This window comes from Zootoca vivipara, chromosome 6 (assembly GCF_963506605.1).
Source record: "Zootoca vivipara chromosome 6, rZooViv1.1, whole genome shotgun sequence".
In the NCBI taxonomy this organism is placed as follows: domain Eukaryota; kingdom Metazoa; phylum Chordata; class Lepidosauria; order Squamata; family Lacertidae; genus Zootoca; species Zootoca vivipara.
This window is the reverse complement of record NC_083281.1, coordinates 86,700,721-86,947,534: the sequence shown is the minus strand read 5'-3', so window position 1 is coordinate 86,947,534 and position 246,814 is coordinate 86,700,721. Positions and strand designations below refer to the sequence as shown.

Below are 246,814 nucleotides of genomic sequence, written 5' to 3'. Positions count from 1 at the left end.
GGTCTGATTTATATAAACTGCAGCCAGCCCCCGGCAACACCCACCTAGTGCATGACTGGCTGCATTGTGATGTGGACTCAAGCTCAGAGGAGACAGAAAGCATCTGCTGAAGTCCCTGCAGGCACCATTGGATACAACCCTGTGTTTTCAGCAGGGGCTGTTAAGTGCTGAAGGGACAAGTTGAGCTTTTCTATTGCCCCACATGGCATAGTTTAAAAGCAGATTGAATAGTTCTAAAGCAGATTGAATATTCAGATTGCAGCATACACAAAACTTTTTTTAAAAAAACACTATTTCTCTCTCCCCTCACCATCCCAACATTTTCAATAGTTTCTGATGCCAAGGGCGTTGCACCAGGAGGCTTCGGTGAGGACCAGCTCAAGCTTCAACTGACTGCTGTCGTCGTGCAGAAGCATGTTTGTCATGCTGGCCACATGACCTGGAAGGTGTACGCCGGCTTCCTCGGCCAATAATGCAAGATGATCGCCCCAACCCCAGAGTCGGTCATGACTGTACCTAATGGTCAGGGGTCCCTTTACCCTTTATGGGGCACTCAAACTTCTACTGGACTAAGAGATGTTGGGAGTCTGTGGGGTACACAAAGGAAGCGTTGCAGAGTGAGACAGTGGAAGAACACGTTTAACAAAGCCCAAGCAAAGGCTTGAGATGTCTGCAGGCAAGTCATGTCTCGTTGGGGCCAAGCGGACCTTCTTCGCCCATAGCTGTACTTGGACAGAGCTGCAGCAAATGATGCAGCCGTCCTTCATCCCTGGCTGATGGAGCAGGACAGAGCAGGCTTTACTTCAGCCCAGCAGTCCCAAAGCAAGTGCTGACTGAAGCCCCCTTTTCTATTGGCAGGGATGGAGATAAACAAGCACAATTGCACAATCTTCTTATTATCTATTTCATGTATGAATCGCTTCCTATGAAGACTCTTGTATACGTTACACAGTACAATAAAAACAACGTCTTGAAATACAGGTCAGTTTCTGAGGTGCTTGTAAGGTGTTCCTTGTTTTGAAGCTCTTCAGGCGCCATGCTTCCTCAGCAAAGGTGTAAACCTCAGGGGGGTCTGTGGGGCTCAGATTCCTTGGGGTGGGTGGACTTATCTGGGTTCCATGGACTGCAGACACTGCCAGGCAAATGGACAGGCTCACTTGAAGGGCATGGTTGCAACAGCGTTTTACTAAGGGTCCCATGTTTGTTTGTGTGTGAGAGCATTTTGAAAATTTATAGCTTACCTCAAAGGGGCTATTGCCCCCACAAAGTGCCGACATCCTGAAACACCACCCACTTTTTTGGAGCGACAGACTGCAAGGCTGCGAGGATTTTTGAACTAGTCTGACACTAATATAAATACCATCTTGAACATATTTTACAGGGACAATAATCATCTTGTAATAGTTGCCGGGGGGGGCGGGGGGGCTGCGTCACCATGAAAAACAACAACCAGGAGTCTGTGGGACTTTAAATGACTGTTTTTATTAGGGTGGAAACTTCTGTAGGCCAAAGGCTACTTCCTGACATATCCTGAGGTTTGTAAAGACGACACTAAGGAAGAGGAGCTGACCGTCATACCGCTCTGTAGCTCTGGGAGGGAAAAGAGTTTGCCAATAACTGTCAGCACCCTTAACAAAGGCCTGTACATAGGATTATTTGAGGGAACTCCATGACAATGAAGTATTGAATGTATAGTGCAGATGAGACTTCTGCTGTGTAATTCCTGGGTTACCTCTTGGGCTGGGTGATACATCTATATCTCCAAAATCGAAGTCCATTTTGTGATACTAGTTTCATTATTTTTGACCTGGCATTATAGCATGAATCATTGTGTGTGTGCATGTACCATGCAAAAATCACAATGTGGGAAAAACCATGAAGCCAGCCAATTCTTCTACACAGTTCCATCCTTATTTCAAACCTTGTGATATATCAGTATATCGCGATGTTGTCGTGCCTGCAGAAGGTCCCAGGTTCAATCCCTGGCTGCTCTGCCGAGGGTTGGGCAAAATCCCTGCCCAAACTCCTGGCCAGCCAGTTAGTGTAGACCGGGGTCGGCAACCTAAGGCCCGTGGGCCGGAAGCGGCACAATCGCCTTCTCAATCCGGCCCACGGAGGATCCAGGAATCAGCATGTTTTTACATGAGTAGAATGTGTCCTTTTATTTAAAATGCATCTCTGGGTTATTTGTGGGGCCTGCCTGGTGTTTTTACATGAGTAGAATGTGTGCTTTCATTTAAAATGCCTCTCTGGGTTATTTGTGGGCCATAGGAATTCGTTCATTCCCCACAAAAAAAATATAGTCCGGACGGCTGAAAAAGGTTGCTGACCCTTTGTCTAACATCACACACATTTTTGACTTCATCACCTCATTGTGCTTTCTACAAACTCTTAACCTTTACGCATTTGCTGTTATATCTGTTACATATCCAGAAAATTTTCTACATTTATAGTTTCCCTTAATATTCAAGATTCAATCTAGACCTGTCAGGAGATTTGCATTTTCATAATATTGTTTTAGATATTATTGAAATGTTATCCATTCTTTACACACTTTCTGGTTTGAGTTTCCTCTTTTTCTCCCATTCATTTTCGCCATTTCCAAGTAGCCTGTTCTATCCTCTTCACCTGCCAGCAACCATATTTGCAAGTAAGCAATACAGTTCTCCCAGATACTGATCCCTAACCCCATGATTCTAGTTACTTTATAGTGTAATGCTATCCATGACTCCTCAGAAATAATTTCCATTAAGTTCAATCGGTAAGCATTGGAGACTTTGTCAAGAGCCTTTTCAGAGTCACTTCTTAGGCTTTGAAGGCTGCAAACATATGCATAATCGGCCAGGAATAAGCTGCACTGCACTCAGCGGGGTTTTACTTGGGGAACAAAAATAGGAACGTGCTGTCAACTCACTAGTCCGCACGTAAAGCGTCTTGTTCTTAGCGCATGCGCACAACGCCATCGAGAGCGAAACTCGCTGACTCACGTTTTTGCGCATGCGTCCTTCCCAGGCGTCAGGAAAACAAAGAATGGGAATGACCGCGCCTCCAGTCACTACCGCTATTCGTTCGGTCAACTTGGAAACCATGCCTTCTTAGATTTGCTCCTCGGAAATAGGAGGAGGGATTTGAAGCAGCTCTATCTAGGGGCTCGGCAATCTCTTTAAACAACCCCCAAATACTTTGCCTCGGCTGTCAGATAGCAGAGAACTTCCGCTTTACAATGCGAGTGGGACCTTCTACCCACTCAGCTTCGAAAAGAACGGAAGTTTTTTCGAAACATGCCGCAACGCCTATCTCTAAGGCGAAGCAGCGTCTTTAAGCGGGGATTGGTCGCCGCCGCCACCGACACGTCGTCACTTCCGTCCTGGCCCGGAAGCGGTCTCCTGGCCTCTTCTTTCCTCGCCTCAGCAACTCAAACGCTTCTGGAACCTGAGCTGAGGAGAGTCGTCGTCAAGATGGCGGCGTCGGGGGGAGGCGGTAGCGCCGGTTCTTCCCCGACGGCAACGGCGGAACGGGAGCCCGGCTGGGAGGTGGCGGTGCGGCCACTCCTCTCCGCCTCCTACTCGGCCTTCGAGATGCGGGAGTTGCCGCAGCTGTTGGCCTCCGTCATTGAGAGGTAGGCGGGGCGTAGGGCGTGGGCGGGGCTTCGGGCGATGGTGGGCGTGGTCAGGCCAACACCTGTTCCCGCCCCTTTGGCGCTGAGCGGGATTCATGGCACGTGGAGAGTGACTTGCGTGTACAGTTTATAGGCAATTATTGTTGCTATAAAATGGGATTGAAATTTACACGTATGGCAGCTGACATTTCCATTTCGAGTTGTGTCTCCTACCCATTGATATTGGTGGACCCAGGTTGGTCACGTGCATTGAGCTCAGTGGGTCAACTCTGAGCAGGCCTAACACTGACTGACATCCCCCCTTTTTTTGGGGGGGGAGACATTTATTCTATTGTTATTTTTTTGTATACCGTCCTTCATTAAGAGACAACAGGACGGTTTTTGAAACATAATACCCAAAATGCATGAAGTAGTAATAATAGTAAAATAGGGGGAAAAGAAAAAGGCAAATGCTGGCAAAGAATAAATGCTGATTTACTAACATATATTATACCTGCATTTTTCATTATTTGGTGAGGGGAGAGTCAGTATGGTGTAGTTGTTAGTGAGTACCTGACTAGGGAGCTGGGAGAGGCAAATTCAGATTATTATTATAGCTCATTACCTGCTTTTCCCATGGGGGGGGGGTTTTAAAACAATTTAATATTAAAACACATGAAGCTTTCAGTGGTTAGCTTCGGCCAGCACCTGTGTTCACTACCTCACAGGATTGTTGTGTGGCTAAAATGGAGACGGGAGACTGAAGAAAGAAACATAGGATCCACAACTGAGTTCCTCACAGGACATTTGGCATATAATTATAAGATATAAGTAAAAATATAATCTATTATTTTGTGGTGCTTGGGGGCTAATTAAATTACAGGAAGCCGGTTCGCATCAGCCCCAGCAGAGGTGGTCAAGCAATGTGTGAGTCCAGCAAAAGCTTTGAGAGCTACCTCTCTAGTAAACAATTGTTTTACCGGTAATACTTTGCTTTATTGTAGGTATTTTAATGGAGGCCTTTAGTTCTGTAATTCCCATGGCGGTTTTACAAGAAAGCTTGTTACCAGAAAGGTGGCTGTGTTTGGGTTTTGTAGCACCAATTCAGGATTGCCCTTCGTGCCTCATAGGCATGGGCGTAGCTGAGGGGGCAGAGAGGGGCCGCTACCCCCTTAAATCAATAAAAATCAATACAAAAACATAGATAACTGAGGCTCAGCCCCCCCCCAACAAAGGGCCTGCCCCCCCAAACTAAAATCCTGGCTACGCCCATGTTCAAAGGGGTTGTGGTACCTGAAAGTTTTATGCCATAATAATCATCCTTAAAGTGTCTAAGGGGTCTTTTTGTTGTTACTTCTGATTGCTTCCAACTCAGTTTTATTCCTGTTAGATGCAATGAAGTTACTGGACCTAAGTTAGTCATGTCCATTAATTTCAGTGCATTCATCCTGATTAGAATGAATTAGAATGAAACTTAGATACAACCCTAAGTTTAATATTAAATATACTGTACATTAAAAATTGCCTGCCTCCAAAGCACTTGTCAGATTAAAAATGCAGAAACACAACAATAGTAAAATGGTATGGTATGTACAATTTATGTTATTAAAGTTTCAAGAGAGGAACATGAAACTGCTTGGTCAATTTCAGAAGAACAACAAGACGTTAACATTTTAAAATTCAATGCTTTAGGGTTGTTGTTTTTTTCTCCCTAAAATTCAAGAGAGAATGGGGACCACTTGAACCTCTGTCCAGGGGGAAGAGGGGAAATTCAATAATCTGGGTGCTGCTGTTGGATTAGTCTTGTTGTAGTTAAATTTACTGTTTGTTTTTACTTTTGTTGCATGGTACATAAAATAGGATACGTTAACAAAAACAGCAGGACCATAACACAACAGTGCATATCAGTTGGTCAAATAAGTGTAAGGAGCCACATCCAGAGGGTCACACCCTTTGGGGGTGAAGTCAAACTGCTGGAGAATCACAATACCCACTGTGGCTGCAGAGGCTGATAACTCATAACTGCTGCCTCCCATCGTTATTTCTGCTCTGTTAGCAGCACCAAAATGACCTCTCCGGTGCACAAACCTAGGCAATGTATGGAGGTCCTGGGCTGCCCAGATGACAAGATCCCCTCTCTTGGCTTCACTGATGTGGTCCAAAGGAAAACAGAGCAGTACATTTGGCTCTAGCTTAGCCGCAGGAGCCTTGCTATTATTGAGAGGGTGCTTTTCATTCATGAACAGTTAATCAATAGCTGCAGAACATATGGGGACAGTAATAATCTTAATAGGAAGTTCTTTCACTTTTAATGAGCAGTACATCATAGCTCAATTGGTAGAGCATGAGACTCTTAATCTCAGGGTTATGGGTTCTAGCCCCATATTGGGTGAAAGATTCCTGCACTGCAGGGGGTTGTACTAGAACAGGCATCCCCAAACTGCGGCCCTCCAGATGTTTTGGCCTACAACTCCCATGATCCCTAGCTAACAGGACCAGTGGTCGGGGAAGATGGGAATTGTAGTCCAAAACATCTGGAGGGCCGAAGTTTGGGGATGCCTGTACCAGAACATCTTCGTGGTTCCTTCCAGCTCTTCAGTTCTGTGGTTCAGTGATAATACTGATCCTTCCTGGGATCTAGTGAGATTTAGGGTAGCTGCCACTGTTTTTTTTCTGGTAGAGCTGCCATGCAGAAATTCAACCGATACAGCCTTCCATCCAGCTGGGAGGTTTAGGGAGGTTTTAAAATGTCACAGTTGTTGATGTACCTCTGTTCAGATTCGCACAATAGTTCTGAAATAATATTACATTTATGTGAGTGCTACAAATCCCTGTAAAACTATCACTGACCACAGTCTTTCCCTTTTATGTATTTCCTACCATGCTTGTTCTTACAAAGCAGCTTTCAGTTGCGCTGCTTTTGTGTCAGCATGGGTGTCATTTGGTGGTGGTTTTATTTTGCCACTAAAATTGGTTTCTTCCACAATTGCTCCTGACTGCATTAATAGCCTCTTTAAGTCAGAGTGGGGAACCTCGGGTCTTAGGACCAAATGCAGCAGCAAACCGCAAGTCCTCTCTCTGGTCTTCAGGACTCCCCCCAGGCCTCTCTTTCTCCTTTCCTGATGATTTTGCCTGGTTGGAATGTGCCCTTGAATTGTGATAATAATGCCTTGTCCTTGTCTGGCTGGAGAGAAGTGTCTCTCTTGGTGTAGAAACCTCTGGCATTTGCATGGCTGGAATGTAGCCTACTGCACAAAATTAAGAGCTGCACCCATTGCTTTGCATCTTTTGGGCTTTAGTCCTGACCACCACTGGCATGTAGTCCCTAGAAGGTTCCTGAAAATGAACTTCTACCACTGTTTAAGTAAAGGATTTTCTAGATCAGCTAACAATGATAAAAACAGAGGTGCTTAAATACAATGGATGTAGCATAAACCACATTAGAACAGTAGCAGGAACAAGCTGAGCACCCCCTACCCTGGCAGAAAACAAACTATTCTGAAATGCCCTTCATCTTTCCTTGCATCAGGTTGTTTTTGTGCCTCTGTTGTGCAACTGTCTGCTTTGAACCCTCTGTTTTGCAAAATTGCACAAACTTCATCCAGCTCTGTGTGTGCATTAGTGTGTGTTCATGCTTTCAAAGTTCTGGGGAACTGCTGTGGGGCATTAACAAAGCAAACAGCGCGAAGCTCATTGAAGCAGCAGAGAGGGAAAAAACATGTAAGTGCAAAAGGGTGCTTTGACTCTGTTGGCTGTTTCTCTTTGAGGCTCAACTCCTGAGTTGTTTTGTTGTCCCATTGCCTGGATTCTTCAGCACTTCCCAAACCGATTTGAAAAGCCGATGGAGTCAGTCTGATGGAGTATTCGGAAACTTCCTGTTACGGTTGTAAGAGCTTTGTTGGCCAGTTTTTGTAAGTGTGTGTCAGGTCCATATTATATGTTGGGACCCTCCTACTCAGTAATGGGTATCTGCTTTGGTTGGCCTGATGGGTGAACTCCATCCATTCTGCTCAGTCACGTCACTCTGTGGTTTTTGTTACCATTGGCCATGGTATGTTCCTGAACATGCTCTGTGAGATGGGTATTGGGGGCACTGTGTTACAGTGGTACGGGCCCTGCCTGTGGGTCTGTGTAGAAAGTAGCAATAATATTAATAATAATTCAAACCTGGGTCTCCCATGTCCTAGACCAGCATTCTAACCACTACACCACACCGGCATTGGAAAAGTTCTCTTAGCCCCCCTAGCAGTTATGCTATGGGAAGTACATAGTAATCTATCGCCAAAGCTGTCATCTACATCGGGCATCCCCAAACTTCGGCCCTCCAGATGTTTTGGACTACAGTTCCCATCATCCCTGACCACTGGTCCTGTTAGCTAGGGATCATGGGAGTTGTAGGCCAAAACATCTGGAGGGCCGCAGTTTGGGGATGCCTGATCTACATGAAGCTGTTGGGAGCTTTATACATAGGGCTGCCTCTGAAGACGGTTCAGAAACTTCAGCTAGTGCAGAACTGCTCACCGGGACAAGATGGTTTGCACATATTATACCGATCCTAGTCCAGTTGGACTGGCTACCAGTTAGTTCCAGGCCCAATTCAAAGTTCTGGTTTGCCAGCTCGGGAAAGAGGGGTCGAGGAAGTCAGTATTGGTAATAACTATGATTATTAAATTAGAATGTTTATTTTTTCTTTTTTCTTTTCTTTTTTCTATTTTTCACTTCTTTTCCTCTATGGATTGTTCTTTTTTTGGGGTGTGTGTGTTTTTTTCCTTATTTTTTATTTTTTTATTATTTTTTGTCGTCTTTTTTATTGGCAATGTAAAAAAATTTTTTCTTCTGTATTGTATATGGAAAAACTGTTCAATAAATATTTTTTTTTAAAAAAAACAAAGTTCTGGTTTGCCTATGGTGCCTTAAATGGCTCAGGACTTCAGTATCTCAGGGATCGCCTCTCTCCATATGAACCTACCTGGATCCTGACCACAATTCAGACGCCTCCATTCTGCCAAGGGGAGAGAAGGGAAAATCTGGTGGAGTGGCAGCTGGGACCATATAACACCAGTCCTGAAAGACCTATTGTACATTGGTTCCCAGTACATTTCCAAGCACAATTTAAAGCAGGGGTCAGCAAACTTTTTCAGCAGGGGGCCAGTCCATTGTCCCTCAGACCTTGTGGGGGGCCGGACTATATTTTTTTAAAAAATGAACGAATTCCTATGCCCCACAAATAACCCAGAGATGCATTTTAAATAAAAGGGCACATTCTACTCATGTAAAAACATGCTGATTCCGGACCGTCCGCGGGCTGGGTTGAGAAGGCGATTGGGCCGCATCTGGCCCCTGGGCCTTAGTTTGGAGACCCCTGATTTAAAGTGTTGGTGCTGACCTTTTGAAGCCCTAAACGGCCTCGGCCCAGTATACCTGAAGGAGCGTCTCCACCCCCATTGTTCAGCCCAGACACTGAGATCCGGCTCTGAGGGCCTTCTGGCGGTTCCCTCACTGCGAGAAGCTAAGTTACAGGGGAGCAGGCAGAGGGTCTTCTCCGTAGTGTCGCCCGCCCCGTGGAATGCCCTCCCATCAGATGTTAAAGAGATAAACAACTATCTGAAGTTTAGAAGACATCTAGAGAAAGCAGTTTTTAATGACTGATGTTTTAATCTATTTTTAATCTTTGTTGGAAGCTGCCCAGAGTGGCTGGGGAAACCCAGCCAGATGAGCGGGGTATTCATCATCATCATCATCATCTTCTTCTTCTGAGGCCCTTTCCTCCTGGAAAGGTGAGCAGTGTTTCCCAAACTTGGGTCTCCAGCTGTTTTTGGACCACAATTCCCTTCATCCCTAGCTAACAGGATGAGTGGTCAGAGATTATAGGAATTGTCATCCAAAAACAGCTGGAGATCCAAGCTTGGAGAACACTTGTCTGGAGGGTGGCCACACGAGAGCAGCCTTTTCTGTGGTGGGTCCCTGTTTGTGGGATGCTCTCCCCAGGGAGGCTCGCCTGGCTAGATGGATCAGTGGTTCTGGCTCAGTCTAAGGCAGCTTCCTCTGCTACTAAGTCAGACCATTGGTCTCTTTAACTCAGTATTGCCTACATTGACTAGCAGTGGATCTCCAGGGTTTCAGGCCAAGGGTCTTTTCCTAGCCCTTCCTGAAGACACCAGGGATTAAACCTGGGACTTTATGCAGGCAAGGCACGTGCTCCAACACTGAGCTGTGGTCTCTTTCAAAAAATGTTTTCTTTCCAAGGTTTAAGTCCTCACAGGGTGAGTCCAGGGACGTAGAAAGATGCCTTATACAGAGACAGGCTTAGCTCAGTACTCTCTACGCTGACTAGCAGTGACTCCTGGGTTTCAGATGGAAGCCTCTCCCAGCCTTACCTGGAGTAGCTACAGTCCTTCCCCAGAAGCAGCTTTCTGTGGGGAGAGGTAATAGCTTGGTGGTAAATTGAAAGCTTTACAATATCTGCAGGAAGTCCAGTGTCCAATCTCCAGCTTTAAAATTCTTTTAATTGCATTGTTTTAACCCAGAGATTTCTAAACTGTGTGTCGTGACAGGTTAGTGTGTCGGCTGCAGTGTGTAGGTATGTCATGTGAATGCTCCCCATGCTCCTCCCTGGGCTGGAAAGGGATCACAGTAGTTTAATCTCCAGTTTGCTAGTAAAACTGAATTACTGTGTCACGAAGTGATGCAAAACTGAATTATTGTGTCCCAAAAATGATGCATGTCTAAATTTGTGCGTCACCAACATGAAAAAGTTTGGAAAGTTCTGTTTTAACTTTTTGATGGGCTTTTTTTGCAGGGAAGGTTGGGATAGAAATGTAATACTGTAAATAGTTCCAAAAAAGGATCAAGGCTAGCAGGGCTGGGGTGTGTGCATGTGGGAAACTCTTCTCTCCCTGAGACTGGAGAGCTGATGCCAGCCAGAGCTGGAAGCACTGAGTTAGACGCTCACCTACCCTGTTTCTCATATTTTAAGACATACCCATAAAATAAGCCATAGCAGGATTTTTAAGCATTCAAGGAATATAAGCCATACCCCGAAAATAAGACATAGTGATAGGCGCAGCAGCAATGCCGGCCGCGGCAGGAGGAGGAGAAAAAAAAAAAGACATCCCTTGAAAATAAGCCATAGTGTGTTTTTTTGAGGAAAAAATATAAGACGTGTCTTATAATATGAGAAACACAGTACTTTTGAGAATGTGCCATTGTTGTATTTACACTGTTGGCTTTTTTATGTGTAAATAAAACCAGTCGTTACTCTTGTTGCAACAATTACATTACCAAAACAACAACAACCCTCAAATGTTTCGGAAAGCACATTCTTGCTGATATTTTAAAGAATATTGGGTTGGATCCAGGATAAGTAGATTTGCTAGTACAGTGGTACCTCTACTTACGAATAACTCTACTTACGAATGTTTCTACTTACGAATGGAGCTCCGTCCGCCATCTTGGATGCGGTTTAGATAGGATTTTTTCTACTTACGAATTTTTAGATAGGGTTGCTTCTACAGTACTTACGAATTTTTTCTCCCAATGCATTCCTATGGGATTTGACTTACAATTTTTTTCGACTTACGAATGTGCGTTCGGAACGCATTAAATTCGTAAGTAGAGGTACCACTGTACTGTAGTTCCACTGTTGAGGGCAGTAATGTTTCTTCTTTGGCAATCCCTCATAGCAGAGTAAGATTGTCTTCCATGAACACGGTCTTAACATTGAGTCTGTAAGTGACTGTGGAGGCCAATTCTGGATCCACAAGTCTTTCCACAGTGGGGACATAGGTTTCCGGGCGGGAGTTGATCATGGCGGGGGTTTGCCAAGTGTGCCTTCCTCTTAGCACACTTCTCTCTTTCATCCTGAGTTCAAGTGTCTTCATAGACCATGACACTTTGGGTAAAGGCTGTCCTCCAGTTGGAGCGCTTGCAGGCCAGTGTTTCCTAGTTGTCAGTGTTTATCCTACATTTTTAAAGAATTGCTTTGAGAGAATCTTTAAACCCTCTTGTTGATCACCAGCATTACGTTTTCCATTTTTAAGTTTGGAATAGAGCAGTTGCTTTGGAAGATGATAATCAGGCATCCGAACAGCATGACCAGTCCAACGAAGATGATGTTGAAAAAGAATTGCTTTGACACTGGTGATCATTGCTTCTTCCAGTACACTGGCATTAGTTCCCCTGTCTTCCCAAGTGATGTGTAACATTTTTTGGAGACACCGAAAAATTTCTGAATACAGTGGTACCTCGACTTACGAATGACTCAACTTACGAAGGTTTTGAGTTACAGCGTGAATTGGATTTTTTCGACTTATGAATGTTTAGATAGGATTTTTTCGACTGACGGTTTTTTTCGCCAATGCATTCCTATGGGATTCGACTTACGATTTTTTCGACTTACGAATGTGCGTTCGGAACGCATTAAATTCGTAAGTCGAGGGACCACTGTACCAGACACAGCTGGTTACTGAATACCAGTTGCTGGAAACCACAGAAGGGGAGGCAGTGCTCTTGTGCTCGGGTCCTGTTTGCAAGTTTCCCTTTGGGGCATCTGTTTGGCCATAGTGAGAACAGGCTGCTTGACTAGATGGAACACTGCCCTGACCCAGCAGGCTCTTCATACGTCCTTATGGATACAACCTGTAATCTTTAACATACTGTATGCATATGGTCAAAGTGCAGGGCAGTCCCTGAGAGCATAGAAATAACTGGTTCATAATCCGCTCTCCGTCTTCTTTCTCTCTTTGCAGTGAGTCTGAAATCTTGCACCATGACAAGCAGTACGAACCTTTCTACTCGTCCTTTGTCGCCCTTGCGACGCACTATATCACCACAGTGTGTGGACTGGGTGAGTGTCCAGAGTGTGAGTTTTGACGTTCTGCTTGAGCCATCATGCCTTCTCCCCTTGTTCTTACCAACAGATGTCTCTTTCCCTCAATGGCTTGTAATTTATAAGGCAAACGGGGCTAGTCAGGGAAGGGGAGGTTTGCAAACCAGAAATGAACTTCCAAGGAGGGGAGACAGATCAGCAAATGGTAAATCGGTTTCTTTGAATGATCTGACATCTTTGGCTTTTTAGTACCTAGAAATCAGCTGCAATCTGTGGCAGCTGCCTGCAAAGTCCTGATTGAATTTTCCCTGCTGCGACTTGAAAACCCAGATGAGGCTTGTGCCGTTTCACAGGTGAGAGGAGAAGCCTTTCTCATAGTGTATGAGAATGTGTGTATGCATGGGTATAGTTTAATAGTAGAGCCTATGCTATGCATCCAGAAGTTCCCAAGGCTTGACTTAAACCAGGGATGCAAAGCTTTTTTGCTCCCTTGCCTACCCTGAATGTTGCTGGACTCCCAACTCCCGTCTTCCTCAACCATCAGCCCTAGCCAGTGTTGTAAATAGTCAGGGATGAGAGTTGCAGTCCCAAAGCACCTGGAGGGCATCAGGGTGGCGAATGCTAGTCTAGAGGAACACCTTGTCCACCGACCCCTTTGCATGTTGCATCTCTGCAGCCCAGAAGGAAGGCTCAACAATACATGAACTGGGATTTTATTTAACTGGAGTTGCCAGGCATTGAACAGTTGGGGAAGGCTGGGGTAGAGAATATATGGGATTAGATGGTCCTGTTTCCTTACTGTGTAGAAAGTATTGCATATTGCAGCATGCTGCAGAGTGTGTGCAGATTAGACCACACAGATGGAATCACTGAAAAGACACAAAGAGAGCTTTGCAAGGTTATTAACAACTGCCCAAATATACATCTTGCAGCCATCCATAGCTGCCAAGTTATCCCTTTTTTTAAGGGATTTTCCTTTATGCTGAATAGGCTTCCTCGCAAGAAAAGGGAAAACTTGGCAGCTATGCAGCCATCCCTTCTACAGTGGATAGTTTCTGTAACCATCACTCATCTACCCACAGGGGGCAGAGTAGGGTACATACAGCACATTATGTACCATTCACAATTGCTGACACATGCAATATGTTAAAGAAAAAGAAACACTGTAATCACCTTATTCGGCTAATTATAATGACTTATCAGCACCTGCTACACAGCTGCAAAAACTAGGTCAGGATATGCACCCTGGCTTTTAAAGTGGTACACATCCTGTGGGACAATAATGAACCCTAATATTTAAGCAAGATATTCAACAGAGAGCTTCAAATGTACAACATAGCCTTGCAAACTGCAGCATGATGACAGTCTTACATTTTTGGCATACAGAAAGATAGCCTTGATGGTGTGGTACCACTAGGCCCATTTCCACTTACCTGTTAAGTTAAACTTTTGTTAAGCCGGATGAATGTCTATGTCATGGTTGCCTACTTTGTATTGCTTTTAAAATGCATTTGCTGTTGTTTTCTGTGCTGTTTTTATTGTATTGTGTACGTCACCTTGAGATATATGTGCGAGATAATTAATAAATAATAGTAATAACTGGGACACCATAAAAATTCTGCTGCCCGTGTTTACTGAAATACCACCAAAGCATGTCCTCTCATCTGCCTTGACCTTTGAAGTTGTCTCTGTCTCTTTCTCTTTAGAAACACCTGATCCTGCTGATCAAGGGCCTGTGTACTGGCTGCAGCCGCCTTGACAGAACCGAAATCATCACATTCACAGCGATGATGAAGTCAGCCAAACTACCCCAAACAGTGAAGACCCTCTCTGATGGTGAGAACTGCAGTATGGTGTAGCGGTTAGAGTGTTGAACTGGGACCTGTGAGGCTAGGGTTCAAATCCCCACTCATCCACGTTACGCTACATTAAGCTCACTTGGCCATTTCTCATCCTCGCCTACCTTGCTAGGTTGTTGTGAGGATGAATTGGTTAGGGACAGGGAGAAGTCTTAATGCTGTCTTGAGCTCCTTGGAGGACAGGTGGGATATCAAATGAAATAAATAGGTAAGCTTTGCTGTGGGCTCTCTGGTGCTGAACGTGACCAGACGGATCACATTCAGCCTTTCTGTTCCTGAAGCAAGGGCTGAATTAATGTGTTTTCCTCTTTCCCTTCTGCAGTGGAGGATCAGAAAGAGCTGGCATCTCCAGTCAGCCCCGAACTGCGACAGAAGGAAGTGCAAATGAACTTCCTCAACCAGCTGACGTCTGTCTTTAATCCCAGAGTGGCAACCTCTCCAATCCTGCCACAGACTCAGGTGTGTATGGAAGCCTGGAGGCTCCCTCTGTCCAGTGACAACAGTTCAAGTGAAAGGAGCTGGGGATGGGCTGCAGCTTAGTGGAAGGGCACCTGCTTTGCTTGCAGAAAGTGCTAGGTTCACTCCCTAGTAGCATCCCTTGGTAGGGCTGGAAAAGACTGCCGGAGGGCTGCTGCCAGTCATTGGAGACAGCCCTGAGCCAGTGGTCTGATTTAGTGCAAGATAGCTTCCTGTGTCTTAAGGCAGTGATTCCCAAACTTGCTCAAGGTTCTTGGCAGACCGTTCTGCCTGTTGTGGCAACTGTAATGTGCAGCGCTAGGTTTTGTCTGATTTTTTTTATTGTGTTTTTATTGCTTCTTTTATTTCCTGCATCACTTTCCATTGCACAGAATTCAAATTGTAATACAGTACAAACGCACTATGTAAATGTGGAACGGCACCCTTTTTTCTCCTCAGGGGGAAGGTGAAAGTGACGACCAGACGTCCACCGACCAAGCCTCTGCAGCCAAGACGAAGAGCATATTCATTGCTCAGAACGTGGCCAGCTTGCAAGAACTTGGTAGGGAGAGGATTTAATGCTCATGACTCAAGCGAGCGATCTTAAAAGAAAGGAAGGGGGGAAGTAGGAAGTTGGGTTTCCCTAGCTCTATAACATTTCCATCGGCTGAGGCTGACTATTGTTGAACACCAGTTGCTGGGGGGTGGGCAGGGAAAGGGTTATTGCCTTCACACCCTGCTAGTATTCCTCCTGGAGCCGTCTGATTGGCCACTGTGGGAAGAAACAGGAGGCAGGGCGAGATGGATGAAGGGATGGCGGGATGGCTCAGTTGATATAGACCATGAGACTCTTAATCTCAGGGTCATGGGTTTGAGCCCCACTTTGAGTGAAAGATTCCTGTATTGTAGGAGGTGGAACTAGATCAGTGTTTCTCAACCAGTGTGCCTCCAGATGTTTTGGGACTACAACTCCCATCATTCCTGACCACTGGTCTTGCTAGCTAGGGATGATGGGAGTTGTAGTCCCAAAACATCTGGAGGCACACTGGTTGAGAAACACTGAACTAGATGACCCCCGTGGTCCCTTCCAACTCTACAGTTCTATGAAAAGGAATTGGTCTGATCCAGCAGGGCTCTTTTTGTGTGTGTCACACTCCTTGCCTTTCTTCTTAACAGGTGGCTCCGAGAAGCTGCTGCGGGTCTGCCTGAACCTCCCTTACTTCCTGCGCTACATAAACCGCTTCCAGGACGCTGTGTCCGCTAATTCCTTTTTCATCATGCCAGCCACTGTAGCTGATGCCACTGCAGTCCGTAACGGGTAAAGAGAGCTCCCTTTTTTATGTTCTCTTCTTCCCACACCTTCCAATCACCCAGTTTGGATTGGACGTTGCCAGATGGTCCTGGCTTACATCTGTTCAATGCTGGGTTTCAGCACCAGGGGGCCACTGATTGCCCTGCCTTGGCGAGTCCCAAGCTACCCTTCCAATACTGTCAACCTTCTTTCTGCAGGTTCCATTCGCTGGTGATTGACGTGACCATGGCCTTGGATACTCTCTCCCTCCCTGTTCTGGAGCCTCTTACTCCCACAAGGCTGCAGGACGTCACTGTTCTGGCTCTTAGCTGCCTCTATGCAGGTGAGCACTTGCCTGACAGTAACATAATGAAACTGAACTTGGCACATATTGCCATTCTGATCTCAGAGTGAAAGGATGGACCTCTTCTCTTCTCCTTATGCCCCTCCTGTTCTGATTAAGTTCCCCCTTTGTTGAATTTTAGATTGCAAGCTTCTCTGGGCATGGGCCTACCCTCTTCTGCTTTGTCAAGTGATGTGCACGTCAAATGGCGTTGCATCAACCGAATAGTAACAATGGGTTGTACCTAGTTAGTTCTACTCAGAGTAGACCCATTGAATTTACCAAACATGATTAACTTGGGTTGATTAGTTTCATAGGGTATAACAGTCCATTTAAATTAGTGGATGTGACTAACTTAATTCCACTGCATCTATGCCAGCCTCATACCCTCCAGGTGTTTTGGACCACAAGTCGCAGCAGGGGCTGATGGGAGTTGTAGTCCAAAGCCTCTGGAGGGCAGCAGGCTGCTGAAGGCTGGTTTGTGCTGAGTCTAGTTTAGTTGAATACAGCCCAGTTACGGTGCCTACCTGGTTTGTGCTTTGGAAACTTGTTTCTCAGTAGGAACTCTATAGAGAAGCACTGACAGTTAAAAAGAGGTTTCCTCAATTTGCGATTGGGGACACTTCTTCTTGCCCCCACCCTGCCCAGACTTATTATGGGATGTAGCTTACAGCGCCAGGCGAGGCTCTGCCTGACACCGAGATCCTCTCTTTCTCTCTCCACCCAGGTGTGAGTGTTGCGACCTGCATGGCCATCCTGCATGTAGGCAGCACCCAGCAGGTCCGAACTGGCTCCACAAGTTCAAAAGAAGAAGACTATGAAAACGATGCAGCCACCATCGTGCAGAAATGTGTAAGTGGGATGGCTGGATGCTTAGGGGAATCCCTCTTTGTGTGTGTCCAGAAGGGAAGATACAGTGTTGAAATTGCAACTCAAAGGGGTTTTGTTTTTTGTTTTGGTATACATGCATGTATAAATGGCAGCTTTTCATTAAGTCCTGAAATCTCTTGTTTCCGTCTGTGTCTGCAGCTTGAAATCTATGATATGATTGGGCAGGCCATCAGCAGCTCACGCCGTGCAGGTGGGGAGGTAAGGGTAATAACCTCCAAGCAGAACTCCTTTCTCTTGGCAACTTTGCCCCATATGGATGGGCTGGAATGAAACGTTATTTGTTTTTGTTTTTGCAAGGTTTATATGTAAGCACTTGATTGTAATAAGGCCTCAAAGCAGTTTACCAAAAGTAGTAGTTTGTTGTTGTTTATTACACTTATTAGTTGCTTTTTGAAAAAATAACTCAAAGCAGCTTATAATAAGTAACACCTACATCAAAAGCAGTGAAAAACACAACAGAGGGGGGAATCTTAAAACACATTCAAATTTTTAAAAAGCAGGATTGAAACATCCCGCTCTACCCACTGAAAGAAAAGAATGAAACAAAATAAGTATTAATTAAAAAGTAGTTAGAAACTATTACTTAAAACTATAAAAAATAATTAAAATGAACAATAAGCTGAAAACCAGAATAAAACAACATTCTGCACGTCTGAGTAGGCTTTGCCTAAAAAGGGGGGGTTTTAGTAGGTGCTGGAAGCAGTACAGTGAAAGCACCTGCCTGGTGTCAACAGGCAGGGAGTTCCGAAGTGTAGGTGTTGCTACACTAAAATATTGATTTCTTACAAACATGGAAACAAACATGGAATGAATATTATGTGGCAGCTGTAATAGTGCTTGTTTTGCAGATCAAAGTGGTTGTGGGGTTAAACATAGGTTTGTATGTGTTCTCACTCTTTTTTTCCTCTTTCCTGGGATGCCAGCACTACCAGAACTTCCAGCTGCTTGGCGCCTGGTGTCTGCTGAACAGCCTGTTTCTCATCTTGAACCTCAGCCCCACAGCCCTGGCTGATAAGGGGAAGGAGAAAGATCCCCTGGCAGCCCTCCGGGTACGGGACATCATTGCTCGTTCCAAAGAGGGAGTGGGATCCCCCAAGCTGGGGCCTGGGAAAGGGTAAGTTTGGTATCAATCAAGAGAGTAACGTCAGGGTCTCCCCCCCCTTCCTGTATCTTAGATGGAAAAGCTCTTGGGTTCTTAAAATGCTTCCTTTTTCTCTTCTCCATAGGCACCAGGGTTTTGGCGTCCTGTCTGTTGTCCTTGCCAACCATGCCATTAAGCTGCTCACTTCCCTCTTCCAAGACCTGCAAGTTGAAGCTCTTCACAAGGTGAGTGAGAGAGAGAGACAACTCGGATCAGGGTTCTGTTGGGTTCTGTTTTCCGAACATGACAAAATAACACAGCTTTGACCCTCCGTCCTCCAGGGCTGGGAGACCGATGGCCCCCCAGCTGTGCTGAACATCATGGCCCAGAGCACTTCGATTCAGCGAATCCAACGGTTGATTGACTCTGTGCCCCTCACCAACTTGCTCCTGACTTTGCTGTCGACCTCGTACAGAAAGGTATTTACGGGCCCCTTAGGCTTCCTTCAACCTGGAGGTCTAGAAACTCGCTAGATTTTTTACACCATTTGTAAAAGTCATCTTTGAAGCCTAAGCTTTTAAGCTTTGCGGAAAGCAGCTGATCTGGTCTGGTCTTTCTTCTTCCTCCCACCCCACCCCGGTGACCCAAACTTTCAGGCTTGTGTTCTTCAGCGACAACGAAAGGGTTCCATGAGCAGCGACGTGAGCGCTTCCACAGACTCCAACACTTACTACGAGGATGATTTCAGCAGCACCGAAGACAGCAGCCAGGGTGCGTGCAAAACAGGGGAGGCCTGGGGATTTGTATTTCATGGTGGCAGCAGTAGACGCAGTAGAGGACCCTTAATTGCATGTTACGCGCTCGTCTCTTAAACAATCTCTGTGTTTACTTCGGATTTTTTCCCTAGATGACGACAGCGAGCCCATCCTTGGGCAGTGGTTCGAGGAGACCATTTCTCCCAGCAAAGAGAAAGTGGCCCCTCCTCCGCCACCCCCGCCCCCGCCCCTGGAGAGCTCCCCTCGAGTGAAGAGCCCCAACAAGCAGGCCGCTGGAGAAAACGGGAACATCTTGGCCAGTCGCAAAGATCCAGAACTGGTGTGTGGTGGGAACTTTCTAGGGTTGTGTCCAGCTGGTTTTGCTCAGAGTAGACCCATTGAAATCAGTGGCACATAGCTGAACCATGAGACTTGTCCCCACAAGAGGCAGTGATGGCCACCACATTCACGGAGGACCCAAAGATTGTACTGTTTCTTTATTTTGAAGACTACACACAAATACTCACACCGGTTACTGCAATTTGCAGTATAAAAGGTGCCCTTTACACAATGGCTTTCAATAAGGAGTACATGGGGCAGGGAGGTGTGTATGGGGTGGTCTGGGGGACAGTCCTGACGACCATATTCAATACCTGTTGGCCTTTGGAAGCAAAAAAACCTTGGGCCTTCTGTTTTTGAACACAAAAAGTGAATTTTTGGGATGTGACTGGGATCTGTGAGAAAGCACAGCTGATTACCATATTGGCCTGAATATAAGCCTCACTTTCCCTCCAAATTCTGACTGTGAAAAGTTAAAGTGCGGCTTATATTCGTGACCATTTGAATAGTCAAACAGCGCCAGGAGCGCGGCAAAGCGGCGCCCACCCTGTGCGTAGTCCCTCATCCTCTCCTCCAAGGCCGGGAAGGGAGAGAGCAAGGAAGGGGAAAGGCCGCTGGCAACACAGCACGCCCCCCCCCCCCAAGTATGCAGCCAGGAGCCATGAGGAATGGAGCGGCTTCTCCCCAATTTTAAAGGTGTGGCTTATATTCTGGCCAATACGGTATTATCCTTCTGGTTCCGTTCCAGTTTCTGTTTGGCTCATGCATCGTTCTCTCCTGTCTCCTCTTCACCTTTGACTTCTAGTTCTTAAACTTGGCCTCCAATATCCTGAACTTTGTGACTTCCTCCATGCTGGACTCCAGAAATAATTTCATACGCAACTACCTGAGCGTCTCGCTGACAGAGCAGCACATGGCCACGCTGGCCTGCATCATCAAGGAAGTGGACAAGGACGGGATCAAAGGTTGGGGAGCAAGTACTTTCTCTCTCTACCCCCTGCCATTCTAGCCTAGTGTCTTTGCTTGAGACCCTGGAGGGGAAATTGAGTTAGATCAGGGATGGGGAACCTTAGGCCTTCACAATCCTGCTTTGCATCCTCCTTGAATGGTTTTTTCCTGGCTGGAATGTCTACTTGAGCTCTGATGATGTTTCTGGCTTGCCTAGATGGAAGGTAAGAGAGGTGTGTGTGTAGAAAACTAGCAAAGTAAAATTTACCTTTGTTGCCCCACCCATTTTTGCCTCTGGCCCCGCCCACCACTGGCATGTGGCCCCCAGAAAGCTACCCACAGGGGAATGTGGCCCTTGGGTTGAATAAAAGGTTTCCCCATCCCTGAATTCGATGGATCACTGGTTTTGACATGGTCCAGCCAGCTTCATATTTTCATAGGGAATGTCTCTAGCTGTCTCTGAACCTGGCAGATGTGAGTTGATTGTTGTAAGGACACAATTGTACACAAGCAGGAGACTTGCAGCTGCCCCTAGAAGCGGCAGCCCTGCGTCTCTACTGCTGGAGAAAGAGGGACACGGGGGGGGGGCATCTTTGGTGGCGTCTTTCGTCACTTAAAAGTTCTGGCTGAAGATCAAAGATGGACAAGTACAATCGTTAGGAAAGTGCATCCTTCTGACACCACCTCAACCAAGAGGTTCCGTTTAGCTACGCCGGGTTTCTGTTTATTTTGTGTGAAGTGGTGGAATCCTGAGATAACCAGCTGACTCTGACCTTTGTTATAGGTACCACAGAGGAGGAGGAATTTGCTGCTGCACTGTATCACTTCAATCACTCCTTGGTGACCTCGGACCTCCAGTCCCCCACTTTGCAAGTGAGTCTTGCATTGCTTGTGAGGCTAGTAATAAGAAGAATCTAGGGGGGCCCACACCTCTTAGGAAAGCCAGGGCCCAGAAGTTTAGATATTAGCATGGGGGAATGGTGGGGTGGTGTTAATGTCTGAAAATTTAATGGCCAAGTTGAATCTACAACAGAGTTATGGAGCCATCTGTGGCCTTCCAGGAATCATTGGACTTCAGCTCCCTCAGCAGCCAGTATGGTCCAGTGGTCAAGGACAATGATAGGAGTTGTGTCTTGGCTGGAAAAAAGTTGTTGAGAGTCAAAAGGGAAGAGCATAGCTCAGGGGTCCCCAGACTACGGTCTGGGGGCCGGATGCGGCCCAATTGGCCTGCCAATCTGGCCCGCGACGGCCCCCGCCGCCCGCTGCCGCCCGCTCTTACGGCGCGCAGCGTGGCAGCGCTCTTCCGGGTCAGGAAAAAAGCGCCGAAAATCCGTTGTGCGCATGCGTATGGGCCTCTCCCGACCCGGAAGAGGTCATTTCTGGTGCACTTCCGGGACTTTTTCCACCCTGGAAGCGCGCCAGCGCGCACTCCCCCGCCCGCCGGCCCGCACAGGCGCGCGCTCCCCCGTCCTCCGGCCCACTGCGCGATCGGCGCGGTGGGAACCGGCCCAAACGCCGGTAAGTCTGGGGACCCCTGGCATAGCTCATCTGCTTTGCATGCAGAAGGTTACAGGTTCAATCCACAGCATCTTCCGTATTTGTAAGAACTGAATCTTTTAGTGTGGCAGCACCTACGTTTTGGAACTCCCTGCTTCTTGATACCAGGCAGCTGCCTTCACCATACTCTTTTTGGCCCCTGCTAGAAACATTCTTGTTTAGAAAGCTGATGTGAGTTTTTAAATCTGTTTTTAGGTTATTGTCATTTTAACTTTCTATAGTGTTAAATTATTGTTAGTTTTTCTTACTGATACCGTAGCTTGGTTGTGTTACCTTTTTTGTAAACTGCTTTGAGGGTGGTTGTTGTTGTTGTTTGTTTGTTTTTAACAATTGAGGAGTGTATAAATTTTATGAAGTAAAGAAAAACAACAACCCTGGAGAGCCACTGTTAATCAGTATAGTCAATGGTCTGGCTCAAAATAAGGGAGCTTCATATCCTATTTCTCCGAAAATAAGACGTAGCCATAAAATAAGCCGTAGCAGTATTTTTAAGCATTCAAGGAATATAAGCCATACCCCGAAAATAAGACACAGTAATAGGCGCAGCAGCAATGCCAGCCATGGCAGGAGAAGGAGGGGAAAAAAAGACATCCCCTGAAAATAAGCCATAGTGTGTGTTTTTTGAGGAAAAATAAATATAAGACGGTGTCTTATTTTCGGAGAAACATGGGTACATCCCCCAAATGGCACCTCCATGCTGACAAGGGAGTCGCCTTTTAGCAGCAGTTGTTTATTGAAGGACTTCATACAGGCGCTTATTTTTCCCCTCTTGCCAGAGCACTCTCCTGCAGCAGCTGGGTGTGGCCCCTTTCTCCGAAGGGCCCTGGCCCCTTTACATCCACCCCCAGAGCTTGTCTGTCCTCTCTCGGCTCCTCCTCATCTGGCAGCACAAAGCGAGCACCCAAGGAGACCCTGACGTGCCCGAATGCCTGAAGGTTTGGGAGAGGTGAGCAAAGGGGGTAAAGGAGAGCTGTAGTCACGGCCTTGCTGAATAAGAAACAACGGGTCTCATCAACTAGTATCGTCACTGGGATAATCCTCAACTTCCTCCCATGCCATCATGTCCCTTATATATGTTAAGATTGGAGTCCTACTTCTTAAAACGCATTGGTAGACCTTAAAGCCCCTGCTTGGTAGTTCCACCGCCCTCAGATGTTTGGGGGTGGCAGTCCAGGGGAGGGCAGCCCCAAAGCGATGGAATCTTCCCAAGTCAGCACCTTCCTTGTGTAGCTTTTGTCATATGCCAGAGTTGTACCTGGTGCTGTTGAGCTCCTTGCTTTGCTGTGACCTGTTCCCTGCTTCTTCCCTTCCCCTCTTTGGCAGGTTTGTGGGCACCCTGAAGCAGAATGCCATGCAAGGGACGCTCCCTGGCGACACTGAGGACCTGAACGTCGAGCACCTCCAGCTGCTCCTACTGATCTTCCACAGCTTCTCCGAGAAAGGCCGCCGGTCGGTCTTGACCCTCTGCATCCAGACCATCCTGGAGCTGATGGCCAACCTGGATTCGCAGCTGAGCTGCGTCCCTCTCCTCCTGGCCCGCCTCCTCTTGGTCTTCGACTACTTGCTTCACCAATATTCAAAGGTTCCGGTGTACCTGTTTGAACAGGTGAGCACTGTGGGTGGGTGCCGCTCCAGTCCTCAGGCCAGGGATTCCTTAACTCTGATTCCTGCATTGCAGCACATGGGTTGGGCTAGATGACTGTTGGGCATCCCTTCCAGCTCTATAGTTCTGTGGTTCTGTGATGAGCAACCAACTAAACTGACGTCATTCTTTGCTGCCCTCACATCTGTCCTCCTTCTGCTTGCCTTTTTAGGTGCAATACAACCTGCTCACCCCACCCATTGTTTGGGCTGGCGGGTCCCAGGATGGCAGTCGGCGAACCTCTTCTCCCCTCTACCACGGGTTCAAGGAAGTGGAAGAGAACTGGGCCAAGCACTGCTCATCAGGTGGGTCTCTTGAGTAAGCTGGTGGAGGTATGGTTTCCTTTGACGGTTAGTGGCATTAAAACAGTTCCAAGCTTATTTTAGGACTTTTCTGAATGACACAAATCTTTTTTTTTTTTTGCTTTAATTCACCATGCTGGGGTGGTGGAGCTGATGAGTGTATCTTCTCTCTTCAGCTGGAAAGCCTCCACAAGATTGGCTTTAAATACAATCAGTTTACAATCTTAAGAAAACAACCCACATGGGGAAAGGGGGCAGGGAGGGAGTGGGGAGGGAAGAAAGAAACTAGGGCTGCCATTTTTTAAGCAGTTGTTCTGATAATGATCAGCTAGCACAGTTCAGGAGGTGCCTGATGGAGCTGAGCTTTGACAAAGCTGACAGAGTGAGCCCTGCTTCCCATCTCCTGTTGACGCAATCTGAGGCTTGTCCTTTTTTGGAGCTTGGAGATGTATTTGATGCTTGAGTTTCCATGCTGACTCTTCCCCCAATGCATGGCCAACCTGCGGTACAGGTGTCCCCTGCACTTACGCATGATTGACCTGCATGTAACCCCATATATGCACAGTGCCTGGAAATAAATAAATTTATTGCAACCAGAAAATGATGGGAAGAGAGCTGGAGAGTCTTCATGGCTCGCAAGGCCATGGAGCTCAAAGAGAACGCCTGTAAGGGTGGAGGAAGCCTGGAAGAGACCAGAGGCACCGCAGCCGGGCTTTGTTTAGGCCGCTCATTCTCCCCGCCTAACAGCTGATGAGCATGGTAGCACAGCAGCAGCTGCTTTTCAGCGCATCCTCCAGCCTCCAACTGGCCCCGGAGCTTCAATTCCAGTTTTGGATATTTTGGGATACAGTATTTTTGGTCTAGATGGGAGAGAGAGCGGCAGAGATGGTGTTTAATGGGTATTTAGATGATGTTCTCCACTATATGTAATTTCACATTAAATGCATGGTATCCAGGAGCGTAACCTCTGTGTAAGTGGGGAGTTGCTTGTGTTTCCATTCCGGTTATGGAGGGAAGTTGCTTTCCCCCTTTTACAGTCTTACATGGACTTCCTGGCCTATTTGTGGCTGCTGCAGAGCTGGTTCAGAGTACCTGCTTCACAAAGCACTGCCAGGAATTTGCTGGGTAACCTTAGCTCTCTTCTCCCTCGTCTGCAGTGACGGGAATTGCATGGGCCAACCTTGCAGGGTGGCTGAGTCACTTATGTCTTTGGCAGTGGTGTTTCTGTATTCTTTATTCCCTTTGGGGTGACATTTGAAAGCCTAGCTGTCCTGGTTTCAAGGATCACTTACGTCTGTGTTTCTGTGTTCCCTTGGAGGCAACTTAAAATAACCTGGTCCTTTGAATTCCCTTGGCGGCAACTTAAAATAACCTGGTCCCTTGAATTCTCTCTCTCCCAGATGCAGCCCCCCAACCCAGGTTCTACTGCATTCTCTCACCGGAAGCACCAGAGGACGATCTGAACCGCCTTGATAACACGGTACCTATAAGCATCTCCCACCCCCCCTGTAGGACTTGGATTTTCCTACACTGGGCAAGGCTTCCTTGGTGGTGTCCAGCAGTGTTTGGCTTGGTACCAGCTGCGGGCCCCAGTTGATCATTGCACGTGCAACATACAAGACCTAAAGCTGTGTTCCCCAAATTTAGAATAACTACTTTTTCCCTTTTGAGGGTGTGGTCTTAACCCATGTGCCCCAGTGCCCTCTTCCCTGTAAAAAAGCATTATTCAGAACAGTGGTTTGCACAGTCTGCTAGGGAAGATAATAACACAATAAAATTCAAAACATTTACAGTTAATTAACAGTTAATTGCACATTTATTCAAAATCCAGTTAATTTAATTACCGTGATTCAGCAAATAACTCGATCCTTCAATACCAGCTTTTCAAAGTCTTTTTACACCTCCTGTGCCTCACTGCCTCCCCCTTGCCTCTCAGCTCTCCCCATTTCCTCCTTTGGGAACCGCAGGCCTAAAGGAAGGCGTTTTTCCTGTGGGGGCGAAATTGTACTTTTAGCAGATCCTCTGAACCAGAGTGGCGAGTAGAGCAAAGCCACAGGGAAACAGTTTGGACTCCTCTGCTTCTCTTTCAGGTGTGCGAGGTCTTGTTTGCGAAGGCCACAAAATACGATGACCTGTACTCGGCCCTCACCTCGCTGCTGGCTGCTGGCTCCCAGTTTGATACCCTCCGAAGAAAGGAGAACAAAAACGTCACCGCACTGGTAAGGGCGCCCCTGGCTCCTGAGCCAGACTTCGATGTGGCTGTTCTTCTGCTGCCCTCTCCAAATAAACTTGAATTTGTTTCACTAGATGAATCTGGCAGGGAGGAGCTCAGCTGCCGATCTGTCCTCTGAGTCTATTGGCCGTGGTGGTTCACTTTTTGCACTGTACAGCTTGTGGGTGGGGCAGGCGGCAGCAATGTGGCTCAGCTGTGGGACCGAGTGTGGCAGCGGAATAAGAAAAGATGGTCTCGAGTAGACAGTGGAGGCCTGTTTGAGACTCTGGTCATTGAACTGGCATGATGATGTGAGCCATCCTGACAGAAGGTTCTGGGTTCCCTCATTTGCCCAAGACATGAGATTTGTGTGAGAGCAAAGGGTCATATACTATGGCTGCACTTTTGTGTTCTGCTTGCAGAAGGTTTCTGGTTCAATCCCTGGCATTTCCAGAAGGTAGGGCTGGGAGAGACCCCTGCCTGTGAAACTTTGTAGAACTTCTGGCAGTCAGTATAGGCAAGGATGTGCTTGGCTGGACCAATGGGCTGACTCAATAGAAGGATGCTTCCGGTGTCCCTCTGCAGGGCTTGCTATATCGATTAGGCTTCCTTGGCTTCCCTTTCAGTTTTAGTCCCTGTGGGTTGGACAACTGTAACAGAACTGCAGCTAGCTAATTCTGTCTTGCTTCCTCTTTTGCTCAGGAGGCCTGTGCGCTTCAATACTACTTCTTGATCCTCTGGCGGATCCTGGGGATCTTACCACCCTCCAAGAACTACATGAACCAGCTGGCAATGAACAGCCCTGAGATGAGCGAGTGTGACATCCTGCATACCCTGCGCTGGTCTTCCCGTCTGCGTATCCCCACCTATGTCAGCTGGATCAAGGTAGCTGCTCCGCTTGGCTTGAGAACTTCAGGTTTTATAGGTCATCTAGATGGAATCGTCCCCATTTCCCCTGCTTTTCCACATCCAGTGATCCACTCTGTAGCATTGCTTAATGGTTGTGTTCGCCACGTATTGCATATTCCTTTCATTGTAAGTCTTTGAGACTCTTTCGGTTTATTGGAGTTGACACATATAAATAAATACAGCTAAACCATGGTTTAGTGTTACACCAAGGCAGACTTGTACTTCCCTCCTGCAAGTGAGCCACAAGAAGTCCTACTTTAGGATTATGTACAGCTTAGTAGTTATCTCCAAAGTCAAAACTGTCTTTAATTATAACTGTGGTTTGCTGAAACAAGGCAGCTAAATAAACCATGGTTAGAAATAGGCTCCCAGCCTATAGCCTCCCAGAGTGGCTGGGGCAACCCATTCAGATGGGTGGGGTACAAATAAATTGTTGTTGTTTTAGCAAACTATAGTTAAGATTAGTCACAGCTTGTTGGATTTGGGTTGTTTCCTCAAGCTGCTGTTAAACAACAGCTAGTCAGTTACAAAACAAGAATATCCTCCCTCCCGCAGCAACAGGATGAACACCTAAAATAGCCACTGCCCCCATACATGGAACAGCAAAAACTATATTTCCCTGGTGCTGAAAAGTTGACAATGTTGGTACCAGCCAATCTGACATGTGGGAGAGTGTTCCAGAGATAGAACAATAATAACACAATAATGCTTAAGCATTGTGGTCAAACCCAGCCACTCTCTGTTCTCAAGTGCTGCTGAGACCCCAGAAGCTACCTGTTTGATTCACTATGGAATGCACTTTTCATGAAATTACCTTTCAGCATAAGAGATGCTGCAGGCCTGTTGCAGTTCTCTTACCCACAGTGTATTGTATCTTTTTGTTTTCTCCTCCTTTCGCTTAGGATCACCTTGTTAAGCAGGGCATGAAATCTGAACACGCCACTTCTCTCGTTGAGCTGACCTCAGTCAAGTGCAGCTGTGTGAAGTACGACGTGGAAATAGCAGAGGAGTACTTTGCCAGACAGGTGTGTGTTGAGGTGCATAGAACTAGTGGCGGCAGCTGGATTTTTGTTACCTGCTCTGATGCAGTGCAGAGGGTAGTGAGAGGACCTAGATGCACAAGAACGTATTGGACCTGCTGGATCAGTGCAATGGCCCATGTATCCCAGCCTCCTGTTCTCATAGTGGCCAACCAGGTGTCTGTGGCAAACTTGCAAGCAGGACCCAAGCACAAGAGCACTTTTGCCCTCTGGTTTTCCAGCAGCATCCAGCTGTGGAGGCAGAACATAGCCACCATACTAGGAGCCACTGATATCCATATCCTCTCTCATTAATTCCTATGGGAGGGAGTTCTATTGTTTTAACTATGCACTGGGCTAACAAGTCCTTTTGTCTATCCTGAATCTTCCATGGGAGGGTAACAATAATAATAGAACGACCTGGCAATATCCAGATGTTTCAGACATCTTTTCGAATCAAACTTGCCCAGCACAGCTGTTGTGCACTTGGTTAGCAAAGGCCAAGTTAGAATGTGGGGTGGAGGACCCAGATTCCCGATCCTATCTTGCCTCTGAAACTCATTTGGGTGATTTCAGGCAAGTCTCTCTTAACCTAACGTACTATTGCAGGGTTCTATTTTGAGAATATAGCAAGTCGGCTCCATGCAAGCCACCCCAAGCCTGCTAGGAGGGAAGGTTTGGGATCCAAAAGTTCTCAGTAAAAATAACCGCTGCCATTCTTTCCAAAGATCTCCTCGTTCTGTGGGATCGACTGCACCACCATCCTTAGGCTGCACGAGATCCCCAACTTGCAGTCAATCTATACCCTGGACGCCGCCATTTCCAAGGTCCAGGTCTCCCTCGACGAGCACTTCTCCAAGCTGGCCGCTGAGACTGACCCCCACAAGTCGTCTGAGATCACAAAGAACTTGCTCCCGGCTACCTTGCAGCTGATCGACACCTATGCCACCTTCACCAGGTAAGTGGGCTGCGTCATCTTCCTGGAAGGGTTGTCTTGGAACAGGATTTCCCCAACTTGGGTCTCCAGCTGGTTTTGGGCTACAATTCCCATCATCCCTGATCACTGGTCCTGCTAGCTAGGGATGATGGGAGTTGTAGTTCAAGAACAGCTAGAGACCCAAGTTGGGGAAACCCTGCCTTAGAACATAAGAAGAGCCCTGCCTAATCGGCCCAAGGGCCCATCTACTCCAGCAGCCTCTTTTCACAACAGCTAACCAGATGCCCATTAAGGGAAGGCCTTAAGGGGGTCCTGAATGCAGCAACCATTCTTCACACCTGTGATTCCTAGCAGCTGGTAATCAGTAGTGTTACTGCCTCCAACAGTGGAGATGGAGCATAGCCTTAGCCTTAATTTAATTTCATTTTTCATTTCACTTTTAATTTGTTTACCGCCTTTCTATATTGATACACGCAAGGCAGTTTACAAGCCGTAGACAAAAGCACAATTCGCAACAAAAGTACGTACCCTATAGCACTCTGATCCAGTGCAAATAAGTCATAATAAAAATATGACTTTGAAATAAGCAAATTATATCAAATAAAGTCATGTTCAGTAATCAATTTAGAATAAGATATTGCGCTATAAAATTAACTCTTGGAATATCAGCAAATAATAGCTAAACAGAAATTCACTCTCAGCTATTACAGGAAATAATTACTAGACGATAATCAACAGCAAAGTCATAATATATAAAAGACAATGTTAAAAGATCGAACTCCTCCATGAATTTATCCGATCCTGTCTTAAAGCCATCCAAGTTGGAGGTCATCACTTCCTCCTGTGGGAGGGAGTTCCACAGTTTGACTATGCCTGCCCTGAATCGTCCAGCTTTCAGCTTCTTCAGGTGGCCTGGAGTTCTAGTATTTTGAGAGAGGGAGATATCTTTTCTCAGAGACCCCCAAAAGTCTGAATCGGGAACTCCCAACCTCCCCTCCCCTGTCCCTGGTGCAGGTCTTACTTACTGCAGAGCCTCTTGGAGGAAGGCGCTTCTGAGAACAAGCCCACAGAGGAGAAGCTACAGGGCTACGCAGCCGTCCTGGCTATCGGCTCCAGCCGATGCAAATCCAACACTTTAGGTAAGCTGTTTTTTGCCCTCCTTTCCTGGTGTGGCTTCACCGCTGTGATTGCATTCTCAGATGATGTTACAGCTCCTCCGTATGTAGAGCAAATGCATTCAAAATGTCCTGGATTCCATCTCCAGCATCTCCACTTGGTTGGGGGAGGGGGCGAGCGGGCAGCTGAGCTTGGAGCCTCTCCAGCTCCATGAAGTTCCTGGGTGGAGTTTGAGTTCGTGCCCTGAAAGCGTGTCTCTGTTTGCCGGTCTTCTGTGGAGCAGGGCCAGCCCTTGTCCAGAACTTGCCTTCAGCGGTGCAGTCTTTGTGCGAATCATGGAACAACATCCACACCAATGAATTCCCAAACATTGGCTCATGGGTAAGTCCAATTTAATAAATATTATTGTTGTTTATTTTCTGGCTGCAGTGGCAAAGGGCTAAGTATCTTTCCCCCCATTTTGCTATGTTTATATACTGCCCTTTCCTCCAAGGAGCTCCAAGTGGTGTATACAGGTCTCCCCTTCCCCATTTCATCCTCACAACAACCCTTTGAGGTAGATTGCTGAGAGATGGTAACTGGTCCAAGGTCACCCAGTGAGCTTCATGGCGGAGAGGTGATTTGAACCCTGGTCTCTCAGGTCCCAGTCTGACAATAACAACTTGGTTGTTGGGAAAAGGAAGCAGCTCACACTGGCTGCTTCACCTTCTCATATTTTCCTCTCCTTCCTCCGTGTTGCCATTCAGTGGACCTTTACTGTGGTGAGCTCTCCTCTCTGCCCACTAGATGGCAGGCTCATCCACTGGTTTACTCTCCTCTTCTGTTTAACACATCTCTCAAGCTAGCTATGAGGTATCTCTCTAGGAGGTGAAGGGGGGAAAAGGTACTTAAAACTTACCGTAACTTGACCTTAAAGCAAAAGCTTGCCTTATGGTGTGATAAGAACCATAAGATGAGCCTGCTAGATCAGGCTAGTGACCCATTTAGTGAAGCATCCTGTTCTCACAGTGGCATACCAGATGCCTCAGTGGGGGAATCCCCCCTCCAAGCAGAATCCACACACAAGACCACCCTCCCTCCTGCAGTTTCCAGCGACTGGTATTCAGAGGCATCACTTTCTCTAATCATGGAGGCAGAGTGTAGCCATTACGGTGGAAGCCTTTTGTGTCTCCATACAGCTGCAGCTGATGGTCATAAAAGAAGCAGCTTTCTCATCTGCATTTTCACCCACCCAAATATGGATTATTAAACACTCTCTTGGGCTGTTTAGTTTGGGGCTGTAGACAACTAAGTCCTACTCAGAGTAGATCTATTGAAATGAATGGACATGCCTGACTTTGGACTATTCATTTCAGTGGATCTCCTCTGTGTAGCCCAATGCTGGGTACAACCCCTTAAATTTTATACACCCTGGGAATCAAATTTTCTGTGGTATTGTATTTATTTGTTGATTTTTTTTAAAAAAAACCCAATGTTTTCTTGCATATTTTACTCTTAATTTTGCACTGTAAATGGCCCTGGAATAAATATTAAATGAAGGGGGTAGTATAGGAAATGTATTTAAAAAACAAAAGCAAATGAGTTGGAGCTAACTCAGTTTTACTCAGAGTAGACACTCTGAAATGAACAGACCCGAGAGAGGCATGTTATTTAATTTAGTGGGCCTACTGTGAGGAGAACTAGCATTGCATGCTCTTTTGCTTGCTTCTAGCGCAACGCTTTTGCCAACGACACGATCCCAGCGGAGAGCTACATCAGTGCGGTGCAAGCCGCCCACCTCGGCACCCTTTGCAGCCAGAGCCTTCCCCTTGCGGCCTCCTTGAAGCGGACCCTCCTCTCCTTGGTCAGGCTCACTGGTGACCTCATTGTGTAAGCTGGAATGTGTTTGGTTCACAGACAGCCCCTCTTTCAACTAGACCAATGGGCATCACTTTGGGGCGGGCCATCTGCTGAGTACTGAGTGGCAGCAGCTTCCCAGATGGGACATTTCCTAGCCCTACCTGGAGATGCCATTGCAGATCCTCTTCCACTGAGCTAGGGCTCTTCCCTTAGACAAAAGAACACAGAACACTGCCTTGTACCAAGTAAGACCGTTGGTCCATCTAGTCAGTATTGTTTGCACAGACTGGGAGCTCCCCAAGGTTTGCACAGCTCCCCAAGGTTTTAGACAGGTGGTTTTAGACAGGCCCTAGCTAGAGATCCTTCTGGGGATTGAACTGGGGACCTTCTGCATGCAAAGCAGGTGCTCCCCTACTGAGCTACAGGCCCCTTCCTCTTCAGCCTTTTGAGGGCCCTCTTTTTCCCCCTCCACCTCCAGTTGGTCAGATGAACTGAACCCGCCTCAGGTCATCCGCACGCTGCTTCCCCTTCTCCTGGAGACCAGCACGGAGAGCGTAGCGGAGATCAGCAGCAACTCCCTCGAGAGGATCCTGGGCCCAGCAGAATCAGACGAGTTCCTGTCACGTGTCTATGAGAAATTGATCATGGGCTGTTACAACATCCTGGCGAATCACTCTGACCCCAACAGGTATGGATTCTTTCACAGCCCTAAATTCCTTGAACAATAGGGAGAGTCTGCTGGATGAGGCCAATGCCCCTTCTAGTCCAGCATCCTGTTCTCACAGTGCTCAACCAGATGGCCCAGTGGGAAGCCGAAAAGCAGGATTTGAGCACAAGAGCACACTCCCTCCTGAGGTTTCTAGCAAATGTTACAGTGGTACCTTGGTTTAAGTACACAGTTGGTTCCGGAAGTCTGTACTTAACCTGAAGCGTACTTAACCTGAAGCGAACTTTCCTATTGAAAGTAATGGAAATTTGGATTGTTTAATTGATATTTGCATAATTTTAAAATGGATTAGATATTTAAATTGGAAAAATTAATAAAAATGTTTATTAAAAAAAAAGTAATGGAAAGTGGATTAATCCATTCCAGACGGGTCCGCAGAGTACTTAAACTGAAAGTACTCAAACCAAAGTGTACTTAAACCGAGGTATGACTGTACTCAGAAGCATTGCTGCCTTTGACTGTGGAAGCAGAGCATAGCCACCAGGCTAGTAGCCATCAAAAGCTATCTCCTTGGTTTTGTACTTCATGAATTTGATTTGTCCTCTTTTAAAGCCTTCTAGGTTGATGGCTGTTGCTTAAATATATGCCCGGTTCTTTCCCTGGAGGCAATGCAATGTCCTCTCCATTGCTTGCATCCTTTTCCAAAGTGCTTTTATACTGTTTCAGCAGAGCAAATCCCTTTTACATATACATCCAAATTTAACACCTGAACTGCAAAACTGGTCTTAGCTGGGTCTCTTCTGCAGGCTACTTATTTTTTTGCTGATTCACTAAAAAGGTGCCCCTCTTCCCTCAGAGGGAATGTAGCTCATGAGATAAGGCGGCCTCGAAAGGCCTTGAGCATTTCTAAGCAACTAGCATAGAATTGTAGAGTTGGGAAGGGACCCCAGACCCCATGGGTCATCCAGTCCAACCCCCTGAAATAAAACCTGCTGCAGCTTTAATCTAACATGGCTATCACACCCTCCCGTGGGAGCAACTTTTATAGTTTAACTACGCTGTGTGAAGAAGGACTTCTGGGTTTACCGCAGGCATTTGTTTGACCAATGTGAGAAAAGGATGCTGGAATAGATAGGTCGTTGGCCTAATTACTTTTTAAAGCTGAACTGCCATGGCTGCAGTGGGTTCCTCCCATTAGCACAAGTGGATAACCAATGCTGCCCTCCTCACTTTTAAAAATGTGACCCATGCTTGGTAAGACTTAACCTGCCTCTGGGTAAAGTTCCCATCTCTGGAAAAATAATTTCCCCTTCCCTTAGTGGCCTTGATGAATCCATTTTGGAAGAATGTCTGCAGCATCTGGAAAAGCAACTGGAAAGCAGCCAGGCCCGGAAAGCGATGGAAGAGTTTTTTTCTGAGAGGTGAGCTGCCCCATCTCATTGGCCATCCACCTCCCTGTTACCTCCGCATTTCTGTCATGCCCTTCTGCTCAGGTGCTGCCGAGCTCCTGTCTCCTGTGCAGCTTGGCTGGGTGACCAGGGATGATGGGAGTTGTAGTTCAACAGGGGTTACCACCCCTGGCTATGTCACCCTTTGCCAACCAGGTGCCCTTCAGATATTTTGAATGACAACTCCCTGTATGCACTGGGGCTGATGGGAGTTGTGCTCCCAAAACATCTGGAGGTTTGTGGAGGCTGGGAGATGCGCTAAGAGCCTAAGCAAAGGTCCATCTAGTTTTGAAAGGGGTCCAGACAGATGCCTCTTAAGAAAAGCGTAAGTGGAGGAACGGAGGCCAGAGCCCTTTCCCATGTTTACTTACTTTTTTTACTTACTTTTTTAAAATAAAAAATAGTTACTGCTTTTCATAAGAGAAAACCAGAGTGGTTTACAAAAACCACATGTAAAACCATGCAATTAAAAAAACCATATAAAATCCTAAAATCAGAAATAAGCTATTATGGAGATATGCATTCTTAATCACCTGCATAGGCCTGACAGAATAGAAGAGTTTTCAGCAGGCATGAAATGAAAGGCTCCTGCACTGAAGGCTCTGTATCGTCATTGTCAAATGAGCCCCTCCAACTCTGGGAATGACCCAAGGATGCTCCCTGCAGGTGGTCTCGGAGAATGAGCTGGGCAGTCCCCGAGGCACTCTGGACCACAGTTGGTCAGGGCTTTGTAAATTAATGCAACGACCTAAATCCCATATATCTGCTATTCTAAGTTATGCTGTCTCCAAACATGGCGGTTCCATTTTGCCATCAGTGTGGCTTAATGGCATGTTGCTTGTGGAGGACAGACTGCAAATTCCAACATTTTCTTAGGCTCGTGACACTTAACTAAGTTGTGTGGCTACCAGCCATCTTGTCTAATGCCTTCTATCCAATGTTCCTTTTGAACCAGTGGAGAACTGGTGCAGATCATGATGGCGACAGCCAACGAAAGCCTTTCGGCGAAGTTCTGCAACAGGGTCCTGAAGTTCTTCACCAAGCTCTTCCAACTGAGTGAGTGGTCCTGCTCAGTCCTGCTTTGTGGCTATAGTTTTGACTTGTACAGGAATAATAAACTGTTCACTGCCTTTAATGCTTGCTACATTGTGCAGAACGTAGTGAGGTGCTTGTTTTAACACGGTTGTTGGTGCATGGACCCGGTTCCATCTGAAACCTTCCCCTTCCCTCAGCTACTACTGAGGCTGTTGGACAGATGGACGGGAGGGATGGAGGGAAGCTACCACCAGCCCCAGTTGCTTCAGATCACGTGAAAAACCCTTATCTCCATTCCTCCTCGGAGGATAGCACGGCCTTCTCTTTCCCCCTCCCCGTTTTTGGCTACCCAAATTCAAGGAACAAGGCAGCTGCTTCCGAATTTCTACAGCTCTCTTTTATACACACCCTGTTGCCTAGCAAAAATCTCTTGAAACTGGCTCAGGGATGGGGGGAACCTTCCCGATGGTGTTGCTGGACTCCAGCTCCCATCAACCCCAACTGGCATGGCCAGCATTCCAGAGGGCCACCGTTCCCCCCTCGCTGTATGACAAATAAGTTCTGCCATTAAAAAACCCTGACTTCCCTTGTAGCTAAGCAGGACATGACACCTGCAAAATAAGCCTGCAGACATCTGCTAAGATTTGCTCTGCAAACTCATCAGATTACTCCCTTTCCTTTGTTGCAAAATGCAGGTGATCTTAGCCTGCAGTATTTGGATAGAGCAGTGCTTCTCAAACTCAGGTCACCAGTTGTTGTTGCACTACATCTCCCATCATCACTGAACACTGGTCCTGCTAGCCAGGGATGATAGGAGTTGTAGTCCAGCGACAGCTGGCGGCTCCAGTGGGATAGATGGTTGACTCCCCCCCTCCCCACCGGTAAAATAAATGCTTGTGAGCCCTTGGGGAAACTGCCTTAGGAGCAGAGGAAGCTGCCTGATACAGTGAGTCAGACTGTTGGACCACTTGTCTCACTATTGTCTGCAGTGGCTGGCAGCAGCTGTCCAGGCCTTCAGGCAGGGAGCCTTTCCTCAGCCGATTGTACCTGGGAGCTTCTCCATACAAAGCTGTAACCTCTCTTGGCTTTCCGTGGAGGTTGCCGGTTGCTCAGTTCCACCTTCTTTCTCTCCGTCTCTTTTAGCTGAGAAGAGCCCCAACCCCAGCCTCCTGCGCCTGTGTGGCTCCTTGGCCCAGCTGGCATGCGTGGAGCCTGTGCGCCTCCAGGCCTGGCTGACCCGGATGACCACCTCACCCCCGAAAGAGTCTGACCAGCTGGAGGTGGTGCAGGAGAACAGGCAGCTGCTCCAGCTGCTGACAACCTACATTGTCCGAGAGAACAGGTAGGTGGATCGGCCCCATCCAGGTGGGGAGCTTCTAGTTTTTCGCCGCATGGGAAGCTGCTTTATTTGGAATCAGACCATTGGTCTATCTAGCTCAGTACTCTCTGCACCAGTGGTTCCCAAAGTGGGCAATACTGCCCCCTGGGGATTGGGGTGGAATTACCTAGGAGGGCTCTAAGAGGCAGAGGAGTTGGTGATGCAAGACCCCTGCTAAGTGACTTTAAATCAGACATATTTGGCATTACAAAAGTAAACCAATAAAGCATGGACACAATAAGCTTCTGTATGTCCTTATAAGACTACTACTTCCTCTTCTAAGAAAAACTTAGCATTTCTATAGCATGGATGTGAGGGACAGGGGATATCGCGAAGTCCCTCCCCTCCTGAGTTCAAGCCCATCCCCGAGCACAGGGGAAAGCAGAGAGAGTTCCGATTCCAGTGGGGAAGCAGGAAGTCGTGTCCGAGGCTCAGGCAAGGTAGAGGAGCCAGGGTCCCAGGTGGGACAGGAAGGGGCGAATAAGGAGGGGAGACCCATCCCCCCAACTCCGGAATTACGCAGAAAGAGGAGGGGAAAGAGGATGGGTCTGCCAAAGCTTTTGTGTTGGAGAAAGACGCGCCAAAAGCCATTCGGAGGTTCTGAAACCGAATGACCACATCGTTCCTTGTAAATAGCAATGACTTCAGCACTGTAAATACGCAGCACCAATAAAAGAATAAAATGCAGAGCTGCGTAGCGTCGTCACTCTGAAGTAGCTTGATCCGGCCTCTGTGACAGCAACCTCCGAATCTTTTTTTTGGGCTACTTTGGAGTTGGCGGGATGAGTGTGTCAGAGGCGGAGAAATGGCGGCAGATCGCAGAGAAAGCCCAGCAAGACCTGCAGCAGCTGGCGCAGCAGGCGCAGGGGGAATTAAAGGCAGCTAAATAAGAAACCAAGAAGGTCCAGGACGACAGGCTACAACTTGCGGAACAGGTGAGAGCACTTCAGGAAAGAGAGCAGCAATTAAGGGCGGCGGCGGTAGACCTCCAAAACAAGCTAGATGCAGAGAAAAACAAGGCGGGAACGGTTATGCCCTCCCCCACTGATGCAGCACCACAGCAGGGAAACGGGAAAGCCTGGCTGCAGGAGACAAGGGGCAGCAGCCAGGCACAGTCAGCAGACAACAGCCCCAGCCCGCCCACCCGCACAGAGAGGAGCAGAGCCAGCCCACCCCTCCCAGAGCAGGAGTGGTTCTAGAAGTGACGCTAACGCTCCCAAATGGCTATCCCCTGACGGTCCTCGCCCTAATTGACAGTGGGGCGTCAGCGAACTTCTTCTCGAGGAACTTTGCAGAACAGCACCAGATCCAGCTTCTGCAGCTGGATTTTCCTCTGCACGTGGCAACCATTGACGGCAGAGAGTTGCTGGGAGGGGCCATCACTCATCAACCCCCCCCCCCATGAGAATGACGGTGGGAAGGCACTCAGAGACACTGGCATTCAACGTCACCACCATCTCAGACCCCCCCATCGTCTTGGGCATGAGCTGGCTGGCGCGCCACGACCCCTCCATCAGTTGGCACCAGAGATGCATCACGTTTGGGTCGGACTTTTGTCTGGAACATTGCATGGAGCACCAACCAGGGGAGGGGCCTCCAATAGCCACGGTGGCCACCATGCACGTCAAAGGGGGTGAGGCGATACCCAAGCCGTACTGGGACCTGCAGGAGGTCTTCAGCGAAGCGGAGTCCGACCACCTACCCCCACACAGGCCTTTTGACTGCCAGATCAACCTGGTGCCAGGGGCAACTATACCCCCAGCCAAGCTGTACGCCATGTCAGACCAGGAACTGGAGGATCTGCGCGCTTTCATCGACAAGAACCTCAAGCGGGGGTTCATCAGAGAAAGCAAGGCAGCAGGGGGCAGCCCGGTCTTCTGGGTTGACAAGAAAGACACGCAACAGCGCCGTCTGGTGGTGGATTTTAGGCGGCTGAATTCAGTGACAGAGCCAGTGGCTTTCCCCATGCCCAGAGTGGATGATCTCCTGACAGCGGCACGCAGGGGCAAGATCTTCACCAAGCTCGACCTGAGGGGGGCGTACAACTTGATCAGGATCAGGGAAGGCGATGAATGGAAAACCACGATGTTCACGCCTCTGGGCTCTTTTGAATATCTGGTGATGCCCTTCGGGTTGCAAGGGGGCTCAGCATGCTTCCAGGCCTTCATGCACCACGTCCTGGGGTCCCTCCTCTTCAAGAACTGCTTGGTCTTCCTAGATGACATCCTTATTTACTCCAATGACCCAGTGCAGCATGTGAAAGACGTCAGGGAGGTGTTGCAGCGCCTGAAGGAGAACCACCTGTATGTGAAGCTGGAGAAGTGCAAGTTTCACACCAAAGAGGTGGACTTCCTGGGCTACAAGCTGTCAGACAAGGGGTTAGCGATGGACAAGGACAAGGTGCAGGCCATCCTGGACTGGCACAGCCCCAGGACGCGCAAAGATGCCCAACGACTACTAGGCTTCGCCAACTTCTACAGGAAGTTCATCAAGAACTTCTCGCGTTACGGCTCCCATCACTGACTGCCTGAGAGGCAAGCAGAAGTTCAGGTGGACACCAGAGGCGCAAGCAGCGTTCGAAAGCCTCAAGAGGGTGTTCGCCTCAGACCAGAACCTGTTCCACGTGGTTCAGGACGCGCCCCTTCGCGTGGAGACAGATGCTTCTGATAGAGCTCTGGGCGCCATTTTGTTGCAACTGGACGCCAACAGGGAGTGGAGACCTTGTGCCTTCTTCTCCAGGAAGCTGACCCAGCCAGAGCGCAACTACACGGTGTTTGATAGGGAACTTCTTGCGATCCACGCTGCGTTCCAGCATTGGAGACACTTCCTGGTGGGCGCCAAGCACCCCATCCAGGTGTGCACAGACCACAAGAACCTGGAGTTCTGGAGAACGGCCAGGGTGCTCAACCAGCGACAGATACGGTGGGCAGAGTTCTTCTCGAACTTCAACTTCTCCATCCACTACATCCCGGGGGAGCAGAATGTCAGGGCGGATGCCCTCTCCCGCAAACCGGAGTACATGGAGGAGGAGGCGCCACCGGCACCCAGGCACATTTTCCCCCCGTCAGCATGGTCCTGCGGAGCAGCAGTGGTGAATGAGGCAGAACTCACAGCACTGACAGCAGCGTATGAATTTGCCACCCGCATCTTCAGAGAACTGAGAGGGGGGAGGGAGCAGGCGAAAGACTTTGCAGAACGCAGTGGGCTGCTTTTCTACAAGGGTGCACTGTACCTGCCCACCACCCAGCTTAGACGTAAGGTCCTCAAGCAGATGCACGACAACCCAACGGCGGGTCATTTTGGGAGGGACAAGACCGCTCACCTGGTCATGAGACACTTCTGGTGGCCAGGGGTGCGGGAAGATGTTCGAGACTATGTACGGGGCTGTGACACCTGCCAGCGGGCAAAAGTGGTCAGAGCACCGCCAGCAGGATTGCTGGAGCCCTTAGCCACACCACACAGGCCGTGGGAAGTGGTGTCCATGGACTTCATCACAGACCTGCCTTCTTCCAGAGGCAAGACCGCAGTGTTGGTGGTGGTGGACCTTATGTCCAAAATGTGCCATTTTATACCGTGTGCCAGGGCGGTCTCCGCAGAAGAAACAGCCAAACTGTTTCTTGACCACGTCTTCAGACTGCATGGATTGCCTTTAAGAGTTATTTCGGATCGTGGCCGCCAATTTGTTTCCAGGTTCTGGCGGCGACTCATGAACCTCCTGCAGGTGGAGGTCAGCTTGTCGACGGCTAGACACCCGCAGACTAATGGACAGGCGGAGAGGGTCAACGCCATCCTGCAGCAGTACCTCAGATGCTACGTCAGCCAGAGGCAAACAGACTGGGTGGATCGCCTGCCACTGGCAGAATTTGCCTACAATAATGTAGTGCACGTCTCCACAGGGGTGTCGCCCTTTAAGGCCAATTATGGGCGCGACCTCAGATCTTTCCCAGAGAGGGAGGGGGAGGAGGAGGAGGAGGGCCCGCAGGCTGAGGATTGGGCAGAGGAACTGGAGACGGTGCACCAGCAGCTCAGAGAACACTTGGAGAGAGCCAAGGAAGCGTACAAGAAGGGGGCAGATCGCCACAGGCGACAAGGGGAGGTCATTAGGGTGGGGGACAAAGTTTGGTTGTCCTCGGAGGGCCTTCCCATCAGAGGGAGGTGCAAAAAGCTGGCGCCCAGAAGGTTGGGCCCCTTCACGGTCACGCAACAGGTCAACCCGGTGGCCTTCAGACTGGCACTGCCAGAGGACATGAGGGTGCACCCAGTGTTTCATAGATCGCTGCTGTCGCCGTACAGGGAAAGCAGCAGGCTCCGAGGCAGCGAACAAACCCCCGAGGGAGGGGGGGAGAGGGAAGGCAGGGAGCAACTCAATGAGGCCACGGCCATCCTGGATTCAAGGAGGGGGGTGGGGGGCCTGGAGTACCTCATGGCATGGGAGGAAGCTCCACCGTCCCAGAATGAATGGGTCCCAGCCACTCAGATACAGGAGGAATTCCTGGTAGAAGAATTTCACGCCCTCTTTCCCCACAGACCCAAGCCCTGGCACATGGAAAGGGAGGGGGAGGGGGAGGAAGCACGGGAGAGCAGTTCACCATGGCGCTGGGAAGCGGAGTTTGAGGAACCAGAGGATGAGGTATGGGCGTCACCGAGATCCACCCAGTCAGAGGAAGGAGCAGATTGGCAGAACATTTTTACCCCCACCAGCTCTGACGCCACGGACTTTTTGGGATTCCCGTCCTCCCAGGCGGAAGGGGGGGGCTCGCAGGACTGGGGGGAGGTGTTCACACCAACGGGCTCGGAAAGCACTGAGTTCTTAGGCTTCCAGTCGTCACCGACACCTGGGGGGGACCTGGGGAGGGGTGAAGGAGAGCTTGGGAGGGGGGTGGATGTGAGGGACAGGGGATATCGCGAAGTCCCTCCCCTCCTGAGTTCAAGCCCATCCCCGAGCACAGGGGAAAGCAGAGAGAGTTCCGATTCCAGTGGGGAAGCAGGAAGTCGTGTCCGAGGCTCAGGCAAGGTAGAGGAGCCAGGGTCCCAGGTGGGACAGGAAGGGGCGAATAAGGGGGGGAGACCCATCCCCCCAACTCCGGAATTACGCAGAAAGAGGAGGGGAAAGAGGATGGGTCTGCCAAAGCTTTTGTGTTGGAGAAAGACGCGCCAAAAGCCATTCGGAGGTTCTGAAACCGAATGACCACATCGTTCCTTGTAAATAGCAATGACTTCAGCACTGTAAATACGCAGCACCAATAAAAGAATAAAATGCAGAGCTGCGTAGCGTCGTCACTCTGAAGTAGCCTGATCCGGCCTCTGTGACAATACCCATATAAAGCACTTCTTTAGCAGACCCATATAAGGCACTTCCTTAGAGCTGTGGTTGGTATCTAATGCAAAACAAAAAATCCCTTACATATCAAGCACCCTGCTGGCCATCAAATAGAACATATCCTGACCTGTATAAACATCCTATCTGGTCTTATGGCCTTGATGGCAGAACATTCCGTCTAACAGATGCCATACTGAAAACACAGCTAAAATACATTGCTAACTTCAGCAACAAGTAAAAGACACAGAGAATATGGCTTTCTAACAAGGCACCATGGCAGAAATAAGGAACATTACAAAAGGCTCAGAATCTTTCCCCTGGGTACGCTTGCCACACCGGTACCGTCCTCATTCAAAGCAGCTGCTCTGCCATTGAGCGGCTGCCCTCCCCCGTAGCCTCCCACACCCCTGTTTCGATTCAAGTGGTTAAAAGTATTAGCCGTCAGGATGCTTCCCTGCAGTAAGTAAACAAGGAATGACTTGATCTCGGTGTGATGGGGCGCTACTGTCTTGCCTTTCCAGCCAAGTCGGGGAAGGCGCCTGCACTGTCCTCCTGAGCACCCTGATCCCGATGGCCACGGAGATGCTGGCAAATGGTGACGGAACTGGCTTTCCTGAGCTGATGGTAGTCATGGCCACCCTGGCCAGCGCCGGTCAAGGGGCGGGGCACCTCCAGCTTCACAGCGCCGCCGTCGATTGGCTGAGCAGATGGTAAGAAGGGTGGTGGGAAGTGTCTTGTGTGTCGGCCTCTCCCTCTCCTGAACAGAAATGGCTTAAGGTGGTTGGATGCTTTGTATTGAGATGCAGTGTCCATAGCCTGGAAGGGTGAACTGTGCTGCTTTCTTTTATTTATTTTTCTTTTATTTAATTTTCAAGACTTAATTATCATTATGAATAACAATCTGTTAGGAAATACATATGAAAAAGATTGGGGGGGGGCAGCGGTAACAAAACAGCAACCCCTGTTTGCAGCCATTGCATCATAAAATAAAGGATGTTCTCAAGAGACACTATACATTGAACTAGCTGTTAAAACAAAAACTGACCTGACACAGAAAGAGTACAGAGCTAAGATTATGAATTCCAAATGATGCCATATTTCATTGGGACTTGTCATCCCCGTGATTGGGTTGGAGATCCAATATTCTAGGCCAATTTTCTGCCATCTTCCCTGCCAACCACTTTTTATCTCACGCTGTTCTAGCAAGAAATACTTGTCTCAGAAGAACGTCGTTGAGAAAATGAATGCCAACGTCATGCATGGAAAGGTAACGCCTATCTTTGCTTAAGGGGTATGTGCAGTTGATTCCCTTGTGGTCTTGCAGATCAGGCAGCACCAAGGGGGGAGCTAGGGAAGAAGGGATGGAGGACAGGGCAATATGGAGCCTCCTTTCTGAACACAAGGGTGATCCTTCCCTGCATAGAGAATCTTGTGCTTGGTCTGTCATGGTGACACTTGCCCAACATTTGAGGGAAGCCTTACGGTCTCTGGCAGTCTACTCTGGGAGTCTACCCTGGTGGATGCAGTCCAGAGAAACCCAGCTTTGCTTTGTGGGGTTTAGTAGAATTGGCTTGGGAGGTATATCTGAATATTTGCCATGGCAGGGAGCTGCCTTATACAGTGGTACCTCGGTTTACAAACACAATTGGTTCCGGAAGTCTGTACTTAACCTGAAGCGAACTTTCCCATTGAAAGTAATGGAAAGTGGATTAATCCGTTCCAGACGGGTCCGCGGAGTACTCAAACTGAAGCGTACTTAACCCTAGGTATGAGTGTAATTGCTTCTGGAAGTCTGTACTTAACCTGAAGCGTATTTAACCTGAAGCGAACTTTCCCATTGAAAGTAATGGAAAGTGGATTAATCCATTCCAGACAGGTCTGCGGAGTACTTAAACTGAAAATACTCAAACAGAGGCGTACTTAAACCGAGGTATGACTGTACTGAGTTAGACCATTGGTTCACCTAGTTCAGTATGGTCCGCACTGACCGGCAGCAGCTCTCCAGGGTTTCAGGCAGGGGACATTTCCAGCACTACGTGGAGATGCCTTTGTGGATTGAACCCGGGACCTTCTGTTTGCAAAGAGGTGCTCCACCACTGAGCTACGGGCCACCCTCAGTGGGGTGGTGGAGAGAAGACTTTTTCTTGGAACAAGGGGGATGTTCCAGCCAGGCAAAAGCACTTGGGGAGGGTGTGTTCAGTGAAGGGTCCCAGGGGGCAGAACAGAGTCTCTCAGCAGAGTCAGTGCTGCAGCTTGACTGTCACGTTGCAGCAGGTTTTAGTAGAAAAGGCCTCTTTCTGTGGAACTGAATGCCGCCTCCTCCTCTTACCTCTTGCAGCATGTGACTATCCTGGAATGCACCTGCCATATCGTCTCCTACCTGGCTGATGTCACCAATGCCCTGAGCCAGACTGGCGGGCAGGGCCCCAGCCACCTCTCGGTCGATGGGGAGGAGCGGGCCATCGAGGTGGACTCGGACTGGGTGGAGGAGCTGGCCGTGGAGGAGGAGGACTCCCAAGCTGAAGACTCGGTAGGTGGCCCAGGACTCAGTTGGAAAACCGGTCTAGCAAAGTGGCGAGACCACTGTGTTCTATGAAAAGGTTTATGAAGACGAAACACTAAATTGTAAAAGACCCCTTACATTTAAGGCCTGCTTTTTTGCCTTTGCATGAGGCTAACTCAGATTGGTTGAATTTAAATTTAGAAGGGCTCTTAATCTTCCCAAAGCAACAGATGTGATGGTAAAACTGTGCCCATACTGTACAATTTTCAAGTACCACATGCATGAGGATTTCCGTGAATGAAAACAGTTTCGTATTTTATTTTATTTTTTACAAAAACCTCCTTGCAGTGCAGAAAAGTAGAGCATTTGGGAGAAGGTGGCTCTGGTTTAGCCTTCTCCCCGAGTTTCTACTATTCTACATGCAGAGATTTTTTTAAAAAATAAAGGAGCATTCAGCCAAGTGAATTGCCCACAGGTCTGATACCTCTTCAGCTGGTTGTGAATACAAAGCCATTGTGTAGACACGGGTCTGAAGAGAGACTGTGTAGCTTTCCAGCTAAAAGGCCCTTTTCCCTCCTCTCTGGTAGGACGAGGACTCGCTCTGCAACAAACTTTGTACGTTTACCATCACTCAGAAAGAATTCATGAACCAACACTGGTGAGTCACCCTTGATTTTGAAATTTGAGTTGGGGGGCTTCTCTGTGGTCCCCCGTTGGCGTGTGGTGTTTGGCAGCCTGATAGCCCTGTCCTGGTGACCTAGGGTAGGGGGAAGTGCCCATTGCTGTGCTGGTCATCCAGCAGCCAGTCATCATGCAAACACAACCAACTGCTTTCAAGAAATAAAAACCCTCTCTCTGCAGGTACCACTGCCACACCTGCAAGATGGTCGACGGCGTCGGGGTCTGCACCGTTTGTGCAAAGGTTTGCCACAAGGACCACGAGATCTCGTACGCCAAGTACGGCTCTTTCTTTTGCGACTGTGGGGCAAAGGAGGACGGCAGCTGCCTGGTACGCTTCTCTGGTGATCGGGGGTGTTGCGATCTGTGGGGTGTTGGTGGCAGCCCAGGCGGCACACCACAGGGGTGAAGCCCCGTGCCTTGGGTGAGCCTGACCACATGGAAATCCTGCTCCTGATTTCCCAGGCCTTGGTGAAGAGGACGCCCAGCAGTGGCATGAGCTCCACCCTGAAGGAGTCTGCCTTCCAGAGCGAGACCCGCGTCGCTGAGAGCGTCGTCCGGCACTCCAGCACCTCCCCCACGGACAAATCCAAAGCCTCCATCAACGATGGGCGGGGAGGGTCTGATGAGGAGAAGCCCAAGAAGAGCAGCCTGTGCCGGAACGTGGAGGGCTGCCGGGAACAGCTGCAGTCCCAGGTATGGCCCTGCTGGGCTGAAGGCCTCTCTCTTCAAGGGAGGAGCCTGGTGGCACCATGGGGAAATTGGGGGACACCTGCCCCTTGAGATCAGGAACATAGGAAACTCCCTTAGGCCAAGTTAGGGCAATTGGTCCAACCAGCTCAGTATTGTCTGCACTGACTGGCAGCAGCTCTCCAGGCTGGCTTTCAGGCAGGGAGTGTTTCCCCAGCCCTTCCTGGAGATGTTTCCTGGATTGAACCGGGGGCCTTCTGCATGCAAAGCAGGCGCTCTGCCACTGAGCTTACCCTAAATAAAGTAAGATTCTAGTCCTCATGGTTCAGAATGAAGTTCTGAGTTAAACCGAAAGCTGCCTGATACTGAGCCTTAGCCCATCTAGCTCACTGGCAGTGGCTCTCCAGGGTTTCAGCCAGGAGTCTTTCCTGGTTAGGGTTGGGGATTTAACCTGGGACCTTCTGCATGCAATGCAGATACTCTTACTATTGAACCATATCCCTTCCCTATTGTTTACTTGATTTGCTGCCAGAGTCCTTGAGAAGCAAGGAGGCCACTAAGGTTGTTTCCCTTTCTCCCCCCCCCCCAACCAATCTTGGTGCAGGCCAACTTCTCTTTTGCTCCTCTGGTGCTGGACATGCTGAACTTCCTCATGGAAGCCATCCAAGTCAACTTCCAGCAGGCCTCAGCCATGGGCAGCAGCAGCCGAGCCCAGCAGGCCCTCAGCGAGCTCCACACTTTGGACAAGACGGTGGAAATGACAGATCAGTTGATGGTAAGAAGCTTGTGGCTTCCTTTGAAGCACACAGGGCAGTGGCTCCTCAATAGTCTTCCCATCTCCAGAGGGACCCCAGGAGGCCATTCCCTGTGGCCAGCTCACCTCCTTTCACTCTCAATTGGCTCCAATCAGCACAGAGGGTGAGAAGACTACTTCTCAGTGGCCAAAAAGCTCCCTTTCCATGTTGATTGGGTAGCTGTAGGACCCTGGAGGCAGGGGCCCTTCTGCAGAAATAGTAGCAGGTCTTTGACCCTGCCCCCCGACAGCCCCAGACCACTACACGTCTGAACATAGGAGGCGGCGTGCACTCTTTACTTTCATGCTTTACATAAGAGATGATCACAAAAGCATTCTCTCCTCTTGAGGTTTCCAGCAACTGGTATTTGAAAGCATTGCTGCCTCCTGCTGTGGAAGCAGAGCATAGACATCATGGCTAGTTGCCATCAGTACCCCTCTTCTCCATGAATTTGTCCAGTCCTCTTTTGGAGCCGCCCAGGTTGGTGGCCATCTCTGCTTCCTGTAGCAGTGAGTTCCACGGTTTTAACTCTGTGCCGCGTGAATAAGTCCTATTTTTTATCTGTTCTCATCTCCCAGGGTTCAGCTTCATGGGCTGTTCACAAATTCTAGTGTTCTGAGAGAGGGAGAAAAAACTTTTTGCTATCCACTGTATGCCTCGCTACTTAAGGGCCCCTTCCGAAAGGCTTTGGCAGGGCTCCAGATGCACTTCTGCCATAGCCGGGAGGAAGCAGAGTTCATTGTTATGACTTCTGCCCAGTATTAAGCGCAAACAGAGACTCTTCCTTCCTCTGGCGTGGCGCTGCTCACTGGCTTGGCCTCTTCTGTGCTCTCCCCACTTCCCCAGGTGCCAACTCTCGGCTCCCAAGAAGGTGCCTTTGAGAACGTCCGCATGAACTACAGCGGGGACCAGGGCCAGACCATCCGGCAGCTGATCAGCGCCCATGTACTGCGGCGAGTGGCCATGTGCGTGCTTTCCTCGCCTCATGGGCGCCGCCAGCACCTGGCTGTCAGCCATGAGAAGGGCAAGGTGAGTTTAGATGGAGCAGGGAAGCGTCTATATTGGGGGCGACCATTTGCAGTCTGTGTGTGCATTTTAAAAATCAATACATTTTATTTCGTCTTCCACATATGCATATTACACTACAAATGACGCTCGTCCTACCCAGAGTAGACCTGCTGAAAGGAGTAAAACAAAATTAATCCTGTCCATCGACTGCAGTGGGTCTGCTGTGAGGAGGACTAGTCTTTGGATACAGCCCCATAAGCTTCTTCCATTAAACAGAGAGCCAGCATATGGTGTGGTGTTTCAGAGTGTTGGTCTAGGACCTGGGAGATCAGGGTTCAAATCCCCAGTAAGCTGAGGCTTGCTGGGTGACCTTGGGCCAGTAATGGTCTCTGAGCCTAAACTACCTTGCATGGTTGTTGGAATTGAATGAGGAGGTGGAGAACCAGATACACCACTTTGAGCTCCTGGAGAAAAGGTGAGATATAAATGCAATAAATAAATATTAAGTTCAAAATACGTTAGAGTGTTAATAATCTTACGTTGGATTATATATATGCATAATAAGATAGCTTGTTGGTGCCAGATATCATTACTTAGCAGTTCATTCTTCTACAGAAATAAAGAACTATCTGGTCTGTAAATGCACGAAGTCAGTTCCTTGTCTTGAAATTCTCAGTTGTCTCTTTGTGTATTGAGTTACCAGGCTCCCATTTATCAGTAGCGTCTCACAAAAACATACTTTTTTCCTTCAACACAACTGTTTAGTTTAGCTATATTTTAACTGTTCCCATTGTTGCCTTACAAAGCTCTGTGCATTTACATAGTCTTGTAGTGGGGTCTGGGAAACTTTCATGAGCGTAATGGTACCGCAGAGATGAAGCTGGCAATTCTGGGCTATTCAGTTCCCGTTCAAGTGCTGAAGCGCCACACACACTCTCTGCAACTTCTCATGTTTGTGTTTTGTTCTTAAATGCAGATCACGGTCTTGCAACTCTCAGCGTTGCTGAAGCAAGCCGATTCCAGCAAACGGAAGCTGACCCTGACTCGCCTGGCATCTGCCCCGGTTCCCTTCACTGTGTTGAGCCTGACAGGGAACCCTTGCAAGGAGGACTACCTGGCTGTGTGTGGGCTGAAGGTAAAAAGCATGGCAGCAGCCTCTGGGGCCACAGCACTGCTGGCTCTCCTGGCATTGGGTTCATTCCTTGCAGTGGGATAAAATATTTCTCTCTCCAGAAAAAAATAAAATACAAAAAGCTACCTTGACATAATAAAAGAGTGTAAACATAGGACAGCTTGGAAGAGATGCCTCATGTAGTGGTGGTTAGAACCTGGGGGGATTTGAACCTGTGGGAGACCTGGGTTCAAATCCCCATTTGGCCATGAAGCTCACTGGGTGACCTTAGGCAGTCCCTGCCTCTCAGCCGAACCTACCTTATGGGAATTAAATGAGGAGAAGAAACACCATGTGCACCACCTTGAGCTCGTTAGAGAAAAAGTGGGATATAAACTCAATCCATCAATCATTTTCCAGTTTATGTATATTAATAATTTATGCATTCTCTCCAACATTTAATTGGTTTATTCCTCTCTCTCTCTCTCTCCAGGACTGCCACGTGCTCACCTTCAGCAGCTCTGGATCTGTCTCTGACCACCTGGTCCTTCACCCTCAGCTGGCCACAGGCAACTTCATCATCAAAGCTGTGTGGCTGCCAGGCTCGCAGACAGAGCTCGCCATCGTCACCGCGGATTTTGTGAAGGTGCAGTGAAGTTGGGAAACAGGTTGGGGGCAAAGGGTCTGATCTAGAGAGGGTTGCTGTTGTGCTGCTCCTCAGCTGGGTATCCTGGACCCAAGCTGCAAAGGGCCTTGTAAATTAATGCATTTTTTAAAAAAAAACCTGGCCCCATAACTGCTGACTTTGGAGCAATGGAGTTCTGTCCTGGTGGTCTGTCCCCATCGACAGTCTAGTCACAGTATTTTGACCCAGCTGGAGTCTGTTCTCGTAGTGGCCAACCAGATGCCCCAAGGGAAACCCGGAAGTTAGACCTGAGCATTGCAGCGCTCTCCCCATTTGAGATTCCCAGCAATTGGCTTTTAGTCTATCAGCATGCATCTAGCTTCCGACTGTAACCCCTTTTGTTGGCCCCAAACTACTAACTGTCCCTTCTGTTCCAACAGATTTATGACCTCTCGGTGGATGCCTTGAGCCCGACTTTCTACTTCCTGCTGCCCAGCTCCAAGATCAGGGATATTACTTTCCTGTTTAATGAAGAGGGCAAGAACATTGTGGTCATCATGTCATCTGCCGGCTACATCTACACCCAGCTCATGGAGGAAGCCAGCAGCGCCCAGCATGGGCCTTTCTATGTCACCAATGTCCTAGAAATCTCACATGATGACCTGAAGGTAACACGGCAGTGTGTTTTATCTTTTTGCTACCTGTATCAGTGAAGGTTTCACAATACATGACAGCTTTAAACTTGACCCCCTCTCTGTTTGGCTCTTCACCTTCTGGGACATCACTGCTCACCCCTAACTACGAAGAAGTTAAAAAGCACAGGTCCCAGTACCAGTCCTTGCGGGGCACCACTTTCTACATCTCCCCATTTGGAGAACTGTCCACTTATTCCTACTTTTTGCTTCCTGCTACTTAACCAGTTCCTGATCCACAATAGGACCTCTCCTCTTATCCCTTGACTGCTAAGCTTACTCAGGAGTCTTTGGCGAGGTACTTTGTTGAAAGATTTTTGAAAGTCCAAGTACATCATCTCTCTACAGCTTGTTAATACTCTCAAAGAACTCTTAACAGGTTTGTGAGTCAGGGCTTGCCCTTGTAGAAGCTGTGCTGGCTCTGCTTCAGCAAGGCTTGTTCTTCTACATACTTGGCTATTTTATCCTTAATACTTTCCACCAGTTTTTTCCAAGACAGATGTTAAGCTAACAGGACTGCAATTCCCAGCATTCACCCCCCCACACCCCAATCCTGTTTCAGTCTCTTCCCCTTATGGAACATGTCTCCTGGCATCCAGCAAAATGTGGCCAAGTGTTTAAGAGGGTATGTTCAATATAGGAGGGGTGAGCAAGCGCAAATGGAAGTTGAGCAGGAAGATCAACAGGATATTGTGCATTCCTGAGAGGATACTTTCCAGCATTGTCACCAACCCAGAGTAGACCCATTTAAATTACTTGACCCAGTCGCTGAAAACTGCAGGAGGGAAAAGTGCTTTTGTGGTCGGGTCCTGCTTATGGGTTGGGGCATCTGGTTGGCCGCTGTGAGAACAGGATGCTGGGCTAGATGGGCCACTGGCCTGATCCAGCAGACTCCTCCTAAGTTCTCATGCCTCTTCATTTCAGTGGATCTCCTCTTGAGTGGGACTCGCATTCATAGAATCAGAGAATTGTAGAGTTGGAGGGAACCCTGAGGATCATCTAGTCCGACTCCCTGCAATGCAGGAATATAAAGCTGGTTGGATTGGATGCAACCCTGAGACCTTTCATGGGCGCTGCTGGCACTTGCGGGGACTCCCTTGGCAACCCGTGGTCTTGCCACTGCATCACCCTTGACATCCTGTTCCCCCACAAGCAGTTTGGCCTCAGGAGGGCTTGGCATCACCTGAACTTCCTCAAATGCCACATCGAAGCAGCATTTGGGCCAGGGAAAGCATTTCCCAGTTTGCCTTCTTGGTAGCCTTCACAGTCTGGAGTCATGCTGTCAGAGGGTCGTTGTGGCTACTCTAGAGTAGCTCCGCTTGAGTCCAGTTTGTCTTTAAAGACTTTTATTGTGCAAAGTATTTACAGTGCAGAGACAGCTTAAAACATGACCTCTCATTCCGAATCAGAATCCGGCAATGGCGTACGTCTGTTCCCACGCCAGCAAAGTAGTTGGGGCACTCCAAAACGCCTCCCCCTTGACCTGCGTCACGGTGCTCTCCTTAACTCTTGCGCTGGAAGGAGCGATGCCCTCTCAGCCTCCTCCCTGTCAAAGCGGTGGAAGAGCTCTACAACATCCTGGAGCCCTTGCCTAAATCTCTCCTCCCCTGAGCTTTCCCATCTTTCCGCACGCTGGCTTCTCTCTCCCTCCGAGTCTTTCCCCTCCCCCTTGGTTGCTTCAGACCCACTGCTGCTCCCTGTGCTTGGCGAGGTGGACGTTAGGATGATGGGGGCTGGCTCCTTGTAGGGAGTCACCCTTGCATGCATCCAGAGGTTTTCAGGTCCCGACATGCCTCTTTTCTCCCTGTTCCCTGCAGGACAGCAACGGTCAGGTGGCCGGAGGCGGTGTTTCTGTCTACTATTCCCATGTCCTGCAGATGCTGTTCTTCAGCTACTGCCAAGGCAAGTCCTTTGCGGCCACCGTCAGCCGGGCCACGCTGGAAGTGATGCGCCTCTTCCCCATCAACGTCAAAAGGTGAGGTCAGCTCCCCCACCTCCTGCTCCCGTGGCGTTTTGTGAGGTGGCTGTTAGGAACACCTTTCTATACAGTAGGCTGTGGAGCATAGGGGCATAGGAAATTGCTTTCTACTGAGCCAGACCACTGCTCCACCTAGCTCAGTACAGTCTGCACTGACTGGCAGCTGCTCTCTTTTAGTTTCCGGCGGGGAACATTCCCAGAGATACCGAGGAGTGAGTCCATGGGGTTTTGAACTTGAGACTTCAGACATTCTTCCACCGAGTTACAACTCTTCTTTTAGAAAACAGGAACGCAGGAAAATGCCCTCTGCATAGTCTACACTGATTGACAGCAGCTCTCCAGAGTTTCAGACATGGGACATTCCCAGCCATACCAGGAGATGCTGCCAGATATTGAACCTGGGAACTTCTGCTTGCAAGGCAGATGCTCTACCACTGAGCTATGACCCTCATACCGTAGCTGCCTTATACTGAGGCAGACCAATTAGTCCATCAACTTCAGTATTGTCTACACTGACTGGCAGCGGCTTTCCCTAGTTTCAGGCAGGGAACATCCCCAGATATACTGAGGAGTGAGCCACCAGTCCACGGTCACGGTTGCCTCTGCTTGTGATGCTAGACTGACTTTACCTACCCTTGCAGCTCCAACGGGGGCAGCAAGACCTCCCCAGCGCTCTGCCAGTGGTCAGAGGTAATGAACCACCCTGGCCTGGTGTGTTGTGTGCAGCAGACGACCGGCGTTCCTCTGGTGGTGATGGTGAAGCCAGACACTTTCCTGATCCAGGAAATTAAAACCTTACCAGCTAAAGCAAAGGTCAGTTTGTTTGCTTTTTTGTCTTCAGACTCCTCCTCCCTTTGGGCAGGGAAAGCAAAAGGGGAGGGGGTTCTCTCAAGTCAGGGAGGAAGAAAAGAACAAGAGCACCCAGTAAACCGAGTAGAATTACAATGAATGGGAAATTGCACAGCCTGATAACGTAAAAATTTAATATCAAATCGGCTTGCAGAGTCCTTGCAGAGTAGCACCGTGGTCCAAATGCTGTGTGTTAGCATAGGATTTAATTTGCCAAAGAATAACTTATCAGCTTGCTGGTGATTCTGTGAATCATGATTTTTCTAGATTGGCTCTGTCACATTGTATTTGACATTGTTTTTGTAATATTTATACATTCAGTTGGTTTATATTTCTCAATTTCTTGCAATGGGTGGTGGACAGAGAAGCCTAGCTGTCTTCTTACCTCCTCACCCCCCATGTCTGTCTGTCTGTTTATTTTAAACTTACTGAGTTCCAGATTTCATTAAGTAGTTTAAATGCATATGAAGAGCTGCAGAATGGTGCCACTTTGACTGATCATTTCCCCAGCCCCTTTTCCAAAGGCATTTCAGAGTGTTCAGTGGCCCTAGTGAATATGCAGTCAATGTGCTGTCCCCCAGAAGTTGCTGAGCTATGAATCCCTTTCATCCCTGACCACTGGCCATGATGCCTGGAGCTGATGTGGGTCGGAGTCCCAATGAAATCTGGAAAGTCACACAGATTAACCATCCCAGGGATTCCGCATCCCTGAACTAGACCGTCAATTACCTTTACTGTCCCTAGCTACCTCTGTCACAGTTCTGACCATCACTTGCCTTTACTGCCCCTAGTTACCTTCTATTGCTGCCTTGCTTTTCTGCATGTTGCTATACTGGTTTATGCTCACTATTGGAAATGTAAGGAGCTGCCTACCTTTTGTGTATCTTTGGCCTTCCAGATCCAAGACATGGTGGCCATCCGGCACACGGCCTGCAACGAGCAGCAGCGGACCACCATGATCCTCCTGTGCGAGGACGGCAGCCTGCGGATCTACATGGCCAACGTGGAGAACACGTCCTACTGGCTCCAACCCTCCCTCCAACCCAGTAGCGTCATCAGCATCATGAAGCCCGTCCGCAAGCGCAAAGCGGCGGCCATCAGTAAGTCGCTGCAAGGTCAGATTGGCTAGGGACTGTGAAGTGGTGCATACGTTCTCTGCATTGTGTTGTTTGGCTTACTTATCCGAGTAATCTGATTTTTATTAATCATTACTACTACTTCTGTTATAATCACTATGATTATAATCACTATGATTATGGGGTTGTTGTTTTTGTTTTCACTGCCATTGATACCCATGGATTTCATAAGTCTAATATTCTTCAGGAAAAGGTATTATTCAGATGGACCGTTTTGAATCCGAGATTCTTTGCAGTATTGTGTTCTAGGTGGTAATAGCGCATTGCAGTATTTTATATGAAAGTGTGGTTTGAGAATACTCAAAGAAATAAAAGCAAATGAAATAGAGCCCCCCTGGCTTTAAAAGGGCCTGCAATCTAAAATTAAATTTAGCATAGAAGATGAAGAGGAGGGAGAGATTAGTGATGTATTTTGGGAAAATGCTGTTACATGTGTAGTTGGATTTGACTGGAGTTTGAGATGAGGCCGAAGGTTTTAAGCCAAAGGGGTTGCAATAAAGGGTGTAGAATCATAGAAATGCACAGTTGGAAGGTTCCCTGAGGTCATTTATTTACTTGATTTATGTCCTACTTTTCCTACAATGAACTTGAGGTGGCGTACATAATTTTGCCCCTCTCCAATTTGTCCTCACAACAGCCTTGTAAGGTAGGTTCAGCTAAGAGGCAGTGACTCGCCCAAGGCCATCCAGTGGCCTTCAGGTAGCTGAGTTTGAAGCCTGGTCTCCTGTTCCGACACTGCACAACATGGACTTTCGCTGGTGCTGTGAGGAAGGTATCTCAGGCAGGAGAAGAGAGGAGAGAGCATCATGTAGATTCAAGAGACTTGTTGCAGGCATTGTTGCTTTACTCCCAACACAATCAGCTATAGCTGGTGGTTAAGTATGATGGGAGTTGGGAAGTCCATCGACATCTGGAGGGCCACAGGTGTTCCTCATCTCTCCCTTGGTGCAGTGTCCTGGTCCACTGGCCCAAAGGTGGGCTTGTGGGAATGGTTTGGTGCAGGTATACCAAAGAAGGATGTCAAGAACGCCAGAGGGATCAGTTCTAGTGCTTTATTGTAATAAAGAGTAAACTTACAGTAAGTCAGCCTGCCAGGCCTTGCTGTTACAGGCATGGGATAAACACCGCAGCAGTGAGAGGTTGCCATGACTTGTCTGCACCCAAGCAAACATTCATACAGCCTTTATGCACAAAGCAGCATATGTCAGTTTGCCCAGAACCTCCCATCACACCTGGCTGGTGAGATCATAGATGGCGTAGAAGCTTCTTCCCTCTCTGGGCCTAGAGCCCAGCATCCCAACGCCTACAAATAAACACAGCCTCAAAGCAAGTCAATTAGCAAGGGAAAAAATAAAAATATGTGAGCTCAACTACCAGTTATTTTCGGGGTTATCTTGACTACCAGGATGGTGTTTGCAACCCTTCCGGAACATTTCTCTTTTGTTCTAAATATGCATCCTGCTTGCTTGCTTGATTTTATTAGGTGGGCAGCAAAAATGTTTCTTCTGATGGTTTTTAATATCTGTTCTTCCTCTCTGTATACTAACGCGAGGGTTCGGTTCCAGGGGTCCATGCCCAAAATGGTGCAAAATTCGGGAACCACCTAAACTGGACTCTTGGTAGGTTGCAGGAGCGCCCTTCCCATGATCTTCCCAAAGCCCGGGTTTGTGGGTGAGATGAAAATAAATGGAGAGCGGGGAATGACTGGTTTTCCTTGCTCTTCATTTCCTCTCCCTGCTCCCCGCCCCCATGTTGTGTTTTGATCACACGTGTAAAGTGAGTGAAAGTTGCGGGCCCAGTATATAATATGCCGCCTTTTGTCAATAAACCATAAGATGGTTTAAATACAGTATGGAGCATAACAAACTACACACAAACACACACATAACGTAATACCCATACACCACAAAACTTTGAAGCGGTTATATAAATACTACATATAACAAGCGATAAACAGTAATACAAAATAAACACAATGGATACATACTAAGCAGCAGTGTCAGATTATACACAGTGTCAGTCTAGTGATTAATTCCACAACTCAAACCCCTGTAAACTTGCAGAATCTCACAACAGGCGCCCGAAAGTTTGAACTCTGCTCTTCTTGATTTTATATGATTTAGTGTTTTAAGTTTGATTCTGTGATGCAGTTTTGTGGAGCGGGTGGATTGCTTATTGTGAGTTTAGAAATTATAAATGAAGAGTTCTCCCTAACTATTGGTGTTTTTTATATCCCCCCCCCTTCTTCCTCCAGCAACCCGCACCTCCACCCAGGTGAACTTCCCCATAGACTTCTTTGAGCACAACCAGCAGCTGACGGATGTGGAGTTTGGTGGAAATGACCTCCTGCAGGTCTACAACGCCCAGCAGATCAAGCATCGGCTCAACTCCACCGGCATGTATGTGGCCAACACCAAGGTGAGCATCCTTGCAAGGACCGGCCTTCTGAAAGGAGGAGGAGCTTCTGGGCAGACAGGGAGGATCACTAGTCCGAGATGGGTTCTTGGAGTGGTGCTGGTGGGCATTTCTGGCCCATTTATTTACTTATTTCATATAATTTATACACCCCTTGTTCGTAAAAATAAATAAATCTCAAAATGGTTTAGCAATGAGAAATAGAAAGCACAATAATTTAAGGCATTCAAAAAGTTAAAATACCAAAAGCAGGTAAAAACTTCCACCGACTTTCCAAATAAAAATGTTTTCGGGAGATGCCGGAAAGAGTACAGCAAATGTGCCTGCCAGGTGTCAATAGGCAGCGGTTTCCAAATTGTAGGTGCTACCACACTCAAAAATTGAGCTCTTACAAATTTGGGGCAGTTGTTATGTGACACATGTAGCAGTGCCAGTGCCACCGATTGAAGCGTTCAAGTGAGTACGTGTGGAGTCATGCAACCTCGTAGGTAAACTGGTCCCAAGTTGTTAAGGGCTTGGCCCGGCAGCAAATCGGCAACCAGTGCAGACCTCTGAGCACAAGATGTTCTATGCTGACAAGGTTTCACTCCTGTCGCTGGTCATGCTGCAGCATTCTGCACTGACTGCAACTTCTGGATCAAGCATGAGGGAAGCCCCACGTAGAGTACATTGCAGTAATCTAGGCCTTTTGCACTCTCTATTCCCCCTCCGCCTTCATGCACGGTGCCTTCGCTTCTCCTGCAGCCTGGCGGCTTCACCATCGAAGTGACCAACAACAACAGCACCATGGTGATGACCGGCATGAGGGTCCAGATTGGGACTCAGGCCATCGAGCGAGCCCCCTCCTACCTGGAGATCTTTGGCCGCACCATGCAGCTGAACCTGAGCCGGCCACGGTGGTTTGACTTCCCTTTCACCCGAGAAGAGGCCCTGCAGGCAGACAAGAAGCTGACCATCTTCGGTAAGATTCCCGAGGCTCCCCCCCACCCTCGTTTTAAAGGCAAATAACTGTTGACTTTTGGTAATCGTCTTGTTTCCAGTTTCTCCGGCGGACACCACCAAGTGAGAGATCGCTGTGCTTCTGCTTTGCAGCACACCCTAATCCAGAAGAGGGGAGTTTAGGCAATACATCCCAAACAGCATCCTGATAACACAATAAAGTTCCTGTTGCCGATTTTCATTCCATTAGTTACACCTGTTGTTATAGCTTTTTTTGGCTAAAGCAGCAGGTGTTGGGGAATGAATTCCAAAGACCTATAAGGGCAGGTCAGCTTTTTATAAGCAACGAATTAATCAGGCAGAGCAAAAAAACATTCCAGGAACAGAGGAAGAACAAGGCCATAAACTCATTCATCAATGTGAGCAAATCCCTTGGCTACCCCCCCCCGAATCCCTTCTTAACATTTTCTTTTGCCTCTGCATCTTAATTACCAGCACCTCCCTGTTTGTGCGGGGGTTGTGTTCCAGGTCATGGCACCTGTAAGCCGCCCCCTGCCCATTATACCCCCATTTCTGCCCTCTTCTGGGTCCAAAACAAACCATGTGTCAGCAGTTGCATGTCAATTGGACGTTGGCAAAATGGTCGCTGCCGCCCCCCCCCCCCAATATATAGCGATAGTTTATCTGCTGCACTGTCCCAAACAGACTTTCATATAGAAAGTGATATACAGTTTTACGTTAAACTAAAGGTTTTACAGTGTGAGGGGAGTCGCCTGTTTTCATTTTTAGCCCTGTCCACAAGAAAGCCATACCATACAGTTGCCAAAGAGTCTTTATGCTACAAGCCTTGTGCCAATTTTATTTTATTTGTCAATCTGCTCTGCCCCCCCCTCACCCCGTGTGCTATTTGCCATACTTTTGTTTATTGCATTTATACCTCACCTTTCCACACACACCCAAGGAGCTCAAGGTGGCATGCATTTTCTCCCTCCCTCCTCATTTAATCACCAGCACAACCATGTGAGGTTGGCTAGGCTGAGAGGCAGTGATTTGCCCAAGATCACCCCAGCAAGCCTCATGGCCGAGGGCATGGGCGGGGGTGGGATTTGAGCCCTGATCTCTCAGCTCCTAGTCTGACACGCTAACTGCCACGCCCTGCTGGCTCTCCCTGCCTTGCTTGAAAGGTACGGAAGAAAGCCATGGCTCTTCTCCTCTCTTGTCTTGCAGTCGGGGCGTCTGTGGATCCCGCTGGCGTCACAATGCTGGACGCCATCAAAATCTATGGCAAGACGAAGGAGCAGTTTGGGTGGCCGGATGAGCCCCCGGAGGATTTCCCATCAGCCTCAGTCAGCAACGTCTGCCCCCCCAACCTGAATCAGAGCAATGGAACTGGAGACACAGAATCGGCTACTCCAGCAGCTGCTAGCGGTACTGTTCTCGAGAGGTAAATCTTCAGAACCGTGTGTTCCTTTTTAGACTTGCCACCCATCCTGCAGGTACCGTTTCTAGCTCCAGGGACGTAGGAGCAGTTTTGTGGTCTAGAACCCCTTTGGATTCTATAATACAGGGGGGCGGGTTCTTGCCTTGAGCAGGCTGGATCCTCATTTGCCCACCCTGCAGGCAAATGGGTGTGATTACTCACATAATCAATCCTCTGGTGTCCTAATGATGCCAGGAGATTGATCCCACCCACTGAATTGGGGGGAGAACCCTTTGCTCATCAGGTGATGGGCGTACGTGTGCTTAAATCTTTCTTTCTGTAAGGCTGAACTGCATGTAGGAGTTCCTTGCAAGGTTGTGGCATGAGTGGACCAACTGAGCAGGATTTAGCCCCACCCCCCAAACACCACTCAACAGCTGATGGGGATTAGATCCTGCTTTCTGCAGGGATCAACTGTGCATGACACTTCCCTGCAGGGAACCATGCAGAGTTGAAACCTGCCCTTCACTCTGCCTGTCAGTTGGTGACATCCGGTGACTGACAGGTGGGTGTGGTTTTTCGTTTTTAAAAAGAGGTCCTACAGGCCACATTTGAACTCCTGGCGGGCCCAGATTGGGACACAGGCTGGAGGCCAACCCCCCTGCTGTAATGGCCATATTGTGTGTTTGCACATGCATTGAATGAGTGGTAGCAGGGAACTTTACAAGAGCCTCCCCCAGTGTTAGTTCATCCCTTCCAGTGCAGCATGTAAAGATCCTCTCCTGCTCCTCTGCCCTGGCAACGGAGAGGTTGTGGTGCCCAACATTCACCCGTGCAAGTTCTGCACGTCACCGCAGAAACTTCTCTCCATCTCCTCCTCCCTTTCCTCATTTTTCAGTCAGTCTCTTTCCAGGGAGACCAGACTCTGCCATGCAGCTTTGAGAGGGAGAGGATGGGGATGAAAAGAAAGAACAAGGAATTAAATCTGTTTGTCCCTAGAGGGCAGCAGTGCTCTAGGACAGGGGTTTGGCAACATGATGGCCTCAAGGCATTGTTGGACTTCAGCTCCCATCATCCTCCCTGCCTGCTGGCCTGTGCTAGCTGGCTGGGACTGATGGGAGTTGCAGTCCACAGACCACTAGACAGCACTACTTGCTTTTGAGACTCAACTCCTTTGTTCTCTCTCTCTGTCTCTCTGTCTCTCTCTCTCTGTGTGTGTGTGTGTGATTGGGAAGGTGGAGATGGGAGGAGCAGCCAATGGCAGGCATGGCAGGAGAGGACAGAGTTGGGGTGGCCATCTAGAGCAGGCACCCCCAAACTTCGGCCCTCCAGATGTTTTGGACTACAATTCCCATCACCCCTGACTACTGTTAGCTATGGATCATGGGAGTTGTAGGCCAAAACATCTGGAGGGCCACAGTTTGGGGATGCCTGCTCTAGAGCCAATATATATTGGGTGGAGAAAATTAATCTGTGAGGACAAACCAGCCTCAGTGTGTGCACGTGTGCGTGTTTTTTATTTTTGCTAGAACCTGTGTGGCCTGCTAGTGTTGTGTGCTGAAAACAAGCATGGTGGTGTGTGTGTGTGGGGGGGGGGACAACGGGGTTGGCTTTTGCCGCCCAACTCAAGGGCCTCTTGAGTCCTCTTTAAGTCCATGATTGGACAGAGAAGAATGGAGACAGGAACCAGTAGAAGGAAAGCACGGAGCTGGACCTCAGTGTGATGGAGTCAGTGGGGGACAGGGGAAAGTAGGTGCGGAGCAAATGTAGGATGGATCCACACAATCAGTGACGGACACTGACACCTATTGATTAACTCCCATTCAGTGATTGCTGCCCCAATCACTGGCACACAATCACTGGCACATGGCTACTACAGGGTTGTTTATATGTTCCGCAGTTGTTGTATCTTAAATTAAAAATGTGAAATCCTTGCGCTGAGGAAAGCTCAGTTTTGTGAACCGCCAAAATAACTTAAATTCAGTCAGTCTGCCAATATTTCCTCTGTTCTTGTGCAACTTTTGTTCTGCAAGCAATCTTTAGCCACTAAAAAAAATCTTGTTTAGCATCCAACCCCCCCCGCCCCGAACACAAACATTGCCTCTCAGATTTTAGCAGCCGTTACCTGCTGATGTTCAAATGCCTTTCCACACATATGAGAACTAAAGAAAGGAAAACAACAATATGAAATCTTGAGATTCCGAGGAAGCTGAGTTCTGTGATCCATTTTGCTTATTGTAGGCCTTTCTGTACACCTGCAGAATTGCGGCTTACGCGTGTCCCATAACTGATAAGCCCCATTGGAAATACGAGCAGTGTGTGAGGTGCTGTAGAATTTACCCTCTCCTCCTAAAGCACGGAGCATCACCTTTGGCTGGGGGTAGGGGATGCAGAGAGGAGGCTTGGGGGTACCTCTCAGGCTGGCCATTTCCTGCTCATTCTCTTGTCAGGCCTCCTCTTAATTCCTTTCACCTAGTAAAGTAACTGTTGCTTGAAATTGTTTCTGATCTTAGCCCACTTCTCTCTCTCTCCTCAAACTCTTTCATTTAATTTGCCTGTTTCTCTTCCCTCCCCCTTTACTTTTTGATATGGTTTGCTTAGGACGTGTTTCTTCAATATTTTTCTGTGAGCTTCATATCTTTTTTTATTTATACGTGTATATACATATATATATATATATATATTCCTTTTCCTTTGCTTCCCCCAAAGTTCTGAAACTGAGTCCTTAACCACCCTGGACCGGTTAGTATACTATCTTTTGTTTTCTCTCTTTCTTTCTCTCTCTCTCTGCACGAATGATTTTTTTGCTTTATTTCTTGTGTGTATAAGACAATAACAGCACATTGCTTTGATTTCTGTTGGTTGGTGTTTTCTTTTTTGAAAGCGTGTGTGCATAAAGTATAGATAATCTTGAAAAGTGACCTTCAGGCTGCTTTTTTTACATTAGAACCTCTTGCATGGCAGATCAGCCAGCCAAGAAACCCAAGCGAAATTGAACTGAGCTGCTTGTCTTTTCTCCTGCTCGGCTTCCCCCTTCAATCTCTCTCCCCCTGCTCCTTTTGACTTCTGATTGGGAGAGATCTGCTAATCCTTGTCGGCAGCTAAATGCATTTAATTATTTTTAAAAATACTATATGTTGCTCCCCCCGCCCTGCCCGGGAATAAAGCCTGTCTGAACCAGCCTTGCAACAGAGGCCTGAGGCACACATAACACTAAGCTATGGTTTGCTGAACAAAACTATGGTTTGTTCAGTTTAAGCTATGGTTTGTTCTGCCTACAGTTAAGCTAAACTATGGTTCATTAATCCATGGCTTGGTGTTATGTGTGAACCCAGCCCAGCAGTTTAATTTTGGCTTAACTATGGTTAAAGGTCACACATTAACCGGGGATTTACAAACCTTAGTGAATGTTAACCGTAGCTTTGCATTACAAGCAAGCCCCAGACCTCCTACGTAACTGTTGGTAAGGAGTTGTAACTTCCACAAAGCTACAGAGCCATGAATGAAGAGCAGGGGGCGGGGGATCAAAGTGCTCTCAAGGTTTGGCTGCTCTTGCTGGTGCTTTTTAACTCTTCTGCGACGTTGCAAACTGATGTTCAAGAGATCTGCCTGATGCCTCAGCTTTAGCTTGTCAACCATGGTTATTCCTAGCCATGGTTTAGCATTATGGGCAGGACAAGCCCATAAAAGCTACATAAAAAAAAATCAGTATTACATCTCCCCTCCAATAAAACCTGTTCAAACATTCCATAACATAACCTACTCCCAGCCTCCAATCTCAGCAAATGGGACATAACTTACTCGGTCTGCACTAGCAAGAAATCAGTCTTTTGTGTGACCTATTCTCTTGCACTCCCTGCCTGTTGATATTAGGCAGGCACCTTTGTCTCACTGTTTATGATCCCCAAGGAGCTTGGCGTATTTGTGTGTGACCCAGGAGAGCGCCTTCCTCTGTGGGAACCGCTCTCCACCGAGCTGCACCTGGTGCCTTCCCTGTACAGCTTTCAGCGAATCCAGAGGACGCATCCATTTGCCCTTGAGACGTGTGTGTTTTGGGGTTTTTTAATTTCTAATTTTTAAGTGGGTGTGTATCCGCCCTGAGACTTTCAGATGAAGGGCAGGTCATAAATCTTAACAGCAGCAGCAATAATAGCACTCAGAGATACAATTGGGGATTGAACCTGGGACCTTCTGCATGCAAAGCAGGTGCACTGCCACTGAGCTCCATCTCTGGCCACTTCAGCTAGCAGCTCACTTGCCTGAACTTCTGGTCTGTCTCATCTTCCCTCCACCCTCCACCCCGATTGCTTATCTCATGCTGTTTCTGCATGGACCAAAGGAGCATACATTTTTGTGGGCAGGGCAGCCGTTCGGTTTGCAAGCTCCGGAGCAATGCAGCAACATGAAATAGAGCCACTAATGTAATCACTGTTTATAAGGGTTTTCCCCATTGTGAAATCAGTGTGCGTAGCACAGCGAAGAAGAATATGGGCCTCTGCTTCCAAGGAGCTCACAGTCTGCAAGCAGACACAATGGAGATGTGAGAAGAAGGGGAGGATAATACTGGCAAGGGGAAGGAGAGGCAGTTATATCAGTTACAAGTACTTGGGCTGCACCAAGGAAGCCGCTTCCCTTGTGGACTAGCATCTTGTCAAATCCTGAAGAGTTTGCTGTAGCGGTATTGGGGCGTTGGTTGGATTAAGGGTTAAACTCAGTGTCAGTCCTGCTCAGAATAGACCCACTAAAATTACAGTGGGTCTGCTGTGCATAGGACTTTGTTGGATTGGAATCCAGTCTCTCTCTCGCATTAGGTTATCCCTGCTCAGTCATGAAACTCACTGGGTGACCGTGGGCTAGTCGCTGCCTCTCAGCCTAACCTACTTCACAGTGTTGCTGTGGGGATTAAATGAGGGGTGGGGGAAACTGTGTATGCCATCTTGAGCTCCTTGGAGGAAATAAAATGGTAAAGGTACCCCTCACCGTTAGGTCCAGTCGCGGACGACTCGGGGGTTGCGGCACTCATCTCGCTCCATAGGCCGCGGGAGCCGGTGTTTGTCCACAGGCAACCTCTGGGTCATGTGGCCAGCATGACTAAGCTGCTTCTGGCGAACCAGAGCAGCGCACGGAAACGCCGTTTACCTCCCCGCTGCACTTATCTACTTGCACTTTGACGTGCTTTCGAACTGCTAGGTGGGCAGGATCTGGGACCGAGCAACGGGAGCTCACCCCGTCCCGGGGATTCGAACCGCCGACCTTCCAATCGGCAAGCCCTAGACTCAGTGGTTTAGACCACAGCACCACCCACGTCCCTTGGAGGAAATAGGTGGCATATAAATGTGATAAATAAGTGTGCCCATTCTTCTGACAGACTGTAGGGAAGACTTTGTGTATTACAATTCTAGGACCTACGGCTTAAAGATGATTGTTATTTTCTTAAATGAAGTTTTAACCCCTTCTTGTTGCCAAAAAAGGGAAAAAAAGATGTGTGATGGTTGCTGGAATCTCAGAAGCCACTTCTGCCTTGGGTTTGTCAGAGCTGCATGAGCTTTCAGGAAGCTTGATTTAATTTTTATTGGGAAGTGTTTCCAGTCCTTCTTACCTTCTCGATAAATTCTGAACCATTTTCTTCCCCACAACTAAAAGCACACAGTGGTGCTAGCTTTTCCTTGTTGGGAAGTCGCTCCTGGATCCCCTCATTATTTTAGTTGCCCACTTCTGCACCCTTTCCCCCAGTTCTATGACATCCCCCTTTTTTTCTCTTTTGAGATGGGGCAGCCAGAACCGCCCCCCCATAACTGCATTCTTGATTTGTGTTGCCAGCCTGACCGCGGGAAGCTGCCTTATGCAGAGTCAGACCCTTAGTCCATCTAGCTCAGTATTGCCTGGCATTGACTGGCAGCAATGGCTCTCCTGGAACTTAAGCAGGTTTTTCTCCCAGCTGTTCCTCACTGTCTGCCGTTCAGGTTTGCTGAAAAAAGATGTTATAATATTCTGCATTTTTTGACAGGGGAGAGTGACCTCTTTGGGTACAGCAAACACCCCCTAAAGCCCCTCTGAGCAGCCTCTTTATATGGCTTTCCCTAACCCCCCCTTCCCCGCAAAAGTACATGTCACGCCACCCCTTGATCTGCAGCGCACGTATGTGCGCTTCTCAGAGCAGAAGAGGGGGGAGGCATGCTGATGAATCAGTCCTGTCAATGCCATCCAAGTTATCCCTGCTGCAGGCTGTGTAAGGAGAAACGTTCTTATCCTCTTTGGGGCGAGAAAAGCCTCTCTTTCTCCCCCCCCCTCCCTATGGATTTGCAGAAGCGGCCCTAAGTTTTTTCTCTGAGCGGGAGCCAGGTTTAACTCTCTGGTCTACAGCACAATGAATGAGATATGCACGATGCCTGTGGCAGTATTTTTTATTTTTATTTTTACATTTATCTTGCTGCGATTCCTTTCTCTCTTTTGGTGGCGGCGGCAAGGGACTTGGCATCTCTTAGCGCTCCCTCTCTCCCTCCCTCTTTTCTTTCTGAGCCACCCAGAGCTGCTGCTTGCCATGAAGCAAAGAAATAAATAAATCTTAAGGAGTCTTGCCTTTTTTTCCCCTGAAACCAGCTTTCTCCTTCGTTCTTTACCCCCTCCAGGCTAGTAGTCAGTTCTTTAGAAGCTCTGGAAAGCTGCTTTGCTGTCGGACCAGTCAACGAGAAGGCAAGTAACTTTTCTTGAGGTTTTGGGAACGTTGTGGGTTTAGCTTTGGGGCGGGGAGGGCGGGAGGCAGATGCACAGCAAAGGGGATCAGCCACCCTCTAAGCCCTGATCTCCCCTCCACCCACCCACCCCAAAAGTGTTCTTATTTGCTGATTTTACTTTGATGCCGCTGGAAGCGGAGATCTGTCAGGAAAGCTGCCTAGCCAAAAAAAGAGAGAGAGGGAGAAAATGGTTTTTTTGGAGCTGGGTTTGAAAGCCAGTGTTCACTTCTCTGATCATTGTCAGCAGGGAGACATTTGTTCCTGCTCCAGAGGGTTTTTTTTGTGGGGGGCAGTGGGCTTGTAGGAGACCTGGACTTGCTGGGTCAGACTTTACTGCTGCACTCCAAATGTCTGGTCTCCATCAGTAGCTCATTTGGGACACTTTATAGCACAAGGGTGGAGGGCCTTTTTGTCCCTGGGAACCAGCTCTTTATCTAATATCCTGTAGGCTAACTTTGACAGCCGTTTGACCCCCTGCCAACTCTGAAGCTCCATGACAGGCGGGCCAGACCACCCACCTATCGACTCGCTTGACAGCATTATGCCCATTGGAGGAAGATAGTGACCAATCAGGATTGGACTCCCCACCCATCAGCTGGTGTGTTTTGTGCAAAGATCCCATGGAGAACCAGTGTACATACCTGAACTAAGCAGGATTGAACACCCGCCCTCAGCAGATGGGCCAGGGGCATGGGCGTTGTTGGGGGGTAGCTTCCCCCCAAAAAACCCCTCAAAAAGTATTAAAAATACTCAATTCTACAGGGGTTGGTTATGCACACTGGTTCCCCATGGAGAACATGCGCAGCTGAACCAAGCAGGATTTAACTCTCCCTCATTCCCGACCGCTGGGGTGACATCACCCCATTGACAAGTGGATATAGCTTAAGGAGAACCGGAGCCCCCATGGGCCAGACACCCACCCTGCTTTATTTGGTAGTTGACAAACACATTCAGGCCTTCCAGGGTCCCGAAATAAGCTTCCAAAGGGCCTTGTTGTTGCTGTTTTGTCTACAGCCAACTTTATGGAACTGTTTACTCTTGTTTCCTGCCTTCCTGCCCGATGATGCTTTTGGGGGAGAGGGGGAATAGGAAACTCCCGACATCAAAGGCACCGCTAGCCCAGTTTCTGTGTCCCGTTTACAGGAGAAGAGCAAGGCTGCCGCTCAAGAGTTGGCTACCATGCTTCTGTCGACGCCAGCCCCCTCCAGCGTCCAGCAGCAGACCAAGAGCCTCCTGGCCAGCCTCCACACCAGCCGCTCGGCCTATCACAACCACAAGGTAAAGCTACAGAGCCATCTTTGTTCCCCCACCGCACAAACCTTTGGGGTTCCCTGAGTTTCCCATCCCCGGCAGATTTATTTTTGGCTTTCTTGTGTCTCAGATAAACCCTTGCGCCTCCGTGTAGATGTTGGAGAGGGGTCTGGGGTGGCTTTCAGGAGCTGTTCCCTTGCCCTACATGGGCCATTGACTGGACCCTTGAGGCCTCCCTGTCTGCAGCTGTGGAGAAGGGAGGGTCTGTATGTTCCAAAACAGAGGTAGCCGCTTCCGTGCTGCTCTCATGATGCTGCTGAACATACATCATCCAAACTAGTGACATCTTGGGGTGGGGGGGGTACCACAATTGGCTCTCCCTGCCCTGGAACAACTCCCTGCAGATTCACACAAGTAGTGGTGGCAGGTGTGGAAGAAAATCAAGCCTTCACTTTGTGATTAGGGCAACAGAGTTCAAGACAAGGCAACTGTGTTGGAGAAGAGACCCTCACCAGCATTACTCCTGTCTGAACTGATCAACATGGCGTTCTGCTCCCATATGCAATGCTTAAATGCTTTTGCAACGTTAACACGACCTGGTAAATAAGAAAGCACAATAAACTAGCTTTGCAGGGAAAACAACAACAGGAACACAGCACCACTCAAAACCCTCAAACATTCCTCGCTTCCTTCACTTTTTCTCTCCCACCCTCATGCTGGCTCTCTTTTACACTGAGGGAGATGTGGCCTTAAGAGAGAAGCAGGCTTGGGCTTATTAGAGGCCCAGGTCCTTGAGACCCCAGACCTATCCATTTTGCTTCCGCTAGCAAACTCACTGAGGTGCCCTCAAGCAGTTTGTGAGGAACTCCCAGGAATTCCCCCAGAAAACTTCTGCTGATAATACAGCACTGATAATAACCAGAATGAAGGGGACAGGGTGCTCCAGAGTGGATCCTGTTGCTGTGGGGAGGAAGAACTGTGGCCGGGAGGGGTGAGTCTTGTCACTGGCCTTCCCTGTGGAGCGACTCTGACACGTGAACTGTCTCGAGTTAACCTCCCCCCGCAGTTCAAGTGCACTGCTCAGAATGAGGTGGATGTTTGGTCTCAGTCCGGGATTTGCTCCTGAGCCTTCCTGTCCTCTTTCTTTTAAAAAAAATTGATTAACAAACAAAAGTGCAAACATAACAGGAAGAAAATAAGGAATCGGAGATTTAAACTGTAAAGCATCATAGGCTGGAAGGCTGTGCAAAGTTACAGCTCATCTCCAAAGGAATAATAAAGTATTAACTCATACAAAGATTCCTTTTGCAAATAATAAAGGTTTATAAAAATAGAAGTATTCTCCACCCGTGTGTTCCTTTATAGAGCCTTTATTCTCAATAATATAGTCTTAAGTGAGCCATACAATTGCATATACTCGTGACACTGAATAACCATGTGCCTCAAATAGTCATTTGAATGCTGCCTTTTAGATATTTTAAGTTTATGAGATACCTTTCCAAGAAGGGTAATTTTCCACATATATACAACATGTAGTCATCTTCATTTTGATCAATCCAGTAATTATATCACAAGAGATACATACAGTTTCAACTACTGTATGTGCTTTCTACACAAACCTAGTCTGATCTTTTGCTACCCTGTACAGATCTAGCCTCAAAACTCCATTGTTTCCTTTATATTAAACATCTTGCTTTACTTAACCATTGTTAGTTTATAAAAAATCTCTTTTCTATTTTGATATCATTTCCCATCATATGTATTATTTACAGAAATCATTCAAAGGCAACTACCGTGTTTAAGTTATAGCTACTTTTCCAATAGTTTTTGAAATTATCCCCTTCTAGAATGAACTCCTGTCTGGGTTTATCTCTGATTCTTTCTGAAAGGGAGGCTAATTCTGCATATTCTGTCAATTTGGGTAACCATTTGACTCTGGTAGGGAGCTTATCATTTTTCCAATATGTCCCAATAAGTACAGTGGTGCCTCGCTAGACAAATTTAATTTGTTCCACAGGTCTTTTCTTATAACGAAAAAATCGTCTAGCGAATTCCATAGGAATGCATTGAATTTTTTTTGAATTTTCTTTTGCGCATAGGAACGCATTAATTGAATTTCAATGCATTTCTATGGGAAACCGCAATTCGCTAGACGAATTTTTCATAAAACGAATTCGTCTAGCGAGGCAACCTCCGCTTGAAAAATCCTTTCGTTAAGCGGAAATTTCGTTAAGCAGGGCATTCGTTAAGCAAGGCACCACTGTACTCTTATTGGGCAAACTTCTCTCTTTGTAGGATCAGGCTCTACTGAGCAAAGCCATCCAGTATCTGACGGCTTCAAGCAAAGAGGGGAAGGACCTCGACCCAGAAGTGTTCCAGAGGCTGGTCATCACTGCCCGCTCCATCGCCATCATGAGGCCCAATAACTTGGTCCACTTCACAGAGTCAAAGCTGCCTCAGCTGGAAGCAGGTACACCAAGCTCCCCTCTGCTCCCCTTCGTTTTGCCATTTTTGTTCATGCGTTGGCTTCTTGTTCATGTTTCTGACCTTGTGGTAGTAATGAATTGTATTTGTTTGGCTGTAAACCATTACAAAGCAAAATTGCATTCAAAACAGAACCACAGATTTGGCTCCTAATTTTGTGGCAGACACTGCATAAAGAGAAACATGCAAGGTTGCCTAGCTTTCCTGATCCAACAGCGAAAAGCATGCTAGCTCATGCGGTGCAACAAAACATTTCCTGTGGCTAAACTTGGGACAGATATTTTTCACAAGGATCTTGTGTAAAGGGCTCTGGGTAACATAGTGAACGATGCTGTTTTACAAAGAGTACAGAAATGCTGTTCCAAGTGTAATTCTTACAGCAGCAATCCAGAAAGGCAGAGGGTATAACAACTTAAGTCTTAATTCATAGTGAATTGGTGAAGACTGTTATTCCAGCAGGCCTTTGAGAACTGACTGTTTTTAAGTTTCAAATAGTGCTATGCTGTTTTTACTGTCTGTAGTTTAGTAGGTTTGTTTCTTACATTGTTTTAATTCCATTATAGTTTAATTACTTTTAAACTATTATCTGTTCTATATTTTAGCTTTCTGCATTTTATCTTGTGTTTGTTTTAGTTTTTGTACTGTGCTGTGCTGTGAGTCCTGGCTCTGGGAAAAAGACTCTCAGTGGTGATGCTGCTGCTGCTGCTGCTGCTGCTGATAATGATAATAAAAGCAATTTTTGTCAGAGCCAAAGTAGTTAATTCCAGATGGTTAGCTTTCTGATAGTCTTAATAGGGGGATGCAACATATTTCTGTCCTGCTTCATGGGATGCTTTGGCTGGTCTGTTTTTGACATAGCTAAAACCAAACAAACCTGCAGCTAACTAGCTCTCTCTCTTCCTTTTTCTTTTAAAACAACATTCAGAAGGGGTTGAAGAAGCTCAGGAGACCCAGAAGAATGCCGAAGGAGAAGGGTGCACTTTTATTACTCAGTTGGTCAACCATTTCTGGAAACTGCATGCCTCAAAGCCCAAGAACGCCTTCTTGGCCCCTGCTTGTTTGCCAGGTACTCGCTTTCTATCTTTAAAACTTGCTTGAGTCGCTTGTTCCTGAGCTCACCTGCAGGGCGAGCAAACAAGGAACTCGGATAGAAATGCAGGAAGCTGCCTTACACCAAATCAACCAATTTCGCCTGCCCAGGGGGCGTGGGGTGCCAAGAGGGGTGGCCAAAGAAGAAAAGTCAGGGGAAGGGAAACTGTTGTCCCAAGCGCTGCAGCCCTTTTTGGGGAGGACTTTCTGGGGAGGGATGGGAAATGTCCAGAGGCAAAAGGTAGGTGTAGCAATGAATGTGAATGTTATCTTTGCTCAATAGACTGCCTTCTAGCTGGGCAAAGGCAGAGGTTTCTGCGCATGCACGCACGCACACGCGCACGCCCTCCATCCATGCATGCAAGCAAGCAAGCAAGCAAGCAAAGAGGCATTATTACAGTTAAGCCAGCAAAAGCACTTGCGGAGGATGTGGAATGGGGCCAGTGAGTAGGTGTGGCCTTGGGAAGAAGCCCAAGGGCCAGATGGAGAAGCCTGGAGGGCCATAGTTTCCTCACTCTTGCTTCAGGTCCAGCATACAAATGCCCTGCGCTGTTGAAGGAGGCCTTGAGTGCTCCATCCCTCTTCTGCTAGCTCCCAACAGACTAGTGGAATAAAACTGCAGGCTAGTAACTCCCTTTGTGGGCTTTATTAACCAGGTGGAATTGGTTTGTGCCATCAGAGCAGCGACTGCAGCACCTTTCCCCTCTTGTTCCCGTGGGCAAAAAAAGTAAAAGATGCAGAACACTTCAACACATCGAAATTCTTCTTCTTTAAACCCCCCTCCTTTCTCTCCCTGCCTTAGGCTTGACCCATGTGGAAGCCACCGTCAACGCTCTTGTGGACATAATCCATGGTTATTGCACCTGCGAGCTGGACTGCATCAACACAGCCTCCAAAATCTACATGCAGATGTTGCTGTGCCCGGTACAACTCTGAGCCGCTTTGGTTTGGGGGCAGGGTGGCGGGAGGAAGGGAGAGATGCCTGCGTGCAGCCAAATCTGTTCACTCTGGCTCTTCTGAGGCTCCATCGCTCTGCAGAGAGACTGGAGACCCCTGGACTTGAAAGGCTCCTTCTGCCCTTTCATACGCTGCCTCCTGTTCATCAGCTGCATGAGGCTGCTGGGAGCCATCGTCTGGGGATTTGGGGCATGGCTTCATCTGATGATGCATAGCGGTCTCTCCCCCGCTCATCTGAATCAGGAGAACCTCCACCAGAGAAGAACGCAGAAAATGGCCTTGTGCAGAGTCAGGCCCTTCGTCCATGTAGCCTAGTGTTGTCTGTACTGACTGGCAGTGGTTTCAGGCAGGGTGTCCCTCCCTTACCTGGATGAATGTGGGAGCTTTTCTCCCTTCCCTTAAAAATGAAGCAAGATTGTAGCCCTTGTAGTTGCGAATGAAGAGTAGAATTAAACAGGTACAAATGAAGCTGCCTTATACTGAGTCAGACCATTGGCCCATCTAGCTTAGTATTGCCCGCACTGACCGGCAGCAGCTCTCCTGGCTTCCAGGCAGGAGTCTCTCCCAGCCCTACCTGAAGATGCTGGTGATTGAACCTGGGACCTTTTGCATGCAAGGCAGGTGCTCTGCCGCTGAGCGACCGCTCTTTCTATCTATAGAGAGGGGGCATATCCACATCACGCCTTTGTAGATGTAGCTCACAGGCTAGAACGTACCAAGCTGCTCTTAATGTTGTATTTTAAATGCTGGCGACTTACAGTGAAGGGTGGATAAGGAATCAAATTATTATTATTATTAATGATGGCGGTGGTGCTTTTCGGGGGACACCAAGCAGCAGGTTTCATCTCCAGTCAAAAGAATTTTGGAAGCAGGTCTGGGGAGGATCCTAGCCAGAGATCCTCGGTGCCATCCCGTTTCAAGGGCTGCATGGAGCAATGGCAGGTGAATGACACACACACAGGCCAACTTTTGCTTTGCTTGCTATCCAGGATCCGGCCGTGAGCTTCTCCTGCAAGCAAGCTTTGATCCGTGTGCTGAGGCCCAGGAACAAGCGGAGGCACGTGACACTGCCCTCGTCTCCTCGGAGCAACACCCCGATGGGTAACTAGTACTTGGTTCTTGGCTAACACAGCTGTGCTGGAGGAGTTCCCCTCTTGTGGGGCCTGTGCCATATAAAACCCTAGTTTAAAATCCCCCTGCAAGCTGACCTGCAGTCAGAATGTCAGAAGTTTGGCGAGATCCCAAGAGAGCAACTGTGCTCCTACAGAGGAGCATGTGGCTGGGATTGGAGTTTCCTAATTTGTAGCTCCTTTCCTACGCCTGAAATTCCATAGCACAGGCGGGGAACCTTTTATGCCCAAGGGCTGCAATCCGTTCCAGGCAACCTTCTGAGGGCCACGTGGCAGTGGTGGGCAGGGCCAGATGAAAAGTGGGTAGAGCAAAAATGTAAACCATACATTTGTACAGTAGACTAGTTTCTAAACACACACAGTCCCCTCTCAACCCTCCATCCAGACAAGCAAGGGGGATATTATCAGAGTTCAATGGCGCACCTTGTTGTCTTTGGTCCCACGGAAACCAGTTTTACAAATTAGTTGACTGTTGAATCCCATTGCCTCTCAATAGTACTTGGTCACAAATCGCTTTAACTGGATTGGGGCCAATGGGTTTAAAAGGCGGCAGATAGAGGTCATATGCAGAGGGCCACATTCTGCTCTCGCGGCCTGAGGCTGACATGCATAAGACTGTACTGCCCAGTGGGGGTCGCAGCTAAGCAAGAGTGTCAGCTCACTTGGTGGGGGACCCCATTGCACATCCGAGGCCACCAATCCCAGCTGCAGCACAATGCAGCAAAGCATTGTGGGATTTCTATGTGCCTGTGCCAATGTGCATTATATACGCGGCCGACAACACCACTTCTGCCCCAGGAGATAAAGACGATTATGATGATGACGACGCGGAGGATAAGATGCAGAGCTCTGGGATCCCGAATGGCGAAGACATCCGGCAGGAGAGCCAGGAGCAAAGCGAGGTGGACCACGGGGACTTTGAGATGGTGGTGAGTCTCGCCGGCTTCATTTCCAAAAGGGACTTGGTGGGTAGGCAATGTGATGCTGGACTTCAACTCCCATCATGTGCTGGTCGGGGTGGATGGGAGTCGTAATCTCATCAAGATCTAGAGAGCACTGCCTGGCCAACCCCCTAGACCAGACTGATCGTAGGAGGAGGCAGTGGTCCATCAGGTAAGCGCCAAAGTCGACCCTCCTTTAGGCTCAGCATCAAAGCTGTGTAGGCAGGGGATCAATAACCTGTGGCCCTCCGGGGGTTGTTGGAGTCCCAGCATCAGCCAGTATGATTCAAGGTCAGGGATTAAGGGGGATGGGAGTCTAGCAGCCCCTGGAGGGCCACAGATGGCTTTCGTCTCCTACCTTCTCCCTCTCTACTTTAGCATTTCAACAGGCTGCTTGAGTGCATTTCATCAGATATTTTGTTGATCTGGTTTTCTTAAAAAGATTGTTATTCATTGTTTAGCAAAGGGGGGGTGGGGAGGGACACACACCAAACAGCCAGTAGACTGTACAAAAAGCACTGGCCTTTTAAAGAAAACTATGGGTCCTGGCTGTACCTTGTAAGGTGTGTGTGTGTGTGTACTTGCCCAACAACTGGGTTCTGGGGGCATTTTGGGTGGGCCTGGCTGCCCTGGCATCTACCTGTCTATCTAGCAAAGTGCAGAGGCAGCATACCAGATGCTGTAGACAAATATCTGAAGGACAGCTCTCATGTAGAAGCTGGAGCAGACTTACTCCCCGTTGGCTCCAGAAGGCAGGATTAAACATAGGACATGCTCAGAATGGGTTGCATCCTGGATGGAAATTAAAGTTTGCTGTGGCCATAAATTCCAGTGAGTCTGATTTGAATAGGCCTAGCATTGGGTACTCTTTTGTGCATCTCATGTGCATCTTTAACAGCAATTAACTGGATGGTTATTTTGCAGCACTGCTTTGTACTGTGTGTTGGGCAGAGGGTGCTGTGGTGTCAACCCCACTTCTCTTTCTCACCTAGTCCGAGTCGATGGTGTTGGAGACAGCTGAGAACGTGAACAATGGCAACCCCTCTCCTCTGGAAGCCCTCTTGGCTGGGGCTGAGGGTTTCCCCCCCATGCTGGACATCCCCCCAGATGCCGACGATGAGACGATGGTGGAGCTTGCCATTGCCCTGAGTCTGCAACAAGACCAGCAAGGTGAGAAGCACCAGCGAGGAGGCGGCATGGAGGGAGGGGGTCAGGTTGCCCCCAGTTCAATAAGGCCATGCTCTGCCTCCACTGTCAGAGGCAGTAATGCTGAACACCAGTTGCTCATGTCCTGCTTGCTGGTTTTCCTTTGTGGCATCTGGATGGCCACTGTGAGAGCAGGATGCCGGACTAGGTGGGCCACTGGCCTGATTCTGTAAGCTTTTATGTAAGTGGCTTAGGATTTTCCCCGTCTGGTTTTGTAATTTTAATAATGAAATTTGTTTTATACTTAGTTGTGGGTTGCTGTGAGCCCCTTTTTTTAAAAAAAATCAGTGGGAAGAATTATAAATTTAATTAACCTAGTCACTTCCAAATTTGCTGCTTGGTTATTTGGAGGCGACATTTGGGGAGAGCAGCATTCTTCCTCGAGGCCAAAGCATTTTCACTTGCTGTGTGAATGAAGGCACATCCCTGGGCGTTTGCTTTTCTGGGGATGAGGATCTCCACCTTTTCTTTCTTCCCTTACACAGGGAGCAGCAGCAGTGCACTTGGCCTGCAGAGCCTGGGGCTGTCCGGCCAAGCCCCCAGCTCTTCCTCTCTCGACGCCGGGACCCTTTCGGACACAACAGCATCAGGTAACTGTTCACAGCGTAAAACCCCAAATGATACCTCCTGTTTCAGAGCGCAGGCAATACCGCTTGGAATTCCGTAGGTGCCTTCTAGCAGCTGGGGTGGCGTAGACATGCAGCAGCCTTATATCAAGTCAGACCATCTTCCCATCTAGCCTGGAATTGCCTACTGTTGCAGGCAGTGACTCTCTGGGGTCTTTGGCAGAGAAGGGTCTTTCCTGGTACCTGATAACTGGGGATTGACCTTCTGCCTGCACAGCAGATGCCTTTGCCACAGAGTTACAGCCCCGGCGCATGTATCTTATACGCTTGTATAAAAAATAATAAATATCTTAACAATCCGCTACGGTAATTGATCAATCAAGACCACTTTTTGAAAGCCGTTTTAAAAAATCCAGTTGATTATGCTGCAGCCATAATGTTTGAAATCCACTAAGAACTTTTAAAATCCTTATCGCAAGCTTTTGTGTTGGAGTTGCTCAAAGACGGTGTTTTTACTTGTAACAGCCCTCCTTACTCTCTTAGCTCCAGCTTCTGATGACGAAGGCAGCACAGCAGCGACAGACGGGTCCACCCTGCGGACCTCCCCAGCTGACCACGGTGGCAGCGTGGGCTCCGAGAGCGGCGGCAGCGCAGTAGATTCGGTGGCCGGAGAGCACAGTGGTAATGCCCACGATTAACTTGGCTTGGGCCCTGCTCCTCCCTCCACCTGGCAGCATATGATGGAATAAAGATAGGAACCCAGGAAGCTGTCTTAACACTGAGTCAGAGCCTTGTCCCATCTAGCTTTTAGTTTTGTCGGCAATGACTGGCAGCATCCCTCCAGGGTTTGGGGCAGGGCGCCTCTCTCAGCCCTATCTGGAGATGCCAGTAGGGATTGAACCCGCATGCAAGGCAGATTCTCTTCCACTGAGCTAGGGCCCTTCCCTGATGGAATCCCTATGTTATATGGAGTGCTTTCCTGGCCCATTTTGGATGTGTTTAATTCATTTTAGAATTTTAATACTTTAAACTAGAGATTTTTTTAAAAAAATTAAAAATATGAATGTTGTCACCTGCTCTGGGTCTTTGTGAAGAACCATAAATAAATAAGCAACAGCTCTGCTGGATTGATCCGTCCAGTCCAGCGTCTTGTAACCAAAATCCCACTGGGGCAGCCTATCATACCCTCTTAAAGAAGTTGCACTGGCTGCCAGCTTTGAAGTTTAGCTATTAACCTGTAACAACCTGGTTCCCTCTTCAGATGTTTTGCATTACAACTCCCATCGGCCCCAGCAGGGGACCAGTTTGGCCAGAGTCTCACCTGTAAAGCTGTTAAGCAGCTTGGGGGCAGGCTCCCTCGAGGAGCCCCCTTTCTTCCTGTTGCCCAGCAAAGGAAGCCCTACAGGCCAGGATGCAGTCTCTGGAAGTTCCGTCAGTGGTCACTAGAGGGAGGGCCTTTTCTGGCAGTGGTGCCTATACTGTGAAGCTGCCTCCTCTCTCAGCCTCCTATGAACATGAACAACATTGAGGCATCTCTTAAAAAAACACATCAGTTATTCCCTGGTGGTGGATCTTGGTGGCCTCCCCTCCCCCTCCCCCCGATTTTAACTCTGCCCTAGTGTTTTCAGTTGCCTTTTCTTCCTGCGTGCAAAAGCTTTGGTACATATCTGGTAATATTATTGTGCAAGAAACAATGGGCTCTGCACAACATTAGCCCCAAGCAGAGCAGATCCTTTGAAGTGAACAGACACAAGTAACAGGCTTCCAGTAGACTTTCTCTATGTCATTGGGTGCAACCCCTTTTGACTGAATTGGAACATGGGGCACCACCTTGTACAAAGTCAGAGCTTGAGTCCCAGGGTACCTGTCAGGGAGTCCTTTCGAGTCCTCCCTGGAGGTGGTGCCAGGGACTGAACCTGGGCCCTTCTGCATGCAGAATAGGCACTCCACCGCTGAGCTGCGCCACTCTCCCCAACAAATGTGTCTGTCCCGGTGTTCGGAGTCCCGGGAGTGCTTATCACCTCTCCCCCTTGCCCTGCTCCTCTCTTTCCAGTGTCCGGCCGCAGCAGCGCCTACGGAGACACGACCGCCGAGGGCCACCCTGCTGGGCCAGGGAGCGTCAGTTCCAGCACGGGCGCCATCAGCACCACCACCGGGCAGCAGGAGGGCGAAGGGTCGGAAGGGGAAGGGGAAGGAGAGGCGGAAGGAGACGTCCACGCCAGCAACAGGCAAGGCCTCCCTCCTTTCGGGCTTAAGGGGGAGTCTTGGGTCCCTGAGGCTAGAATGGGACACCCTGCCCTCACCCTGCTGCACGTGTTGAGGCATCGCTTCTCCCCACCCCCACCCTCCCAGCAGCACATCCTGTTAAATAGATCCCTGCCAGATGTACCCACCGTTAACCTAGAAATTGTTGTGAGATGCAAATGAGGTGCCTTCAGAGTCAGTCCAGCTGCAGCAAGTGACGTGAGCCAAAGGAAGTCTTGTATGTGTGCATGTATGTGTAGCAGGGAACCAGGTCATCAGCTGGGCAGACTGGGAAACGGTCTCTCCTTCTCCCTAATGATGGAAACTGGCTCAGCAGCCCTTTAGAGATTGGTGGTGCCCACCCGTTGTCCATAAACTTTGACTGTGCTGCCTGTAGAGCTGATAGTCAGGTTGGGAAAGCCCTGTCCCAAAGCACAAGAGTGACGTCCTTCCTCCCAGCTGCAGCAGCACCTGACATGCAAGAAAGCCATGCACCCCTCCCATTTTTATGTGAGTAATGGGATACTTGTGGTCCCAGTGAGCGTCCAGGATAAACGTTGCAAGACTTGGGAGCCTCCAATCAGGGAGGCTCCCAAGGATTTGTGGGAAGTGGTGGTGGCAGCTCAGGATGCTGCCCTTTTGTTTTTATGGCCTCCTCACCACTGAGTTTCTGGGGAAAGTTGTTGATGTGTGCAGTGTACCAATTCCTCCTCATGGTTTGTTTCTCACTAGTTTGCTGCTTTTTTGGGGTGTGTGTGTTATGTTTGGCTCGTCGGCATGTGAAGACTGCACTTGAACCGCATTGCTCTTATTTGGAGCAGGCTGATTTAAATCAGGGTTTCCCACACTTGGATCTCCAGCTGGTTTTGAACTACAGTTCCCATCATCCCTGACCACTGGTCCTGCTAGCTAGGGATGATGGGAGTTGTAGTCGTAGAACAGCTGGAGCCCCACGTTTGGGAAACCCTGATTTAAATGAATGAATGTGACTTGAGTCCTTTCATTTCATTGGGTCCACCCTTGAGTCAAAACGGAGTTGGTTACAACCCTGTGTGATATTGCTTGGCCACACCTGCTGCTCTCAAATGCCTTCTCTTCTCCCCCTCTGATGTTCAGGCTGCACATGGTCCGTCTGATGCTGCTGGAGAGGCTGCTGCAGACCCTTCCCCAGCTGAGGAACGTGGGTGGAGTCCGTGCCATCCCTTACATGCAGGTAATGTACAAAGTAGTCTCTCTCGCTGTTTGGATTAGAGTCATTGCTTAGGAATCTTTGCCATATTCCCTGGTTGGGGAACATCAGGCCCGGGGGGGGGGGAATTGGGCCCTCCAAGACTCTCTGTCTGCTCTTGGGGTCTCTCTAGGTGACACAGAGGCCCTGCCTTGAACCCTCCTGGGATGTGCTTGCCTGGCTAGAAATGCGTCTTTGGACTTCAGTCATGCCTCTTGTATGCCTGGATGGGAGGATAGAGAGGGGGTGAGAGCATGCAGAAGCCTAGCCTATTATAGCCATTGCTCATAGCTGCCAAGTTATCCCTTATTTTAAGGGATTTTCCCTTATGCTGAATAGGCTTCCTCGCAAGAAAAGGGAAAACTTGGCAGCTATGGCCATTGCTGTGTCCACTCTTGCCTCTGGCCCTGCCCAGCATGTGCCCCTTAGAAGCTTTCCCAGAACAGAGTGCCTCTGGCCTAGATCCTGGACTGTCCCATCATTTGCCCCCCTTTATAAAATATGACAATGCTTCCTTAGGGATATTGTAGTTTTCTCTGGTTACAACTGGCTGCCGGAGTTGCTTTAGTGTGTTGTTTGAAATGGAAAGTACAAATGAATTACATCGTATCAGCCATTTTGAAACCATGGTCTGTTCCAACCCCATTTGTAAACGCTGGTTTGTCGCTCACGACACAGCTAGTGTTAGATGCCACACTGCACTATGGCTAGCTCCAGGAAGGGGGAGAAAGGATTTGCAGAGGATGGTGTGGGGGACAAACCACAGCTGCGAGTTGGCAGCACTGCTGTCTGTCTGAGGTTCTCAGCAGCTGTCCAGTGTTGATACCCAGCTTATGTGCTCCCAAGGAATGTTAATAGCAGAAGAACCTCTGTCCCGGATGCCTTTGAGGTACCCCTTCTTTGCGCCTTATGAGCTTCTGTGTGCCCAGGTAATCCTGATGCTTACAACAGACCTGGACGGCGATGACGAGAAGGACAAGGGTGCCCTGGATAACCTCCTCGCCCAGCTCATCGCAGAACTGTGCATGGATAAAAAGGTACAGGGAGCTGAGTTGCCATCCTCCCCCTCCTGATCTCCTTTTGGCCAGGAGGGAAGGCATATTGGGTTACTACTACTTCTTCTGGTTGAGGCAGGAAAACAGATGCTTTAGGAATTAGGCTATTGCCCCCCATGAGCCTCTCTTTGCTGCCTTTCTTTGAACACAGCTGCAATTGCCTTGGGCTGCTTGTGTTTTTGTGTGTGTGGGGTTTTTTTTTTGCTGTACTATTGTCTTACCCGTAGTGAGTTTTAGTACTGGTATTTGTTTTTCTTCACAGCTGATGGGAGTGGGAGGTGTGAAGGCTTGTATAAAGTGGGACTGGGCTTCCCTCCCAGCAGCTGAGCAGGGAATGTAGCAGCACCACTCTCATCATCAGGCGGTCCCAAGCAGAGTATTATGGAAATGTGGGGGGTTGGGGGTTGGGGGGGTTGCCAAGCAACCTCCCACCCAGCCACCTCCACCCTTCCCTTGAAGCTTTTTTAAACACAGACAGCACAAAGCAGGCTTGACAACCTAAGTCGCCCATGCCTGGCTTCTTTGGGTGGTGCTGGAGGCCAGCAGGTGGCCTTCCTTAGGCTGGGTTTGCCCCATGGGGCAGGGTGCCTAACTACTGGGAGATCTTCTGCTTTCCAGCCATAAAGCTGGGATTTGTTTGAAGACTCCCCCCCCTACTTCCTCAAAAAAAAAAAAAAACCCCAACAACCCATTGATGTAAGACGGTCACCTCTTTCTGAGCCGCACAGTATCTCCTCCACCAGTGAAACCATTTCAGGCCACTGACTACATGGGCCACCACCAGCGCAGGGCAGCATCAAGTGGGTCTCCTTCCAGTGGAGTGTGCGTGTTGTGGACACAAGGCAGGATGTGAACCCCTGATAATTTATGTGAACTGCCCTGACATTTTATGTGAACCACCTTGAGACCTAGAAATTAATAATAATAATAATAAATAATAATAAATAATAAATAATAATAAATTCATGAGACAATCAGCCTTTGGGCCAAGTTGGCCACCCCCAAATTAATGGCTGTTTACTTGGAATCTCCGGTAGTGCCCTGAGATATACACTATGGAGGGATGTCACCTAGCAAGCTGCCTTATACTGAGTCAGAATGTTGGCTCATGCAGCTCAGTATTGTCTACACTCCGGCGGCAGCCCTCCAGGGTTTCAGGCAGGAGGCATTCCCAGCCCTACCTGGAGATGCTGCTGGGGATTGAACCTGGGACATTCTGCCTGCACAGCAGATGCTCTTTGCCCCAAATCGTGGGGCAATTTGAGGCTTTCTGTGTAATCTGTTTTATTTCACCCTGCAGTTCTTGAGATTTGGGCTGGATGGGGTGGGCTTGAGGTCTACTGCTGTGCAGCTTCAGGGGCAACCATTTCCTCTCACCTTCTCCCTTCCCCACCCTTTCCAGGACGTCTCCAAGAAAAACGAGCGGACTGCCCTGAACGAAGTCCACCTGGTGATCATGCGGCTCCTGAGCGTCTTCATGTCGCGAACAAAGTCAGGGTCCAAATCTTCCATTTGCGAGGTACCAAAATCCCTTTCGCAGTTCTGGTCTTGCAAAATACTTTGTTACGTGAGGTTGGTAGAGGGAGAATGTCTGCGTGTGGCTGATAGAACGGCTGGACCACCTCCGCAGAGCAGCTCCCAAGCTCCCTTTTGCCCTTGAAACCCCAGTTGGCAAAGAAGTGGTTAAAAGTGGGGACGGGGGACAGGGATTTGCAGATGTGATTATAGGGGAGCAGAGATGTTGCAGCACCAACGTTTCAAAGTCGCTAAGAGGATTCCATCCCTGTTTTGTTGTTAAAAGGTGCAGTAATAAGGCTTTTTTTCTTTTTTTTCTGAAAAAGGAGGGGGAAAGCTGGGGGGCTTGGTGGGGGGAGAGGCAGCAAGCATGCAGGCAGAGGGAAGAAGATTAATAACAAAAGCATAGAGGTTAAAAACGGAGACCGAAGTGCGTCGGATTTTAATGAGCTTATGAGCTGTGGGGTTTGTTTGGATTTAACCAGAGTTTCTGTAATGGTTTTATTTACACTTGCGTTTTCGCCAGTCCTTGTTTCGCCTGTGGTTCATCTGACCCAACAAAAAGAGGTGGGCTTTATATATCTATTTAGTGCAGAAGTTTGCCGTTTAAGGACATGGGTGCAAGAGATTTCCCTTCTACATACGGGAGGCTAAAGCTCTCCTCGTTGAGGCCTTTACCTTCCTCCCACAACTGGCCAGATTCCAGAGAAATGGATCGGAATTCCAACTTCTTTAAAAAAAGAAATTGTGTGTGCGTGTGTCTGAGAAGTATCTCGCTCCTCCTCCTAATCCTCAGCTCATTGCCCTCTGGCATGTGTGTCGAGGGGAGATTAGACTTAAGAACTGATTGCCTGTTTTTTTTGTATCCTCTCCCCCCCCCCCCGGTCCCTTTTGCTAAGCACTTGTTCAAAAGCCCCTCTCCATAAACACATCATCAATTGATGCTTTCTTTAAGAAATTATATCAATAAATCACACCATCAAAATTTGAAATCTAGCTGTCAAGTCCTCAGCGGCTATGAAAGGAAGCCCCAGGTGGCTCCTGACCTGCTTCTGTTCGAGCGATCCTAAACCCCATCCTAAGCCTGCTGAAATGAGTATTCTCAAGCAGACGTATCTCTGTACTGGCAACCATCTGGTCTCTAACAATTTTCTGGATCCTCCAACATTTACTTTGTCCTAGTTTCCATTGTTTCTACCCTACAACTTTCTGCCCAATTCCTCTTCACTTTCCCCTGCTCTGAACTATGGCCCTTGTGGGGAAAGGGTAGTCAGCCAAGACCAGGGAATGGGGTAGCCAATGTGGTGCCCTTCCTAAACATTGCTAGGTTCCCGTCATCATTGGCCGTGCTGGCTGCTGGGGCTTCTGGGAGTTGTAGTCCAGCAACTTCTGGAGGGGGAACCCCACTAGGGCGGCGATGCATTCCTCAGGATCACCCTAGAATCATAGAATCATAGAGTTGGAAGAGACCACAAGGGCCATCCAGTCCAACCCCCTGCCAAGCAGGAAACGCCATCAAAGCATTCCTGACAGATGGCTGTCAAGCCTCCGCTTAAAGACCTCTAAAGAAGGAGACTCCACCACACTCCTTGGCAACAAGTTCCACTGTCAAACAGCTCTTACTGTCAGGAAGTTCTTCCCTCAATTGGGAAGAAACAGTGATCTGCCAGGAATGATACCCCTGTTGCGAAGCTATCTGTGATCAGATCCCTCTTTTGGAAAGGGCTGTAGCTCAGTGGTGGAGCATCTGATGCCTTGCATGCAGAAGGTCCCACGTTCAAGCCTCAGCATCCCAAGGTAGGGCTAGCCGAGAACCCTGGAGAGCCACTGCCAGTCAGTGAAGGCAGTACTGAGGTGTGCCTTCCGTATAAAGGCAGCTTCCTAAGTTCCCAAGATAGTTAGGAAGCTGCTTTGTATGGAGTCAGGCCCTTGATCCATGCAGCCCAGCATGGTCTGCACTGACTGGCAGAGGCTCTCCAGAATTTCAGGCAGAGAGGACATTCCTGGCCCTGCCTGGAGATGCTGGCAATTGAAGCTGGGATCTCAGTAGGCTTCTACCACTGAGCTGCGGCCAGCTGTCAGAGATCAGACTCCTAAAGTGGGCTTACTCAACCCCAAATTTGTCACTCGGGTCTGCAAACATCTACGAGGAAATAAGATGAGAGGACTCAATTCTCTCTCTCTCTCTCTCTCTCTCCTCTCAGTCCTCTTCCCTGATCTCCAGTGCCACCGCAGCCGCCCTGCTGAGCTCTGGCGCAGTGGACTACTGCCTGCATGTCTTGAAATCCCTCCTGGAATACTGGAAGAACCAACAGAATGACGAGGAGCCTGTGGCCACCAGCCAGCTGCTGAAACCTCACACCACCTCCTCCCCACCAGACATGAGCCCCTTTTTCCTGCGCCAGTATGTCAAGGTGAGTTGCAGATCAAACTGGCGGGTGCCAGCACCAGCAGCCACTGCAGATTGGACACATCTGCCCAAACCTGTCCCATTTCCATAGGGGAGCAGATTAAAGTCTTAACCGTGTTCCCGGGCAGATTTCCCCCCAAGGATAATTCTGGGGAATTCCACCCCCCCACCTAAAAAGACACCAGGCAGAAAAATGGAAATCAAATAATTTACATCTTCAACCTGACACCCTTTTCTTTTCTTTTTTCTAACTGTTGCAACACTGTCAGTTGTACGGAAGTGGAAAGATGTACAATGACTGAATAGGTATTTACAGTGTAAAATATACAAAAGCTGTTTGCTAGGTGCCGCAGGCCCAAACCTGTTGAGCTCCCTCCCAACTGAGATTTCACACACAGATTTGTTGAACACCTGACTAAGACCTTAGTCAGCGACCTTCTTCAGAGTCCTAAGGAAGAGTGGGGAGCATATCGCCCACAGTCCCCAGGCTTGTCACAACATTCCCGCCCCCTTCTCTCTCTCTCTCTCTCTCACACACACACACACTGAATGGGTGTGGCATGGTCTTAAGGTGAGCTCTGAAGGAAGGGGGAGGCTTATTTCCAATAACTGACTGGCGAGGACCCCTCCTGGCTCCTGACAGCCCTTGTGAACGACGTGGATTTGCCGGCTTAGTTCCTCGGCCACTGCAGCCGCCATGGTGCCTCCTTTTATACTCAGCGCCTGGTGGTGGAGCTTTAGTTTTTATTTCCTGCCCTGGCAAAGTATAATGGAATAAGCCGCATTAAACGTTAGGGTGCTCTTTGCTGGAAGAATAGAAGCTGTTGGGATTCTGAAGGCCTGTGGTGATGGTTGGTGCAGTTTTAAGCTCTTGCCTTTTCTTTCCATTCTCTCCAAGGGGACCTGCTGTTTTCACATTACTCTTGTCAGTCAAGAGGTGTTCTTTTCTTTTTTTTAAAAAAAAAAAAGCTAGAGAAAGAGGCTGTGCTAAGGATTGGGGATGATATAATGTACAACAGCTCTCTTGATTACCCAGCAATGCCACGTTGAACACAGTTTAGAACTCTGATCCGCGGAGATGGGCAGCAGATGTAAAACGAAGGGGAGGTTTCCTCCAGCTAACAGCTTTAGTTCTGCCTCGAGATCTCTCTCTCCATTACTCATAATTGGACGAAAATATCATAAGGAAGGGACAGTTGTATACTCTCCCCCCCCCCCAACTTAGGTACTTGATGTCTTGCAACTAGATTTGCTTTTGCTTCTTCTCAAGAGGTTCCAACCAGCTGGTGAAGGATGTAAAACAAGTGTTTGTTTGAAAGCAAGGCAGTGATGGGAGGCAAAGTATCTATGCTTTGCCTCCATTATCGGAGACAGTAATGCTTCTGAGTAACAGTTGTTGGAAACTACTGCAGGGGAGAGCGCTCTTGAGCTCGGGTCCTGCTTGTGATGACCACCAACTGCATGGCTTTAAAAGAGGATTATACAAGTTCATGAAGGAGGGCAAAGGCTACCTGCAGCTACTACCTACAGTGGCTACATTTTACCTCCGCTGTCAGAGGCATCATGCCAGTTGCTAAGAATCACAGGAGAGGAGAGAGCTCTTGTGCTCAGGTCCTGCTTGCAGGCTTCCCAAGCCCACAGGCATCTGGCTGGCTACTGCAAGTAGAGGATGCTGGGCTAGATGAGCCATTGGCCTCTTGGGCTTGCCAATCAGAAGGTCAGCGGTTTGAATCCCCGTGACGGAGTGAGCTCCTGTTGCTCTGTCCCAGCTCCTACCAACCTAGCAGTTCAAAATCATGCCAGTGCAAGTGGATAAATAGGTACCACTGCGGCGAGAAGGTAAACGGCATTTCCGTGCGCTCTGGTTTCCATCATGGTGTCCTGTTGCACCAGAAGCGGTTTAGTCATGCTGGCCACATGACCCGGAAAGCTCTCTGTGGACAAACACCGGCTCCCTCAGCCTGACAAGCGAGATGAGTGCTGCAACCCCATAGTCGCCTTTGACTGGACTTAAACATCCAGGGGTCCTTTGCCTTTTTTACCTTTACCAGCAGGGCTCTTCCTTGGCTTTTGATTTTGATTAAAGTTTCCAGGCCTTTTCAGTTGGTTGTGGCTTTTGGACGTGCATCACAAATGGACCAAAATTCAACCAAGTGGGGGAGTGGCAGACGAAGATTATGGATTATGCGGAACTGGCAAAACTGACCTGCAGAATCCGAAACCAGGGCGAATTAAAATTCCAAAGAGACTGGAGTAAATTCATTGACTATATTAATAATAACTGCAGAAGCTTGAAGACACCGGCAGGATTGATATAAATCCTACGATGTGGACTTGATTTAATAAGATGAAACTGTGAGATATAGACTGGAAAAGGGAAAACCATATGGTGGGAGGGAGGGAAGTCATAAGCTTGGCAGAGTGGAGGGGAACGAGATTGATTGATATATGTTGGAATTTATTGTTTTTTGTTTAAAGTGAAAATTTAATAAAAATTATGTTGTTTTTTTTAAAAAAAATCAACCAGGTGGGCGTTGTCAAAACTAACAGCGCTTCTGTGATTCACAGTTAGAAGCAGAAATGGGTTCAAAAGCAGCGTGCATTATAAAGCCAGAAATCAATATGTGCTTACATATTCAAGAGGTCACCTTTCAGTGCCGGCCCCAGCACCTACCTGCCATCCCTGGGCAGCCGCAGATGCCCCCTGCAGATGGTCTGGCTTGGTACAAGGCAACTTCCCGTGTCGGGTGGAGGAGACAGTAGAACACTAAACAGCATGTGGCCGCTTCATAAATTAACTTCTGTTCCGAACGTTTCTCCCTTTCAGGGCCATGCCGCTGACGTCTTTGAAGCTTACACCCAACTCTTGACGGAGATGGTGCTACGGTTGCCGTACCAAATCAAGAAGATTGCCGACACCAACTCTCGCATCCCGCCACCGGTCTTTGACCATTCCTGGTTCTACTTCCTCTCGGAGGTAGGTTGGCAGGAGATTGCAGGCCTGAGGTTGAATCCTTGCCGGAGGAAGAAGCCTTGAATCTTCACCACCTGAGAACCACCTCCCAACTACCCTTAAGATGCTGTCTCTTACTCTGCCGTGTCCTCCTCATGTTGAGAGAGGTCATGTTTGAGCCGGTGATCTGGAATGCAGACAGGTGCAAAAAGGGTTTCAAAAACCAAGTGCGTTTCCCCTAGAAGATGCTGAGCTACAACTCAGATCAGCCCTCTCTGATCATGATGGCTCTGAGTGGAGCTGATGGGAGTTGGAGTCCAGCAAGTGTTGTGCACCAGGTTGGAGAAAGCCTGGTCTGTGTTTGTATGCTAAAAGCAGGGCTTGACTTCACTAAACACGATCCTCCTGTGAAGAAGTAAGTGCAGGTGCAGGTGCGGTGGGGTAGATTGGTGAGAGCAGGTTGTGTAAGAGAGCCTGTGTTGTGATGGTTAAGAATGTCTGACTAGAACCTGAGAGACCAGGATTCAAATCTCAAATCTGATGCAGGCCTGGGGTTGAATCCTTGCCGGAGGAAGCATCAAACTCCCTTTAGGCCATTCTAACCTACCTCAGCCGATGATGATAAATGGAGAGAAGGAAACCATGGACACCACCTGATTTCATATATATTAATTTCATGAAATGTATACATTGCCTGATTGTAAAAACTTCAAAAGTGGTTTTAAAAAAGTTCCTTGGAATAAAGATACAGTGGTGCCTCGCTTAACGAATGCCCTGTAAGATGAAATTTTCGCTTAAAGAAAGGATTTTTCTAGCGGAGGTTGCCTCGCTAGACAAATTCATTTTACAAAAAATTCGTCTAGCAAATCGCGGTTTCCCATAGGAATGCATTGAAATTCAATTAATGCGTTCCTATGGGCAAAAAAAAAAAATCAAAAAAATTCAATGCATTCCTATGGGATTCGCTAGACGAATTTTTCGTTATAAGAATAGACCCGTGGAACGAATTAAATTCGTCTAGCGAGGCACCACTGTAGTAGTTTCCTCTTCTTCTTCTTCTTCTTCTTCTTCTTCTTCTTCTTCTTCTTCTTCTTCTTCTTCTTCTTTAGATTTATATACCATCCTTCATCAAAAGATCTCAGGGCAGTTCACAGGATAAAAACACAAGACAAAAATACAAATAAATACCGTGTTTCTCATATTATAAGTCATGTCTTATAATCTTTTTTTCTCAAGAAAATAAGCCTATGGCTTATTTTCGGGGGTGTCTTATTTTTTTTTAAAAAAAATTACAGTATGGTACCTCCCCTGTCCGGCGCCCGGAACTGGCTGCTGCTGCGCTGCTGGGCGCGTTGTCGGCGCTTCAGCAGGGCACGCTGCTGGGTCCTGCCGGGTCGGGGCTTCACGCGGCGCGCACTGAGGCTCTTGCTGCGTCCCGCCACCGGGTTGGGGCTTGGAGCAGCGCCAAGTGCCAACCCAGCGGCGGGACCTGCAGCGCGCGCGCGACAGGAAGAGGAGGGACCAGCGAGTGGCAGCCGCGGCGGCCAATGAAGGCTCGGCCGGGTGTTTTTTGTCGTTGTTGCTGTGTCCCGCTGCGTCCCTCTTCTTCCTGTCGCGGCTCGGCGCCCGGAACTGGCTGCTGCTGCGCGCGTTGTCGGCGCTTCAGCAGGGCACGCTGCTGGGTCCTGCCGGGTCGGGGCTCCACGCAGCGCGCGCTGAGGCTCTTGCCGGGTCTCGCCGCCGGGTCGGGGCTCGGAGCAGCGCGCGCTGCGGCTCTTGCTGTGTCCTGCCGCCGGGTCGGGGCTTGGAGCAGCACGCACTGCGGCTCTTGCCAGTCCCGCCGCCGGTTCAGTGCTTGGCGCGGTGCATGCTGCTGGACATTTTGGAGGGGCAGCAGCAGCCGGTTGCGGGCACTGACAGGCATCTTCCTCTTCCATGGCGCCATCCAGACCTGCTCCCACCACTACGGCTTATTTTTGGGGTATGTCTTATATTTCTTCAAGTCAGGAAAATCCTGCCATGGCTTATTTTGTAGGGATGACTTAAAATATGAGAAACACGGTAGTTTGTTGTTATTTATCAGATGTAGTAGTAGTAGTAGTAATAATAATAATAATAATAATCTGGCCAAATGGGAGTGAAGATTCTTTAGGTGGTGCCTGTTTGCTTCCATTGGAAAGGAAGTTTCTAGACCTCAGTGCTGCCCAGAAAAACACTTGGATGAGAGGGTGATGGATTCTGCAGGCGCTAGACTTCTCTGCTGTGTTATCAGCAGGCAGCACAGTGCTGTTACTGTTATTACAGAAGGGCCCTGAGAACCTCACTCTTCTCTTTGTGCCTGTGCAATTGCAGCACTTTCAACCATATAGGTTTTCTTACGGAAACTCTGCACACACCCCTTTTTTCTCTCTCTCCCCCCCCCAGTACCTGATGATCCAGCAGACGCCCTTTGTGAGACGCCAGGTCCGCAAGCTCCTGCTCTTCATCTGCGGCTCCAAGGAGAAGTACCGCCAGCTGCGTGACCTGCACACACTAGATTCCCACGTCCGGGGGATCAAGAAGCTGCTAGAGGAGCAAGGGATCTTCTTGAGGGCCAGCGTGGTCACGGCCAGCTCGGGATCTGCTCTGCAGTACGACACACTGATCAATTTGGTAAGGAAGCCTGTGTGTGTCCTTTTGAGCATGGATCAGTGCAAAGGCCCAATAGAGCGGAGGTGCAAAGCCAGAGCAGTGAATCATACAGAGACACAGCAGAACCCCCCCCCTCCCCGGGTTATGGTGTGCGGCTGTCATAAATGAGCTTCCTTCTGTGCTGTTTTAGATGGAGCATTTGAAAGCCTGTGCGGAAATCGCCACCCAGCGGACAGTGAACTGGCAGAAGTTCTGCATCAAGGATGACTGTGAGTTGCTTTCCTGTAAGAGTGTGGGGTGGCAGAAGGCGATTTGGGTGGAATTGTGGTGTGGGGATGGTAGTGCTGGAAAAGACCTACCAATCTAATCCACTGGATTCCTCCCCTTTTTAATAGTGAGATTTGATTGAAGAGGAAAGAAGGCGGATTATTTTTTTTAATCTTTCAGAAAATTTATACAGTGCTTGGTTGTAAAAAACAACAACAACACCCAAAGCAGTTTACAAAACAGATAAAACAATAAGATTATCAGTAAGAACTAAGAATAAATTAAGACTTTTGAAAATAACAACAGAATAGAATAAAAACAGATTAAAAATCACGTCACTAAATATCTGGATAGACTTTGTTTTTAGTTTTAGACATATCAGGGAGAATCACAGAGGGTCTTGCAGGAGGTAATGATCTCTGCTGCCTGCTTGCCATCCAACAGACAGATCTACTGTCTGAAGAATATGCCACCCCTATCCCAAGTTTTAGTTCTCTTTGCCAATGAGGTCTAGAAATTTGTTCTGCGGCGAAAGTGAATGGGTTGGTACTCAAAGCTCCCGTGATCCCATTTGGCTAGATTCTGCAGCCTGTTTTCTTTTTAAAAGGGTGCTCTGATAGGGAAAGCCGAGAGGACTTGTTTGTTGAGACAATCCATTTTTCTTCCTCCTCTAGCCGTCCTCTACTTCCTCCTGCAAGTCAGCTTCCTGGTCGACGAGGGCGTGTCCCCCGTCCTGCTGCAGCTCCTTTCCTGCGCCCTGTGTGGCAGCAAAGTCCTCTCTGCGGCATCTTCTTCCGGATCATCCGGTGCGTCAACCTCAACGCCTGCAGGCTCTGGGACCTCTGGGCAGCCAGCCGGGCAGAGCAAATCCTCCACTAAGAAGAGCAAGAAGGAAGAGAAAGAGAAAGACCGAGAGGGTGAGAGGAGTTGTGTGGTGGGGGCAGGTCTTTAGGCCTGCTGCCAACTTTATAAAAAAATTAATATGCTGTCATTCATTAAAAAATTTCAGAGCAGGGTTTTTTTTTACAACAGTTCAATCAGTTCACAACAATTATGCACAAAACTGTACAACAAAAACTACACAAAACCCCTAAAACCAGCTATCTGTTACGGAAAGATTGATTCTTAGTTGCCTACCTGCCTGCCTGCGTTTTTCCATTTGTATCCCATTTTTCCTCCAAGGAGCTCAGGTGTGGTCTACATGGTTCTGTTCCTGTGCATTTCATTTATTTATTATTTTTATTTATTGAATTTATATACTGCCCTATACCCGGTGGTCTCAGGGCAGTTCACAGAACAAAATCAGATTATAAAACCACAAAAAATAATCAAAATAAAAACAACAACCAAATAACCCACTCACCCCAACCGCATTTTAAAAGGGCATAGGATGTTGTAGGATTTTAACCTCACAACAACACTGTTAGGCATGGCTTAGCCTGAAAGACTGTGAGTCTCCCGAGGTCGCTAACTACTGCACCATGCTGGCTCTTTAAATTATCATCAGGGGGTTAAATGTTGGTACAGCAGAAGGTGACAATGACCAAAGGCTCAATTTCTCATTGCTGTCTAATGATCCTTGCCAACTCTGGGAACAACCAGTGGCGTTCCTACAGATTGGTGTGTGTGTGTGTGGACTAATTCTTCTAGAACTGCCAGTCAAGAAACTGGTAGAATTCACAGGGTCAGGACAAAAATCTGATCTGCCCAGTCCTCTGTCTCCGCTAACGGTGGCTTTTGCACACAAGGCAGGATGTTGCTAGCTATCCTCTGTCTCTGGTATCGTGTAACTGGAGGAGTCCTGCCTTTTGAAGAGGGAGCTTCCATTCGGTATAGATGCATGTTTGTTAGCCGGTAGCCTCGTCTGTTCATTCAACTAGAATATGCGGGCAGCAGAGGAACTGGATGGGTCACCTGCTGCCAAGAGCTGTACACACAATCATAGGAACATAGGAAGCTGTCTTCTACTGACCTGAACTGTTGGCCCATCTAGTCTTAGTATTGTCTACACTGACTGGCAGCAGCCCTCCAGGATTTCAAATAGGGTTTTCTCCCAGCCCTGCCTGCAGATGACTTTGGGGATTGAACCTGGGATCTTCTGCATGCAAAGCGGGTGCTCTGCCACTGAGCTGTGGCCCTTCTCTTAAGCCACAGGAATGCATGAAGCTACCTTATACCAAGTAAGACCACTGGTCCATTTAGCTCTATATTGTCTACACGGACTGGCAGCAGCACCTCAAGGTTTCAGACGGGACATTTCTATCCCTACCTGGATGCAAAGCAGCAGGTGCTCTACATTCTCTCCCCCACCCCAAACTGTACCTTACGATACACCTGCCTAAGCAATCACTACCTCTTCTTTTTTATTCCTATGCCCCATCTTCCAGGAGAGGGTTCATCGGGCAGCCAGGAAGACCAGCTGTGCACAGCCCTGGTGAACCAGCTGAATAAGTTTGCTGACAAGGAAACCCTGATTCAGTTCCTGCGTTGCTTCCTGCTGGAGTCCAACTCATCCTCTGTCCGCTGGCAGGCCCACTGCCTGACACTCCACATCTACAGGTGAGTCGTGAAACTGGCAGCTTACATAAAATAAAATAAAATACACAGTAATAAAAGCAAACTAGTTAAAAACCGCAGTATCCTGCTTGTGGGTTTTCCTTTGTGGCACCTGGCTGGCCACTTTGAGAACAGAATGCAGTTGAAATGCACTTTGCCCTGACGGCAGCCCAGTGACCAGCCTCATTTCTGAACCCTAAGTTTCCAAAGGCCTCCCTGAACAGGAAGGAATGATATCAAGGAGGGAGCCTGTCTGACTTCTGTTGGGAGGGATTCCCACAATATGGGAGCAGCCGCAGAAAAGATTCTCTCTCGTGTCTCCACCAGCCATGGCTCTGATGCTGGCGAGACTGAGAGAAGGTGCTCACCCAAGGATCTTGGCACCCGGGTGGGGTTGTTCTAGACTTCAAGACAGGTGGCGGCCTTTACCTATTTGTTTGCTTATGTTTTAAAATAGTGGACCAGGTAGAGAAATGGCCGAAGGGCTTCTAAGAAGGGCACAAGAGGGAGGGATTGGTCTGCATATACAACCTGGAGGAGAGATGTGTCCAGAGGGTGGGGGATAAGATCTTCAGCCGTATGCGCAGTGGGGAGCGGGCCTCTTGGATAACCCCCTCCTCCTCGCCCCCTTTGCCTTTAGAAACTCAAACAAGTCCCAGCAGGAGCTGCTGCTAGATCTCATGTGGTCGATCTGGCCAGAGCTGCCGGCTTACGGACGGAAGGCTGCCCAGTTTGTGGACCTCCTGGGCTACTTTTCCCTGAAGACGCAGCAGACAGAAAAGAAGGTAGGGGTGTCTCATTGGGACGGCCAAAATGACTTTCTCTCACCGTCCTCCTCTATTCCTCAAAGATGTGAAAGAGCAGCCACTGCATCCGGGGTGTGTGTGTGTATGTGTGGGGAGTGCTTCTCAGTGTGCAAAGGAAGGACTCCTGAAGAAAGGAAAGCCCAGTTCTGGCCTCCATCTTGACCAGGCAGGCTGTAGGGCAGGGCCCTCCCTCAGGCCTGGGGCCTAATGCAGCCTTCCAGGACCCTCGTATTTGGCCCTCGGGACTCTGCCTAGGCCACATTCTGGATGGAGCCTGCTCTCCCTGGGTGCTATTGCCCGGCTGGAATGTGCCTTTGGACTGTAATGATGGTGCTTCTTGCTTACAAGGATGGAGGGAGAGGGGTGTGTAAATCATTATCCTTCTCGGGAGAATAAATATTACAGTGGCAAAGAGTGAGAGTGGATAATTGGGAGCTCTCTATAACCGACTCTGGTTTTGGTCTTCGTATTCACTCCTGAATCCCCTTTGTGAGCTATTTGTTAAACCTTTCTTTCAGTTAAAGGAATATTCCCAGAAAGCTGTTGAGATCCTACGGATGCAGAACCACATCCTGACCAACCATCCCAACTCAAATATTTATAAGTGAGTGTCTCTGGTGTAATATATACGTGTACAGGGCTGTGGTGCAAGCCATTTGAGGAGTGGAGGGCAGCTGGAACTGGGGAGGGGGGGGTGCTTTTTCCCCCCACTGAGCCATTTTCATTTCCTGCAAAAGATTGGTCTTGTTCTCCACCCACCTGCTTGTTTTCCTCTCATGTCACACTGCTTAAGACCCACCTCACACAAGAGCCCTTTGTGCAGCTCGGGGCTTTCAAAAACGACTATCAAGGGATAAGACTATCAGTGACCGTCAGCCAGCTCAATGGATCTGCCAGGAACAAGAGCAGTGTACCTTTGTATACCAGATGCTTGGAACAAACAGGAAGTGGGGGTGGGACAGTTGCTTTCACATACTACTCGAGGGCTTCCTGAAGGCACCTGATTGGCCACTGCTCAAACAGTGCTGCTTGGCTTGACAGGTCATTTCCCAGTCCAGCAGGGCTCCTCCTTTGCCTGGGCAGATTTCTCATATGTCCTTTTCCCTCCCCTCCCAGCACACTGTCTGGTCTGGTGGAATTTGACGGCTACTATTTGGAGAGCGACCCCTGTCTTGTTTGCAACAACCCAGAAGTTCCATTCTGCGTAAGTAGCTGCTCCTCAGCATCAGTCCTGCCTTGAGGGTATTGGTGCGTCGATACTGCACAGCTTTGCTCAGTCTCCTTCTACGCACTTCCCTTTATGTTCTTTATTTATTTATCACATACAGAAAGATAAATGGAAGTAACTGCTTTGCAAAACTTGAGTGCAGCTTACAGAGACAAAACTGACTGATAGCACAAAGCACATAATAAATGAAAATAAAAGGGATGAGCATGTTCCTTCTTATATTTTGAATCTGCACCAGGGTTCTTGTTTAATTTATAAAGCCTGAACAACTTTAGGTCCAGGGTACCTCAGGGTTCACCTCATCCCTCATATCCCAGCTCAGTCACTGACGTCATCTGCAGGAGTGACCCGGGCCGTTTCTTGAGTTGGTGAGGCTCATTTGACAGCGACAAGAAACCAAGCCTTTGGTGTCATTGACTGAGTCCTGTGCAACACTCTGCCAATAGAGATTCAGCAGGCGCCTTCTGTCTCACCTCTTAAACGCCTGCTGAAAAATGTTCTATTCCATTTGTCCTATGCAGGGAATCCACAAGGGTTTAATTGGTGTCTGTTTTTCAACCAGTATAGTTTCTGAAAAAAGGTATTCCGTACCGTTTCCAACACTTCAAATCAGAGTCCCAGATTTCAGTGCCATAGTAGAGCTTTTGACAAATCACATTGTTGCCAAAAACCTTTAGGGACGGTTCCATGGGCGTACTCAGGAAGGGGCGGGGGGGCAGCTGCCCCACCCCCAGATGCAAAAAATAAATAAATGCTGTGCCTCGCTCCAACTTTCCCCACCAAGCCTCTTCGCAGACGCCAGCACGGAGGGAGGGAGTGGGTCTCTAACCACCCCGCCCGCCCTCCATCTCCGCTCCGGAAAGCGCGAAGAAAGGAGGACCCCGCTCCGCTCCCACGGCCCACCTTCTTCGCCAAGTGCCATTCGCGGCCATGGCTGGGAAGGAAATGGCACACAAAGGGAAGGCAAGCCGGAGCACCCCCCCCTCCAGCCAGCGCCGTCTTTGCGGCCGTCGCGCCTGCCCCGCCCCAATGAGAGAGATCCAAGGAGGAGCTGAGAGTAAGGCGGCGGCGGAGGCTCCCCTAAGGCCTCCCCCCCCCCGAAGGATCGCGGAGCACTTCAGGCGGCGGTGGGAGTGCTAATCCCCATTCCCGTCCCCCTCCTCCCTTCAAGACGCCTTTACCATGGCTTGCCCTCCCCTAGTTTTGATCCTGGGTACGCCCCCTGGACGGTCCGATCAGCTGCCCTCCCTTACTGCAACAGAACTTCATCAATGCCCCTGTGGTTTTATGTGCTTTGACTTTCGCTGCCTCTATATGACACTTCCAAGACAAGGTCTCAATAAAGCGTTCACCCAGGTATTTAACTGAGGGAGTTTGTTCCATAGCTTCCTGGTGTCGCTTTTTAACTTCCTTGTGGTTTTGTTGTGTTTTGTCTTACGTTTTTATTGCTGTAAACCGCTTTGATGTGTTTTTATGTGACAGAGCGGTATACAGATACTTTTGGAGATGAATAAGTAAAATAAATAAGATAATACATTCCTGTTAACCTGTAACTGGCTGGAGCGGAGGGTGCTTTCTCCAATTTGTTTATAGGTAAGTGATGCTTCTCTCCTCCTCCTCCTCCTCCACAGTACATCAAACTTTCTTCCATCAAAGTGGACACTCGGTATACCACCACCCAGCAGGTGGTGAAGCTCATTGGCAGCCACACCATCAGCAAAGTGACTGTGAAGATTGGGGACCTGAAGCGCACCAAGATGGTCCGGACTATCAACCTCTATTACAACAACCGGACAGTGCAGGCCATCGTGGAGCTCAAAAACAAGTAATTTCATTTTTATTTTATTTAAAGAACTTGTGCCCCACTCCCTTCTGGATTCCCCTTCCCCCTTAAAGTTCCCAGAATGGCTTGCAGACTGATTTTAAAAGAAAAGATAAAAGACGCCCCTCTGCCCTCAGGCATGCCATCTAAGAAACATGACACAAAAGAGGGCGGGGAGGGAGCAAGGGGGAAACAAGTGAACCCCCAAAGGCGCCGACCGTTAATCAACAGGTTATTTGATTGACCAGCTAGGTCAGAAAGCTGAGTCGTGATTGGCCAGATGCAGGCAGCAAGTAAGTTTCATGTATTTCATATATCACAAAGAGAAGTGGATGCAGATTCTTCTTGACTTTCCATGTGGATTAGCGGGCATCTCAAGAATCCTCCTTGTTCCTTGCCCCCACTCCCCACTCCTTGCGAAAAAAGCACCCTTGCCAATAAGAAAAAGGACTATGTTAAAATTCCAGGGTGGTGGTGTATATATATTTATGTATAAATAGAACCAAGTGTTACATTTTGTTCCGTCCCATGAGGCATGAACAGCTCTTTAATCCTAAACAGCCTTGCTGTGGATGGGGATAATGGCTTAGTCTCCGGCTCTGGCTCCCTATCGTGTTGACACAGGCGGAGAAGAAGCGAATCCAAAGAGCCCAGTGCCTCAGTTCATCCTCTTTTAAAAGAGATTTTCAGCGGAGGCCGCCATGCTTAGCTTTGGCGTGGGATGGAGGATGCGGAACCTATTTAGCTTCCTTTGAATCAGTGGCTCCCAAAGTGGGTGGTAGTGCTCCCTGTGGGGCAGGTAGTGACATCACCTGGGGTGGGGTGAGGGGCGCTGGATGTGCAGAGGACCACGGGGCTTTGAAAAGCTGGTATCCATGGATAAAGTTAATACATTTTGTTGAATTAACAAAGCTAAATAGTTTGGATTTTTGAATAAATGTACAATTAACTGTTTTGGATTTACTTGTGCTCTTACTTTCCTTTTTTGGCTCATGCAAACCGCTCTTATGACCAACTATTTTTTTTATATTGAAGGGCAGGGGGAACTGAGGGCGAGATTACGGAAACCAAGAGGGGCGGTGAACGAATGAAAAGTTTGGGAAGCGCTGCTTTAAATGGTTTTCCTCTTCTCCCCTGCTCTTGCCTCTCTCTCTCTTGTTCACTTGCTTTATTCCCCTGCCCCCCCACTTTTGTAGGCCAGCCCGCTGGCATAAGGCCAAGAAGGTCCAGCTCACCCCGGGCCAGACGGAGGTGAAGATCGACCTGCCACTGCCCATTGTGGCTTCCAACCTGATGATTGAGTTTGCAGACTTCTACGAGAACTACCAGGCATCTACAGAGACCCTCCAGTGCCCCCGGTGCAGTGCCTCCGTCCCGGCCAACCCCGGGGTGTGCGGGAACTGCGGGGAGAACGTCTATCAGTGCCACAAGTGCAGGTGTGTAAAATTCCTCAGGGATTCAGATGTGATTCAGGGCTCAAAAGCAGGTCTTCTTCTGTGTGTGAAACTCACTTTCACTCAGATACTGAGCTACGGTTTTCTCTCCCCACCCCAAAACTGCACCAGCATCCCTCCTGCCTGAAATTTATTATCTTCCCTTGTGGGCCCCTCCTCACCTGGTGAGGAGGTGAGCCTATCGTGGACCAGCGGTTGAGTTTCTGTCGTGTCAAAAGTCCTGCCAACTCACCTTTTCTGCCCTTTCTTCCCAGGTCCATCAATTATGATGAGAAGGACCCCTTCCTCTGCAACGCCTGCGGGTTCTGCAAATATGCTCGCTTTGACTTCATGCTGTATGCAAAGCCCTGCTGCGCAGTGGATCCAATTGAGAATGAGGAGGACAGGAAAAAGGTCAGGTGCTCAAATGCTCACACACATGCATGCCCTCTGAGCTACCCTAGTCAGAAATTATAACATAAATCCCATGTCTTGATTTGAAGGCGGTAACCAACATCAACAGCCTCCTGGACAAGGCGGACCGAGTGTACCACCAGCTCATGGGTCACAGGCCGCAGCTGGAAAACCTCCTCTGCAAAGTGAACGAGGCAGCGCCCGAAAAGCCACAGGTATTCATCTTCTCTCTCTCTCTCTCCCACTCTCCTTCCAGTGCTTTTATTTGCCATTGCTCCAAAAACTGAAACCCTGCCCCTGTGGGGAAATCTCTAAATGCGTGCAGGCACGGAAGGGTTGTGATTGTGCAAGCATTGCCTGGCCAGTTCAGTCGTGGGGGGTGTTGCTTTCTCCCACCATTCCTTTGCCATTTCCTTCCTCCGTCGCGACCAGTTTTGAAATCCCTCCCTCTTGTGGCATTTTCAGGATGACGCCGGCGGGAGCGGAGGAATCAGCTCCACCTCGGCCAGTGTGAACAGGTACATCCTGCAGCTGGCCCAGGAGTATTGCGGAGACTGCAAAAACTCTTTCGACGAGCTCTCCAAGATCATCCAGGTAAATAACCTCTGTGCTGCTGGGAGTGCCAGCATATGAGTCAGGTAAATCTGTGCCTGGGAAACCACCATTGAAAACAGAGGCGCCACGCCCCCAAGAGAGGCTCTCCTCTCCTGTGAGGTGCTGTTACCTGGTCTGTCTTCCGGTTTGGCACAGCCCAAGATGGCAGGGACCATTTTAGTGCCAAGTTTGGGACGACCTTCCTTGAAGGATAGCTCACGCCCCACCTGTGCTCACTCAGCCACACTACGATCTGCAGAATCGGCACTTTCATCACTTTCATACAGCATTCATTCTACACTTGCAAGGAAGCAATTCTTTGGTGTGGCAGCGCCTGCACTGTTGGAACTCCCTGCCCATTGATAACCACACAATGCTGCTTTGCTATACTGCTTTTGGCATCTGCTTATATAAGCCAGCCTACCCAGACATGTATACTGGATACATGTATTTTAGAGTGTCGTTTTATTTTATATCGTGCATTTTTTAACTGTTTAGTTTTGCTTCTGAATTGCTTTTAGGCTAACTTGCTTTTTTTGGTAATTTTTTGTATGCTTTTATGCGAACCATTTAGATTATTAAGCAGTATATAAATACTGTTGAATCAAGTAAGAAATGAACTAGAGGTTAGACACATATTCGTGCTTTTAACACTAATTTTTTTCCTGTAGGAGTGGAGTTTCCAAAGGGAATGTTTTTTGAGCATAGAAGGGAATGCTGCTTCTCAATCTGCCCCTTTTCTGCTCAAAGTTGACCCTTTTTGAAGGTTTTTCACCTATATAAAAGGTGGCCTTTTTAGAGTTGCTTTTTAAAACAAACAAGCAAAACCACATTTCTTATCTAGCTTGGCATCCAGTGTTCTTTCTGTGAAGTACCTGATGTGGCTCAGTGTGGCCACTAGGGGGCCTGTTGTGGCGGCAGCATAGTCTTCTGTAAGCATAATTTTGGGGCAGACTTAGCTCGGGGAAAAGCCTGAACTTCAAGCAACCCATGAGGTCATCTTGCCCCGTATTCTCCCACTCAGCCACTTTGATATGCAGAACTGGCACTGTTAACAGGCACCGCACCATACCTGTTCGCAGTGGTAAGAAACCAATATTTCCATGTGGCAGCACCTGCACATGGTACTCTCTTCAGTGCCTGCTAAAAACATCTTTGTTGAGGGAAACGCCTATCCAGATACCTAAAGCATGTGCTTTCCTCTGGTTTTTAGCTTAATCGTTGATTCTAATTATCTTTCCATAAGTCCTTTTTACTGATGATTTCATTGTTTTATTCTTTTTTTGTAAACCATTTAGAGGTGTAGAAATTTTATGAAATAAAAGGGAAAAAGGAAAAGATCGGTATCTATCTAGCCAGTCTACTGCCCTGCTTGCAGATCCTGATCAGCAGCAAAGGCAGCAAGGCCGGGTCCCCCTGTCCTCCCTCTTACCCTCCCCTCCTTTGTCCACCCACAGAAAGTCTTCGCCTCCAGAAAGGAGCTCCTGGAGTATGACCTCCAGCAGAGAGAAGCAGCCAGCAAGTCCTCCTGCTCTGCCGTGCAGCCCACTTTCACCGCCAGCCAGTACCGGGCGCTCTCCGTCTTGGGCTGCGGCCACACCTCCTCCACCAAGTGCTACGGCTGTGCCTCGGCGGTCACCGAGCACTGCATCACACTGCTCCGCGCCCTGGCCACCAACGCCGCCATCCGCCACATCCTCGTCTCCCAGGGGCTCATCCGGGAGCTCTTCGACTACAACCTGCGCCGCGGCGCAGCCACCATGCGGGAAGAAGTCCGGCAGCTCATGTGCCTCCTCACCAGGTGCGGAGGAGCTTGGGTGGCCTTTCTGAATGTCCTGAAGGGGGAAAAAAGCTTTGGGCTTTTAAAACGTATTGATTTTTTAGAAAATGCAACTGGGTCTCCCACTTCAACCTATGTGAACTTTTTCAAAAAATGCTTTTTGATCAAATAATAATAATAGTAATGATTTATTATTTATACCCCACCCGTCTGGTTTGGTTTCTCCAGCCACTCTGGCCGGCTCCCAACAGAATATTAAAAACACGATAAAACACCAAACATAAAAAACTTCCCTAAGCAGGTTTGCTTTCTAAAAGTCAGATAGTTAAAGAGGTGCCCCAATTTATCAGGCAGGATTCATGGGTTGTCGCAAACTAAGTCCTGCTCAAGAGTAGGCCCACTGAAATGAATGGAGCAGTTAGTAATGTTCCTTAATTTTGGCAGGTCTGTTGTTAGTAGAACTAAAATATATATGCCTTTCTTCATAATGTTGCCGTGTGTGTGTGTGTGTTGCTCCAGTCGCTTGGTAATTTTTCTTACGGATGAGACCCCACGCACTTATTTTAGTGAACTAGCATTGGATGCCACAGGATATACACACGGTCACACATGTAACGTTGACACAGACGCTTGTAAAAATAAGTGGGGGTTTTAGCGAACACAGCCAGCTACTTAGGTGTGTCCTTTCCTCTGGAAACAAGAGGAAACCAACAACAATTCCTATTGACCCTCGACCCTTTGCAAGGTCCCTCTGCAGCCTAGCTGAGTACCAAAGCCTTCCCAGCTGCCTGACCTGAACAAGGAATTCGAGACTCGAGTTCCGCCTTGGAAGTGCAGGCTAAGCAGACCAGTTACAACTTTTGCATGACCCAGACAGTACAGGGAGCGTCTTGATGACGTGTTGAGGAAATCGGCTCAGTGTGGAGCTTTCTAACTCTCTCTTTTCTTTTTATTCTGTGTCCATCTGGAAAACAAGGGACAATCCAGAAGCCACCCAGCAGATGAACGACCTCATCATCAGCAAGGTGTCTGCGGCTCTGAAGGGTCACTGGGCAAACCCTGACCTGGTGAGGAGGGGGTTGGTGCTTTGGGTATTTGTCCTGCCTTCTGTCCCTCCCTGGCTGCATCCAAATTGGTTATCATAGAATTGTAGATTTCGAAGGGACTCTCAGGGGTCCCCTGCTCTGCAATGCAGGGATCGCAGCTGAAGAAGAGATGGCCCTCCAACCTCTGTTTGAAAACCTCCAATGAACTTGATTGCAACACTTCTTTTCTTACCTTGCCACTCCTTGCTAAGAAGGGTTGTATCCAATGTCAGTCCTCTCCAGAGCTGGCCCGTTGAAATTCATGGACAGGACTAACTTGGACCCATGTATTTCAATGGGTGTAACAACCCTAGTAGTTTAGGCTTGCACATGTGCACAGCCCAGCCCTCTTATTATCCTCAGAACAACCTTGCGGGGTAGGCAAGGCTGACAAGAGCTCCAGGGCCAAGCAGGGATTGAAAGACAGCCGCATCTTCCTGCCCAATAGTAGCTCAGCGCTGTTGTATACCTCGCCTGCTCTCACATTAAGATTTGTTCCTGTAGTCCTCAGTTGCAACTTGAGATCTCTTAGCTGTGATTCCTACATTGCAGGGGGTTGGACTAGATGATCCTTTGCGTCCCTTCCAACTCCACAGTTCTGTGGTTCCTCTTTGCGCCAGTCCTTGTTTTTAAGTTCTGCCAAATTTCTTTTGTGGGGGAGAGAGAACCAAAGTGGGACGGGGCAGCAGTATTCTGGTCTGGCCCACCTCTCAGCCTCGCCTTACTCTTTCTCCCCCATCTGCAGGCCAGCAGCCTTCAGTATGAGATGCTGCTGCTGACAGACTCCATCTCCAAGGAAGACAGCTGCTGGGAGCTGAGGCTGCGCTGTGGTGAGTCTCTGCATTTGGCAAGCAAGATGTGGAGTGTGCGCCGTAAATGGTGTTCTAAGAAAAACTGCTCCCTTTCCCTTGTGGGGTATTCCCTTAAGTGGGTTCCCTATCGGTAGGAGAAAACAACAGAGGCCAACCAGAGAATATTGAGAAGCAAAGCAGCTAGTAAGCCTGATCTTTATTCAAGGAACTGTTGCAACAAGGTCCCCACTCACCACCCACGCAGGAGGGAAGAGAACCCTAAACAATGGTGTGCAAGCCCTTATATAGATTTTTGAAATTGCCCACCCTGTAGCCCAAGACACCCCCCCCCAAAAAAAAACATCATACGTACATCACAGAAGGAGGCAGTCTACAGCAGAAATCCTGTCTGCCAGGATACCCAATGATGGTCACTGGTTGCATTACCTGGGCATCCTGGCCATTTTTTGTGTGATGGTTAATACTTTAGTTCCTGACTCCAGGTCACAAGCTCACTCTATCCATACACAAATACCCCCTTAAGACAGGATTTGCAAGCAAAAAAGACAATGGGAAGGCTTTCCCCATTTGCCTCCCAGAGGAATATATGAGGTCATTGGGAGAGTCAAAATGGCTTCAGGATTGCTCTTCCATACTCTTTCAGACACATGGTTCATATATTTAGATATGTGTTTATGAATATTTATTCTGTATTTGAGACCTTAAAATTCTTATAGCAGTGGCGAGGGTGGTCAACTCCATGTTTGGAAAGAGGGTTGACTGGTTAAGAAAAGAGGTGTCTTGCATTTCCTGGCCACCCTAACTAACAGAACAGTCCTCACTGCTGTGGAGTCATGAGGACATAGGAACCCATTGGATCAGGCCAGGGTCCTATCTAGTCCGGCATCCTCTTCTCACAGTGGCCAATCGGGTGCCTCTACTGGGAAACCCAAAAGCAGGAGCTGAGGGCAACAGCAACATTCCCTTCCTGTGGTTTTCAGTAACTGGGATTCAGAAGCGTTACTGCCTCCGACTAGCCATCATGGCTAGTAGCCCTTAATAGAGCCATGAATTTGTCCAGTCCTCTTTTAAAGCCATCCAAGCTGGTGGCCATTGATGCCTCTTGTTCCACGATTTAACTACACACCACGTGAAGAAATCTGGCTGCTTGGAGTTCTTGACTTGGACAGAAGAACCATTTGTTTTCTTTGCATGGGATTACATTCGTTAGAGCAAACCCATTGAAATCCATGGACGCAAGTTAGCCATGTCCATTAAGGGGTCTACTCTGAATAGGATTAATACCGGATACAGCTCATTGTTTATATCCTGTACCTTCAAACCTAGTGTTGTTTCCACGACAGCCTACTAAGAATTAGAAGTACAAATCAGGGCGATGATTAAGACCAACACATACAAACCTGTGTAGTAAACTATAAACAACAAACCATAAAACAGCAACAGGCAAGTTCAAAGCTGCTCCGGCTTAATACAGTGGTACCTTGGTTTAAGAACTTAATCCGTTCCAGAAGTCCGTTCTTAAACCAAAGCGTTTTTAAATCAAGGCATGCTTTCCCATAGCATCGGGGGACTCAATTTGCAAATGGAACACACTCAACAGGAAGCGAAACGTGTTCTGCTTCCAAGGCGAAGTTCACAAACCAAAACACCTACTTCTGGGTTTTCAGCATTCTTAATCCAAGTTGTTCATAAACTAAGCTGTTCTTAAACCTAGGTACCACTGTATTATTGACATTCGCTGTTCCTGAAAGCTTCGGGGAAGAGCAGGGCTTTTGCCTGGGCCTGAATGACAGCAGCAAGGTCTCTAGGCTTTGGGAGGACATTTCACCAGAGGCAAGGAGCCACCACAGGAAAGTCTCTGTTTCTCCAGTGGCCACCTACCACACTTCAGACAGCAAGTGGCACCTGGAGGAAGGCTGCAGATCATGATGGGCATCTGACGAGCAGTTTGATATAGGAGGAGGTGATCCAGTGGCATATCTGAGCCCTGGACCTGACCATCTTCGTCTCCAGGCTGCTCAACTGCCTCCAAGAATGACAAGCAGAAGCAGCCTGGATACATGGGAAGGCTTTTGCTTTAACAGTTTACCCCATAGCAAGGTGTCTGTATCCTTCCTTGCTGTTTGGTGCTGCTTTCTGTGATGCCTTTGCTTCTCCCCCTCCCACTTTGCTCCCTCTCCAGCTCTCAGTCTCTTCCTGATGGCCGTGAACATCAAGACGCCGGTGGTGGTGGAGAACATCACTCTCATGTGTCTGCGCATCCTGCAGAAGCTGATCAAGCCCCCGGCTCCAACCAGCAAGAAGAACAAGGTAGCCTTCCCCCTGCAGCCCTTTTTTGGACTCTTGAGCCGTCTGGTTCATCACTGGAATCCTGTTTCCACTTGAGCAAATCCTCCTAGGCAGAATGTGCTTGGGGAGACTCTCGGGGAAAACTTTTGTACATACTTTCTGATTTTGGATGTATGGGAGCGTGTGGGGCGGCAGAATGGGGGAGCCAGAAGTCTCCAATGTGTGTTTTGAGCACGGCATTTATGAACCGTTGTGTTTGTTATTTAACTTGATTTTGGGGTGTGTGTGTGCATGTTTTCTATATGATTTGCTCCATTTTATTCTGTGAGCCAACTTGATTATTGGGTGCGGGGGCATGCATAACATCAAAATATAAAATCTGGCCAAACTTCACTTTGGTTCTGCACTGCATGTAGGTATAAAGCAGTTGCTTAAACCCACTAGCAATTTAATTATCCTGTGCTTCAAGCACCTATCAGTAGGAAACGGCCTTACACAGAGGCAGGCCATTAAGATATAAGATATCTTTATTGTCATTGTCCCCTTGCGGGAACAACGAAATTACTCGGTTGCTACATCCACTCAGATAAAGCATTCCGCATAATCCAAAATTACAAAACCTAATTAAAAACAGTAAATACAAATAACAAGTAAAATAAGAGGACTTCAAAGTCCAGGCTTTCCATTTAAGGCCAAAATCGCTCTAGAGAAGAAACTGTTCCTGAGATGGCTCGTTCTTGCCTGCATAGTTCTATATCTCCATCCCGATGGCAGGAGCTGAAAGAAATGGTGACCAGGGTGTGTTGGATCTCTTGATATGTCTAGTGCTTTTCTATGGCACCTGGTGGTATAGATTTGTTCTAAGGTGGAGAGTGAGCAGCCAATAATGCTCTCTGCTGTTTTAATAATTCTACACAGCCCTGCTCTGTCCTCAGAAGTACAGCTTCCGTACCACACACATAAACCGTACGTGAGCATGCTCTGTATGGCACAGTGATAGATAGTAAAATCTACCATGGCTGGCAGTGTCTCTCTAGGGTTTCAGGCAGGGTCTGTTCTAGCCCCACCTGGAGATGCCAGGGGAGAAACCCGGGACCTTCTGCATGCGAAACACTGAGCTTTTGTGATTAAAGCATCCGTATTAAGGTACTGATGCAAAGTCCTACTTTACATGAGGTTAACCCCACTCTAGATGCAGGCTGGTCTCTGAATATCTGGCCTGTAGGTGACTGGTTCTGCTTCAGGCTGTCACAGCCTTTCCTTGTTCTTATTTAGGACACCCCTGTGGACTCCTTGACCACCGTCAAGCCCTACAGCAATGAAATCCACGCTCAGGCCCAACTCTGGCTCAAGAGGGACCCCAAAGCTTCGTACGAGGCTTGGAAGAAATGTCTCCCTGCCAGAGGTACGTACTGCGCCCTGAGGAAGTGTGTGTGTGTGTGTGTGTGTGTGTGTGTGTGTGTGTGTGTGTGTGAGAGAGAGAGAGAGAGAGAGAGAGAGAGAGAGAGAGAGAGAGAGAGAGATCAGACTCCACTGCCCTTTGCACTCAAGGGATCATAGCATTGGAAAGGAGGTCCGAGGTCATCTAGGTGCACACCTCCTCCCCACTGATGCAGAAAACTCACTACTTTTAGGCCCCTCACCTTGGTTGCCGCCCTTTTATGGAAACATTTGTTCTGCTCCTTAGGTGTTGAAAATATTTGGCCCTCCAGATGTTGCCGAACTACAACTCCCATCAGCCCCAGTAAGCATGGCCCATGGCCAGGGAAGATGGGAGTTGCAGTTCAGCAACAACTGTAGGGCCATAAAGTTCCCCACACCTGCTGCACCTGTTGCTGCTTAATCTAGACTAATATCCTTCACAACGGAACTTCAGTTTGAGATCGGTTCCTGCACCCTCGTGCTGCATTTATGAACCTGAGAGGCCATCCCTGTGGAAAGTACCCAGCCCTCGGGAACGTGAAGTTCTTGCCCTGTCCCTGAGCAACAGGGTACCTGGTTAGGGGACAGCTCCGCTAACCTCCTCTCGAATCCTCGCCCTCACCTTAGGCCTCGACGCCAATGGAAAGTCACCTAGCAGGACGGAGCTTCGCCACCTTTATCTGACGGAAAAGTACACCTGGAAGTGGAAGCAGTTCATGAGCAGGCGGGGGAAGAGGACCTGCCCCCTAGATCTCAAGCTGGGACACAACAATTGGCTGCGGCAGGTATAGAGACCCATCCCAAAGGCTCTAGCATCTGATTAGAGCTGTTTCGCATCTGTCCCTCGGGAATGGCGTGACATTCCTCTCCCCTGGATGCAGGCCTTTTATCTCATGGGTATCTTGGGTCGTCGTAAGCTGCCTTCAGACCTAGGTGGTGAAATGTGGGGTATACACTCTCAAAATAGAGATACCCAGATGTTTTTTTACATGTGTTCCATGTACACTGGGGTGGGGTAACCTCGGGCTCTGGGGCCGAATGTGGGTCATTGCAGCCAGTTGTCTCAACCCTGCATGAGATGAATCTCCCGAGTGCCCCAATTTTCCTCTCCCTGGTAGGTCTTGTTCACGCCTGCAACCCAGGCTGCCCGGCAGGCTGCCTGCACCATCGTTGAAGCTCTGGCCACCATCCCCAGCCGGAAGCAGCAAGTCCTCGACCTGCTCACCAGGTACGGTGCCACAAGCTCCCTCTTCTTGGGGGACCATAGGATCATAGAATTGTAGAGTTGGAAGGGGCCATGAGGGCCATCTAGTCCAACAAGTTGGGGCTTGAACCCACAGTGCTGAGATTAGGAGTCTTATGCTCTACCGTCTTGAGAAACCCTGCAGGTGCAAGGATCTCCCCACTGCCCCTTAAACAATTTCTGCTCACTTTTGTGTCAGTGTTTTGCTTCTCTGTTTGCAAAGAAGTCAGTTCTATTTTTTCAATTTCCGACTTGCCAGTGTTTTCTCTGCCTTTCTCTTAGTTACCTGGATGAGTTGAGCATGGCTGGAGAATGTGCAGCAGAGTACCTGGCGCTCTACCAGAAACTCATCAAGCCTGCCCGCTGGAAGGTCTACCTGGCGGCTAGGGGGGTCCTGCCTTACGTTGGCAACCTCATTACAAAGGTAAAGAAAGGAGCAGGTTTTCTATCTGGGGCTTGTTGCCGAGAAGTGTGAACTGAGAGGTGGGAGGGAAAGCAGTTTGCATCTCCCCAGTGAATTCACGACAGGCGTGAGGTTTGAACGGGGAATTTGGCACTTCCTGATCTAAGATGTGCTCTGTTACACAAGTGATCTGTGTCAGTTCCCTTCCCTCCCTCCCTTCATTGACAAAACTTACCATCAGCATCTAACACCTTTCTTTCAGGATTTGTACTGGCTGCCAATCTGCTTCTGGGCCACGTTCAAGGTGTTGGCATTAACATTTAAGGCCCTCTGTAGCTCAGGACCAGTTCCTTAACTGGGAGCCAATGTGGTGTAGTGGTTAAGAGCGGTAGTCTCGTAATCTGGTGAAGCGGGTTCACGTCTCCGCTCCTCCACATGCAGCTGCTGGGTGACCAAGGTCTGGTCACACTTCTTTGAAGTCTCTCAGCCTCACTCACCTCACAGAGTGTTTGTTGTGGGGGAGGAAGGGAAAGGAGAATGTTAGTGGCTTTGAGACTCCTTAGGGTAGTGATAAAGCGGGATATCAAATCCAAACTCCTCCTCTTCTTAAGAGATCACCTTATCTCTTATACACCCATCGGATCCTTGCAGTCTGTAGGAGAGTTTCTCCTGCCAAGTTCCAAAGATCTCAGAAGCCCACACTGTCGTAATTTGGTGCAGGGTTTTTAGTGTGGCTGCCCCTGTTCTGTGGAACAGCATCCCTGCAGAGAGACAACCCCCCCCCCATTCGCCCTTTCCAGAAATAATAGAATACATTTTTGTTCTGACAGGCTTTACCGGCTGAATCAATAAACGGGTATTTTACTATGAGTGTCCACTTCTTGTGGCTTAAGTCTTTGTTGTTTCTCATCATTTTATATGTGAATCGCCTTGCAATAGTGGTTTAAAAAGTGATTAATAAGCCAGTGTCAATAGTAGGAATGATACACACATACCCCACATGGTACCTTCATAACTTGCGCCTCTCTGCTTTTTAGGAAATTGCCCGTCTTCTCGCCCTGGAGGAGGCCACGCTCAGCACTGACCTGCAGCAAGGATACGCTTTGAAGAGCATCACAGGTGATGTTTGTTGCTCCTCCTCCCATCACCTCCTTTCTTGACTTGACGTGCCATTTCTGTGTGTGCTGGACTTTTGTCACATTCCCCCTCTCTCTCCTTGGTGTCCCCACTTTGTAAACTGAGCCTTAATTCCTTGCTCCCCCAGGCCTCCTTTCCTCCTTTGTGGAGGTCGAGTCCATCAAACGACACTTCAAGAGCCGCCTGGTGGGGACCGTGCTGAACGGCTACCTGTGCCTGAGGAAGTTGGTGGTGCAGCGGACCAAGCTGATTGACGAGACCCAGGACATGCTTCTGGAGATGCTGGAGGACATGACGACAGGTGGGGAGCACACCGGTGGGGTGGGGAGCTTGTGAAACTCCTGGGACCTGAGGCTTTTGGGGGTGTGTTGTTTTTTGTTTCCTTTTTATAAAAATATTTGTGCATATTGATGAAAAACATCAGAGGGTTTTAAAACAATTGTGCATAAAAACTTAAAAATCAGAAACCATGTAAAGATGTATTCTGGATTGCCTTCATAGGCCTGGTGCAATAGAAAAGTTTTCAGCAGATGTTTAAAGGTCAGCACAGAAGCTGAATCTCCAGTGGCAGAGCATTCCACAGGACAGGGCTGATGGGACCCTAAAGGCTCTGTTCTTGTTGCTACGAAGTGAGCCTTGCCAACTCAGGGAACGGCCAGCGATGCTTCTGCAAATAATCTCAGTGACTGAGATGGGATGTAAGGGTTCAGGGCTTTGTCAATTAATACATGGACCCTCAACCTGAATGAGCAGCCAGTGCAGATGATTTAACAAGGGTGTCACATGCTGTCAGCCAGATTCCCCATCAGCAGTCTGGCCACAGCATTCTGCACCAGCTGGAGCTTCTGAATCAAGAGCAGCCCCATATCCAGCGCATTGCAGTAATCCAGCCTCAAGATGAACAATGCATGGAGATGATTCAGGAAGTCCCCGTGAGGCTTGACACCATCGCTTTTCTCTGCAGGCACAGAATCTGAAACGAAGGCCTTCATGGCAGTGTGCATTGAAACGGCGAAGCGTTACAGCCTTGTTGACTACAGGACACCCGTCTTCATTTTCGAGAGGCTCTGCAGCATTATCTATCCGGTAGGGGAGCTGACCTGTTTCTAGTCGCTAAGGATGGACAGCTGGACCCAGCCAAAATCCCAGGGGTACCTCCCTCAGCTATGCAAACATCTACGCTACATTTTTGGGGTGGCACATGGATGTGGCTGGGAGCCTCCTGCTCTCAGCAAAGCACACAATAGCGATATTTGCACAACTGCAATGGACAGTGATTTCTACTAGAAATGTAGATCTGTGTATGGTAGCCAGGGTAGTCTGTTTCCCTAACTCCAGAGAGGTGATGCACAATATTCCTGCAGTCAAAACTTAAATTCCCCACCCCCACCCCAATATAAATAATAGGCTTTATTTTTGAAAATCTCTAAAAGGCAATGGCTCGTGCAGAGGTGCAACAGGCAGACAGCTCCAAGAGTAATTCTGCCCTGTAGCCCACAACTGCACCTATAGAATGATCAGTTCCCACCCAATGCACTCCACAGGAACTGTGATGAGGAAGGAGGCAGGACCAGAATAAGTCCAACAGAGATACAATGGGCAGCCTCTCCTGTGGGTTTCAATACTTGGACACTTCCTTTAGGCACAGAGTTTGGGCCATGCTATCCCTTGCACTACTTTGCATTTTGTCCACTGCCAGCTGTGCAGAAGGGACCAGCCAAGTTTCAGGGCGGGAGACACTGGCTCATTTCCCACCCATTGCCATTGTTTCAGGAGGAGAACGAGGTGACGGAGTTCTTTGTCACCCTGGAGAAGGACCCCCAGCAGGAAGACTTCCTCCAGGGGCGGATGCCTGGCAACCCCTACAGCAGCAATGAACCGGGCATTGGGCCCCTAATGAGGGACATCAAGAACAAAATCTGCCAGGACTGCGACTTGGTGGCTCTGCTGGAGGACGACAGTGGGATGGAGGTGAGAATTGGATGAGATATTGCCAGGGAGCGGTGAGGGCCACATAAGAAAAGAGATGAAAGGCATCATTCAGCTCCTGGACCTGATGCTCCCCACTTTGCATGCCAGCTGATCCTTTTTAAACTGGAGCTGCCAGGTTTGAACTGGGAACTTCTGCATCCAAAGCATGTGGTCATCCGCTTAGCAGTAGGCCCTCAAATGTTCCAGCTGTCTAGGCATGAGCACACTTCAAAAGGAGTGTTGGAAGGACCAGTAGTATGCTTTTTACCCATAGTGAGTTGCTGTTTTCTTTCTTTCAGCTCTTGGTGAACAACAAGATCATCAGCCTTGACCTCCCGGTGGCCGAGGTATACAAGAAAGTCTGGTGCCCAACCAATGAGGTATGGCTCTCCACACACACACAATGCCCAATCCTCTGGGGCTTTTATTGTGTCTTACGACCTCTTCTGGCTGCAAGTTGTTCATTGCCTCTGAAAAATAGTGACTTGAGATACAAAGCTCCAACATCTGTCAACAACCCCAAAGGCTTTGCTTGTTCCACATGTGAGGGATCCTTTTGCTGGGCCCCCCTTCTCAAGAGGCTTCTCTTTCACTCACTCTCTCTCTTTTTGAGGAGTGGGTTGTGAAATATGTGTTTGGCTGCTGATCTCCTTCCCTCTCTGCTTTAGGCCAGTATGTACAGCCTCTGGGCTACTGTGTCCCATCTGCATTTCAAAGAACACTGGCACCCCAGAAATATTATTTAACTCTTCTCACCACCCCTGGTTCTCCAGTATCTTGATCCTGATGAGCAGGCCTAGTTCCTCTTTACAACCGAAGCCTGGGCTGGCATTGAGGCTATTTGCCCCCACCCAGATGCCAGCCAGACTTCGTTTCCAGACAGAAAGTAGCTGCTGCCAGGATGCACCTTATATGTCTAGAAGGGTTTGTGGATCTGTGGAACAGTTGCATTGCAGCGGGGAAGGCTGTGTCCAGCCAAAAGAATCCTAGCAGGTGACTGCTGGTGTCTTAAGAGGGTTGATAATATTTTGATGATCATTGTTGTTTAGTCGTTTAGTCGTGTCCGACTCTTCGTGACCCCATGGACCATAGCACGCCAGGCACTCCTGTCTTGCACTGCCTCCCGTAGTTTGGTTAAACTCATGTTCGTAGCTTCGAGAACACTGTCCAACCATCTTGTCCTCTGTCGTCCCCTTCTCCTAGTGCCCTCAATCTTTCCCAACATCAGAGTCTTTTCCAAGGATTCTTCTCTTCTCATGAGGTGGCCAAAGTATTGGAGCCTCAGCTTCACGATCTGTCCTTCCAGGGAGCACTCAGGGCTGATTTCCTTAAGAATTGATAGGTTTGATCTTCTAGCAGTCCATGGGACTCTCAAGAGTCTCCTCCAGCACCATAATTCAAAAGCATCAATTCTTCGGCGATCAGCCTTCTTTATGGTCCAGCTCTCACTTCCATACATCACTACTGGGAAAACCATAGCTTTAACTATACGGACCTTTGTCGGCAAGGTGATGTCTCTGCTTTTTAAGATGTTGTCTAGGTTTGTCATTGCTTTTCTCCCAAGAAGCAGGCGTCTTTTAATTTCGTGACTGCTGTCACCATCTGCAGTGATCAAGGAGCCCAAGAAAGTAAAATCTCTCACTGCCTCCATTTCTTCCCCTTCTATTTGCCAGGAGGTGATGGGACCAGTGGCCATGATCTTGGTTTTTTTGATGTTGAGCTTTAGACCATATTTTGCGCTCTCCTCTTTCACCCTCATTAAAAGGTTCTTTAATTCCTCCTCACTTTCTGCCATCAAGGTTGTGTCATCTGCATATCTGAGGTTGTTGATATTTCTTCCGGCAATCTTAATTCCTGCTTGGGATTCATCTAGTCCAGCCTTTCGCATGATGAATTCTGCATATAAGTTAAATAAGCAGGGAGACAATATACAACCTTGTCGTACTCCTTTCCCAATTTTGAACCAATCAGTTGTTCCATATCCAGTTCTAACTGTAGCTTCTTGTCCCACATAGAGATTTCTCAGGAGACAGATGAGGTGATCAGGCACTCCCATTTCTTTAAGAACTTGCCATAGTTTGCTGTGGTCGACACAGTCAAAGGCTTTTGCATAGTCAATAAAGCAGAAGTAGACGTTTTTCTGGAACTCTCTAGCTTTCTCCATAATCCAGCGCATGTTTGCTATTTGGTCTCTGGTTCCTCTGCCCTTTCGAAATCCAGCTTGCACTTCTGGGAGTTCTCGGTCCACATACTGCCTAAGCCTGCCTTGTAGAATTTTAAGCATAACCTTGCTAGCGTGTGAAATGAGCGCAATTGTGCGGTAGTTGGAGCATTCTTTGGCACTGCCCTTCTTTGGAATTGGGATGTAGACTGATCTTCTCCAATCCTCTGGCCATTGCTGAGTTTTCCAAACTTGCTGGCATATTGGGTGTAGCACCTTAACAGCATCATCTTTTAAAATTTTAAACAGTTCAGCTGGAATATCATCACTTCCACTGGCTTTGTTATTAGCAGTGCTTTCTAAGGCCCATTTGACTTCACTCTCCAAGATGTCTGGCTCAAGGTCAGCAACCACACTACCTGGGGTGTACGAGACCTCCATATCTTTCTGGTATAATTCCTCTGTGTATTCTTGCCACCTCTTCTTGATGTCTTCTGCTTCTGTTAGGTCCTTACCACTTTTGTCCTTGATTATGGTAATCTTTGTACGAAATGTTCCTTTCATATCTCCAATTTTCTTGAACAGATCTCTGGTTTTCCCCATTCTATTGTTTTCCTCTATTTCTTTGCATTGCTCATTTAAGAAGACCCTCTTATCTCTCCTTGCTGTTTTTTGGAAATCTGCATTCAGTTTCCTGTATCTTTCCCTATCTCCCTTGCATTTTGCTTGCCTCCTCTCCTCCGCTATTCGTAAGGCCTCGTTGGACAGCCATTTTGCCTTCTTGCATTTCCTTTTCCTTGGGATGGTTTTTGTTGCTGCCTCCTGTATAATGTTACGAGCCTCCATCCATAGTTCTTCAGGCACTCTGTCCACCAAATCTAAATCCTTAAACCTGTTCCTCACTTCCACTGTGTATTCATAAGGGATTTGATTCAGATTGTATCTTACTGGCCCAGTGGTTTTTCCTACCTTCTTCAGTTTAAGCTGGAATTTAGCTATAAGAAGCTGATGATCTGAGTTACAGTCAGCTCCAGGTCTTGTTTTTGCTGACTGTATAGAGCTTCTCCATCTTTGGCTGCAGAGAATATAATCAATCTGATTTCGATGCTGCCCATTTGGTGATATCCATGTGTAGAGTCGTCTCTTGTGTTGTTGGAAGAGAGTGTTTGTGATGACCAGCTTGTTCTCTTGACAGAACTCTATTAGCCTTTGCCCTGCTTCATTTTGAACTCCAAGGCCAAACTTGCCAGTTGTTCCTTTTATCTCTTGATTCCCTACTTTAGCATTCCAATCCCCTGTAATGAGAAGAACATCCTTCTTTGGTGTCATTTCTAGAAGGTGTTGTAGGTCTTCATAGAATTGGTCAATTTCACTTTCTTCAGCACCGGTAGTTGGTGCATAAACTTGGATTACTGTGATGTTAAAAGGTCTGCCTTGGATTCGTATCGAGATCATTCTGTCATTTTTGAGATTGCATCCCATTACAGCTTTTGCCACTCTTTTGTTGACTATGAGGGCCACTCCATTTCTTCTACAGGATTCTTGCCCACAGTAGTAGATATGATAGTCACCCGAACTGAATTCACCCATTCCCTTCCATTTTAGTTCACTGATGCCCAGGATGTCGATATTTATTCTTGTCATCTCATTTTTGACCACATCCAGCTTACCTCTATTCATGGTTCTTACATTCCAGGTTCCTATGCAATATTTTTCTTTACAGCATCGGACTTTCCTTTCGCTTCCAGGCATATCCGCAACTGAGCGTCCTTTCGGCTTTGGCCCAGCCGCTTCATCAGCTCTGAATCTACTTGTACTTGTCCTCCGCTCTTCCTCAGTAGCATGTTGGACGCCTTCCGACCTGAGGGGCTCATCTTCCAGCGTCATAACTTTTATATGCCTGTTGTCTTTGTCCATGGAGTTTTCTTGGCAGGGATACTGGAGTGGCTTGCCAGTTCCTTCTCCAGGTGGATCACGTTTAGTCAAAACTCTCCACTATGACCTGTCCATCTTGGGTGGCCCTGCATGGCATAGCTCATAGCTTCTCTGAGTTATTCAAGCCCCTTCGCCACGACAAGGCATTGATCCATGAAGGGGTTTGATGATCCATGAAGGGGTTTGATTGATCCATGAAGGGGTTTGAAGGGGTTTGATGATCATAGATCAAAATTAGGAAGCAAGCAAGTCAGTATTTCCAGTTGACAGGTCAGCCGAGTGGACCTGGCTTTGGCCAGCCAGGTTAGAATTGCAGCATGAAATCACGAAGCGATGGAACTTCTTTATGTAGTATATGACACTGGCGATGCATCAAGACGGAAAAGGGCCATGGGTTTATATATATGTTCGCAGAAATGCAAAACGCTCAGGACATTTTTGAAGGGAAGGAAACTTGATTCCCTCCTCCTGCAAAAGGGGAGTTGGGGGTTGGGGTGGAAATCAAGCATTTGATGTCTTTGCTTTGACTATCAGTGCCAAACTTTGGGTATTATCCTCCAGAAAGCCTCTAGGAATGAATATGTTAAAATACCCCTGCCTTGTCATCTGAGTTCAAAAGAATCTCATGTTTGTCGAGAAGCAGTTGGAAGATTAATGCATTCAGATGCATGGATCCGAATGGCCCTGTGTTTCCAACAGACTGACAGTTCCTGAATAGAGAGACCTGCATTTCAGAATTTATTATGAGTCTAGGTTTTTCACCCCCTGTACGTACGTGTGTGTGTGATGAATATTTCACACATTGCTCTTAGCATTTCCCTCTCTCCAGCCTTTCACCCTCTCTTCCTTATGGGGCCTTTTGTCAAGTTCCACTTCGTGTGCCCCCCCAATCATTATTACAAATTAATGCATTAATTAATTAATTAACTTAAACCACAGAGCCTAGGGCTTACCGATCAGAAGGTCGGTGGTTCAAATCCCCGCTCCTGCCAACCTAGCAGTTCGAAAGCATGTCAAAGTGCAAGTAGATAAATAGGTATCGCTCCAGCAGGAAGGTAAACGGTGTTTCTGTGCGCTGCTCTGGTTCGCCAGAAGCGGTTTAGTCATGTTGGCCACATGACCCGGAAGCTCTATGCTGGCTCCCTCGGCCAGTAAAGCGAGATGAGCGCCGCAACCCCAGAGTCGTCCGCGACTGGACATAACAGTCAGGGGTCCCTTTACCTTTACCTATGCCCCTTCCATGGCAAAATGGCAACTGACTTGTTTGTTGGGGGAAAGTCAATGACCTTTTCGAAGTAAAATTATGCTTGATGCAGAAAGGTCACTGGGAACTTGCTTTCCCCCTGTTGGTTTCATGTATTTGGCTATTGAGTCTTTGGTGACCGCCCCCCCCCCCCCCCCGGTCCTCACCACATGCCAAAATTTAAGCTGCGATGTCCCCCCAAGTCAGTAGATAATTGAGAAGTGTTATAATTTGTGTTTAAGAATACGGCTTTCGGCAATGCTGGTAACCGGCTCTTGCCATCCTGCAAGCTTGTTTAAGACTTGTCCTGAAAGTTGCCGTGAGAAGAAAACAAACCTGATCCTTACTCAGAGGCCGAACAGAGATGAGGGTCCATTAAAGACGTGGCTCTGGGAGCTTAGTTTTAAAAATGCATTTTATTTAATTAATATATACAGTGCCTCGTAATGTAAAATTAACTTCTCTGGTTGTTGTTGTTGTTTAGTTGTTTAGTCGTGTCCGACTCTTCGTGACCCCATGGACCAGAGCATGCCAGGCACTCCTGTCTTCCACTGCCTCCCGCAGTTTGGTCAGACTTCGAGAACACTGTCCAGCCATCTCGTCCTCTGTCGTCCCCTTCTCCTTGTGCCCTCAATCTTTTCCAACATCAGGGTCTTTTCCAGGGAGTCTTCTCTTCTCAAGAGGTGGCCAAAGTATTGGAGCCTCAGCTTCAGGATCTGTCCTTCCAGTGAGCGCTCAGGGCTGATTTCCTTCAGAATGGATAGGTTTGATCTTCTTGCAGTCCATGGGACTCTCAAGAGTCTCCTCCAGCACCATAATTCAAAAGCATCAATTCTTCGGCGATCAGCCTTCTTTATGGTCCAGCTCTCACTTCCATACATCACTACTGGGAAAACCATAGCTTTAACTATACAGACCTTTGCTTCTCTGGTAGGGTTGCCATATTCTTCAAAGCGAATATATGGACAAAATTGTTGAGCTCTCTCCCCAAAATTCATTTTAGGGCTTCTCTTGGATTTTTTTAAATGATTCCCCCCCCCCCTTACTTTCCCTGGACATTTTGCCGATTCAGCAAAAATGGGCCCCCACACCATTTTGTTGCCAGATTCCCGGAGTGTGCGGGAAAACCCAGACGAATGACAGCCTCTCCCGAGCGCTTAGCACTTTAAAGCATTTGGCCACCCAGCAAGCAGAGTGGAGCTTGCCCTCGCTTGGAGGTGCAAGAGTGATAAATTTTATTTGTGTCTTGGTGCAGGTGAAAACTATACCAAAGTGTGTACAGAGAACCTCTTCTTTTTCTCTCTCATCTTCTCCCCATGCACCTTGGATCTAAGGGTTCCTAGCTGTGATATGGGAGCCAGTGGTGTAAATGGTTAGAATATTGGCCCAGGGCCTGGGGCAGACTAGGGGTCAAATCCCTAATTGGCCGTGAAGCTCACTGGGTGTGACCTTGGGAGCCAGGCACTGCCTTCTCTGGGTCTAACCCACCTTGCAGGGTTGCTATGGGGATTAACGGCGAAGAGGGGGAGAAGCACTCATGCCCCTGCACTCCTTGGAGAAAAAGGTGCGCTATAAATGAGTCAGTCACTCAGTAATAAATATGCAACCATCCTAGCAAGGCTCTCAGAGAGTCTGAGAGTTTGGACCCTGGGTGAGAACCTGGAAGCTGTGTCAAAAGGAAAATGAATTGATATTGATTTATTATACATTTTAGTAACTTCGTATTAATGGCAACGTTTTCCTATGTAACTGTCCATTTGCGTAATATTTTGGTTGCGCTGTCTGTCATTGCTTCGGGCTTTTCAAACGTTGCTTGGAGATAAATTTTTAATATATTAACCGGTGTAGAAATCGAATAGCCAATCATTCATTCCACGAAGGCTTGGGAGCCAGCCCTCTAGATCCCTTTTCCAGGCTGCGTGTGACCGTCGCCTGTTGCATCTCTGCCTGCGTGGCTTCCCAGGATTCCCGGCTGCCCTGCTGAAAAGGCCGGGGAGAGTTTTTGTCAGCATTGCTGTCAGCGCTTGAGCAGCTTTCATCTTCTTCCCCTTTGTGACGGCCTCCGCCTCCCCCCCCCCCCCGCTTTCCTCCTCCTGCAGCTCCTTCTCTGGTTCCCTAGGAAATAGACAGGCTCACAAGGAGCTAACCTCGGGGCTGCATTTGTTTCCCTTGTCTCTCTTTCACCCGCTTTCCCTTTGTTCGTCTGCCATTTTACCAGAGCCCCCCGCGGTGCTAATTGCGGGTCTCTGGCACGGCCTTTGAGCCGATCTTCCCCCGAGGGTTTTCCCCGGCGCTTTCCGGAATCTTCTCTGACATTAAGCGCTGCTTATTCCACATTAGGCTTAGCTGCAGACTTCTTGACAGGTCCTCTTCTCTCCCTCTCTGCACCCCCCAATATCCCCCCCACCCCAAATAAGGCCTCCTTCTCCCAAAGCTGGGATCCCAAACATACACCCCCCCTCCCTTTCTTCCCTGCTCTGTATTCAAACTTAAAACAGCATTAAAGTTCAGAAAGGGAGAGAGAGAGGGAGACAAACAGCCAAGGCTTCTGGCACGAAACAAGCTTCCTCCCCACAGGGAAAGTTGTAACAAGTCCCTTCTCTGCTTAGCCACTCTCCTAATACCCTGTTCAACTTAAAAGCTTATTAAACTGTCACTCTCTCTTCCTCCCTCCCCCTCTCTCTCTCTCACCCCCCCTTCCATCCTCTTCACGTCAGCGAGGGAGATTTGCGTCTATTTAAAAAAAAGAAAAGCCAATCAAATTAACATATCTTCTCATTCCGTATATTTTATTCCAGCCTCCCTGTTCTCGAGCATAAATCCCGAATGTTATATGGATACTGGTTTTAAGGGCAAAATATGGTTCAGTTAAAAGCTGGTTACGGCAGGGACTTCCAGGGCAGTTGCTGAAAAGCTACACCTGTACATGTGAAGCTCCTTTTATTCTTCCAACATGATGGTACCTACACCTTAGGAACTCCCTGCCTGTTGATGCTACCCAGGTGCCTTCACTGCGCCCTTTCCAGTGCCAGCCTAAAATATTTTTGCTTAGGCAAACACTCAGGCGTGAAGAATGTTGACATGCATTCTAATGTAGCTTTTTAGCTTATTGTTAATTATTTTGTGATGGTTTTCAATAACTGCTTTTACTGATAATTTCATTGTTTGGGTCTGTTTGTAAATTGCTTTGAGTTTCATTTTGCTTTTTGCAAGCAAGTGGTACATCCATTTTATGAAATTCCGTGGAAGTTGAACGGAATCCGTTCCGGAAGTCTGTTCAACTTCCAAAACATTCGGAAACCAAAGAGCGACTTCTGATTGGCTGCAGGAAGCTCTTGCAGCCAATCAGAAGCCATGGAAGCCCCGTCGGACGTTCAGCTTCCAAAAATAGTTCGCAAATCGGAACACTCACTTCTGGGTTTGTGGCGTTCGGGAGCCAAAATGTTCGGGAACTAAGCTGCTCGAAAAACAAGGTACGACTGTCAATCTGTTTCTTGGGAATCGGGCCTTTGCCCCGTCAAGCTGAGTACTGTCTACCCTGACTGGCAGCAGCCCTCTAAGGAAGCGTTTCTCCTGCCTGCTCTGCCTCTGCAGCTCTCTCTAGCTAACTAGATATTCAGGGATTGGTCTGAGGCTGTAAAGAGGCAAGACGACTTACTAGGCATGAATTAACTCTGCTGCCACCCCAAATCTTGTTTCATTACGGAGTGGGTCATAATCCTGCTTTTCCTCTGCCGTGCCCCTTTCCCCTCACCGAGACCGAGCAGGAGGAGGGGAAGGAACTGCACTTTTGTTTCTCTGCACTTATTTATTCGGAGGACTGCTGGATCAAAGAGCTCTCTAAGGCATGTACATAATAAAATTGTAGGCGCCTCCTGGCAGAGACCCTAAAAAGGTCTGCATTAGGGAGGCTCACAGCTGGCCGCTGGCTCCCTTTGGAGGCTCTTGACTAGAGTGTAGCCTAGAACCTCTTGACTATCCTGACGCTACCGACAGACACCCCCCCCCTTTTCCTGTGGGGTTAGCTCAGCCCTGGTTAAAAGGGGCTGTCCATTTAAGGGTGCTCTGGGGCTTGGCAAAGACTCCACTGTGGTTCCTTCCGGCTTCTTTCTCCGCAGGGGGAGCCCATGAGGATTATATACCGCATGCGAGGCTTGCTGGGCGACGCGACGGAAGAGTTCATTGAGTCGCTGGACTCCACTACAGGTACGGCGCTTGCTTCTCCCTCGACGGAAGGGACTATCCGGATGTCTTCAGCCATGGGGTCACAGCAGTTTGGCCAAAGACCTCCTGGCAATGGGACCTCTGTGGGGCTGACGTTGCCTCCCTTCTTGGAGAAAGTCAATTTTTGCAGTCCAACTGCTTTGAACACTTCTGACCTGGCACTTATCTCAACAATCCTGGGTTGCATCCAGTTAAGATCTACTCTGAGCAGCACTTAAATTGGATAGAATGCAGCAAACCTTTGGGGGAATTGAGTGGTAGCCAATCTGTGGTAGCCAACAGCCACTCCTCCCTGGGAGGGAATTACCTGTGCAGAAGATCCATTGCCCCTCAGGTGTGGGGAACCTTCTCCCCCACCCCCAATGTTCCTGAACTCCAAATTCACCCAGTGAAGCTGAATGGTGGAAGATTTAGATTGGATAAAAGAAAGCACATCTTCATTCAGTTCCTGGTTAAACTATGGAACTTACTTCCACAGGAGTCAGTGATGGGCCACCAACTTGGATAGCTTTAGAAGAGGATGGTGCAAATTCACCGGAGGATAAGGCTATCAGTGGCTTCTAGGCACTGTGAAGGCTTTGCTTTCAAATACCAGTTGCTGGAAACTGCAGGAGGAGAGAATTGCTCTTGTACTCAGGTCCTGCTTGTGGGTTTCCCATAATGCAGTGTTTCCCAACCTTGTGCCTCCCATCATCCCTAGCTAGCAAGACCAGTGGTCAGGAATGATGGGAATTGTAGTCCGAAAACAGCTGGAGGCACAAGGTTGGGAAACACTGTCATAATGGGCATCTGGCCGGCCACTGTGAAAACAGGATTCTGGGCTAGGTGGGCCCCATTGGACCTTATCCAGCAAGCCTCGTGTATTTTAATATTTTAATTAGTGTATTTTAACATTTCTGTTGGAAGCCGCCCAGAGTGGCTGGGGTATAAATAATAAATTATTATAATAAAATTATTATTATTATCTTAATTTGCGTCAGTCCTGGCAAGCATTCCTAGCCAGGGATGATGGGAGTTGCATCTCAGCCCCCTCCAAAGAGTCCCCCCCACACACACCTGTTTAGCTGCTCTTTGGTGGAAGAGGAAAAACAACATGGCCTGGTGCTGTCACCCTTTTAGTCCTCCCCCCGCAGTGGCTGGCATGTGCTTCCTCCCAGCTTTGTTGATGCCATTGCCTCTCTCCTGTCAGCCTCTTTCTTTTCCACAGATGAAGAGGAGGATGAGGAAGAAGTGTACAAAATGGCGGGTGTGATGGCACAGTGCGGGGGGCTGGGCTGCATGCTGAACCGCTTGACCGGCATCAAGGATTTCAAGCAAGGCCGACACCTCCTGACGGTGAGACACCCCCCCCCCCCACCAATCGCTTCCTCTTTCTGTGTGTGTCTGTGCCCCTTTTCAGGTTCATCAACAAAGGACTGAATGGGAGAACGATTTGACAAGCTTTCCCACAGGCATCTGTTCGGCCATGGCGAGAGCAGGATGCTGGACCAAATGGGCAATTGGCCTGATTCAGCAGGCTCTTGTATTCTTTTGCTCATAAGAGCGCTCCCCCCCATTTTCTTTATTATTCTTATTATTTACTTATTCATTACAAAATTGCATACCACCCTTCGCCCATAGATCTCAAGGTGGTTCACAGCATAAAAATACAAGGAAAAACACCAGCCGTCCGACCTGCTACCTGCCTGTTGTTCATTAGAGCCAGGGCTCTGTAGTGGTTAGCGTGTTTGTTGGACTGTGACCTGGGAGACCAGAGTTTGAATCCCCTGTCGGCCATGAAGTTCATTGGGGTGACCTGGAGTTGGTCCCCGTTTCTTGGCTTCATCTATCTCACAGGGTTGTTGTGAAAACAGCCCAGTGGCAGAGCCCCTCTTTTGCATGTGGAACTTCCCTGAAACCCTGTGGAGCTGCTTGCCAGTCTAGACACAATACTGAGCTAGTAGCCTGACTTTGTATAAGACAGCTTCCTATGTCTTAGCGTAGAACTGTAGTGTCGGAAGGGACCCCGAGAGTCATCTGGTCCATTTCCCTGCAATGCAAGAATCTTGCCTATTCCTGGGCCATCTTGAGAATTTAAGCATCAACGCCCCCCCCCTGATCTATAAAACCTTAAACGGCTCAGGACTGCAATACCTCAAATCATCTGATGTCACAAGCCAAGACGGTGATGATGAGGGGTACGACTTTGCCTTGGCTGGCATTGCCTGCAGTTCCTCCCCTTGACCAGAAGGTGGTGCAGGGAGCTAGTGCCTGATCTGCAGGGCTCCCAGCAGGGAGAACCCAGAGCACTCGAGAGATGCAAACGAGAACCCGGGGGGGGGGGAAGGGGGCACAAAGTGAGGAGCGGGTCCCACATTGGGGTTGGCGCTGGTCCTAAAATTTGTGAAGGCAACTTCTCAGGTCTTCCTCTCCACACAGGTGCTGCTGAAACTCTTCAGCTACTGTGTAAAAGTGAAGGTTAACCGCCAGCAGCTGGTGAAGCTGGAGATGAACACTCTCAACGTCATGCTGGGGACCCTCAACCTGGTAAGGCAGAGCCTCCTACCATCGGGAGATGTGGGAGAATACGGGGTGGCTGGGCTCCCTCTCTGTTCCCAGAGCCGCCTTCCCACTCTGTGGCCACATCAAGAGCGGTTTCCGCAATGGTTCAGCCACGCTGGCCTCCCTTACCTGTGTGTTACGCCACGCCGGCCTGGGAGGGGGAGGCTGGCGCCAGGCTTCTCAGAGGGTCGGGGCACAGGCTGCTGTGTGACACTTGTCACCAACCTTCTTGTCAGGCTCTCGTGGCCGAACAGGAGAGCAAAGACAGCGGAGGGGCAGCTGTGGCCGAGCAGGTGCTCAGCATCATGGAGATCATCCTGGATGAGTCCAACGCAGAGCCACTAAGTGAGGACAAGGTAAGTGTTTGCACATGGGAGGAGTGGGGGCAAGGGGAAGGTTTGCGGTTTCTGCATCCAGGAAGCAGATTTCATTCCTCCCCTCCCTTGATCCTCTTCCCTGTTGTTTTAGTTTTGTATGCTCCTTGGTGGCAGAGGCCTGCCTGCGTAGCAGTGGTGCTTTGGGTTGTGCTTGTATTTTGCCCGTCTCTCTTTAGGGAACTCTTGAATCGCCACAGACACAGGCGGCATTGCCCAAATCAGGGATAGAGAGCCAGTGGCCCTCCAGATGTTTTTGGGCTGCAGCTCTCATCATCCCTGGGCTGCTGGGATTTGGGGTCCCACTAACATCTAGAGGGTCACAGCTGGCTCCCCACTCCTGGTCTAAATAACAATTTCTTCATGGCTCTCTTGAGCAGCAATCAGAGACAGGTGGAATTAGCATTGCTGTGGGCAGCCTTGGCAAAGGGCCCGGGTTGGAGGGGAGGGAAATTCCAGCAGGTGCCCAGGGGCCCCCAGAGTCCAGAGGATCCAGGAAGCTGTTCCGGGGACAAGCGGGAGGTGCAAGTTACGAATAATACATTTGCAAGACGTGTTTGTGCCAGGACCCTTCCATTGCAGTCTATCATGCCTTCCCTGCCCCACCTCTCCATTCCAAAAGCTCTTATTATTGTACTATCAGTTCCATTATTATTATTATTCCTCTATTGGGGATCACTGATAGCTGAGAGCTGCTCATGTCTTTCTGGGCTGGTGGTTAAGAAGGGATCTGACCCTGAGGGGTTTTAATGGCAGTCGCAGGAAGTCTGGCATCCGTCGGCCTTCGGGTAAATTGACAGAGCTGTTCTGTTATTGGCCTCCTGGGAAAGAGCTTAAGAGTGCCATTTCTCCAATGCCTGGAGGTTACTTTGTGGTGCCAGAAAACTGCTTGTGTTCATCCCACAAGGACGTATGTTTAGGAAACGATGGAAGGATCTGCAGTGGAGAGCCTTTTCATTGACCCTGCATGAGTGCCTGCTCTCAGGGTTCCTTCCAAAGGGGATCCTGTTGCGTCTCTGCATCATCTGTAATCGGACCCTATAGTCACTCCCTTAAGGAGGCTCTGCAGCTGCCTCCCTGTGTTGCCCTTCAAAGGCGGGGTCTGGAAATACACTGGTTCTTCTAGCCAAATAAAAACATACAGTATCATGCAAAGTGATAAGATTTATTGCAGTCTGCAGAAAGCAGAAGTGTGCATGCACACGAAAGCTCATACCAAAATAAAAACTTAGTTGGTCTTTAAGGTGCTACTTAAGGAATTTTTTTATTTTGCTTCGACTCAGACCAACACGGCTACCTACCTGTAACATGGTCCAGAAGAATTCTCCAAATTCTGGACCCAGGGCACAGGTGCAAAGGCACTTTATAATATTTTCCCATCCATGATTCCCTCATGCCCAATCCTTTCCAAGGCTCCAGTTGGTCATCTACGCACATGGACAGCTCATGAACACCTCATGCTTACTTTTCATTGGTCTAAGAAATATGCTTCTACCTACTATACAATAGCATGACCGCACATTGCTTTAAAACAAAGGTATAAATCCATCCTTTCTTCTGTCTCCTGCAAAATGTTGCATTTTTAGTACTTTGTTACATGAAGCGTCTAGTCTTTTCAAGGGCACCTCACCTCTCTCTTATGCGAAGCTGATTAAGACTGAGAGGCCCAGCAGAGACAGAAATACATTCTAATTCATTTAATGGGGGTGCAGGAAGGAAGGAAGGAAGGAAGGAAGGAAGGAAGGAGGGAAGGAAGGAGGGAAGGAGGGAAGGAAGGAGGGAGGGAAGGAAGGAAGGAAGGAAGGAAGGAAGGAAGGAAGGAAGGAAGGAAGGAAGGAGGGAAGGAAGGAGGGAAGGAGGGAAGGAAGGAGGGAGGGAAGGAAGGAAGGAAGGAAGGAAGGAAGGAAGGAAGGAAGGAAGGAAGGAAGGAAGGAAGGAAGGAAAATAGTTTCCCCTTTGGAGGTGAGAAACAACTGAAACTTATTTCTCAATTCTAAACATGAGGACAACGTTTCAGTAAGTGTGAGGAGCAATTATATCAGACTTAAGTATAAAAACAAACACATTCCTGCTAGCTAGTGTATCTGCTTTCTTTCACTATTAATTAGTGAGCTAACGGGGCTTCAGGCTAGTTGACCTTCTTGCAATCTTTCAACACCTGGCAATATTAGAATCATTTTGCAAAGCAAGCCAGCGTCTTATATGAGGGAAGAAACATAGGGCTTATATTTTAAATAAAAAGTAAAAAAGCATGAAGAAACATGGGGTCATTGGGGCTACATCTGTATGAGTCACTGGAAGGAGGTGAGCCAACCTTTAGGTAAATGGGAGCCATTGGAAGATGTGTTCAGAACAGGGATTCACACAGAGGTCCAATAGTTCTTGAGCTTCCCTTTGACCAAAGCAGGGGTTAGAAACTAGAAGTCCCCTGGTCAGAGCTGACCCTCTGCAGCAGGCACCCTTATGGTATAGCAGGGTTGAGCCATGGGCCCACCCCTCCCTTCTCAGAGTTAGCCCCCAGGGGATATTGCTGGCTGACCAGGGTCTTCAGGTCACAATAGCTGGGCCTGACTTCAGCCTCTGACCCTCTTCAGCAGCGCTCAAGGGGGTTGAACTGTATCTTGCCATGAGCTGAAGGACATCCAGGAACTCCCTAGCGAGGCTGGAGGTTGTGACTCGCTTTTTCTTCAAAAAATGATGCCGTAGAGATACTAGGTGTTCTCTTGTTGCCTGCCTAAATGGGATTTTTCTTTTCTTTTAAGCCTCCTGTGTTCATTGGAACACGTGTTTCGTTGCTAATAAATTGGTTTTAATACACGCAGGGAGCGTTTCTTACAGAGACGTGATGGTGAATCATCCAAATGAATGACGAAAGCCTAAGAGAGTTGGCTTTGTCGGATCAGGGAGTGGTCAGGGGGGGTTATTGGAGGGGGAAGCTAGGTGTTGTCCTGAAGGCGTTGAGAATAGAGGGAGAGCAGCAGAAACGGAGGAAGAGGAATTTGCACAGAACAGGGAGGTTGAGAGATTGTGAGGGGTGGATTTGAGAAGCTGCCCTGTAAATGGGATGTGGGGCAGGGAGAAGGGTGCCCGAAGACAGATAGACTCAGGGTGTCTTGACTGACGGGCCATTTCCCCACTCCGCAGGGCAACCTCCTCCTCACGGGAGACAAGGACCAGCTGGTGATGCTGCTGGACCAGATCAACAGCACCTTCGTCCGCTCTAACCCTAGCGTCCTGCAGGGCCTGCTCCGCATCATTCCTTACCTGTCCTTTGGGGAGATGGAGAAGATGCAAATCCTGGTCGATCGCTTCAAGCCCTACTGCAGCTTCGACAAGTATGCCTCCTGGGAACCCTGAACCAAACTCTCCTGTTCCTTGAGTTTTTAAGTGCGCAAAATAAATTGGGGTGCTGCTGTTTTGCAAGGGCTCTGGTTGCCAGAGGCACAGCTCTGCTTTATCTCTGGTTCCAGGCTGGCCTCAAAGCTCCTAAGACTCTGCGCAGCCTAGCACAGAATCCCAACCGGGTGCCCTTCAGATATTTTGGACTATGCCATCCAGGCCGGGGGGGGGCATTGTAGCTCCAAACTCTGAAGGGGCACCAGGCTTGTCTTAAACAGTTGGGTTGCGTACAGGAGTCTCTGTATGTTACACAAAAAAGGTGTGTTTTATGCATTATACAAAGATAGGAAATGTGCTTAATTTTGACTTCCTCTACTTGTCATTGAGGGTGGGCAAGGGCATTGAAGCCCCTCCCCACAACTGCTGGATATCTTTGCATAATTTCAAGCATAGCTTCACCCTCTTGAGAACTAGAAACTTCGCACCCCTCTCTCCTTTTTGACAAAAGCAAATACTCTCAGGAGTCTGAATGATTGCACCAGTTGTCTTCAGTGTCCTTTTGTTGTGCTTTTAATGTGCATTTTGTGGGTACTGCAACAATTAATGCTAGAAAACAGTGAGCAAAAGACTATTTCAATTTACTATTAATATTTTACTCAATTTGAGTTGCTTTGGGCATAGAAATAAACAGGGACAAGTGTCCTTTTTACAAGCTCAGCTCTGCAAAAAGCAGCCCGCAAGGCTAGAATCAGAGGGTGCAGATGGCTTGCGCTTCTGCCCCCAAGAAATAATGTGACTTAGCTTTATTTAGAGCGGAGAACCTGAGCCCGGATTGGCCCTCTGATAGCCTTTGTGAGTCCCTTGCCTCTTTTCTCCCCCAGGTACGATGAGGAACACAGTGGGGATGACAAGGTCTTCCTGGACTGTTTCTGCAAAATAGCAGCTGGCATCAAGAACAACACTAATGGGCACCTCCTGAAAGACCTCATCCTCCAGAGGGGGATCACGCAGAACGCCCTCGACTACATGAAGAAGCACATCCCCAGTGCCAAGAAGTGAGAGTCGTGCGGGAGGATGGAGGCGATTTGTGGGTGGCAGCTCACTGGGATGAGCCCCCTCTGTGTTTTGGGGCATTGCCCTTTCCTTGGGGGTGTCCTGAGTGCGCCCAGTTTGCTGCTCCCTTGCAGAGCTAATGTGAGGATAGAAAATCCCAAGCTTTGCCTTCCTTTAAGAAAACAAAATATTGGGGTTTAGGTGGTGGGGAAAATCTCTCAGCCTTGAGGCCATGGAGAACTGCTGTTGCCAGTCAGAGCAGAGAACACTGGGCTAGGTGGACCCAGTTCTGGATAAGGCAGCACTAAAGGTTACCTGGGCCCTTAACAGCTTCCAGGACCCTTGACACTCTGTGCTGATCCCAGGAAAGCAACTGCAGGTCTCTGTCTCACCCGCCACCCCTGGTCAAGTCATTTTCTCGGGGTGTTTGGAGCTCAGCCACATGAAGCATGATTTCAGGCAAAAGGACTACACTGGAAATTGAGGTGGTTCATTCTTTTTGGGAGTGTCTGAATTGCCTTAATTTGGGGAGCGGGTGGGGAGAGCCGCCTTTGCAGCATGAGTGTGTGAGCCACACAGCGGGGCTGGGGTGGAGTAATCCAGGTCTTGATGCTGGTATTGACAGCTGCTTTTCAAACGCTTTCTCTTTTCCAATCTTCTCTCCGCAGTTTGGATGCCGATGTGTGGAAGAAATTCCTCTCCCGGCCAGCCCTTCCTTTCATCCTCCGGCTGCTCCGAGGTCTCGCCACGCAGCACCCACCAACGCAGGTGAAAGAGATGTCTTCTTAACCCCCCCTCCCCCGGCTCATGAGTCTAATCTGGTCTCCATGTACACCAGGTTTAGGCATATACATGGTGCCTGATCCTAGGGGCTGATTACAGGCACAGCTGCCTTCTCCTAAGTGTGAGACAAAAGCAAAGGGCTCTTTTAAGCCCAGCCCCTACGGAGGCCTTGGCAGAGCCCTTCTCATTATGGACCTCAGTGGTGTGTGTGTGTTGCTTGCATCTAGGGTGGGAATGATCCAACAATAATGGAGCTACATCAGTTCACCAAAGGGGCAGAAGGAAAACATCCCAAAGTGTGCTACAGAAAAGTGGTCCACGAGAGTCATTTGGATGCATTGCAGTGTGTCTTGGAATTCTAAATGTAATACAATAAGATTGTATTGCAGGGTATTGGTCTCCGGGACCCTTCCTATCCTGCAATTCTGTGATTCTAGCAATACAATATATATGAAATAAAAGCAGCAACAGTACAATTAAACATCACACAGCCGCTAGTGCAGCACATTGCAGTTAGTACAACAAGCAGAAGAAAAGAATTGTCTGGTCCGCCAAGACCCTTAGCAGTTTTCAGATGGTCTGAAGTTGGGGTGGGGGGGTGGGGTTGGGGAGAACAAGTTTGGGAACTTCTGCCTTAGAATGGTCTTCTTCCAGTAAATGAGATGCTCTTGAAGAAGAGCGATACGGTTTTGAAAGGGGAAAATTTGAAGTGTTCCATTAGTGCTCCTCCAAGGTGTTGCAGGGGCTTCTGCCACATCCCTGTCTCTCTTGGCTGGTGTAACTGGAACGCTCTGTATGTCATACGCAAACTTATGCCAATTTCATCAACCCATTACTCAGTTGCTTAAAATTCACTTTGCTCTTGAACGTCAATGGTCTTAAATTGGGTGGCATCCCTGGAGGTCTGGGTGCCTTTTGTACTATACTGTGCTCGAAAGACGGACAATTTTTTAAGAGCACAGCTGTAGAGGGGGGAGAGCGTAGGAGATTTCCTTTTCAGGTTCCACAGCTCAGGGCCAAGGTTGACTCATCCTCCTGCCCTCTTTGCCCACTGCGTTAACGTCTACTCCCTGAACAGGTGCTCATTGGGACCGACTCGATCACGAACTTGCACAAGCTGGAGCAAGTCTCCAGTGATGAAGGGATTGGGACGCTGGCCGAGAATCTCCTGGAGGCCCTGCGGGAGCACCCAGAGGTGAACAAGAAGATTGACGCCGCCCGGAGAGAGACGCGAGCGGAGAAGAAGCGCATGGCCATGGCAATGCGCCAGAAAGCATTGGGCACCCTTGGCATGACGGTAAGAGCATAAGCACTCTCACAATAACCAGCCAGATGCCACGATAGGGAGCTGGTATTCAGAAACATTAATGCCTCCAACTTTGGAGGCCAAGCATAGCCATTGTGGCCAACAACCATCCAAAGCCCTCTCCTTCATGAATTGGTCTAATCCTCTCTTAAAGCCATTTAAGTTGGTGGCCATCATTGTCTCCTGTAGGAGACAGTTCCACAGTTTAACGCTGCACAGCATGAAGAAGTCATTTTTTAAATCTGTCCTGAGTCTTCCAATGTTCAGCTCCATTGGATGTCCACGAGTTCTAGCAATGGCTGGCTCTTTGGGTGGTGCCATTTAATCCAGCGGGACCAGTGGCTGTTCAGGTCCCACTTGTTACGGGAGATGTAAACGGAGAGGCAGGAGGGCAATCCAGTTCTAGCCGAGGGAAACCGCTGTTGTTTTGACCACTGCCATGGCAGCAACCATAAGGTCAAGGGCACGTTTTCCAATGCGAAACTTTCCATGCCTGCACAACATCAAGATGCTCCCTTGTGATGGCCCTCTTCCTCCAACCTGCATGACCAGTTTTCATTCCCCCCCGCCTGCCCTCCGCCAAACCCTGCTTTTCTCCTTGACAACCTTGCTGTGCTGGATCTTTCAGACCAACGAGAAGGGCCAGGTGGTGACAAAGACAGCGCTGCTGAAGCAGATGGAGGAGCTGATCGAGGAGCCGGGCCTCACCTGTTGCATCTGCAGGGAGGGCTACAAGTTCCAGGTAGGCCTTGGGGGTGAAGTGGGGAGTCAGAGCCTGGCAACTTCACCCAGTCACGCTGTTTCATGCAGGCACCCATGTCTGCATATGCACATTTCATTGCAGCCATATTTCCAAGGTGTGGGGCAGCCGAGCAACATCCATAGTCGTGCAGGTCTACACTGAATTGCAGGGTGTTGGACCAGATGACCCTTTGGGGCCATTCCAAGTCTACAGTTCTGTGACTCTCTACCAGAGTTTCCCGAACTCATTTGCCCTACAGCCTCCTTTTCAGGAAAGAAATATCTCAGTGCCCCCCTAGAAATCTCCCTTCTTTAAGTAAACAAACAGAAAGATGCGGTGACAAATTTGCATTCTTTTATGTGTCTATATTTCTACCTATGTCCTACAACATAATAAAGAAAGATGTTGTAGATAAAACATGCTGAAGCTTGAAATTATAAAATTGTTTATTAAAATCAAGTATGGTGACATTCACATCACACACAGAATGTTAAGATAGCAAAGGATAATATTAAAATGAAAATTACAAATAACATTAAAAATGATCCTAGTGAGAAAGCTGAACCATGGGTGGATCTAGACACAGGTTAAAAACACTATGTCAGAAATTAAATCGTTAAAATGAAAAATAAAGCCTATGTAAAAATCCATATAAATTCCTATTTGCTCTCTGGTGTTGCATGCTTATAACGCATTCAAAACGTATTATTGTGACAAATGTGGCTGAGTCCCTGGTGCGCCAAATAGGCAGGCAAGCTGCGACCCACTTCCCGGGCCTGAGTGAAGCTGAAAAGGGTTCACCCATGCCCAGGAAAACCGCTCTTGTCCAGCATGACTGCAGGGGAAGCATTGTTGTCATCCCACAGCAGTGCCTGCCCTCGTGGCAAGTGCCATTACAGAGCAGATGAAACATGTACGAATGGTTTTTCAAAATGTTCTTCTTTTTTTGCTTCTACTGCCCTCTTATTTTTATTCACTGCCCCCCCAATTGTTCCAGCTCCCCCCGAGGGGATGGATCACCCACTTTGTGAAACCCTGCTCTATAGACTTCCAAGGCCAAAGAGAAAACGGCAGCTGTTTCTGTGCAGCTTTTCCACATTCGAAGCTTGGTGCCTTGGGTTTTCCGCTGCAGCTTCTGTTTTCTCCCCACAGCCAACAAAGGTCCTGGGCATCTATACCTTCACCAAGCGAGTCGCCCTGGAGGAGTTTGAGAACAAGCCTCGGAAGCAGCAGGGCTACAGCACCGTTTCACACTTTAACATTGTCCACTACGACTGTCACCTGGCAGCTGTGAGGTGGGTCTGAGTTTCCCTCTGGGCCTGAGATCTCCTTTGCATCTTGGCCGCAAAGCCATGCCTGATCTGCTGGAGGTTTGGTTTAGCCTGGGGAAGAATCCCATCAGCTGCAGCTTTGGTACTGAGCTAACCAACAATACCTTAAGGAATGCGCTAGTTGGTAAGCTCCAGGGTTTGTGGTGTGTGTGTAATATTTAAGTCTTCTGGACTGAGGCAGTCACCAGCTTTGCTCTACAGGGAAGAGGTTTGCAGGGGACTTTCCCTGACTGATAATGACCTTGCTTTTACTCCTGCAGGTTGGCACGTGGGCGCGAGGAATGGGAGAGTGCAGCCTTGCAGAATGCCAACACCAAATGCAACGGCCTCTTGCCGGTGTGGGGGCCCCATGTCCCAGAATCTGCCTTTGCCACCTGCTTAGCCAGGTGAGTCTGAGGAGCTGCCCTTTTGCCTGCTGTTCTATCGGGGTCAGCAGTCTCTTGCTGCAATTGCCCTCTTCCCACCAGCTTGTAGGGAAAGAGGGCCTTATCTCTTGGGCTGTACCATCCTAATACTAACTTTTCAGAACCATATCTGTATTTTGCCCTTTCCTTAACCCTCCAGCTTCTCCATGTATTTTTTTTTTTTTTATGAAACGCAGCTGCCTCAAGTTCGGCTTTCCTGGGCCTCTTGTGAGATCTGCAGCCTAACCTGGTGTTTGTTTCCTTCCCGTAGGCACAACACCTACCTTCAAGAGTGCACGGGGCAGCGGGAGCCCACCTACCAGCTCAATGTGCACGACACCAAGCTGCTGTTCCTCCGGTTCGCCATGGAGCAGTCGTTCAGCGTGGACACAGGCGGCGGAGGGCGGGAGAGCAATGTCCACCTCATCCCCTACATCATTCACACGGTGCTTTATGTCCTCAACACGTCAGTACCTTTTATCTCTCTCTGTCCACCTCTCTCTCTCTGCATGTCTCTGCATATGTCCCCTGAGCCATTCTCCCTTGGTGGAGCAGGGCGTTAGGAGACAGGTTGCTGCTTTGAATTGCTCCGCAGATGGAGCAATAGATTTTGAGGTTTCATTGCTCACCCCTCCCAAAGGAAGCTTAGCGGTCTGCACTGGCATGAGCCCTGTCTGTGGATCAGGCAGGAAGAGTGACCCATCCTGGGAATACCGTCTGTCCACAGAGAAGACACCTTCACATTAAATCCAGTGGTCCTTCCTGTAATGTGATCCTTGTGTAGTTTGGGTATATAGGCTTCTCTACAAAGGGTAGGACTTGCATCTGGTGCCCTGTTTTGGCCGGATTGCGTGCACGTGCCCACGATTTCTGGCGCCACGGGAGCGAGTCCCTGTGCTGCGTTGGTTTAGCGCAGCACACAGAGACTTGCTGAGCGGGTGACTCGGTTTGGTGGTGGGTCGTGGGCCAGTTAAACGACCCCCGTGGGCTGCTTGTGACCCATGGGCCTTAGGTTGCCGACCCCTGGAGTATGCTAAGGGGACTTATGTTCAGGTGTTGATACATGTGGAGGTGGATCTGGGCTCAGCCTGTGAAATGATGTCTGGTTGGAGGGGGGAAGGCAAGTAGGGGGGCATTTTGTTCCGCTTTCTGGCTCATTAGCTTGGCGTATCTCAGCCCTGGTATCAGTTCTTGACACTGGAGGGGAGGCAAGGGGAGGCCTCAACAATATATTATTGGGTAGTCTAGCCCTTGTAGGGAGGCCACTGTTCTGCAGGTCAATGTGAGAACAGGATGCTGGACAGTCTGATCTGGCAAGCTCTTATGTTGAAAGGTTTCAGTGCATCGCTTCTGTCTCTGCTTCACTTCCAGAACACGAGCAACCTCTCGAGAAGAGAAGAACCTCCAGAGCTTCCTGGAGCACCCAAAGGAGAAGTGGGTGGAGAGTGCCTTTGAGGTGGACGGGCCCCATTATTACATCGTCATGGCGCTTCACATCCTACCCCCGGAGAGGTGGAAGGCGATGCGCATTGACATTCTCAAGCGGCTGCTGGTGATCTCACACGCTCGGGTGGTGTCACCAGGGGGAGCAAGCAGGTATGGGGCTGTCCACACCCACCCACCCTTTTTCCTCTCCCCTCTCTGTGCTGCAGAAAACCAGTTCCTTCCCTTCCCACCCCCAGAGAATGGTCCTATAGGGTTACAAAGGCAGGCTCATTGGATTGGGACCCTTGGCATGACTTGGTTCTTGCAGCCTTTGCCTTCTGCATTAGACTCTGAGGCTGATGTGGAGTTAGTCTGAAACGTCTAGAGCAGGCATCCCCAAACTTCGGCCCTCCAGATGTTTTGGACTACAATTCCCATCTTCCCCGGCCACTGGTCCTGTTAGCTAGGGATCATGGGAGTTGTAGGCCAAAACATCTGGAGGGCCGCAGTTTGGGGATGCCTGGTCTAGAGGGCACCTGGCTGGAAAAGGCTGGTTTTGGTGACCAAACAAAATTTTCTTCTTCTCCTTAAAAATCAGCATCTTTTTTTTTATTAAAAAAGCTGAATTTCCAATAGTTCCTGGAAGACTCGAGAACAACTCGCAAGGTTGGACCCTCTTTCCATATGTTGGTTCAGGTCTCGGCGCCCTCTTCAGGCACACAGGAGAATTAGATGTAGTTGACATTGACTCAACTGCTGTAAATCCCCGGGGGGGGGGGGGGGAGCCTGACCTCTTCTCCTCCCTCCTCTCTTTGTCTGGGCGACAGAGCTGCATCTGTTTTGCCTGCATTAAGTCTGTGGCTCAGCGCCTCCCCCCCCCCCCCCCCCGCTTGATATATATATATATATGGCATCAGTAAAACAAAAGGAATTCTATATATCATTAATAAACCGAGTAGCATACAAAACATTTAACAGTAGACCCATTGAACTTGATTGGATACAACTTTCAGAGCCTAGGAAAACTTCTCTAAACATAATAGGGTGGTCTGCAGCTAAGTTCTCCTCAAGAGTAGATGCAATGAAATTAATGACTCTAAATTAGTCACATCCATTGATTTCAGCAGGTTGGCTCTCAATAGGCTTAGCACTAGATAGATTTTGAGGGGCATGCAAAGGTCACTGCTGTCCCTGTCTCACAAATTACTCAAAGGAGGACACTGCAGGGTGCTGTCACCAAGAAGGCCCCAGGAGTGACCCTCTGGTCATTTAAAATGGCTCCAGGCTTTCTGTGTTCTCTGCCTCTGATCTCTTGTCTGTAAGAGGGAGAAAAGATGTGCTGTGTGTGCCTTGATCCCAGGGCCTAACCCTTTGGACCATGCCATGGCTGGATCAGCAGTGTTAATTGGGGTGTGTGTGTCTTTGGAGGAGTCTTTGCTGGCCCCTTCGCTTGAAGTGTTTCCTTGCAACTTCCCGAGAGCAGGTGTTCAGGGGTCATGATGGAAGGGCGTGCATTTTGGATGCTCTGTAATATGCGCCTGAGTGGTCTTGTAACCTTCGGGGAGGGGCTGCAGACTCCGGCATCGATTGCTCTGTACATTTCCTGCTGCTGTAAGGGAAATCTGGCATTTGATTCATGCCCGTTCTGGGGAAGTAGCTTTAGCCTCCCAGGGGAAACACTTTCCTCAGGGACCGGCAGCCTGCAGTTCTCAAGCAGCCCAAGGGCTTGGAGCCCTGACAGAAGCAGAGGCAGCTTGATGGCACCTCTCACTTTGTAGCATTGACCTGCCCTTAACAAACGTTCTTGAGAGTGGAGCAGGGAAGCCCCTTGCAACATGACTGAAGATTTAGGGGACAGGGGATGGTTAACTTCATGGCCTTAAGTCTTGGAGAAAATGCTTTCCCCCCTCTTTTTTGAGGGGGGGGGATGGAAACGAGATTGCAGGAATTTCAGCAACAGTGCCGGGCCCCACGTTGCACAACACCTTGCAGTTGTGCCTGCGGCTGCAGTTCTAAATCGCTTGCTGGGGAGAACAGTGGAGCCTCCCCGTCTCTCTGTGTGTTCCTTCCCTCCCTCCCTCTCTTCCTCCCTCCAGCGCCTGGCTGAGCTTGCCCCACGCATTTTCCCACATGTATTATGGATGGGCTTCTGGCTGTCGCCACAGCCAGGGCTATTCATCAGCTTCAGGCAGCAAAGAAAAGTGTAGCAATTAACTGCGAGGCTTGATCTTATTTTTCCTAACAGGCTAACGGATAAAACAGTGAAGGACTACTCTGCCTATCGCTCCGGCCTCCTCTTCTGGGCCCTCGTTGATCTCATTTACAACATGTTCAAAGTAAGCGAGCTTGGAACTCTTGGTGCATTTCTTCTTCTTTTAGCAATGCTCCTCGTACCAGTGGCCTGCTTTTTTCCAGGGAGCCAGCACCATCTGTCGTGCCAGCTCCCAGGCTGAGGAATGTTGGGGGAATCCTAGTTCAGGGTGATCTAAAAGCTGAATTAAGATATTTACATCAGTGTTCCGGGTTCTTTTCTTTCCCCATCCCTCCGTTTCCACAATTTTTACCAGTTCTGGAGAGGTGCAGCATGCACCACCCATTTCTTAAAATCCTCAGTAGATGAGATTATTGGCATGCTCTGAATAAGAACAAAAGAAAACCACAGCAAAGGGACAGAGTTCAGTCTCCTGTTGCCAACTGCAGATAGCCAGATGCTCCCTGGAAGAATCCACAAGACCACAGCCTTTCTCCAGGAGCTGGCATTCAAAGGAATACTGCTCTTGAAGCTGGAGGACCTATGTAGGCATTATTGGCTTATAACTTCTTGATAGGCCCTTCTTTCAAAAGGTTTTTTTCCCCCTTAGGTCTGATTCCCCATTTTAAAGCCGTGTTTTGCTGCTTCCTCTTTGTCCTCCATTCTCAAGCTTCTAACCCTCCCTTCTCCTCTGTCTCATCCAGAAGGTGCCTACGAGTAACACAGAGGGGGGCTGGTCCTACTCTCTGGCAGAATACATCCGCCACAATGACATGCCCATCTACGAGGCCGCAGACAAGGCTCTGAAGACTTTCCAGGAGGAGTTTATGCCTGTGGAGACCTTTTCAGAATTTCTGGACGTGGCTGGTTAGTTACTCCAGAAAGCTCTATGTGTGTTTTGTAATAACACTGTTTACTGACATGCTGCCTTTGAGTGATGGTAACTGATTCAGATGTAATCGAGATGTTTCCCACAGGGATAAAAACTCCAATTAACAGGTTCATGTGGGTAGCAGGGTTGGGAAAGGCTTGGGGAGCCTCTGCCAGTCAAGAGTACAATTTGCTGGGTTAGATGGGCCAACACTGACTTGGTATAAAGCAGCTTCCTGTGTACTCTGCATCTTGTGAACCAAAAGTGATTTGGATAGTATAGCAGTGGGTAGGTGAGCGGACAGTGAACTGCAGACCTTCCCGTGGGTCAGCACTTTGGCTACCAGCTATTCCTGCCTCCTTGGTTTTGGGGACTGAAGCCGTTAAAGAGTGTGAGGGAGGCTCAAATCTTCTCCATCAGTTCCTCTCCTCCCCTGGCCTCTTCACTTGCTTGCCTGAATTGGTGGCAAAGGAAGATGCTTCTAGGAATTGGTTTGCTGAATGTGCACAGTTGACGTACCCTTTCCTGGTTTCAGGACTGTTGTCAGAAATCAGCGATCCCGATGGCTTCCTCAAGGATCTCCTCAACTCCATCCCCTGAGCCTGCTGTCCTGAGCGGCTACATGAAGAGACCACAATCAGCTTGCCTCCCTGCTGTTCCTCTGTATCCTGCCCAACCAGCCCGCAAAGAGTGTTGCAGTTACTTTATCTCCAAGCCCCTTGTACACCCCCCCACCTCGCCCCCTGCCTTGACCCCTATCTTGGAGTGATGTTGGATTTTCAGCTTTTCTCCCCTGTCCACCACCGCAGGTCCACCCTTGTGCTTCTAATGTTCTGCCTTGCGTGCTCCGAGCCAGTGAAGGAACGTGCAAGGACTTGAATAACCCAAGCCGGCCCCAGTCAGTTCTACTGCTTCTTTGTGTGTGTGACCATTTTACCAGTCAATAAATAAGTTAAATACAACCCTGATGGGAATGTGTTTTGTCTGCTTTGTGTTTACCACTTCCTAAGGGTTGGTTTTCCTGCCATCTGTTCACTGGAAATCTTGATGCACTGACCCTTAGAAAAGTGTCTGTGTACAAAATACTTTTGCTTTACGCAAACCGTAGTTCTTGTGGGTTAACATTTTTAGTGCATGCATGTGCAGAGGAGTCTTCTGTTGTTGCCCCCGGGACGTTCTCACGGTCCCCTGCCAGACCCCTGGAAATTGCCAGGTCAGATGTTTGACTACTGAAATCCGACTTCCTTTTAAAAGTCCTTACAGAACTTACAGCCTGCACCTACTAAATTATATCAAGAGCAAAAGGACTTCCCCTCTATAGCCTTGTTTGAGTATATCCCCGCAGGAATAACCTAGACCAGAACACAGATAGTTAATGCTTGGAACAAGTTAATGCTTTTATGGGGCGGGGGGAAATCCAAGAGTTTGACTGTTGTGACAACATAATTGAGTCTCTTCCTTAATATCCATCCTACGCTTTTGTTATCCCTCGTTATCATCTCATTTTCTGCCTCTCAATTGTCCTACTCAGCCAGATGCACTTCACCTGTCACTCACTTGTAACTCCGCCCAGCATTCCACCACACTCCCCAGTCATCCAGCATTCTTCCTCCCTCTTTCAAGTTCCACATATGAGCAGAGTTTGGAGTGCATGATGCCCACTGGCTTTCCCCCTCCTGCTCCCCTAAGAGACATGAATATTCTCAGGGCCGTCTCAATCAGGTCCCTGGCGCGGAGATCGCTCCGGCGCCCCTACTTTGGTGGGCGGGCGCAGCGCGTAGCATGGCTTCCGCGCCACCGAGACTACCCCTAGAGCTGGGCCTGAATATTCTTCTAGAAGTGGCCCAGGAACTGCAAGCTTTTGAACCAAGGTGTTCTTCACAAGTACACAAATAACCATTCAGAGAAATCTCATTATGTGATTTGCCAATGGTAATGTTGGGTGTGGGCAGATAAGGGTAGGTGGAGGCTCCCTTTCCTGACTCACTGCTCCCTGGAAGGTTTCTGGAGGCGGCTGCCCGTTCCAGTTCTAGAGTTCTAGTTTCCTCTCACACACACACCCGTGAAATTAATTAGCTGCCCTGCAAAGATCTGCCTTGGCCTGAAGGAAAGCATGGCATGGAGAAGGAGAGCTGGGATTTTGATACAGTTCATTGTGGGGATGCTGGGATGTGGTGAGCTCTGATCCTGGCAAGGGCAGCTGTTTTGAAGCCCATTTTACCTGAGCTGGTTAGCACCAAGCAAACAACCATGTGCTGTTTTGCACTTGAGCCCTGTGTAACGCAAGGAGTTTCATTCTCAATTCAGCCACTGGAGGAGGAAGGGACAGCCAGGAGGATCTCTGAATCAATAAAAGCACAGCCCTACAGCCTACCGCAGAGATTCAGGTGTTTTGGACCATGACTCCCGCCATGCTTTGTTCTACAACGTGCTGCTACATTACATGCTGCATTGCTGGAGGTGGAGGGAAGGCATTGCCCCTTTGCTTCTACCTCTTGACCTGACTCGGCCTTCCCCAGCTTGGTGCCGTCTCATCAGCCCCAGCATCCTACGACCATGCTGGCTGGGGTTAATGGGAGTCATAGTCAAAAACATCTGGAGGGCACCAGGTTGACAAAAGCTGCTCTACAGGTACACTAGGCTTGGTTGCTATGGGAGGGTGAGAACTAAGGAACAAAGGCGTAATGGAAGAGAGGGATTTGAAAAAGAGTGCTGGAAAGAAGTTTCAAGCATAAGGGGCAGAAATTGAACCTCCAGGGTAGGACCACTTCTTTGCTAGCCCTACTCAGAGTAGACCCAAGGAAATTAATGAACCCTAGTCATGTCTGTTAACTTCTGTGAGTCTACTCTGAGTAGAACTAGCACTGGATACAGCCTGGAATCTGTTCCCACCCCTGCTGGCCAACTTTGACTAGCAAGTGGGTTGTTCTGCACACCCATTGCCTGACATCATGACTTAAAACCCCCAGGCTGCTGCTTTGTGTCAATCGCAGCATGTTGAGTGGATCCCCCTCACAGCCAGGGACAACCCCATCTGCTCCTCACAGGACAGAGAGCATGCATGACTTTGTCCCAAAGGTATCCTGGAAACAATCCTCATCTGCCATTTTGGGGTGCCCAACTTTTTGTTGCTGCTGAATTGGTTTGACCTGGAGCAAGGGGAAATCCTGGCCAACATCAGCCTTGCTCAGCTGCCCTCAACCACTGTCCTACTGTGGTGCCTTTGAGAGGATGTTTTCTGTCTCTTACTTGCACAGGCAGATCTCTGTCTATATCCCGTGACCCTTTCTACCAGTGTTCAGCCAGCTACTCTGTGGGAATGTTGGAGCCCTTCCCTGAGCACGGGGCCTGGCACTCACTTTCCTCGGCTGCCTGCAAACTCCTTGGCAGGACTGCAGGGTTGGATCCTTGATGTGGTTTTGGCAGAGCCGGCAGGTAGATCTTGGAGCGCTCTCCTGGCTTGTTAAACAAACTTTCACATGGCTGTGTGGCGTACCAGTCACGTTTCTATCTTGCCCCGTGCGCAGGGTTGCCTCGCCTGGTGCAATGGATGCATCACCCCGGGAGGAGGGCAGGCTCCTCTGTTGCAACTGATCCATGCTGGTTGGCGCCTGCGGGATTTGCTGGGATCTGCTGTTAGTTAGCCACCAGGGTGGAGGTTGACATATCTCTCTAAACACAAGGTGCAGGCAGGCATGTGAATTAGATGTAGCCTTTCCTCTATTTCCCTCCTGCCTGTTCCAGGAGGAGGGAAGACTGCAAGGACCACCCGTCTCTTCTCTGCTGTCTAGATGTGCGGAGGGGGGTGGCATTGTTGAGCAACTACACATTGTCTTAGTTGGTTTCCTCTTCCTGAGTTGTTTCTGCATAGGAACGCAGGAAGCTGCATTATATAGCGAGTCAGACCATTGGTTTATCTAGCTTAGTATTGTTCAGAATGGCACCTGGGACTATTTGTGTGCAAAGCATGTGCTCTGCCACTGAGCTATGACCCTTTCCCTAAAAATAAAGTAAGATTCTGGTTCTCATTGTTCTGAATAAAGGGCTGAATATAATAATAATAATAATAATAATAATAATAATAATAATAATAATAATAATAATATTCCAACAGAAAAATAAAATAATCTATTAAACATTAAAAGCCTCCCTAAACAGGGCTGCCTTCAGATGTCTTCTAAAAATCTGGTAGCTGTTTTGACATAAGTGGCTGCCTTATATGGAGTCGAATCATTGATTCGCATCTGCAGCAGCTGCAGTGTGTGTGTGTGGTGTTGGGGGGGGCAGGCTATTGGCAGCATGGTGCTGAGGGCACGCTGAAGTCTGGCCCTGCACAAACAAGTCATTTTTTGGGAGGGGGGGTCAGTTAATGGCATAAGGGGCAGGAAGGGAGAAAGGGTGGGTGTTGATGTGTTTCATAATGAAACAGGAAAAGCCCGGTCACAAAATGCTCTTTTCCCCTGGAAATTAGGAAGGCGCTTTGACTGCACATCACATGGCTTGGGCCAAACCTTGATGGGAACATTTCGTCATACATAGTGCAGTGTCTATCCTGGGAATGGGACGGTCCTTTTCTCCCAAGTCCGTTCTGAAGAGAGTGTAGAATAGGCACTCACTTCCCACCAAACACATGGTGTATTACTGGATGTTTTTTCTGAATGGTGCCTTCATAGGCACTCAATTGACTAGCGCTGCCTTAGGGCTTTCGGAAGTATTTCTGCCCCCACTGCTGACCATGAGATGGCTGCTTTTGGAACAAAAACCCAGGCCAGGGTTGTGTTTTTGCAACTGTAGCAAAGGGTACCCTTGATGTTGTAGTGGCTGCAAGATAAATTGGCCCAGACCTTGAGGCGCCTCTTTCAAAAGGCCTGGTGGTGAAGGCCTTTGGTGGCAAACTATGTCCTCCGTTTGCGTGGTTTTTTTTATAAAAAAAATACTTTTAATAGCCTCTATTAACAATTTTAAGAACAGTCCCAGTTTGTAAACTTGCCTGTCGTTGTCTTAATCCAGGGATTTAAAGAAAAGAAAGCTCTGCGAGCCAAGCAGTTAAAGCAGGGGGGAAAAAACATAGCTTCACGGCAGGACCGAATATAACAAGTTGTAAAACAGTTTCGCCTGCTTGGTCAATATTTGCAGTGACAAAGTGCTTCGCCCATTTATATTTCAACTGGTATGATGAGCGCAGGGCTGTGTGTCTGCGCACGTAGTGAAGGGCTTACAGCAGATGTGCATTGCCAGCTGTGTAGGTTGTTCCCAATTGGGGAATAATTGGCAGTGCCATCCATGTACAAATGTCAGCCGAGTTGTTTATTCTCCAGTTGTGTCCCCTTTGCTCTTACAAACGCCGTCTCAAGTCATCCCCTATTTCTTTGCCTCCAGCAACTTCTCCTTTTCCATCAGAAGCCTGTTTGGAATCATCTCTCCAAACCCACAGAAATGTTGTTGTTCTGTGTGCACAACAGTCCCATCTGCACCAACGCAAATGCCTCAAAGGAATCACAAGCTCTTTCCAGCTCAGTTTGAGGAACGCACGGCACCGTCAGGAGGATTTTAGACACAGTTCTTGCTTCAGATGTTGTTGGATTCAGACCCTCAGCAGCCAGCATGAGGACGAGTTGGGCTCTAACAGGATCTGGAGGGCCTCACACATTCCACATCCCTGCTCTACCACCTTTGGCCCAGCCAGCAGTGCGGCAGATGCAGAAGTGCAGCCACACCCCTTCCGAGATAATGCAACAAACTCATCATGATAAATAATAGCAATTGGGCATGCATTGCAGCAATCACTGCAGATTTTTATGTGTCGCCTCTCAGCTAGATCAACTACCGTATTTTCTGGACACGTATGTGGGCAAATGATTTCGAGTGCTCCAATATCTTCCTTCGGAGTGGCTTAAAACGTGTTTCCCTTGAAGTTCCACTGTATGTAACAGAACTTGTGTACCATTCTCTTGAAAGTGAAGTGTTTTCAGGGTTACTAAATGCTTAGCTTTGGAGCATACAGAACAATTCCTCAATGTTCTTCTCCAGCTGATCCTAGGAGCTGAACCTCAGTGGCTGATTTACCTCATTTCACTCTGGCTCCAGTCAGGACTCCAGGAGGAGAGATTCCTTCTCGATGACTAAACAGCTGCCCTTTCCTGCTGATTTGTAACCTCTAGGATGCAGGAGACAGGGACCTTTCCACAGAAATTGTAATGGGTCGTGGATCCCCCACAACCCTAGACCACTATGCCACAGGGCCCAATCCGAATGTAGTATGTCTGTGCTGTCTAGTTCTGGATACTCTCATGAGTTAACAGAATATTCAGACAGCAGTGTCGGTAAGGGGTAGGAAAAGTCTGGTAAGAACACAAGAGCCTGTTGGGTCAGATCAAAGCTCCATATAGTTCAGCATCCTTTTCCTAACAGTAGCCATTTTTAAAAAACTGAAGGGTTTTTTCATACAGCAAGATAAAAAGAAACGGGGGGTGGGGGGAGAAAAAAAGAAAAAGGAAGAGAAAAGAAAAAGGGCTTCTGATTCTCTGTCAGTTACATAAAAAGAACCGTTCAAAATATTTGCTCCACAACAACATCCAACTGTTCCACTTTCCATAAACCAGTATTTTTCCAACCAACAGTAGCCAATCAGATGCCTCCAGGAGGCCCACAAGCAGGGCACAAAGGCAGCTGCTACTGTTCCCCGGCAACTGGCACTCAGGGACAAGTTGCCTCTGAAATTTTGAACAATGGAACCAATTGTTCAATTGTTCAATTATTCTGAAATAGGCTCAGCACCATCTTGCTGTATCAGGTCAAGGCTCCCTCTTAATCCAGTGTTCCAATGACTGGCTGCCTGGGGCTGGTGGGAGTTGTAGGGGGAGAGAATCTGACTGGAGAAACCTGGCTTACAAGATCCAGTTGGCACCCACACAGAGAACAGATGTTGGAGAAATGAGACTTTTGGGAGGTGATGTTGGACCAGAACATGTGAAGGGAGGTGGATGTTGAGGGAAACTAGGAAACGTTACTGGAAAGGGCCACTGCAGAAGTGGGGAGTAGGACACAGTGTGATTTGAACCGAAAGGGAATCTGGATCCAAATGCACAGCACAGCCACGTGAGGCTCATTCATTACTTGGTGTTGCCTAGGGTGGGAGTTGCTTTCTCTGGATGGAACTCCTTGTTGGCATCTCGTGAATGAGGCTGAGGTATAAAGATGATTACTGCAAATAGCCCATCTGGCTTTAGGTAGGGTAGAAAGCAGGGCTGGCCCGAACATGAGGCAGACTGAGGCAGCTGCCTCAGGTGGTGAAATCCAAGGTTGTGTGCCCCCCCCCCCCGCCGCTGCTGGAGAAGTGAGAAGTAGCTGCATTGTCTTCTGGGTTCTGGTGAGATATTGCAAGAGTGCAAGAGCCCCGCAAAATTGTGCAGAGGCCTTGTGTGACCTTCCTGAGACCCTGGTGAGTGAGCCTTCAGCAGGTGGGCCACAGGCAGGTTGGGAGCTTCACGTTTTGCCTCAGGTGGCAAAATGGGGCGGGCTGTCCCTGGCAGAGTGCGTGACAGGGCGCCACTAAAAAGCGGCAACCACGATTCCTGGAGGAACGTTTTGAGGAGTATATGGGAAAACATTGCTCTAAAAAGAGTATGTTGATATGCATGGATTAAGTATGTAAACTATAAGCGAGAACAAGAATTAGAAATGGCTATAAGAGATGTAATATCCAAAGAATGCAATGATAGTATTTAAATTGAGCTAAAGGAAGTTGAGAGGGACCCAGGTGGCACTGTGGTTAAACCACTGAGCCTAGGGCTTGCCGATCAGAAGGTCGGCGGTTCAAATCCCTGCGATGGGGTGAGCTCCCGTTGCTTGGTCCCGGCTCCTGCCAACCTAGCAGTTCGAAAGCACGTCAAAATGCAAGTAGATAAATAGGAACCGCTACAGCGGGAAGGTAAACGGCGTTTCCATGTGCTGCTCTGGTTTGCCAGAAGCGGCTTTGTCATGCTGGCCACATGACCTGGAAGCTATACGCCGGCTCCCTCGGCCAATAATGCGAGATGAGCGTGCAACCCCAGAGTCGGTCACGACTGGACCTAATGGTCAGGGGTCCCTTTACCTTTAAAGGAAGTTGAGCCGTGGTGGAGGGAAGTCACGGGGGTGTGCGTGTAGGGTTTATGTTTGTAGGGCAGGGGGTACATGTATTTTCTTTAATTTTGTATCAGTATTTGTTTGTTTGCTTTCATTTTCTGTGACATAAATAAAAAATAAATAAGCAACAGCCATGATGAACTGCAGCGGTCTTTGCTCCCAGTCTTTAGGGCCCAGATTCAGTTTGTGCAGTTGGACGATGCCTTTTACCCCACTCAGTGTTTACCATCTAGAACCACTTTGATGCCAGGTGGGAGCGGCAGCTCTGGCAATTCACGTGGCTTTTGCCCCAACCTGGATGAGAGAAGGCGCCTTGATCTGCCTTCCCATCCAAGCCAAGCAATGTCGTTCCCCCTGCTTTCTGGCTCTTGTTTTGGGGCATGTGAGCTGTTGCTTCATTCTTGCCCCCGGCACTAATGTGCAGAGTAAGAATGTTTCAACTGCTGGAGAGACTAAACATGTAGAATGTTGACAAAGATGGATCAAAGATGGTGGATTGAAGACTGAAAACAGGAACATAGGAAGCTGGCTTACACCAAGGCAGACCATTGGTCCATCTAATTCAGTACTGTTGACACTGACTGACAGCAGCTCTCCAGGGTTTTCAACAAAGGTGCTTCCCAGCCCTAACATTAGATGCCATTGGGGATAGAAACTGGAATCTTCTGCATGCAAAACAAGTGCTCCACTAACTATGACCCTTGTCAGGATACTAAAGGATGGAGCCCAAGGAGCTGCCAGCTCCCAAATATTTTGGAGCAGTTCAAGAAAAAATAATCAAGCACCCCCCCCGTTACAAAATGAGTCTTTTTTTTCTCCAGGCCTTACTAGATGAGCTGTTCACTCTTCCTGGGAGCATTGGGGGAAGCTGGCTCCACGACGAGGCAGCGTTCGTTGCAGACCTTAATGCTATCATTTAGCAGTGCCCTGTTGACAGGTTGAATGGCAAGCCGTGTTTTTTTACCCCCAGCGAGGCTGGGCAGCTGAATGCTGCTCCCAATGAAAATTGTTTGGAGGAAATCTTCAGACTTCATAGCAGCAATTCTCTAGGAGATGCAATCTACATTGTTATGTAGTGAGAGCCAGCGTGGTGCAGCAGTTAGAGTTTCGGACTAGGACCTGAGAGAGACCAGGGTTCAAACCCCCAATCAGCCATGATGTAGTTTACTGGATGACCTTGGGCCAGTCTCTCAGTCTAACCTACCTCACAGGGTTGTTGTGAGGATAAAATGGGGAGTGGGGGAAACTATGTATGCCACCTTGTCTCAGCATTCAGCACTCTGTCTGGATTCATTTTGTTTCCTGGTGGGCATGTAGTCAATCTGTGCCCGGCCTGATGTTGGGAGAGGAGCTCTCTCACTCAGCGTACACACACATTAGCCATCCTCTGTGATGGAACTGTGATGTAAGAATAAATAAAAGCATTGCATGTATTTTCTTATCCCGTCTAAGCTGTTGTTGCTGCCATCCGTCTGTGTCAAGAGGCAATGGAGTGCGCTTCTGGCGGTGAAGTCAAACCATTGCGTTAGCAGCACTGAAGTGACCTCCTCAAGGTGCAAGCCTGGGCAATGCGTATGGAGGTCCTGGGCTGCCCAGAAGACAAGACACCCCTTCCCCCAGTCCTGGCACTGGTCAGCTAATTAACAGGGGGGGATTATTAAGACGAATGTTGAAGTCATACATATTCACACGGAACTGCTTGATGAATCTACGTACACTTTGCATTTTATTTCATATGTGGCCTGCTGTAAAAGCAGCAGGGCACAGGAGCGAGATGGGCAAGTCTTCCACCTGCTGCAGCAAGAGCCAACACAGAGGTGTTGTCTGGATCTCTCTTCAGGAGGGTATGAAATTTTTGGCATATACAAGTGCTTGTGGTCAGGAAAGGTGTGTCGTGGGCGAGGAGGTGGTGGTGGTAGGACCTGGTGCTAAACTCCTAGGAGGGATGCTTTCTGTTGATGCAGCAAAGTTCTGCGTCGGTTTTCTAGTATCATCATTGCAGCTGTGCCTGGGAGTGATCCTTTTGAGGTGCAAGCGGCCAAACGGCTGGGAAACCAGGTTTTGCTCCAGCTCATTAAGCTGCTCTCTTTGCGGAAGGCGCCATGGAGACAGCCTTGAAGTGAGGCTTCAACACCCAGTTGCTCTAATGACATCTGCCCTTGACTGAACTGAGAAAGAGGGAGGGAGAGCTGAAATATCAGGCTGAAATATTGGGCCGAGGTCATTCTTGCAGTATGCTTTTCTGTTCCCCTCTGCTCCCTTTTCCTCAAATTATAAACTGTTTGTGTTCTGTTTCCTCAGTAAAGTCTGACCAGGATTTTCTCTCTCTCTGGACTCCATTTGCATTATTTAACTGACTTTGTTAACAACCCCAACTGCTGGCATCTTATGGGGCTGCTATCCCCGGCTTCTGAGGTTTCAGCAACAATGGCTCACATGCTTTCAAGCCTTACTTTCACAGCTGTGTTGCCCAGACCAGAATCTTTGGGTTTAAAAAGATATCTTTTTAAGTTGAAGGAAGCTGAATTCTGTGTACAACACCCCTTTCTGTGAACTTTCTGCACTACCATGGAATCGCAGTTACACAAGCTGGGCTGCTCATTAACTTGACCCATAAGTATTTCCCCCCTCCCCAATAGCGGCCCAAGCCTGTTCTTCATGCTGCTGCTGCAATTGTGTCGCCTCCACTTTCTGTGCGTCTGTGGGCATGATTCTGACAGCACGTCTCTTCTTGAAGTTTGACCTGCAAAGAGTCACATCAGTTCTGTTCTGGGTGAGGCAATGCTCGCAGGTGCTGAAAACCAGCCAGTGGAGGTGGTGCAGCATCTCTCTCTCTCTTTCTGAAACCTTGTAGTCGTCCCTAAGATTTCTTATTAGCTCACTCCTATAAAACATTAACAAGGTGGCCTTTTATCTGTTTGGAGCCTCTGTTTGTGCAAGTTCCCAGGTGCATGCCAAGAACTGTACCAGTGGTGTGCGGTGAAATTTTTCACAGGGGAACAGTTAGGGCCTGAGGCGCAAACCTGCGAGGGTGTTTGGGGAGGGGGGAAGCCGCACATGTCCCAATGTCACACATGTGAGCATTGCACCTCCCTCCCTAAACCAGGCAGAAGCTTCCCAGGCTTTGGGAAGGAGGCGCCAGGGAAACATTTAGGGGGCTAGCCTAGTCCCCTTAGTCCACTGACCACACACACCACTGAACTGTCATCTGGTGTGCTGCTGCTTCTTCATCTAAAGAAGTTCTTCATAGTTGTTCTTCTCTGGACCACCTTGTCCTCCCATCTCCTGGCGCAGCTCTTATTTCTGCAGAAATTCTGCTAAACCAACAGCAACTGGAAACGCACGCACAAACACACATACGAATGTGTTATATACAGTCTATACAACTCTCGTGCCTAATAACGTGGAACCCTCCCCTCCCCTCTTAGGAAGCCCCAAGGGGTGGGTGTGGTGGAGGGTTGCTGAATGATTTATCTGAGGATTTCCATGTGGCTTTCAATGTTCTCCCACTATCCCAAGGCGTGTGGGAGATTAAAGAATGGTTATATAAGAGCCCATTTTGCCCTCCATTAGCTTCTTAAGGAATTTAAGTCTGCTTCTTCCCTCCAGGCCCAGATTCCTACCTGAAGTAGTTAAGTAAAGCTTGCTACAAATCAATATCCTCCATGATGCTGGAGCTGATGGGCGTCATAGTCCAACATCTGGCAAGGCAAGATTCCAGTTTGGCAGAGGCTGTTCTCAAAAGTTTTTCTCCCTCTCTCATAACACTAGAATTCATGGACAGCCAACAAAGCTGCATGTTGGGAGATTCAGGACAGAGAAAAGAAAGGGAGACTTCACGAAGCACAGAGTTGACGTGCCGATGGGTCACCAACTTTAAGAGAGGATTGGACAAATTCATGGAGGAGAGGCCTTTTGATGGCTACTAAGCCTGATGGCTCTGCTCTGCCTCCACGGATAGAAGGGGAGAGTGCTGTGGTTTCCCACAGGCATCTGGTTGGCCACAGTGAGAACAGGATGCAGGGCTAGATGGGCCATTGGCCTGATTCAGCTGTCTCTTCTAATGTTCCTAAACACAAAGGAGACGATGGAGATTTCTGGCTGAAACCAGTTTTTGAAACCCCCAAACATGGAGATTTTTTTAGGGGCACACAACCCACAAGAAGCGCTGTTGAGAGTGAATGGGAGCTTCACAACAGCACAATGTGTCGATTTCACTCTGAGGTTCCACCCTTGGCTTTCAAAATCTCAGTGAGGACTCAGTAACACTAGATGGTTTTGTTTGGTATTTTACAAATCTTGTTCTCCAATTCAGACTGCAGTTCTAAATCTGTGAAGTATTCTCGATGGTTCATGTTGTTGCCTTTCTAGTCTGGCGGGATGTTCTGATCTGTGCTTGTCAATCTGCCGAGCTTTGCGAGCAAAAGAGATAACGAAGAGCTGAATAGACACCAAAGAAGCCGCACTGCTCACATCTAAGGTGTGTAGGCAGATAGGATTGTAGTCAGGAGCTGTGTAGCTGGTGAGATCCAGCACAGTTCCCTTGGTGACCTTTGCAAATGAGTTGCTGCTCCAACAAGCTTTGATTGAGCCACCTCAGCTCCTGGGCAGTATAACATATAACTTGACTAGACAGCTTGCATGCTTGGGAGATCTGTTTGTGAGTCCTTAGAGGTGAGCTATGTTGCTGCTCCGGTTTGATACAATTCTTCGGTGTCTTGGCAGTGAATGGTCAAGGCCGCCCTGCGTCCGTCTGGAACATAGGAAGCTGCCTTATACTGGCATATTAGTCCATCTAGTACTGTCTGCATTGACTGGCAGCAGCTCTCCAGGGTCTCAGGCAGGGATCTCTTCCAGTTCTACTTGGAGATGCTGCCTGGATGTGCCAAGCATGTGCACTGAGCTATGCCCCCGCCCCCCACGCTTTTATCTAGGTAGCTCAGCTCCTGTGCAATTTGCCTGAACTTGACAGCTCAGCTTTAGAAACCGCAAAATAAAATTGAGTCAGAACAGATGCAAAACTTTTGGCAGATCAGCTTTAAGATGAGACGGGTCTCAGGCTCTAGTTAGCAGAACTGAATTATTACTTTAAATTGGTTTATTGGAAAACAGAATCATAGAATTGTAGAGTTGGAAGGGACATTAAGGATGATCTAGTCCAATGCCGTGCAATGCAGGAATGACAGCTGGAATACCCCTGACAGAGGGCCATCTAAATATTCTAGTACAAGACCTGTTGAAACAACTGGGAGCTGGACAAAATAACGTGGGTGGTGGTCTCAAATGACCAAACCATATATAAACCTGGCTGTGCTTACCTAGGCATTTTAATGTTCCAGGAGAATTAGTTTTCCTCTGTGTCCTTCCAGGATTGGATTCAGCCCCACATTTTTTAGTTAATCCACCCCAAGCCTAGGGTGGGGCAGTGTCTTTTTCTGGATTACTACAGCAAAATCTCTGGACTTGTGTCAGCTGTTTTCCCCAGTTATTTTTCTTCCCTTTATTTGCATCTGGGAATATCAAAGGGATCGGGTTGCTTCCAAAGATGTCTTTTGATGCCTGCATAAAAAAGTAATTAAGATCTCGGCCTTATTGGGGCAGGTGAGGTTGCAACACGCCTCTGACAAAAACATGCTGAAGGAGGCCTAATAGGGTGCTCCTGTTTAATAGGATGAACCACAGACACATGTGGGAAAATTGCACCAACTTGTTCAATGGGCATTTGTGCTTTTGTTTTGGTTAACCAGACAGCACAGTTGGGCAGCTAGAAATTGCCCTCCCCACCCACTGCGCACTGTCTTTTCCAAACTTGCATTGCACTGAAACAGAAGCACAGGGGCTTCAGAGGGGAGCCACAGAGGGGAGCACAGCTACAGCCTCTGCTTTGCATGTATGTTCCCAAGTTCAACCCTCAGTGGCATCACCCTGCCTATAATCATAGCTGCCAAGTTATCCCTTTTTAAAAGGGATTTTCCATTATGCTGAATAGGCTTCCTCGCGAGAAAAGGGAAAAAATAACTCAGAGAAAATAACTCAGAGAAGCTATGAGCTATGCCATGCAGGGCCACCCAAGATAGACAGGTCATAGTGGAGAGTTTTGACTAAACGTGATCCACCTGGAGAAGGAACTGGCAAGCCACTCCAGTATCCCTGCCAAGAAAACTCCATGGACAAAGACAACAGGCAGCTATGCCTATAATCCCACAAATCTGCAGGCGGTTCGTGTGGACAGTGCTGAGCTAGATTGACCCTGGCGCCATATAAGGCAGCTTCCCATGCTTTTGGTTACATCATCCATTTACTGAGAACCATGAGGACTAGCATCTTGCTTTATTTTTAGGGTATGAACCATAGCTCAGTAGTAGAGCACCCGTTTTGCACACAGAAAGTCCTATGTTTGGTCCCAAGCATCATCTCCACGTAGGGCTGGGAGAGAATCCTGTCTTTAACCTTGGTGTGCTGCTGTGAGTTGGCATACACAATACTGAGCTAGATGGACGCAAGGGAAGGGCTATAGCTCAGATAAAGGTAAAAGTAAAGGGGCCCCTGACCATCAGGTCCAGTCGTGTCCGACTCTGGGGTTGCGGCGTTCATCTCGCTCTATAGGCTGAGGGAGCCAGCATTTCCAGGTCATGTGGCCAACATGACAAAGCTGCTTCTGGCGAACCAGAGCAGCGCACGGAAACACTGTTTACCTTCCCGCCGGAGCGGTCCCTATTTATCTACTTGCACTTTGATGTGCTTTTGAACTGCTAGGTGGGCAGGAGCTGGGATAGCTCAGATAGCTCCGTCCAAAAGGGGAAAGACTCCTGCCTGAAATCCTGAAGAGCTGTTGCCATCTCACCCTCATGATTCTCTCCCCTCCAACCATCAATCATCATTAGACTCTTTTGGGAAGGGGGTGCCACTTGGCTCCCTGCTGGCTCAAAAAGTTTGCTTTGTATGTCTGCATACCTTGAGGTTTCTCAAAGCATGAACATACCTCTCTCTGATGTGCAAGCCTGACTGCTCTGGCTAAATGAGGCTAAGGACCTGGAGAATTGGGATTGCTATTTGTACATGGGGCATCTGCATTCTTGCGGCTTAACATATATTGTTTTAATCCTTACAACGAGCCTGTAACATAGGGAAATATTACCACTCCATTGCTGAGGCAATGAGAGCATGGTTTTTCTGATGTCCACTTCATAAGGGGTGGTTTGAACTGGGTATGGGCTGGTTTGTGGCTCAGCTTCTTAGCTGCTAGGCTACAACAGCTCACACCAAATTTAGGTTTCCACACCTGCCCCAAACTTAGTAAGGACAGCCTGTTGCATCAGGTCAATGGCCCATCTAGTCCAGCATCCTCTTCTTAAAGGGACCAACCAGATGCCCCAAAGGAAAACCAGCAAGCAAGATTCAAGCACAAGAGCCTTCTCTCCTGTGGCTTCCAGCAAATGGTATTCAGAAGCATTCTTGCCTCTGACCACGGAGGCAAAGCATACCGGTAGCCATCAGAGCTTGTGTCAGGAGTAAATCACAGAGAGTAAGTGAACTCTTTATTAGAAACAAAATTTAAAAATTCCTTCCAGCAGCACCTTAAAGACCAACTAAGTTTTTTTTTTATTTTGGTATGAGCTTTTGTGTGCATGCACACTTCTTCAGATACCTCTGCATGCACACAAAAGCTCATACCAAAATAAAAAACTTAGTTGGTCTTTAAGGTGCTGGAAGGAATTTTTTAATTTTGTTTCGACTACATCAGACCAACACGGCTACCTATCTTTATTAGAAGAAAGAGTCAGCTCAGGAGCGCCAGGTCTAATGGACACAGCAACTCTTCTCGGTAGGTCTTGACCCTATGACGCAGTTGTGAAGGCTTCCCACAGCTGCCTAAATCTCTTCCTCTCCTGGGTCATTCCCAAGCAATCTGAGACTCCACCAATGCTGCCTCTCCTCCTCCTCCTCCTCCTCCTCCTCCTCCTCCTCCTCCTCCTCCTCCTCCTCCTCCTCCTCCTCCATTCCTCTCCTGGTTATGGGAGACCAGCAGAGAGGGGAGCTTGTTGCAGCAGGGCAGGGGGGAATGCCCTGGCTTCACCAGTTGGGCTCATCTCTGCCCCTTGGCCTCCTTCCTCTCCTGCTTCCGCCTCTTCTTCTGCTTCTGGACTTCTCTGTGCCACAGACTCTACCTGCTCACTAAACGCTGTTGCCTCTTCAGCTTCCGACACCTCCTCCTCCCAGGCTTCTCCCTCTGTCTACTAAACAGGATGGAGGTGTGGTGTGACAGTACTTCAGATTTCTTCAGATAGGTTTGAGCTGTAGGGCTGTCAGGCATGATGAGGACAGCCTTCCCTTCTCCAGATGTTTTAGATCCACAACTCCCATCAGCCCCCAGCCAGCACAACTGAATTTTTGGTACAAAACATCTGGAGGTCACCAGGTTGGGGAAGAGTGCAGTGGTGCAATGAAGAAGATCCCTATCTTAATCATGACTCTTCCTGTGGAATGAGAATGGGAAGAAACGGGGTGCTGGGTGTGGGATGGCATTTCTTACTCCACCCTTGGCCATCGCCCTAAAAGCACACTTAAAATCTTAGGAAATGCTGTTATGAAGGAGACACCCCAGAATTTAGCTGACTCAACTTTTGCTGATGCAAAGCCTTTAAACAAAAAAAAAAACACATTTGCTTTGGGTTACTCTGGATCATGGTGTCTCCCTCTGGCCTGACTGTAGAGCAATTTTTTTCAGATGATGATAAGTGGGTGAGGTTTGCCTTAGACATCAAGCTGTCCATCAACCTGTCCAGTTAGTGAGGAAATGGCTGCTGTCCTTGCCTCAGTCTGTACCTGTTCTGACATACCTGTATAGCTGTGGTGTAAGGGGTAACACCTTCTGCCACCACCCATTTAGTTGCTGATTTATGAATTCCAGAGGAAGGATCCAAACGTGTCTCACCCACTCCTAATTAGAGCACAGGTCTTCTAAGGATCTATTGGAGTCGTCTAGTTCTTGTACCATTTATTTGTATGATGCTGATGCTGCTGCGGCCCAGCTTAGATCAGGTTGCAACTTGGTAGTGGGTCGTGACCCACCACTTAGGCATCAGGAACCTTGAAGATCCCTATACACTGCCTGGCTATAACTCTGGAGATCTGGAGTCTGATAAGTGCTTGGATGGGTGCCTGCCTGTGAACCACACGTACACCATCTTGGATTCCAAGGATAGGAAACAAATGTAATAAAGACCTAATTGAAATGTAAGAGAACCAAGGTGACCCGGAAGCTTTCTGGACAGCCTTGGCTCAAGTTGCTAGCTCTGGCTGGCAGATCAGGTATCGCTTGCACAGAGCCGGCCTCTTCGTCCATCCAACTCTGCCATATAACCACAGCCATTCACCTAAAATGAGCACTGGAAACTGCTTGATATTTAGATGCACTGGTCCACCTAGCTCAGTATTGTCTGTGTTGAGTGGCAGTGGTACTTCAGGCAGGAGATCTGTCCCAGTCCTACCGGGAGGTGCTGCCAGGGATTGAACCGGGGACCTTCTGAATGCAAGGCAGATGCTCCACCACTGAGCTATGGCTCTCCCCTTAAAGACATAGGCGTATAGGAAGGTGCCTTTGACCAAGTCATTCCTTGGTTCATCTAGCTCAGTACTGTATTGTCTACACTAGGTATAAAATACTGGTGCCCTCTAGGAGCTGTTGGACTCCAATTCCCATCATTTAGGCATCAGTCTAATAAATGAATGAGGCATAAACATTCATCTTCCCCCTTCCCCACTCCTGCTCTACTGCCTATGCATGGGCGTAGCCAAGGGGGCAGGGAGGGGCAGCTGCCCCCAATCAATAAAAATCAATAAAAATACATAGCAAACTGAGGTTCTGCCCCCCCCAAAAAAGGTCTGCCCCCCAACAAAAATACTGGCTACGCCCATGTGCTTATGAGAGAATTAGAAGCTCTTCCAAGATTACGTTTTGCCATCTGTAGTAGTTTTAACTGTTCTTCATGCAAGCGATCTGCAGCCCAGTTAATCAGGTGGAATTTTTTAGTTGCTGAAAAGATTTTAAAAACTATTACCCCAGCTAATTTAAAAACCAGCTCTCAGCATTGCATTCCTGGTTATCACTCTCGGCATTTGCTTTCTCTAGAGTCTTAAATCTTATCTTTGCAAGTCCTGGCCAAATCCTGTACAGCTTGCTCACATATTGTTTGTTGTGTTGGTAGCCAGATTATCCGTGAGTCAAGCTGCCAGTGATGTCATTTGCCCTTTTGTTATCTCTGCCTCTGTGAAAGAGCCAGGTAGAGTCCCGCCAGCAAATTCTCTTGTTCTTGGTCCTGAATTATGGGCGATGCTTCCAGGAAATACCAAAGCGCTATCCCTTATATGGTGAGGCTGGATCACCTGTGTGACTCATCCACCTTTCCTTCTTCCCACCTTGACAGTTTGAAAAAAGGCTCTGAGAAGAAAACAAGAGGTGCCGCCTTTTAGAGTAGATGTTATTAAGTCAAAGCTTTTGAGGCTGTGGGCTCTGAGTCACCACAACCGATGAAGTCACATTGGTGCTCTTCCTCAGAACATGCAAGTTCTTGTCCATTGCCCATACTGGACCGCTCCTGTCTGGGCATTGCATTCCTTCCTGCTTTGCCACACATTTTTTCTCCAAGTAAGGTCATAGGAGCTGCTGGGCCTGGATCGTTAGGAACCCCTGAACCGTTTGCTTTTGACAAATTAGACACAAGAGGTGTAGCCTGGAATTAATGGCTGAAATGAATCCATTATCCTCTTGTTCTGGAACCTGATTTCCCATGCCCTGACTCTCTGCTTCTCGTGGAAGAGCGTTCCCATATTATTGATATTCCTATGCAATCTAAACTGATTTCACGACAATTAAAATCCAACACAAATAATTTGAGTGCAACAGAAATGTTGCTGGATGCATGGATGTTCCAATGTGCAGGCATGACAGACTTCTCCGCCCTCTAATGGGCTCAGTAAATGTCATTTGTGAGGTGTTAGCATGTGTGGCATTCAGCTGGAACTAGGTATTCGCACAATGGACCTCACCCGCGACTGTCGTCAGGCTACATCTCTGCAGCTTACATCAAATTTTACAGTACAGTCACATGCAAAAATTGCCACGATTGTGGGGGACGGGGGACGGGACACCACACAAATCCCTTGAGCACAGCACTCTCCAGTGCTCCAGGAAAAATCACACATTAGGTCACTGGAAGTGTCCTGCCTCTCAATGCAGAGATTCCACTCTTACCTTTCACTGCTAATTACCATACCTTGGTACACTTACCAAATGTATTTCTGAAACATACTTATTGCACTGGCCATCCCAGCAGCTTTTAACACCCATTAATTATATGTTAAAGATTATACCTCCTACAGTTGGAGTTTGGAAGTCAGTCTCTTGGTATTTTACCAAGTCTTCTCGGGCAGTGAATGAAATCAGCCCATTTTGTTTCTTAATTAGAGAGTTTACTGCTTGAACTTGAGGGTTACTTAGTCCTTGAAAACCAGGAGGGAAAAGATAACAATGGGGGACATCATTATTTCTATCTGTGATTGGTGAGAATCAGCAGTTCTCAGCCACAAAAGTATAATGGAATTCCTTTAGGGACATCCTGAGTACCGTAATTATGGGGGCAGTCCATGAGGCAGCAACTCCATAGAAGTCAAAGATTGAAAGAGTCCCTTCTAACTTCTAGATCAGGGGTCTCCAAACTAAGGCCCGGGGGCCGGATGCGGCCCAAGCATATTTTTACATGAGTAGAATGTGTCCTTTTATTTAAAATGTATCTCTGGATTATTTGTGGGGCATAGGAATTTATTCATTTTTTTTCTTTTTTCAAAATATAGTTCGGCCCCCCACAAGTTCTGAGGAACAGTGGACCGGCCCCCTGCTGAAAAAGTTTGCTGACCCCTGGGATGTTCAACAAATACCACATCTGATCTACGACCAGATGGATCCTTTCGCAAGTCAAAGCTTTTTGTTTCTCCAAAGTCACTCAGACTTCAGTGGAAGGAATTGTTTCTGAGAGTTATTAATTGAAATTCAATCACTTCGCCAGGGGATGAAATGAGACCACAATGCAATTAGGCAATGGCTTAAAATGCTAACCAGATGAAAGGTCTCTATTGTCTCCTACTCTGTGTCATCCTTTTGAATTGAACCTGCCAACTGAGAGATTGGCTGAGGCAATCTTGATCCATTTGGATTCTGTACTTTTTCACATAAAAAGGACTCGTAGATGGGAAATGGAGACAAAAAAGCCAGGCCTCAGCCTCCAAACTTGTTTGGAGTTCCAGGATTTTGGCTGCCTATGCATTTGCTTCTCTTGTGCATTATCTGGGATTAACTTTCCTCGTGCTGAGATGTAGCAGGCAGCCTCCTTTGAGGGCAGATGACTCTAGTCTGTCTGGGTGTTTGATGGATAAAACAATTGCACCCAACACAGATATGTAGTCAAAACTACCTCCTTCCACAGTGCCTGACTGGATTGAGGCATCATGCAGAGATGCAATCGGTGGCCTGTTCTCTGGGCAGGTGCTTTGGGTTTCCCAAGAACCTTTAATTCTTTAACACTTTCCAGATGTTCTCTAAAGGCAACTCTAGGATGGAAGGTCACATGTTAAATCCTCGCATTTAACTGACAGCAGTTCAGTGCACAAGAAGGCCCCCAGCCTGCTGTCAAATCACAAAACGCGGCATTGCTGGAGCAAACAGGGCACCCTAATGTCTCCATACAGCAACAACGTACGCCTCTATGTAATACCTCTTCCTCTCATCTGGATTAACACACCCACCCAGTGCAATTATTTCAGCAAGCAGACAGAACAACAATGATGGAAGCTTCCTTGCCTGAGGTATGCTGAGAACGCACAAGGCACACACTGCCTCTCCACCTGAAAGAAAGTGCTACGCCTTAAAGTAGCCAAACCCCAAATGCCTCCCAGACAATTCATGCTTTGCTTCTTCAAACCAGATGACCAAAATAAGGCCCCAAGTTCAAGTGGAAGATCACAGACTTTGTAGTGTGAGATGGTGAGCCCTGAAAGGAATGTGCTTCAATTTCTCTTGGCTTCCTGGCCAATAGCTCCTGCCACTTCCCCAAGCTCTTTTGCCATTCCATAGCATAGAAAACTTTCCGAAACAAGATCCTGCTTAATTTTTCTTTTCTTTTGCTCAAACTGATCTTCCACTTTTCTTACTTCTGTACACTGCTTGTCACTGGTTGCACCTTCACCAAATAGGCATTTCTGAGCATTCCATGGCATCAGAGACACTCAACCAATGGCTGCAGATGGCACAGGGGCTGTTACAGTGCCTAGATGAGAAGCAAAGGGTTCAATGATAAGTTCATGCTGCTGGGATGGCCTCTTTCCTAAGAATTGAGGATTGCAGTGGTGTTTTCCAAAACTATTTGCTGATGAGTTTTATTGGCATTTATTAACTTCATAGAAATTGAGTCAAATGAGGCTATTATGACTGGAGCTGTAACCAAATAACGTTGGTGAGGAAACATACTTGTGTGTTTCCTGCAGGAAAAATGAACCGTGTGGATTTTAATTAGAATCAAAGCCTGTTAATGGTCAGATAAACTCTTGCCAGTGCCTCTGCAGTGAACCATACAAGCTTTGACGTGCTTTTAAGCAGAAGCAAAACAAGTGCCTTCTTCAGAGCCCCCCTTCTTAATATCCCATGTGAACTTCACAATGCCCAAGTTGGCCAGCTCCCTGATACGTCAGCAGTGGCGGCTGCGGGAGCCTTTGGTGAAGCCAGCAAAGAAAGGCAGCCTCTCCATTCGAACACAATGCTCCTTCTGTGCAGCTGGAGGGAAAGGGGGGGGGCAATGAATGCGGTGACGAACAGCCTGGAAGCTGGGTGGTGAATCTCCACTCTCATGAAAGCAGACTTTTTTTTACTGTAGTCCAGGCCTTCAAGCGCAGCCTACCCACAGTCACCTGGTCATGTTTGGTGACTTGCAGGGGCTTGGGATAAAATTGAAAACAGCACCCTTGATTTGCTGCCTGCTTGGGAATGCAAAAACGGGCTTCTCACACCATCTAGCATGCCCCAATGTGTAACTGGTGGCTGCATTTGACTCAGTACTCAACTAACCTGTATCAGTGTTAACATCTAAAGCACAGGAGCTGCCCCAAAGAGGAATCATGTCTCTGAAAACCAGTTGCTGGGAATCACAGGTGGGCAGAGTGCTGTTGTGTTATCCTGCTTGCAGGCTTCCCTAAGGCATCTAGCTGGCCAATGTGAGAACAGGATGCTGGACTAGATGGGTCACTGGCCTGATCCAGCAGGATCTTAGTTCTTTTTCAGTTCTAAAATTCTGATTCCAGGGTACAGATAGAACAGCTAGTGACCCAAGAGAGCTCCCCCTCTCCCCCTCAGTGCCTCCTCCAACACTGCAAAGCATTCTGAGACTGCAAGCCACTTTCGCAGTATGACCTCTCTTAGCAGTCTGCTGCATTAAAAGAGAGAACTTTACCCAGCTTCAAGGTCACGCTAGCTCCTGATATAGTGTGCTGGTGTAGATCAGTGTGGGGATTGCTGGTAGACTACAACACCCACCAGCCGCAACATGACCAATGCCTAGGGATGATGGAAGTTGCAGTTCAGCACCATGTGGAAGACCTCAGGTTCCCCACACTGAGTGTAGCTGAAACTTATGCATATGCACATTTAACTAGTGTGCATTCAGCTTTATGCACAGGGTAAAAATTTATATATTTAAAAATGTAAAAGGGGGAGGAAAGAGGGCAAGGTTCCAGGAAAAATGACCTTGGCAATCCAGCTGGCCATTGAACCCAATGGGTTTTAACTGTATGTGATTTTGGCTTACCTTGAAGTGGAGGGAAGCATGAGTCAAGGGGCCATGCGCAGTTAAAACAAAAAATGTCCCCCAGCATACTCAGAGTTCATGCATCTCAGCACCACTGAGCAGCCACGATGTGAATCCCGGACCGATCCGACTCCCTTGACCCTTTTTTAATCCAATGTAGAAATCCACCGCACGGAGCACGTGTTCAACACACGCAGATTTGTGGGCGTGGTTAGAGCGGGCGACGCCGGCAGCGACGTGGGCGTGGCCCACGTGGAGCAACGCCTGACCTGAAGCCGCGCAAGGAGGTGGGCGTGGCCAGCAGGAGCACGCCGGAGGACCGCAACGCAGAGGGAAGGGAGTGGGCGGAGTCTGAGGCGCGACTCAATGTTGAGAGGGAGGGATGCTGCATTGAGTGGGAGGCGTGAGGCGTGGCCAAGACAGGCATATAGAAGAGAGAACGGGAGAAGTGGGCGTGGCTAAGAGACAGAAGGGGTGTGCTCAAGCTGTAGGAAAAGGAATACTGTACTGTACAGTAGAGAAAAAAGGAGGCGTTGCGGAGTGGGCGGGTCCTTCTCCGCCCAGTCCCCACCCCACCAGCCAACCCCAAGCCGCTCAGTGGCCGCCTTTTGGGTTAGTTAGCCGGCGAGCACTGCAGAGGCGGTAGCAGCATCAGCGGCGCCGGCGCATCTTCCTCTTCTTCTTCCCCCCCTCCCCCTCCCGGCCATCGAGTCCATTTTCACCTCGGCGCGAGGAGGAAGCTGCGAGGATGGCCGTTTCGAACGTTCGGGCGTTTGAATTCCACGGCGGCGGCGGCCGTTACCGCTCCAACGGCCGGATCCCAACGGCCGACAGCAAATAATTCAAACAATAATAATGAAATAACTTCTATTTTTTTATTTGCATATTTAAAACAAATCTCTCTATATATTACCTCAGGAAAAGCGACGTCCCGTGGTAAGAGAAATATATAAAGATATAGATATATAAAAGAAATATTTTTTTACCTCAGTGAAGGATAAAGGAGGGCGACGCCGCTTAAAATGATGCTCAACTCGATGCTGTTCGGCGAGATGGCGGCGCGGGCTTTCCCGTCGTCGGCGGGGCCGGCCTCCTCGTCGGTGGTCGGGGGCGAGATGGACGACGGCGTCGGCGGGGCCCCGCCGGTGACGGCGGCGCTGCGGAACGACCTGGGCTCCAACATCCACCTCCTGAAGGGGCTCAACGTGCGCTTCCGCTGCTTCCTGGCCAAGGTGCACGAGCTGGAGCGGCGGAACCGGCTGCTGGAGAAGCAGCTGCAGGCGCAGCAGCTGAGCGAGCGCGAGCGGCGCCTCCACTACAAGCGCTTCCCGAGGCACCAGGCCGTGCAGACGGACCCCGTGCCGCCCTCCATGCCGCCTTACGTGCCGTCCGCGGCGGCGGCGGCCGGGCCTCCTCCTCCTCACCCGCCTCCTCCGTCGTCGGCTTCTTTCTCCTCGTTCCCGCCGGCCTCGGCTCCCGCCTCGCAGCTGCCTCACTCGCACTCGCACCCGCCGTCCCACCACTCCTCCTCCTCTTCGCAGCAGCACTACAGCCGCCTGCCCGGCACCATCTGGAGCTACACGCAGGTGAGGCGGACGGGCGGAGGCGGCCTGGAGACCCTGCAAGGGCCCGGCGTCTCCTGGGTGCACCCGGACGGCGTCGGCGTCCAGATCGACACCATCACGCCCGAGATCCGCGCCCTCTACAACGTTTTGGCCAAAGTCAAGCGGGAGAGGGACGACTACAAGAGGAGGTGGGTGGAAGGCCGCCGGGGGAATGGGCACGGCTTGGGGGCGGGGGGGGGAGTGACACGTGGATATTGATGGGGGGGGTGCGGGGCCGGACCCTTACTCGCGAATTGGCAGCGTTTGTGTGTATGGGATTGACACGTGAATCATGGCGTACCTGCGGCACGTGAATGGTCTGTGTGTATGGAAATGATGCGTGGATGGGTGAGTGGGACATGTTAATGGTTTGTGGGGGGATAACACGTTAATTGTGTCTGTATGTATGGGAATGATTTGTCTGGGAGTGGATTGTGTGTGGGACATGTATGTGGTTGGTGTGCTGGGGTGTGGGGGACGGCCTGTAAGAAATTACAAGATGAAAGATGAAAAAATCTTTAATAATTCCAGTGGCACCTTAAAGATCAACTAAATATAAGCTTTCAAGGTATGAGCTTTTGTGTGTAATACACACTTCATCAGAATTTACACATCTTTCATCTTATTTATTATGACTGACAGATCAACACGCTATCCAACTGAATCTGTAAATGTTTTTTGTTGAGAGGGGGGATGAGGTGTGGATTATGGGGGAGGGTTGGGACATGAGGATTGTGGGAAGTAGGTTGGAATAGGACTCGTGATTTGGGGTGGGGGAGAGTGTCTTAAGCAGTCTTTCCTATGGGGAGCACTTGTGGCACCTGAGGAAACTGGGCACATATGGGAGAGAGTGTGGTGGTGGTAGTGGAGATATTTGAGCTTTATCCCCCAAAAAGTCTTAAGGGTAGACCCACCAAAATTAATGGATCTAAGCTTTGATTATTTAGAAGAATTTAGAATGCCTAGAATTTGAAAAAAAAATCATTTAGGTGGCATAACAGACTTTAAAAACCCCACTACATTTTATCATTAAATCAGAAACAAAACTAGACACCTAAAACGGGCCAGTTTCATTGGAAAGCTCTGCCAAGTCTTCACAAGACATCTGAAGCAGCTGTTAGTTGTTGCTTTATGGATGTTGCCGTGTTTCTCATATTATAAGACATGTCTTATATTTATTTTTTTCCTCAAAAAAACACACTATGGCTTATTTTCAAGGGATGTCTTATTTTTTTCCTCCTCCTGCCGCAGCCGGCATTGCTGCTGTGCCTATCACTATGTCTTATTTTCGGGGTATGGCTTATATTCCTTGAATGCTTAAAAATCCTGCTATGGCTTATTTTATGGGTATGTCTTAAAATATGAGAAACAGGGTAGTTAATCATGTCCATTAATTTCAATGATTTTGCTATGGGTATGACCAGTGCTGCATACAATCTTTTACTGTGTTTCTGACACAGAGATGGGTAATTTGTAGCCCTTCAGATATTGCTAGACCACAGCTATCAGCATCCCTGACTATTAGTCTTGCTGGCTGCTGGGAGGCGGAGTTCAGCAACATGTGGAAGGCAGAAGGTTGACTAATATCCATCCTTTTACATTTCCATCTTATGATTTAGTTATACTTTGTATTAGAAAAAAATGCATTTCCCTTTTATGTCTATTGGCTCACTCATTTACTTTTTGTATGATTGGAAATGATTGCATGGGTACATTTCCTGTAGATGAGAGATGGAAAATCTATGCCCCTCCAGATGTGGTGGAATTTCAGCTCCCATAGTCATCCCTAAAAAAACAGCTCCTTTGGCCTTCCTAAACAATTGTAGTTCATCCAGAAGGTTAATTTCATCTGTACTGTATTATTAGAAGCACAATTCTATGCACGTTTACTCAGAGCTAAGTCCTGCTGTATGTTGGGGCTTATTCTCAGGTAAGTGCATAGGATTGGGGCTTTGATATAGTCAACCTTTCCTTTGGTACATTTATAGTGAAAGTAGTAGATGGGCCTCTTGCCCTCCTGACCAATGGATCTCCCTCTCTGGAGTTTTTGGAGGGGGTTTGGATAGTAGATTTCTTTCTTCGCTTCCTGCTCTGCCTTTCCTCTGATAGGCCCAAGACTGTTTAGCAAATTAGCATTGGATGGGTTTAGGTGGTGGTGGGGATAATGATGTAGGAATATTAACCTTCCTCATCTGTCCCAGACATTTGGAAGCTTTTTTTGTAGGGGGAGAAGGGCTCAAGGTGAAATGCAGTGGAGGAGAGGTGAATGGAAGCAAAAGGGATAAATATATACAGCTGGGGAATGGAATAAATGACTGAAGGGCTGAATAAGAATGGGAGTAGAGGGATGTGGAGAAGAGGAAATGAAGAAAGGGAAATACTGAGTAATAAGGGGAGGAGAAAATGGATGGAGGATGACAGGAAGTGAAGATACTGGAAGGGTAGTGGGAATTGGGGAAGAGAGAGAAATAAGTCAGGGATGAAAGATTGTAGTGCAGGAGAGAAGAAGTGGGGGATGGAGAGCAGGGCAGTAGGGGCATGGGGATGAATGAAAAGGGGGGGAGGGAATAGAGACTGCTAGGAATGCATGGGGGGGAGGGAGAGGTCTGAAATATGCTGGAAAGGAGTACACAAATACCGTAGAGTAGGGAGGCCAGCTTGGAATGGAGCAGAAAGAGAGTGGGTTGTAAAGAAAGGAAAGGACATTGAAATAAAGGTACAGTCACAAAGATTGCCAGAAGTTCACTTAGTCTATTTCTGTCTTAAGACTGAGCCACCAGATGCTTCTGGATAACTCCAACCCATTGTCTATCCCAGTACCTGATATTCAGAAATATGTTTGCAGAATAGGAATTGGATATTCAAATTAATAAGTAAGGAGGATTTCTGGGGGGAGGGGGAGAGAGAGAGGAGGGAATCTGCAGTTGGGGAAGAGGATAAATAAGGGGGAGGGGAATATATGCCACCATCAGGCAATTACAAAATTTGGGATGGGGGCAGGAGTAAGAGAGAGCAGGATATAAGTAATAAATAGTACATCAATTCTTACTCTCCAGAGCTCATAGAGTTAGGCAAAGATTCACTGTTTACCATAGATAACAGTGAAGGGGGGGAATCGTGGTCCTTCTGGCAGAAAGTCATATTTATAATGCAATGCTTAAAGACTTATCCTTGTCAGGGCTTTGTGTTTCTTAGCTTATCTTGGTAGAGTTGAGGGGTATGGGGAGAGTTGATAATGGGCTGGAGGGGAGGGGGTTTGAAGAGACATAGAATGAGGGCCTCTGAGATGACAGATGGCAGCCGGGATTTTGGTATGTAAATCTCTACTCCTTCCCAACCCTGTAGGAAGTGGGGGCAGCACATCAGGTGGGGGAAGGGGATCTAAAGGGGGAGATGATGTACATGGGCGGGAACAGCACTTCCACCCACCCACATGCCAATAGAGCAGGAAGTGAGTTCTTGGGGGAAGTGGAGAGGGAGGGTGTGAGTTCTGAATAAAGTGAGATTAAAAAAAAGGAATTGGTTGCTGGAATACAATTTTTACCTTCTTCGTTTAGGACAAGAGACGGTTATAGATGGGCCCTGGGGTAGACTTCATGATGATAAGGGGTGGGATGAGGTGCTGTATTTCACATGAGTAAGGCAAAACAGTTGGCTGATTAGTTCAGTGGGCTCCCTAGTTGTGGAAGAAATAGTGGTTTTTGTCTTACACTTTCCTCCTTCAGTATAAAGTCTGAGACTGATGGAGGATGAAGAGGAGTGAAAGGGATTGTGAGGTGGCTTCATGGGGAGCATATGGTGGTACTGTGCAGAGTAGGATGCAATTGTCAAATTTAAATACAACTGTGATACTGCATGCTCCAGTGTAGAGTGGGAATTGAGTTTATGACAGAGGAGTAATTTTCATGAAGTGGGTACTTAGCATGATGTGCCAATTAGGGGACTGGAAAAGGCCTATGTTCGGTACAAGATGGCAGCATGAATGGTCAGGGAATCTCTGTGCGGTACTGGTTTTCTGACTGTCATTGTAGGAAAAGGTGGGGGGGTGGAGAGAGAGAACTGCAGCAGGAGATAAAATGGGTGCTTTAGGTTATGGAATAGAGGGTAAAGGTGATGCCCTTCCTGTTGAGCTGAGTGGCTGCAATGTCACCTCAATAAAAATTGAATAATGAGTACTTGTGTCCTCATGTCAAAGAAAGAGGGGTTAAAATTATTTGTAAGATGACACACCATAGAATTAGGGTTTGGGTTATAGAGAAGGAAACGTATACAAAAGACTCTCCGCCTAATCTACTCAAGGGAAAAGATGAAATCGAGCAAATCAAGCATTTCTTGAACTCTTGGTAGTCAGGGGTGTGGGTGGGTTCCTGCCTGGTTAGGAAGATACCTCTGGCAAGGGCATTATAAAGACATCTGCTTTTTTGCTCTGTGTTTACAATTTGGTAGCAAAAGCTGGTTGGGGATTTCTCCTTGCTTTTTGGCTCCTGTGAATGAGCTCAGTGGTGCAGTATTTAGACTGAGAACACTGCAGAGGAAGGGATTGCATCCAAACAAAGCTGTTTGAATATAATGCTTGCCTTAAAAAAAAGAAAAAAAGCACCTGTGCAGCCTCATTTACTATAAACTCAAAGTAGATTTGAGCATATTGAGTTGCCTCTTTAGTATGCTGTCTTTCTCCCCTGTTATATGGTAGGTGTGTTGTGTAGGTGTACATAGGTATGTAGGCTATATGAATAGGTAACTGCCTTGAGAAAGCAACCTTCCTTAAGCTAGACCTTCTGTTGCCTTTATAAACTGGGTGTAAGCATTCTCTTTTTAATTGGTAGGCACCCACTCTTTTTAGGGCCTGGCTATTCTGCCTGTCCTTATCATCATACTTCATGTTGGACTGTGATTTTCCTCATATAATACTTGCTTTTGAAATAATCTGTAGATATAGTGTAATCATGACTTTAAAAATTGAGAAGGAAATGTTATAGTCAGTCTTGGCTGTCACTTTCACACTGTATTGTTTCTAGAAAACAGGTTTCCTCTTGGTCCCTGTTCTATATATTTCATATGAAATTTACTCTATAATGTGGAGTAATGGTGGCATACATTACCTTTAAAAGTTGGCTGGAACTCTTAAGTCTATCAAATACTTTTGAGATAATGCTGAGTTTAGAGAAGAAGCTGATATGAATATTTGAAGATGTTGACCTTTTGGGTTTGTAAACAGCAATAAAATATTTTTGTCATTAAGGCTTGTATTTATAGATGGTAACAAAATAATTAAAAAGAACATAATAATCTTTTCTGTTTTTCAGTGTTTTAAGGGCTCAGTCTCCAGCACTATTTTTTAAAATAACGCTCATAGTTTTTGCTACTTTTAAAGAAACTGTGTCCTTGTTCTTTATGCTTTGACTCTTTATTTTGAAGTTGCTTGCCAAAGTTTTGTTTGGGTATTTAAACTCTTTACTGTTATTATGTGAAGCAAGTGGCATTGTAAATGTATGTTATTTATTAATGGTTTTGGTAGCTTACTGTGGATGTTCTAAAAGGTATTGCAACACATAAGTGATCCTGATGGTGCTGTTGTGGGTAAGAGCCCATGGAAATGCCATAAGGCGGTACAGCATATATTGGCTGTTTTTTTTACAGCAGAACAAATATGTATCTGAAGCTGGTCCTACACTGAGTAAACCCATTGAAGTTGATAGACATGTCCTACTAAGGTCTAGTTTCAGTGGATCTTCTCTGAGTAGAACTTGTTGGATACAACCCCAAAAGTGAAAAGTCCTGAATTTCCTCTGTCCTCAATTGGAGGATTGAACTGTAGATACAATTGCTGGTGCTCCCCTCCCCCTGGTGTGTAATTCTATAAGCTGTATATGGTCCCTCTTTTAAGTAGAAAATTCACAGAGGTTTGTTACCGATCACTTCTCTTAAAACATTTTAATTACATTTTTATTGTGTTCTTTCTCCATGGCACTTAGGGCAGTGTGTCTGCACTCTATTTTTGTTCATAGCAACCCTGTGGGCTAGGCTAAGAGATGGTGAGTTTCATGCCTGAGTGGAGGCTGAATATGGGCCAACACTATATTATTATTATTATTAGTAGTAGTAGTAGTACCACCACCCTGCCCGACTGACTGGGTTGCCCTAGGCTACTCCATACTGCCTCGCAGCGGTGGGTAAGAATGATAATCAGGCACTGAATTTTAAAAAATGTGCTAGAGAAATAATTCCTTCTCTTCCTTCTTCATTGTGTATGTGGGTGTCCACAGGATACACAGTTTTTGTGGGCTCACTTTGCATTTCTGGCTGCTAGTGTTCGATTGGGCATAAGGAAACATGGCTGGCATGGTATTAGGGGATAGGAGAGCAATAAACTCATTGTAACTCAAGGCCCATGGATATTACAATAATTTATTTCCGTGTGAAGTCTTGACATGCCACTCTAATCTAAGACTTCAGTTGTTTTAAGTGAAAGACCACTGAAATCTCAAAGAGAATGTATGAGTTCAGGTTCATAGTTGTTGGTTTTTTAAGCAGAAGTTGTCAAATGAGAATACAAGTTATTATTGTAACTTCTATGCTCCCATTTTCTTGTTCCTGCAAAATAGTATCCTCGACAAATAAATCCACGAGTGGCACTTTGATACATGAAATTTGTAAATGAGGCTATGGTGGATTGAGAATCTACGTGACTGCAGTTCTCAACTGAAAAAGGAGAAATAAAGACATTTCAGTCTTTGTAAGTGGTTTGAAGGAAAACTGGCATCCCAATCCATACACATGTGCAACTGATCCAGGGAACCAGTGCTGTAATCACACTTGGTTGTCAGCTGGTGTATGCATGTTTACTCATAAGTAAGCCAGTTGAAACTTACTTAGGATTGCAGCTCTTGGTTTGCATTAGGTTTTTTGCTGTGGTATCTACTAACTTGTAGAAGAACCATTAGCTGATCTGCTTTTCATCGGCTTCATATCGTAAAGATTGTACTGACTATGTGGTGTTAGGAATACCACGTGCTTTGAATAAAAGGCAAATACTGTAAGACATTTATTGGACCAGGTAGTTAGCTTAAACTTTCATGTTTTTGGCTCAGAGTAATGCTCTGTGAGGTCTGATAGTAAAAAAAACACAACCCCCCCCATATTACTATAATCTCACAAATTGTTTTCTTTCTTTTTGATGCTTATGACAAAGGTCCATGCTTGATCTAAAACCTGATATATATTTTTTTGCATTACAAAAGTCAGTTTTCACTCAGACTTCTTGTTTCTATTGTAGCATTTGGTCTGAAATGTTTAGGGTGTGTCTGTTTAAAGATGCTTAGATTTTTATCTCTGTGGTGGTGCAGTATATGTTGATAAATATTGCAATAAGATCTTGGTGTGTGGTTTGAATTAATAACTCTGTGTGGCCAGCTAAAGACTGCCTAGTTAGTGAAAATCCCTCATAGAGTCTTCAGTATTCTCATTTCTGAAGAGGTCTTTTCTTTGCAGAAAGCCTATTGATCAGTCTGTCTGGAACTTTAGTTCCAGCACTTGAATGGATTTGTATATTATGGTTCCAAAATTGTTTTTAATTGGTCCAGACATTGAGTGTTTATCAGGCAGTTGGGCCTTCTTGTGACTGTAGAGAGAAAACTAACTTGTTAATATTGGTTGAGCTGGAAATAATTGCTTTTCCTCAGGTTGCACTTTGATTTGGCAGATTAATAAAGTCCAGTTGAGGATAGGGATTATTCCAAATTTTCTGCAGCTGGGGAGGGGAAAGGTTATCATTGCCAAAGGGAAAGCGTGACAAAACTAACAAACTTTTGTTTTTCAAATCTAAGGAACCTAAGCACATTTTTATTAAAAGCAATCTGTGAGGAATGTCTAAATCAACTTTTAAGTTAAAATATCACTGTAACAAGATGCAAATGTTATACTAGCAAAGGCCAATCAAAAACAAATGATTTTTGATATGGGAAGGAATTCCAGTGAAATTATAATTCTCTCCTGACCATGTTCCTTGTTTGCTGCCTTGCTATGGTTTCATTGCATTTCTGATTTTTTTTTTTTGGTGTGGGTTTTTCTTAATGAGAAAATGTCTAATCACTATAGTTTCCAAGAGTTATTTTTTTATTTTCCAAAGGTGATACCAGAGAATGAGGAATTTGTACTAATGTATAGCTTTGATACAGAAAGTTGGTATTGCCAACTGTTTGATTGGTGTCAGTTTTTAAATGCAGGGCAGAGCCAATTCTAAAGTTTTAAGTGCAAGTTTTCTTAACAGAGCTATAAATACCACAATCTTGGATGCATTTTGGTTTTTTTGCTGGGAATCTCCGCACGCGTGTGTGCCAGCCATTTTGCTGGTATACACACGATTCTATCTTTCAAGAAACTTTGAATTATTAAGGTGATAAGTAATCAATGTAGACCCATTGAAATCAATGGACTTCATTTCAGTGAGAATATTGTTGGCTGTTAGCCATAGTATTTTTATATTTAAGATACATCCTGATTTAGAGATTGGAAGGGGGAGCAAATGCAGTGAATATAGGCCTTTAAAATGAGGTAGCTGGATAGGCAGCTTGATACGTGCTCTTTCTTTCTTCTCATTTGGTTGTGGTATTTCCATCACAGTCAATGCTAGGTGAGCTGCTGCCTTGTGAGCCACAGGCGCTAAGGCTTAAATACTGATGCTGAATCAGTAGAATTGAGAATAAATGGGCAATAAATCTCATGCCGTAAAACTGCTTCTGAGAATTCTTTGGCTGTTTTCATTGAGTCAGTCTAATTTCTCCTTATCTAACATTCTTGTGCTTATCTCTGCTAGGGTTGTAAAGAGAAGTCACAAATATATTGCTGTTAATTATGTGAAAGTGTTGAGGTGATTACCAAGGCCAGCATTCCTCAGTCTGTTGCCTTTCGGGTGTTTTGAACTACAGCTCACATCATTTCCAACCAGCATGGTCAGTGGTTAGAGATGATGGGGGTTGTAGTTCAAAACATCTGGAGGGAATTAGTTTGGAGAAGGCTAAGCAAGACTAAGGGTTATAAAAAAAATTGTGCCACTTAACCATGTAGGGTTAAACCACAGAGCCTAGGTCTTGCCAATCAGAAGGTCGGTGGTTCAAATCCCCGCGACGGGGTGAGCTCCCGTTATTTGGTCCCTGCTCCTGCCAACCTAGCAGTTCAAAAGCATGTAAAAGTGCAAGTAGATAGATAGGTACCGCCCTGGCAGGAAGGTAAACGGCTCTGGTTCGCCAGAAGCAGCTTAGTCATGCTGGCCACATGACCCAGAAGCTGTATGCCGGCTCCCTCGGACCGTAAAGCCAGATGAGCGCCTCAACCCGAGAGTCGTCCGCAACTGGACGTAATGGTCAGGGGTCCCTTTACATTTACCTTTAACCATGTAGATAATATTTGGGGTTGTATCCAGAATTCACCATATTCTGAGTAGATTCATGGAAAATAATGGACATCCCCACTGATTTCAGTGAGTCTTCTCTGACTTTGTTGTTGGCATCCGTCTGTTTCGGGAGACAATGGAGTGGAGTTGAGCTGTTGGAGGGTTGCAGTGCCTGGTGTGGCTGTAGAAACTGAAGCGGGAGAGACATGTTTTGTTGCAGATTAAGGCATCTGGTTGTGCTGCTGCAGAATTTAGCTAAATAAAAAGCTCGGTTTTTCTCCCCCATACAAATCCTTATAAAACATACTAGTTAGTAGTTTAAGCTTTCATGGAGTCCTTTACATTCTTGAAGTGTCTGATCTTGCCATTTGAGTGTTTTGACCACTAATCATCTAGGAAGTTCTAATTTATATTTCCTTTTCTTTTAAGTTAGCTCTGCAGCACCAGCCTCTTAAATTCAACTCTGATAGTATCTGAAGACATGAGTAGGGACAACTTGGGTGAAAATAGAAACCTAGACACAAGATATTTCTAGCTCTTCATTATGTTTAATCATAGGCTTAAATGGCTGTAGAAAGCAGTCCAAGTGCTGGACTGTCTGTAGCTAAAGTAAGAATGAGGCTGATGTAAAGCTCAGCAGCTGCTTTTTTAAAAAACTGCAGTTCAGGCTTTGTGGGGACACTGCCAGGATTTTGCCTTTTGACTCCTGTGCAGCTTTTATTTTTCCCCAGGGCTGTTGACTAATCTTAGGGCTGTGCTTTTAAAAGTTGAGAATGTGAAGATTTGTAATTTGGATTGTGTTTAATATATGGCAAAGCTACAAATCTGTGAAAAGGAATGAAAGTGGCTGTTGCCATTGCTTAAAACCTGAATGCAAGACTTTGTGGAAAATCAATCAGTATTTTTGTATTTTTCCATAGGATCTAGTGTAGAGTGCTCCATCAAACATTTTTCCAGTGTGGGTAGCTGCCCAGCCAGTAAATAAAATCAAGATTATCATATTATTATGATTCATATATTTATTTCCTTGATCCTCATTGAGAACAAAATAACCGGTATTTAGATATCAAAGGCTGCAATCCTATACACGATTACCTGGAAGCAAGTCCTATTCAACACAGTAGGATTTGCTTCTGAGTAGGCAAATGTGTGATTGCAATGTAAATATTAATTGAGGTGTGGGGGTGTAAATATATATCCTTTCTTCTGTCTAAAAGTGATAGTGATCCAGAAGAGGGATATGTGCATGCTCTGGAGAGAATAGCACATATAACCAGTCAATGCTATGGAGTTCAAGTTTTGCTGTGCAGGTCCCAAGGACTGAGTGACCAGCCACTCAAACCTTACAGCAGCTTGTCTCTGGCACTGGAACTGCTGAAATGAAATAAAGATGTGAAATCCCAATTCCACATGTTTTGGTGGGTGAGTGGGTAGATTTTTCAGTCTCTTGCAGCCTTGTGATACCTTAAGCACATTTCTTTGGATCCTGACCACAAAATGCTCAGCAAAATCCAGTAACTGGCAAGGTTTATCCCCCACTTGTACTGTTATCTTGACTTTTTTTCTTCATTTTAAACTATGTTAGAAGACTTCCATTTTAATCTCAGGGGTGAAGAATTATTCTACGCCGTGGATGTAGAGTTGTTTCATCTACAGCCTATTACATCAGCCCCGTCCCTAAATCTCCTTTGCAAACAAGAACATTAGGGCAGGAGAGAGGATGGTATTCTGTCTCCATTAATGATGTGCTTTGCTTGTTAATAACACAGATCTGCACTCTGGTTGCGTTATTGTGTGAAACTGAATCGTAGATGGTGCATTTTAAGTATGGGCATGTCTGGCAAAGGGTAATCTGCGCTCATGTGGCAAATATTCATTCACTGACTGCTGTAATCCTGCCAGGATTCACATAGTCTGCTTTATCCAGCCATAATTACTTGGAATACAATATTAACCCACACTAGTGATAGAAATGTAATCTTATCTTGAATGTTTCTTAGTATTTTTTTCTTTGAAAACTCGCTTAGAATCACTTACCACAGTTCAGGAGCAAAGCAGAGAGATATAATATTGATATAATATTCCTCTTGCCTCCATATTGGAAGTCTGTGGTTCGTTGGAAATGAAAAACAATGTATGGGGCTGTGCTGTAAGTTTATTTAATGTCTAAAACTGTTAACAAAAGAATAATTTCTATGTGTTCAATAATTGTCATGAGGGGCAGAAAAATTATTAACTTGTAGGAACTGCACATTTGGTCCTGGGATAGTGTTGGCCTTTTAAAAACCACTTAGATGAATTTAGGTGTAGGCTTAGAGGGAGACATTGGAGTGGGTATATTGTTATATAAAGGTAAAGGTACCTGACTATTAGGTCCAGTCGTGGACGACTCTGGGGTTGCGGCGCTCATCTCGCTCTATAGGCCGAGGGAGCCGACGTTTGTCCGCAGACAGCTTCCGGGTCATGTGGCCAGCATGACAAAGCCACTTCTGGTGAACCAGAACAGCGCACGGAAATGCCGTTTACCTTTCCGCTGGAACGGTACCTATTTATCTACTTGCACCTGACATGCTTTCGAACTGCTAGGGGGGCAGGAGCTGGGACCGAACAATGGGAGTTCACCCTGTCACGGGGATTCGAACCACCAACCTTCTGATTGGCAAGCCCTAGGCTCTGTGGTTTAGACCACAGCGCCACCCACGTCCCTTTTATATTGTTATATAGATGCTGCAAATGATAGGCTGGAACAACTGTTGTGCATCACAGACGCTCTTTTTGTAATATTTTGTGAAGGGTTTTTGTGTTTGTTTAGCTGCAGCATGTGGGGCTGGTTACTTTTTCTAAAAAATAAAAACCTTTATCAATGTAGAAATAAATTTGCAGAGTTGGCTGTTTGAAAGTCTGAATTGCCATTTGTTACTGCAGTTCTCACGCACATTGCTGGTTTCAGGTGTATCAGCTGGCTTTATTTCCAATGTGCTTTCCATCTGCTCTCAACTTCGTATTGCATAGATGCTTTAGGAGGCAGGATAGATTTATAACTTATATTGATTGTTTTACTTTGCTGTTGACTTTGCCTTGCATGTGATTTAAAGAGGATGCAAGCACATGACCCAGTCTAGCACTCTAGTAATTGTGCATTACTCTATTGAGGAGTGAATGATGAAGTCATAGCATCTGCCAGTGTGTTCCATGCAACCAGTTCTTTTTATTAAAGTGAATATTGTTGGGGCTATAATACTTCCAATGCTATAACTCTTGCAACTCCATGCACTTGCAGAGATTACTAAATAGCTACTGCACTGGCTGAGATAAAGCCACCAACAGTGGAACTGTTACAGAGAATAAGGCTGTAATACTGCACCTACTTACCTGAGAGTTAGCTCCATTGAACAATCATATAGGATTGTGCTATATGTATGGGAGATGAGTCTTAGCATTACTGTGGGTCCCACTTCACCTGCCTCCCCATTGGTGGTTCATATGTTCAAATCCTTCAAATCCTTGTCTAATATATTGGGGCAGGAATATGAAAGAACTGTTTCCTTATTATACAGCTATTACTTCAAGAGAATACACTGCCCTGGAGATGAAAGTTAGGACAAATATATCAGTAATAAATTGAAGAGAGTGTTGAAGACCATGCACATCCAGTCACCATGCTTAGAGGGAAATCCAGTGTAGGAAAGTTTATTTGAGTAGATAAAGGTTTTTGAGCCTGTGCCACTTAGGGAGGTGAACTCCCAGCATCCTGGAAACCAGATTGCAACAATCTTCTCCCACAAAGGCTTATGACATTGGTACCCTGACACTTCCTTGTTGTACCAAAATAAATTCATTGAGTTTTCAAAAGCAAGTATGTCATTGCTGTTTATAAAGCTTCTGATCAAATTGTGATACACCTGAAATTCTTCTTTGAGGAAACTATATTTTGGTAAACATGGATATGTCAATTAGAGTGATACTCTGGTCCTGATTCTTATCTGAAATTTTGCTTGCAAAATTCTGTGGTGGAGAATAACAGTAAATTTACTTGAAATACAACACCATTATGGTTATCTTATTGCCGTGTATCAGTGTGCAGCTTCATTCTCACTGGATCTTCTGAAACACCACAAAGTATAAAGGCCTAAATCTGAAGTTCTTAAAATGTACAATAGTCGACTCTCAAATGGGTAGTATTCTGCTTGTGGCTGTTAAAAAACCAAAATGCACCAGCATTAATGTTTAGGTGCTTGTAAGCTCATTGTGTTGCTAGTCACTTTTATTTAAAGGAAGTAGACTTTTTTTCTAAATTGAAAATGAGCAGTTTTAGTGCAAATATATCCTGTAATCTTTTTTTAAAAAATCCTGTAATGTTTACAAGGGTAATGCAGTACTGTATATATTGCTTTTTGTTCAAATATCCAAGTTGCATTTGGTGAGTTGATCAAAAAGTTTTTAAATGTGCCTTCACCATGCGTACACCTACATTGTTTCTTAGCTTGCATGATCATCTCGTGTGTGTGTGTGTAAAAAAAATATTTCATCATATTTCTTTCACCATAGTAAAATGTTGCTTAAAATTCAGTAGACATTTGAGTATTAATGTAATGCAGCTAGTCTGACAGGTAGTTTACAATGTGGCGATATAGATATTGCTTAGGCAAGAAAATGCTCTCCAAAACATGAGTTCTGTATTTAATTATCTTGCACCCTGGAGCTCTTTTCAGCAAGCTAATCCTCTGCTCTTCAGATTGCCAAAATAATTACCTCTTTCAAAAGTGAGCCAAAAGAATTCTGTTTTTACCTCCAGTTATAATAACTGCAGTTACTACAAAAAGCAAAGAATGACGTTCTCTCTTTTTTTCACCACAGATGTTTCATAAGCCTTGCTGCTAATTGTTTTTCCAGTAGGACTTAGATCATATGAAAGCAGTTAACATTCAGTTTGCTAAGGGATATTTTTGGAATAAAAATTTACCACATAAATTAGTCTGCAGAAAGGAGAGTTTACCGCAACTTTTGAACTAGTTTTGGTCAGATAGAGAATGGCATTCCTTTTGACGTTTCCATGTGGGGTAGACTGACTCTGTAGAAGGAGGCTCTTGCAGAAGAGGTGGCACACTGGCTGACATGGGCATCACTGTTCAGTGGGGAGGAATGTGATAGTCTTCTTTAGAAACTTGTTTACTCCTCTGTAAGCATATTTGATTTGTAAGTGAATCATTCTTGTGAGTGGTGTCTTAAGCAGATGGACATTATTGCCTGACACTGAGGAACATTTCAATGTGTGACATTTCAATGTGTGATAGTTAAAACAAACAAGAATGAAATAAGAAATACAATGTATCTGTAGTTCTAGCTGAAATCTGTGTGATATGATGAATTTCTTCTTAAATGTGAGCAGAGCAGTTGATGGCTTTTTACTATTATTCTCCATAATGATTCTAGGTAAACCCCTCAGATTTTTACTGACTAGGAATAGCTGCTACAATACAGCAGCTATGTACCGCAGGATGTGGTTTTGAATAATTTCCCAAGCTGCTGTGGAGCTGGTTTCCCTGTTGTCTTTTATTTTCCTCTCTGAATTGGTTCCTTTCTGCTGAATCTGGAGATCAGTACTGTAATACAAAGGCCTTTGTGGCTTTCATCCCAGTTATAAACTGCTACAGTCTGCCCTTCAGAAAACGTCAGGAAGGTGATTCTGAAGCATTTGTTCAGTCTTGGCGACTTGAAAGAAAACGTATTGTAGAAAACTTGCTACATTCACTTTTCCTTTTTCAAGCTACTAACTTTCCTGTTGCTTCATCTAAGCCTACAAAACATGTGTCCTATTTACCAAGGCATGTTTCAGTGTAATTTTAAGGAGTAGCTCTTTTGAAGGGTTCCCCTATTTTTTTAGGATTGCCTTAAATATAATTTTTTAGGATTGCCTTAAATATAAGGTTGTTTCTGTTCCATCCTTTGGATTGCAAAAACCTTTGAGGTGGTTCTATTTAGTGCAGCCTTACAGTCTTATGTCTGGAGAGTGCTATAAATAGTTCATGATGCCTAGAGAAATGTTCTGCAACCTTGGCTCCCCAGATGTGGCTAAACCACAGCTCCCATCATCCCTGACAGTTGACTAAATTGTCATGGGAATCTCCATATATCACCTAAATCATAGGTGGGCAAACTAAGGCCTGGGGGCTGGATCCGGCCCAATTGCCTTCTAAATCCGGCCTGCAGACGGTCCGGAAATCAGCGTGTTTTTACATGAGTAGAATGTGCCCTTTTATTTAAACTGCATCTCTGGGTTATTTGTGGGGCATAGGAATTGGTTCATATTCCCCCCCCAAAAAAATATATAGTCCGGCACCCCCCCAAGGTCTGAGGGACAGTGGGGGGGAAATGTTTGCTGACCCCTGACCTAAATTATATGGATGCCATGCCATCAGAGCTGTATGGCAAGGATGAGAACCCTGTGGTTCTCTAGATGACAATGGACTCCCATCAACCCCAGCCAACATGGTCAGTGTTCAGTGATTATGGGAGTTGTGGTCAAAAAATAGTTAGTGTGTGCCTAATTCTCCATTCCTGCTATTCAGGTAAGGCCAAAAAATGGTGGCATTGTTTAATATTCAGTATGCTAATTTTAAAATTCTGCAGTTTACAATGTGTGTTGCAAATAGCTGCTTGGTTGTATTAGAAGGACTCTGAGCTGTAGAGCATGCAGAACAGGCTAGGACAGAGATATCCCAGCCAGGGTGGATTTGATTTAAATCAAACTGATTTAAATCACGATTTAAATCACGATTTAAATCACTAGTCAGTAAGGCTTGATTTAAATCATAGTTTTCTACATAAAGACTAATTCTTGCTGGTATAACTTTAATATGCAAGTAGATGAAGATTTTTAGAATAACAACTTTTCATATTAGTTTTTTATCCCCAGTTTAATGGGATATTCATATTTGGACAACTTTACTGTTGTACTTAGGAAGGAGAAAAATAATCATTACCTTAATAATAACAATTTAAATAGATTTATTCAACTGAAACAATAACATTACAGCATATGTTATTTGCTTAAACATCCATGTTTGTTAACTAATTTGGCTAAACAAAAACAATATATATATAGACTGTCAGCCCAGCCTACACATGAAAAACTTAAATACTGTTCACTCCAAACAATCAGAAAAATATTGTTTCTATTCTATTCACTGAACTTCTTGAAACTTAGCACTGAAGGGGTTGTTTCTGTATTCACAGGTTTGTAGAACAATAGGATTAAGGTCTTTTTCTCAACTCTGTTCATGTTATAACATTTTTGGTGTGAAGAAGAGGCATGTGATCTCTGTTGAGTCAAATTCAGTTTTGAGAACTGCAAAAGTAAACCAAGCATCTGTGATAATATCTTGTAGGCAGAGAAACTGCCCAATAAGCTTACAAAAACCTCTGGAAGAGCATGACATTTTGAATGGATTAATGGAATTTATTTACCCAAAAAATTAAACATATACAACCTTATTCTACATAATTAAAAAACTAATCTTTATTTCATGATGGAATAACCTTTGGATGGTAATATATTTTCCTCAAAAAGCATTTTATTTAAAAAAAATCGATTTAAATCAAAAAAATCCGATTTTTTTGATTTTTTTAAAAAAATCATTGATTTTTATCCACCCTGATCCCAGCTCTTATTTCAGTGAAGTTCCTTTGCTTTAAGCAAAGAAAGTATTTGCAGTGGTAGCTGGAGCATAGCATGCACACAGATCTTACCACAATAGATTGAAATGCATTTACTTGCAAGTTCTGCACAAGAGCTGCTTGAGGTGTTGCCCTGCTGAAATTAACAACAGAACTTTGAAGAATGTGGTCAAAACCGCAATCCAACACATTCCTCTCAGCTCTCTGTAAACTTAAGCATGGAGGAGTTTTGCTGTTACAGAGCTTGGAACAAATACAACTTTGCTCTTTGTTATAGTGCAGAGTGTTTATTGTGGCTCCAACAGCTAGTTGTTGCTTCCCCCCCTTCAGGTGAATTTAATCACCATGCATAATTGTTCAGTGCTTACAAGGTACTAGCTCACCAGGCATTATCATTGTTCTGACATGTGCATACCAGACCTATGAAATCTCTTGCTAACATTTTCCACCATCAGGAGAAATAGTATTTCCATTTTGGGGCATAATTAATGAGAACAGGTACTTGATGGGACTATTTGCTCAAGTCTCCTGCATATAGGAACTGTACTTGGTAGCATCATATTGAAAACTAAAAGAAGAGAGAGTATAGTTCACAGATAGATTAGTTCATTCTGTTCAGAAAGTCTGAGGGTCTGTCATTGGCAACATCATTCTCCAAGTAGAGCTGGGAAGGACAGGAACCCCGCAGAGCTGCTGCCTGCCAGTGTTGACAGTATAGAGTGTTGTTTTTGTTAAAATTAGCATACTGAACTTCATCCATGGTTTGAGGAAATGATGCTCTAAGTTGCAACCCCTGAGCAGCTTCAGCCAGCTTTTAATGGAATTGGATGTTTCCATTAAATTAAAACATTTTGCACAGAGCTGTTCAGTATTCATTCAATTTTGTGTTTCAGTAAGCATCTTAATAGAAATATAGACACAAACCTGCTAAAATGCATGCAGTTATTCTGGTTACTTACAGCTATTTGTCATCTTCTTGCTTCCTCCTCAGCATTGCCTACCAAGTGCTGACTATCATCAACTAGGAGCACCTAATGGCATACAGTGTATTTAGAGAAGCTAACTCAAGACGCTGCATCTTTATTAATTGAATTCTGCGCCAAGGCAAGCTGGTATAAACTTCAAAAATTACCTAGATGGAGGGTACTAATTTTCCACAATTCCTTTTTATCTTAGTTATGGGCATCATTTTTGCATCATTTAACTTCGTGGAACTAGTACATCAAATGTTGCCTTTTGACATATTTTTTTATGGCATTGACGAGGATGAGAGATGTAGTTCCCCTCGAATGACGATTTCCAATCAGACATCCTTGGCAGTTGCCACAGTGATGTAACCAGCAACTGAAAACCATTAATGCCAGCCCTGGTGATTGGGAAATGACTCTTCAGATGGATATAGGAAGAAAGAGATTAGTATGCATGTTGCTACAGACCCACACATGAGTAATTTCAAAGTCAACTGGTTGTGTTTGAGCATGAGGAACATAAAATCTCTTGCCAGCATTAGCAAACAGTACGGCACACCCTGCCAGTCAGGTGCACCTTGGGAAAACATGGCCATCAAGAGATCTGAAACGATTTAAGACAAGCAGCATTGCCATGGGACAGCAAGTGGAAAAACGTGTCTCCAGCCCGTGACTGTGGGGCAAGGGGGTACCACCCAGGGTGCAATTACCTGGGCCTGGCACCCACTGTTCTTTGTTCTTCATCCTTTTGTCTAATGCTGGCGGGGCTCATGACAGAATACCTTAGATGCTTCTCATCAAAGAGATGAGCAAACTAGGTGTAACCCTCCTGTCCAGATGAAAAGCTGACATCTGTTATTACACTCTCATACTTGGCTCTCACCAAATGAAGAATTCCTTTCAACATCTACCGTAGGTGTGCATGTATGTTCGATCATCCCTTGAAATTATCACTTGAAATTGGAACTGTGAAATTCTGCCACTAGTATGTGGGTTAAAGCATGTACCTGATAATCACATTCCATGGAAGCTTGAGAACCAACTTCTCTATTGGTTCATATTAGGAGCAAACAAACATGGCCTGCCCTCCTTTCTTCACAATGTTCTTTAGCTCTCCATGTGCAGTTAAGATGCATTTTAAAATTGTACCCAATAATTGTTTAATGGTTTGTCTCCCTGGGAGGGGTGATTTTCAGTCTGTGACTGTGACATAATCCTCATCCCATCTAATGTCAAACTTGTTGGTTTGGTGTCTGTTTGGTTTGGCAGCAAAATGGGACCACTCTCTGGGAAGGTCATGGTTTCCCCACAGATTGCCTAGGTATGCAGGATTTTGGGGGAAGATTTTCTTTAACACATCCCCCCTCATAGAATAACAGAATTTTATTGTTGGAAGAGACCACCAAGGGTCTTCCAGTCTAGCCCCCATGTGATGCAGGAATTGCACATTGCTCACCTGCTTTTTGCATGAAGAAGATCTCAGGCTCAGTCCCCATCAGCATGTCCAAGTGGGGCTGGGGAGATCCTCTACCTGAAATCCTGGCAGCCTCTGCCACCAGTCAGTGTAGACAGTACTGGACTAGATGGACCAATGGTTCAACTTAGTACAAAGCAGCTTGTGATGGTCCTATATGAAACAACCTGGAGTTATTTGTTCTTTTCTTTTAAAAAAAGGGCAACACTAAAAACAACAACAACAACACTTTCCTTTTGTATAGAAATAAGTTCAGTGCAAATGTTCAGGCCAATGCAACTTCTTCCCCATCTGTACAGTTTGCATCACTGGCAACATTTCACTCTGCACCACTTATCAGTCGGGTACTGGTCTCACTCGGCACTATGGATCCACTTGGCATCGCCAATCCCGAGCGTGCTGCTCCTCTCCAGTTCTGCCATCACACTGCCCTTGAAGGTCAGTTCTGCCACCAGGAAAAAGAACTCCCGCACATTCTCATCTGTGAGTGAGGAGACAGTGCAGTATTCAGCCTCCATTTCTTTTGTTACCTTGAGGGTATCCCTCTTGATGAAGCTGTACTTTGCTGGAGAGCTAAGATCCTTCTTGAGAATGATGTTGGAAGGGTTGTTCTCCTTCAGGGCATCAACCAGTGACTGCCTGGTATGGCCCAGTGAGCCCATGTCGCTCAGGTCGAATATGATTATAGGTTGAGCCCCATGGTAGTAGGTGGAGGCACGATGCATTTGAAGCACTTCTGGCCAGCTGTGTCCCACAGCTGCAGGCACCTCAAAACCCTCCAAGTCCACCCCAATGGTAACTTTGTAGTTTTTGTCAATAGTGTCTCTGCAAACTGATTGATCAAGCAGTTCTTCCCCACAGAGGTCGCCAGCCACAATGATCTTGGAAACTTTAAACCCCATGGTCCCTGTCCACTGGGCCTGGAACATCCCAATCACTTGGGGGCGAAAGGAGCTCCTGGAATAGAGAGCAGCCCCTTTGGTGAAGCACTGTGGCAGTTCAGCAATGATGTGGTTTCTTCTGATGGGGGCAAGGATGTTCCTCATTGGGACGTGAGGTTTGACTGCAGAGCTCTCCAGTATTCCCACCTGGCCTGAACTTCGTGCCTTCTGGATGCAAAGCAGCTGCTCTGCCAGAGCTACTCTCCTTCCCAAAATATCAAAGCTTGTTTTTCAAATGCTCCATCAGACAGGGAAGGAGCAGACACCCCAGCAGGCCTCAACACCTCTCCTGAATGGGGGCAAGAGGAGGAGGGAGGTAGAGGGCAATTGAAATGACAGGAAAGGAAGGCGTGGACCCCAGAATCATTGTAGGCATTCATATCCCCCATTGTGATGCAAGAGTTAAACCAAATGGTTCAAACTAATGCAAAAGGAAGTGAGTATTTATGGAAACTCCAGATCAAGATAAATATTTACATAATGGCCACCTTTTAAAATTCCTTCTGTCGCTGTTCATATTTTTTTAGAAGTCAGTTCAATTCATGAATAATATTTCTAAGGCTGAAGTACATAGTTAAACCCTTGACTCTTCTCTTTAGTCAACCCTGCTTTCATCAGTTTGGTGTGGTTTGCCTTGTTGCGTTACTGTGTAATACTGTAACTGTTTTTATGCTACCTCTAAAAAGTATTTCCTTCCTCCCAGCCTGTCAAAGAAGCATATGACATTGGAGGTAGTTTGAGGTCTGGGACTGTAGTGATGGAATAAGTGAGGAATGCCCTATTGCCTATGGAAACAGAGGGCTGGATTCCTAGCTTCAGCTTGACTGGTCCATCATTTCCCAGTAACTATAACAATGAGCCATGTGAATGTTGAGAGTAGTCAAAACACACAGCTGCCCTTAGAGAGAGGAAGGAGCTTAGATCATGCTCGGCGTTTAAATGTTTTGGAATTGATACCTTATTTAAAAATAATCCCAGTAGCCTGTGACGTGGCTGCTAATGGCATTTTTGCAGTCTGTAAATTCTGGCTGGCAAAATTTGCTCCAGCGCTGAATGTACTGCCTTGATTGCAGCTGGACATTGTGGGAACTGAGGTTTGAGCCAAGAAAATTTTGAATCTAGGAAGAGCAGCTGTCTGCAGCATAAGTGTGAGAACTGCTGTCCTTTGGGCTGCCTTCCCAGACACCTTGCAGTCTCACCGACTGGAAGTGGGCCTACCAATAGAAGGACAGGCTCCTATGTTCTTACTGCCAGAGGGATGCTAATGAAGCAGTCAGGCATTTTCCTCTGCTTTGTTGGAAGGGGGAAGGTGACGTGTGTGATCAAGAATGGCTGCCTCAGCATCTCCTTAGGCTACTTCACAGCAGCCCCACTTATATGCCGGGCCTCTCAGGTTGCTTGAGATCTTGAGCATATCTTAAGGACAGCTGAAACATGATGCAGCAGCATCTTAAAGCTCTCTTGGCAATGAATGAGGCCTTATAGGAATGGCTAAAGAACATAGTCAGCTGCAAGCATTTCCCCCATCATATTGCTTGTGATGCTTCTAGCAGCAACAGTGGTGGATTGTTTCAGAATCCCTTTTAACAATATTTGTTTGTGAATAGGATCTGTATATCATGACTCTAGCCTTACCTATTTTAACATATTAATCTGAAAGGAGCAAGGCTGGTGGGTTGCTTTAATTTGTGTTCTCGTGTTAGACTCAAGACTACAGGAGTTGGTTTACCACCAGGGAGATGAGCCACTTTGGTTTTTAAATGTGTTCACACAGGGCCGGTATGAAATTAATCAGTGTCATGGGAGAAACAGTCAAAGCCAAGAACAAATTGAAGGGGGGGTTGGATTGTTCTTTAAATGTATACATTCACAGCATGCATATGACTTGACTCCATCACTGTATGCCAGGGGCGCAGAACCTTTTTCAGCCCATTTTCACCTGGAAAACCTTTTGGAGGCCACATAAGAGGGGTTGGCAAAGGCAACATATTTCTTCACCCTTACATTTCCCTCTCTATCCTCCATTCAGGCGAGCCAGAGGCATTATTAGAGTTTAAGGACATACTCCAGCCAGGCAAAAACATTTAAGTAGGGTACAAGGACAGTCTGGCAAGGGGTGCAGCTTTGGAGGGTGTGAGGGCTTGGGACCAGACAAAGTGGCCTGGAGGGTTGAATCTAGCCCCTGGGCCTGAGGTTCCTCATCTGTGCTCTGTGCCACCAGGAAAGCATGTTGTTAAGTCAATTAAACTGGGATTGGGCCCTTCCACCTCATAAAGCAAATTAACTAGGTTTAAACAAAGATAATGAAATTTATTACAGCTCCGCTTGTGTGATTGTGGTTAGCAAACACCCTGCAGACTATGACAGGACAGTGATTTGTCATAACTTTATGACACTTGTTTAAAATGACTCAAGTACTGGGGAAGGAACTACCTAACGTTTTGCTTTTGCTTTTTATTTTTTTTACAAATACCAGTTTGTCTGTCTCTTGCTCCGCCTTGTAGTTCAAGAAGTTGAAATCAATGAAGATAAGCCTTTGAGAGCAGTAACTGATACTATCAGTTTAAGTACTGGAGGTACAACATCCTACCTGGCATGTAAAATTGTAATGATCTCATCAATAATACCTTGTGTAAATGATTTGGAAAAATAACTCAACTATTTATCTCTAAATCTGTTGTCTAGAATGACATTTTATTTTTTTTACCTCCAAGTATATTTCCTGCGGGGATGCGGGTGGCGCTGTTGGTTAAACCACAGAGTTTAGGGCTTGCCAATCAGAAGGGCGGTGCTTCGAATCTCCATGACGGGGTGAGCTCCCGTTGCTCGGTCCCAGCTCCTGCCAACCTAGCAGTTCGAAAGCATGTAAGTGTAAGTCCAGTGGTACCTCTACTTACGAATTTAATGCGTTCTGAACACACATTCGTAAGTCGAAAAAAATTGTAAGTTGAATCCCATAGGAATGCATTGGGAGAAAAAATTCGCAAAAACCCTATCTAAACCACATCCAAGATGGCGGACGGAGCTCCGTTCGTAAGTAGAAACATTCGTAAGTAGAGTTATTCATATGTAGATAAATAGGTACTGCTACAGCGGGAACGTAAACGGCGTTTCTATGTGCTGCTCTGGTTCACCAGAAGTGGCTTTGTGATGATGGCCACATGACCCGGAAGCTGTACGCCTGCTCCCTCGGTCTATATAGAGCGCGATGAGCGCCGCAACCCCAGAGTCCGTCACGACTGGACCTAATGGTCAGGGGTCCCTTTACCTATATTTCCTGCAGGTCAGAAGATGGATGCAGATTTGGAAAAGCATCATTGCTTCTTATATATAAATACCCTGGTAACCAGTAACTTGTGTACAAGCAGGGTCACTAGAGTTGAAGTCTAAAAACACATGTGTTAAAAACAAACCCCATGACCAATATTTTAAATGGCTGGTGTTGAAAAGCAAGGTTAGAAATATCTTTCTGCTCAAGTGTGCAATTGCTTATTAGGGAGACTTCACCTCATGCCAGTAGATCTGCCCTGCAGACAAAAAGTAAAGATGGCCATTGTGGGTTGCACATAATGCTTGTGGTTCACAAGAGTTCCTCCTCCTGCTTCAGGAAAACACACATTCAGGTGCAGTTTGTCAAGGATTAGGGTGGAAAATGACAGCAGAACAGCTGCCTTTGTTGTCCCCTTCTGAAATGATCCCCTTGGCATGTGGCTGTGTTCTAAATGCAGCCCTTAAGGGTGTGTGTGTTACGACTTGTGAAATGTTGGTTCTGCAAAGAAGCTGCTTTTGGAAATAGTTCAGTGGGATGTGGTTGAATGGTAAACACAAACATCACTAGATTGCTTTGGAAATGGGAATGCTGACAAATCATTGTATGAATCTGTCAGCAAATGACACAGGAACAGTTCTCAAACTTTTGTAGTTTTGATGAAGTGTTGTGGGTACATTTTGTGTTTTCTGTTCTTCCACCAATTTAAGCTTGTTAATGTTAGCCAATTGGATAAGTAAACAAGTGTAATTTCATACTGTGCTTTTAATTAGACTGTTGGGAGTATTTTAATCATCCTTGTGTTGATGCTTTTTTCCAGACGTCTAATGGCAGTCGTCAATCATAGTTTTGTAACCAAGCTTTCAAGTTCTCCAGCAGTTCTGCTGAGGGATTTGTGGAGCAAAAGGTCTCTGCAAACGTGACCTGATGCATTCCTGAGGCTTGCTTAAGGGAAGCTTTCTGCAGAATGTTTTATCTGATGGAGTCAGCGGTAGCTCCTGGTGCCTTGGGCTGCCAATGTGCTTGAAGGAGGAGGCAGGCTTTCACTTCACCTATGAAGTTGTTAAAAGAGTGTCCTTTATTATGAGATATGATCATTTGGAGGTTAACATGTTTGTACTGAACATGTTTGTATTCCTGGAAAGTTTTTCCAATAAGTGAGGTTCAGTACTGTATTTTAATTCTGGGGTAGGGCATGCATTCGCCCTAACCTAGGGTAGCCTTCTCCAACTTTGTGCCCTCCAGATGTTTGGATCACAACTCCCATCAGTCCCAGCATCTTATGGCCATGCTGACTAGCGCTTATGGAAGGGTTTGTGGAAGTTGTGGACCAAAACATCTAAAGGGCCTAAAGTTGGAGAAGGCTGGCTTTAGGCAGTATGTAACAATCTGTGACCAGCAAGGAAAACAGGCCAGGACAACTGCTTGTCAGATCTTCCAATTTGAAATTGGGTTCAGAGCTCGTAATGCTCCCTCCAACTTGGGCTGTGCTTTTTTAGAGTGCCATTGTCACATACTTCTCTCTTATCTATAATTCACAACTCTTCTTTTTTCAGATGGGAGGAGGAACTGGCAAAGCGAATGAATCTGGAATCAATGGTAGAGACTCTCCAAGAGGTAGGTTTCGGAGAGCACCTAAATGTGTGTGTTTCTTCAAAGGTGGATAGGGGCCATTTCTTATTTTTATTGGTGCCCAGCTGGCTTCATGAGCTGCCTGTGGCCTGGGGTTAGGGTCTGCCTGGGATTAATGACCAGGTGTGTATATCACTTCATTTGTAAAAAATCAGACACTAAATGGGATACTAGTTCTCAGGTGCTCTTGTACTACAGGATAATAAAGAACTCCAATTTTTTTTATAAAGAGGACTTTGATTCCTAGTAGCCAGTGACACTTCAGCAATAAAAGAACAACTTCATTGTTCTAAAGCAGGCACCCCCAAACTTGGGCCCTCCAGATGTTTTGGACTACAATTCCTATCTTCCCCTACCACTGGCCCTGTTACCTAGGGATGATGGGAGTTGTAGGCCAAAACATCTGGAAGGTCACAGTTTGGGGATGCCTGTTCTAAAGGATGTAGGCCCCAAATATCTGAAAGACTGTCTCCATCTCTACTAGCCTTCTCAGGTGTTAAGAACTGTGGGGTGTGACAGGGGTTCTTGATAATTCCACCATCCTCAGTGGTAGCCTGAGATAGGGCTTTCTCTGTGGTGGCCCTTAAATTGTAGAATTCCTTCCCCACAGAGGTGCATCTAAGCATCTTAATTGTACAGCATTTGTTATATGCTGATGATGCATATCGTAATCCAAGTATTTGATCGTTAAGACATTTTGTTTTGTGAGACCCACCTCTTTCACTGAATTTATATTGTCTGGTTGCATTAAGAACAGTTTTATAATTGTAATAATTTGATTTGTTTTTCTGATTGTATTTTCAATTGTTGTAGCTCACTCTAGGGTGTTATGGTGAAGGATGCATTGGAAATCTGATAAATCAATAAAGCTGGCAGTCCAGAGGTGTGGGTTGCCTAATGGCATAGCTCTTCATTAGCAGCTAAGATGGTCACAGCTACTTATGTGGATCTAATTCACATTGTTGACCTTCCAACATCCAGAGATAATGTTTATTACAGTATTTGAGGCATCTGGGATAGATCACTGTGGGGACCCAGAGGACCACATGCCGTTTTCCACTCCATGGCTTACCTGGGAGTTAGTGAGGCTGATCCACAAGATAGGAGCAAACTGAAATTAGCTGCCGGATCTGTATTTGATTATTTCTTTAGAGCTTTGTGTCTGCAGCTTGTGCCCTTCCTTCTGCACTACAATTCTTTGTACCATTTGTCCTCTAGGAGGCACAAGAAGCTGAAGCCCTCCAAGAAGAGTTAAATGAGAAGATTGAGAGACTAAAAGCTGAACTTGTTGTCTTCAAGGGTCTGATGAGTGATGTAAGTACCCTGGCAGGCTGAGTTGCATCAGGTTTAAGGGGGGGGGGTCATCTTCATAGCTTCATTAATGAAAAAGTTATGATTTCAGTAAGTGCTGCTTGCAGTTAGTATTATGGCTGCCCTGTATGATCTAATGCATCAGACCAATTCCCTTGTCCTCTCCCTGCTTCCTGTCTGGTCTGTGTAGATGCATTTAACTTGCTGCTTATCACACAACCCTGAGTGTTCCCCGATGGCTTCACACCAGCTAGCAGTGCTGGGTACTTTCCCCCACCCCTCCAGTGCTGCAACCTCTGGAAAGAATGTTCTTTAAAGGGTTTAGGCTTTCCCATTAAGTGCTGGTTTGAAGAAGCACCATGCAGGTGCCATCAGTTAGAAAAATGCTAAAAATACTCCTTTCAGTTTCATATAACCAAAATGATTTCAGAAACTCTAGTTCAGATCTACTTTGCTGGGTCACTTAGTTTCAAGCCTGCCATTTGAGCATATTGAGTAAACTGTGCATATTTAGAACTGTGAATGCCATTTTAGGGAGTGGTTTCAGAAAGCAGCTTCCTGCTTTGGAAACTTGAATTGTCAAAAGTGTGGCCTGCCAATCAGAACAGGCAGAAAGCATGAGAAACCTTGTTTATGTGACAACTATTTAGCTGATGTAGGGAACTGAGTGCACAAAGATTCTAGTTCACATGAAGAAAAGCCACTCCTGATTTTCTATACTTTTCACTTTAAGGCCTTGCTCACATTTATCCTGGCTCAACAGCAGAGCTACCCCAGCCCTCCTCTCTCTCTCTCCTCCACCCCCCTCTGTAGTATTGTTTTTAGTTGGGAACTTCAAACATTTCTCTGGGACATATAAAAAGCATGTTGCCCTGGCTTCTTATAAAAACCGTGGGGGGTGGGGAGAGAACCTGTTGGTGCATATTGTGGTTCTCAATGTCAGACTCCAAAGAAAATGTCAATGGACACAAGTATTTGCACTCTCCTTTTTATGAGGGAAATCCATTCTTTTGGCCAGGTGTGATGTGTCATTGTGCTCCACAAAGTGGCTCTAGGGCAACAGAACTGTAAAAAGGTTGGCATGATCTCAGTTGAGTTTACCTCGCAATTTTCGTGATGTAAACATGCAGGGCATAATTCTTTTATCTTTGTAATTTATAGGTGGCACAGTTATTGACTGTTAAAACTTAATAGATTTAAATAATAACCTTAGTGTGTGCAGAGAGCAGCAGCCCAGTCAGAGCACAGTCTAACTAAAGGTGAGGGAATACAGAAAAATCTACATCTTGTGTAGATAGCAGAAGCTGCAGAATTTCATGGAGAGTAGTGTAAGGTTTTTCGGATAAGAAATGGATAAGAAATGATTGCTTAAGAGACATTTCCATAATGGAAAGGTATGAGGTGTAAAACATTGTCCTTATCCCTAGTGTAGTTTTTTAAAAAAGTTTTTTACAAGAAAGAAGATTCCACCTCAACATGAGGAAGAACTTCCTGACAGTGAGAGCGGTTCAACAGTGGGATTTGCTGCCAAGGAGTGTGGTGGAGTGAGTCTCCTACTTTGGAGGTCTTGAAGCAGAGGCTTGACAGGCATCTGTTAAGAGTGCTTTGATGCTTGGCAGGGGGTTGGACTGGATGGCCCTTGGGGTCTCTTCCAACTCTAGGATTCTATGTTCTATGTTTACCAGTATTGTATGTGGAATAAATATTTGCCTATGGTCAGATTTGGATTTTTTTTTTAAGAAACTAGATGCTTTTCTCTAGAGAGACTGTGTGTGTGGATTTTTAAGTAGTGCAAAAAAACACAGTTACAGAATATTTAGGAAATGTTCCTCCATTTATAGCCACTGAATTTCTTACATTTCTGTGCTGTTCTTCCTCCTAAAGGAGCTCAGAACTGCAAATAATAAGCAGCAAAACAATACACACACACACACACACACACACACACACACCTAGGAAGTGAAAATCTGCTGAACAAGATTAGAAAATTTGGAAGGTCCCTATTCTCCTAGAATTAGATATTTTAGGTTGTAATATTTTTTTAAAACGCCCATTACGGTACTTTCTGGGGGCATATATGTGCCAGGTTTCATTTTGTAAGTTCTTGAAAGATGTTGGAATTCAATTATATCATTGTCCTGTAAGAGAAACTATTTTTAGTGTGAAGTAGCTAGGTGAATTTTCTGACATGAAGTACTATCTGTCTTTCTACATAAAACAGAACCTGCATCCCACATATGTGGGGGACTTCTGAAATAAGTTTTTCCATGTACATTACATAAAATAAATAGCATTGCCAATGTAAGGCTTTGGGTTGAGAGTTTGTTTAAACCGTAACCTTCCTTGAACATTTGCCTTTGTTAGAAATCAGTGTTCAACTTGTGGTTGTCTTGACTACCTACCCCAAATGCTGCTGTCCCTTGGATGTTTAGCATGCCTGGAAACCAGGCAGCATTTAATATGGAGGCTGGCGTGATCTGCATTGATGGAGATACTGTAGGTCATCTCCTTCTTACCTTCTGAACTGTATTAATGGAAGATAATCCACTGCTGTCCTTCCTGCAGCCTATGACAGACCTGGACACAAAGATCCAAGAAAAAGCCATGAAGGTGGACATGGACATCTGCCGACGAATCGATATCACAGCCAAACTGTGTGATGTAGCGCAGCAGCGCAACTCTGAAGACGTTTCCAAGATATTCCAGGTGATTAGGCTCCGTCCCGTCCTGTGGAGAACATGACTCTGCTAGAGAAAGATGGAGCTGTGTTTTGGATTTGGAGTTGCTGTTCAGGATTCCCACTATAAATCATGGGGCCAGCTGCCAAGCCTCTGTAGAGAGCATCCCAGTTTCATGTGCTCTGTTCCCATGTTGGGAATAATCTAACTGAAGCAGGGAGTTGTGTTCTTGCATCTACAAAGGTCTGCACAGGTGTCACCAGGCCTTGGGTCTCACACAGCAACATTAAGACCTCATTCTCTTTAGAAGTCTTCAGATAAATTATAAGAGCAAGCTTGTGTGTCTGAAGGTCCTCTTGAGACACCACAAAAATGCATTACGATGTCCCACTTGGTTTTTATGTTCCTTATAAAATAAAAATCAGATTTTTTTTCTGACCCTGGGAGAGCTCTAGGAGAAAACAAACAGTTAGCTGTCATGAAGGAGAACATTGCAAGTGTGTAGGCAGCTGTGAAAACCTCCATCCACAAGTAGGTTTTGGAGCAGTCCAGGGAGTAGGAGACAGGCCATCACCGCAGGGCACCCTGCCCCTCCTCTTAGTATTTCTGCCCCTGATTATTCTGCTATCCATTATTAAATCCCAAGGAGTACACTGTCCCATACAACCTCAAACCAATAAAACAAAATTCATAAAACCACCCCAGAGTCGTATTAATGAATCAGTTCACTCATATATGCTTACCGATTATAACTCTCTTTGATAGTTGTGATCCACTTTTGTTTATGGTGGATGGATATTTGAAATGACATTTCTTTGTGTTTCCAAACTCCTTCCTCCAATTTCATTCTGTTTTCCTGTCAAAACTGGTGCTTGACTAGCTCTGCTTCTAGGTGGAAAATGGTGCAGACTCGGGGTTCTTCTTCCTAGCTGTATGACACAGCCTAGCTCCCCTTGTCACTGTTAGCTGAGGCCAGGCAGGGGACCGCCAAGGGGTGCCTGTTGCTCTCCAGCTTGTCACCTTGAGCATCTCCAACCGCTTGTGCGTCATCCTCCTAGCCTTCGCATGGCTGACAGTAGCCCAAACGGCTGTGCCACTGAGGCATGGCCCGTCTGAAGTGCTAGCAGCTTGCTTTTTTGCCGCGTGCTGTCTCAATCTGCTTCCCTGTGCTGTGTGTTCTGCCACCTGTAACACTTGTGATTTAATGAATCTGTGTCAGCTGTCACTTGCTCACTCAAACCATTGGAAGTGGGGTGGGGGTGGCTGATGGCTCACAATGTTTCCCCCCACCTCATACCTCTCCTTCTTTATCTCTGCCCCTTCTTGGTGCAGCAGCTCACCTGAACCTTCTAGTCACTGCCCTTCTCTCCAATTCAGGTGGCTTCCAAGAAGAAAGAGCGGAAACTCGTGTCGGATGATGACCTCTCTGAGCAGGATCCAGACAATGCCCGGTTTTCGGATGATGAAGTCAGTTCTCTGAACATCACGGATGAAATGAAGAGAATGTTTAATCAGCTGTGAGTATTTCAGAGGCTGGGGAATGTCTTGGCATCCTTTTGGCTGTGGCCCTTGGAAGGGGGGAGATATCAAAATATGGCTTCGAGGTAGTTTCTGTTCTTCACTGAGGCAAGTAGGATTTTGCAGCTTTTAATCATGCAAATCAGAGAACTTGCATAGATCTTCTTGTTTTGCACAATTCTGTTTCTGCTGGTAAAACATAAGAGTAACCTTGCTAGAGCAGACCAAGTGCCCATCTATTCCAGCATCCTGCTTCTCTTGTTGGCTAGCCTCTGGGAAAATCCACAAGCAATACTCAAAGCCAGGAAAACTTGGCCAATTTGTCCCCCAGGAACTGGTAACTAGAGGGCCACTGCTTCCAGAACATGGAGGTTCCAGATAGCTGTCTTAGCTAATAACTATTGATAGGCCTATCCTCCATGAATATGTCTAATCTTTTAAAGCACAGATGGGGAACCAAGTGCTTTCCAGATGTTGGACTCCAGCTCCTATCAGCCCCAGCCATCATAGAAAGATGGGAGTTGTAGTTCAACCACATCTGGAGGGCATCAGGTTCCCTAACTCTGTTCTAAATACAGCTAAGATAGTCTTCATATCACAGCGAGGGTAACAAGGAGTGCAGGGCACTCAAGCCTGTCTGCTGGAAATATTAGCTTTTCACTCCCTGCCACCTCTTAAGATCCTGGTGGCAATTGCCTACACACTTCCAGTTTTATGCTTTGCATTCATCATGGCCAGAAACAACTTGGTTTTCAAAAAGAAAATGAAAAGGGTGGGGATCTATATGCAGAATTTTAGATACCTGAAAATACCTTTCTCTCCAGAATAATAATACACACACAGAGCCCTCCCCAGTTAAGCTCTACTCTTGTCCTCTCCCATTCAGCAGGACTGAGGGATGTAGTTTCTCTGCTGAAGCTACAGTTTGATGGGCTGCCTGTAGCATTTTCCAGAGAGTGCTGCAATAAGATGAGCAAGACTAGCTGACAAGAGGGCCTGCAGCCTTTTGCTGTAAGTGCAACCCTAACACAGGGGCATCACAACACACACTTTTGGACAGCCTACATTGCACTGCATGCGCTGTTGTTTCTGCAACCCTTCTTATCCAGTAGGAGGGAAGCTTGCTGAAAATGAGCTAGGCAGGATCGGTAGCTTATACATACTGTTACTGGAATCCATCATGACTCCACCCTGCAGCCCTCTTCTTAAATGCCAATAAAATATAAGAGTCTTTGTCACTCAGAAATTATGTCCCCAAGTGAAACTCTTGCTTAGTAATCATAATGCTGGTCTTTATGACTGTTTTTATAGAGCCAATGCTTTTAAACACTTTGCCTCTTTCAAGAAGCAAAACTTCCAGGTCACTGTGCATACGCACCCCCCCTCAGAAGGATCTGGAGTTAGCAGCTCTCATTCATGCCATGCGCCTTACGTAGGAGTCCCACGCCTGTGGCATGTTTTTTGGACGTGGGATTTGTTCCAGCTCTTATTTTGAATGGCATGTGCCAATATCACCTTTTGCTGCACACTTTTAAAATGCTACATGCTTGGACTACGGCAGTGATGGAGTACAACCTCTGCATCTGCAAGCCCACCCAGAAATCCTGCAGTTTATTTTGAATGTGGCTTACTGAGGGCTGATTCTTTGGGACACTCTGCAAGTAATCTTTTGGGTTTAGACACTGTGGACAAGGTTTCACAGTTCTGGCTATAAACCTAATAGGACAGTCCATTGCATTGTTGGAAGTGAAAAGAAATCCCTTCTAAAACCCCTAATGAACGACAATTGCATTAGTGCTGTGTCTTTTCGTAAGAGGGTTCAAATTATTCCGATTATACAAATAGCCATGGTTGCAAAATAAATGCAGCTGAAGGCAAGCAGTAGTTTTAAACTGGGAGGCTTGGCCGATTTTAGAAGTTGGCATGTGCTCCCACGCTGTCTCTTCCAGTCCCCTGCCAAGTTTTGAATCCATTCGTCATAAGATGAAGTGTTGACCTCGACTTCCTGCTTTATATATGCTGTGCTGGGAAGGAAATGAATTCAGGAGACAAAAATGTCTGCCATTGTGGAGTAGCCACAAGATTCCAGGAGGATGGGATCAAGCAGTCCCCTCTCAGGCAATTCTTTAAAAGAAGCTAATGTAAAAGAAGCTAATGTAAAAGTTTCATCCTGTTAGTTTTTAGCTGAAAATTCAGGCATCACTGCCTTGTGACCTTGACTAGATGTAACTTCTCAAGCTTGATTGTGTTTCTTTGGCTAGTCCAAATTGGTTCCATAAAAGGCATCAGTTTTGATGTGATCTGTTCCCTGGAACTGCCTTAGTAATGTTTACTTACTTAGTGATCAGAGCTGTTGCATTACTTCATTTGTACGGCATTTAACTGCTTACAGGTTTGTAGTCCAAAGGTCCTTGCAAAGCACCTGCTTTACCTGCAGAAGTCACTACATTCACTTCTTGGCATCCCCAGGTAGAGCTGGGAAAAGAGTCTTGCTTGGTACGGTGTAGAACTGCTGCCACCCATCTATTCAGACAATACTGATCTAAGTGGATCAAGAGTCAGACTTGTGTATAAGACCACTTCCAATTTAGACATCAGAGCCATAAATGGATAACATTATTCTTGGATCTTACCTAAATGAGCTTCTGTGACTCCTCATTCACTGTGCAGCTCCCACATGCAGCTCTATCCCCTGGAGACTTCAAAATTGGGTGCAGAGAATCTGGGGAGGGGGCAGGATTAATGATGAAACCATCAGGGCCCCCCAGTTTCTAGTAATGGTTATTGTACGGCAGGGGTCTGCAAACCAAGGGCTGTGGTCCGGGTCAGGCCCAGTTGCCTTCAGGATCCGGCCTGCGGACTGTCCGTGGATCGGTGTGGGGATTCTGTTCGTTCGGCCTGCGCCATTTCTCCCCCCTGCGCCGTTTCATCCCCCCCTTCCCTCACACACACCACGGCGCCACCTGCCCCCTCCCTCCTCCTGGCTTCCCCTGCCCTGCCTAGAGGAGGAAGGGGGCTGGCTGAGCGCCATTTTCAGCAGCCCCTCTCTGGAGCCAGCTCTTTCGCGCCGCTCATCTTCCCTCCGCCACCGCTGCCCTGGTGCTCCTGTGGGCCAGGGAGCGGAGTGCACGAACTCGCTCTGCCTACCCACGAGAAGCAGTGGCGGCCAGGGAAGGTAAGCACAGTGGGTGGGGGTGGGGGGTGAGGAAGAGGAATACTCCCCCCCCCCCCGCGGCTAATTTTTTTTTGCCAATCCCTGTTGTACGGCATATGAAACTAAAGCAGCACAGAACAATGATCATAGGTGGTTGGTGAAACTGCCCACCCTTTCACTGCTTTAAAGCATGATTTTTTAATTACATGTGTACGTCTTGGGCATTTTGTATCTTTTGTTAGTGATGGGCAGAAATCTTTTTAATTCGTACACTAGAACCTTTGTGTAGAGCTCTGGACTGTTGTTTTGATGTGCAGCACCACCTGGAGGGGAACAGTTGAACTGTCACACTAAGATTAGCTTAGAATTTCAAGTCATCTATCCTGCAGCAGAATAAAAGGCAGATGTGGAGCCTCTTTTCAGCAGAGGGTGAGATAGCCACATCAAAATCCTATACCTTTATGTGTGTGTTCTAGTGCTAATACCGTCTCCTAAGCTTGTTTTGAAGAAGGATTACAAGGATTTTTAATGATATATATATATATATATATATATATATATATATATATATATATATATATATATATATATATATAATATTTCCCTGTCAGGCGTGAAACCTTCGATTTTGATGATGACTGTGACAGTTTGACGTGGGAGGAGAATGAGGATACTTTGCTCCTCTGGGAAGACTTCACCAACTGTAATCCATCGATTGAGCTCCAGGGAGAGGTGAGTTTTGGATCTGGGCTCTTCGTGGGATGGTTCTCTAGCTTCTTCAGAAGTAAGATTGTGACTGATTTATGGAAAGGTTTTTTAAAGTAATGACTTCTTATCATCAACAGCATAAATCCAAATTTTCAAAAGCCTCCATTGTGTTAGAATTTGGCACATCTTCTCTGTTGGAGAATAAAAATAGCCACTTTTGCAAAGATTGGTTTACTTGCTGCTCTATAATTGACAGGCGATTGTTTTTGATCTGCACCTGAAGTTGTGTTGTTGAGGCTCCTTTGATTGTGCAGGAAAAAACCAACATGGAGTTTAAAGCTTTGTCATGGTGTTGGCTACATTTTTATGTTTTCTCCACCCACCTTCAGCTCACCATCATCTCAACACACATGTATTTCTTATGGTACAACTTAATTGTTCCTTATGGCGTATTTTGTGTAATATTAGCATACATATGTTTTTATACATTAAATTTTTTGTATCCCACCTTTTTATTAACGTATCTTAGTGGCACACAATTTTAAAACATTTTTTTAAAAATTGTTGGCAACATAAAACTGCTGCAGAAGAGAAGAAAATTAAAATGCTAAAGGGAAAAAAATAAGGTTTCTTAAAGTCACATTGTAGCATCTCTCTAAAAGGCAGGCAGTGAGATGGTTGGGAGTGTTTCATGGTCTTTAGCACTGCAGTAAAAATTAAAATAATAATAATAATAATTAGACATACTTGGTCTTAATTAATACTCTGATTAGACGCATTGAAATCAGTATACTTAAGTTAGTTTTGACGATCCTCCATTGATTTTGGTCGGTCTGCTCTGAGTATGACAATCAGAATTCTCTTACTGTTTTTATATGACTCTATTATGGGTTATAGCTAACATTTTTTATTACTCATTTTTTCCCTGCATTTATTTCCCACCTTTTTCTCCAAGGAGCTCAAGGGGACATACATTATTCTCCCCCCTCCTCATTTAATCCCCACAGTAACCCTGTGAGATAGCTTAGGCTGAGAGGTAGTGACTGGACCAAGGTGAGACCCAGTGAGATTCATGAGCAAGTGGGAATATGAGCCGTGGTTTCCCAGGTCCTAGTCTAGAGCTTTCCCAACTTTTCATGTTGGTGACACACTTTTTAGACATGCATCATTTCGTGACACAGTAATATAGCTTTTACTAGCAGACCAGAGGTTAAGCTAACCTCTTTCCAGCCTCGGCAGGAGCGTAGGGAGCATTCTCCAACACACCTACACATTGCTGCTGACACATGAACATGTCACAACACACAGTTTGGAAAGCTCTGTCCTAGCCTAACTACTGCACTCAGAGTAGACCCTTGGAAAATAATGGAACCCAGGTTTGTCATGGTTACCAAATTAAATGGGTCTAGCATTGGCTACAACTCCAGAAACTAGTGTGGTTTTCTGCTGGGGATTCTTAAGTTTTGTGCTGTGTTTCTGGAATCACATGGCAGTGCTTTTTCAGTTGCCGCATGATCCTTCCATCACATGTTCTTCTGCAGGCAGTGACTGTTTGTAAAACAGAGGGTTGTCAGGCACTCAAGGCCTTGTTAAATGATAATGGTGGTGTTTGTAAAAAAAAGAAAATGGGGCGGGGGAGCAACTCTTAACTTCTCTCCCTTCAACTATAGTAACATGGGGCTATGAGATCATATAGGACTCAAGAGCACTGCTTGTGAATTTGAGAATCTTCACTTTTACTATGTTGTTGTTGTTTAGTCATTAAGTCGTGTCTGACTCTTCGTGACCCCATGGACTGGAGCACACCAGGCACTCCTGTCTTCCACTGCCTCCCGCAGTTTGGTCAGAGAACTCTGTCCAGCCATCTCGTCCTCTGTCGTCCCCTTCTCCTTGTGCCCGCAATCTTTCCCAACATCAGGGTCTTTTCCAGGGAGTTAAATTATGCTTTTATCAACAACTTACAAGTGGGTGATAACTTCTGGAACATAGCATAAATTTATTAAACTGATAGGCACTTGGTGATTCTGTAGAAATTGATTTTGATTTGTCCCATATTGGAGAAATAAAGCTGAAGTCGCTTAAACATTGGAGCAAAGTGAGAAAGGACTTCACAGGAAGCTGTCCAAGCTTTGGTATTAAAAATGTAGGCTTGTTGTATATCTGATAATTGTAACTTTTTTAAAAAGCCAACAGCAGAGAGATTGAAACACAGGAAATGCAGCAGCACAGGAAGTTAGTCACAAAGGAAGCAGGCTAGGCACAGTTAACAAAGTCTTGCTAGTTTTTAATGAATGGGACTTTGATTTAGCTGACATATCAGAAACACTAAGCTAAAATGAGAGGACAGGAATGAAGGAGTGGTCTAGACATCTTTCTCCAAGGGCATCAAGTCAACTGGTTTGCAAATTCTGTTTTCAGGATGCCTGGTTCAGAAGAGCCTTGAGCTTCTTATTCCATTGGTGCTTGCTGAACTGTTTGGGTAGAGCAACAGAATCCTATCACTGTTGCTCAATAAAGTCTGTAGGGAAAAGTTTCTGTGTTTAATGGGTGTGTCCCTTTCTGAGCATTTGAGCCTTCAGTGCCTTGACACTGGGAGAGCTCTGACATTTCATGGTCAAATTCTCAGTGTACCTCCGTTCCTCCCTTTGTCAGTAACATGATAGAGGGTGGTGATGGTGGGAGGTAGGAAGCTTTGTCCCCTTGGCTAGAAAGCCACTTCAGCAGCCACATCTCTTGAGCAATCCACCTTATACTGACTGCCAGGAGCGCATGTTAAGTTGTTCCTTTCCATTTCGTGGACTGTCACTGCAAAACGGTGATAGATTACACCAAAGTGCTACAGTTGCAAAATGTGGCATACATTTGTGAAAGCGCCTTTCCAGTGAGCTGCAACTGCCAGGGCGATAAAGCAGTTTTAGTGATGGGCTGGAATTAAGTGACAGATTATTTGCATATAACCATGTGCCTGTGTGTTAGAAGTATAGCTATCAGTGGAGTATTACAGAGTTCAGGCCTAGCATGCTGCAGCTCTAAAGGTTTTAAGAGGCTTAAATCCCTTCTAACTGAAAATTACACAACGAAAGGGTAGATTTGCCTTGTAGATCGAGATCGGGAATAAAAGGCTAATTGACTCAGGGAGCTGAGCACAGAGTGCTGCAACTCCCTCTCTCCAGGCCTCTAGCTCCCCAGATGGAGCCAGGACTGAACCATTCTTCTGCACTTAAAGCTTCTGTCCATAAAGCTCTGCTAGGCTGAATTCTGTCAAGTGGACACCATCTTAGAACAGATGATCTTGAATGTTACCATAATATACTAAATGCATGGAGAAGGTCTTAGGTTCAATCTGCAGCATCTCCAGGTAGGGCCTGGGAGAGATCCTGGCCTGAAATATTGGAGAGCCACGGCAAGTCATTGTAGACAATACTGAGCTGGATAGGATCTACAGTATTGCCTGGCTCTTTGGCTGGTTCTGGGTGACAGAATTCATTGCTCACCTCTTCCTGATTTTCTTTATTTTATAGCAAGAGGAGAACTTGGGCAACTTGATCCATGAAACAGAATCTTTCTTCAAAACGAGGGACAAAGAATACCAAGAAACGATAGGACAGATTGAGGTAAGAAATGAGGAGCCTAAGAATTGTTTGTCTTTGTGGCCTGGTTGTGTTTAATTAAGGGCAGCAAATGATTAAATCTGAGGAGCAGCCACAGGCTGGTCATGGATCAAAATGGTCAGGCTTTTGCCTTATTCCTGAGGGGTAACTTTAGAGGTGGTTACCTTCTCCATCTCTTTTTGCTAATGAGGGCTATGTGTGGTTGAATTGGACATGAGACAAGAAACAAGTTTTCTGGGTTGGGCAGAATGACAGAAGGTAATAGGAATTAAAGGAGTATGAATCATAGGCAAATCAGGGAAGAGTTGGGTGCAACTTGAGGGCTTGTGTATGTTATTGGTGAAGGGATACTTCTTTGCCATGAATCTTTTGGAATTTATGTATATCATAAGCTCAGAACTTTGTCAAGAAAAATGAGGAGGTAGCTTATTCCCTCCTTTATAAGTAGCGATGCTCACTTCTGTTAGCAGCCTTTAGGCCAGTTTGTGGTAATATATTAACATTCCATCAAAATGGGCAGGGAGGGCACAAGGTGGTTCTCATGCTTTGCTTTGCTTGACTTGACTTGACCCTCTCCTTCTGTGCAGCTTGAGCTTGCCACGGCCAAGAGTGACATGAATCGCCACCTCCACGAGTACATGGAAATGTGCAGCATGAAACGGGGCCTGGATGTGCAAATGGAGACTTGCCGGCGGCTCATTAAAGGCTCTGCTGAAAGGTAACACAGAATCCACACATGAGAACTTTTTTGCCCAGGTGGGATGGTGATGGAGAGCTTTCGTTCAGAGGTATTGGGAGGGATTCAATAATCTGAAGACTAGCTCTTCTGAGGTGTCTGGTTTCGCTGAAAGTACCAAACATAACAGGCCCCAAGATGTAACTGTTTACCTTGAAAATCCAGTTTAACAGCAATACTGTTTAAGAGCGACATATACTTTATGGCACCCAGTGGTCCAGAGTACTACCGGTAGGGTGCTGTCTGCTCCATTTGTCATCTCACTTTTTGCAATGTCTGCGAAGGGTTTTATATGTCGCTATAAAACTGTTGATGCTTGAAATGCAGCAAACGTACAGTGGTACCTCACTAGACAAATGCCTCACAAGACGAAAAACTCGCAAAACGAAAGCGTTTTGCGATTTCAATGGAGACTCACAAGTCGAAGTTTCCTTTGGCGCGCTTCACAAGACATTTTTTTTTCGTCCCATAGGGTGCCTCGCAAGACGAATCCCCCCCCCCTGTCTTGCGAGGCACCCTATGGGAAACCGCACTTCAATGCGTTCCTATGGGAGCCGCTTCGCAAAACGAATTTTTCGCTATATGAAGCGACTCACGGGATGAATTAAATTTGTCTAGCAAGGCACCACTGTATTGTCCAAGCCACAACGTATACTTTGCATTCTGGGGAGCCAGTACTTTACATCCATGCAAGTTGAACATGCTTTTACCGCTATTTAACATAGAAAGACGTCTTATTAAGAGGATGGACCTGACCACACTCTTCCTCTCTCTCCCCTTTTCTTTGTCAGCAGAAATTCCCCGTCTCCCAGTTCGGTAGCCAGCAGCGACTCAGGAAACACAGATGAAATTCAGGATGAGTTGGACAGAGAAGGAGACGTTGAGCCAATGGTCAGCTGATAAATAACCAGAACATTCTGGCGCAAGGAGAGAAGAAGAAGAATACCCAGAAAAAGAAGAGATTTCACAAATGCAGAGAGATCAGAGACTTCAAAGCCCCTAGCCTTGGGGGTGCCAAGGACTTGATCTAGTATTTTTCCCACCCCATCCAAGGATTTGGTGCTGTAAAAAACATTTATACCGTTCTACAAATGACAGATGTGGAGTTCTGTAAGAAAAAGTATATGTATATGGTATTTTAATTGTGCCTTTGCCCCAAGCTGAGCCACTTTGAGCTCCACTGGAATATCATAGTGCTTTTTATATAAAAATGATGATTCTAAATAAGCTTCTGGTAGCAGAAGAATGAATTGCTATGGAAGTTTAGCACTGGACTGAAGTGCTGGGCAAATTGGCAGAGCAGGCCCCATGGCAACTAAGTAGCAAATATGACACCATTGAGCAGCAATGAGGACAAGTGTCTTGCGTGAACAGGATTGAAAGTGTCCTCCCCTCCCAATCTTAGCCCTTTAATGGCACCTGCTCTTGGCTCATGCAGTTAGAAGGGATGTGAATTGTGGCTTGAGAGAATCCTTTCAGAGACCTGTACAATACCTTTTCTGCTGAGGTCCAGAACTCTATTAGAGACTTGGTGGCAAGGCAAGAATAGCAAAAGTCTGATGGGGTGGGAATAACACTGTTTTTTAATTACTATGCAAAACCAAGCAAGCAAAGCGTTCGCCTTATTTGTATGGAATGTTAGGTCACTGCTGGGCTTTTCTATCTCTGGTTGGGAAGAAAGCTGAGCATTCACTTTGCACACCTTTACTTGTTTGTGGAGCTTGTTTTGGCCAAGGGAGCTTCCTACTGCTGCATCTGCTCCCAGTGATCCTTTGGTTCCAAACTTTCTCCCTCCCCTCCCTCTTTTCTTCATCCTCCCCCTTCATTTGTACTTTAGCCATCAAATGATTCCCTCTCAAAAAGTTACTGTTGAGGAAGGACTGCATTTTTGTGCTGCTCTCTGAAGCCTGGAGCGTGATAGCTTTCCACACCATCCTAAGAATCAGTGTTAACTAAATTATAGGGTGAGTGGCATTACCTTTCCCAAGACCCCTCAGCAAGGAACACAACTTTAGATGTCTTGAAGCATGTCAGGTCCTGCACCTGTATTTCAGGTACACTGAAAATAAGTATTACAAGATGTGGATTTTTTTAAAAAAAAAAACACCCAACAACAACAAGAGTACAGTATTGTATTGTCTGACACTAAAGTATAACTGCCATGTGCTTTTCTTTTCTGAAAAAGCAAGTGAGACTAGCCCCCCACTCTATCCTTTGGTGGCTTAAACACAAGCACCTGGCGTTTATTTGTCAGATGGGGTTGGTGCCATGAACCAGCCTCTTCTTGGTCCAGATCACTTGCTGTTATCCAGGACAAAATGATATCATGTATTTGCCAACATGGTACCATTTTATGCTGCCCAGATTTGGAGGCACAATCACCCTTCTGGCAAAGCTGCTGTGTGTGGGTGTGGGTGTCAGATATTTATCTCTCCTGTAAAACGCTTCTTAATGACACGAAATGCTAGGAGAAGAAACCTCCCACCACGCCTACAGATCAACCCCTAGCAAAAGCTGTTATGTGGCTGGTGAGCTCCTTCCCCCTGTCTCCGGAGTGCTTTCTTGTCCCTTTGGGTTGCTGAAGGTGATGGCTGGCACCTAGGCAGATGAACACGTCTGTCCTGTGAAGGAAACACTCCTGGGTGGGGAAGTGTTTGGCTTCAGAAGGGGAGCTTTACTATATTCCCATCCATGCAAAAAAAGGGGGGGAGTGGGAGATGCAATATAAAAGGGGACACTTTGTGTTTGTACTGATTTGCTGCTTGAAACTCAAGTTTGCTGCTTCTGGTTAGTAGCTTTATGTCCCATTGCTTAGCGACCCTTAAAAAGCTTGCTTTTGCAACTTTTGGTCAAGCGCTTCATTGCTTTCTCTCCCTGCTTTGGAAAAGGAATCTCATTCCTAAGCACTTATTCTTTTCACCCCATTTCTATCCAAAGCTGTACCCTTTTCTGACTGTGAGTTTTGCAGCTTTTGGGGGGGTGGGGTGGGGTGGAGAGGAGACCAGCAGCCCTGTCCTTTCCAAAGGGTTGGGCCTCGGCACTTTCATAAATGGCATCTCAGGGTCCCGAAGCCAGCCTTGAATGTTGGCTCTTTCACTCTGCAGTTTCTCCAGACATCGGGAGACCCGTCTACCCAATCTGGCAGCTCCTGAGTGCAGGTTGTATGCGTACCTGCTAAACTTCAGTTGCCCAGAAATTGTCGGAATTACTATTTCTGAAATAGAGAATTTGAGCAGTTTTTACTTAAGGTCATCCAACTTCATTGCTGCTAATCTTTGGGGGGAGGGGTGTGTTTTAAACTTTAGGAGCATGTGTCAAATGTGTTTGCTTTTATTGGCTGGCATGCTCAAGGTAGAGTAGTGGGTAGGCATGGGCAGGGGAAACTGGTTCTTGTATGGTTGTATAAGTGGGTAAGGGGATGAGGCTTCACTGGTCAACACTGAGGGCATCAACAAAATAGTTCATTTTGTAATGACTAGGTGGGTACTCAAGTAAGCAATTATTATTTGTATGTGTTAGAGGTATGTGGGGATTACCTGTGTAAGAATAATGATAGAACAGAATAGTAGTGGTTAAGGTGGTGGTTGGTAGGTATCTTTTTTATCATATGCAACCTGAGTTTAAAAATTTCTAATCACATTTTGAATATGAGGTTTTATTACATCTGAGGGAGCATCAGGGTGAGTTCGCGAATGGATCAGTCCCTTAAGAGTGCAGTTTCCTTCGTATTGCATTTCTTTCCGTCAGTGCTGCTGGCTTTAGTAGACAGTGACACCTCTAGATGTGCATTTAGTCTTGTCTGTCCGTAGCAACCAGATTTAAAGCTTGTCAGGAAAAAAAATGTGAAAATGCTGGACATGAATTGTGATGACCTCGTTCCCCCCCCCCTTTCTGTAAAGCTGTAAATACTTTATTTTCTATTCTTGAGGCAGTGTCATATTGACACTTTTTTAAAAAAAATGAATTATAATTGGGTGGGAGTTTTGTGGGTTTTTAAGGGATTTTTTAAGCTGGCTAATTTCCTTTACTTGTTAGTGAGAGAATGAAGATCTGTCAAGATTCCTAAGCAAACTGTGTTTGTAAAAAAAAAAGAAAAAGAAAAAAAGGCGAATTCAATAGAGGGCCCTTGTGCCTGCTTTATGGATGCATGTTATTGTTGTTTTAGAAAAAATGTCCAAAGAACAATAATGTTGAATTATTCCCAGTGTTTTATTACTACATCTTGGCGCAGGCAGTGAACAAGTACGCAAAGCTGCTTTGTAGATGAATGCCAAGGACAATAAAGAAAACCACCCCTTAATGAAATTTCACTTAGCTTAAATGTGTACTCTTCAAAGGGGATGCTGTATTTTTAAAGGTGTTAAGTTCAGACATCATAACTGTTGTTTGGCAGCATTTGGAGGAAGCCATGTAACAAACTGCAATAGCTGAAAAACATGCTCACCATCCTTTAGTCAGGACTCTCCAAGGTTTTTGTGCCTCACTAGAGGGAAAACAGAGCAAACTTCCTGTCCTGTCAGTTGCTCCACATGCATTATTCAAGAAGCAAACCCTTCTAGATTTCCCCATGTGGGAACTGAAATGGAGGTGAGAGAGAGAGAGAGAGAGAGAGAGAGAGAGAGAGAGAGAGAGAGAGAGAGAGAGAGAGAGAGAGAGAGAAATGGGTCAAAATCCGTTTTCTGCGTAACATGGAGAAACGCTCAAATCTCAAGAGGGTTTATCTAATGCTAGTTCTGCATGAAGATAATGGACATGAACTGTTGATTTAAATGGGTTGATTTTAACCTACTCTGAGTAAAACTGATTGGTTCCAACCCAAAGGATTCCTGTACTCAACACCATTCCTGACTAGCTCACATACTCAAAATGTATCGGAGGGGGAAGGATGGTTGTAGCAAATTAGAATCTGAATGATGGGAACCTGTGGGGTGGGTGCCTTATCTCTCACTACTTTATTTTTTAGTTGGCCCAGGTTGATGGTGTTCACAAAAAGAATTCAGAGTTTTAGGAAGGTTGTACCTGACTTAGCACTTAGCTACCTATTGCAGATTGGCTTGGCGGTCAAAAACAGCAAAGTTCAATGTCCCAAATTTTCACAGTAGCCAAAATATAACTAGCTGATTTGCCCAGCCAGTACTCTGGATGGAAGATTAATAATAGCAAAGATGTTGTCTGCCTTTGTTTCCAACAATATCTGCAGCAACAAGCAGATAGTTTCTGGAAGGTGCTTCCACCTGCAAAAATGATTGTGTGGATTTCCCTCCAGAGCCCTAGGCATGCTAGGCATGCTTCTGGTGTATGCATGAGGCTCTCTGCCTTGTATTGGCTCCTCCATCCCTTCAAACACACCGAGCATAAATTGATGAGAGAGCCATTTTAGCCTTACAACATTCATGTCAGTGCCAGAGTTTCCACAACAGATTACTTGATTGTTGTGTCTGTCTCGGAAGCAGATTAGAATAGGATGCAGGTTTCAAAACAGACTGTTTGCCTGCCTCTGTAAAACTTGCTGCTCCAGATGGTCAATAGCACAAACTCAACTTTTCCCTCCTGGTAGGTTTTCAGACCAGTTTTCCAGAAAATTGATAGAGGTGAATTTGAAAGCTTCTGTCTGCCAAGCTCTGTGCCTCCATCCTTTGCTGACTCTGACTCTTTGTGAGAGATGTAGAAAAGAAAGGCCTAGATCTATCTTGGCAGGAGAGCCAAGGCAAGACCACTTTCTAAGCAGCCTGCTTTAAAAATGGCGATTCTCAGCATTTGTGTCTGGTTTGGAGATTTCAGCCGTCCTTTGTTATATAGCCTCTCCTGTTCTGAAGAAGCGGAGACACAAAAGTTTGGGTTGACGTTTCTGCTATTTTCAAAGAGCTTATTAGCATTTCACACCCTTCATAGCTCCAACAGGCTTGTAGGTAACCTGTCATGTGTATAATTAAAGGTAAAAGGACCCCTGACTGTTAGGTCCAGTTGCGGACGACTGGGGTTGCGGCGCTCATCTCGCTTTACTGGCCGAGGGAGGCGTACAGCTTCTGGGTTATGTGGCCAGCATGACAAAGCTGCTTCTGGCGAACCAGAGCAGTGCACAGAAACGCCGTTTACCTTCCCGCCGGAGCGGTACCTATTTACATGCACTTTGATGTGCTTTCGAACTGCTAGGCTGGCAGGAGCAGGGACCGAGCAACAGGAGCTCACACTGTCACGGGGATTCGAACCGCCGACCTTCCAATCGGCAAGCCCTAGGCTCTGTGGTTTAGACCACAGCGCTACCCGCGTATAATTAGTTGCAGATAAAAAGCTGTACCAAAGCCGAGGCCTTATTTTTTTCCACCTTAGGTCCCTAAATGACTGACATAAGGGATGTGTTGTGAGAAGGCAGGCAGACTACTAAAAACTCTGAGCTGGAAACTTTTTTGTGAATGTATCTTGCAGAGCTGCTTTTAGAAATCCACAAACTGCACTTTATTAGGCAAGGTAAGTTCTAAAATTGAGGCCCTGTTGATCTTGGCAGGTGGTGTAGGAATTGCATGGTGCAAAATAGCTGCTCGGCTGTCTGTCTTGCAGAAACTTAGGTAAAAGGGCTTGGGTGTTGTCTGTTTGCTGTTGGTTTGCTTGTTTGTTTTTTGTTTGCAACTGATGGCTGGTGTTCCTCTAGCAAAGGGACCACAATGCCCCTCTGTCCCCATGCAAATTCTGAATTTGCACTGTTGCCTAAAAAAAGTATAATGCAGCCGAGAAGTTTGTGAGTAGTAATGTGGGCATAGATTGTTTTATGACTTTCGCTAGAAGGAATGTATAAGCTATAAGAAATTTATAACGTCCTCCAAATGCTGGTATTCTGTGTTTTTTTTTGTGTTTTTTAAAGGTGGCTCGATTTTGTGGCCAAAAAGGGTAATCTGGATTAACCCCCCCCTCCGCTGCCGCCACCTTTCTCTTTATGACTGAAGTTGCTGAAGTATTTCCAACCGCAAAAAAACCTGACTACTTAACAAGTGTGGGATGGGGAAAGAAACTGTTTACTGTGTTGTACATATTGTGCTTTATATTCTGTATATTAGCATATTTTAAGGGGGCGGGGATAACCAGATGTAATGTATTTGTGCTCTAATTGGGAGAAAGGTCCAAGGGTTAACCATTTCTTAAGCTTACTCCAGAAGCACATGCCTCCCACCCACCCACCCCCCATTAAAGTGGGATTTCCCTGTTCCTCATCTGTAGCACAGTCTCACATGAGCCTGTGTTTTATTGGTGGTTCAGGAACTTTCATTTTGGATAGGGCACCCAGAAATTGTGTGAGCATCCTGGCACTTCCATGCTCCATGCGGATTGTTGCCATGCATTCATGAGTGCCAAAACGGTCCCACCTTACACATCCAATCTGATGTCCCAAAGCACTGTGGGGACGTTTCCTCTTTTGGAAAAGGAAGCACACCCATTAATTCCGCCCATCTCTGCTTGAACTGCCCTGTGCTGCTGGTCCTGCTTCTAGGAGAGGAGCTCTGAAACTTGGTTCATCCTTCAGCTCTCAAGTTCTTTCTAGCAAATGTTTTGGTTTTGCATAATCTCCCCTCCCCTTTCTTTCACATACCAAACGGGCTTCTCTGTGAATCAGGGATGTACCTGAAGCTTGTTGGTGGGGAAAACGGGTTCTGGTAATTCTTTGTTTAAAAGGGAAAAAAACCCCTTACAATAAACACCAAACTTCCTGGTTATTGAAAGTTTCGCGTGTGTCTTATCTTTTTCTGTGGTGCTGGGCAGCATGGCAATGGTGGGCGGAGCCAGAAGCAGAAATGGGTGGGGCAGTGGATGTGACTGCCCCCTTTTGTTACATTTCATCCAGGCAGAAATCAGTTTTGCATGTCCCTCTCATACACAGACACCCTCCTTTTTCCAGGCAGAAGCTCTTAAGGAAGTGGCTATAGAGCAGGGTTGGAGTTGGGGGATGGTTTGGAGTGTCCTGGACGAGTGTTAAGGCTCACAAGAACTTGGAATGGAGTGTTCCATGCCGCAAGTAGTAGCAAGCCCATGTGCTGCTACAGAACAAGGCTGTAGTTAATCCTCTGGTGCACACGAGGCTTCACCAACCCTGGTGCCTTGTAAGTGTTTTGGACTACATTTCCCATCAGCCCCAGCCAGTGCTTATGGGAATTACAGTTCAAAGCACCTGGAGGGCACCAGATTGGTAGTGACTGATCCACACCAACTCTTTCCAACTTAGGTGAAGCCTGTGAAGACCTGCCCCTTATGAGCGCAGGATCCTGCAAAACTGGACAATTCTCCCTCAAGCCTCTTGTAAGGTAAAAAGGTTAAGGACCCCTGGGCGGTTAAGTCCAGTCAAAGGAGACGGGGGTTGTGGCGCTCATCTCACTTTTAGGCTGAGGGAACTGGCGTTTGTCCACAGACAGCTTTTTGGGTCACGAAACACCATGATGGAAGCCAGAGCACACACAAACGCCGTTTACCTTCCCGCCTCAGTGGTACCTATTTATCTATTTGCACTAGTGTGCTTTCAAACTGCTAGGTTGGCAGGAGCTGGGACAGAGGAATGGGAGCAAGCCCAAGAGGCCACAGTGCCATCTGCGTCAAGCCTCTTTTATTCAGTCCCTCACTGGCATCAGCCTTTTCTTTTCTTTTTTTAGTGAAACTTGCATATAACTTTCTCCTGGTACCTCCAGCAGGCCCATTGATCATGTGGTGTTCTGTTACCCCTGTTTTCTACTTATAGCCTTGGAATGCTAATAATAGCTCACTTCAAGGTAATGCTGATAATGGTCCGTCTAGATAGATCTGTGTGCTGAGAGCACCTTTCCTTGTTCCTCAGCCTCCACTACCTCATTTAAAACAGAATTACTTTTTAAAAAACAACAACCACATTTCTTGAAAATATTATTTAATTTATTACCTGCCCTTCACCAACAGATCCCCAGGTTGGGCCAGAACAACCTTAAAATTCAGCATTAACAATGGTTAAAACAAATAACGGGCTGCGTTCTGAAAACACATCTCACGTGTCAAAAGGCCAGGGCAAATCTGAAGGCAGCCTTGTTTAGGGAGGCTTTTAATGTTCAATCGATTATTTTATTTTTCTGTTGGAAGCCGCCCAGTGTGGCTGGGGAAACCCAGCCAGATGGGCGGGGTATAAATAATAAATAATAATTATTATTAATAATAATATAATATATTCAGCGTACAACAAAAGCTACATAATGAAAGTACCTGATTGACTTCTGTGGGGTGGGAGTTCCACAATTAAGAAGGTGCCACCGAGAATGCCCTCCCCTAGGCTGGCCACCCCCTGAGCTTCTGAGGGCAGAGGAACTACCAAGAGGGGCCCCCCTCTGCTGATGTCATCACCCAGAAGGCTCTGTAGGGAAGGAGGTGGCCTTTTAGGCGTTTGCAGCCTGAGTCGTTTAGGGCTTTAAAGACCTGGAGGGTACTATTGAAGGGTCTGGAATTTTTAACATGCTTTTGTTCTGGGCTCCTCGCCTTCTTGCAAGCAAGGGGGGTGGGGTGGGGACTCTGTTGCAAGAGGCCAATAAAGATCAACAGCTTGCCTTGCTTCCTCCGTTTGTATCTGACTGATAGCAGACCTCAGGGGACCCGAAGTCCCTTGATGGGGAGTTGGGCTGCAAAAGCCAACCTCAGTTTTCTTGCAAGAGGCACACTGCCACCACTGGCAGGGCAGGTAGGTAGAACATAGCCGCCACTACTAGCAGCCCTACTTGTGATTCCCAGCAGCTAATATTTAAAGGCACCTGGCACGGGAGGTAGAACCCGCCCATGGCGACTCAAGAGCTCTTGACCCAACTGCACTCTAGTTGCTGGAGATCACAGGAGGAGAGAGGGCTCTTGTGCTCAGATCCTGCTCTCTGACTTCCATTTGGGCATCTATCTGGTTGTCCACAGGGAGAACTGGATGCTGGTTTGGATGGGCCTTTGCCCTGATCCAGCAGGGCTCTTTTTATGTTCTCCAGCAATTGTTGTTGTTGTTTAGTCGTTTAGTCGTGTCCGACTCTTTGTGACCCCATGGACCAGAGCACGCCAGGCACTCCTGTCTTGCACTGCCTCCCGCAGTTTGGTCAAACTCATGTTCGTAGCTTTGAGAACACTGTCCAACCATCTTGTCCTCTGTCGTCCCCTTCTCCTTGTGCCCTCCATCTTTCCCAACATCAGGGTCTTTTCCAGGGAGTCTTCTCTTCTCATGAGGTGGCCAAAGTATTGGAGCCTCAGCTTCACGATCTGTCCTTCCAGGGAGCACTCAGGGCTGATTTCCTTAAGAATGGATAGGTTTGATCTTCTTGCAGTCCATGGGACTCTCAAGAGTCTCCTCCAGCACCATAATTCAAAAGCATCAATTCTTCGGCGATCAGCCTTCTTTATGGTCCAGCTCTCACTTCCACTTCTCCAGCAATACCAGGCTCACTTCTCCAGCAATACCAGGCAGATATCCCACAGAGAAAGTTTTCACCACTGCTCAAGATCATGGGTAGGCAAACTAAGGCCCAGGGGCCGGATCTGGCCCAATCGCCTTCTCAATCCGGCCTGCAGATGGTCCGGGAATCAGCGTGTTTTTACATGAGTAGAATGTGTCCTTTTATTTTAAAGTGCATATCTGGGTGATTTGTGGGGCCTGCCTGGTGTTTTTACATGAACAGAATGTCTGCTTTTACTAGAAATGCATCTCTGGGTGATTTGTGGGGCATAGGAATTCGTTCATTCCCCCCCCCCAAAAAAAATATAGTCCAGCCCACCACAAAGTCTGAGGGACAGTGGACCGGCCCCCTGCTGAAAATTTTGCTGACCCCCCTGCTCTAAATGCATTTTCGTAGCACGGACAGCTGCACCAGTTGCATTTCTGCCTGTGGTCCAGCTGCCGCAGAGTAAGGGAAATGCTTGCCTGGGTCTGGGGCCGATATCCAACCCTTTGTGAATGCATTGGAAACATAGCTGCCAAGTTCTCCCTTTTTTTTAAGGGAAATTCCATTATGCTGAATAGGCTTCCTCGCGAGAAAAGGGAAAACTTGGCAGCTATGATTGGAAATGCTGCGGGCTTCCTTAGTTTGCCCCCCCACATTTTCACACCCGCTTTCTTTGCTGATTCCCCCTTTAAGAGAGCTTTGCTGCGTTTCCCCTTTACTTCTCTCATTTAAAGGTTGCAACTCGAAGCCGGCGTCTGATTGGTCTGAACGCTGCGGTTACGCCTTCTGGTTGGCTCCCGCGGCTCCCTCCCCGTTTTCCGAAGAGCTTTGGGTTAGCCTACTTGCCTTTCTTTGGAGGGGGGGAAAGGAAGAATCTAAATATAGATACTTTCAGCTAGGGATATTTGAGGCTGGAATCTGCTGAGAATTTAAATATACATAACAATAAATGCTTCTGGAGCTATGTTCTGTAGCAATGCGTAATGGGTTGTTCTTCTCTGGGGAAAAATGCAAATATCCCCCCTCATTGCTAAGATAATGGTCCATTCCAAATTAAGGAACGGGGAGGGGTTCTCCCTTTCCATGCGTGCTGTGCTCCCAGTTTGGGATTCCTTTTTGCAAAGCCTCTATAGAGAGAGTTATATACAGTGTATATACGTAAGATGTTGCTTCCTCTGTTACAGAGAACGCTACCCAGGGTGGGGTGAGTTTGGGTTATTGGGGGCGAGGGGAAGACTATTTGGGGAGGGGGGGAAATCTTCTCTTTCCAGTCTTGAATCCCGATTTTTCAAGTGTGGGGCAGTCAGGCTGAAACCACCCCATCGCAGACTGTGCTCCTGTATATCCTACCTATGGGCAAAGCCTGGCTTGGGTATTGCAGAGCCCACCCCCTTTTTGGAAGGAAGGTCTTCTTGCCACTATCTGATCACCCTTTGGAGGGGGGAGTCTCTAGTGCCCTTAGTTCTAGGAGTATCTCTGGAGTAACCTCCTTCCTTGCGTGCAAAAGTACCCCTCCAGTAAACGAAGATCAAAACTGGGCAGTCCCTTCTACTTTGGGGGAGTAGGGAACCTCCTAGTAGCCGCCCCAGGAATTACTTTTATATTCATACCTCAATGAATAGCCCCCTTCTACTGATTCCTGACCCCTTCTAGACTACAAGCCTAACTTCACTTTACTTAGTTACAGGTAGGTAGCCGTGTTGGTCTGAGTCGAAGCAAAATAAAAAATTCCTTCAGTAGCACCTAAAGACCAACTAAGTTTTTATTTTGGTATGAGCTTTCGTGTGCATGCACACTTAACTCACTTAACCTGTGAGTTAAGCTCCATTCAATTCAATGGGACAATTCAATGGTTAGGATTTCAGCCATGGTTTCTTTTTTCCTGTGGGGAGGGGGGTTGGCTCCTGGATCTTACTCTTTTGTGCTGTTGTAAGGATTTGCAATTTCAAACTGTCAGTTTCAGGTCAGTAAACATTCTATCGGTGGGTGGTAGCAGGGGATCGAGGTCTGTATTTATTGAGCTGTATCTCACATTAGCCCTCCTTTGAGTAAACTCATTAAACTTAATGGATATTGGCAAACTTGAGACCATTAATTCCAGTAGGTCTATAATCTGAGGAAAACTAACCCACAGTACTTCTTTCCCGGGACAGGCACCCAGTTCCTCTATCTTTATCTCCAGAAGCCTTTCGCTTTCTGAGACTTTGACCATGCCCGAAAAGAGCAATTTCCCCAAATTCAGATAACCTGGAAAAAAACAGACCTGCTTCCCTCTCTCCCTAGGCAGTCAAAGATTTTGCAAGGAGCTTCAAGGCAAGAACTTTGACAGAGGTCAGGTGGCTGCTCTGATGAAATTCTCTGGCCTTTCCTCAGCAAGTGGAATTTTTTCTCTCTCTTCCCCCACCAGCAAAAGAACTTCAGTGGCGGGTTAAAATATGTTTCGAGCTCTTAAAAACTAAACTGCAGGAGGAGAACTTCTGCATTTTTGCCCTTCAGAGTGCTTGCCTTAACTTCTTTGGAAAAGAATTATTTATAGGCTTTAAATTAATATGCTGATCCCTGACTTTTCTGCTAAATTCATTATTATTAATAATTAACCAACCTTCACCCTAAGGCGATCAGGTCCTTGAGGTGGTAAAAACCATACATGATTTTTAAAAAAGATGCACTCATTTATTTATTTTTTAAAAAATCAGACTGAAATAAAAATGAAATAAAATATTAAAAAGATAGCAACAGGGTGATAGTTCCCATTCTGCTTTGTTAAGACTTCACCAAATGGAAGCACCATAAATTTGGTGTGGTCTTACCAACCCTTATTATTATTATTATTATTATTATTATTATTTATACCCCGCCCATCTGGCTGGGTTTCCCCAGCCACTCTGGGCGGCTTCCAACCGAATATTAAAAACAATACAGCATCAAACATAAAAAACTTCCCTAAACAGGGCCGCCTTCAGTTGTCTTTTAAAAGTAAAATAGTTGCTTATTGCCTTGACATCTGCTGGGAGGGCGTTCCACAGGGCAGGTGCCACTACCGAGAAGGCCCTCTGCCTGGTTCCCTGTAACCTCACTTCTCGCAATGAGGGAACTGTCAGAAGGCCCTCGGCGCTGGATCTCAGTGTCTTGGCTGAATAATGGGGGTGGAGACGCTCCTTCAGGTATACAGGACCGAGGCCGTTTAGGGCTTTAAAGGTCAGTACCAACACTTTGAATTGTGCTCAGAAACGTACTAGGAGCCAGTGTAGACCTCTCAGGACCGGTGTTATGTGGTCCTGGCGGCCGCTCCCAGTCACCAGTCTAGCTGCTGCATTCTGGATTAATTGCAGTTTCTGGGTCATCTTCAAAGGTAGCCCCACATAGAGTGCATTGCAGTAGTCCAAGCGGGAGATAGGCACCACTCTGGCGAGGCAGTTTGCGGACAGGTAGGGTCTCAGCCTGCGTACCAGATGGAGCTGGTAGACAGCCGCCCTGGACACAGAATTAACCTGTGCCTCCATGGACAGCTGTGAGTCCAAAATGACTCCCAGGCTGCACACCTGGTCCTTCAGGGGCACAGTTACCTCATTCAGGACCAGGGAGTCCCCTGGTCAAATCATTTGTCCATTTAGTTCAGTGCTGTCTACTCTGACTGGCAGCAGCTCTCCAGGGTTTCAGGCAGGGGAGAATCCCAGCCCTAGCTAGAGATGTTGGTTATTGAATCTGGGACCTTCTACTACTCCCCTTTCAGATGCAGCTGAACTACAACTCCCACCACTGCTGGCTGTGCTTGGTGGGGCTGCTGGGAGTTCTAGTTCAGCAACATCCAGAGGGCCTTAATTCTTGAGTGTATCTCTTGCCTCCCGTTGACACAGATTCCTGGTAATTCCACAGTCCCACAGTCCTGTTATCTCCATCTGCCTCGCACCTTTCCTTATCGCAGCTAATGAGGGCTCGGTTTTATCAGCACCTGCATGAGATAACATAGTCACCATCTTAGGAAAGCAAACACACACAGCCGGTCTGCTTTCCCCATGTCTCTCCAACTGCACTTGCCCTAAAGTTCTTAAAGGAAATTTGAGCTGGCCCGCCGGCCCCCAAACTGTGCCGCTGCGGAGAAGAATGTCAAACTTTGCACCAAGACGCACAGGTCCAGCTACAGTCTGCTGAGCAAACTATTGAACTTTGGATTGAAGGCCAAAGCGTTGGGCAGGCTGCGTTGGCAACGGCAGGGTCCCTTTAGCAAGATTTGTGCGGTTTTTTGCTAGCACTGTTGTGGATGTGTCATTCTGCAGCCGTCATCCGCCGCAGCCTTCCTGCAAAAAACCCCAGCAGCTTAATAGGTGGTAATTCCCAAAGGGACCCGAGAACTAACATTTCCCCCTTTTCTTTCTCCCTGCCAGGCTGCGATGGCAGCACCGAGCCACTGCAGAGGTGGCCAACGAACCCATTTTGGCATTCAAGTCCGGCAGCCCCGAACGAGCGGCCCTGCAGAAGGTATTGCATAAAGGAGATATTTGCACTTTGGGCATCCTTGAACTTGACCGTCACTTGCCTTTACTGCCTCTCGCTGACTCCGTCACCACTCTGCCTTCTTTTAATGCTGGAATGGGGAACCCTTGGCCCTCCAGATGTTGCTGCCACAGCTGATGGGAATTGGGAGTCTAGCAACACCTGGAAGGCCCACAGTTCCCCCATCCCTAAACTAGACCATCACTTGCCTTTACTTCCCCCAGCTGCTGTATTTTTCTGTGTATAACACGCCTCCCGTGTATAAGACACCCTCTCTTTTTTGGGACTAAAAATTGAGAAAATGGGGGGAGATTGCCCAGAGTTGTTGAGCTTTATTTGGGGGGGGGATTGCCCACAGTTGCTGAGGCTTTTGGGAGGAAAGCAAGCGCCAATCGCCCACCCAATTGCCGCAGCAGCCAATAGCCAGTAGACCTTGACGCACCCACCAATAACACGCAAAAACACCGCTGGCAATCTCCTACTCGCAGCAACCAACAATTGCCCGTCCCAACTCTCCACTATCCGTGTATAAGACGAGCCCCAATTTTTTGCATAATTTAAAAATAAAAAAACCCTCGTCTTATACACGGAAAAATATGGTACTTCTATCAGCTACTGTTTTCCTTGTACATTTTTTACTGGTTCATACCTACTTCCTTGGGTTATGGGGGTTTTCACGCCAAAGTGTATTTACTGTTATGCCGACTTAGTGACCCTAATTCGAAGCATCTTCAGATTTTGCATCCTATTCAACTTCTAGAGTGTCATGCTGTTTTGGAAGAAGTTACATAACCCTTAATCTTACTTGGGTTCGCGTAGGGACTTTGTAAGATTGGAATCTATCCAATCACAATTCCTCAGGGCCATTCTCAGGATCCCCCCTTCTGTTGCGGGTGCGATCATGAGATTGGAGACCGGTTGCCAAGCCTTTACGTATGTGGCCCTGAAAGCGAAATTATGGCTATGGCTCAAACTATGTTTCAGACCGATGGGTTTGGCCCCCCTGATTCTGAGGGATAATTTTAAATCTCCATGGGAAAGGGAAGTGGTAGAGGAAGTGCAAAAGTGCGGTCTGTCCTCCCTTTATATTGAGTCCATGACGTACAGCCGCGCTAAAGCGATGATCGCTCAGAGATTGGGGGATATTGCTAGACAGGAGGACATAGCCCGCGTGAAATCTGGGATGTTTTTAGGAGAGCAGGTGTATCGGTCTGCACCAGCCCGTTACCTGGCGGATATCCACTACGTGGAATACCGCAGACTACTTACTGCGGCTAGACTGAATGTCCTTGATTCGGCGGTTTTGAGGGGAAGATTTGGAGGAGTCCCATACGGTCAGAGAATGTGCCATTGTGCCTTGGGTGAGGTAGAATCCACAGAACACATTCTACTGAGTTGTCCCTTTTATAATGATTTAAGGCAATATTTTATAGCCCCGTATTTATCTCAGTTTAGTTCCCGAGAGAATGGCAGGCAGCATATTTGCTAAACAAGCCCACTGGGAAAATAACCTTCTCAGTGGCTAAATTCCTCTTCCTGGCGCTCAAGTGTCGGAAACGTATAATCGAATGTCTTGATGTGGGTTACCTGTAGGAGGTTTAGTAGCGCGGTCATACCCCATTTATGTATCCCTCTGATGCCTTCAGTTTTATATTTTTATATTTTTATGTATCCCTCTGATGCCTTCAGTTTTATATGTTTATCTTTGTATTGAGAAATGTTTTTTGTTTCTTACTATCGGTCGAATAAAGTATATTGAATCTTGAATCTAGTTACACATGTATGGGTCCGAGTGACGGACGTCTTTGATACATATCTTTAGGCACCAGGCAGAAACATTCTTTTCCCTCCAGGCCTTTGGCTACTTCAACCATCTATGGCCTTCTAAACTGTGTTATTGTTTTTGTTTGTTACTATGTTATGTATTTTGGTGGAAGAGCGAAGGTCCTAAGTCAGGAGCCTAATGCACAGGGGACAGTGTGATCGTCCCCACCTCTCTGTCTGTCTCTCAGGACTCTCCCCAGACAAAATCCCTTCTCTCCAGGCTGCACTGCCCTCTGGACCTAGTTCACACACCCTTTGAACCCTTTTGCCTTGTCGGAAATGTATCCTTGATTTCTGATAATGTCTCTTTCCCCCCCGGATGGGAGATAGAGAGGGGTTTGTGAGTCTGTGAAGAAACGAGTCTGGTGTGTGAAGATAAACTTGGCATCCATTGCTCCCCTCATTTTTCGCCACTGGCATGTGAACCTCAGGAGGGAATATGGATAGGGACCCCCTGTTTGAAATGAGCAGGGGGCAATTCCTTAGGGAAGGCGCTAAAGGAAAACTTAACTCTTAAGAAGAAGAAGAAGAGTTTGGGTTTGATATCCCGCTTTATCACTACCCGAAGGAGCCTCAAAGCGGCTAACATTCTCCTTTCCCTTCCTCCCCCACAACAAACACTCTGTGAGGTGAGTGGGGCTGAGAGACTTCAAAGAAGTGAGACTAGCCCAAGGTCACCCAGCAGTTGCATGTGGAGGAGTGGAGAGACGAACCCGGTTCCCCAGATTACAAGTCTACCGCTCTTAACCACTACACCACAGTTAACTCCTGGTATGCCCTGCGGAGGACCTTAAGGTCGATAAATAACAACACTTTGGAGGTCCCAAACCTCAAGGAGGTTAGATTGGTTTCAGCTGGGGCCAGGGCCTTTTCAGCACTGGCCCCGATGTGGCGGAACGCTCTGTCACAAGAGACTAGAGCCCAGCGGGATTTAACGTCTTTGCGCAGGGCCTGCAACACAGAGCTGTTCTGCCTGGCCTTTGGCTTGGACTCACTCCGACCCCTTATATGGGATTTGGTGTATAAATTTTCCTTTGGCTTTTTTGCTGGCCCATGTAGGACCAGCATGGGTAGCTGGCTCGGGTGAATATCTGATGTTTCCTCCCTTTATTGTCTTGATTTATGGTGTACTACTAAAATGAGACTAAAATGGGATGCGGGTGGCTGAGGCTCTTGGGCTTACCGATCAAAAGGTCGGCGGTTCGAATCCCTGCGATGGGGTGAGCTCTCGTTGCTCGGTCCCAGCTCCTGCCAACCTAGCAGTTTGAAAGCACATCAAAGTGCAAGTAGATAAATAGGTACCGCTCCGGTGGGAAGATAAACGGCGTTTCTGTGCACTGCTCTGGTTCACCAGAAGCGGCTTAGTCATGCTGGCCACATGACCCGGAAGCTGTACGCCGGCTCCCTCGGCCAGTAAAGCGAGATGAGTGCCGTAACCCCAGAGTCATCCACGACTGGACCTAACGGTCAGTGGTCTCTTTCCCTTTCACTTTACTAAAATGAGGCTGCATTTTAAGCTGCTTATTAAGCCGTATTTAATTAAATGTTTGTTTGTTTGTTTTTTGTTTTTCCTATTACGTTTTATTGTAATTCATATTTGGTGTTAGCCGTCCTGAGCCCGGCCCTGGCTGGGGAGGGCGGGGTATAAATAAAATTTATTATTATTATTATTAATATTATTATTATTAATTCTTTCTGTAGGCTCTAAATGATTTGAAAGGCAAGACCGAATCCATCCCGTGTGTCGTTGGAGGAGAGGAGGTGTGGACGTCCGATGTGAGGTATCAAGTCTCGGTGAGTTCCATCGACAAACATCCGCTTATATTTATATTTTGTTAGTGGCCTGACATTGGCCTGTGATGAATTTTCCCTCCACTTCCCCAAATCAGTAAGCTGTCAAGATTTGGTTTTTAGATTTTGTTTGAGAAGGATAACCTCTCTGTCGCTGGAGCCTGTGGCTATGTAGTGCTTTGAGTGTCAAGACTAGGACCTGGAAGATCTGGGTTCAAATCCCGACTCAGCTGTAAAGCTCTCTGCGGGGACCTTGGGGGCCAGTTGCTGCTTTTGCCTACCTCGCAGGGTTGTTGCTGGTACTAAGTGAGGACAGGGAGGAACCTTGAGCTCTCTGGAGAAAAAGGCAGGATATAAATCCAATGAAAGAAAATCTTGTTGGGATTAGTTGCAACCTGGGTGGCCCTTGGTATGAGCTTGAAATATTCCTTGAAATATCTTCTGGAATGCCAATGGGCTTTATTCCTAGCTAAGACTACTGCTATCCTATATAAACTTATCTGGGAGTAAATCCTGTTGAACCTTGGGAGACGGAGCTGGTTTCTGAGTAGACGAGCAGAACGATACTATAAGGACCTCCAAAAATAATTTCTTCTTTCTTTTTCAGCCTTTCAACCATTCCCACAAAGTGGCCAAATACTGCTACGCAGATAAGGTGAGCAGCGCCTGCGTCGGAAGCCATGTCTAGCGGCAGACGTGCCACTTGGGCTCGGATAGTTTCTTGGTGGCAGAAATGGGATTTTCTGCATGCTAGGCAGATGCTCTACCTGTTGAGCTACAGTCTTGCCTCCCACGGTGGCCAATCAGATGCCTCCGGTTGGCCCACCAGCAGGGTGCAAAACTCCCCACCATCCAGTACTCAGAGGAATGCTGCTGTCCTGTGGCAGGGAGTGCCGCCGGTGCTGTGTGCATTGCACAGCCGAGAGAGTTATTCTCTCTTTCCGTTTTCTCCGAACTGCGTTTAATTCTTATAAACCTCCCCTGTCGTCTTCTCTTCCAACCAGGACTTGCTGAACAAGGCCATCAACGCCGCTGTGGCCGCCCGAAGGGAATGGGACCTACGGCCTGTCCAGGACCGTGCGGAGATATTTTTCAAAGCGGCCGACCTGCTGAGCGGTCCCAGGAGGGCGGAAATCTTGGCCAAGACCATGGTGGGACAGGTGGGTGGTGTGTCGCGGGTCTAAAACCCCAGCAGGCTGTGCAAATGATTATGGGAGATGTTTCTGTGGTTAGGACCCTCCTCTGCCTTCCGGCGGGCTGTGTTGAGTTAGGAACGAAAATCTGAAAAAAAAGAAGCAATGCCATTTATTTATTTTACTGAAATTTTATATACTGCTTGATTGCAGGGGGGTTGGCCCTCGGCAGTCCCTTCCAACTCTACAGTCCTTGGATTGTATGATTGTAAAAGAAAAGAAAACCCAATCTTTTAGCACCTAGACTTTGGAACTCCTTGCCCCTTGACACCAGGCAAGCATCTTCACCATATACTTTCTGGTGCCTGCTGAAAACGGTTTTGATTAGGCAAAGCCGATCCAGACACGTAGAAGCCTTGCGAGAGTTTTGATTCGATTTTTAACACCTTGTTGTTGTTGTTTTTTCCAGTGTTTCAAATGTTTGATTTTAACTTCTTTTTAAAAAATAAAAAAGTAATAATTTCATTGTTCGGGTAATTTTTTTTACGAATGCTGAACGAGTATTATGCGGTAGCTCTGCGTTAAGGGGAAGGAAGCAGAGGCCTGTGTGGATTAGGGGCTGAATATGAACTTGGAAGAATGGCAACATTGGAAAGTTTTGTTTGTTTCAACCAGGCAAAGACCGTCATCCAGGCGGAGATTGACGCAGCCGCGGAGCTCATTGACTTCTTTCGGTTCAATGCCAAATATGCCGTGGAGCTGGAGGAGCAGCAGCCGCTCAGCATTCCCCCCAGTACCAACAGCATGATCTATCGGGGGCTGGAGGTGGGGCACAAAGGACCTGCCCCCCGGGGGTGGGGTACCCTCTATGCGACAGTCAGGATAGAGACCATTGTGACTGCGGGGGGGGGGGGGGTTGGACCAGAAGATCCTTGGGGGTTCCTTCCAACTCCGTGATTCAATGATCCTAAAGACAACAATCTCAAAGCGCTTTGCTAAATGGCGGGGAGACGTTCGCCCCCCCAACTTCTGACCATCTTAGTAGTCCAGCCCACCCACCTTTCTGACTTCTGCATGGTTTCAAGCTCGCCTGTGCACAATGAGGGCTAGAAGCTTTGCAGGGTTGTGCTTTTTTAAATGAAAGCAAAGTTTCTTGGCCAGTTAGCCCTGACGATCACTTGACGTTTACTGAACTGGGTTCCACCCCCCCCCCCCAAAAAAACGAGCCTGAATTTTTTGAATTTTATTGACATGCATGCTACATTTGTGTTGTATTTTATGCTGTTTATTAAGTCGCTTTTAATTAATGTTTCATATTTGCTGTTAGCCGCCCTGAGCCCGGTTTTCAAACCGGGAAGCGCGGGGTATAAATAAAAAATTACTACTACTGTATTATTATTATTATTATTATTATTATTATTATTATTATTATTATTATTTCACAGGGAGATGCAGCCCTGTGCATATTTTTAAAAACAGATGCTATAGACGCTTATGCTGGCCCATTTGCTCTCTCGCTCGCTCTCTCGCTCGCGCCTCCCCCTCCCCCCCCCCCGAGAAACTCTTCCGTGGCTGCTTATTCCACGGTCCTAATTCATCCTTTTTTCCCTACTCCTGCAGGGTTTCATTGCCGCTGTCTCCCCCTTCAACTTCACTGCCATCGGAGGGAACCTGGCAGGAGCTCCAGCTTTGATGGTGAGTAATCGTGGGGTGGGGGGCTTGGACGGCTCTTTGGTGTTCCGTCCTCCCCCCACCCGCCAGTGGCAGTGGGAGTTTTGGGGAGAAGTGTTTCTCTCCCCCCCCCTCCGTGCAGCACATATTTCTACACCCAGCCCTGTGCTTTTTGAACACCAGGGGGGTCCCTCCTGCCGCCCGCTGAGCTGAGCATCTCACGGGGAAAGCGTTCCGGTTCTTAAACATCATCCTCCCTCCCCTCGCCATCCTCTGGACATTTTTTTAAAAGGTCTTTTTTAACACTAGGAAACTTCCTCAAAGTTTGCTAGGCAATCCTGAGACGGGGAGGAGAGAGGGTTAGGGACAAAAGCACCTATCCAATCTCTCAAATTCAAGAATGTATGAATTTAGGAATAATCAGGCCACTGTCCCAACTTGTCCCTCAAGCACAAGAGCCTTCTCCCCTCCTGTAGTTTTCAGCAACCATAGAGGTTGGTAGCCATCACTGCCTCCTGTGGCAGGCAGTTCCATAGCTTATGTGCTGCATGAAGAAGTCATTTCTGTTATCTGTCTCGAATCTTCCAACATTTGGCTTCATTGGAGGAGTTCTAGTGTTATGAGAGAGGGAGAAAATTTTTTCTCCCTACGCTTTCTCCATGCCATGCCCAGATTTTAAAACTTCTATCACGTCCCCTCTTCCTTGCTTTTTCTCAAAGCCATCGTTTCCCAAACTTGGGTTGCCATCTGCTTTTGGACTACAATTCCCATCATCCACGACCTCTGGTCCTGCTAGCCATGGATGATGGGAGTTGTAGTCCAAAAACAGCTGGAGACCCAAGTTTGGGAAAGCCTGCTCTAAACTAAAAAGTCCCAAATGCTGCGACCTTTTGTCTCAGGGGAGTCTCTCCACCCCCTCGATCGCTTTAGTTGCCATGTTCTGAACCTTTTGAAACTCTACAGTGCCCTTTTTGAGGTGAGGCTCAACCTGGGAAAGTCTTTCTCCAGGTAGGCGTGAGATGTCCTCTTTGGGAAGCCGCTGCCAGTCAGTGTAGACAATACTGAACTATATGTACCAATTAGTCTGATAAGGCAGCTTCCTGTTCAGTGTTCAGCCTGCTGAGTGAGACCACAGTGAGCCCACCTATTCTTGTCTGTCCTACTGCTTGTCCCCGAGCGACTGGCATTTGGAGATAGACTGCCCCCGTACACGAAGGCTCCATTCCGTGCCACAATGGCTATTTAAGAACATCCAAAGGCCCAAATTCAAGTCAGCCTCCTGCTTCCCATGCCAGCTGATCAGACACCTCTGGGAAGCCCATAATCAGGGCACGAAGACATCAGCCCTCTGCCCTTGTTTCTGCAAAGCAGCTGACATTCTGAGGTACACTGCCCCTGAACTTGGAGGTTCCATTTAACTGTCCTAACTAAATACCAGTTACATTGCAGGTGGGTGAACTAGATGACCCTTGGAATCCCTTCCAGCTCTACAATTCTATGATTCTGTGACAAGCTTGATTTGCTTTGTGGCCTTTGCTTTCTCCACTTCCAGGGGAACGTGGTCCTCTGGAAACCTAGCGACACAGCAATGCTGTCCAGCTATGCCGTCTACAAGATCCTTTTGGAAGCGGGGCTCCCGCCCAACGTCATCCAGTTCGTCCCGGCCGACGGCCCCGTTTTTGGCGATGCAGTGACCGCCTCGGAGCACTTTTGTGGGCTCAACTTCACCGGCAGCGTACCGTGAGTTAGGAGGGGTGGGAGACCTCCTGTTTGTAGGCTGCCACTGATTTGAAGTTGTATTTACAAGTTGTTCAATTTCCTGTTCATAGGCTGCCACTTCCTGGAGGACCTGTTTACGGGATGCTCAGCTTCCTGTTTACAAGCTTCCACTTCCTGGAGGTCATATTTGTGGGCAGCTCAGCTTCCTCTTTATAGGCTGCCAATTTCTGGAAGACATTTATAGGCTGCCACTTCCTGGAAGAGTTGTTTACCGGGATGCTCAACTTCCTGCTTACACACTGAAACTTCCTGGAAGTTGTATTTGCAAGCTTCTCAACTTCCTGTTTATAGACTGATACTTCCTGCAAGATGAATTTGCAGCATGCTCAACTTCCTGTTTATAGGTACCACTTCCTGGAAGAGTTGCTTACGGGATGCTCAGCTTCCTGCTTACACACTGGCACTTCCTGGAAGTTGTATTTGCAAGTTGCTCAACTTCCTGCTTATTGGCTGATACTTCTTGGAAGTTGTGTTTATGGGTTGCTCAACTTCCTGTTTATAGGTTGACGCTTCCTGTCTTTGGCAGAGTGCAGGAGAGGCAAAGCCAGAAGTACTTCATTTCGTTCTCCCCCCCCCCCCTTTTTCTTTTTGATTTTCAAGTGTGACCAAACTCTTGCTTTTCAAAACAATAAAAATGCTAATGCTCTCACACCAGGAGTCCCACACTCTGGCGCTAATTTATGAGCTCCCCACCTTTTAAGGAGCAGGGGCGCATCCGAGCGTGGCGCTCGTTCAGAGGTTTAGAGGAGGCTGGTGCTTTTAATAGCTTCACAGTCTTCTGAGAGCCAGAGATTGCAGGGGAGGGGGGGGTCAGGCTAGGGTGGAGGTGGCAACTCCCGCTCGCCCCAGAAAAGAGCAAATTGTAACGGGAGGGAGAGAGAGAATCTGCTGATGCAGCCTCTGCCAGAAATTAAGCAGCTGGCTGGTGGCAAACAGAGAATTTGGTGCCCTGAGAATTGTGGAATTGTAGAGCTGGAAGGGACCCCACAGGGACATCTAGTCCAACCCCCTAGAGATTGAACCCAGGATCACATACATGTTTAGGGACAGGGTTGACAGAGCGAAACAGAAATTATGTGTGTGTGTGTGTTTGTGTGTGTAACATCACTATTCATAAGAACACCAGAAGAGCCTGCTGGATCAGGCCAGAGTTCTGAAATTCTGCATCATGAGAAGTTCTTTTCCTCCCCTCCTTTCCAGAACCTTCAAGCGCCTCTGGAAGCAGGTCTCCGAGAACCTGGATCGGTACCGCACCTTCCCACGGCTTGCTGGGGGTAAGAGTCTGATGTGGGTGACGCCGCCCCAATTCTCCATGGAGGCTGGAAAGACTTGAGTTGTTCCCTGCATGAGTTGCTGTCATTTCTCCTTTCCCCCCAAGGAACTAAGAACATAACCACAGCCTGCTAAATCAGGACCCATGGCTCATCTCGCCCAGAATCCTGTCCTCACAGTGGCCAAGCTGATGCCTCAATGGGAAGCCCACAAGCAGGATCTGAGCCCCAGAGCCCTCTCCCCCTCCTGCCACTTTCAGCAACTAGTATTCAGTAGCATTGCTGCCTCCAGCTTTAGCCATTGTGTTATTAGTCACTCAGTGAATGCATGAAGTGCTCAAGCGGGCTGGAAATAAACAGATCTGCGCCGTGCAATGTGCAGCGAAACTTTGGAACTCGCTGCTGCAGGACCTGACCAGAACAGCAACTCTCCCCACCCCTCAAGGCTCTTAGGAGAGAGCACCCTTGTGCTTGAGCTTTGCTTGTGGGCTTCCTGTAATGGGCATCTGTTTGGCCGCTGTGAGAACAGGATGCTGAGCTAGATGGCTTGATCCAGACTGGGGCCTTCTTATATTCTTCCGGGAGGTATGTGGATTGAAAGGCTGAAATTCAGGTGATGGTTTGCATGGAGACTCAGAGTTGCCTTCCACCATGTTTTATTCATTCATTATACAACCGTACCTTGGTTTTTGAACAGCTTAGTTCTTGAACGTTTTGGCTCCCAAACGCCGCAAACCCATAAGTGGCTGTTCTGGTTTGCGAACTATTTTTGGAAGCCGACCATCCGACGGGGCTTCCGATTGGCTGCAGGACCTTCCTGCAGCCAATCGGAAGCCGTGCTTTGGTTTCTGAATGTTTTGGAAGTCGAACGGACTTCCGGAACGGAGTTCGTTCGACTTCCAAGGTACGACTGTATTTTGATGCTGCTTTTCACTCGCCTGAGCCACAAAGCGGTTTTGCGTACAGTAATAACATAGCAGAGCACCACGACCGCAACATAAATTATATAAAAAACAAGCAACAATTCGATGTTTGATTTGTGTGTGTGTGTGTGTGTGTGAGAGAGAGAGAGAGGATTTCGGCTCCCAGAAACTGCAGGGGAGTGTCACCGCTGGATTCAGGTTGTGGTTGTCCGTTCTGAGAAGAGGACACCGGGCCAGGGTCCTGATCCAGCCGCAGAGCTCTTCTGATGTTCTCACGATGCACGGAAGTCAATGCCCTGCTGCCGGTCAACCCCCTTTGCCCAAGTCTCCCATCTCTCTCCCTCTGCGCAGAGTGCGGCGGCAAGAACTTCCACTTTGTCCACGCCTCGGCGGACGTGCCCAGCGTGGTGAGCGGGACCCTGCGCTCGGCCTTCGAGTACGGCGGGCAGAAGTGCTCGGCCTGCTCCCGCCTCTACGCCCCCGACTCTCTGTGGCCCCGCATCAAAGCCGCGCTCCTGGAAGAGCACCGGAAGATCAAAGTGGGCGATGTGAGTGGGAAGGCTCCTCTCCGCTGAAGGGGCTTTGTGGCTCAGCGGGTGGCTGATGGGATTAGAGGCTGCACTTGGCTGGCTGCTAATTCCCATTGAAGGCACCTCTTTATCCCCTGCTTTCCCCCTCCCTGCTTTCGGGACCATCCCTGCCCCCTCCCCGCAATGCCTGACACCCCCTTTCCCTACAGAACTCTCTCCTTCGTCCTTAGTACTCTCTCTCTCTCTGGCAATTAGAAATTAACTTGTTGCCTACACAGGCGAGGGTTGGTTGCATGGAACAGACTAATTGAAAAAAAAAAAGAAACCCACTGCCTTTTGCCACCCTCCCTTTTTTTCTTCAGAAAGCTATTGATGGCTACTAGCCATGATGGCAGGGACGCTGGTGGTGCTGTGGGTTAAACCACAGAGCCTAGGGCTTGCTGATCAGAAGGTCAGCGGTTCGAATCCCTGGGGTGAGCTCCCGTTGCTCGGTCCCAGCTCCTGCCCACCTAGCAGTTTGAAAGCACGTCAAAGTGCAAGTAGATAAATAGGTACTGCTACAGCAGGAAGGTAAACGGTGTTTCTGTGCGCTGCTCTGGTTCGCCAGAAGCAGCTTTGTCATGCTGGCCACATGACCTGGAAGCTATACGCCGGCTCCCTCGGCCAATAATGCGAGATGAGCGCGCAACCCCAGAGTCGGTCACGACTGGACCTAATGGTCAGGGGTCCCTTTAGCCATGGTGGCAGCGCTCTGGCTCCACAATCAGAGGCAGAGATGCTTCCGAGTCGCCGTTTCTGGAAACCACAGGAGGAGAGAGAGGACCCTTGCTCCTAGATCCCACTTGCATGTTTCCCCTTTGGGGCAGCTGGGCTACTGGGCACTGTGACGCTGGGCTACCTGGGCCATTGGCCTGGGTCAAGGCCGCAGGGTGGATTGCAACGTCAGAGCACAATATTGCAAGCGGTTTAAAAAGCTCACAAAAGTCACAAAAACAAGAGAGGTCCCCAAAATATGCAATGGCTCCCCTTCCAGCCCTAGATGGCGAGGGTTGAACCTAGATCCCTTCCCCATTCAAATCTTGTGCTCTGTGACTAGTGTCTTCGTTGAGCACGTTCACAGAGTGCCTTAACAACCAGTCCTTTTCCCCAAGGAACTCTGGGAATCATAGAATCATAGAGTTGGAAGAGACCACAAGGGCCATCCAGTCCAACCCCCTGCCAAGCAGGAAACACCATCAAAGCATTCTTGACATATGCCTGTCAAGCCTCTGCTTAAAGACCTCCAAAGAAGGAGACTCCACCATACTCCTTGGTAGCAAATTCCACTGCTGAACAGCTCTTACTGTCAGGAAGTTCTTCCTAATGTTTAGGTGGAATCTTCTTTCTTGCAGTTTGAATCCATTGCTCCGTGTCCGCTTCTCTGGAGCAGCAGAAAACAACCTTTCTCCCTCCTCCATATGACATCCTTTTATATATTTGAACATGGCTATCATATCACCCCTTAACCTTCTCTTCTCCAGGCTAAACATACCCAGCTCCCTAAGCCGTTCCTCATAAGGCATCGTTTCCAGGCCTTTGACCATTTTGGTTGCCCTCTTCTGGACACGTTCCAGCTTGTCAGTATCCTGCTTGTCAGGAATCATAGCTCTGTGTGGGGAAGAAGGGGGTGGGGTCTCCGAACAACTCTCAGCACCCGTAACAGACTAGCTCCCAGAATTCTTTGGGGGAAGCCTTGACAATAGTAGCTTCTGTACCTAAAGACAGTGAACTTCATTTGGCAATTAATTACATTAGTTTTGGCCATTGCAGAAAGTGAGAGAAATACTTTTTAGTGGGACGCGGAACTGTAGCGCAACGGAAACAGGGCTGATCGCAATGAAAGCTCCTATCTGTGTTGAAAATTTAAAGCAGTATCATGTCACTTTAAGCATTCATGGCTTCCTCCAAAGGATCCTGGGAACTGTAGTTTGTTAAGGCTGATGAGAGTTGTTAGGAGGTTCCCCCATTGCCCTCCCAGAGTTACAATTTCCAAAGCAGTTTAGCAATCATCCCTCATATCCCAGGGAATAACTTGGGAGAGGAAGAGGGATCTCAGACAACCCTCAGCACCCTTTAACAAACTACAGTTCCCAGAATTCTTCAGAGAAAGCCAAAGCGTTGTTAAAATGGTATCACGGTACCTTCAATGTAAGACATGAATGTAGCCCTCGCTTTGGTGGGAGATGGGCAGAACAGAAACCAAGTGGCATCTCACATTTTTTCTTCCTCGTTTGGTTTTCTCCCCAGCCGACAGATTTCGAGACGTTCTTCTCTGCTGTCATCGACCACAAGGTAACGGGTTTCATTCGTATCTCTTTTCCAGTCGCTCCAGTAATTCTGTACGGTGTAGGGTCCATGAAACGAATCAGGGATTTCTCTATGGAAATTCCGTCCCTGTGCACCTCTGACTTCTCCCTACATTGGTTTTGTTCATTTATCCTTGCAGGATTTTGGGGTGCTGTAGGGTCGATCTCATTGGGCAGTGGAGGCTGGCCCAGTAGACTCTGTCCTAAGCTAGTGATTCCCTGCCTGATTTTTATATTACAACCAAACCAGGGGTTGGCCCTGCCTGTCTTTTACTGTAGCGCCACCTGCTGTTTGGCTCCCTGCCTTCTGCCCTACTGGGCCCAGTGGGCGCCAACAGCCATCACTAATGGAAAATGGTATGGCCAAGCTGGGATTTTGAGCATCATACCAGATTCTAGATTATGGTTTCTGTAAAATCTGTTTTGTGTGTTAGCTGCTGGTAGTCGCCACCCCAGGGCTCTTTTTGAGGACGATTGGGATACAACAAATATAGCAGGAACAACAACACCACATGTGCACACTCTCTATCTATTGGGCACTGCTTGCCCAGACTTTTGCAGACTGAGGGCCGCATTCCCTTCTAGGCAGGCTTCCGGGGGCCACGTGTCATGGTGGGTGGGGCCAGAGGCAAAAGTGGGAGGGGCAACAAAGGTAAATTTTGCCTTTGCGCAGTAGGGTACTTTCAGGGCTGGATTGATGAAGCCTTAAGCTACTGAAGGTGGTGGGGCCTTTTATATGTCTAGCTGTCAACAACAAATTGTCGCTCTTTTTTTGTGTTGAATATATGCTATATGGTAATTTATGGACCTACACAACTGTTGCTGTATATAGGTTTTCTTTTATTTGTTTTTTATCTTATATTTTGGAAATGTACATCCAGGTGTTTTTTTCCCTTTAATTTTTTTTTGGGGCCCCCAAGAGAGTGGGGCCCTAAGCTATAGCTTGTTTAGCTTATACAGTGGTACCTCTACTTACGAATAACTCTACTTACGAATTAAAATAAAAAAATTCCTTCAGTAGCACCTTAAAGACCAACTAAGTTTTTATTTTGGTATGAGCTTTCGTGTGCATGCACACTTCTTCAGATACTTACGAATGTTTTTACTTACGAATGGAGCTTCGTCCGCCATCTTGGATGCGGTTTAGATAGGATTTTTTTCTACTTACGAATTTTTAGATAGGGTTGCTTTGACTTACGAATTTTTTCTTCCAATGCATTCCTATGGGATTCGACTTACAATTTTTTTCTACTTACGAATGTGCGTTCAGAACGCATTAAATTCGTAAGTAGAGGTACCACTGTACGTAAATCCAGCACTGGGTACTTTCTAAAACAGTCACACGTCCTTCTCTATGCTCCCATCCAAGGAAGGAAGAGGCATTTTCAGAGTTCAAGGGAAGCACTTCCCAGCCAGGCTAAAACACTCAAGTGGGGTGAAAGCAGGACCAGTGAGGGGTGTGGCCTCAGAGGAGGGGGTGTGGCCTGGCGAGAGTCCTAGGAGCTGGACAGAGAGGCTTAGAGGACCTCAAATCAGCCCCTGGGCCTGAGACTCCCCATTTATTTACTAATTAACTTTGCTAGTTGCTTTATCTTGCCCAATGAAACCCAGACATAGCTGCCAAGTATCCCATTTTCGCCGGGAAAACCCCTTTTTTCCTATCGTTTCCCGGCGGTCTCCCGTTTAGGTTTTTATCTCGATATTCTCCCTTAAATCTGCTTCTGCCGGCGGCCATTTTTCTGGTGCCGCTTTGCCCTTCTATGGGCACCAGAAAATGGTGCCGCCGGAAGTCACTTCTACGCATGTCCAGAAACACGTAGACGCAACTTCCGGTGGCACTTTGCCCTTCTATGGGCACCAGAAAATGGCGGCGGTGGTGGCGGAAGTCGCTTTTACGCATTTCCGGTCATGCGTAGAAGCGACTTCCGGCGCTGGCGCCGCCATTTTCTGGTGCCCATAGCAGGGCAAAGCACTACCGGAAGTTGCGTCTACGCAACTTCCAGTGTCATGGGCTGCCGATCCCGGATTTTTCCGTCCAGGACTTGGCAGGTATGAACCCAGAGCAACTTATACCTATACCCCTGCAACATAGATGCATTAAAATCAGGGTGGGGGTGGGGAAATGCGTCTCACCCACTTCTCAGAAGCCACAGATAGAGGTGGAAGGCCTGATTGAAGAGGAACATCTTTGGCTGGTGCCTAAAGGTGTATAGTGAAGGTGCCGGGCGAGCCTCCCTGGGGAGAGCATTCCACAGACAGGGAGCCACTGCAGAAAAGGCCCCGTTCTTGTGTTGCCACCCTCCGGACTTCTCACAGAAGAGGCACATGAAGAAGGGTCCAGGGTCCAGGTCGGTTTTATGGGGAGAGGCTGTCCTTGAGGTATTGCGGTCCTGAGCCATTTAAGGCTTTATACATCAAAAACAGCACAAAACTGAGCTAGACAGACCAAATGTCTGGCTTGGTATAGGCAGCGTATTCTGTTCCAGTTTGGGGTGTATTCCTTACAGTCCGCTACCTTGAGCTCCTCGGGAGAAAAAGGTGGGTTAGAAAGGAAACCCAAGTTAGCCCGGCAAACCCGTTCCCTCCTTCCACCTAGGGGTGGAGGTCTGGCCTCCTGATCCCTCTCGGACCCACGTCCAGCGATCCCACAGCCACCTGCCCTGCCCTTCCCTTCCCTGTCCCACTTTCCCTGGCTCCCTGCCCCACCCCCCTCCCCAGTCTCTGGGTCCTGCGTGGCGTTACCCCCGCCTTGGTTCCTTCCCCCCCCCCTTGCTCTGCTATCTCCACCTCCCAGGAGCTGAGCTTCCTCCATTCCTGCCTTTTCTGCTGAGCGAATCCCTGCTGAGATTACGGCTGAGCCGGCAAATGCTTTCTTTAAAGACGTATTTTCACAGCTTAGGAGCAGGCATCTGTCAATAATGATAACCCCACCGCTGCCACCTCCTCCTCCTCCTCCTCCTCCTCTTCGCTCCCCAGCCCGCCCTCACGTTCCCCTGCTTCGCTCGTCTAGGCACATTTCCCCCTTCCTGTAGCTGAAGACTTTCCCTTTGAAGTCCTTTGCTTCTCCTGTTGAATCGGGCTAATCTCTCGTCACACCCAAACGGTGTATCTATCTTTGGGGCAAGTTTCTCGTTTCTTCTTTCCTTTCCTTGGCCCTCCTGGGAAGGCAGGGAGCTGCCTCCATCCCTTCCATTTAGCTAGCTCAACCACCCAAGATGAGCTGGCCCACCTTGGCCAAGGGGGCGGCGCCACCGCTTGAGGGCATTCTAACCTCTGAGCGCTTGACGGAAACAAACAAAACGATGAAACCGGCAAGTATCCAAAAACTTCTGAAAGAATCAAAACCAGCAGTCAGCCGGAGAACGCGTGGATAGGCAAAAAGTGGGCGCTGAGAAGGGTGCCGTGCGTTTTGGCGCATTCTGGACTTCAAGAGGCGGGGAGTTCCAAAGTGTAGGTGCTGCCTTCATGAAAAAGATCCCTACCACAGTGTACCTGTAACAGTGGCAGTTCACCCTGCAAGCAAACTGGTCCCAAGCTGTTAAGGGCTTTATATGTTAGTAATGCCTTGTGGAGTCCAAGGGATGTTGACCTCCTTCGTGATGCTCGATTTCCAGCGGAGGACAGCTCTGAGGTCGACGCAGCAGAGTGCTGTCAGGGTGCTTGTATCGATCACCCAAATGCGGGCGGTTGTGCGAACATGATCTGGGTGGGTGCAGGTCTTGGGCTTTCCTTCACAAACCCTCCATTCTGGTGGCCGCAGCCAAATTCTGTAGGGTGGGGATGGAAACGGAAACTGCCCGTGCCGTAATGCCATTATACAAACCTGTGGCATAGCTGCCAAGTATCCCGTTTTTCGCGGGAAACCCCCGGATTTTAATCCGTTTCCCGATGTTATCCCGAATAGAAAAAAATCCCGGAAACCCCCCTGGATTTCCTACCTGCCAGGGAGGCTCCATTTCGGGTGCCGCTCTGCCCATGTCTGGGCACCGGAAATCAGGCAGAGCGGCACCGAAAGTCACTTCTACGCATGGACATGCGTAGAAGCGACTTCCGGTGCCGCGCCGCTGCTGATCCCACATTTTTCAGCGGGAGACTTGGCAGCTATGACCTGTGGTGCGACCGCATCTGGAATACTGTGTGTCGTTCTGGTCGCCTCCCTTCAAAAGGGATATTGTAGAGTTGGAAAAGATTCAGAAAAGTGCAAGCAAAATAATCAAAGGGGGTGGTGGTGGTGGTGGAGCAACTCCCCTATGAAGGAAGGTTGCAGCGTTTGGGACTTTTTGGTTTAGAGCAGTGTTTCCCCAAACTTGGGTCTCCAGCTGTTTTTGGACTACAATTCCCATCATCCACGACCGCTGGTCCTGCTAACTAGGGATGATGGGAGTTGTAGTCCAAAACAAACAGCTGGAGGCCCAAGTTTGGGAAACCCTGGTTTAGAGAAATGGTGAGTAAGCGGCGACTTGATAGAAGCTTATAAATTTATGGGTGGCACGGAGAAAGTGGATAGAGAAAGGTTTTTTTTCTCCCTCTCAAAATAACGCTAGAACTCGTGGGCATCCAGTGAAGCCGAACGTGGGATACGGTAATTCAAAACAGATAAAATAAATTCTTTATGCAGCACACATTGTTAAACTACGGAACTCCCTGCCACAGGAGGCAGTGATGGCCACCAGCTTGTGTGGCTTTAGAAGATGATTGGACAAATTCATGGAGGAGGAGAGGACTATTGATGGCTGCTAGCCACAGTGGCTCTGCTCTGCCCTTCACCGTCAGAGGCAGCCATGCTTCTGAATGCTAGTTTCTGGAAACAGTGGGAAGGAGAAGGGGGCTCTTGTGCTCAGATCCTGCTTGCTGGTTTCCTGTTCTGCCACTGTGAGAACAGGACGGTGGTCTTGACGGGCCGTTGGCCTGATCCGGAAGGTTTTCTTCATGTTCTTATGTCCTTCTTCTCTTCCAGTCTTTTGAGCGCAACAAGAAGTGGCTCAGCCATGCTGAGGCATCGTCGAACCTCAGCATCCTGGCTGGGGGCGGGTGCGACGATAAGGTTGGGTATTTCATCCAGCCGTGTATTATTGAGACGAAGGACCCGAAAGACCCCATCATGCAAGAGGTGGGTCTTCGAAGGGGGCAGAGTTTCTTCCCAGGGGAACGTTAACCGTCCTCCGCGGCTCACACACACATTTCGTGTGAAGCCGGTGTGGCTAGGAAGTCCCGAGATCCAACTTGGGTGGCTTTGAAAGGGGATTTGACAAATTCGGTGTGTGTGTGTGTGTGTGTGTGTGTGTGTGTGTGTGTGTGTGTGTGTGTGTGTATGGCTGTGCTCTGCCTCCACAGTCAGAGGCAGCAACGCTTCCGAATACTACTGAAGTTGCTGGAAATTGCAAGAAGGGATTGGAGCTCTTGGGTTCCGATCTTGCTTGTGGGTTTCCTATTGAGGCATCAGGCTGGCCATTGGGAGAATAGGACGCTGGACTAGATGAGCCATGGGCCTGATCCAGCTGGCTGCTAAAGCAAAAATCGCCAACAGTGTGTCCCCCCCCCCCAACACAGCTTCCAAGGTGGGTACCATGGACGAAGGCATTTTCCTTACTCTAGAAAGGAAAAAGTCTTTGATCTGTTAAGACTGGAGGCAGAAACATTTTATGTTGGACCTCACATTCTACTCCGGAAAAAAACCCAGAGGTTGTCGGACTCCAGGTCCCACCAGCTTAATCCAATAGGGACAATGGTAAGGGATGATGGGAGTTGTAGTCCAGCAGCATCCAGATATCAGTAGGTTGCCCATCTCTGCACTAAATGATGTGATGGAGGTAGCTGGGGGCAGTGAAGGCAAGCGATGGAGGCATCTAGGGGCAGTAAAGGCCAAGTGGCAGCCTGGTTCAGGGATGGGGAAATTGCAACTTTGTGTTGTTGGGGCTCCAGTTCCCATCAACTTTAGCTAAGCTTGGCTAGTGGTCTGGGACAACACTGGGAGTTGGGGGTCCTACTCAGAGTAGACCCATTATGTGGCATCCAGCTAAGTTTGACCCTAGGTGTTATCTCGGCTGTTTGTTGGAAGGTTCGGGACAGATCCTGAAGATCTGCAGAGGCTTAGACACTCACACCAATGCTGTTCTCGGAGATGCATCTCTTGTCTCTTATCTCCACCCCCCCCCACTTCTTCTCCCCCACATTCAGGAAATTTTCGGGCCCATCCTGACGGTGTATGTTTACCCGGAGAGTCGGTACAAAGACGTCCTGCAACTGATTGACAACACTTCTCCATATGGCCTCACGGGGGCAGTGTTTGCCCAAGATAAGTAAGCGTTTGCCCTAAGATAAGTAAGTGTTTGCCCTAAGATAAGTAAGTCCACCCCCCCACCCCCCACAGCCCTCCTCCTGGGTCTCATCCTGACCACTTTTGCCAGCATAGTACAAATCAGGTGGTGCAAGCAAGTCAAGAGAGGAGGAACTAATCTTATATAGGTATGGGTTTTTATTCTGGGCTGTCTTTCCGAGACAAGGGCCCACTTTTATTATCGTTCTTTATTATTTCATTGGGTTTGTACCCCACTTTTTCCCCTCTGAAGAGCTCAGTGCGGTGTGCATGGTTCTGTCCGTGCTCCTCATTTCACCCCCACAATGACCCTGCGAGGTAGGTTAGGCTGAGAGAGGCACTGACTGTTCCCCCCAAGGGCACATCCAGTGATTCGAACCCTGGTCTTCTGGGTCATCTGTGTTGCCTTGGGCCTGACCTGTCGCGCAGGTGTGGCCTCGTGGTGTCTTAACACGAATTCCTTCCCACCCACCCCCCGTTTCTGCGTCTCTTACAGAGCCGTCATTGACGAAGCGGCAAAGGTCCTGAGGAACGCAGCTGGCAACTTCTACATCAACGACAAGTCAACCGGCTCCGTCGTGGCACAGCAGCCGTTTGGTGGATCCCGGGCCTCAGGTGGGCGAGAGCGAAAATTGGGTGGGGTTTTGCACTGGGTGGGGCAACGCAGCACCTTCTGCCTTCCTCTTCTGTTTAATTCATCTGTTGCATTTAAGCAGGGGTTGGATGGCCATCTGTCATGGAACTGGCCTAGGTGAGCCTTTGGAATCCCTTACAATTCTGTGATCAACTTCTTTCCTTAGTGCTCCGCCTCATTTTATCCTCACAACGACCCTGCGGGGTAGGCTAGGCTGAGGGACAGCGGCTGTCCCCCAAGGTCTCCCCAGGGGGCTTCGTGTGGCCAAATGGGGTGATTTGAACCCTGGTCTCTCCCAGGTCTGATACTCTGCACCAGGGGTGGCCAACTCCCGAGAGACTGCGATCTACTTCTAGAATTAAAACCTGGCAATGATCTACCCCTGCTTTTGGGGGGTTCAGGTCAAAGTTGTTGAGTTTTTTTTAGGAAGCTTTTTTGGGGGGTTAGAGGCAAGGGTCAAAGGAAGAAAGTCACTCACCAGAATATCGCTTTGAATGATAACAGCCACAGAGGGATAACTCCGTCTTCCCTTCCACTGATCAGACAACATGCTCTACACCAGGCATCCCCAAACTTCGGCCCTCCAGATGTTTTGGACTACAATTCCCATCTTTCCCGACCACTGGTCCTATTAGCTAGGGATCATGGGAGTTGTTGGCCAAAACATCTGGAGGGCCGCAGTTTGGGGATGCCTGCTCTACACCATGTTGGCTGCCCCAAAGGAATTAACAGGGAGTCCCGAGAGGAAATGTAATATTACATTTCCTTGTAATACTGCATACTTCTAAATCCCAAGATTTATTTACTGAATATCTTGTTGTTTTTTAACTTTAAAATTGCATTTCAAAAATGTACATCAAATTTACAGCAATAAAAACAGAACCATGCAATAAAACCCTAGGAAAAGTTAAAAATGCAAAAAGGTAAAGACCAATTAGAAGGCAGGTGAAAAAAAGAAGAAAATGGTGTTAGCAATAGAAAATTCCTAATGTGAAATAAGTAGCCGGAGGCACAATGAGATCCAGCGGCTTGCTTTGCTTGTTTTGTGTTTTGAAAAGACGGAAATGGTTTTTCTCAGATTGCCGTTTGCATTTCCCCCCCTTTGGAAACAGGAACGAACGACAAGCCCGGGAGCCCCCACTACATCCTGCGCTGGACGTCCCCCCAAGCTGTCAAAGAAACCCACGCACCCCTGGGGGACTGGAAGTATCCGTACATGCAGTGATGCAGCTCTCGACGGTGCCTTTATCTTGGAGCCGCAGTTGGGTTACCGACCCACCACATTGTGGATCTGTTAAAGTAGTGGCAATCTCTCATAATGCACCAGTCTATTTAGGAACTGATGCCTCCCCAGAACCCTTGGGGAACCTTATTTCCTGTTTTGGAGGAAACATTGAGGCTCAGTGCAATGTTAGCCTTTGAAATAATCTTTAATTATTAACATTATTTTAATATTTACAAAGCTCTCTAATTCTAACACCTTTTAAACCTTGGTACGATTCCAGATATGCTGAGCTCAGCCCTCTTGAGCCGAGTCTCTAGAAAGTTTGCATAATTCTATTTTTCCACCTTAAACTGTGCCCTGCTCTCACCTGGGCAGAGGAATACGGTTTCTCTGCCGAGAGCAACTTCATTAAAACGTTGGTTCATAGGGGCATTCACTTGTCTGAGCTGGTTGAAAAAAGAGGGTTGGATTTCCCAAAAGACCTCCGGGTTTCAGAATGAGCATGGATCGTATCAGCAACGAGCATTGCAAGCTCGCTGACGTGTGTGACCTGTTCCTTCCAACCCTTGTGGTTTTTGGGTTTTTTTTTGGATAGAATCTCCAAAACCTAAGTTCCCATTGGCCAATATTATTTGGACGACAATGCCTCTTTCTTTATAAACCTCACCTGCTGTGGATTTGATCACTCAAGTGGGGCTAGGCAAAGAGGGTGTGTGTGTGTTGTTTTTTTAAAGGATGCCTATTTTTGCAGCCCATATATTTTAATCCAGATTCCGGCATCAACTTTCCAAATAAAATAAAATCAGGTCAAAAGAAGGATACTTTGGAGGGGAAAGTTAAAATGGAATGATTGGTTTGTGGGCGGCTAACATGCAATATGTTCAACAGCTCGACGCGGCTGTTAAATTCAGTGTTAATAATAATGCAATAGGGTGTATATTTTTATGTGCCTTTGGAACAAAGAGAGCTTAGTAAATCTGATAATAGTTTCATGTGTTTTCGGACTTGGTTTATTGAAATACGCTTACTTAGGGAAGGGGTGGGGAGTCTTGGGGCATTGCTGAGTTGCCTTTTGGGAAGCTTTGTGGTTTGAGATCCTGAGGGCCAGATACAGAGGTCTGGAGGGCCACGTCCTGCCATTGGGCCTGAGGATTTCAATTCATATGGCATGCACATGCGTTGAGTTTGCTCAGGTTAGCTGGATGAGGGGGTTAGAGGCCACTTTCCTCCGGTGGAGGAATCCAGCTCTTGCAGATCCCACAAGTGGGAATCTGGGTGAGAACCACGTGTCGTACAAAATGCCGTGTGACTTTGTGGACTCTTGTGTGGCATCAGGAGCTGCAGAGGTGAGCTAAGCACATCTGCTCGGGAAATAGAGGTCCCAATCCTGCCACCGGGACATCATTTTGTTCCACTAAAGTCTCAAAAACGTAACTGGAACCACTTAATGAATTCTACAGGCACCCCGTCGATTAACAGTGTAAATAGGCCTCTTCGTCTTCGGACAAGGCGCACATCCCTTATGCTTAAAATTAATTTCCCGTAAATCGCAACAGCAGCATTGTTTTGCTTGGGCATTCTCCGCCACAAGACCCTAAGGTTCTAGTCGAGTTTGTGTCCTGGAAATCCAGTTGGTAACTACTCAGTTGCAAAGATGTGTAGCAAGCTGCTTTGAGTTTACTTTTCATGAAACAAAACAAGACTAAGAATGCAAATAATAATAATAATAATTATTATTATTAATAATAATAGGTAAAGGTAAAGGGGCCCCTCCGTGTCCGACTCTGGGGTTGCGGCGCTCACCTCGCTCTATAGGCTGAGGGAGCCGGCGTTTGTCCACAGACAGCTTCCGGGTCATGTGGCCAGCATGACAAAGCTGCTTCTGGTGAACCAGAGCAGCGCACGGAAGCGCAGTGGTCCCTATTTATCTACTTGCACTTTGATGTGATTTCGAACTGCTAGGTGGGCAGGAGCTGGGACCGAGCAACGGGAGCTCACCCCGTTGCAGGGATTTGAACCGCCGACCTTCTGATCAGCAAGCCCTAGACTCTGTGGTTTAACCCACAGCGCCACCTGGGTCCCACCCAATAATAATAATAGGTAAATGTTAAAAATTAGCCCGTACTGGCTAATTTTAGGGGTTCAGACTGAAACATATACAAACTGTTTGATTTACAGCCCATTTGCTGAGCCGGGTCGTTGGTCCATCTAACTCTGTACTGCCTACTCTGACTGGCAGCAGCTCTCCCCAAACCCTGCTTCCTGAGATTCTTTTAACCAGGCAGTGCCTGGGAGGGGTTTCTGCCTTAGGTGTGTCTGTTGGCTGCAGCTTTTGGACTCCTCTGTTCCAGGTTTGAGGCCAGATACTTCAGGGCAGGGAAATGTATGCAAACCAGCCAGATTGCTGAGCCCTCTGTAACATCAGATGGAAATAGCCACCAACTGACTCACCTTATTCAGCATGACACTTCATGCAGGTGCCCTTCCTGCCCCCAGAGGACAGTTCTACTTTCATGTAGACTGAATCGTAACTGGGATGCTGGGAAAACCAGGTGTACATGCTCTGTAAGCAAGATTCCAGGCGGGGGGGCGGTCATTCTAGCTTATTTCTTTAATTTCGCCAGGCTGATGAAAGGCCAAACGCCCTGCAGTCTCTTGGGCAAAAAGGTTGAGTCTCTGTAGAGCAGGGTTTCCCATACTTGGGCCTCCAGCTGTTTGGGGACTACAATTCCCATCATCCCTGACCACTGGTCCTGCTCGCTAGGGATGATGGGAGTTGTAGTCCACAACCACTGGAGACCCAAGTCAGGAAATCCCTGGGCTAGATGGCCGTTCCAACTCTACCATTTTATGACAATAGCATATAGCAATTAAGGATAGTAGCCACAGATAGCTCTTCATGAATTTGCCCCAATCCTCTTTTTCAAAGCCAATCAAGTTGATGGCCATCACTGCCGCCTAATCCCTGCTGCAGAACATGCATTTCTATCCCACCTTTCTTCCTCCAATGAGCTCAAGGTGGCTTCCGCTCCCCCTCCCACAACAACCCTGCGAGGTAGATTACACCAAGAAGCAGTGATGTGGCAGAAATCTAGTTTCCAGGGTTGGAGGCAGTGTTACTTCCGAATACCATTTGCTGGAAAACTTAAGGAGCGGGGTGGTGGTCTTGTGCTTGAATCCTGCTTGCAGACTGTCCATTGGAGGCACCTGGGCAGCCACTGTGAAAGGACAGTGCTGGACTAGAAGGGCCATTGGCCTGATCCAGCAGACTTTCCTTATATTGTTATGATGATCTGGACAGTCTCCCGCTTGGATTACTGCAATGCGCTCTACGTGAGGCTACCTTTGAAGGTGACTCGGAAACTCCATTTAATCCAGAATGCGGCAACTGGACTGGTGACTGGGAGCGGCCGCCGAGACCATATAACCACCGGTCCTGAAAGACCTACATTGGCTCCCAGTATGTTTCTGGGCACAATTCAAAGTGTTGGTGCTGACCTTGAAAGCCCTAAATTGCCTTGGCTCAGTGTACCCAAAAGAGCGTCTCAACCCCTATCGTTCTGCCCGGACACTGAGGTCCAACTCCGAGGGCCTTCTGGCGGTTCCCTCACTGAAAGAAGTGAGGTTACAGGGAAGCAGGCAGAGGGCCTTCTCGGTAGTGGCGCCCACTCTATGGAACGCCCTCCCATCAGATGTCAAGGAATAAGCAACTATCATACTTTTAGAAGACATCTGAAGGCAGCCCTGTTTAGCAAAGTTTTTAATGTTTAATTATGATGCTGTATTATGTTTTTAATATTGGAAACCGCCTGGAGTGGCTGAGGAAACACAGTCAGAGGGTGGGAAATAAATTATTATTATTATTATTATTATTATTATTATTATTATTATTATTATTATTATAGCAGAAAATTGTCCCTGCCCTTGTCCTCCAAAGAACACCGGGGTCCCTGGATCAAGACTGGTGTCATGCTCTCAAAATGCAACCCTCACAGCTTCCACAGAGCAGTTGGCCTGTTCTTGTAAGGTTAAATGCAAACAGGCTACTTATGCAAATCTAAAGCACAGGGTTATTTGCCTCAGTGAACCCTGAGCTTTGCATGGAAAAGGGGGAGAGGAGTCTGCTAGCATGGTGCAAATATGGGAGGTAAGAGGGCTGAGGTTTTTGGTTTATGATCCCCTGACATAAACCATTTTTGAGACAGCCTTGCCTTTAAAAGTGAACAGAAGTCCCTTTCTTTCTTTCTTTCTTTCTTTCTTTCTTTCTTTCTTTCTTTCTTTCTTTCTTTCTTTCTTTCTTTCTTTCTTTCTTTCTCTCTCTCTCTCTCTCTCTCTCTCTCTCTCTCTCTCTCTCTCTCTCTCTCTCTCTCCCTCCCTCTCCCTCTCCCTCTCCCTCTCCCTCTCCCTCTCCCTCTCCCTCTCTCAATTTTATTGATTTGTTAAGCCCCCTCCCCTCCAAAGTACAGACAACAAAGAGGAAGAAAACAAAGAATCTGATGTTTAAACCATAAAGAAGCACATCCTGGAAGGGCAGAAATGCGAAGATACAGCACAGCTCCAATGGGATCACAAGGTATTAACTCATACAAAGATTCCGCTTAGAAATAAAAGTATTCTCCACCTGTGTATTCCTTTATTATTGAGAATAAAGGCTCTCTATAGTCTTAAAAAATTATTAGTGCTTGTAGAGGAGTGCCTGGCGTGCTCTGATCCATGGGGTCACAAATAATAATAATAATAATAATAATAATAATAATAATACCCCGCCCATCTGGCTGGGTTTCCCCAGCCACTCTGGGTGGCTTCCAACAGAAATATTAAAATACACTAATTTCTTAAAGATTAAAAGCTTCCCTAAACTGGACAAAGAGTCCACAAAGAGTTAGACACGACTAAACGACTAAACAACAACAACATAGAGAAGAATACAAAACTTAATACTGAATACCCCCCCTTTTTTTGTTCAAATTTAGACTTTGATCGAAATACAATAAAAACATGGGGGTGGGGAAGGAATCAAGAAAGAGAGCGAGAGAAATAAAGAAATAGAATGGTTAAAGGAGAGAGAGAAATAAATTTCGAGAAGGTAAGACCTTCTTTTGCCATATGCAAACAACATTCACTTCATTCACTCAATACCTAACAAAGCCACTTTCTAGAAACAAACATTATCTTTAGTCTTCAAATCATTATTTTTCTTTTTCACACAAAGTCTGCGGGAGGCTTCCAGTTGTCAACAAATGTGAACAGTGACTTTTCTCTGGTTAAACATGTCCTTTTCGCCAGCTCAGCTAAGTCCTGAACCGGACCATCCCTTGCCTTCACCGCCCCTAGTAGGCAACCATCCTTTGCCTTCACTGCCCCTAGGCAACCATCACTTGCCTTCACTGCCCCTAGCTTTTAAGGCAGGGCTGGGGAAACCCTGGCCCTCCTGCTGTTGAAGGACTCCGACACCCATCATCCCGGACCATTGGTTGAGATGCCAGGGGCTGATGGGAACTGGAGTCCAGTAACATCTGCAGGGGGCCACGTTGGCCAACACTGAAAAAGATCAAGCGGCCAGCACATTGCAGCAAAACGACTGAGATGAACCATGTCTCCTCATGAGCCATTGAGTCCAATGCCCAGGTCACGGTTCCCCACCCCATGCATAAACGTATGCAAATGAGCTGGTCCTTACCTGCCTCCTATGCAAAGGAGCTAGCGAAAGGCTCTGGCAGGTGGCAAGGGGAAGGTCAGAGACATCTCTCCCATCTTCGGGCTGGACAGCCACCGATATGAGGGTGCCGTAAAGGAAGTGCCCCACCATGCGCTTCACCGGACTGGTGGCGGCCTGCGTCGGTGCCTTGGTGGCTGCTGTGGCCTCAGTGACCACGCCCGCTTCCCATTTCCACCTGGCAGGAGATTACATCCTAGGGGGCCTCTTCTCCTTGCACGCAGAAGCTGTGGGCAGGCCCCACCTCAGCCAAGCGCAGGTCCCCGTCTGCAAAAAGTATGTACTGGGTATCAGAAATGGGGGAGGGCCAGGGCTGGATTTAGGTTTGATGAGGCCCTAAGCTACTGAAGGTAATGGGGAACGTTATATGCCCAGCTGTCCTTTGTCAACAACAAATTGTCGCTGTTTTTTTGTGTTGAATATATGCTCTATGGTAATTGATGGACCTAATAGGGATCTAAAGTCATTTGCCCATGTTGCCATGCAACCACTCCATGCAGAATGTAGGCACCCTATATATAGGTAAAGGTAAAGGGGCCCCTGACCATCAGGTCCAGTCGTGTCCAACTCTGGGGTTGCGGCGCTCATCTCGCTCTATAGGCCGAGGGAGCCGGCGTTTGTCCGCAGACAGCTTCCGTTTCATGTAGCCAGCATGACAAAGCCGCTTCTGGTGAACCAGAGCAGCGCACGGAAACGCCGTTTACCTTCCCGCCGGAGCGGTCCCTATTTATCTACTTGCACTTTGATGTGCTTTCGAACTGCTAGGTGGGCAGGAGCTGGGACCGAGCAACGGGAGCTCCCATTGCAGGGATTCAAACCGCCGACCTTCTGATCAGCAAGCCCTAGACTCTGTGGTTTAACCCACAGCGCCACCTATATATAGAAATGAGCAAAGCAGTGATATTTTAGGGAGCAGGCTAGCAGGTGGAGCCCATTGCTTACATCATAGAAGCTTGCACAACACAAAACACTCTTGCTGCATGTAGATTTTATTTTAGTTTTTGTTTATCTTATATTTTGGAAATGTACACCCAGGGTTTCCCCGCCTTTATTTTTTTGGGACGCCTCCCAAGAGAGTGGGGCCCTAAGCTATAGCTTGTTTAGCTTATGTGTAAATCCAGCACTGGGGAGGGCAGGTCATTTTAGGAGAACTGAAATGAGATTGCGGGTATGGGGTGGAATCATGGAAGCATCTTGGGTACACCCAAGTGTCACCTAGCCCAGCCCCCTGCAATTCAGGATTCACAGCTAAAGAATCTCTGGCAGGTGGCCATCCAACCTCTGCTTAAAAACCTCCATGGAAGGAGAGCCCACCACCTCCCGAGGCAGTCCGTTCCACAGTTGGAACAGCTCTTACTGCCATATATTTACAGGTAGGTAGCCGTGTTGGTCTGACGTAGTCAAAAAAAAAATCCTTCCAGTAGCACCTTAGAGACCAACTAAGTTTGTCATAGGTATGAGCTTTCGTGTGCATGCACACTTCTTCAGATACACTGAAACAGAAGTCACCAGACCCTTATATATAGTGAGAGGGTGGGGAGGGGTATTACTCAGAAGGGTGGTGGGGATGGGTGATTGGCTGATAGGAGTGGTAAACCTGTTGATGACTGTTAACGACTGCAATTGGTCTTGCAGGAAAAAGCATGGGGTGAGGTGCTAAAGAAAGCTTTATCATGTATAATGAGATAAGAATCCAGTGGATAAACTTAGTTGGTCTCTCTAAGGTGCTACTGGAAGGAATTTTTTAAATTTTGTTTTGCCATATATTTGTCTTCCTGGTGTTTTGTCGGAATCTCCTTCCTTGTATCTTAAAGCCGTTGGTTCGGGACCTGCTCTCCGGAGCAGGAGAAAACAAGCTTGCTTCATCCTCCATGCAGCTTATCCTTTAGATATTTGAAGTTATCTCAGCTTCTTCTTTCCCAGGCTAAACATGCCCAGCTCCTTCGACTGCTCCTCATCAGGCTTGGCTTCCCTTGATCAGACTGGTCACTCTCCTCTGCACATGTTCCATGAGGAACAGCTTAGGGAGCTGGGTATGTTTAGCGTGGAGAAGAGAAGATTAAGGGGTGATATGATAGCCATGTTCAAATATATAAAAGGGTGTCATATGGAAGAGGGTGAAAGGTTGTTTTCTGCTGCTCCAGAGAAGCGGACACGGAGCAATGGATTCAAACTACAAGAAAGAAGATTCCACCTAAACATTAGGAAGAACTTCCTGACAGTAAGAGCTGTTCGGCAGTGGAATTTGCTACCAAGGAGTGTGGTGGAGTCTCCTTCTTTGGAGGTCTTTAAGCAGAAGCTTGACAGGCATATGTCAAGAATGCCTTGATGGTGTTTCCTGCTCGGCAGGGGGGTTGGACTGGATGGCCCTTGTGGTCTCTTCCAACTTTACAATTCTATGATTCATCAATTTCCTTCTTAAATTGTGGTGCCCAGAACTGGACACAGGACTCCAGGTGTGGAATATGCATCTGGATAGGCTTGCCTGAAAACCTGGAGAGCTGCCGCCAGTCAGTGCAGGCAGCTAGACTAAGGGCCTGGTGGCTTCTGATGGTCTTGTGTTTCACATTTTTAAATGATGCTTGTTGGAATCCCTTTTAAGGATGAGCAGGCGACTCAACCGGAGCTTTGCCCGTCCTCCCCGGTCCAGAGCTGTCCCTCAGTACATCGCCTCTCACCCCTCTCCCAGGTACAATCTGAAAGTCGTGAGCTACAGCTACCTCCAGGCCATGCGCTTCGCGGTAGAAGAGATCAACAAAGCCAGCGCCCTCCTGCCAGGGCTGCGGCTGGGCTACGAGATGGTGGACGTCTGCTACCTCACCAACACCATCCATCCGATCTTATACTTCCTCTCCAACAACCGCTCCCTGCTGGGTATCGAAACCAACTACACGCAGTACCGCCCGAGGGTGATAGCCATCATCGGGCCAGACTCGTCTCAGGCAGCGGTGACAGCCGCTTACCTCTTGAGCCAGTTCCTCATCCCACAGGTAAAGTTGGCAGCCCTCCTTGGCAGGAGCAGGGAACCACAAGGGTGGGATGCGGCCCCTCAGACCCCCTCAGAAGCCTCCCAAGGCCACGCCTCCTCTCCACAAGCCACGCCTCTGGCCGGCCCGGAGTCATTCTCTCAGTATTTCCGCCTGGCTGGTATGCGTATCCTCCAACATTTCATGACTGATGAAAATAGGGGTGTCCTGTTTAATAATAATAATAATAATAATAATAATAATAATAATAATAATAATACCCGCCCATGTGACTGGGTTGCCCCAGCCACTCTAATTTGCACATATTACCAAATTTAAACTATACGCTTACAGTAGCTTTGACTTCCCTCACCCCCTTCTATGGTTCTTTTCATTTTTCCTTTACTGATGCATATTCTAACTATTTCTTATTCTTTCATCTCCAGTTGTCCCCTCCACCTGTAGTTCAACTGCTCACTTCATCCCGGTCCTGCTAACGTTTTAAGTATTCCACAATTCCTCTTTAAAGGGACCCAGGTGGCGCTGTGGTTAAACCACTGAGCCTAGGGCTTGCTGGTCAGAAGGTCGGCTGTTCGAATCCCTGTGACGGGGTGAGCTCCCGTTGCTTGGTCCTAGCTCCTGCCAACCTAGCAGTTCGAAAGCACGTCAAAATGCAAGTAGATAAATAGGAACTGCTACAGCGGGAAGGTAAACGGCGTTTCCGTGTACTGCTCTGGTTTGCCAGAAGCGGCTTTGTCATGCTGGCCACATGACCTGGAAGCTGTACGCCGGCTCCCTCGTACAGAGAGTCCCCAGAGTCGGTCACGACTGGACCTAATGGTCAGGGGTCCCTTTACCTTACTCCTCTTTAAAAACTCCTTCTCCTTCTCCCTAATCTCTCATTCTCATAGCTGCCAAGTTTTCCCTTTTCTCGCGAGGAAGCCTATTCAGCATAATGGAATTTCCCTTAAAAAAAGGGATAACTTGGCAGCTATGCATTCTGCTAGTTTAAACTAGCAGTTTCTACATATTCCATCAGTTTCACCTGCTAGTCCCGCTTTGCTGGTGCTGTGCCCTCCTATGACGTTCTCTTCTCTCCTTCCCCTCCAGATCACCTACAGCGCCACCACCGAGTCCCTGAGTGACCCCAAGGTCTTCCCGGCTGCTTTCCGCACCATCCCAAGCGCCGAACAGCAAATCGCCGTCATGCTCCGGCTCCTGCAGCACTTCAAGTGGAACTGGTTCATTGTCCTCGCCAGCGACGACGACTACGGCCAACAAAACCTGCAGCTGTTGCGAGCCCAGGCCACTCGAAGCTGCATTGCCTTCCAGGAGACCATCCCGGTGCAGGGGAAGGATTCTTACGATTCGAGCAACAGCACCCAGGAGTGGATCAGCAGCCTTGTGGCCAAGATCCACAGGAGCACGGCCAAAGTGGTGATCGTCCTCAGCCTGGAGCTGCCTCTCCCCACGTTCTTCGGAGAGGTCATCCGCCAGAAGATGACGGACGTCGTGTGGATCGCCGCAGAGGCCTGGTCCATCGACCCGAGCACCCACGGCATCGCCAACCTCTCGAGCGTGGGCACCATCTTTGGCGTGGCCGTGCAAGATGTCCCCATCCCGGGGATGGACAACTTCCGCATCAGGGGTCCATCCCCCCCGGGGGAAGGTGGCAAAGGCCAGGCTGCCTCTGGCGTGACGACGTGCAACCAGGAATGCGACGACTGTCTGGCGGAGGCTCGCTCCTACGACCAGAGCCTCCGGGGCACCGGGGACCGCATCAACTTCAACGTCTACTCGGCCGTTTACGTGGTTGCGCACGCCTTGCACCAGCTGCTAAGATGCAGCGCCACACGGTGTGACCGTCGGGAGGTTTATCCGTGGGAGG

General features: G+C 47.4%; 4 protein-coding genes and 1 pseudogene across 11 annotated transcripts in view; 4 read left to right on the top strand and 1 right to left on the bottom strand.

The window, feature by feature from the left end:
* The first annotated feature begins 3,266 nt into the window (after window positions 1-3,266).
* On the top strand, window positions 3,267-137,208 carry UBR4 (ubiquitin protein ligase E3 component n-recognin 4). 7 transcript variants are annotated; one of them, XM_035120585.2, is made up of 107 exons: window positions 3,267-3,619; window positions 12,346-12,443; window positions 12,675-12,778; window positions 14,132-14,261; window positions 14,607-14,743; window positions 15,200-15,302; window positions 15,917-16,058; window positions 16,250-16,374; window positions 17,102-17,226; window positions 17,404-17,463; window positions 18,189-18,379; window positions 18,492-18,591; window positions 18,688-18,825; window positions 19,003-19,117; window positions 19,254-19,441; window positions 20,246-20,405; window positions 21,173-21,261; window positions 22,722-22,891; window positions 23,269-23,551; window positions 23,760-23,892; window positions 25,290-25,369; window positions 25,980-26,108; window positions 26,804-26,986; window positions 27,913-28,035; window positions 28,758-28,987; window positions 29,981-30,105; window positions 30,366-30,463; window positions 31,794-31,951; window positions 32,400-32,609; window positions 33,908-34,009; window positions 34,992-35,092; window positions 36,215-36,413; window positions 42,291-42,479; window positions 42,973-43,036; window positions 44,108-44,299; window positions 44,860-44,930; window positions 45,134-45,281; window positions 45,416-45,646; window positions 46,245-46,415; window positions 47,281-47,463; window positions 48,419-48,577; window positions 49,047-49,199; window positions 49,619-49,846; window positions 51,688-51,845; window positions 52,490-52,661; window positions 53,596-53,797; window positions 56,088-56,251; window positions 56,993-57,209; window positions 58,415-58,631; window positions 61,317-61,349; window positions 65,237-65,300; window positions 66,485-66,619; window positions 68,888-69,062; window positions 70,002-70,142; window positions 70,968-71,089; window positions 72,112-72,223; window positions 73,051-73,181; window positions 74,186-74,363; window positions 74,885-74,989; window positions 75,509-75,646; window positions 77,019-77,193; window positions 78,326-78,422; window positions 79,367-79,474; window positions 80,895-81,011; window positions 83,212-83,421; window positions 86,245-86,394; window positions 88,795-89,022; window positions 89,192-89,270; window positions 89,943-90,185; window positions 91,656-91,827; window positions 92,465-92,609; window positions 93,149-93,234; window positions 93,747-93,834; window positions 95,490-95,683; window positions 96,877-97,116; window positions 97,389-97,527; window positions 97,617-97,742; window positions 97,993-98,121; window positions 99,579-99,922; window positions 100,878-100,968; window positions 101,732-101,816; window positions 103,981-104,108; window positions 105,363-105,492; window positions 106,137-106,294; window positions 106,628-106,737; window positions 107,035-107,176; window positions 108,193-108,274; window positions 108,420-108,593; window positions 109,257-109,378; window positions 110,066-110,263; window positions 110,563-110,643; window positions 119,721-119,808; window positions 121,016-121,161; window positions 122,245-122,352; window positions 122,604-122,723; window positions 125,886-126,076; window positions 126,962-127,135; window positions 127,802-127,901; window positions 128,995-129,213; window positions 129,851-129,964; window positions 131,117-131,259; window positions 131,556-131,681; window positions 131,971-132,165; window positions 133,071-133,295; window positions 135,370-135,460; window positions 136,080-136,242; window positions 136,782-137,208. In XM_035120585.2, the coding sequence occupies exons 1-107, from the start codon at window positions 3,282-3,284 to the stop codon at window positions 136,844-136,846; spliced, it is 15,759 nt and encodes a 5,252-aa protein (XP_034976476.2). In that variant the 5' UTR covers window positions 3,267-3,281; the 3' UTR covers window positions 136,847-137,208. The 7 variants fall into 7 exon arrangements, with proteins under 7 accessions (XP_034976476.2, XP_034976475.2, XP_034976474.2 ...); XM_035120584.2 differs by having other exon boundaries at window positions 53,596-53,812; window positions 75,515-75,646; XM_035120583.2 differs by having other exon boundaries at window positions 53,596-53,812.
* Window positions 137,209-159,745: 22,537 nt separating this feature from the next.
* IFFO2 (intermediate filament family orphan 2) lies at window positions 159,746-204,518 on the top strand. 2 transcript variants are annotated; one of them, XM_035118025.2, is made up of 9 exons: window positions 159,746-160,978; window positions 186,105-186,165; window positions 187,399-187,494; window positions 190,057-190,197; window positions 191,547-191,686; window positions 195,453-195,573; window positions 199,071-199,163; window positions 199,748-199,878; window positions 200,688-204,518. In XM_035118025.2, the coding sequence occupies exons 1-9, from the start codon at window positions 160,248-160,250 to the stop codon at window positions 200,794-200,796; spliced, it is 1,623 nt and encodes a 540-aa protein (XP_034973916.2). In that variant the 5' UTR covers window positions 159,746-160,247; the 3' UTR covers window positions 200,797-204,518. The 2 variants fall into 2 exon arrangements, with proteins under 2 accessions (XP_034973916.2, XP_034973917.2); XM_035118026.2 differs by having other exon boundaries at window positions 159,773-160,978; window positions 200,691-204,518.
* Window positions 180,693-181,385, bottom strand: LOC118085970 (ras-related protein Rab-34-like; annotated as a pseudogene).
* A 6,871-nt stretch (window positions 204,519-211,389) lies between the features above and the next one.
* Window positions 211,390-237,233, top strand: ALDH4A1 (aldehyde dehydrogenase 4 family member A1). The gene is made up of 15 exons (XM_035120447.2): window positions 211,390-211,512; window positions 214,694-214,787; window positions 218,328-218,420; window positions 219,025-219,072; window positions 219,422-219,577; window positions 220,226-220,375; window positions 221,171-221,245; window positions 222,774-222,961; window positions 224,201-224,274; window positions 225,546-225,742; window positions 228,011-228,055; window positions 233,027-233,179; window positions 234,247-234,368; window positions 234,882-235,000; window positions 236,132-237,233. Exons 1-15 carry the CDS (start codon window positions 211,472-211,474, stop codon window positions 236,242-236,244), a joined length of 1,668 nt encoding a protein of 555 aa, XP_034976338.2. The 5' UTR covers window positions 211,390-211,471; the 3' UTR covers window positions 236,245-237,233.
* TAS1R2 (taste 1 receptor member 2) overlaps window positions 236,747-246,814 on the top strand; it is an 18,667-nt gene continuing 8,599 nt past the window's right edge. Inside the window, exons 1-5 of the mRNA XM_060276480.1 lie at window positions 236,747-236,753; window positions 236,857-237,022; window positions 242,117-242,236; window positions 244,650-244,950; window positions 246,037-246,813. Coding sequence (XP_060132463.1) covers window positions 236,747-236,753; window positions 236,857-237,022; window positions 242,117-242,236; window positions 244,650-244,950; window positions 246,037-246,813 — 1,371 coding nt within the window. The remainder of the gene's footprint in view (window positions 236,754-236,856; window positions 237,023-242,116; window positions 242,237-244,649; window positions 244,951-246,036; window position 246,814) is intronic.

Excerpts from the sequence above, each read along its gene's own strand:
- ALDH4A1 (XM_035120447.2), top strand. The coding sequence starts at position 211,472 with ATGTTGCTTCCTCTGTTACAGAGAACGCTACCCAGGGTGGG. Across the intron at positions 233,180-234,246 it reads AAGACCCCATCATGCAAGAG|GAAATTTTCGGGCCCATCCT; the intron begins GTGGGTCTTCGA and ends CCCCACATTCAG. Across the intron at positions 234,369-234,881 it reads GCAGTGTTTGCCCAAGATAA|AGCCGTCATTGACGAAGCGG; the intron begins GTAAGCGTTTGC and ends CGTCTCTTACAG.
- UBR4 (XM_035120583.2), top strand. The coding sequence starts at position 3,282 with ATGCCGCAACGCCTATCTCTAAGGCGAAGCAGCGTCTTTAAGCGGGGA. Across the intron at positions 18,592-18,687 it reads AAGTTGAAGCTCTTCACAAG|GGCTGGGAGACCGATGGCCC; the intron begins GTGAGTGAGAGA and ends TCCGTCCTCCAG. Across the intron at positions 95,684-96,876 it reads ATCGTGGAGCTCAAAAACAA|GCCAGCCCGCTGGCATAAGG; the intron begins GTAATTTCATTT and ends CCACTTTTGTAG.
- IFFO2 (XM_035118025.2), top strand. The coding sequence starts at position 160,248 with ATGATGCTCAACTCGATGCTGTTCGGCGAGATGGCGGCGCGGGCTTTC. Across the intron at positions 195,574-199,070 it reads CGATTGAGCTCCAGGGAGAG|CAAGAGGAGAACTTGGGCAA; the intron begins GTGAGTTTTGGA and ends TTTATTTTATAG. Across the intron at positions 199,879-200,687 it reads ATTAAAGGCTCTGCTGAAAG|CAGAAATTCCCCGTCTCCCA; the intron begins GTAACACAGAAT and ends TTTCTTTGTCAG.